At 41.0% G+C, this 288358-nt stretch overlaps 1 protein-coding gene across 2 annotated transcripts; it reads left to right on the top strand.

The window, feature by feature from the left end:
- The first annotated feature begins 49406 nt into the window (after positions 1-49406).
- Positions 49407-236617, top strand: LOC126248445 (vesicle-associated membrane protein 2). 2 transcript variants are annotated; one of them, XM_049949425.1, is made up of 6 exons: positions 49407-49511; positions 186490-186631; positions 202955-203033; positions 206550-206629; positions 213367-213418; positions 234045-236617. In XM_049949425.1, exons 1-6 carry the CDS (start codon positions 49471-49473, stop codon positions 234164-234166), a joined length of 516 nt encoding a protein of 171 aa, XP_049805382.1. In that variant the 5' UTR covers positions 49407-49470; the 3' UTR covers positions 234167-236617. The 2 variants fall into 2 exon arrangements, with proteins under 2 accessions (XP_049805382.1, XP_049805383.1); XM_049949426.1 differs by lacking the exon at positions 49407-49511 and adding an exon at positions 61706-61825 and having other exon boundaries at positions 234045-236612.
- The last annotated feature ends 51741 nt before the right edge of the window (positions 236618-288358 follow it).

Genomic DNA, 288358 nt, shown 5'->3' with positions numbered 1-288358 from the left:
GTGTTGGCCAACGAGTTCAAGTTCTGTGGGTGCTGTTCTTGTCTCTATAAACATGATAATGTATCAGCGTGACTTGAGCAAACGTGCAGTGTGCCTCGCAGACGTATGCGCGAACCGTACCGTCAAATCAGCGTGTTTGAAAGAGGAGAACACGATGAGATGGGCCAGGTCGCACTATCCATACCACCCCTCGAGAAAATAGACACCTCATCCAAATGGCTTTGCGGAAGAGATATTTGTCCTCCTCGGCTCTGGCGCAGCCGAGAAACAGTGTAACACATCGTACACTATCAAGGGTGACAGTCCGTCGCCGTTGATTACGGCGTTGATTACGTGCACGTCGACCATTTCTCCGCCTATCTTTGACGAATGTGCAGAATCACGTTAGACGCCAATGCTGTATGGAACGACGTTACTGGGGACAAGAATGGCATCAGATAGTGTGTTTGGACGAATCCAGCTTGTGTTTGTATGAAAACGATGGCCACATTTTGGTTCGTCGCAGACAGGGGAAGCGGCATCACAGTGACTGCATTCGCGCAAGAGATAAAGCGCGAACTCATGGCCCTACGTTGTGGGTTGCTATTGGGTACAACCATAAATCATAGTGCGTTCATGTCCAGGACACTGTGACCAATGTGATCTATGTGAATGACATCCTACGACCCGTCGACATGCCCTTTCTGCACAACACCCCAGACGCCATTTTTCATCAAGACAATGCATGACCACATGTTGCTGCATGAGCACGTACCTTGTTGGTGTCAAATGATGTCAGACTTTTGCCCTTCCCCGCAAGATTATCCGACTTGTCGCCGAACGAAAATGTATGGGATATTGTGAAACGACCGGTGCAACTTAGTGACCCAGTGCCAACAGTACAGACGAACTTTGGAGCCAAGTGGATGCAGCGAGGATGGCTATACCACAGGACATCATTCGCGCCTTATAAGCGCCGATGCAATCACGCATGGAACAAGTTATCAGGCCCATGGCGGACCCTGTGCCTACTAGGCTAGGACACAACGCTGACTCGAGGTGACTGAAATGCTAATCATTTCTGCAGAACATACTAATGTACATGTCCTGTGAATATGAGCGTCCTGTCTCTAGTCGTTCAAGGTGTTCTGTTTTTTGCTGAACATGAGTGTATAATTTCGGCATTTGTGTTAGCGATTTAGGACATTCGTAGGAAACCTAAATGTGGGTGTCCAGATCGGGATTTGAACCCTGCTTTTCGTGAACCGTGACTGTTTTAAGCGCTGCGCCATCACCAGTTATTAAACTTCGAATTACTGAAGTTGATTTTCGCTTACAATAAACCGTGACAATAATATGGATTGTGGGAGTCGTGTGAATCTTCAACATGCTTTACGAAAAAGTTAACTATGACACGATCATTATTTTTCTCTTATATGGCACATACTGTCAGATTTTCGACATAAAAGAGATCCGCTGTGTGCAAGCCTGCTTTGTTTGAAATAGTTTTCATTACATTGTCTGAGAATCGTGTGACATACAAGCCCTTGTAGTGACTAATGAAGCCAAGACACGGTGATAGCTGACTGTAATTTAGTATACCGCCTTTTGGAACCTTTAGAGAAGCGTGCTTGCTTTTGTGTAAATGGAATGGGCCGGGTAGTTAATGGCGTAATAAGAAACATCTGTTGCGCAGGCGAAAATGTGCCTGTAATTAGCAGCCAGCAAAGGAGTAGCTGTGCTAGAGCTATTGGCTCGACCCAAGTGGAAACGAATGGAGCTAATTTAAATCTTAGCTTACTGCAATTATTTAAAAGGTTTAATTATAAACAGCTACTGCTGATATAGAACTTCTAATCACGAAAATCAACACAGAACTGATGTATCAAAATATGCATAAATTAGTATGCTAAGTGAGCGTGGTAAAAAGGTGATAACACACATTTAATGGAAGGACGCTCCATTGTCTATATGTAGCCATGAACAGCAAAAATAACAAGGCAAAATGAAGCAGCCAGGTGGAAAGCATTTAGTACAATGGGGCGCAAAAGTAACTTTCGTATGATGTGTCACTGCCAAGTAACTTAGCTCAATGAAACTTAGACAATGCATAGAAAGAACTGCTGTAGTATAGTACAGAAGGTAAGTAAAAGAACTATGCAATGAAACGAACGGAAATGGCACTTGGAAGTCGCCGCGAATCATGACGGTCCCTTACATTACAAAACGACGGATACGGTTCTTTGTTGTGTGACCGTCACGGACGAGAATGTATGCTCTGCAGCGTGTTCCTATGATAGTTACAAAGTTGGTCAGGAGTTCTTGTCATAGGGCGTTCCATTCCCCCACCAGCGAGGTTGACAACTGCTGGATGGTCATTGTTGCATGTGGACGTGCCCACGTCTCCCCAACGCATCCAGTAGACGCTCGATAGGATTCAAGTTCGGTGGTACAGGCAGGCAAGTTCATTCGACGAATATCGTCTCGTTCCGATAGCTCCTTCACCTGCGCTGTCCTATGCGGTCGCGCATTCTTATCCGTAGTGGTGAAGTTACGGCAGAATGCACCCCTGAAAAGACGCACATGAGCAAGGAGCATAGTGTCACAACGAAGTTGACCGATGAGTGTACCGTGTTGTAAGATTTGGAAGTCAGGGCGCTAATGCGACATTATTCCTGCCCACACCATAATATCTGGACCACTAAAACGGTCATGTTCGACAAAGCTGGACTTACCCTTATATAACGAGAGGTGAGAATACGTAACACACTAGCGAACATCGTCCAACATAATCGTTTCGGTTGTCCAGGTGTTACGGTGTGGGGAGGGATAATGTTGCATGGGCATACTTGACCTCCAAATCTTTGAACACGGTACACTCACCGGTGAACGACATTGTGACACTATACTCCTTCTCAATGAGCGCCTTTTCAAGGGTATATTCGGTCCTGACTTCATCGTTTTTGGATGACAGCGCTCGACCGCATAGAATAGCGCAGGTGGAAGAGCTCTTGGAACCGGAGGATATTCGGCGAATGGACTGGCCAATCCGTTTCCCCGACTTTAATTCCATCGAGCACGTGTCGGGTGGGGGGCGGGGGTGGGGGGTGGGGGTGGGGGGTGACGTATTGCAAATCGTCCACATGCACCAACGACCATCCAGCAGTTCTCAAGCTCACTGGTGGAGGGATGGAACACCCTAACAGAAGAACTCCTTACCTATCTTGTGTCCAGCATGGGAGCACGTTGCAGGGCGTGCACTGCGGTTCGTGGTTATCACACGCCCTATTAAGAAGTATGTCCTAGCTTTTGTAATATCCAGGTGACCACTATGAATCGCAATAACTTCAGCGTAATTTTTGTCTCTGAATCAAAGTGTTATTTCTTTTCGTGTCGTCACATGTTTCTTTCAGGTACCTTCTTACTATACTGCAGCTGTTTTTTCTGTGTATAAGCCAAGTTTCATTGACTTGTGTCACTTGGCAGTGACACATCACACGAAAGCTACTTTCGACCTCAAGTTTTGCACACCAATGTACTTGTTTAGCCAGGAAGGGAATACTGCGAATATCCTGGATTTCTAAAAGAAATATTCGGTTACTGTAAGAAAAAATAATACCAAAAATCCATAGCGGCACAGATGACAAAACATCAACTGGCTTATTTGAGAATCATGATGATACGAGGACGATCACTTGAGAAAGGCGCAAGGCGCAAAAAAAGCGAAGACAGAGGGGAAATTGAATTGAAGAAGATTCAGCATATGCTGATTTGAGAACATCACAACTGATGCCGATACTGTGCTATCTATTGAACACTTATCCGTCTAGCGGCATAAATAAAATCCTTCAAAGGAATTAACAATACGCTCACCAAAAGCCCAATCAGGTGAAGTGGATATCTAGGACAACGGCGAAACATACTGCTGATACTTAAAATGCATTGGATCCACAGTATCTTGGTGCTTTATTTTTTGTATTGCTTATACAGTCAGATGAACATTACGGACTTTAAAATGAGAAACTTTTAGCTCCATTTTAGCTCCATTTTTCATTTCACAGTATTCACGAATAGCACCCTGTCTTTGCACGGTGCAGGGAAGGAAGGATGTGAGAAAGATTAGGGCTTTACGAATCGTCGACGGTTGGGTTATTACAGACAGAGGACAAGCTAGGACTGAGAAAGAATGGGAAAAGATATCGGCTCTGTCCTTTAAAAGCACTATCTTTGTATTTTCCTTAAGCGATTTACAGAAATCACGGAAGTATAAAACTGGATGACTACACGTGGATTTGAACCAACATCCTCCCGAATAACATGATACAGTGCTGCCCTCCTCCCCAGACATACATTTCGCTTTTTGAGGTTGCAAGTTTGACGTTACCAAAAAGCAACAGAAGTTGTAGCTTGGCTACGCAATAACCATTTCGAATTTCGGCCATAACAATTACCATTCTGTTCAAATACAACGAAGAGAACGTGAGAAGTCAAAGCATGTGTACGGTTCAGGAACTAATCAGGATAAGTGACAAACAGTTCTCTTACTGCTAGTCATTGATACATTTCTGGTGTTTCTAATGTACACTATCTAATCAAAATATATAAAATTGTACTGTAATACCACCTCCTCCGTACTTCACTGTTGGCGCTACAAATGATGTCAGGTAACATTCTCCAGGCATCCGCTCAACTCAGATTCTTTCATCGGACTGCCACAGAGAAGAGCGTGATTCATCATTCCAAATAACTCATTTCCAGCCTTCCACTGTCTAGAGACGTCGCTCTTTACGATTCAGTACCGTCTACACAAATGTGTGGCTCATGGGAAGCTGCGTGATCATTGTAGCCCATTCTTTTGAACTCCCTACGCACAGTCATTGTGCTAGCTGGACTGCTGGTAACACTTAAGAAGTCACGAGTGATTCCTTCCGCTGATTTCAAACGGTTTTTGAAACCACCCTCAGCAAAGTTCGACAGTCCCTGTACGGTAGTACGCGAGGTCTTCCTGCTCTAGGTTTAGGTGTGGTTGTTTCTTCGATTTTACATTTTACAGTCACATCAACAGTCGACTTGGGCAGCGTTAGAAGAATTGAAATGTCCCTGATGGGTTTTTTTTATTCAGGTGATACCCAATGACGAGTCTACGTTCGAAGTCACTGAGCTCTCCTAAGCGACCAATTCCTTTGTTACTGCTTTCTCTACTGACAACACAATACTCCCCACCTCCTTTTATATCGGTGGTCAATTTCGCATTACAAAAGGGTGTCTGGATGCTTTTGATCAGATAGTGAATACTGTGAAACAAGGACACAGAGGGTTGCCTCCTGCGTGGGGCAGATAAGGTTAACAGAAATGCGGCTTGCAGCGAATGGGAAGATTTCGGTCGTGAAGGCAAAGCAACAAATGTGCTGCTTGCCACTGCATGCATATCCATCGCCAATACAGCAATCTGTCATCATCTTGGCCAGAACTGCACGGCTCCTGCCGTATTAGGAGGGAATCAGTAGAAATACCTTCCGTAACCAACCCCGAAGACCAATGATCGTAGCAAGATTCTGCACTCGTGTATGCACTAAATATGTGCAGAGCGCTGGTAAAAAACGTTCCAGCTGTTTGTGATGATACTCTGTTGTTGCGTATTCATTATCTTGGATGGGATGGTTAGTGTGACAATTTAACAGACCTACTATCATGGTCTCGCGAGCAATGTAACAAGGATTGTCGATGCAGTAACTTCGTGGTCCTTCGCGATTATTAATCCACGGATTGATAAGAGAAAGAAATCAATTTCAAGCAGTGCTATGTGAAATTTTAAATTTCTTTGTTCTAAAATGCTCCAAACAACGGTAGTATGTGGCTATGAACCAGAGCAATGTGTGGAGTCCTCACGCTGTCAGTGAAAGATAAGTGTTTTTAAGTAAAAAAAATGCACATTTGCTTCGACGTAGACCCTTTTTACTTCTCTGGACTATGAGTAAACTTTTTCTGGTGAATAGACTCCATTCCTCTTGTAGGTTTCTGGACGTTTTACAAAATATTCATACCCATTTCCGTCCCATTCAGATAATTTCTTCGCGGTGCGTCGTTTTTTTATGTCTTAAACTTAGAGTATGTTTTTGCTTGTAGTCGACTGAAAGATTTGCATGCTGTTCACCAGGTACTTTTCAACGTAATTAATAAGACAGATCCCTTTGGTGCTGTGGAAAAGACTGATCATAAACATTCCTGAAGATGAAACAGATTTTGCCTCTTTTTGTGAAACATTTTCGGCTCCTTCCCACTGCCTTGACTGCTCTTTGGTTTCTGATGCAACACTTGGTCGCATTTACCTTCATCCAGCGTTAATCAAAATACAGTACTTATATTGGACCAAACTTTCGCATTGTCAATTCTTCACGTTAAATCTACAACACTCTTTCTTCTGATATCCCCATGATATCAACTACTTAATATGCCTCCAATTGCAGATTATACAATTCCTTGATGTTGTCGTCTGTGGTTGCACCTTTCAGGGCGTTTCTGACATGTATCACCTTGCGGAGAAGTACGGCCACGTTAATATTCAACTGCTGAAACTGAATAAGCAGACTTCATGTATACTGTCATTAAGTTTGTATGAATTTACATTGGCGAGAAACTACCCAAAACAGATAATTTTACGAGACACAGTTTTTCAGTTTTTCCATTTCAACGAAACTCACACAAAAAGACTAATAAAGAAATTGTTTGCTCGAAACTTTTCCGTAGAACCAGTTGACACTTCATTTATTATTGCTCAGCATTTTCAAGTATAATAAAGAAGAAATTGATATTTACCCCATCATTGTGTTAGACCGAGAACTAGTCATCTTGTCTAGACATAGATGTGAATGTGGAAGCAAATTGCTCTGCTTTGCCCATTGTAGAGTCGCTGATGTTCGTAGAAAACGTGTAAGAAAGAAGACAACAGTTCTGCTTGCTAACAGTGAGAAGCTCGCCGCCGGCTGTGTCGCGAAGCCATCAATTAACGGAAGCGAGTGGCGCGGGCCGAGCATGACTCACTGCCAGCTGCACGCGTAACTTCGTCTGGCCACTAACAGAACAGAAAGAACTCCCTCGTGTTTTTCCTTACACACACACAATATCTACCTACGTCGCTAAACGAGCCCCGGAGTTTACAACACCGTAGCGAGTGGAAAGCTTTTCAGGGCACTTTCTGTTCATATTAACCCTTGTCATTAGATTAAGGATTCTCTCCTTTTCTCACGCTCAGGTGTATGATGATCAAGAAAAGACGGAAGTTAAGGCAAAATGACTAGACTCACAATTACAAACTCACGTCGTCGTTGACAACAAGAGTGGCAGGCAGGACGAGTGTCTCCGATATGAAATACACGAGTTCAACAACTGGATTCATGCCCGTTAGGCATCCGACGGTTATATGCACTTATCAAGCTTCAAAGGTACCACATATCCCCGGGCCCTTACCATATCCACACCTCATTCCCAAAACATCTACCTCCTCCTGCTATAAAGTACCCAACAAGCATTTACATTGCTAGTTTAAAACTCCCTCTGGGTGGAAAACTGCGATGGTCATCACCTTTCCAAAACCCAACAAAAACCCACTCCTCCCTGAAAGTTACAGACCTGTCTCCTTATCGACAGGCCTCAGAAAAATCTCTGAACTGATAATCCTCAGTCCCTTGCGCCATTTACTCACAGAGAACGTCTTGATGACTACACAGTTTGGTTTCCGAGCTGAGCTTTCCACTATCGAACAGTCAATGTGCTTGGTAGAACACATCTATCTGCCCACGGCAAAGAGAGAATCGAGAGTAGAATAATGCCTGGATATACAGGCTGTTTAAGAATTCATGTTACACTCTTCTAGAGGTTGTAGAAGACATTTAGTAGATCAGGTTTTATATAGGAGTCCATGTTCGAAACATGATCCAACGACACTCTAGAGCGTTAAAGTCTATAGGCGCTGGCGCCTGTAAATGCATGTATACAGAGTGATTCCGCGATGATGTTACAAACTTTGTAGGATGATGGAGAAGTATAAACGTATCAATTTAAGGTAAGGGTTCCCGTACTGGAAACGAACGAGTCTAAAGTTATAAGCTGAACCGTTCTGATAGCTCTGACAATGGAATACATGAAATGCTACTGTTGTTGCTCAGATTTAGGGTACGCAACTTTCAGAGGTGGTAGAATGGACGAAAACAAAGAAAAAATTTCCAGTAAACATGAGCTTTAAAATGCATTCCTGAGGAATTATAAGCACTTCCTCACCCTCACTAGGGTCACAACTCATACTGAGCGCATTAACCATTTGTCAGAATGTGTGTGCAAATCCGTGAAGTTTAAAAAAAAGAAGAACATTTTTGTCTACCGTTATACATGTTGCAGTTGATTACTTTCTGTATTCTTTACATTGTTTCCACTTTACTATCATCAGTTTATACTGTTTCGTGGCAAAATAAACGCAACCTTGAAAAATGTTCGTTAGTTGCTTTAATTTTGGACACCAGTGTATAATGAACATAGTTCTGGTAGAGCAATTTCACCTATATTAGTGGTTAGCAAACTAGTCTCGCATTTGGGAGGACGACGGTTGAAACCCCCGTCCGGCCATCTGGATTTAGGTTTTCCGCAATTTCCCTAAATCGCTCTGGGCAAATGCCGGGATGGTTCCTTTGAAAGAACACTGCCGATTTCCTTCTCCTTCCTTGACACCATCCGAGCTTGTGCTCCGTCTCTAATGACCTCGGTGTCGACGGGACGTTAAACCCAATCTTCCTTCAACTATATTCTCACTGCTAAAGGCATCAATAAAATCCTTTCGTTGTTTTCATTTTATAAATATGTAGTTCTTTGTGTTGAGTAACACCGGAAGAAAGGAGAATTTCTAGCAAGGCACGATAAACAGGGAATCCACTGTCACAAAAAGCATAGGCAAGTAGGCAAAAAGAAGCGAATTGCTTGTTCAAGGGACAAATGATATTTAGTACTGTTGCATCTCGAGTAATTTCGCAGTACAGCAACAACTCCTAGACGACTTTTCCTCTACCATCTGTCACCGACTCAACTTCTCCTCGACCCTGTGTTACTACAATACTAGAAACACCCTGTAGACATTAAGAAAATCCACAGATAAATTAAATTATGCAGGCGTACTGCAGTTCTTAACCGAAACAAAGTTGTATCATTAACTCCAAAATAATGCACTTAAACCTCGCAATACCGAGATGTGGGAGGATACTTTTTAAATGGCTCTAAGCACTATGGGACTTAACATCTGAGGTCATCAGTCCCCTAGACTGAAAACTACTTAAACCTAACCAATCTAAGAACATCACACACATCCATGCCCGAGGCAGGATTGGAACCTGCGACCGTAGCAGCAGCGCGGTTCCAGACTGAAGCGCCTAGAACTGCTCGGCCACAACGGGATACTTTTTAAAATTTTGAACAAAAATGTTTATTGTATTTAGGGAACTCTTCTACCAGTTTCCATAGATCTTTTTAATTTTTCAGTTAAACATAATCATTAAATGTAAGTCTCAGTAGTGGATGTCACTTTCCCCATTATTTATTTATTTAGTCGCTGGGCTAGGGACCCCTTCGAGCAGACCGTTCGCCGGGTGCCGGTGTTTCAATTTGACGCCACTTCGGCGACCTACAGTCGATGAGGATGAAAGGATGATGGTGAGGGCAACACAACACCCAGTCCCTGGGCGGTGAAAATTCTCCAACCCAGCCGGGAGTCGAACCCGGGGCCCAGGGGATTAACAGTCCGTCACGCTGACCATTCAGCTACTGGAAGCGGACAATTTCCCCAGTGAATATCGCATTCAATATATTTAGGTTCAGGGCCTTTCTTAGGCAAGAATTTTTTTAAAAATGTATGTTAAGAGTAAAAGTCAACAACAATGAACGAAATTTGCATTTTTAAATTTTGTTCGTGTTAGTCATAAATTTGATATTACATATTAATGAAAGTGCGTTGATATTCCTAAGAATGTATTAAGAGGTATTTTCAGGTTCTGGACACTACTTACATATCAATACGTCATTAAAAACTATGTTGTTAACATAATTCAACAACATTAACGAGTTTGGTTTTTTTTTTAATTTTTTGGGGTGAATATAAAGTACCCTTCCTCCCCTCCCCATTTAGTAAAACGCGTTATGGAAAATGCCTTGGTATTGTTAGAATTAATAGATGACAGTACAACAGAAAGTAAAAATTTGTCTAAGACACTCATCATTACTGACGTTAATCAGTTGACGTTTCCGTGCCACATGGTACTAAAATATATTGACGGAAGTGGAAAGTATTACACGAGAAAGACCAATTACATGATCAAACTTTGAACGATCAGACTTTCATTCAATTCAGACTTGACGTCCATCATCACCGTCCGTATGAGGTGTGACTTCCACAGGGACCAATACACTCTTGTTTTCGTTGTAGCATGGAAGCAAAAAAAAAGCGTCCGAATGTCATTTTGAGGAATTTCTTGCTATGCATGAAATATATGCTGTGTCATTTCATGAAGATTGCTGACTGAAGGCTGATATGAAAGTATACGTCTTCTCCTCGCGCTCCCTTATAGGCTCCGTGTGTGACAAACAACAGAATCGGGAAGGGCAGTGGAGTACGCGAATATTCCTCAAGGCTTTTGTGGTGTGAACTGCGATATGAGGTTGCATTATCCTAATGGAATGTGCCGTTTAGAACCCTGGTCATGTAAGCTATGGTAATAGGGTTTACCATTATTGCCACATACCTGCGTGCATTCGGAATTCTCCACACCATCACTGATTTCTGTGGCCTTTCAGCAGGTCGTCTACGGACACGTTAGCCTGGATATGATCCCGCAGACGGAAACGATGACTCATTGCTAAAGACCACAGAATGCTATTCACTCTCCCAGTTTACTCTGTCTCCACACCATGCCGCCGGCATCGGTGGTCTCGCGGTTCTAGGCGCTCAGTCCGGAGCCGCGCAACTGCTACGGTCGCAGGTTCGAATCCTGCCTCGGGCATGGATGTGTGTGATGTCCTTAGGTTAGTTAGGTTTAATTAGTTCTAAGTTCTAGGGGACTAATGACCTCAGCAGTTGAGTCCCATAGTGCTCAGAGCCATTTGAACCATTTGAACCACAGAATGCTATTCACTCTCCCAGTTTACTCTGTCTCCACACCATGCCGCCGGCATCGGTGGTCTCGCGGTTCTAGGCGCTCAGTCCGGAGCCGCGCAACTGCTACGGTCGCAGGTTCGAATCCTGCCTCGGGCATGGATGTGTGTGATGTCCTTAGGTTAGTTAGGTTTAATTAGTTCTAAGTTCTAGGCGACTGATGACCTCAGAAGTTAAGTCGCATAGTGCTCAGAGCCATTTTCATACTGTTGTTCTAAATTCATCTCGTCACCAATCGGTCTACAGTGCTGTGTCATTTAATGAACATTGCTGGTTGAATGCTAGTATGAAAGAGTACGTTTTCTCATCGCAAACCTTGATAGGCTCTGTGAGTGACAAATAACAGAATTGGGAAAGCCAGTGGAGTACCCGAACATTTCTCAAGGCGTTTGTGGCGTAAACTGCAGTATGGGGCTTGCTTTATCCAACTGGAATACTCCACTTAGTACCCTGGTCACATGAGCTATGATAGTACAGCTACTGTTCGTTCTATCTGTCGGTATAATGCTCCCAAGTCCCTCATGCCAATAATTTGACATATCTCAAAGTCCAGAGTCTCATATTCCTCTGGGCATGCTGTGCTGTAATATCCGCCTGAAAAGTTCCAGTGACTTTCGGTTGATCCAGTAGCCGTCATGTACTCATCCCATGTTTCATATATGGAAATGCCTTTTTCTGTACCGAAAATAAATTCAAATATGGATGAATGTTTAATGGACATACCTGACAGATTTTGAAATATTCGAGTTAGTTTGGTAGCGTGTGGTTCATGGTCTAAAACTTCCTGTTTATTTAAATGTAATTGGGTAATCTGTAGAACGTTGTGAATATCGTTATGAAAACGGTTATGTAGGCTGAAGGAAGATATTGCGAGTCTTTTTTATGAGAACTATTGGTATTGAGATGCCTGAGCATCGCAATTTTGGGACCATTTTCGTATACAGGAAGAATAAATGAGTTAAAGTCGGAATAAATGCAAGATGACGTCTCACGATGAAGGAAAGGACTTTCTATGAACGAAATAGACAAATCAATGGGCGAAATCGAGTTTAAAGAATTCATCGTTCTGTCGTGGAAAAACTGATTAAAAAGCGGCAGCAGCACAAAGGATCGCCACTCTTACTTCCTTGTCACAGAATAAGGAATTAATCGAAACCAGATCAGAAAGTTAAGCAAATAGTTTCGAAGATGGTAGCAACTCGTTCTCGCTGTATCTTTTGTGTCATCTGAAATGAGTATGGAACTGTTATTCTGGCTAGCGACAGAGAAAACAATAGAAATGATGTACCATACTTACGAAACAGAGTTCCGTTAGCAGGACGTGAATTTGTAAAATTGGAAGCAAAATGCAGTGAATGACTGGAAGAGACATTTTCACCAATTTTAAGAAATAGGGTAGTGAGAAGCATTACAGGTCTGACATTATGGATATGAAAGGGAGACAGCTATAGAAATGAGCCACTGAATTCGCAGATCTGTGAGTGAGACGTAAAGAATCATCAACAACTTCTGTCGCGCCTTTTGGAGCTCTGGGAACCCAGGGAAGTACCTTCTGTTGACTCCTTTTAGCTTAGTTCTTAATATTTATCTCATTTTTATTTCGTTCTGATAATGGTTTTCAAAGGTCAGTTCCTGCGTGTTTACTGATCTTCGGCGTTTTCTCTTACCTATTGCACCCCTATTTAGCAGATTTATCTCAACAACGGTATCTGGTTTCCGTAGCGTATGATCCAACCACCTCCTTTTTCTCTTCTTTATGGGCAGTCAGGCAGTTCTTTATTAAATAATCTCCCAGCGATCTTAATACGAAATCTCATTTATTCAAATGGTTGGTTCAAATGGCTCTGAGCACTATGGGACTCAACTGCTGTGGTCATCAGTCCCATAGAACTGAGAACTACTTAAACCTAACTAACCTAAGGACATCACACACACCCATGCCCGAGGCAGGATTAGAACCTGCGACCGTAGCAGCAGCGCGGCTCCGGACTGGAGCGCCTAGAACCGCACCGCCACCGCGGCCGGCTCTCATTTATTCATCTAGCATTAATGATCTGTCGAAAGCATGTTGTAACACATCGGCTGATAGTAAGTGATGAATTCCTCGTCTTTTTTTAATGACCTTCTCATTTACTAGATATGTGTCAAATTCAAGATTTGTTAACCAAATGTATAGCGGAGTGTGTCCTTTTTTTCCCAGTAAGATGGAAATTACAGAACATTGCATCCATCATTGCTCGAATGAAATGAATACCGAAATTTGTTAGAATCTTGTTACTTGAATTCCTAAACGTTTCTCGGGGATATTCGAAGCTGTTTGACCTGCAGACGCTGAAACTTATGTTTTGTTTATATTGATAATTTTATTTCCTTATTTCTTTTCAATTCGTACATTGCACTCTCCTGTGGTGAGGCAAACAATAACACGGGCTTTTTTCCATATGTGAAAAAGTTCACTTTAAATACATCACTTACTTGAAACTTCAGTCATACTTATATTGGATGAATTCATCGTGTACATTACGAATTGTCCGCATTTGTTACTTTGATACAACTTACAGTAACGCTATTTGATCAAGTTTCATTTTATCCGTTCGGTATAGTAACGTAGCAACCGAACAATTATCACGACAAAAATTTATGAATCTAAGAAGAAAATAAACTGATACTAATTTTCCTATTCTGTTTATACGGTGCCTAGGATGTAGGACGCTTTCGTGCACCATAGAACATGGCAGCAGTTTCTGTGCGACGCTATTGCCGTAGGTAGGTTAGACTGTTTCTCGTAAGGTAGGATATGTACGCCATCTGTTTGAGAAGTGACTAACTACGCACGCTTTGCCTGCGAACTACACGGGTTCCCACAAAGCGACAAAAACCCAACTTTGGAAGCGCATGGAATGCAGAATACGTCGCGATGAATGTATACAAACAAACCATCGTCTCTTTAATTCTTTTCACGTACCAAACGGTTGTGGTAACCCAAAACACAAAAGATTAATAGGCAGATTACGGTTCAACCTACCATTGACAACGAGATAGTAAAAACTGGGAAAGGATGGAGAAAAAAAAATTGACCGCGTATTTTCAAAAGCAGTCATCTGAGCAATTGCTTTAAGCTATGTAACAGGGTGAATAAATACTATACTGACTAAAATCCAATTCAGAGTGAAATTCATCCTTCATATGACGAACACATGGAAACAGATTTAAAATTTGGAATCTGTCCATAAAATCACTACCAAAATGTGGTAAGGTGAGACGCCACGAGTGAGAGCTGCCGTACACAATGAAATCAGATTAAAAGTCTGTTTGGTTTATTATTGAAGTATTAACTTTACAGCTGTATGGATCCGATCGATTGCCCATGCAGTCACCACAGCAAAGGACGAATGAGACTATACATCAGTCATCAAAATATTATGTATAAAAGATGGAATCGTCAACTGAACAGGACAACTTTCCTATCCAGAAAGTAGTGGTATCTGGGAGCAATGGTCGTCATCGCAGATGACAACCAGTGGCACAAGGAGGTACCTGCTGCCGACAGTGGTGAACTAGCAGTTAAGAAGATAAGAAGTACATTTTGATGTTAACTGTGCGTGGATGCGTGTGCGTGCGCGTGCACGAGCGCGTAGGTGTGTGTGTGTGTGTGTGTGTGTGAGAGAGAGAGAGAGAGAGAGAGAGAGAGAGGAGAGAGAGAGAGAGATAATATAGATGAGTTCTTGTGTTTGGAAGTGAGAATCAGGCTCCATAAGTCGAAAGGTAAACATGGAACATGGGCTTCAGAATGCATAGATTGAAATGGTTTTATGTGAAATTAAATCAGTTAACAATCCCTCCAAGACGAACCAAACTCAAATATCACTACTTTGGTATGGTGGTAAGCGATTAGATTTAATCTTCTGCTTCACTCTCCATATTTACTTTTGCAGTCTGACCCGTCCTTCATGTTTTCGGATATGACAGCATTATTTGTATTTTTTTTCCTTTAATACGTTTGTTATTAAGCAACTTCATTCCGAAACGGCCTCTGTCAACGACATAGAGTTTTTAAAAATCTAGTTACACTTCTGGCTTTTGTCAGTTTCAATATTTAGTCCATAGACAACATTTCTACGTAGGTATCGAGTGCAACAAAAAGTCTTACACGTGGAACACATTTTTAAAACTGTAATTATTGCAAAACTTACACGACATCATTGTGAATGCCTCTTTATTCACCTTTACAAAGAACTATAAGCTGTCCACCTTTCGTTGCCAAATCTTGCTTTGTATCCTGTGTTTTCTGTTTCCCTATATTATACTTATTTTCTTCTCGGATGAAGCTGAAGCAAAACTATAATAAAATCAGTCACTATAATTTACTTTTTATTACATTTACGTTAGCGAAGTGAAGTAAAAGTATAAGATCTAAAACAAGAAAGGATTACATATTATTAATTTATAATTCATTAGTTAGAAAGTAACCTCCGTATCTTCTTAAGTTGAATTTCATATACCTAAGTACCGTATGATACGCATCGAGGTTAACTGACAGGTGCTGAAGATACAGGCTACAAGGTAGACAGGGAACAGCAACTTTCAGTTAATACGTTCCCTGATGTGGGCCTCGGTATGCCTGAATATCTCGCTGCTAGTCTCGGAACGAGCAACTCGCCTCTAGAGCATTTCGCTTTGTTCCGTAATCACGTCAGCAGCTAAGATAAGCAAGTCAGATGCCTCTGTTTGCTGCGGAATGTGTCAGCGTCACTGGGTGTTGCCTAGTTTTTCGCAGGTGGTACTGATTATCAGAAACCAGCAATGGTTCCTTACGGCTAGTTCTCTTTTTCCTGTTAATACATTTCTTAATAGACGTGGGAGTCTTACAGACAGACCAAGCTAGGTGGCACAGTTAAGATACTGGACTTGAATTTGGTAGGAGTGAGGTTCAGATTATTTTGGTAACCATGATTTAGGTTTATTTGATTTTTATATACTTCTGGAGGTGGAATAGTTTCTTACACAGACAATGGCCACTTCCGTACTAGCAAACTTTTTAAATTCAGCAAGTGCTACGTGTCTAATAACTTCAATGTCGACAACATTGTAGCCGGGTAACTTGAACATTTCTCGGCCTCGCACAGATACCGGTTTCATACGCATGAAGAGACAGGATGATACGACATCTCTTAAGACATCACGGAATAGCCTCCATGGTGCTACGGGGAGCTGTAGAGCGTAAAATCTGCTGAGGAAGACAGAGATAGGGCTGCAGTCAGCAAATAATTGAAGACGTAGGTTGCAAGTGCTACTCTGAGATGAAGAAGCTGGCGCAGAATAGGAGTTCGCGGCGGGCCGCATCAGACCAGTCAGAAGATTGATGACTGAAAAAAAGACGCATGAATTTTTTGTGTTGTTACACGTTGTACAATAACGTGCCAACGTAATCCTCGGAATATAAGGGCCAATCAAAAAGTTTGCGTTTCAGGGCGTTGCTGCAGCGTATCGATACATGCTACTTGGTGCGACTCCGGTACAGGTATATAAGCATCGACATGTAGGCAAGAGATTAGTCTAGCATTTGTGTCTTTCCATCGTGCGTGCGGTAAATGCGGGAATCTGAACTATGGAGACGTTTTTACCAAATGCATTCAAACAGGACCAACGAGCTGTTATCCTTTTTTTCGCTGCTGAAGGACAGACACCAATAGACATCCATCGGAAAATGAAGAATGTGTAGGGGGCAGCACTCCTGTCGCAAGTCACCATTGTGGGATTGTGCGCCAAGGGATGCCGCTGCTTCAAGGTAACGCACGTCTCCATATCACAAATGTCGTAAAGCAGATGTAATGTCAATTAAAGGGGGAGACAGTCGAGCACCCGCCCTGTCCTGATCAGTCCTCCTGCGGTCATCACGCCTTCGGTCACTTAAAAAGGCCTTGAAGGCTCGACGATGTGCAGCAGGCAGTTACGACTTCTTCACGCAGCAGGACACGGTGTTTCACCAAACAAGTATGTACACTCCTGGAAATTGAAATAAGAACACCGTGAATTCATTGTCCCAGGAAGGGGAAACTTTATTGACACATTCCTGGGGTCAGATACATCACATGATCACACTGACAGAACCACAGGCACATAGACACAGGCAACAGAGCATGCACAATGTCGGCACTAGTACAGTGTATATCCACCTTTCGCAGCAATGCAGGCTGCTATTCTCCCATGGAGACGATCGTAGAGATGCTGGATGTAGTCCTGTGGAACGGCTTGCCATGCCATTTCCACCTGGCGCCTCAGTTGGACCAACGTTCGTGCTGGACGTGCAGACCGCGTGAGACGACGCTTCATCCAGTCCCAAACATGCTCAATGGGGGACAGATCCGGAGATCTTGCTGGCCAGGGTAGTTGACTTACACCTTCTAGAGCACGTTGGGTGGCACGGGATACATGCGGACGTGCATTGTCCTGTTGGAACAGCAAGTTCCCTTGCCGGTCTAGGAATGGTAGAACGATGGGTTCGATGACGGTTTGGATGTACCGTGCACTATTCAGTGTCCCCTCGACGATCACCAGTGGTGTACGGCCAGTGTAGGAGATCGCTCCCCACACCATGATGCCGGGTGTTGGCCCTGTGTGCCTCGGTCGTATGCAGTCCTGATTGTGGCGCTCACCTGCACGGCGCCAAACACGCATACGACCATCATTGGCACCAAGGCAGAAGCGACTCTCATCGCTGAAGACGACACGTCTCCATTCGTCCCTCCATTCACGCCTGTCGCAACACCACTGGAGGCGGGCTGCACGATGTTGGGGCGTGAGCGGAAGACGGCCTAACGGTGTGCGGGACCGTAGCCCAGCTTCATGGAGACGGTTGCGAATGGTCCTCGCCGATACCCCAGGAGCAACAGTGTCCCTAATTTGCTGGGAAGTGGCGGTGCGGTCCCCTACGGCACTGCGTAGCATCCTACGGTCTTGGCGTGCATCCGTGCGTCGCTGCGGTCCGGTCCCAGGTCGACGGGCACGTGCACCTTCCGCCGACCACTGGCGACAACATCGATGTACTGTGGAGACCTCACGCCCCACGTGTTGAGCAATTCGGCGGTACGTCCACCCGGCCTCCCGCATGCCCACTATACGCCCTCGCTCAAAGTCCGTCAACTGCACATACGGTTCACGTCCACGCTGTCGCGGCATGCTACCAGTGTTAAAGACTGCGATGGAGCTCCGTATGCCACGGCAAACTGGCTGACACTGACGGCGGCGGTGCACAAATGCTGCGCAGCTAGCGCCATTCGACGGCCAACACCGCGGTTCCTGGTGTGTCCGCTGTGCCGTGCGTGTGATCATTGCTTGTACAGCCCTCTCGCAGTGTCCGGAGCAAGTATGGTGGGTCTGACACACCGGTGACAATGTGTTCTTTTTTCCATTTCCAGGAGTGTATCTTCATCCTGGCGTGTCGGCAGGATGATTGCCTCAATGCTCACGCCGATTTTGCCTGACTGGCATACCGATTCTGGAATGTACTGCCTTCGAATGGAAACTTTTTGATCACCGCTCATAATTATGTTTGTGCAGGTTTATAACGTAGTGTGTTGCATGTCTTGTCTTAAATTGACAAATTGGAATATCGCACCGCAATAAAATTTTTCGCTTTTTTGGTTTAGATAGTTTACAGAAAAACAAAAATTAATTCAAAGTCGATGAAAGTTAAAATGGTCTCTGCTATTTTATCCTCTTGTTTTCAAATGCTCATATTCTTACGAAATTGCACTTAGAATACTGCGACGAGCTGTGCTGCATGGAGTGTCGAGTAGTGGTTAGGTTAGTGTCTCTGGCTGGAGTCCTGTAGGTCGCCAGTTGAAATCCGTTCAGCAGCAAATATTTGTTATTTAGTATTCATAATTTTAGAAGGTTTTCAAAATGTAGTATGTATGTATTGTTTGCATATTTTGGAATATTCGATGTTTGTATAAATAGCAAGACTAAATGGTTCAAATGGCTCTGAGCACTATGGGCTGGCTCTGAGCACTATGGGACTTAACATCTACGGTCATCAGTCCCCTAGAACTTAGAACTACTTAAACCTAACTAACCTAAGGACAGCACACAACACCCAGCCATCACGAGGCAGAGAAAATCCCTGACCCCGCCGGGAATCGAACCCGGGAACCCGGGCGTGGGAAGCGAGAACGCTACCGCACGACCACGAGATGCGGGCAAATAGCAAGACTCTCCGTGCAGGAGGCAGTTCTGTTCTTCGTGTGAGTTGGTGTCCGTAATAAGCTTGCTTTCAGTGCTGTCACTGACAACCTTGCTTTCGGATTTGGACTTGGGTGTGGTTATGACTTGAGCAGATAAACTGGTCATGAACAGAAATTGTGGTATAGGTGTTTTTCATGCAGACCGCAGCATTTGTTTGGTAACAAACGGCAGCCTGTTAACATCCTACAGCACTTTCTCTCTTTGTTTGTTTTGCCACAAATTTCTACTTTTACGGAAAACAACTTCAGTATGCATGTCTCTAGACTGTTGCTTTTATCAGATGTGCATATACACTCCTGGAAATGGAAAAAAGAACACATTGACACCGGTGTGTCAGACCCACCATACTTGCTCCGGACACTGCGAGAGGGCTGTACAAGCAATGATCACACGCACGGCACAGCGGACACACCAGGAACCGCGGTGTTGGCCGTCGAATGGCGCTAGCTGCGCAGCATTTGTGCACCGCCGCCGTCAGTGTCAGCCAGTTTGCCGTGGCATACGGAGCTCCATCGCAGTCCTTAACACTGGTAGCATGCCGCGACAGCGTGGACGTGAACCGTATGTGCAGTTGACGGACTTTGAGCGAGGGCGTATAGTGGGCATGCGGGAGGCCGGGTGGACGTACCGCCGAATTGCTCAACACGTGGGGCGTGAGGTCTCCACAGTACATCGATGTTGTCGCCAGTGGTCGGCGGAAGGTGCACGTGCCCGTCGACCTGGGACCGGACCGCAGCGACGCACGGATGCACGCCAAGACCGTAGGATGCTACGCAGTGCCGTAGGGGACCGCACCGCCACTTCCCAGCAAATTAGGGACACTGTTGCTCCTGGGGTATCGGCGAGGACCATTCGCAACCGTCTCCATGAAGCTGGGCTACGGTCCCGCACACCGTTAGGCCGTCTTCCGCTCACGCCCCAACATCGTGCAGCCCGCCTCCAGTGGTGTCGCGACAGGCGTGAATGGAGGGACGAATGGAGACGTGTCGTCTTCAGCGATGAGAGTCGCTTCTGCCTTGGTGCCAATGATGGTCGTATGCGTGTTTGGCGCCGTGCAGGTGAGCGCCACAATCAGGACTGCATACGACCGAGGCACACAGGGCCAACACCCGGCATCATGGTGTGGGGAGCGATCTCCTACACTGGCCGTACACCACTGGTGATCGTCGAGGGGACACTGAATAGTGCACGGTACATCCAAACCGTCATCGAACCCATCGTTCTACCATTCCTAGACCGGCAAGGGAACTTGCTGTTCCAACAGGACAATGCACGTCCGCATGTATCCCGTGCCACCCAACGTGCTCTAGAAGGTGTAAGTCAACTACCCTGGCCAGCAAGATCTCCGGATCTGTCCCCCATTGAGCATGTTTGGGACTGGATGAAGCGTCGTCTCACGCGGTCTGCACGTCCAGCACGAACGCTGGTCCAACTGAGGCGCCAGGTGGAAATGGCATGGCAAGCCGTTCCACAGGACTACATCCAGCATCTCTACGATCGTCTCCATGGGAGAATAGCAGCCTGCATTGCTGCGAAAGGTGGATATACACTGTACTAGTGCCGACATTGTGCATGCTCTGTTGCCTGTGTCTATGTGCCTGTGGTTCTGTCAGTGTGATCATGTGATGTATCTGACCCCAGGAATGTGTCAATAAAGTTTCCCTTCCTGGGACAATGAATTCACGGTGTTCTTATTTCAATTTCCAGGAGTGTAGTTTAGTTCTGCTTTGGTCTGATCACTTAAATGAAACTGAACAACTGCACATTTCTAATTGTATAGCTGAGCAAAGTCAATGCCTAAACATCTGTTGTCTAATTTTTCTGTGCAAGTCTTTTGTGATATAAATGCAGTAATATGAACATTAATATTTTTTCCATTACATTCGTATCTTGTTCTTTGTGTTACCAAAGTAACTACCCTCAACACTTTATAGGTGAAAATTCAAGTGACACAGTACAACACATTTTTGTTGTTGTTGTGGAAATGGTTCATACCTCTGTTCCTGTGGTAAGTGGTTTCGAAGTATCAATTTCCCCAGATGTGGAAGGAAGATCAGGGTTTAACGCCCCATCGAAATCGAGGTCATTAGCGACGAAGGGTTTTAAGGGTTCCACATCCTTTCAAAGTGTGGGTGTCACTGCCAAATGTAGATGTTGGCATGTGGTGGAGTAATGTTGGACGTGGATGGAAACTGTCAGGATGCGCTGTATTAAAACTCGGCTATGATCTTCAAGTATTTTATTATTCCCTGCTACAGTGCCGCATTCCCCTCTGTCTGCATCACAGGATCCCGCGATGCCAAGGACACCACTTTGCTGTCTGCAGAACAGCTTGGCACAGAAGGGCTACCTCAGCGACTCGTGCAACGTACTGCAGTATGCAGGCCTTGTACAGCTGCAGTGTTTTGATGCCGTCAGGATGTGCCAGAAGGCGACTCAGTGGTCTTCGTCCCCGTTGCCTCAGTGCCGCTCGCTGGGAGCCACAGGTCGGCCCGCTGCGTAGTTCGTGGTTAAAATCGCGGCGACAACAAATGCCGTCGATCCGACAGCCAAACCTGCGGCCCACGCCTCGGGATGCCTCCGGCGTCTGCTGGGAACCAACAAGACTGTCTGCAGTAGCGAGCCGTCGAGTGGCCTGTCGCTGCCTGGCTACGGACCCCGCATTGGCCTCAGAGGGTCGAACCAGCGACTCACCGTGGACTGGAAAGCTGGCACCCCATCTGCTGCTGCGTGTAGCTGGTGGTGTGACATGCCCTGCCGCCAGGAGAGCTCCCACACTTGAATCCCCCTCGTTAGAAAACCGGCACCTATTTATATGCGGCTGTGCGCCTCTGTTTTGCTAACGCGCCCCTCCAAATAATGTACCCCTAACACCTATGTTGGGCCAGTGGGCCCCTTCTGGCTGTAACTTGCGCCGTGCCAACCGCTGCATTTACTCTTTTCTACCTACTTTGCAACTGTTGGTAAGTGTAACTTACTGTCAACAGGCCCACACCTGGCTGTAACTTGTGCACTAAGAAATATTGCACTGAATATAACTTTTTCCTATCTTAAACGGTTGTGCCGACACAAAAGGAATCATCCTGTCATTTGCCTGGAACAGTTTAGGGAAATCATAGGAAACCTAAATCTGGATAGTGGGACGTGTATTGAACCGTCGTACACCCAAATGCGAGTCCAGAGTGTTAACTACTTCGATACTTCGCTCGGTCTCCTGATGTAAGCATTCGAGTTCGAACACATTACTCTATAGAAAAGAAACGACTCGGACAAGGGTCAGTAGAGTATCTCGTATTACTTTACACTGTGTCCAGGTAATATCGGAAATCATATGCTGATATACCGTAATATGTGCACTGCTACAGTCTATTGTATCTGCCTAGTATAGTGTACAAAGATGACTTTACTTCTCTGGGAACAGGAGAAAACTGGGGAAAGAGAGATGTGGGATCAGGATGCCAGTATGAAACCTGCCTGGCTCATATTCATTATCGTAAACCGATTGAAGTGATGGGAGCAGAGGGTTTTCAAATCCACAGCAGGGTCACAGAGAACTGAGTTTTCCTTTTATTATTAAAAAAAAAAGTAAGGCAGTTACCCAAATAGTTCGTTCTAAAGGACAATAACAAGTTTTCTAAATCCATCTCTAATGACTTCTATGTTGACAGGTCGCTAAACTCTAACGCACATAACGGAATTCACTTACATACCACGTAGGACTTAGGCTACCTAAAGCACTGTGGACTTAAATTTTGTGAACCACTCCTCGTAAAATTCATCGTGTAGCGGAGGACACATTGCCTTGGTAACAGCAGTGAGTGAGCTGTTTCGTTGTTATGGCAGTAAATCCATAGTTCTTTACTAATTAATTTTCTTATTTAAGAAGTTTACAATATTTGGAGTATTCCGAGCATATTCGAGATACCTTTGCCAGTAACTCAAAAAGCCCAAGTTTTCTGACGATTCAATCACAGAGAGTTATTGCATTTCCTACTATAAATTTAAACTTTTCATTTTTGTATGTAATTTATGTGAGACTTTAATTTGAAACAGGTGTTTTGAAGACACTTCGATATTTTCGGCGGATACTGGAGTATATAATTAATCAGTGTCTTTTCTACATAACAATATATTGTATAAATGTTGTGGAAAGTAGAAGACTTTACTGTTAAAAAATTGTTCCAAAATCTAGTTTGGTTTCTATCAAACTACTTAAACTACTTAAACAGAAATCAACCATTAAAAACAAGTCGTTGATGAAAAGGGACATTATACATATTTCAATAATTATATACGAGAATCGCCATTACTCACTAAGTTTTATAGTATTCACTCCACGATCTTTTATTGGGCAAAAACCACACTTTGTTAGTTAAGATGGCAGATAGCACAGTATGTGATAAAGGAGGAAAAATTGTACAAACATTTGCAAACTTTTTTCAGTGTTTATATAGTTCAAGATTTGACTCAAGAACAAAAAAGATTTAACAATGACAATATTACCATTCCGAAATTATTGCCGGGTGAGGTGTAAAAAACCGTTCGAGGCATGATGAAATGGTCAAAGCTCGAGAATAGTAACACAGAAGGAAATTCAAATACTGTTTCCATTGTGTCTGCAGAGGAAGATAATTGGCCAAAACTAGAACAATGATCTAATAACTGTACGTGCAAAAAACCGACACACAAAACACATACAAACTATGACTATAAAAGCTAATAACCTCAACCTAGCAACGTATGCCGCGGTGGTCTAGCGGTTCTAGGCGCTCAGTCAGGAACCGCGCGACTGCTACGGTCGCAGGTTCGAATCCTGCCTCGGGCATGGATGTGTGTGATGTCCTTAGGTTAGTTAGGTTTAAGTAGTTCTCAGTTCTAGGGGACTTATGTCCACAGATGTTGAGTCCCATAGTGCTCAGAACCATTTGAACCTAGCAACGTATAAAGTATTCGTTACTGCTGGCATAGAGAAAACATTGAAATTAAAGCGAGTGAAGAAACCAGTGTCTAAGAAGGGAGAACAAAAATCTACAACCGTCTGAAGAAATGCCAGAAAAACTGACTAATTTACGTATGCTGAAAAAACCATCCATCCTAATGGAGGGGAAAAGAACATATCGACGCAAGAACGAAATATGGAGCTAGTATTCCACTCAGATAAAAATGTTTATAATGAAAAATCACTGTATATTCAAGAAAAAAATCATGGCAAAAAAAAAATGGTTCAAAAGGCTCTGAGCACTATGGGACTTAACTTCTGAGGTCATCAGTCCCCTAGAACTTAGAACTACTTAAACCTAAATATCCTAAGTACATCACACACATCCATGCCCGAGGCAGGATTCGAACCTGCGACCGTAGCAGACCCGCGGTTCCGGACTGAAGGGCCTAGAACCGCACGGCCACCGCGGCCAGCTGCAAGAAAGCACATATACATAATAAACAATAGTTTTAATTCTGATCAAAGAAAATGGATAGATCAGTATAAACGAAAGACGAATTGTGAAGAAGATGTTGCGAAATGAAACAACAGCAGACACATTTAAATTAGGACGTAACTCAGAATTATACAACATTTACATAAATTGCTAGCGGGCCTCAGCGATACAGATGGCCATACCGTAGGTGCAACCACAACGGAGGGGTATCTGTTGAGAGGCCAGACAAACGTGTGGTTCCTGAAGAGGGGCAGCAGCCTTTTCAGTAGTTGCAGGGGCAACAGTCTGGATGATTGACTTGCAACACTAACCAAAACGGCCTTGCTGTGCTGGTACTGCGAACGGTTGAAAGCAAGGGGGAACTACAGCCGTAATTTTTCCCGAGGGCATGCAGCTTTACTGTGTGGTTAAATGATGATGGCGTCCTCTTGGGTAAAATATTCCGGAGGTAAAATAGTCCCCCATTCGGATCTCCGGCCGGGGACTACTCAAGAGGACGTCGTTATCAGGAGAAAGAAAACTGGCGTTCTACGGATCGGAGCGTGGAATGTCAGATTCCTTAATCGGGCAGGTAGGTTAGAAAATTTAAAAAGGGAAATGGATAGGTTGAAGTTAGATATTGTGGGAATTAGTGAAGTTCGGTGGCAGGAGGAACAAGACTTTTGGTCAGGTGAATACAGGGTTATAAATACAAAATCAAATACGGGTAATGCAGGAGTAGGTTTAATAATGAATAAGAAAATAGGAGTGCGGGTAAGCTACTACAAACAGCATAGTGAACGCATTATTGTGGCCAAGATAGACACGAAGCCCATGCCTACTACAGTAGTACAAGTTTATATGCCAAGTAGCTCTGCAGATGATGAAGAAATTGATGAAATGTATGATGAGATAAAAGAAATTATTCAGGTAGTAAAGGAAGACGAAAATTTAACAGTCATGGGTGACTGGAATTCGAGAGTAGGAAAAGGGAGTGAAGGAAACATAGTGGGTGAATATGGATTGAGGGAGAGAAATGAAAGAGCAAGCCGTCTGGTAGAATTTTGCACAGAGCATAACTTAATCATAGCTAACACTTGGTTCAAGAATCATAAAATAAGGTTGTATACATGGAAGAATCCTGGAGATACTAGAAGGTATCATATAGATTATATAATGGCAAGACAGAGATTTAGGAACCAGTTTTTAAATTGTAAGACATTTCCAGGGGGCAGATGTGGACTCTGACCACAATCTATTGGTTATGAACTGTAGATTAAAACTGAAGAAACTGCAAAAAGGTGGGAATTTAAGGAGATGGGACCTGAATAAACTGAAAGAACCAGAGGTTGTACAGAGTTTCAGGGAGAGCATAAGGGGAAAATTGACAGGAATGGGGGAAAGAAATACAGTAGAAGAAGAATGGGTAGCTCTGAGGGATGAAGTAGTGAAGGCAGCAGAGGATCAAGTAGGTAAAAAGACGAGGGCTAGTAGAAATCCTTGGGTAACAGAAGAAATATTGAATTTAAGTGATGAAAGGAGAAAATGTAAAAACGCAGTAAATGAAGCAGGCGAAAGGGAATACAAACGTCTCAAAAATGAGATCGACAGGAAGTGCAAAATGGCTAAGCAAGGATGGCTAGAGGACAAATGTAAGGATGTAGAGGCTTATCAAACTAGGGGTAAGATAGATACTGCCTACAGGAAAATTAAAGAGATCTTTGGTGAAAAGAGAGCCACTTGTATGAATATCAAGAGCTCAGATGGAAACCCAGTTCTAAGCAAAGAAGGGAAAGCAGAAAGGTGGAAGGAGTATATAGAGGGTCTATACAAGGGCGATTTACTTGAGGACAATATTATGGAAATGGAAGAGGATGTAGATGAAGATGAAATGGGAGATACGATACTGCGTGAAGAGTTTGACAGAGCACTGAAAGACCTGAGTCGAAACAAGGCCCCGGGAGTAGACAACATTCCATTAGAACTACTGACAGCCTTGGGAGAGCCAGTCCTGACAAAACTCTACCATCTGGTGAGCAAGATGTATGAGACAGGCAAAATACCCTCAGACTTCAAGAAGAATATAATAATTCCAATCCCAAACAAAGCAGGTGTTGACAGATGTGAAAATTACCGAACTATCAGTTAAATAAGTCATGGCTGCAAAATACTAACGCGAATTCTTTACAGACGAATGGAAAAACTGGTAGAAGCCGACCTCGGCGAAGATCAGTTTGGATTCCGCAGAAATGTTGGAACACGTGAGGCAATACTGACCCTACGAGTTATCTTAGAAAATAGATTAAGGAAAGGCAAACCTACAATTCTAGCATTTGTAGACTTAGAGAAAGCTTTTGACAATGTTGACTGGAATACTCTCTTTGAAATTCTAAAGGTGGCAGGGGTAAAATACAGGGAGCAAAAGGCTATTTACAATATGTACAGAAACCAGATGGCAGTTATAAGAGTCGAGGGGCATGGAAGGGAAGCAGCGGTTGGGAAGGGAGTGGGACAGCAGCCTGTCCCCGATGTTATTCAATCTGTATATTGAGCAAGCAGTAAAGGAAACAAAAGAAAAATTCGGAGTAGGTATTAAAGACTATGGAGAAGAAATAAAAACGTTGAGGTTCGCCGATGACATTGTAATTCTGTCAGAGACAGCAAAGGACTTGGAAGAGCAGTTGAACGGAATGGACAGTGTCTTGAAAGGAGGATATAAGAAGAACATCAACAAAAGCAAAACGAGGATAATGGAATGTAGTCGAATTAAGTAGGGTGATGCTGAGCGAATTAGATTAGGAAATGAGACACTTAAAGTAGTAAAGGAGTTTTGCTATGTGGGGGGGGGGGGGGCAAAATAACTGATGATGGTCGAAGTAGAGAGGATATAAAATGTAGACTGGCAACGGCAAGGAAAGCGTTTCTGAAGAAGAGAAATTTGTTGACATCGAGTATAGATTTAAGTGTCAGGAAGTCGTTTCTGAAAGTATTTGTATAGAGTGTAGCCATGTATGGAAGTGAAACATGGATGATAAATAGTTTGGACAAGAAGAGAATAGAAGCTTTCGAAATGTGGTGCTACAGAAGAATGCTGAAGATTAGATGGGGCCGGCTCTGGTGGTCTCGCGGTTCTAGGCGCGCAGTCCGGAACCGTGCGACTGCTACGGTCGCAGGTTCGAATCCTGCCTCGGGCATGGATGTGTGTGATGTCCTTAGGTTAGTTAGGTTTAAGTAGTTCTAAGTTGTAGGGGACTGATGACCACACCAGTTGAGTCCCATAGTGCTCAGAGCCATTTGAACCATTTTTTTGAGTAGATGGGTAGATCACATAACTAATGAGGAGGTATTGAATAGAATTGGGGAAAAGAGGAGTTTGTGGCACAACTTGACTAGAAGAAGGGACCGGTTGGTAGGACATGTTCTGAGGCATCAAGGGATCAAAAATTTAGCATTGGAGGGCAGCGTGGAGGGTAAAAATCGTAGAGGGAGACCAAGAGATGAATACACTAAGCAGATTCAGAAGATGTAGGTTGCAGTAAGTACTGGGAGATGAAGAAGCTTGCGCAGGATAGAGTAGCATGAAGAGCTACATTAAACCAGTCTCAGGACTGAAGACAACAACAACAACAATACATAAATTGTAGATGAACTTAGGACGAAAAGTCTAATGTACCACAGGAAGAATTAGAGAAGTACCAGACGACTGAAAAAAAATTTGTAAAATTTGGAAAATTGAAAAGCCAAGCTCTTTTTGTTTTGGAACCTGAATGCAAATCTAGAAGAAATTATCACCAATAAGTAAACATTTGGGAACAGAACAAATTATAGAAGCAAAGTTTAGAAAGAATTAGGACAGAAAATGGAAGGCAGAGAAGAGAAAACACAAAAACGAACAGATGAAAGGAAATTAGAGAAAGCATGACGCTGATTTAGCAGCCTAGGTGTGGTCCGTAGCTAGCATCAAACAAAAGACCAAAGGAACACGTTGACCGTAGAAATAGATACAGCATCTGTAAGAAGTGAAAACTTTTATAGAACGAAGCAACGAGTGTCACTGCTGTGTCTTACATTCATAGATTTTAAGGATGTTCTTGAATCTGTGTCAACACACCTTGAGAAACAAGGTTTTGATTTACTATTTCTTGGTATACTGAAGAGATAAATGTTTATTCTGCATGTTCCATTAGACGTCATCAGGATAATGCGAAATTCATTATGTAAAGAGCAGTGAAACATGGAGATTACGTATCAGCTTAACTATTCTCAGCGCTCCCAGGGGTTCAATTGGGTTCAGATTGGGGCTCTGGACAGGCCAGTACATTTTAGGAATATTATTGTCCAAAAGCCATTGCCTCACGGATGCTGCAAAGGGTGCAATGTCATGCTAGAGCAAGCTCTCTTACCAGAGAGAGCGAACAAGGAGTACGAGATAATGGAACTTATATAAACTATCTCGGTTTAGCTTATGACATTGTTCTGTTTGCTACAATGCAGATGAAATTAAACTAATGGAAGAACTTACTCGAGCATATTTGGAAACGGACCTTAAAAATGAATTACAATAGAGTAAAATTATGTGAAATCGTTAGATCGAAAAGAAAACTGAACAAATTAACAATGACTTCTTACACTCAGTGGACGAGCATTCGTATTTTGACAGTCAAAGATATAGACTGGACGGATGAAAGCAGAAATAGCCGAGGAGTAAAGATGGTTTGAAGTGCTTTTGTTAAATTAAACAGGGTTTTCAAAAGTGAACTTTAAATGTGTCTGAGGGGCGAAGTTTACAATAAATGATTATGACTTATAGTACTGAAACAGGAGCTTTTAATGTGAAAACCACCCATTAACAGCTCACCAAACAATGGAGATATGCAAATGAGTAAAATCACGAGGAGAGACAAGATAACAAAAAGTGGAAGGTGGAACAGACTGGACGTAATTATGACTGTACTGAACATGGAATGGTGTTAAGTGAGACACGTAGACAGATGAATGGATAAAAGATGGACCAGTGAAGTCCTTTGATAAATTCCAAGAGATAAGAAAGATGGAAGTGGTGAGTTAAGAAAGGTTGGTAGGCGACAATAGAGAAAATACAGAAGTGTCATGGGTGCGTATGGCTGAAGCCAGTAATCCATGGAAAACTCTAGAGGAGCCCAATGGATGTCAAATGGCTGATAACGATAACAGAGTCGATTCCAATTTTTGTGAAACTGCATTCCGAGAAGGAATAGCTCGTATGAGCCGAAAACTCTGAGTTGGTTTCAAATAATCTATCAGCAACTATACTATACACGATATTATCAAAAGTACCATAAAATCTATTAGTGGACATTAATATGGTGCGTGTCTACCCTTCACCTTATGACGGCTTGAAATCTACTGGCGACACTTTCAGTGAGGTGTCTGAGTGTATGTGGGGAAATGGCAGCCCATTTTCCCTAAAGAGCCGAAAACAGAGAAGGTAGTCATGTTGGTCGCCAGTGTCTGGAGCGAAGTCGACGTTCTAACTAATTCCGAAGATGTTTTATTGGGTTCAGATCGGGGCTCTGGAAAAATCTGTCCATTTCATTTCAGGAACGTTGTTGTCCAAAACCCATTGCCTCGAGGCTGCTGCTTCATTTCAGAGTGCATTGTCATGCTAATACAAACAATCGTCGTCTCCAAATTGTTCCTCTACTGTAAGCAGTACACAGTGCTGCAAAACGTGTTCCTAACTTTAGGCATTCAGCGTTTTCTTAAGTGCAAGAATGCGACCATACCCTAATCACGAAAAGCACCCTCATACCGTAACTTCACGTACTCCATATCTCACTGCTGGCACTACGTATAACGGCAACTAACGTTCTCCAGGCATCCGCCAAACGCAAATCCTCCCATCGGTCTGTCAGAGGGTGTAGCGTGATTACCACTACAAATAACCCGTTTTCAGTCATCCATTGTCTAGTGGCGTCGCTTTTTACACCATCTTAAGCGTCGCTTATTATTGACTTCAGAAACGTGTGTCTTATGAGAAGTTGCTTGACCACTGTTTTCCATTTTTTTAACTCGAGTCATTGTGCTAGCTGGACTGTACAACTCCTTGTTACACCACTATCAACCAGTTACCAACCCTAAAAGGAAGGGGAAACGTGGGATCTAGTACTATTGGTCGACGACGTCAAGAGGCGCAGTACTATATTGAGAGTGAGTGCGAAAAATGCAGAACGATCAGTCTAAGAGAAAGAGTTCATTATCGTAGGAGTTTTCTGCTCGTAAATGACATGCTGCTACGACAGCAAGAAAAGTGTGTTAGTTAGACGGCAGAAGATGATCGCCGCATCGATGAGATGTTTCTGGACCTCGCAACATGACTGCTGTCCGCGATAACCGATACTTTGTCCACGTGGGTGAAACCGTGCAATCTTTTCCGTAGTGTTAGCCACACATTGAAACACTCCAGTCGGTGTGAACATGCCTACGATGACGAATCATGCCATCTGCTCCTGGCTGGACTAACAGCACGCTCGCCAATGCCCAGTGCGATGATTTGTGAGGCAATTGAGACACCATGAGATCTTGAGAGCCGTGTCTTGAGTAAACTTTAACCGAAATTCTGCATCAGTGTAGTTTTAGAGGTCGTGATACTGCCCCTCCTCCAGGTATATCCACTGGAAGCAGAAAATTCTTATTTATTTATTTAACTTTTTTAGGACATGTTCCGGCCTCATGAGCTAACGAAAGGCAGAGGCTTATTCGAAGCACAATGAGTACCATGCTTCCCTAGCTGAGCATATTAGCTTGACAGGTTACCAGATGAACGCGTCTGGAATTCCTAATGGTCTCCAGCAGCCACTTTTGATACTTTATGGACTTGTATGCAAACAACGCATCGAGAGTTTTGGCACCAAATTATCCAGGATGTCTTTGATTTCACGCCATTGCTTTTTAACTATATCTTGCGAGTTTTCGCATGATATTAAATTCTTGAAGTCAAGGATCATGCACTGTTCTTAATCCTACTTAGCCTTTTGTCTTCCTTGCCTAATGATTTTTACAACGAGTCACTTAGCTCAAACGTCTCATTGAACTCCACGGTGACTTAATACGCATTATCATACTGGAGGTAGTGTGTCTTTCTCCGACATCTCAACTATCTTACCTAGGCAGTTTTGGGTCTCCCATAACCTTCATTTTAACCTGGACGCCGTACCACTGTAAAACCATGCAATTTTTATAATAATATATTTACATTATTGCCAGATATGGGTGATCTGATAACTGACAGTAAAAATTTCTAGGAGCGTTTGGGGATTGAAACAAGATGATTTGGATTTGTTCTTGGACTTGTAGACGTTTAGCCATAGAACCACGCTGGTCTGTTGGCAAAGCGTCTTGTTGGTCACATGTATCACAAATGTTTGTGCAGCGAAGATATTAACTAAATTCTATTGCCGAAAAGAAGCAGTTAACATGGTTACAAACTTGTCGCTATTGAACTCACATCTTTTAGTTATACTTCTAACATCAGCAGTTCGTGAGGTTTAGAAACGTTTTCCTTGCCTAACGATTTTTACAATGAGGTTATTATTTTAAATATAGTATTTTCTTTGATCATTTTGTTGTGTACACGGATCATACACTACAAAAGTACATTAAATGACACACCTATGACCGAGATGGGACTGAAACTCAAACGTTCAACTTAAACGTTAATAGGCAGCGGACTTCTCTCAGATTACCTAGATACGAGAAAGAATTTTGTTATAATTGCTCATCATGTGACTGAATAATTAAGGGTTTTACAAATTTGAAATATTAGAATAACTTCCAAAAAATTGATAGATGGAGCTGTCACTATAAATTCGCCTCACTTTCTTCCTAGATCCGTCCCCGCGGTTCGTTTGTTTCCGTGATCTTGCAAATATTTATTTTAACTTTGTAGCCTCCTGATGCTACAGTTAAAGAAGGAAAGCAGTGTGTGCCAATTGTCTATGAATCGTGTAAACTTCGATCTATGTGTTATATTTTAAATGTTTATTATGTTTTCTGAGACGAATATTGAGGAACAGCTCAGCACGTGCCAAAACGAATCTCGGAAACAGCCTATAAATCACACTTAGACAGTACACCAACAATCGTTTATCCGACGCGACACTGGCCTTCCTTACTTCTTTGTCTCATAAGGTAGCATACTGCACTCATGAATTTTTCAGTTTTTTTTCTTTATTTGTTTTACCGTAAGGAATATAGTTTAAGTCTTTTTCCCTTTCTACCTTGTGCTCGCCAATAGGCGTTCCGTGGCTAACTGTTCGTCATGTATTGCCCCATTGACATGGGTTCTCACGAGGAACAGCGCGCCGAATAGATAATCTCAAACAAATCCTCACGTGCCTGTAGAGAACCTCTTGTGGCTACTTCACTTAGTTAGGTGGGAAAAAATAAAATAAAGATTAAAGTAAATGGTTATGACCTGTTTCCATAACGAACAGTAAGGCATGTGAATAGACTGTCACAAAAGAAATAGACGACATACTCCACGACCGGAGGTTGCTACAGAGTAACGCCACATTTAAAAAATTCTGTAAACGTTTCTTACAATTATAATTGCAATCATTGATATTTATGGTGTGCGGAGTGTGAACAAAACATCCGCAATGCAAGGCAAACCTACGTTTATAGCATTTGTAGACCTAGAGAAAGCTTTTGGCAACGTTGACTGAAATGCTCTCTTTGAAATTCTGAAGGTAGCAGGGGTAAAATAAATAGAACGAAAGGTTATTCTTAAATAAAGAGCAATAACTGTCACGATCCTCAGGAAACATTTATTTCAGTATAGAGCACAGAGAATTTACGAGTTTTTTTTCCATTACGTATTTCACCGCATGTGGAAGAATATCCGAGATTAGAGACATCACACGCTATTACGATATCTGTTAATAAATTTTCTTCGACAGTCCTCGTACTAGCGATTCATAAACATTGAAACAATGAAACTTAGGGGCGCAGAAGAGTTCAGTCAGAAGTTGTATTAGTACCATATATTCTGTATTTACGAAGTATGTTTTATCTGTATCGACACACAATTCCTTCCTAACATTTACATTTTTTCCACCCATATCACATGTCACAGCTACTACGTATATTCCCGATTGCTCAAGTTCATAATGATTCTCTGAAGCAAACTACTACTCATAACTGTGTCGAAATCATAATAAACTGATTGCTTCCAATGCTTACACTATACACGGATCATGAAGACTTGAACATTGGAAGGTGGATTGACGACTATGTCTTCCGACGAGTCGTGTCATATGCGAGCATCAACATTCAATTCGTTAAATGTTAAAACTGCTAGCTTTCATGGGTTGTAGAAGTGGTCGACTTTTCTTGTTCGCTTTTGAAGTGTTCCCTTCACGGCAAACGCATTTTTCGCATTCGCAAATAAGTATGTTCTCTTGGCGATAGAGGTCTTAACGTCAATACATGGGCAATGTCCTCTGAATTGTTCTTTACCATTCTCCTTTAACGGACATCGTATTTGCGCCAGTTAAAACAGCTTGATAACGCATTTCTTACATTTTTGTGCAATTTGTTTTTTCTTTCGCATCAGACGACCTTTTTACCCAGTTTAACGAAAGAAAACGGTGAAAATCATGTGTTTTACTTCGTAAGGCTGCATCATATTTTTAGTGCAGCCTCTATTCGTGCATTTAGTTTTTTTTTTTAAACTTGAGTCTCGGCCCTCAGTTCCTTAATTTCTAAATCCTTATCCACTGTTTCACTGAGCTAATAAACGGGATCTGTAGCTGTTGCTGGCCGACTTTCTTGTTCTTCGATGACAGTTACTGAAGTCGTCAGATCTCGTTTTTGCAAACTTCTTGCTTCTCAGTGATGTGCACGACTTACAGAATTCCAAGGAATGAATCTACTTTTGTAGTTACTGGAATTATTTACCAACCACTCAACAGTTAAATTAATTTGTCATTATTAATCAGATAAATAATAGACTAAAGCGATGAAATATCAACCACATAATTCACTACAACAGCTCAGTTCGATAAAAATCAGAAGTAAAAACCAATGCCGTTGCCTGGATTCGAACGCACAACCCTCAGCCCGTCACACAAACATTTCATCCACTACACTATACAGGTGCGTAGATTAGCGTTGTTATTGTTAATGTTCCAGGGAATCACGTGAAATCGTCAGGTGTAAGAGTTCAAGAGGAGTTTATTCTGTATTCTCATATTGCATAAGTTAATACATCTTGAGAATATATACAACTGGCCATTAAAATTGCTATAACAAAAAGAAATGCAGATGATAAACGGGTATTCATTGGACAAATGTACTAGAACTGACATGTGATTACATTTTCACGCAATTTGGGTGCATAGATCCTGAGAAATCAGTACCCAGAACAACCACCTCTGGCCGTAATAACGGCCTTGATACGCCTGGGCATTGAGTCAAACAGAGCTTGGATGGCGTGTACAGGTACATCTGCTCATGCAGCTTCAACACGATACCACAGTTCATTAAGAGTAGTGACTGGCGTATTGTGACGAGCCAGTTGCTCGGCAACCATTGACCAGACGTTTTCAGTTGGTGAGAGGTCTGGAGAATGTGCTGGCCAGGGCAGCTGTCGAACATTTTCTGTATCCAGAAAGGCCCGTACAGGACCTGCAACATGCGGTCGTTCGTTATCCTGCTGAAATGTAGGGTTTCGCAGGGATCGAATGAAGGGTAGAGCCACGGGTCGTAACACATATGAAATGCAACGTCCACTGTTCAAAGTGCCATCAATGCGAACAAGAGGTGACCGAGACGTGTAACCAATGGCACCCCATACCATCACGCCGGGTGATACGCCAGTATGGCGATGACGAATACACTCTTCCAATGTGCGTTCACCGCGATGTCGCCAAACACGGATGCGACCATCATGATGCTGTAAACAGAACCTGGATTCATCCGAAAAAATGACGTTTTGCCATTCGTGCACCCAGGTTCGTCGTTGAGTACACCATCACAGGCACTCCTGTCTGTGATGCAGCGTCAAGGGTAACCGCAGCCATGGTCTCCGAGCTGATAGTCCATGCTGCTGCAAACGTCGTCGAACTGTTCGTGCAGATGGTTTTTGTCTTGAAAACGTCCCCATCTGTTGACTCAGGGATCGAGACGTGGCTGCACGATCCGTTACAGTCATAAGGATAAGATGCCTGTCATCTCGACTGCTAGTGATACGAGGCCGTTGGGATCCAGCACGGCGTTCCGTATTTCCCTCCTGAAGCCACCGACTCCATGTTCTGCTAACAGTCATTGTATGTCGACCAACGCGAGCAACAATGTCGCGATACGATAAACCGCAATCGCGACGGGCTACAATCCGACCTTTATCAAAGTCGAAAACGTGATGGTACGCATTTCTCCTCCTTACACGAAGCATCACAACAACGTTTCACCAGGCGACGCCGGTCAACTGCTGTTTGTGCATGAGAAATCGGTTGGAAACTTTCCTCATGTCAGCATGTTGTAGGTGTCGCCACCGGCGCCAACCTTGTGTGAATGCTCTGTAAAGCTAATCATTTGCATATCACAGCATCTTCTTCCTGTCGGTTAAATTTCGTGTCTGTAGCACGTCATCTTCGTGGTGTAGCAATTTTAATGGCCAGTAGTGTAAAATATAATGCCTATTTCCACGAAAAATGAAGCTATAATATCCAGGAGCAAAAGCTAATAAACATGAGCAACGTAATTTATTTATTTCCTACTCAATGTAGCGAGTCATTCACTGTCGTTCAGTAATGCAGTGCCGTGTGCAAAAAAAAAGTATTAAATTCGTGTGAATGAATTTATGTTAAGGTAATTTTTGAGTGTCATTTATGTGTTGGCTTCCCTCATTTTCGGCTGCATGCTTACCTTTTGTAAGTTCTTTCCCTTGTTAGATTGGAATGTTTAAGCTGAGCATTGTTGTGGGTAGTAGATTCTTTATCGAATGTAACCCTAGAAGTTCGTTTCCCAAATCTCGTTCATAATTTTCAGGCCTAAAATGTACGGAACACATACGTGCGGTTCTCACATTTACCTTCTCCACGTGATTCCATCCGTTCACGTTGCAGGTGCTTACTTTTTGGAAAATCATGATAAATAACTTCTGTTTAGTGCAGTACTAATGCGTTGTGCCACTGCGCAATTGCAGCGACCCTTGATCATGACTGACACAAAACGAATTGTTTTCTTTAGATGCACAACACAACTTGTATATTCTGCTGAACGCACAGCCGCGATAGTCCTCAAAGTGGCGTCAAGGTGCGCAGGGCGTCTGGGAATCATTTGCTCACCATGGGCAGGAATCGCCTACCTCCTTTTTCCCTATACCTCGGGTGCGCCGGTTTCGGATGGAATCCGACCGGCCGCGGCGGCCGGCCGACTGGATATAGTTTTAAGGCGGTTTCCACATCGCACTAGTTTAACAGCGGGCTGATACCCAAGCTCCGCCTCGGTTACACGATTTGCAAACACTTAGAAAAGTTTCGCTCAGTTTCATATACATACCACTACACACAGACGGTTGACATATTCAGTCCAGGAGGTAACAGGGTGGCGACAGGAATGGCACCCGCCAGCACTTAAAATAACCATGCCAAACCCGTTAATAACGATGCAGGTCCTGCGCCGATGCGGAACAATGGTACGAGATAAAGAAGAAGACATCATGTTTTAGCTTACAAATGATCGCGTATGATATTTTTATTACGAGCTACAGAATTAATTCTACGTAAAGACGAATGTATGTTACTACATTTCCGTTCTGAAAAGGAAAAAAAAAGTATTTTTCCATATTGTGTGATGGGTGGTTGTGGCACTATTTTTTTCTGCAGTATTATTTGCATTTAGTAATATCGTTCTGAGAGATATTCGCCGAACTTTTGACAGCATCTGCCTCACTTGCCCGATGTGGTCTATCGCTGTGCCCGTTGAAGCTCCACCCGTATGTGACATGTAATCAATAGCTCCCGTTCCGTTCCTAAAGCGTTTGAATACATTTTCTGCTCACGGTTTCTGGACCATACTCTTGCACTTATATCACATCCGTATCGGTGGCTGTTTTCCTCCACGTGTATCAAAATCTGACGTTTACAGATTACTCCACTACACTCTAACACGAGTGTTCACACTCAGTAGGTTCAAGTTGATGTGTTGGATGCATTTGCAGCGTTTTTCGACATATTATCTCCCATATTACATGAACATATATGCATCGTTAATCTTGTCACTTAGAAATCGATCTATTCCACGAATGGATCACTGCCATTTTAACTATCGTACCTTGATTGAGAGCCATCGTTAAAGGATTCCCAATATAGATCATATAACTTTTTGTTTATAATTTATTCGATAAGGTTCTTTAAGATACAATATCATTGTCAGCTGGATGCCCTGAACATTGTTTTACACTGACAGTATATTGCCTATGTGAACCTGTGAAATGTGCTGGAGTTTACTTGTTAACCAAAGCGTCATCCCGCTAACTATTTGCTAGTGAACAAGCAATATCAGTATAATTAGCAAATAATACTGACTGCATTGAATTATATGTATATACAAGAAATACACAACCCTTTGCAGAAATGTCGCAAAAAAGACATTACCTCTGCTTCAATAATGTAGCCGGCCGCTGTGGCCGAGCGATTCTAGACGCTTCTGTCCGGAACCGCGCTGCTGCTACGGTCGCAGGTTTGAATCCTTCCTCGGACATAGACGTGTGTGATGTCCTTAGGTTAGTTAGGTTTAAGTAGTTCTAAGTCTCGAGGACTGATGACATCAGTGTCAAGTCCCATAGTGCTCAGAGTCATTTGAACCATTTCAATAATGTAAACAAAACACTCCATCTGAAGTGCAGGGAATAAAAACTTCGAAAAGCTATGTTGTAGCAGTGACTTGTTATTTAATTCAACGAACTTTTCATACGTATATTTTATCAGCAAAAATACTTTCAAGCTGAATCTTATTTTCAAAAAAACGTAGAATGTATTGTGTTTTCCAGAGAAAGAAATCAAAATTCAAAGGTTAGCACAGTGGAATCGTAACCCGACCGCAAGCCGGTACAGAGAGCGCCACGAAGAATCTGATTAGTCGTTGTTATCGCATCTTTTCACGTTCTATACAAAAAAAGTTGCAGTTTTGGAGCTTTCAGTTTCATTATAACTTATGATAACGTGTACTATGCTGAGGGCCCAAGGGAACGTAAAATATTTATTTTAATTGCCGCAAGAACTCTTTACAAGAGTGAAGTAAACTTCATCCTGGCGAAAGTTGACTAGCGGCTGCTTTTTCAGTTTGCGCAGGATTGCAGGAGACTGATCAAGAGCTACAGCACGTGAATACAAGCGCAGGCTGTCTGAAGATGACGCAGTTGTTGAAACCGGTTATAGTTGCTAAAGTTTTTTTGCGATTGTGGCTGACGATAAATTTCTCTTATACAATCACTGACGCTCCGCCACGATATAGCTATACACCGGAACACTACGTAACCGATTTCATCTGAAAACTCGGAAAGCTCTTTATAAAGATGACAATCGATATCTTATCCCACCCCTATTCATATTAGCCAGTGTTCCGTCTCTGACGACCTCTGTATGGATGGGACACTAAATTTTAAACATCCTACTCTTTTCGTAGATGTAAGTTACAGGACAAATAAAGTTTTTTAAATAAAGGATGTCGGAAACTCGTGCCCGTGTCTATATACAATGTGTTTCAGGAGAAATAGTAAATACTTGAGTAGGTTGTGTTATAGACTAATCCCAGAACAACACTCTATATAACAAAAAAATGGTTCAAATGGCTCTGAGCACTATGGGACTTAACTTCTGAGGTCATGAGTCCCCTAGAACTTAGAACTACTTAAACCTAACTAACCTAAGGACATCACACACATCCATGCACGAGGCAGGATTCGAACCTGCGACCGTAGCGGTCACGCGGTTCCAGACTGTAGCACCTAGAACCGCTCGGCCACCCTGGCCGGCCTCTATATAACATGTGCCCTGTTCTTATTGGTAACAGAGACACAGCTGTTAGAATGTACCCCAAACAAATACAAACAGAAGTGATCAAAATTAAAGTTGGTTTTCATAAATTCTACTTCCGACTTCAATGCACCTCGGAATTCGCTTGACAACAGCACCTATAGCTCTGAGGTCGTCTAGGTGTTCTTTTATGAGGGCACCACTAACTATTATCCGAAGCACCATTACGTCCCTTCTGTTTACTTTCTCTTTGTAGATTTCGCTTTGTAACCAACTCCTCAGGCAAAAATCTAAAGGAGTAGAGTCCGGGGACCTTGGTGGCCAAGAAAAATGTCTATTTCTGTCAGCCCACCTTCCAGGGAATGTTAAGCTTTGATGATGTGTCTCCTGACGACTGGACTGTGCAGGGGCCCCGCCATGCTGGAAGAACACACCCATCCTTGCAGCCAAAAGATGCTCTTCCAATAATGCTGGAAGTTCGTTTTCGAAAAAGTGTAGATAACAGACCTTGAAAATCGATGCGGTGACTCAACAGGCCCAATAAACTGATTGTCTATCATACCACATACATATATATAGAGAAGCGTCCATGAAAAAGTGACTCCACAAAAGCATGTGAGTTATTGTCGGACTACCGATGTGAGTTACGAGTGTTATTAATACCATCACGAGTGAAATTGGCTTCATTAATAAATAGTATTAATAAGATTACTCGGTGATTTACAATTAACGGACTATAAAATTCTAAGTATCTACCTTTTCTCGAAGGCACGCTATCTGCTGTGGATGATAAATATAGAGGCCATACATACACAATATCAGCCATATTCTTGTATGTGAAACTGCGATATGTGCAGTAATTCTGCGTGTGTTAGTTGAAGGACTACGTTCTACCAACTGAATAATCTCTTGTACTCCAGCCACACGCTGTTCATTTGCACGTTCGGATGTAATACCCTGCTATGACAAAAGTCATGGGATAGCGATACGCACATATACAAATCGCGGTAGTATCACGTACACAACGTATAAAAGGCGATGCATTAGCGGAGCTGTCATTTGTACTCGGATGATTCAAATGAAAAGGTTTCGGACGTGATTATGGTCCCACGACGGGAATTAACAGACTTTGTACGCGAAATGGTAACTGGGCTAGAAGCATGCGGAATGGTAGTTGGAGCTAGAAGTATAGGACATTCCATTCCGGAAATCGTTATTACATTCAACATTCCGAGATCCACAGTGTCAAGTGTGTGCCCAGAGTGCCAGATTTCACGCGTTACCTCTCACAACGAACAAAGCAGTGCCCGACGGCCTTCACTTAACGACCGAGAGGAGTGGCGTTACCTTAAAGATGTCAGTGCTAATATACACTACTGGCCATTAAAATTGCTACACCACGAAGATGATGTGCTACAGTCACGAAATTTAATCGACAGGAAGAAGATGCTGTGATATGCAAATGATTAGATTTTCAGAGCATTCACACAAGGTTGGCGCCGTGGCGACACCTTACAACGTGATGACATGAGGGAAGTTTCGAATCGATTTCTCATACACAAACAGCAGTTGACTGGCGTTGCATGGTGAAACGTTGTTGCAATGCCTCGTGTAAGGAGGAGAAATGCGTACCATCACGTTTCCGACTTTGATAAAGGTCGGATTGTAGCCCGTAGCGATTGCGGTTTATCGTATCGCGACATTGCTGCTCGCGTTGGTCGAGATCCAATGACTGTTAGCAGAATATGGAATCTGTGGGTTCAGGAGGGTAATACGGAACGCCGTGCTGGATCCCAACGGCCTCGTATTACTAGCAGTCGAGATGACAGGCATGTTATCCGTATGACTGTAACGGATCGTGCAGCCACGTCTCGATCCCTGAGTCAACAGATGGGGACGTTTTCAAGACAAAAACCATCTGCACGAACAGTTCGACGACGTTTGCAGCAGCATGGACTATCAGCTCGGAGACCATGGCTGCGGTTACCCTTGACGCTGCGTCACAGACAGGAGTGCCTGTGATGGTGTACTCAACGACGAACCTGGGTGCACGAATGGCAAAACGTCATTTTTTCGGATGAATCCAGGTTCTGTTTACAGCATCATGATGGTCGCATCCGTGTTTGGCGACATGGCGGTGGACGCACATTGGAAGCGTGTATTCGCCATCGCCATACTGGTGTATCACCCGTCGGTATGTTATGGGGTGCCATTGGTTACACGTCTCGGTCACCTCTTGTTCGCATTGACGGCCCTTTGAACAGTGGACGTTACATTTCAGATGTGTTACGACCCGTGGCTCTACCCTTCATTCGATCCCTGTGAAACCCTACATTTCAGCAGGATAATGAACGACCGCATGTTGCAGGTCCTGTACGGGCCTTTCTGGATACAGAAAATGTTTGACATCTGCCCTGGCCAGCACATTCTCCAGACCTCTCACCAACTGAAAACGTCTGGTCAATGGTTGCCGAGCAACTGGCTCGTCACAATACGCCAGTCACTACTCTTAATGAACTGTGGTATCGTGTTGAAGCTGCATGGGCAGCTGTACCTGTACACGCCATCCAAGCTCTGTTTGACTCAATGCCCAGGCGTATCAAGGCCGTTATTACGGCCAGAGGTGGTTGTTCTGGGTACTGATTTCTCAGGATCTATGCACCCAAATTGCGTGAAAATGTAATCACATGTCAGTTATAGTATAATATATTTATCCAATGAATACCCGTTTATCACCTGCATTTCTTCTTGGTGTAGCAATTTTAATGGCCAGTAGCGTACAAGAAACACTGGGTGAAATAGCAGAAATCAATGTGGGACGTACGATGGACGTATCCGTTAGGACAGTACGGTGAAATTTGGTATTAATGGACTGGGGGAGTAGACGAACGACGCGAGTGTCTTTGCTAGCAGGACGACACTGTCTGCAATTCCTCTCCTGAGCTCATGTCCATGTTGGTTGCACCCTTGATGACTGGAGAACCGTGGCCTTGTCAGATGAGTCCCGGTTTCAGCTGGTAAGAGCTGATGCTAGGGTTCGAGTGTGGTGCAGACTCCACGAAGCCATGGATCCAAGTTGTCAACAAGGCACCGTGCAAATTGGTGGTGGCTGCATAGTGGTATGGGCTGTGTTTACATGGAATGGGCTGGGTCCTCTAGCCCAACTGAATCGATCATTGACTCAAACTGGTTATGTTCGGCTACATGGAGACCATTTGCAGGAACTCATGAACTCCATGTTCCCAAAAAACCATGTCATGTCACCGGGCCAGAATTTTTCTTGACTTTTTTGAGGAACATTCTGGACAATTGGAACGAATGATTTGTCAACCCAGATCGCCCGACGCGAATCCCATCTAACATTTATGGGCTATGATCGAGAGGTCAGTTCGTGCACAGAGTTCTGCACCGGAAACACTTTCGCAATTATGGACGGCTATAAAGGCAGCACGGCTTAAAATTTTTGCAGATAACTTCCAACGACTTGCTGAGTCCATGCCACGTCGACCTGGTGCACTATGCCGGGCGAATGGAGGTCTGACACGATATTAAAAGGTATCCGAGGACTTTTGTAGCTTCAGTCTGCGATTGTTGGGCCCTGCAATAGTCTCACGAATTTTAGTGAAATAACGAGTAAACACACTCTGCGATTTGAAAATAGTCTACTTCTCAAGCAACAGCAGCTGTGCATATTATAGAACTCGCAGAGAAAATCCTTACCTTTGTACACAGCATTTGTAAATACGCGCGGCATGCATATTTACAGTTCAGTTACATAAATCACTAGCGAACCTGAAGTTTCGACGTGCTTCTTATTTTGGCATTTCATGTAGTTACCATAAAAATAACTACCGCAAACACAGTGGGAGCGATTTGCTTTTATATGGTATCTGATGGCCGCCTTACATAGTTATTTTCACACATTTGAAGCTTTTTTAGGATATGGAACTTGTAAAGTACGACTGCGCTTTACAGAAATTGTTAAAAAGCTGATACCCGTGTGAAGACTTGTATTTGGTTACCTGTGTTTGGGTCTTTCGCATTATCTTAAACTGCTTCAGATACTGAGATAACTCCTTTAACGCCATAGCTGATCCTTTCGGTAATTCTCGACTATCCAAGCTACGAGAACAAAACACACCTTTAGGCCGAGCGCAGTAATGACTTTGATACCAATGAGTACTGTCTTTTTCCTTTTTTTTCCAAACTTAAGAACTGGAATATCGTATAGACACGAAGTTATTTGTTTTGTGTGGTTTCTATCCAAAGAGAAGTCATCGAACGTTAGAGTGTATTTGTAAGGAGACTACTTGTTCATTTTAACAGTTAGGCAACGAGAGGTTGAATTCAGATATGAGCGTACCGCTCTTAAAATTATTGATGTGAACGACGTCCCAAAACTGCACCGACAGATAAACATCTAGAGAAAGTTCATAATTCTGTACTGGAAAAAAAGGTAAAGGAAATCACGTGATCAGGCCGTGAAGACCACGTCGTAGTTGACCGACCGCCGTACCGTCCTTAGAATCTGTCGTCGAAAGCGGTGTGGAGGGGAATGGAGTCAGCACACCGCACTCCAGTCGTTGTCGACGTTTCAACATTGGAGACGCTACCTCTCACTCAGGTAGCTCCTCAGTTGGTATAACTAGGCTGAGTGCACCCCGGTCCAGTGCTCCCACCAAGAAAAAAATCCCTGGAATCACCGGGAATCGAACCCAGGTCCCCCACATGCGGGTCTTTCATTTTAACCACTTCTGTCCATCTCCCCCTCCTGTTCCTCTTTCTGGCTATCACCTCCTCCACCCTGTCTTTGTTCATTCCATCTTCCCTTCTCTCTCTATGTCCATCCCCCCTCCCCCTCTGACCTTGAGCCATATCTATTGCTATTGCAAGCGAGACATTCATTGGGAATTAATGTCACTTAAAATGAGTGGATAAATCGAACCTCCCCAGCTGATACACCATAAGGATAGTGGCTTCAGTGATAGTATTTCGCATACTTTTAATCTGCGGATCGGTAGCTTTACAAAGCATTACCACACCCAGTCCCTCAGAGGTGAAAATCTCCGACCCAGCTGGAATCGAACCCGGGCCCAGAGGACAGCAATCTGTCACGCTGACCACTCAGCTATCGGGGCGGACGCTTCAAAGAAGAGACTATAAGCTTTTTAGATGTGGTGCTACAGAAGAACGTTCATGATTAGATAGGTAGATCGAATAATAATGAGAAGATGCTGAATCGAATAGGGGAGTAAAGAAGTTTATCCCGTACTTGACTTAAAAAAAAAGGTCGGCTTATAGGACACTTTCTTGCGCATCAATGAATCGTCATGAATGTTGATGGAGAAAAGTCTGAGAGCTTAAAAATTATAGAGAGACACCAAGGCTCGAATACAGTAAGCATGTTCAAATAGATGCAGGTTGCAATAGTTATGGAAAGGTGAAGTGGATTGCTGAGGATATGCTTGTGTAGAAGTCTTCGGACTGAAGACCACAGCAGTAGAAACGTATAAAATGCCAAGAGTAATATCTTCTGCCGCAGGAAACCGATAGTTCAAGTGACAAATACAAGAACGAAACTCTAACTGGTATTTATTCACGTTTAACTTGTCCTTGCCTGCAATATAGGCTCCATCATAACGTTATATGTGTAATATTGGAACTGTTGTGGAAGTTTCGACGTGCTTCTTATTTTGGCATTTCATGTAGTTACCATAAAAATAACTACCGCAAACACAGTGGGAGCGATTTGCTTTTATATGGTATCTGATGGCCGCCTTACATAGTTATTTTCACACATTTGAAGCTTTTTTAGGATATGGAACTTGTAAAGTACGACTGCGCTTTACAGAAATTGTTAAAAAGCTGATACCCGTGTGAAGACTTGTATTTGGTTACCTGTGTTTGGGTCTTTCGCATTATCTTAAACTGCTTCAGATACTGAGATAACTCCTTTAACGCCATAGCTGATCCTTTCGGTTATTCTCGACTATCCAAGCTACGAGAACAAAACACACCTTTAGGCCGAGCGCAGTAATGACTTTGATACCAATGAGTACTGTCTTTTTCCTTTTTTTTCCAAACTTAAGAACTGGAATATCGTATAGACACGAAGTTATTTGTTTTGTGTGGTTTCTATCCAAAGAGAAGTCATCGAACGTTAGGGTGTATTTGTAAGGAGACTACTTGTTCATTTTAACAGTTAGGCAACGAGAGGTTGAATTCAGATATGAGCGTACCGCTCTTAAAATTACTGATGTGAACGACGTCCCAAAACTGTACCGACAGATAAATATCTAGAGAAAGTTCGTAATTCTGTACTGGAAAAAAAGGTAAAGGAAATCACGTGATCAGGCCGTGAAGACCACGCCGTAGTTGACCGACCGCCGTACCGTCCTTAGAATCTGTCGTAGAAAGCGGTGTGGAGGGGAATGGAGTCAGCACACCGCACTCCAGTCGTTGTCGACGTTTCAACATGGGAGACGCTACCTCTCACTCAGGTAGCTCCTCAGTTGGTATAACTAGGCTGAGTGCACCCCGGTCCAGTGCTCCCACCAAGAAAAAAAATCCCTGGAATCACCGGGAATCGAACCCAGGTCCCCCACATGCGGGTCTTTCATTTTAACCACTTCTGTTTAATTTTTTGTGTTAAAGTTTTTTATAGACTGAATTCTTCTTGGAAGTGAGGAGGTGTCTATCTTTAGCAGTTATTATGATTGTTATATCTTTTTCAATAGCACTTGATATGTGTTATTTCTGTTTCAGATGGTCTGCAAATGTGTAACCTTATATTTTCCTGATTATTTGTATGAAACCACTCGGCTATTGAGGAGGATAATTTTTTGCTGGACGACAGGCGATTATAGGTGTGGAAAACAGATGAAAAAAGAAAGGTTAGCCGGCCGAAGTGGCCGTGCGGTTAAAGGCGCTGCAGTCTGGAACCGCAAGACCGCTACGGTCGCAGGTTCGAATCCTGCCTCGGGCATGGATGTTTGTGATGTCCTTAGGTTAGTTAGGTTTAACTAGTTCTAAGTTCTAGGGGACTAATAACCTCCGCAGTTGAGTCCCATAGTACTCAGAGCCATTTGAACCATTTGAAAAGAAAGGTTAAAGTTTAATCTTCAATCGACGGCATTGTCGTTACAGACGGATGACTGTTTCGAGCAGAACAAAGACCGAGATGGAGATCGGTCTTGTCATGTCCATTCAAAGGAACCAGCACAGAATTCACCTTAATCGATTTAGGGAAACTTTAGTTGGTATGAAGATTTGAAACTCCTTCCTCCCGAATGAGAATCTAGTGTCTGAACTACCGAACTACCTCATTCGGCCGAAATTGGAAACGCCATAGGCGTATCGTAACTTCGAATACGGTGCAATTCCACATGAAGAACCAACGATGATAAAACTGTATGTAAAACGGTTGCGGCATTTGTTGAATTTTGACAAAAAGGAAATGCGAAAACTAGTTTGTCAGCAAGGGTTGGTTGCTCGTCAAAAGACTGGCTCTGAGCACTATGCGACTTAACTTCTGAGGTCATCAGTCGCCTAGAACTTAGAACTAATTAAACCTAACTAACCTAAGGACATCACACACATCCATGCCCGAGGCAGGATTCGAACCTGCGACCGTAGCGGTCGCTCGGCTCCAGACTGTAGCGCGCAGAACCGCACGGCCACTCCGGCCGGCTGCTCGTCAAAAGAATCCAACTTATTCAAGGCATCGGTTAGTTCTCCTGTACGAAGCGGGAGGTCTACCACTTCACATTTCAAACGAAACAGCAATCAAAGCACTGTGTGGATGACGGAAATCCTATACAATAAGGACGAAGACAATTTCATTGCCTTATCTGTAAGAAAGAGCCAGTGCACCCTGGGACTATTCTTACTGATGACCAAGCAAATTGTAAGGCAATAACTAGCGAGCATTAAGCAAAACTTCTGAACCAACCAGATGAAAAATATCTGAGAACTGGCCTAGCTTGTAAAAGAAAAAAAAAAAAGAAAAAAAAAGCTACACTATATTTCAGCATGAGAATGCACCACGCTGCTAAGATATTTTAGCAAATGGAAAACTTAGGGATTTGAGTGGGAATTGTTGCAGAATTTTCATTAATTATTAGTCTAAGGACCCTCTGACTTCCACCTATGCCAACATCTAAGGAAATGTACCGGTAGACAACGTTTCGAGGTCAGTGTCGAAGCTATGACAGCAGTTATTGGGTAGTTTTAGCCCTTCCAGAAACATGCTTGCAGGGTTTAATCTTCTCACTGTTACCACGTTACAATCACCTAAAAAAAAAGACTACTTTGAAAACAAGGGCATTTTTAACAAAAATACAAGTTTTTCACCGTCAGACTGAGAATGTTTCAAATTGTCGTCGTAATACTGCACATATATGTCTACCGGCTGCTAATCCTTAAGAATCAAACCTATTCCTGATGTTAGCACCGCCACATCGCTGAAAATATACACCTACATTAAATGATTTCCATGAAAAATATTTTTTTTAAAAAAGGAAGTATGCGCTGATACGTGTAGAAACGAAATAATTCGCTGATCTCACACGTGCCGCAGACGCTAATCATTAACGAGGAGAGGTGCACTTCAGCATCAGAAAAACGCGTTAGTAGCTTTAAAAACAGAGTAATACCATAACTATCCTTCTTACAAATTAGTGTGGCAACAATTTATTGCAGACTAATTTCACAGAATGAATTGTACCCCGAATTGATTAACACTTCATCGGCTGTATAATGTTTGTGTATTCTTTTACACGACGTCTGCAATGAGTTTAGTGACTAAGAAAGGTAACTTCCGAGCCAAAGCAGAAAGCACGGAAGAAACCTGCTCGAATAGGTAATCTCATTTATCAGCACTGCAGGTCTTCCTAGAGGCTCTGCTACTCGGGCACTACAGAAAAGTAGGAAGGCGCTTATCTAGTATATCAGCGTAATTTGATAAAAGGGACGCAAAAATGGCCGAGCTTCAATTCCTGAGTCCTATTTCCAGTCTAAACATAGTAATGAAATTAAAGGTTGTTTCAAAACAGGAGAACAGACTTTCTGCGGGCAAAGGAAAACGTTGAGTGAGTACATTTAAGCAGCACTTCGATCCTTACGTATATACATACCTTGACATTTGCCGTACATAGAAATTGATGTCAGTTGGGGTAGCGCTTGCTACTTAGATGTTAGAACGCTCGCTGTGAACGGCCAAGAATCATCCGTCTGAAATCTCTGGCAGGACAAGTAGGTGGATAATTACGATGCAGTACTTTGATGATCACTATCTTTTCCACCCTAACATAAAAAGTACGTAACTGTTCGTACAGATCCAGAAATGTTGCAGCAGAATTCTGCAACGTAAGAAGTAAAGCTTACTGCAACGACGTGCACTAAATGACTGTCAACTGACGATACATCGTACGCCAGACGGTCGCTACTACTCTGAGACCGCATATCGAAAGAATGCGGTTTGGCGACCACGTAAACGTTGTATTGATATTGTATGACGGCTAATTAGCTTCTTCCTGTTTCTATGTGACGGCTGAGATACGGCTACCAGCCATTTCAGTATTGTCTCTATATTGCCCCGCTGTACCGGCTGTCTCATAAGATGGTGGCGGTCTCGACTTTAGTTATCGTCTCGGATGAAGTGTAAGTACTAAATCACTTGTGTAACTTAGATAACAAAGAAAAGCTGAAGTTCCTTGACGCGGTATAGATATCAGTCCTGAAACGGCGAGAAAAGTGTCGAAAATGTTGCTTCCAGAAGAAGAAGAAATTTGTTTCATTCAGACGTCGACTTTTCTTCACGTATTTGAACTTCAAGGAGTAGCTTATCGGCAGTTTAAAAACCTTCTGTCATTAGAGAACATAGGGTTCACTACGTAGCCTCGCGGGGTAGCCGTGCGGTCTAGGGCGCCTTGTCACGGTTAGCGCGGCTGCCCCATTCGGAGGTGTGAATCCTCCCTCGGGCCTGGGTGTGTGTGCTGTCCTTAGCTAAGTTAGTTTAAGTTAGATTAGGTAGGGTGTAAGCTTAGGGACCGATGACCTCAGTAGTTGGGCCCCATAGAACTTACCACGAATTCACTAAGTAAATAATATTTATTCCTGCTGTTTGGTTATCATCAACTTATTTCTCTGCGAATACAATTCAGTCAGTCACTATCCCCATCAAATGTACTATACGGCTGGTTCCGTGACGAACTTTGACTATTCACTCATAAGCCATTTTCCGAAACAAATATCGAAATTTTAACGCTTGTGTACGAAAATTACGGTTGCCCACTTCCAAAACAATTTTGAAGATAATCATTTATTTGATTTGTGAAATCTGACAAACACTTCATTTTTACTGCATCTAACATTTGGCGCTACTGTCACCTCAGTATCGTAGCCACAGCATGGAACTATGTATATATTATTAATGGACTCGCCACTATCGGTACCTAGGTACTGTAGCTGCACTAAGAACCTCCCTGTCCTATTTTTAATTGCTATGAGACCATGTTCCCTGCGACTTAAGACGTTTACTATATGTTTTTCAAGGATCTCGACTCATGACACAGTAGAATATTTAGTCATAAAAATGCTTATTATGAACCTTTTAATTCTTTTTACCATAGTATCAGTTATCAGACATAAATGACCGATAAATCGGCACTAAAGTGTTTTTCTCTCTCATTAATTTGTCCCGTGAGAACAGTTCACTAGTTGTGTCAATTTTCTTTCCTTTTTTGTAATTATATCTGTGATTTATGAGAGGACAGAACTAGAACGGCAGTCAGTGTAATGAGTACGACACAGAAGCACAACTGCGCTCTGTGGAAAGTGCCGTGCGAGATAGCCCATTGGTATCTCACTTCTTCACGAGGATGATGATTTACCGTTTCAGGGAACAGAAGCTTCATTTGATTGTTTCTAATAACTTTTGAAATTTTTATACGAATTACACGCATTAAAAATCGAACCTCTAATTACCAGACTCCACTTAAAATTGTTTCCAGCGCGGGTCAAAAATTAAGAAGGAATAGGACTAACGAAGAAAATAAAATACAAGTACATACAAATAACGCTGAAATAAGCAAAGAAAAAATCGTTAAGACTCTGGATTCGGTTTGTGAAGGACTCGAGTTAAAATAACCGTATGGCTGTCCAGGTTTATTTTGTTCGTGGCTTCACTGTATCGCACAAAGCAAACGCCTTGAGGAAAGGAGGTATGATGCTCGATGCCTAATAATCCCGCTGACGTTAAACCATAGCATCCTTTTCAGCATAACTAGTGAGCAGTGATGTATTAAGGTTGTGCCACTGAGATAAGACAATCTTTACGTCGTTTCCGGGCCGGACGTTGTATTACGGACTGATAATTATTAACCGTCAACTGCAGCAGCGAGCCAAAGTAGAGACCGCTTCATTTGTGCATCTCTGATGTCAGATCATTTCTTTTGAGAAACAGAAACCAGTACGTTGTATTGGGTACAGAATATTCAACAGAAACGAAAATATTATTGTGTGTACATCAAGGGAGCAGCATAGGACCCCTGATATTCTCAATATGCACAAAACTTTCTTCAAACAGGGTCAGCAGTACTCTCCGATTTCTCGCTGACGATGTTATTGTTTACATCATAGTATCATCATTTTTGTAAGTAAATGCTGATCGAATTTATATTTCCAATCGATGTACTGAATGGCCGCTCTTTTTAATTGCCATATATGTGGTATAATGCCCAAAATCAAGAGGAAATGTCGAATGTAACCAATTACAACATTAGTTGTAAATCTGCGCAACCCATTATATCGCGTGAATAACTTGAGATGATGCTACAAAGTGATATTAAATTGAGTGGACAAGTGAGAACAGTACTAAAAAAGCTAAAGGAAGACATATTTGTTAAGAGGGTAATAGAAGACTGCAGTGTGTTTGTTAAGGATGCCACGTACAACACGAAAATAGGAAATTTATGGCCGGCCGGAGTGGCCGAGCGGTTCTAGACGCTACAGTCTGGAACCGCGCGACCGCTACGGTCGCAGGTTCGAATCCTACCTCGGGCATGGATGTGTGTGATGTCCTTAGGTTAGTTATGTTTAATTAGGGTATTTATGAAGTTGAATTGACGGCAGATGTTGGAGGAACCGGAGATCGATATAGCTGTTGAGACAGTATATAATAGACGCTCAGAGAACTTAGATGGGAATTGTTGGAAGAAAAGGGATGGTATTAATAAATCACTCTAATAGGTAAACTGAAAGTGGATTGAGCAACAATTCCGCTGTCTGCATTGTCTTTCGTGAAACATTCGAAACACGAAGAGGAAGAAATTATGTTATGCGGACATGGCTCGGGAAACGCTTTATTTGCTGCAGCTGTCTCATGCTGGCATTATGACTGTCGTCAGTTGCACGAAAAAGTGCCTCCTTCACATCAGGTGCCCTCGTCCTCCTAGCCCCCCCCCCCCCCCCCTCCAGTCGCAAGTGCTAATCTTAAACTTCTCTTTCTACCAAGATTGATTATCAGTTGCTTCAAGCGTCCTCCTCTCGGGGCACTGTCATTCTGAAAATCTCTCCCGATACAAACGTTGAGCTCCACGGTCATTATCATCTGCTAATCCATACAGCAAATGAGAATCTGCCAATTCAGCATTTGAATGTACTTCCACCGAACTGTGTGGGAACCAAGTCACAGATGAACGCTGAAGAGTTGGCGTTATGTGCTTGCACAGTCCATGATGAACACTAAACAGTTGATGCTACGCGCTTGACGGTAGTAGGGAAATAGAATGAGTCATATGCCTACATTTCCTTCGTTAAATTGTAATAAAAACACTGGTGGTGAAACTAAGAATTACAACTTACTACGTATTCTGACCGAACGTAACCAAGAGGGCAGTTTGAACATTTCGTACAAGAACACGTATCATGTAATGATGTTTCTGTGTGTTTACCATGATTAATGAGCTTATGAAGATAAGTAGAAAATGAGCCCTAACATGGAAACAAAGCATTTCCGGATCCACGTCCATAAAACAAATTTTATTCCTCTACGAGTGAGGAATGTTTCTTGAAAATTTGGCCATATTTTTTTTATTACACCACGTATGTAAATTAACATACTGGTCTAGTACTCTGGAGGAACTGCTTCCACATCTCAGTCTGCTCGTCCAGATTTAGGTTTCTCAGTAATCACTTCTGACGTATACCTGCACTCTTCGCACAGTAGAAAGCCATCCACGTGCTGCTGAGATAGTCGGCCGGCCGGAGTCGCTGTGCGGTTCTAGGCGCTACAGTCTGGAATCGAGCGACCGCTACGGTCGCAGGTTCGAATCCTGCCTCGGGCATGAATGTGTGTGATGTCCTTAGGTTAGTTGGGTTTAATTAGTTCTAAGTTCTAGGCGACTGATGACCTCAGAAGTTAAGTCGCATAGTGCTCAGAGCAATTTGCTGAGATAGTCGTCCCTCTCCAACGACCCTGGTAGCAACGAAATGTTTAACCTTTCATCTTTTTCACTTAGAGAGTATTTCCTTGTTGTTGTTGTTGTGGTCTTCAGGCCAGAGACCGGTTTGATACAGCTCTCCATGCTACTCTATCCAGTAGTTCCTTACTATTAGCATGTTAATAGTTCCTTAGCAAGCGATAACAACTGTGTTTATATAAAACATAGTTACTTCGTATCAGGGAGTTCTGATAAAATATCGCATCAAATGTGCGTATACATCGCTAATGAAAAAGGCTGCAACCGTACAGAAAACTCTCTGCATCGACAGTTTCAATTATTTTATGAGTTAGTAGTAATTTTACTAGAAAAAAGAACATTTTTATGTTATTAATCAGTTTCTATTCATTCTCCATCTGTTTTCGGCTTTTTAGGCAATCCTCAGGTAACCACTGATTGCCAGAAAATGTGTCATGCAGCCTGCTAGTACGTTTCAGTCCTTTATCTTTCCTTTGTTTAATGTACTATGAAGAGTTGCAGCAAATGAGCTCTAACATTGAAGTAAACTGTTTCCACACCATTGTCCAAATAACATATTTTTTTCTTCTATGTGTTGTGAAAGTCCGACTGTAAATTTTCGTTACACCCTGTATACAAAATATAAACGAAGTTATCGCAAGATGTTATTGATAACTAAATCACTGAGTAATTCTCTAATGTCACATAATTGGGATATCACGTTACATGTCATAAATTGCAAGATTCCTACATCAGATTCACCAGATTTAGACGTTTCATGGGAACAGTACAAATTGGATCCCAATATCTGCCCAAGTGAAACAAATAGAGTCGACGGATATATACTGCAATCCATAGCGTGTTATTCGCTGCTTGACCACATAGTGAATAAAGTCTCATGGGAACAGCTGGGAGTCCAGAGCATTACTCATATAAAAACGAAATACAGCAACAGCTGGTTACAACACTCGTAGCACGTGCCTAAATCTATGCCATCCAACAAGCATGGCAGTATAAAGTAGGTCGATGAAGATAAGGGACGCCCGTGGAAAAGATGGCAGATCCCATAACGAGCCGGAACAGGACTAAAGGCCTAAGCTCTGATGCTGCTTCTGCTGATAAAATTGTTTAAATTTTACAAAATGGTTCAAAAATGGTTCAAATGGCTCTGAGCACTATGGGACTTAACATCTGAGGTCATCAATCCCCTAGAATTTAGAACTACTTAAGCCTAACCAACCTAAGGACATCACACACATCCATGCCCGAGGCAGGATTCGAACCTGCGACCGTAGCGGTCGCGAGGTTCCAGACTGAATCGCCTAGGACTTCTCGGCCACAGCGGCCGGCCGAAATTTTATAAATACAGTTGATTTATAGGTTGTAATTGTCTACTTAGATTTAATTTAAGAGAGGAGGAAATGGAAAATCTGTTTGTTCATTTAAAACAAAGTTAGCACAATGCGTCATGTCGTTGCTGATTTCTAATAAATTAAGTAGTGCTATCTTTATACTTTTCTTAGCCATATGAGAAGAGTCAAACTGCAAGTTTCGTAGGCGGTTTTTCATCAGAACAAGCATAAGAAAAGCAGAATCAATTCGTTCAGCATCCAGCTTCTCTTATCTTCAGAGAGCCGTATCACCAGAGCTTTGCCTGACAGACGCACGGATAATTTTTTACAGAGCATGCAAGGGTCCTAAATAACACTATGTGCTAAACGTTTGACTGTATTTTTACAGTTGAAGAATATCCTAGGTATGGAATTGCTATTCTAAAACGTATGTTTTATATGACTTTTTTTTGTATAAGTCTCTGAAATTTTTGTCACTAGAGTACACTAGAGTCACTAGAGTGTAGAGTACACCATTTTTTTATCACTAAAGATTAACTAATGTGGGCCAGTATAGAGACAGGATATAGTTTTACATCTTTAATTTCTATGTAGAGTGGTATCAGTCTATACAGAGTTGTAGCCATTGCTGAAAGCGATGTGTTTGATTGTTCACAATTCTGCTGAAACGCTGATTTGTGCAATGACACACATATGAGGCAATGAAACATGGAGCTGAGAACTGCATGGTAATTTCCAGAAGATCCAACTTATCACTCACATGTCGCTCACAGAACACTGTAAGTAACACGGAAAAAGCTCGTAATTCCGTCAAAGTAACATTCAACAACGTTACTATAAAACAGCACAGTTGCCTAATGGGTGGACCTCAGCGCTTTGTTTCGGTTTCGAACGAACCGAGGTGATCTTCTTAAACTAGAAGACATAAGCGACGAAATGATTCAGATTCCGCTACCGCTGACACAATAATAATAAGGAAAAAAATTATATAAATGACTAAATGAGTGGATGAGAAACAGTAACGAGAAAGATCTGTTTATTGATACCTCTGTTTCGATATTATAAGTTTCCTATCTTTCCAGTCTAAAATTATAAAATGATGGAAAGATAGAGAACTTGTAATGATTAATTGCACACATCCATAAACAGATCTTTCTGTTTACTGCTTTTCATATGTTCATTTAGCCATTTTATGAACTCTTTTCCTTACTACTTTTGTGTCATTGATAGTGGGATAGTGAAATCTGAAGCATTTCGTCGCTTTCGGCTTCTAGTTTAACAAGACAGTCAATTTTATCGTTAAATTGTATATTATAGATGTTATTACCCACAAGAAGATTACTATTTTTGCTCTCCTACGCCATTCTCCACTTCTTGGACTATACTGACAGATAATAGTGTGGGAAGATATCTATACACATCGTATTTACGTACGTCGATGTGGGGACATATGTTCGACGTTTAGATGTTGTTAAATAATTTTTCTATATGTGATTAAATCTTCACAGTATTTCCTAACCAAATATTTAATTAGAACATTTAAATCACGTGTTCCCCAGTCTTACAAATTAGATTTTTTTTTATTTCCTGTTATTGCGAAGACATGAGGAAATACTACGACTGAACTGCAATCGAATTATCGTGGTAATAATATAGTTTATAGCCTTTTCGAGCATTATTGCAACAATTATTCGCATTCAGTTCAGTTGTAGCATTTCTTCAGCTTACCGTAATACTGGAAATAAAAAAGATTCTTATTTTTACAACTGGAAAACATATGGTTTACCTGTCCTAATTATAATATTGTCGAGGGATCACAGCGAAAATTCAAAGATGTCTAGAAACATAATTTATTAACCTCTAAAAGTTGAATATTCGTCCCCACACCGATAAAAATACGACGTTTTTAAGTATCTTTCCACATTATTATCTGAATATAACACATGCACCACAGTGAAATTTAAACATGTATAGAAACATTATTTATTAACCTCTAAATGTTGAATATTCCTCCCCACGCCGAAAAACTACGACGTATGTAAATATCTTTCCACAGTTTTGTCTGAATATAACACATGCACCTAACAGAAAGCCAGGTCGTAAAATAATTTTGTTCATCTTTCGGCGCCACAGTTGTGTTGACCTCAGGCATGAAATATTTGATTTATTTTGTGCAGATGGTGTTTGACAGCTTTCATAGATCAGGAAGTGACTGCATCATGCAATACACTGCTGTACTCATTTTTTATTTCGACTGTCGATTTTGGTCCCATTCTGACCAAGTACTCGTATCGATATCGGTGTGCGGACGTATATTCAACTTTTAGAGAGTAATAAGGAATTTTTCTATACGTGTTTGAATCTTGACAGTGGTTTCTGTCCCAGTATTATAATTAGGATGTTTAAACCAAGTGTTTACCTTTCGTAAAAATTAGAATCTTTTATTTCCTGTTATTACGGTGAGCCGAAGAAATGCTACGATTGAACTGCAACCCAATAATCGTTGGAATAATAGTCACTAGGGATATAAAATATATTATTACAATGATAATTCAGATGTAGGTCAATCGTAGCATTTCTTCAGCCCATTGTAATAAAAGGAAATAAACGATTCTAATTTCTTCGATTGTGGAACACACGGTTTAAATGTCCTAATTAAATATTGAGCTAGGGACTATTCTGAAGATTGAAACATATGTGGAAAAATTTGTCTGTTAACCTCTAAAAGTCGAACATACTTCCCCACATCGATACAAATACTATATGTATAGATAGCTTCCCACATTATTATCTGACAATATACGCCAAGAAACGGAGGAATGGCATTGAAGAGCAAAAATATTAATATTTTTGTTGGCAATTCTTGAAATGTTTCCATTAATATAACATTTGATATAATAAACACTCTGCCTTGCAATGCAAACCTAAACGGAACATTCCAAGAATGATTAGTTACTGTAATTCAGGAGTGCACGGTTGAATACCTCTTTTATGCCAGGAGGATGGTCAGAATGTGACCGAACTCAACAGTCACAACAAAAATAAATATCTGATTCACTTCGGCTCTTAAAAATAAAAAAGTCGTTTTCGGCGGCAGAAGTGAAATCAATCAAACATTCCTAGCATAAAAATCTGTACTCTTTTATTTTGTAGAAGGTTTTATTGAAACTATTAGTAGTTCACTGGTCTTAGAGGACTATCGTAAGTCTTACTATTGTCATGTAAAAAATGTATTTAAGTAGCTGTTAATATGAAGTTTGTACATGTTGAAGGCTTGTCTGTATATGAGATATGCAAGGTTCTTTTATGGTCTTGATTGGATCGTCGATTTAAGTGATTTTGTTGTTGCTACAAAAATAATGTCGTGTTCACTAATTGCTTCTCTATAAACTGTAATAGTGTAAGCTGGCGAATACTCGAGCGGCTATCGATCAAATAAACCGATAAGTGGGTAAGCAGTGGTAGCGAATAATGCTGATATCTGTTTGCGTTCAGGAACACATTTTGTATATCAGTACAGTGGACAGAACGAATTTAAAAACATCAACGATGTGTAATGTAACCCTTGGTAGTTCGCACATGATATGCAAAATGTCATCAGTTCAGCTGTAAAGGTGGAGTCTCAGCGCAACTTTTGAAATATAATCGGTTCCATATAATCTTATGACCTTACCATACACAACGGGACGAAGTCAAATAAAGAAGTTTTTCTGATATTTCTAAACAACCTGAGCTCATTCTTTATCCCAAACACAGAAAATGCAACAGACTCGGAGGTAACTTAAGGTGTGCCCGGCTCCATTTTTTCTTTTCTTCTTCTTCATTCTACGTATTAGTGATAGGATAAACTGTAAAAGTTCTATCCTCAGATACTTTGTAAGTAACAGTACAAGTTTCCAGCATGATCTGCGCTACGTCTAGAGCAGGCTTAGTGAATGGCAGCTGGGTTTGTGCACACTTCACTAAACGTAAAACCGTATTAGTTTTTGACTGCAATATTGATCCACAGAGCAAACTGTTGCATTCTACCTCAGTGTGAGAATGTGTAGGGATAACAGAGCGAATGAACAACGCAAGCGGTAGACTTCCATCCTTTAGTACGATATGGGAAAACTGCAACTCTTTCACGATACATGCAGTTTGCAGGACACTTACCGCTAACAATACCAACGCAGTTTTCATAATGCGCATTACCAAGGGAAGGGAAAGGACTGGGGGGAGGGAGGAGGGCAGTACTTTGTGTCCAACCTAAAAAAAAAAAATGAAAAAAGAACAAAATTTGTTATTTATTGTTGAGTTACAATGACAAGATATTTTAAAAGGATATACTCATGTGTATGTAGTATCCAGGATCTCAAAATATCTTTTAGCCCACTCCTAGCAACACCAATGCACTTTCAAAGCGTGTGCTGCTAACGTTGGGTGGTGGGGGGGGGGGGCGGATGGGGGGGGGTTACCTTATGCCCACCATAACATAAATGAATAAATAAAATTAGTAAATTCCGTTAATTGTTGTTGACTTCTACTACAACATAGATTTTAAAGAGATACTAACGTGTAAGTAAGGTCCTGCATTTAAAAGAATATAAAATTCATTGGGGAAGTGATGTCTACTCCTAAGACTTAACTTATAGGATTAAGTCTGGCTGAAAAATTTAAAGCGTTTATGAAATCTGGTAGATGATTTCATTGAAAACGATAAATATTTTTTCAAAATTTTAAAATGTAAGTTAACTAACTAGATTACAATATTTTCAAAATGTGGGCACTAAGTAGCCCCCGCTTCGGTACTGCGAGGATTATTCAGTTGTCAAGAAATATTTTAAGTGTTATCAGGATAGATTACCATAAAATGGAGTATCCTTAGAAAAGGGCAGGACTATGGTCTCAGTAGGTTAACCGGAAGTATCACTTGTTCCCAGTGAAAAATCCAAGAAAATCATGTGACACCGTGCACCCTGCCTCCACGGAAATAGATAAGAAGAAAGACTTCACTAGTTATAGAATCTACAGTTGAATGTTGCAAACTGTTTTCCTATACTGGACTGGTGAACAGAGTGGAAAGGATACTTGAAATTACGGCGCAATAAAAATACGTAGAACAAACAAATACAGAAATAAGTTGTAGCAAATTAATACGAGCTTCAAAAAAAGTACGGCACCACAGCATTGTACTGTACGAACATTTAAACTGACTGTCTTAAACTGCGCTCTAAAGTGAATTACATCACTTTACGATCGACTATCATTTGTTATATTCCCCTATATGGTACAAAGGCTTTTGCAACTATCTTGAGCTCAGTTTAAATTGCGGCATACCGTATCCATTATTGGAGGATAATATCTTTGATTAGCAGCACAGAGACTGAGAAGTCTCGTTGCGTTTCGTACATACTCTCATGCATGTAAAGGACATATTTTTAATTTAAACGTTATATTTTTCTCTCTGAAAGTACAGAAACTCACGAATGTTTTGCTATTTTCCCTATCTTAGTATTCAGCACGTCATTAGTGTAACGAAAGTGAGATGTCCAAATGATGCTCTCTTTTTTATTTCTTTTTTATTTTTTTATTTAAAGAGAATATAAACTTAGTCTCTCCAGTTGCGTTTTTGCAGAGTTCACACTCGATTACCGAATTTGAAGAATTTTGTGTGAAACACTGACATCACCTTTCTAAGCACTCAAGATACTGTTTCTTGTAGAACACTACAGATTTTGTGATACTAAATGTTTTCATCGTGAAAATATTCCACTTGAGATATTTTTTATGGGTCCTGAAGCATCTGAAAATTTGGGACATGTAGTAAACCAATAGCTAATGAACTGTAAGCAGTCAGACATAGTTATCAAATTGAAATTGTTTGTTGTAAAGTTCGACAGCAATTCTTTTGCCATTCTGCAGCGGATACTGCGACTAACGTCTTACTCTTGTTATGGCGCTGTACGCAAACAAAACAATACACGTGTCTACAGACCACGTGTGCTAAAGCGTACACGCACACGAGAGACTTTCATAACATGCTGAAAATATGTCACTAGTCTCGTGCTGTTGAAATCTTTATACTCTTAGACGCAAGTTTTAATTACTTACTAAATTCGTCTCGCAAGAACAATTCGTATTGTAAGATTGGTCACTCAGTATGGTACTAACCCTGCGATAATCGTAATAGCATTCAACTATTAGGAGCATTTTACATTGTATACGAGAAACTACTATTACTTTTCACTGCATCCGAAAGGCAGGTTTGTAATAAGAGTTATGATGAATGACTGACACATCGTGTGGATCATGCTCATAGTTACATGAAAACAGATACCATTTCTAATTATAACTTATGTTACATGCAGAAATAATCTTGAAACATTTTCCTGCGAGAAAATATACCAGTATCAACGTATAGAAAATTAGAAAGTAAAGAGTATGCATCCATGTGTATGCAGTTAATTTTTACACTAAAAATGGCTGGTTTATGGCAGACAAATTGGCAAGCAATAAATTGTACACTGTTTGAATAGTGAATTGAAACTGCATCTATGCGTTATATGCTATGTCTAGCGGGCTTCAATAGAATTTAAGTTGTCAGCACATACCTCAGTGTTCGCGAATTTGTAGCGGTTGACTGGTATACTATGAAACGAAAATTTCATAATGATTTCACGTTCTTGTGAGTCAGTGATCCTGAGTTTTCAAACCCTGTCTCCACTGTACGCAAATGCAGCGCGTGTTATTGACATATTCTCCTTGCGCGGCATCAAGACCCGACTATGACGTCAGCGATGACGTCACCTTCAAATGTCCGCAGAGCGTGTTTCGATGCGCGGCGCTAATCGACCTCCGCATCGAGGTCTAGTCAGCGGTAGCGACGCCCGTGCCGTGAATTTCTTCGTAGGTTTTCTAAATCGCTTTACCATAGTGTTAGACAGTTATTAAAATAAATTATTTTTACATATTCGGTGAATTTTTTTTATTGTTTTGTCGTCAAATTGCACTGTGTTATTTGTGTTACATAGAAGCCTTTGCAGTCGATAGTTGCTCTCGACACAGCACAGAGGTTGCGTCGATACTCTCGCACCCCCGTCTGGCACATTATCAATACCAGCGCTGGATATACTGTGTGAAAGAGATTTTCCGTTTTACGCTCAGTGCTACGCGAAACCATGTAAGTTTACACACTCTACGATAGCTTGCAACTCTCTTTCATATATACGCTTTCATGTTGTCATATTTATCTTATTTTTAAGTCACTAAAGAGTAATAATGTAAGTATAAATGTTTTTTCGTAGTGATATGTTGTGGCAATACTTGGCTTTTAAGCATGTTGTTATAACTAGAGGTGATATGGTTCGCATATTAAGTAACCTGCAAAGGCCCTCAGTACTTCCAGGACAATAAAATACAGCAGAAAGCTTCTTTTAATCTTTTTTTAATCGCTCAAATATGTTTTAAGTTCTATTATTACAAACTATTTTGACAAACTTTAGAGTGCACGAATCTGATGCCGTATTCTTTCCTAATAGCGACTGGAGCAAGTAAACGAATATTCTTGAGTTTATTCTTTGTAGTTAAACTGACATATTTTGGAAAACATGTGCTTATAATGGAGTAAAATGAATAGCGATCTTACTTACACCGTTACGTGACAGTATGTTTCGTAATTAAACTTAACGCTCTTGTTTAAAAGTCCCGCTGATGAACTGCAGAATTTTAGATCGCTAACAAAATTAAAATCTGGAGTGAATTTTATTCTCATTTTGTTGTATAGAAACATCACTTATTGAATGTTTTGACAACTAACTGCTTATTATTAATTGTAGCTCTATTTGACTTTGTGCGTGACGATTCGGTTGAGGGTAGTGGAATTTCCTGACGATGAATAATAGAACAGTCGTCCGACTAACATATTCCGCTCAATAATCCTGCAGCATTGTTCAATGCGCCGATTTCGCTTATCACCAAAAGAAAATGTTTACAGCTTGTGACATTAAATTATAGTATCAGAACAGGCAAAAGTAGACCCCTGGTATTCGCAGTTGCAGTTTATCAAGTGTGGCTTATCGATTGTCGGACATTACACTCCCCGTCACGATGCAGAACCCCGTTATTTTGCAGTCTATCCACGTGAAAGAAAGAGCTTAATATCTTGCTTTGTTGCTGATTAGCTTCTTTCTACAATGTGACGGATCTGTGAGTAAACTGTTCATTCTGCGCCACGCGGCGTACGTTAGGCGAAACGAAGCTCCAGAGGTTAATGAACTGCTGGAGGACGCGAGAATTTTGTGAATGAGCAAAAACCGAATCCAAAAATAGCCTGTCCCGGATTCAGCTTCAAGGCATTTTGCACGGCAGCACTGCATCACTCGTTGTAGTCGGAATGTTCTGTTCGTCTCTGTTTCTACCGGTGGTCTTTGGCGAATTCAGAATTATACCAGTTCCCCATGTATGTAGACGAATCTTGATAAATGCTTGTGACAAAACGAAGAGCCATTATAAGGGGAACGACGTCATCAGAGTTTATTCTTGTTCATGATTAATGTGTACGGTCCTTTGAAATACCGAGGCATCCATCGAGGTTTTTGTGCGAAAAGAAAAAGTTTACTTCTATGTTCGAAGGTATACTACGACCCATACTATGGAAACTCACAGCTGGTTGCTTCTTTCGGCGTGCATAATGGACTACGCAACCTGCACACCTGTACATTACGTAGCAGTGACTCACCGGCTGACGTGTGTGTCACACATTTGCGTTGGTACTATCCGCACTGGCTGAAACAGTAGTGTTTGCTCTCTCCTAAATTATCGCCCCAAAGAACGTAGTTTTACACAATTGTGTAGTTAATAGTTTCCTACAAAAATCTCACACCTGATTTAAATCTAGGTTTGCGAGCAGTTATAGAGATAAGGTTGAAAAAGAAGTTACAGAAATATTGACTCTTAATTGCTTGGAGTCAAATGACCAGTGTACTGCTGGGTCAACAGAGGCAGTTGGACTTGATTTTACCTAAAAGGAGAGAGAAGCACTTAAAATCATATTGTATTTCCCCTCATCACTGAAAAAAGGAGAATACTTGAGCTTAGTCTAGTAACCGTCTAAATGAGTGCGTAGAGCGAAAAAAAAAAAAAACAACCATCCGAATGCTGATAAGCACCACAGCGACCGCTGAGAGGAACCTAGTTATTTCGTGTTTTTATAAATTTAAGACAAACATAATAGTTCAGACTCTCAGATTAGCCTGCTATGTAAATAGCGACGGAGCGAGATATATTGCTCCGGTAATTTTGAGAGCATGCGGTCACGAGGAATAAATAAATTGTCGGTGTTGTCATGTCAGCGTTGAACTGATAGGGTGGCGAACGTACTTTTGGAGAATATCATTGATTTGGTTATTATGCTGGGGAAGAACCGTTTTTGGAGGGTAAACCCTGCTCGTTCCAAACCGATAATAATGCGTATTGTTACAATTTCGTGAATTTTAGAGGTCTTTCAGCATCATTACAAGTATGCCTTTTCGCGTTTGACTCAAATAACGCTCAACCCTATGTTACATACAAAATTCAAATACCGTTGTAACTTTACTGTGAAGAAACTTATATAACGACAAAAAATGCTGGCCCAGGGAGCTATAAAAATATTATGCTAGGAGCACAACACGATACGACCGATATCCGGAGATTCTTCATGGCATTTTTCGAAGAACAGATTGCCTAGTGAGTACGGTGGGTGAGGGAGACATTCAAAATGCAGATCGTCAATAAATTCAATTGTACGGGGGCGGTATTGGAAATTGTGTTTTGAGAACACCTGCGTTTCTTTCATTTAACTACTGGCCCAAAACCATTTTTAGTAGACTTGAGTGTAATGAAATGGTGACAGCGTTCACTACCAATGCTTAGAACTTAAAGATAACGTATTTTTAATTAGACAAGCAAACCAACTTAACCATCTTCTCTCTTTTTCTTGGGCGGGGTTCACAGACAAGGTCACAGTGAAGTCATAAAAAAAACACAGATTTTTCCGAAAAACGAGTTATAACTGAAGACAGTTGTGCCCGAAAATATTTTATCTTTAGTGGAGAAGACGAATGTCATTCCTTGTTTGTTCGCTTGTTGTCACGGATGTAGCAGCTAAGAGAGCATTGGCACAAATTGACCGTGGTCGTACTATTGACTCAGAACACGTTCAGAGCCGAGGAAGGATTTGCAGCAGCTAACCACTATTTAGGACATAACTTTACCGGCTCGGATTTTTACTCTTAACTACGGAAGGTGAATATTAGTTTACTATATATTACTGTGACGTAACCTCACGTGTAACAGACTATGTTTGAATTGCATTGTGTTAATATTTTAGTAGGCATGCATATGAAAAGAAAGAAGAATATGCAAATATTGAGAACAAATATTGGACCTGCTATGAGTTTTATGTAATAAACAAAATATAAAATGTATAACTGCCCTAGAATGATGTGAATACACTGAAACCAGTAAAGGGTAGACAACCTGATAACCTAAATAGTAACTGGTCGCTGTAAATCCTTTAGCCGGCCGCGGTGGTCTCGCGGTTCTAGGCGCTCAGTCGGGAACCGCGCGACTGCTACGGTCGCAGGTTCGAATCCTGCCTCGGGCATGGATGTGTGTGATGTCCTTAGGTTAGTTAGGTTTAAGTAGTTCTAAGTTCTAGAGGACTGACGACCACAGATGTTAAGTCCCATAGTGCTCAGAGCGATTTGAACCATTTTTTGTTTTGTAAATCCTTTATCAGTAACATACGACAAAGACACTGTCTTCTTCAATCAATTATGGAAAAGAAACTGTCAGAACTATGATCGAACAAGGAAGAAATTGGATGTAACATAAATGAATGGCAGGTAAGTCGGAAAACAAGCTCCGAAAATGATGTTTTACAGTAGTGTTATTATTACTTGGGAGAAACCCTGTTATACAACATATGCTTCATTCGTGTTAGGGCATAATGGTAAGTTGTAATAGTCAAGTCTAGAGAAAAATACGAAAGTTGAGCTAATGATAAAATGTTCATCATGTATAAGTATTTTCCTCAGCTGTATTCAATGCGCGCTGGCCTGCTGCGACTCTGAGCATAGACAACTGACAAGGGGAGACCACGACGTTGGGATCACAGATTTACTTCAAACTTTCTACACTTTTAGAAGGCCATTAGAACAACATAATGTGCAAGTAGTGATGTGCAATACCCTGACAGTTTCCAAAACATCGCAAGATAAGTTTTACGCGTCTATAATGAGATTTATATATCTGGGCGTAGGTGCCGCACGTTACAGTTCGTGGAGGTTAGCTGAGTAGTGTTCAAGTTTCGTAAGACGAACGTGTGTGAGGTGACGGTTCGACTCCCGTCCAAACTTGATTATTAATACTTTTTTCATTCCAACGTCGTTGCCTCCCCTTGTGATTGACGTTGGGCAGTTGTTGACACATGACTCACAGAAGAACTAACGGAGTTCAAATTTCTCTCTGGCTATCCACCTGTAGGTTTCCATTGTTTCCTTAAATCGATTAAGACTTACTCTGGATTGTTTTTTTGAAAATTTCATTCAAAAAAATGTTGAAATGTGTGTGAAATCTTATGGGACTTAGCTGCTAAGGTCATCAGTCCCTAAGCTTACACACTACTTAACCTAAATTATCCGAAGGACAAACAAATTTTTTCTTCCGTTTCATGCAGTCTGTTTTGACAGTATTACATACTGTTTGCTTCATATATTGCAATATTCTCTGGACTTTCAAGTCAAAGTGGCTAGGTCGTCGTAATGTATCCATAAATTCATATCACCATACCGAATCTTCCTTCCTGTGTGAATGTTAGTAAGTTACACACCTTGCCCACCAGCAAAATAAAACATTTTTGTGACAAATTTAAGACTTTGATCGTACTCATCTTCACTTATTGATAAGGAGCCTTCAGTGCATTTTACTGGAGACATCTGGCGATATAGTAATATAATTCGAAATCATTATTTGCATCTGTTCAATAAAGTTAGAACTAAAATTTGAATAATAGCTGAGTGTCACATAATTTTCATTTGTAATCTCCAATCAAAACCGACATTCTGTATTGCGTCAGTATCTTGCACAGGTTATGCCAGAAGTAATTTACAGTACAACACATTTTTGTTGCGTATTAATAATAAAAACTATTACAGTTTCCTGGTGCTTTGAGAAAATTGGTTGGAGCAGTTTGTAGCGGAATGTGATTTGAGCAACAGCCATCGTGGGTGGAGACATAGAGATACTCCTTATCGAATGTATGTTTTCGCAATCTACATAGCTTGCACTGTGATTCTGATTAACTAACAGACGGGAAGATCATGGAGATGGCTGAATACTGTGAGAGTGACAAAAACACAAAAGCAGACTAGTGACGCGATTATTGCCACCTAACTCGAGGCTATGTCCTTACTTCAGATTTACTTACTCGTTTGTCTCATGCTCTGACCGCACCGCTTAGGAAACGTAGGCGTCGGATGTGTCAATTGTTGTTTGTTTCGTGTAGATGACTATGATAAGTGCAGTTTTAGTGTAGTGTTGATTTAATGTTGTTGTTGTTAGTGGTGATTATTATTATGAAATGAATTTCATGTCGCAGCCTTTGCTCCGCTTGCTGGCTAAATACTGGATATGAAACTTTTGTCTCCACTAGGATTTAAGCCGGCTATTTCTGAGTCGAGTGCCACGAGACTAGCGCGTGACCCCAGCAACAGAAGCGGGTTTGGCTTAGTAGTAGAACCGTAACTTCAGAGTGCTCACTATGCGCGCCAGATTTACAGATTGAATATGTATGGATGCATTTGACAAAAACGTTCCCAAGATTTATGTTGCCTGTCATTGATTCTGCGACAGAAGAAGTAAATACTAGTGAACGAGAAGGGTTTAATCCCATACCAGTATACTGTGGTTACTTAATTTGGGTGGTTGTCTGATTGTGAATGGGAAAAAAAAGTTATTATCTCTTGGTGTTTAGGAGTTTCCTTGAGCAACAACGTACTAAAACAAATGAAATAACTGAATACTTTGGTTTGTGCATATTTCTTATCACCCTACCTTGTCAGGTATGTATCTGTTGTGGGGCAAGATAGATACTCATCTTACAAGTTTCAACATAACGACATACAGTTAAAAAGCTGGTAGGCAAAGCGGTACTCACGGGATTCTAACCGTATTATACCGCGTCTTCCTAGTCTAGAAACAAGATAATTATCGTTCAGTGACACTCACAGATTGTGACTCAGTGATTCACGCAGGCGATGCAACCATAAATCTAAGAAGCGCATTTCAAGAATGTTGTTGACTCAGAGCCGTGAGGCGTGGTCGACCACGTTAGAAACCTCCGGCCATCGACCAGCTGGGTGACCGCAGTGTGACTCTATATATGTTCTTCATACACCTGTCGGTAAATGTTAGATTCAATCTGAAGTTTAGCCCACCCCGATAACTCACGTTCAGAATGAGCACTTACGTTAGACCAAACGATGACTTTACAGCTCCACTCACTTATGTGTCAGGTTGCGGTATACAGTATGTGAGATGAAGCTACGTTTTATTCTGTGTTTAGGACGTCAAATCAAGTTGTAGTTTGTTTTGGAGTGTAGTAGTATGGGGGAAAGCAGGAAACAAATATACAATGGATGTGAAATCGACTCGGAGATACACCGTTTCGAGTTCTGGAGGTGAATTAAAATTTCATTGTCAGTATTTGGCCGTCAGTGGGAGGACGGGTGGTGGCATAAAGTTCCTGACAACCTGTCTTGGCACCAATGTCTGGAATTAAATTCCAAACCTCTCCACAGGGTCTCATGAAGTGAGAGCATGTGACTCTATCCCAACCGAGCGAGGTGGCGCAGTGGTTAGAAACTGGACTCGCATTCGGGAGGACGACGGTTCAATCCCGCGTCCGGGTATCCTGATTTAGGTTTTCCGTGATTTCCCTAAATCACTCCAGGCAAATGCCGGGATGGTTCCTCTGAAAGGGCACGGCCGACTTCCTTCCCCATCCTTCCCTACTCCGATGAGACCGATGACCTCGCTGTCTGGTCTCCTTCCCCAAAACAACCAACCAACTCTATCCCAGCCAACAATGCCATAGGACATTTAATTTAGTTTTAATTCATGGCTGTGCTTGAACTGAAATAAAATTTCACGCTATTTATTCCATTATAATACCGTATGCTTGGCAAGACAGTAATGTACTAATCCCTTCTGCTGATGAGTACTGCTGCTTCAACATATGGTAATATGAACAGTACAGTGCAGTATATCTCTACCTTTAATTATGCGAGGATGCTTGACGATGGAACAAGACTGCGCCTTCGTTGCCCAGGCAAGCTGCGGTTGTGCTGTGCCCGCAGTGGAAGGGAAGAAAGAAGATCAGGGTGTAGCATCCCGTCTACAAAGACGTCATTTGAAATGGACTGCAAGTTCGGAATTGTCAATAACGCGGAGGAAACATACCGTGGCATCTTATAGGAATATCGCACGGCCTCGGGAAATCAGAAGAAATCTAAATCTGGAAGGAGGAAGATTAGAGTTTAATGTCCCGGCAAAGATGATATCGTCAGAGACGAAGCACAGCTCGGACTGATGAAGGATGTGGAAGGAAAACAGTTATGCCCGTTTCGAAGACCCGATTCTGTCATTTGTCTTAAATGATGTAGGCAACGGCCTTGCCGCAGTGGGTACACCGGTTCCCGTGAGATCTCCGAAGTTAGGCGCTGTCGGGCGTGGTCGGCACTTGGATGGGTGACCATCCAGACCGCCATGCGCTGTTGCCATTTTTCGGGGTGCACTCAGCCTCGTGATGCCAATTGAGGAGCTACTCGACCGAATAGTAGCGGCTTCGGTCAAGAATACCATCATAACGACCGGGAGAGTGGTGTGCTGACCCCATGCCCCTCCTATCCGCATCCTCATCTAAGGATGATACGGTGGTCGGATGGCCCCGATGGGCCACTTGTGGCCTGTAGACGGAGTGGTCTTAAATGATGTATAGAAACCACACAAATCCGAGATCTGTGTAGCCGATGGGATTTGGACAGGCGTCTTCTCGAAGACAAGCCCAGTGCCTATACACACTAAAAGAGTGCTCATGTCTTGTCTGTCCAAGTGTCGATCATCCACATGGTGGAACAGAACTGCACCGACAAACGCGAAGATGGTGGTATGAACTAATATAAGAAAAAAAAACTCAAGTAAACATCAGCTCTAAGATGCAAATCTTAAGAGCTATGAGCACTTGCTCAGCTCCGCGACTGTGAAAGGCATCTCTTCTACTGAATACGTGCTCATAGCTCTACAGGTGTGCGTTTCGGAGCATGTGTTTACTGGACATTTTTTCCATGTTTTCGTACATGCTACCTCTTCCCAAAATACGGAAATCAAAGGGCTTGCAGTAGGAGAGATGTGTTTCACAGTAGCGAAGATGAACAAGTTCTTGTAGCTCTTGAGGTACATGTTTTAGAGCTCATGTTTCTCAGATTTTCTTTTATTACTTTGGTCCATACAACCAACTCAGAAAGTCTGTCGGTGGAATTACGGTTCAATCTGTATAGTTGTTCCACGACGTTCTGCTACCGTACAACATTGCCTATCCATAGATGCCCACAACTGTGAAAAATAAAGTTTCAGAGAACCCGTGTCTACCACACGTTTCTCTCTTGACCACAAGCACCATGTGATGAGCCTACAGGATGCGAAATGCATTGTGGTACCAGAAGAAAGAAAGCATTTGAGTTCGTGTTGGAATTCTATTTTTGCTTTAATGTGTTCGTTCGTCTCTTTCATCTGTGTTATTTTTGATGGAAACAGAACGTCGACGAAACCATTTCCGTTCTGATGCACATTTGTGTTCTGTGAACAGTTTACCTTTTAACTTGAAGTTTCAGCTTGTGGATACATGTCACACTGTCTACGTTCATACCTACACATGTACTCCGCAAACCACTATATAGAGCATGGTGGAGCGCACTTCGTACCAGTATTATCAGTTTTTTGTCCTATTCGATGCGTGTATTGTGAGAGGGAAAAATGGCTGTCCGTATGTCTCTGTACGCGTGCTAATCTCTCTTATCTTATCCTCATGATTCCTATGCGAGGAATACGATTGTGGCAGTATAACTGTTGCACAGTCTTCTTCGAATACAGGTTATCTAAATTTACCCAACAAGACTCGCAGAACGTTTCTGTTTCTCTTTTTTATGGGCTGTACCTAATTATTTCCCTCCCAGCAGAGAGTGTCTGATTTCGTCCGCTGTTTGTTGTTATGCCTACTTGGGACGATCTCCAAGCGCTGGAACAGTTCTCTAGAATTGGTCACACTGGTGTCATACATGCAACTTCCTTTAAAAATCTCTGTTGGTCCATCATGGACATGAGACATCGGCTGAGTAAGTAACTGTCACTGTCAATGAAATCCTCCAACAGCCGTTTAACTTAAGAGGTTATAAATAGAATAGAATAACATCTTAAGTTACACGGGTTGTTGGAGGATTTCATTGACATTGACAATCCTTTAAAAATGGACTGCACTTTTCCAGAACCCTTCCAACAAATCCAAAACTTTCGTTCGCCTCCCTTAATACCTGTTTTTCGCGATTGTCCCATTTTACATCGCTTCTTAGTACGAGGGCTTGCTGAAAAGTAATGTTTGCGATTTTTTTATGTGAAAACTCAAATGAATTCCTAAGGGACTAAACTGCCGAGGTCATCGGTCTCTAGATTTACTCACTACTTAAACTAACTTATGCTAAGAACAACACACACACCCATGCCCAAGGGAAGACTCGAACCCCCGGCGGGAGGGGCCGCGCAGTCCGTGAAATGGCGCCTCAAACCACGGGACCACCCAGCGCGGCTGTGAAAACTCTTAATGATTTTTAAATCGTGTAACATGGCGCTGTGTAACGTAACTGTGGGTTCGTGAGAAACGGCGTGCTGTAATCGAATTTCGAATTCGACGCATGGCGCACGATGTCCTTCAACATGACAATGCCAGAAAACACACGAGCGCTTCCGACATCTGCAGCAATCCGACGCCTTGGCTTAACTGTCATCGATCATCCTCCATACAGTCTCGACTTGGCCCCATCCGGTTTTCATCTGTTTCCAAAACTTTAAGAACACGGTCGAGGACTTCAATTTGATAATTATGAAGCGGTGCAAGCAGAGGTGAAATTGCTGCTCCGTCAACAAGGTCAAACATGGTATAGTGACAGTATTAATAAACTGGTCTCTGTTGGGAAAATATGTTCTTATGAAATAATATACATATTACAAGAATCACTTGTTACCAGTTTTATTAGCACGACCCATTTCGGTAGCATGCTGCCATCATGAGGTGCATCTACAATTACTTAAGTACTTTTAGTAAAAGTAACCGTAAATGCAGCTGATGATGGCAGCGTGCTGCCGAAACACGTCACGCTAGTAAAATAGTAGTAACAGGTGACTGTCGCTATATATATCATTTCATAAAAATCTTACAATACTGTCGAAGTACTCAAATAACATCCATATAACATGGATAAATTTAAGAAATGTGTTCGGCGCCAGGTTAACTACACTCCTGGAAATTGAAATAAGAACACCGTGAATTCATTGTCCCAGGAAGGGGAAACTTTATTGACACATTCCTGGGGTCAGATACATCACATGATCACACTGACAGAACCACAGGCACATAGACACAGGCAACAGAGCATGCACAATGTCGGCACTAGTACAGTGTATATCCACCTTTCGCAGCAATGCAGGCTGCTATTCTCCCATGGAGACGATCGTAGAGATGCTGGATGTAGTCCTGTGGAACGGCTTGCCATGCCATTTCCACCTGGCGCCTCAGTTGGACCAGCGTTCGTGCAGGACGTGCAGACCGCGTGAGACGACGCTTCATCCAGTCCCAAACATGCTCAATGGGGGACAGATCCGGAGATCTTGCTGGCCAGGGTAGTTGACTTACACCTTCTAGAGCACGTTGGGTGGCACGGGATACATGCGGACGTGCATTGTCCTGTTGGAACAGCAAGTTCCCTTGCCGGTCTAGGAATGGTAGAACGATGGGTTCGGTGACGGTTTGGATGTACCGTGCACTATTCAGTGTCCCCTCGACGATCACCAGTGGTGTACAGCCAGTGTAGGAGATCGCTCCCCACACCATGATGCCGGGTGTTGGCCCTGTGTGCCTCGGTCGTATGCAGTCCTGATTGTGGCGCTCACCTGCACGGTGCCAAACAAGCATACGACCATCATTAGCACCAAGGCAGAAGCGACTCTCATCGCTGAAGACGACACGTCTCCATTCGTCCCTCCATTCACGCCTGTCGCGACACCACTGGAGGCGGGCTGCACGATGTTGGGTCGTGAGCGGAAGACGGCCTAACGGTGTGCGGGACCGTAGCCCAGCTTCATGGAGACGGTTGCGAATGGTCCTCGCCGATACCCCAGGAGCAACAGTGTCCCTAATTTGCTGGGAAGTGGCGGTGCGGTCCCCTACGGCACTGCGTAGGATCCTACGGTCTTGGCGTGCATCCGTGCGTCGCTGCGGTCCGGTCCCAGGTCGACGGGCACATGCACCTTCCACCGACCACTGGCGACAACATCGATGTTCTGTGGAGACCTCACGCCCCACGTGTTGAGCAATTCGGCGGTACGTCCACCCGGCCTCCTGCATGCCTACTATACGCCCTCGCTCAAAGTCCGTCAACTGCACATACGGTTCACGTCCACGCTGTCGCGGCATGCTACCAGTGTTAAATACTGCGATGGAGCTCCGTATGCCACGGCAAACTGGCTGACACTGACGGCGGCGGTGCACAAATGCTGCGCAGCTAGCGCCATTCGACGGCCAACACCGCGGTTCCTGGTGTGTCCGCTGTGCCGTGCGTGTGATCATTGCTTGTACAGCCCTCTCGCAGTGTCCGGAGCAAGTATGGTGGGTCTGACACACCGCTGTCAATGTGTTCTTTTTTCCATTTCCAGGAGTGTATGTTGAGAAATAAATATGAAGACATGAAGAACAAAAATATAGAATGTTAATAAAGTTTGTTTTATTTAAAAAGCTTTAAGCGTTTTAGCAAAAACAAAAAAAAAAAAAAAACGGAGGCATTACTTTTCAGCAGGCCCACGTATAACTTACCTCTAAATGCAATATGTTCTAGATGCTCACTAGTGACCATATGATACTATCGGGTTCTTTCTCTGTGTTACAGGCATTATCTTGCAATTATTCACATTTAAAGACAATTATCGTTCATTAATCCAAGTGCAAAATTTTGTCGAAGTCTTTCTCCATCTCCTTACGATTCTCCAATGGCGACAGTTTCCTGTAGACAACAGCCGACTTATCCTGTCTGGTAAATCATTTGAGTGTAATGGGAACATTAGAGATGAAACTTCCTGGCAGATTAAATCTGTGCTGGAACGGGAATCGAATTTGGGATCGTTGCCTTTCGAGGACTAATGCTCTATCGACTCACCTATTCAAGCACGACTAACAACCCGTTCTCACAGCTTTACTTCTGTTAGTACCTCATCTCCATTCCAGCTGTGAGGGCGGGTCGTGGGTCGTTCTTAAAGAGCTCAGTCGATATAGAGTCCCAATAGTTAATTAGTAAGTTAAACTGCGGTCGAATTGTAATAAATGTGATACAAAACATTTAGAGCTGACTCCACTGACGTCGGCTTCAAGAGGAGATTGATCTTGGAGGTGAAAGGAACATCTACCTGAATCATCGGTACCAGCGCATCACAAAGAATCTGTAGCAGAGGGAGTGACAACAGGATACTGACTCACATTGGGAGAAAAGGGATTTTACGCGTCGGAAAGTAAACAGATTTTGTGAAATATTACAAGTTCCTAACCTTGGGCAAATTATTTAGTCTCACCTGAGTGCTTCGGAAGTTCGATTTTTGAATTTCTGCGTATGAATCTAATTTATTAGACATACCTCTTGCGTTTTGGTCAGGGTCTACAGTAGAGTCCAGCAGCACGTATCGCTAGTCCGTTTTTCTTAGTAGTGTAGTTTTTCACAGTCTTTAGTATGGATAGGGACTGTGACTGTTGTGTGCAAATGTGAGCTGAGTTGGTGACACTTTACTCTCAGCTCCAGGGTGCGATGGCTTAGATTACACAGCTTGATGCTGCAGTGGATGGCGTCACTGTTGTGGGCCGGCCGTGGGGATCCAACGGGCGTCCAGCACGTCTGAGTCCTCCAACTGATCCTCATCGGTGGCCAGCCCAGTTACTGCTCGCATTGAGGTTTACTCTTCACCTGTGGTCGAGTGGGAGGTTGCCTTGGGGTGTGGCAGCTGGCAAAAGACTTCCCAGGGGGGCGCACGTAAGGCCTCTCGGTTAGTCTGAGAAACAGATTCCAGGTGCTGTCTGTAGCTGACACTGCCGCTCAGCCACGTGCAGCCACCTGTCCTGTTTCAGAGGAAACCTCTCAGCCTGCAAGATTCGAGCAATCACAAAGGGTGGGATTATTGGTAGTTGGGAGCTCCAATGTTAGGCGCGTTAAGGGGCCCCTTAGAGACATGACTACCAAGAAGGGGAAGGAAGCCAATGTGCACTCAGTGTGAATACTGGGTGGAGTCATTCCAGATGTGGAACTGGTCCTTGCGGATGCCATGAAGAGCACAAGGTGCAGCCAACTGCAGGTGGTGGCTCACCTCAGTACCAATGTTGTATGTCACCTTCGATCGGAAGAGATTATCTCTGACTTCGAGCGGCTAACAGAAGTGGTAGAGGGTGCCAATCTTGCTTGCGAGATGAAAGCAGAGCTCACGATTTGCAGCGCAGTCGACAGGACCGATTGCGGACCTCTGGTACAGAGCCGAATGGAGGGTCTGAATCTGAGGCTCAGACGGTTCTGCAACCGTGTAGGCTGCAGATTCCTCGACTTGAGTGGTTGGGATTCGGATTTCGCTGAATAGACCAGGAGTCCACTGCACGCAGGAGGCGGCTACACGGATAACAGGGGCTCTGTGACGTGAACTGGGGGATTTTTTTAGATCAGAGGGTCTCTCGAAAACACAAAAAGGGCTTCAGTCTCAAATGGTGCAGGACGAACACAGGTAGAACGTAGATACAGGAACCATCGGTATAACGGTTGTAAGTTGTCGTAGATGTGTTGGGAAAGTACTAGAACTCCAATCGCTAATAGAAAGCACTGATGCTCAAATTGTCATAGGCGCCGAAAGCTGGCTAAAGCAGGAGATAAGTTCAGCCGAAATTTTGCGAAGAACTCAACGGTGTTCCGAAAGGATAGGCTAAATACATTTGGCGGTGGAGTGTTTGTTTCTGTTAGAAGTAGTTTATTTTGTCACGAAACTGAAGTAGATAGTTACTTCGAGTTAGTATGCGCAGAAGTCATTCTTGGCAACCGGAATAAACCAATAACTGGATCCTTTTACCGACCCCACAACTCAGATGATACAATTGCTGAAAGCTTCAAGGAAACTTGAGTTTAATTTGAAACATGTACCCGATTCATACAATTGTAGTTGGAGCTTCAAAGAAAACTTGAGTTTAATTTGAAACATGTACCCAACTCATACAATTATAGTTGGTGGTGACTTTAATTTACGGCCGGCCGGAGTGGTCGAGCGGTTCTAGGCGCTACAGTCTGGAACCCAGCGACCGCTACGGTCGCAGGTTCGAATCCTGTCTCGGGCATGGATGTGTGTGATGTCCTTAGGTGTAATTAGTTATAAGTTCTAGGCGACTGATGACCTCAGAAGTTAAGTCCCATTTTTTAATTTACGCTCTATAAGTTGGCGAAAATATATGTTTAGGTCCGGAGGAACGCATAAGACATAATCGGAAATTGTGCTAAATGCATTCTCTGAAAATTATTTCGAGCCGTTAGTTCATGAGCCCACGCGAGAAGTAAACGGTTGTGAAAACACGCTTGAACTCTTAGCGACAAATAATCCTGAGCTAATAACAAGCATCAAAACGGATACAGAGATTAGTGAACACAGAGTTGTCGTAGCGAGACTGAATATTGTAATCCCTAAATCCTCCAAAAATAAACGAAAAATATAACTATTCAAAAAAGCAGATAAAAATTCACTTGATACCTTCCTGAGAGACTGTTTCACTCCTACCAAATTAACAACGTAAGTGTAGACCAGAGGTGGCTACCATTCAAGGAAATGGTATCGGCAGCAATTGAGAGATTTATACCAAATAAATTAACAAACGATGGAGCTGATCCTCCTTGGTACCCAAAACGAGTCAGAACACTGATGCAGAAACAGCGAAAAAAGGATGCTAAATTTAAACAAACGCAAAATCCCTAAGATTGGCAATATTTTACAGAAGCTCGAAATTCAGCGCGGACATCAATGCAAGATACTTATAATAGTTTCCACAACGAAACTTTGTCTCGAAACCTGGCAGAAAATCCAAAGAGACTGTCGCAGTATGAGAAGTATGCTAGCGGCAAGACACAATGCTTTCTCTGAGCGATAGCAATGGAAATACTATCGACGACAGTGCTGCCGAAGCAGAGTTACTAAACACAGCTTTCCGAAATTCCTTCACCAAAGAAGACGAAGTAAATATTCCAGAATTCGAATCAAGAACAGCTGTAGACATGAGCAGTGCACAAACAGATATCCTCAGAGTAGTGAAGCACCTTAAATCACTTAACGAAAGCACGTCTTGCGGTCCAGACTGTATACCAGGTCGCCGGCCGCGGTGGTCTCGCGGTTCTAGGCGCGCAGTCCGGAACCATGCGACTGCTACGGTCGCAGGTTCGAATCCTGCCTCGGGCATGGATGTGTGTGATGTCCTTAGGTTAGCCGGCCGCGGTGGTCTAGCGGTTCTAGGCGCGCAGTCCGGAACCGCGCGACTGCTACGGTCGCAGGTTCGAATCCTGCCTCGGGCATGGATGTGTGTGATGTCCTTAGGTTAGTTAGGTTTAAGTAGTTCTAAGTTCTAGGGGACTGATGACCACAGATGTTAAGTCCCATAGTGCTCAGAGCCATTTGAACCATTTTTTGTCCTTAGGTTAGTTAGGTTTAAGCAGCTCTAAGTTCTAGGGGACTGATGACCACAGCAGTTGAGTCCCATAGTGCTCAGAACCATTTGAACCATTTGTATACTAGGTCGGTTAATTTCAGAGTGTGATACAATAGCTTCCATAGTTAACAATCATACACAGCCGTTCGCTCAACGAAAGATCCGTACCCAAAGACTGGAAAGTTGCACAAGTCACAACCAATATTCAAGAAAGGTAGTAGAAGTAATCCACTAAATTACAGGCCCATATCATTAACGTCGATATGCAGCAGGATTTTGGAACATATATTGTATTCTAACATTATGCATTACCTCGAAGAGCACGGTCTATTGACACACAGTCAACACCTATTTAGAAAACATCGTTCTTGTGAGGTACAACTAATTCTTTACTCACACGAAGTGTTGAGTGCTATTGACAAGAGATTTCAAATTGATTCCGTATTTCCAGATTTCGAGGAGGCTTTTAACACTGTACTACACAAGCGGTTTGTAGTGAAATTGCGTGCTTATGGAATATCGTCTCAGTTATGTGACTGGATTCGTGACTTCTTGTCAGAGAGGTCACAGTAGTAATTGATGGAAAGTCATCGAGCAAAACAGAAGTGATTTCTGGCGTTCCCCAAAGTATTATAATAGGCCCTTTGCTGTTCCTTATCTATATAAACGATTTTGGAGACAATCTGAGTACCTGTCTTAGGCTGTTTGAAGATGATGTTGTCGTTTATCGACTAGTAAAGTCATCAGAAGGTCAAAACAAATTGCAAAACGATTTAGAGAAGATATCTGTATGGTGCGAAAATTGACAATTGACCCTAAATAACGAAAAGTGTGAGGTCATCCACATGAGTACTAAAAGGAATCCGTTAAACTTCGATTACACGATAAATCAGTCAAATCTAAAGGCCGTAAATTCAACGAAATACGTAGGCATTACAATTACGAACAGCTTAAATTGGAGGGAACACGAAGAAAATGTTGTGGGGAAGGCTAAACAAAGACTGCGTTTTATTGGCAGGACACTTACAAAATGTAACAGATCTACTAAGGAAACTGCCTACACTACGCTTGTCCGTCCTGTTTTAGAATACTGCTGCGCGGTGTGGTATCCTTACCAGACAGGACTAACGGAGTACGTCGGGAAAGTTCAAAGAAGAGCAGCACGTTTTTTATTATCGAGAAGTAGGGGAAAGAGTGTCATTGAGATGATACAGAATTTGGGGTGGACATAAAGCAAATGCGTTTCTCGTTGCGACGGAATCTTCTCACGAAATTTCAATCGCCAACATTCTCCTCAGAATGCGAAAATATTTTTTTCACGCCGACCTACATAGGGAGAAACGATCATCATAATCAAATAAGGGAAATCAGACCTCGTACGGAAAGATATAGGTGTTAGTTTTTTCCGCCCGCTGTACAGGATTAGAATATTACAGTATTAGTGTGAAGGTGATTCGATGAACCCTCTGCCAGGCACTTAAATGTGGTTCGCAGAGTATCCATGTAGCTGTAGATGTACGCAAAGGAATCGTGTACTCAGTTTCCACCACTTAACAGCGAAACGTGTCACCAGAAAATTCAAGCAGATAATGTTGGTAGCTTGCTTTTAGAACGCAATGAAAAACCAGAGGTTTACGAAAGAGTAAAAAATATGAGAATAATTCCAGTAATGGGTGTTTTTCTTTGTCTCTTTTTTTAATGACCACAGGTTGCAGACGGGGTAGAGCTTTTTCCGATTACGGTGGTTTTTGTACCGGAAATCAGAGTGGAAAAAAAGAATGAGGAAAACAAAACAAAACCGAACGCTAGTTTGTTTGCGATCGAAAGCTTTTAGCGAATCATTACGCGGGTGCGGCGACTCTCATCAACTGGCCCGAGACATAGCGTGCAGTGTTCGGAAATAGGCAATTAACCGCACGATGCGTCATGTAATTGTGTTACGTGGTTATACTCCAGCAGGACCTTGTCCGCTTGGAAAGAGTGGAAAAAAGTGGCACGCAGCGTTATATGAGCAGATTTGAGGTTGACTGTACATTTCAGAGACTGACGTCTCATGAACATTTTAGTAGCGCAGAGCGTTGTATTAATCTTGTATGGAAAATAACAATTTAGTAACAGTTTCTGTATATTTTAATCGGAACGTGTGTTGAAAAGAGTGATTTTTACTGTACCATACGTTAATGTTTAATTCCAGGATAGAGCTTGGACAGAATGACTGCCTTTACGCCTCAGTACAGCTTTTATGAAGGATGGCGTAGACGATATGTGGCTTGAATTCAAAGAAATAGTATCGACGGCAGCTGAGAGATTTATATTAAATAAATTGGAAAGAGACTGAACTGATCCCCTATAGTACATAGAACAGGTTAAAACACTGTCGCAGGACTAACAAAAAGTATGGTAAATTTAAAAGAACTCAGAATCTCCAAGATTGGCGATCTCTTATAGAAATTCGAAATTTAGCGCCGTCTTCAATGACAGATGCATTTAAGTGTTTCCACAACGAAACTCTTGTCTCGCAATCTGTCAGAAAATCCAATGAAAAACCGGTCGTTTATAAAGTACCCCAGTAGCAAGACACAATCACTACTTTCGCTACGCAGTAGTAGTAAATAATAATGTTACTGATGACAGTGCCATTACATCGGTGTTGCTAAATACGGTTTTCCGAAATTCCTTCACCAAACAAGATGAAGTAAATATTTCAGGATTCGAACCAAGAGAAGCTGCTAACATGAGAAACTTAGTTGTCGATATCCTCGGTGTCGTCCAGCAACTTACATTACTTAATAAAGGCAAGTCTTCCGGTCCAAATTTTATATCAATAAGATACCCTTCAGAGTATGCTGATATAACTGCTTCGTACTTAGCACACTCTTTGCAGTCATTCGCTCGATCAAAGATCCGTCGGAAAGACTGGAAAGTTGCACAAGTCATACCAGTAGTCAAGAAATGAAATAGGAGTAATCCGCTGAATCACAGACCCATATCACTAACGTCGATTTGCAGTAGGATTTTGGAAAATATACTGTGTTCGATCAGTATGGATTACCTCGAAGAAAACTATATATTGACACACAGTCAACACGGATTCGGAAAATACACAACTAGCTCTTTATTTACACGAAATAATGACTGTTACCGACAGTGTAAATTGCAGAATACTCATGAAGATGTAGATTTAGAAATAGTCATAAATTTTAAATTATGTCCTCGAAAAAGTCAGGCTGCGACGGCGAAATTTGGTGATTTGCTCTACATGTTCACACTCCAGTGCAACACATTTTCCCAGCGATAGATGACTCCGGTAGACCTTGGTTGTAGAAGTCTGCATTCTGACTGTTTGGAAAAAAAAATCTACCTCGAATATCAACTCGTCGTCATTCTGGAAAGACCTCCCACAAAATTATTTCTTCATTCGAAGAAAGATGAAGCCACTGCGTGCCGTGTTAGAGGAATATTGGGGGTGAGGTGATGTTTGATAGCCCAAAGATACAGCATATTTGACTGTGGCTTTGCAGACGCGGTAGTCACGGTAGTCTGCCTTAATCTCGTTAGGAAACCTCGGTAGTATGATCCTGTGACGATTTTCCCTTCACAAGCATAATATGTTAACATCACACCTTGGCATCTTCGGTACGGCGCCCTTGAAATACCAAACACTTTGGCTACCTTGCTTACGGAAGCACCCACCACACGAACATCAACGGTTTGGCCACGTTCGAATTCACTTAGCTCCGGCGTAATGCTCCCGCAACGACGCAGAACACTCGAAACTTAACAACGTATTGACGACATTGCACAGGAGCTGCTCTTGGTCAAATACAACAGCACAATCTACAGGGTTGGCTAGCATTTGCATTGATGTTGAAGCATGCATTTCTCACGGTGTTTCCATAATTTTGTACAACCCCTGTATATTGTTAAAAGACATTTTACTGGTACATGTTTTTTTGTGGTTCACATTTAATTGAGGTGGTAGTTGAGCTAACGCCATTCGGTCACTCTCATTGTTTACTTGGCTTGTGAGTGTATTCTGTTCGCTGTCAAGGAAGCTGCTGTCGTGGCTGTCTGTATTCCAAATCTGACATCAGTAAGCCGAGCGAGGTTGTGTAGTGGTTCAGATGATGAACTCGCATTTGGCTGGAGCGGAGTTCAAATGTCAATTCGGTCATCCAGGTTTACGTTCTCCGTGGTTTACCTAAACAGATAAATGTGAGTGCCAGAATGGTACCTCTGTCAACTTGTGCCCCGATGAAACATACAGTAGGCTACCATTGCTATCATTCTGAATGAACAACGGCTTCTTTGGGTGCAAGATGTTAAAAACTAATGGAAAAAAGGAACACGATCCATCCGTACTAAGATCTCTCTTGCTGGAAAAAAAAGTTCAGTGGAATGTTTGTAGAACTGTGATGTATCCATCCCGCCGGCCACATGTCGATCTACTTCTCCCTACAGTTACCCAACGGGGCAGTTTCACGTCACAAATTTCGATGAAGTCGCGTATTGTCATCCTTAAAAACTAAGTCAAGGCCCAATTCACCCCTGAAAAGACGCAGGTGGGGAAGGAGTACAGTGGCAATATAACGTCGACCGCTGTGTGTACCATGTTCAAATATTTGGTGGTCAGTACGCACATAAAACATTGTGCGCCCCTACATCGATAGTGTTCCTGGGTGCATTCGTGTTGCCACATCTCGCCACATGATGGTTTTGGTGGTCCAGATGTTATGGTGTGAGTAGGCTTAATGTTGCATGGGCATACTGACCTCAAATCTTGGCACTGTACTCCTTCCCCATGTTCCATCTTTTCGTGGGTGGATGACTGCGCGACTGCATTGAACAGCGGAGGTGGAGGAACTCTTACAACGAGAGGATATTGTGCGAATGGATTGGCCTGCCCGTCCCCCCGACTTAAATCCCGTCGAGCACGTTTGGGATGCGTTGGACAGACGTATTGCAGTGTGTACACATGCACCAAAGACCATCCAGCAGTTATCAACAGCGCTGGTGGAGGGTTGGACGCCCTGCCACAACTACTCCATACCAACTTTGTGGCCTGCGTGGGAGGACGTTGCAGAGTGTGCATTGCCGCCCTGGTGATCACACACCCAATTAAGAAGCATTTCCCGCCTATTGTAATGTGTAGGGGACTGATCATTGCTCAGGGAGACTTCAGTGTAGTTAATGGTCTTTGAATAAATGTGTGATATCTGTTGGTCTCACTGCGTATTTCTTTCAGGTACCTTCTGTACGATGATGTACAAGTTATTTCTATGTATGGTCCGAGTTTCACCGAGCTATGGCACTTGGCACTGACACATCATCCTAAAGTTACTTTCGTCCTCAAGTTTTGCATATCAGAATAGTTCGATATTCAGTTTTCTTTAATGATGATGGAGAAGGAAGGCGAACGCGGTCACAGGGCGTGACATTTTTGCTTGTCTGCTGTGTGACTCACATCTGAAACGTGCTGCGGCGCAAGCTGGATTCACGGTAGACGCGGTGTCAAGGCGTGGGAGACGGCGGGCGGCGGGCGAGGCCGTCGACGGCGAGAAGCCAGTGGGAGGCGTTGCCATCGATTTCTGCCGTCGCTGTTCGTGCTCTGCTCTCCTACAAAATTTCGCACACGTGTTACGTAGGGCGCCGTTTCTTTAAAGCGCCTCTGGTATTCTCGATGTACAGCTAAACCCTAATTTGGAGTGGCATTTAGCAAATCATATTTTAGTAAACTGAGGAGGGTACTTGACGCAAGTGTTATTTATCTTATTTTTAATCTCGATTTAGCTTAGATTATAGGGAAAATAGCGTCCGTATCTGCCCTAAAAATGGTTCCTGAAGCGAAATAGAAGCCGTAAATATTAGCACTCTCTTTTTGTCTTATTTCGTCAAGATGACTGCACTCTGACATTTTATTAGAATATCACGCTCATACCGAGATCTGCAGTATTTATATTTGATTCACTTCGTACAGCATTACGAAGTAAGCGAGTCAGTAATGCATTTGCAGTGCGGAGTGAAGGGAAAAGTTTTAGGCCTGGTAGAGTGACGGCAAATATTAAATTTAAATTTTGTATTTGTCATGTTGGTACATATTGCGCAATAACGTGATTCAAAACCATGTTGTGCGTTTTCATTCAAAACGAGGAACTGGAATACTTCGCTGGTAAAATCTGAAGAGAAGCCTATTCCCTCAACGATTGTGAAATGAGTGCTTGATTTCAAATGTGGCAGTGCTATTCTTGACGATGCTCCATGTGAAAGACGTCCTTAAACTACAACTATAAATGGAAAAATCGAGAAAGTAGCATTATGGTATAGGATGATCGACACAATATGTGTGTGAAGTTAATGACGCCATATGTATATCATAAGAAGGATTACAGCGAATTTTGCGTGGAGAATTAACTATGTGAAAGCTTTGTGCAAAATGGATGCGGATTTGTTGAATTATGGCCATAAGAAAACATGAAAACAAATTTCTCTGCAATGTCTCGACAGTTTTAAAAAGAACCCAACTAATTTTGCATACCGATTTGTTACTGTGGATGTGACTTGGGCTCACCACTCCACGCCTGATACAAAGGAGTTGTGAAATCAATAGCCCTACGCCAAAGAAAGGCGAAGTCAAATTTTTCTGCCATGAAGGTTCTGGCCAGTGTTAACTGCTGTGCAAAAGAGTTGCGTTCCATTGATTACCTATCGAAGGGTAGGACAAGTCTCTTGGACCAACTAAACAATACGAGTGAGAATTCTGCGGTTGGAAAAGAAAGAAATCAGTACAGTGCAAATGTCCTCTAGTATTTTTTGACACTGTGAAAGCTTAGAGAACCGAATTTCAAACTGTTGGACCAGCAACCCTGTTCACCAGATATGACACATCCTGGATTCGAACTATTCCCGTATCTGAAGAAATTCGTGACTATAACGCTTTTTCAGTCCAGTGAAGAGGTTATGGCACTGAGGATGGGTGTTTTTGGGAAATACCGGAAACATATACTGGGAATGTTATTAACTCACGAGAAAAATTATATGCAAAGAGCGCAGACCTAAAAGGAGGCGAAATAGAAAACGAAGTGTAGCCTTGACCCAAAAGCACAGAATCTCACTAACGTTCAGACTACTTGTCCTGCTGCTTTTTAATTACCCTTGTTCTACCACATACGAATATTGTTTTCTAGTGCACACGAAAAAAATTTTCTATGTTGTTCATGTTTATGATGTCACGAAGTTCCGACACTTCGTCATTTAGAGGAACGGTTCTGTGTAAATGAAAAACAAGTGAACTTTTTAAAATAAAATCGCGTTGTGGGTTCATCTTTCAGCTGAAAGACAGACTGAACAGCGGCGTGCGTTGAGGGCGAATGTGAGGCGCTGACTGACGAATGCGTCCGAGTAGTTTGTTTAACGGAGTCGTTAGTTTCGCAGCTCATTTTGGCAACTTTAGTGAAACATGGCACTCTTTATGACAGAAAAGAGTTTCTGTATGCACGAAAAGCAACAATAAGACTCTGGCTGATTTAACACAGTCACAAATTCATATCTTCACGATTGAAAACCGTGAGGCGAAACATCTAACTAAATTTCAGCTGAATGAAAATGCAATCGATGGGGAAGACTTTGCTTGGAGCGTGTGGTAAACTATGTTTAATATTGTAACGCTAAAGTATTGAAGTAGAGCGATATCTTTTCCTTTCGGATACCGGAATCGCTCCCTTCAAGGAAGCTGATTTGCTTACTTATTTTCGTTCTAATTTCTTGTAGATGCCTTCCAGTTTGATCCATCAAGTTACATAAGCTACTAACCCAGTTTTCTGAGGCGTTAGAGGACAACCGTGTGTTGTAGATCATGACCGATCAACCGAGCTAAGAATCTCGCTCGTCTCCTTTCAGTGTAACAAACGCGAGAAAGCTCACTAAACTCACTGGACGCGAGAATCTCTTTTTTGGGTATCCCACATTTTTCTACAATCTCACAGTACATTTTTTAATAAAAATTAAAAAAAACAATTTACTTTCGATAAAGTCTTAGATAACAGGTAGCGGCATTGGTCTTTCACATGTCTAGGCTCCAGGATCATTCATGAAAGCGTACACAAAATTAGCAAGTTATATGGGGCCATGTAGTAAGGTCCTTAGGCAGTCAATTGATGAGTTGATCACACTCTACAGCCGCAAACCTCACGAGGTATATGCAAGCTGTGACTAAGCCTCGTAAGTCTCAAGCAAGTACAAGACTTCAGTCACACCTATAATAACAGGCCTTCTGTAGACAAGGTGTATTTCTCCTGGAGTAGTAATAGAGTTATTGGTATATCGAACGATTAAAATTTTCCTGATAACTTTATTCCGAATAGAAATACCACTTCTGGCCGCAACCAAATTATTTTTCCCAAGCGTAGAATCGTACTTCACATGTTCTTTAGCTTCCTGTGGAATTGCTGTGCAGCTAACCACAATTTTAATACAGTAAAAAATCATTCTTCGTTCGTCGTTATTTTCTGAAGCGGCAAGTGTTCGTGCCAATAAGTCAGCAGCAAAAAATTATACATGGTAATTCCAGTGGTATATACACACATCAAAAAAATTTTGCATCACCTCGATTCCGAGAGTTCCGGAACCTGAACAGAAAATTGGAATAGAGATCAACATAAACATCATGTCTGCCCTTTTCATTGCTCATGAAAACCACACATTGCATGTTGTACCACCATACAGCGAGACCTTCAGAGGTTGCGTGTCATACCTTTTTGTTACACCCTCTATAAATCACGACGTACAAAGTTATAGTAAACTGGGAAAGACCACTGATGAAACATGGCCTAGATGATAACATTTTGTGACTTGCTAAGGGCGTCGGTCATTGAACAAAATGATCTGACAACGCAACAATTTTCTGTTGTCATGCTCCCCAAATACAACGTAATTTCACTCTATCCCAGTATCTGTTCCTAGCAGTGTGTAGTTCTTGAAGCGTTAATTTTGTTTCCAACCCGATTCAGTGTCATAACCAATATATTATATTGACTCCAGGCAGACGCTGATTCACATGCTGTACAAAACCAGCTGGACAGACCCGTGACGAGCCTTGCAGCTGTTCTTCGAATGTTGTCCGTCTCTTCTGTCAAACCAAATTGGAGTGAGATGCAGACTGGCAAACAATATTGAAGAACCGGTCGAAAGAGGTTTCTGTAGAATGTCTTTGTGGGTTAATTTGATTTTCTCAAGGTGCCTCATTCACAATTATAATTGCGTGACGTTTCTCTAAAATAATTTCTGTCAGAATTCCTAGGTTATTGATTCCGGTGACAGATAGCTGAAACATATGATTAATTAGACTAACAAGGAGAAGGAAATCAGTTGAGGCCTGCTCAAGAGGACACCGGCAATTACCTGGAAAAGATTTTAGTGAAACTATGACAAACCTGAGTCAGGATTCCCAGAAAAAGATATGAACCTTAGTTACCCAGAATTGAAGTCTCTTGTCTTTACCTTTGTTATTACAGCGTTGTGGTGTTCCTCGTGAAGAGAACTTGATATTCATGCTACTCTGTATGGCAATATCACGGTATTGAACCACAAGCACATACACTCCTGGAAATTGAAATAAGAACACCGTGAATTCATTGTCCCAGGAAGGGGAAACTTTATTGACACATTCCTGGGGTCAGATACATCACATGATCACACTGACAGAACCACAGGCACATAGACACAGGCAACAGACCATGCACAATGTCGGCACTAGTACAGTGTATATCCACCTTTCGCAGCAATGTAGGCTGGTATTCTCCCATGGAGACGATCGTAGAGATGCTGGATGTAGTCCTGTGGAACGGCTTGCCATGCCATTTCCACCTGGCGCCTCAGTTGGACCAGCGTTCGTGCTGGACGTGCAGACCGCGTGAGACGACGCTTCATCCAGTCCCAAACATGCTCAATGGGGGACAGATCCGGAGATCTTGCTGGCCAGGATAGTTGACTTACACCTTCTAGAGCACGTTGGGTGGCACGGGATACATGCGGACGTGCATTGTCCTGTTGGAACAGCAAGTTCCCTTGCCGGTCTAGGAATGGTAGAACGATGGGTTCGATGACGGTTTGGATGTACCGTGCACTATTCAGTGTCCCCTCGACGATCACCAGTGGTGTACGGCCAGTGTAGGGGATCGCTCCCCACACCATGATGCCGGGTGTTGGCCCTGTGTGCCTCGGTCGTATGCAGTCCTGATTGTGGCGCTCACCTGCACGGCGCCAAACACGCATACGACCATCATTGGAACCAAGGCAGAAGCGACTCTCATCGCTGAAGACGACACGTCTCCATTCGTCCCTCCATTCACGCCTGTCGCGACACCACTGGAGGCGGGCTGCACGATGTTGGGGCGTGAGCGGAAGACGGCCTAACGGTGTGCGGGACCGTAGCCCAGCTTCATGGAGACGGTTGCGAATGGTCCTCGCCGATACCCCAGGAGCAACAGTGTCCCTAATTTGCTGGGAAGTGGCGGTGCGGTCCCCTACGGCACTGCGTAGGATCCTACGGTCTTGGCGTGCATCCGTGCGTCGCTGCGGTCCGGTCCCAGGTCGACGGGCACGTGCACCTTCCGCCGACCACTGGCGACAACATCGATGTACTGTGGAGACCTCACGCCCCACGTGTTGAGCAATTCGGCGGTACGTCCACCCGGCCTCCCGCATGCCCACTATACGCCCTCGCTCAAAGTCCGTCAACTGCACATACGGTTCACGTCCACGCTGTCGCGGCATGCTACCAGTGTTAAAGACTGCGATGGAGCTCCGTATGCCACGGCAAACTGGCTGACACTGACGGAGGCGGTGCACAAATGCCGCGCAGCTAGCGCCATTCGACGGCCAACACCGCGGTTCCTGGTGTGTCCGCTGTGCCGTGCGTGTGTTCATTGCTTGTACAGCCCTCTCGCAGTGTCCGGAGCAAGTATGGTGGGTCTGACTCACCGGTGTCAATGTGTTCTTTTTTCCATTTCCAGGAGTGTAGAAACTCTTTAATTGCTGCCTGCCAGCTTACTGATAATAACATGAAAGTATAAACGTTCTTAACGCACGTTTCACAGACGAGAGACTTCACCATAGGAAATGTAGGCTAGTAGTTCTTTATACGTGTGCTAGGAAACCTAACGTGACTCGTCTGGACATTTATACGATTTTCCGGAGTGGCATCTTGACGGCAGGACACAAATGCCTTTAACCTTTTATTGCTTTATATAGGTAACTTGCTGCAGCTACTAAATATTTGAAGAAAAGCATTTTTATGGCCATCAGCTGAACACATCAACTTTATTTTTTACCGTTTTCGGTTATTGTACTATCATCACTGGAAGAAAAGCTGTACACCACGTGGATAAAAAATAGATACTACTTACAAATGTCACAACAGCATACCAAACACAACGATAGACCACAGTGGTATTAAGTGTTCCACAGTGGTATACGCGTAATTTGGCTAATCTCATAATTTGAGTTTAACCTACTCCTGTAATTTATGACATTAGCCAAATTATATGTATTTTACATACCACTACGGAATATCGTTGTATTTGGTGTGCTGTTGAGTCATTTATGAGCACTATGTATTTTTTATCCATTTGATGAACTGCTTTTCTTCCAGTGATGATGGTTACAATAACTCAAATCACTCAAGAATAAAGTTAAATGTGTACAGCTGATAGCTACAAAAATGCTTTCTTTAACCTTTTAAATGACACTGGTAGATATACACACATCAAAAATAGTTTTGCATCTCCCCGGTTCCCAGAACTCCTGTAGATAGACGTTGACTGTGGATATCGTATCACAGACACAATCCCTTTGACTGTTCAGAAATGTTGCTAAACGCACCCAAAGATGTAAACAACCATGCATGAGCAGCACCTATTAGACGGAGAGGTCCGACAGCCGATCAGTTCCAGTCATTCCACGAGGAAGGAGGTACACGGCTCGTGTTGCTAGTTCAACCATGCCTAGACGTTAAATACCGCGGTTCGATCGCGTCCGCATTGTTTCTTTGTGCCAGGAAGGGCTCTCAACAAGGGAAGTGTCCAGGCGTCTCGGAGTGAGCCAAAGCGATGTTGTTCGAACATGGAGGAGATACAGAGAGACAGGAACTGTCGATGACACGCCTCACAAAATGTTATCATCTAGGCCATGTTTCATCAGTGGTCTTTCCCAGTTCACTGGAACTTTGTACGTTGTGATTTATAGAGGGTGTAACAAAAAGGTATGGCCAAACTTTCAGGAAACATTCCTCACAAATAGAGGAACAACAGGTGTTAAATGGACATGTGTCCGGAAACGCTTTATTTCCCCGATCGAACCGGTTTTTCTACTTCTGCTCATAATCGCATGAATCATGGGAAACACAACTGGTTTTAATCGTACTTAACAGACTGCAAAAAGTGTGCTAAATACTTCAAACAACGTTTGAAGGAGAAAAAATTTAATGACAGGAGATAAATCACGAAGGGAGTGCACAAGATTGTATTTTGGGTCCACTTCTGCTTCTTACTATGGGTTGTTGTGAATCCTTTTGAAATTGTGCATTCACGTCATTGACAAAGATTTTGTGTCAATGTTTGGGCCGGAATTCTTGGTGACTATTTGTTAAGGCCTAACGTCTTCTACCCAGGCTCAACTGAGTAACTGATTATGTTTTCTTAGATAATACTGTACCTACTCTGCTAGAACATGGCCTTTACGAGTGCGTCAATACATGAACTTCATGCACGATGGAGCTCTTCCTCATATCAGTGTTAATGTTTGTAGGCTTATAAATAAGATTCCGTGACAGACTTATTGGTAGAGATGGACCATTTTCTTGGGCCCCACGCTCTCCGGACCTAACCTACAAGACTTTAATTTGTGGGGGTATTTGAAAGCTCTTGCGCACGGAACCCCTGCACAAGATACAGAGAATCTTCGTGCTCGTATTGTGGAACGGTGTGAAACAATAAGCAGTTCTCCAGGGATACAGCAGCACATCAGGGATTCAATGCGACGGCGGACTGAAGCTGCATCATTGCTAACGAAGGGGATTTTTTATTTATTTATTTATTTACATGTCAAGTTCCGTAGGACCAAATTGAGGAGCAAATTTTCAAGGTCATGGAACGTATCAGTACATGAACTTACAACATAAAAGTAATAACAGATAAAAATAAATGTTCATGAACCTGAAAGAAAATCAGTCCATAAGTTTAACCAAACGCTATCAGCAATACAATGAGAATCAGCTTAATTTTTCAAGGAACTCCTCGACAGAATAGAAGGTGTGACCCATGAGGAAACTCTCCAGTTTCGATTTGAAAGCACGTGGATTACTGCTAAGATTTTTGAATTCGAGTGGCAGCTTATTGAAAATGGATGCAGCAGTATACTGCACACCTTTTTGCACAAGAGTTAAGGAAGTCCGATCCAAATGGAGGTTTGATTTCTGCCGAGTATTAACCGAGTGGAGTGAAAGCTGCTTATTGTTGGAAATAAACTAATATTGGTAACAAGAAACGACAATAAACATGTCGTTTAGGAAAGTGTTTCATGCTGTGCTGATACTTACTTTTCCTGTGTGTTTCCCATTACTAATGTGTTGAAGAGTTGTAGAAACTGGCTCTAACATGGAAATAAAGCTTTTCCAGACCCTGAATATATAACATGTTTCCTTCCTCTACATGTGCTGAATGTTTTCTGAAAGTTTAAACATGCATTTTTGTTAGACCATGTATTTGGTTAGGTGGGCTTAATACTTCCGCAGATATTTTTTAGCGTTAGTATCATGTATGATGACTACTACAGTTGTTATAGTTATTATTCGGTCCGAAACAATTCTGTATTCTGGCCTTTCTTGCTGTATTGCTGTAAATTTGAACGTTATCCGTACGTCGCTTGGTGTAGATGGAGGTTTGTCATCGATAGATTTCAGCGGTGCGCTTTGGTACGTCGAACGGATTTCTGTTCTGAACTATGTATGACGGCGCAGTCAAACAGCAAGCCGAGTCAACAGACGTGTGTACACATCACCGTTCTCTTTGCGTGCTGGTCTGCCGTAAACGTAGCCCATGGCTTTCCATCGTGCAGCAAAAGAATGTCACGCAACGTTTTCATGCCGCGTACACTGCTTCTAGTCGTTTAGATGAGGTCATTCGATATAGGTAATCACGTATCGAAACCAACCGAAATTCTTTTTTTTTAGGTTACCTTTTCTTTTAATGAGTCGAACTGGCTCACGGTATCTCGTTGCTTGTGGAAAAACACTGTGATATCACTTAGTGTGGAAGAAGTATCCATTTGGGGTTCGCAAGGTACACCGATTTGCACAAAGAATGTGACATATCTCTGTACTCTGACCTGTGTTTACCAACCATGTTGAAACCCAAGACTGAATTTACATTACGTAGTTCAAACTAGTAGCCTCGTTGTTGTTGTTGTGTCTTCAGTCCAAAGATAGGTTTGGTGCAGCTCTCCATGCTACTCTATCCTGTGCAAGCCTCTTCATCTTCGAGTAACTACTGCAACCTACATCCCTCTGAATCTGCTCACTGTACTCATCTCTTCACCTCCCTCTACGGTTTTTACCCCCACGCTTCCCTGCAGTACAAAATTCGTGATCCCTTGATGCCTCAGAATGTATGCTACCAAGAGATGCCTTCTTTTAGTCAGATTGTACCTCAAATTTCTCGTCTCCCCAACTCTATTCAGCAACTCCTTATTTTCAGCATTCTTCTGCAGCATCACATTTCAGAAGCTTCTATTCTCTTCATGTCTAAACAGTTCATCGTCCACGTTTAACTTCCATACATGGCTACACTCCATACAAAAAATTTCAGAAAGGGCTTCCTGACACTGAAATCTATACTCGATGTTAAAAAATTTCTCTTCTTCAGTAACGCTTTTTTTTGCCATAGCCAGTTTATATTTCATATCCTCCCTGCTGCGACCATCATCAGTTATCCTGATTCCCAAATAGCAAAACTCCTTTACTACTTTAAGTGTCTCATTTTCTAATCTAATATCCACAGAATCACCTGATTTAATTAGACGACATTCCATTATCCTTGTTTTACTTTTGTCGATGTTCATCTTGTATCCTCCTTTCAAGATACTGTCCATTCCGTTCAATTGCTCCTCCTAGTCCTTTGGTGTCTCTGACAGAATTACAGCGCCATCGGCAAACCTCAAATTTGGTATTTCTTCTCCCTGGACTTTAATTTCTACTCCAATTTTTTCTTTTGTTTCCTTTACTGCTTACTCAATATACAATTGAATACCATCGGGAATATGCTACAATCCTGTCGCACTCCCCTCTCAACCAGTGCTTCCCTTTCCTGCCCCTCGACTCTTATAACTGCCATCTGGTTTCTGTACAGATTGGAAGTAGCCTTTCTCTCCCTGTATTTTACCCCCGCCACCTTCAGAATTTGAAAGAGAGTATTCCAGCCAACATTGTAAAAGCTTTCTCTTAGTCTACAAATGTTATAAACGTAGGTTTACCTTTACTTGACCTATCTTCTATGATAAGTCGTAGGGTCAAAATTGTCTCGCGTGTTCCTACATTTATCCGGAATCGAAACTGATCTTCCCTAAGGTCGGCTTCTACTAGTTTTTTCATTCTCCTGTAATGGATTCATGTTATTATTTTGTAGCCGCGCTTTATTAAACTGATAGTTCGTTAATTTTCACGCCTGTCGGCACTTGGTTTCTTTGGAATTGGGATCATTATATTCTTCTTGAAGTCTGAGTGTATTTCGCCTGTTTCATACATCTTGCTCAGCAGGTTGAAGAGTTTTCTCATGGCTGGTTCTCCCAAGGCTATCAGTAGCTCTAACGGAATGTTGTCTACTCCTGGGGTCTTGTTTCGACTGAAGTCTTTGAGTGCTTTATCAAATTTTCACTCAGTATCATATCTCCCTTCTCATGTTCCTCTACGTCCTCTTCCATTTCCATGACACTGCCCGCAAGTACATCTCCCTTGTATAGCCCTCCTATATAGTCCTATCTTTCTGCTTTCCCTTCTTTGCTCCTCACTGATGGCTCCGTAATATATCATGTAACTTCGGACCTTTTTTAAAGTCTATTTGTTTCTATAGAAAAGACTCTTAACAAGTTTTGTTACTTATTTAAATATAGGACTTACCGGGAAACATGCGTGAGGAAATTTTTACAAGAGGCATTGCGCAAGAATAATATACTTGTTTATCGTACTCGGACATGTACCGTTTACGAAAGAAAGCTATGCAACGTGGCGGAACACAAGCGTGGATCCTCGTGTTAAACCTTGTCGACTGTAGGCAGGCATTATAAAGGTACCGCAGTACCTGTCGTAGCTAGTTTACGCTAATTCCCGTTTTTGCGCAGCTACTAAACCGAATCGAGTCATAGCACAGGTTAAAACAATACAATTAGGAATCGTTCCTAACGAATACGATAAAGCCAATGTGTATCTGAAAGCGACGAGACTTGAATTAAGTGAACAATCAAAGCTACGAAAGTCAATTGAAATGTGTATTAATAATAATAAAGAAAACTATTACTTGGTTTGCGGGCTATGTGCCTATACTGTTTTGCTAATTTTGGTTCTTATGAGATGTAAGCTGGATAAACCAATATTTTCTCCTCAGAATACTCAAATTTACAACACGCCAAGAACTTAACGCATAAACTTATACAAAGTAAAAGACACGATTCACAAGGACAAGAGGACTCAATGATCTCACCACTACATGAAATGAGAATTAATTGGTTATGGTGCTGACAGATGCATCGAGAAACGGTTCTCAGCACTCACAGGTGTACACTATCTGATCAAAAGTAACAGGACACCTCTATGTGGTACATAACTGACCACTAAATGTCACGGGAGGCTGTCGGGCTCGTACACAAGGTGGCGGGGAATATTATGTTGTCGGTAAAGAAGCAGTAACAGCAGAATGGGGAATTCAGTGATATTGAAAGTGCACTAAAATTAGAAGTCACCTAGTAACAAATCCACCACATACATTTCTATATATAGTGGCAACACTGAAATAAGAAGGAATGGAACACCTTTGGGATGAATTAGAACGTCGACTTCGCTCCAGACCCCATCGTCCAACATCTATACCTTTTCTGGTTTCGGCTCTTGAGAAATAACGGGCCGCCATGCCTGTAAAGACAAAATGTTCAAATGTGTGTGAAATCTTATGGGACTTAACTGCTAAGGTCATCAGTCCCTAAGCTTACACACTATTTAACATAAAATATCCTAAGAACAAACACACACTTCCACGCCCGAGTGAGGACTCGAACCTCCGCCGGGACCAGCCACACAGTTCATGACTGCAGCGCCTAAGACCGCTTTTCTTTTTCGGTCTAAAGCGATGCAGTCATGGACTGTGTGGCTGATCCCGGCGGAGGTTCGAGTCCTCCCTCGGGCATGGGTGTGTGTGTTCGTCCTTAGGATAATTTAGGTTAAGTAGTATGTAAGCTTAGGGACTGATGACCTTAGCAGTTAAGTCCCATAAGATTTCACGTGTGTGCGAGGTGGCGCAGTGGCTAGACACTGGACTCGCATTCGGGAGGACGACGGTTCAATCCCGCGTCCGGCCATCCTGATTTAGGTTTTCCGTGATTTCCCTAAATCGCTCCAGGCAAATGCCGGGATGGTTCCTTTCAAAGGGCGCGGCCGACTTCCTTCCCCGCCCTTCCCTAATCCGATGAGACCGATGACCTCGCTGTCTGGTCTCCTTCCCCAAAACAACCCAACCCAGAGTTCTCTGCCCAGACCGCTGCAGAAAATTCGCCGGCACGATAGCTCAGCGTGTTCGGTCAGAGGGCTAGCTGCCCTCTGTAATAAAAAAAAAAACTGAGTTAATGGATCAACAACGAAATGAAACGGGTGTCTTTCGACGTCCGCCCAGAGCAGGTACAACGAACGAAAACGAACAAAATGAGATTAAAAAAAAAAAAAAAAAAAGACCGCTCGGATAATCCCGCGCGGCCTTCTACAGACATTCAGTGTCCCCAGCAGAGCTGAAACCATCATAAAGGCGAGGGGTGGACACACCCCATATTAATGTCCGCTAATAGGTGTCCGAATATTTTTTATCATAGTGTATACGGGCGCCTCCATAGCTACAACTGACGTAGAGTTCACATTTCTGTCTCTCATCTAAGTAATCTAATAAAATACAGTAAAACATCTTGACAGATTAAAACTATGTCCATTATTTTTCAATCGAAACTAGACTCATGACTTTCGTGGGCAATACATTGCCGACAGAGCTATACAGCCGCTTTCACGACCCAACTCACACAATTCCATCTTCCAGTACCTCTTTCCCGTCTGCTGTACAACAGTCGGTAAAATATTTCCCCCCAAAGCCAAGGGCGCGGGTTCGAGTCATGATGCAGTATATAGTTTTAATCCACAACTTTCCCGCTACTGGATACTGAAGGACTCATTCTGGCAAAATACCATGGTTTTCCAAAAGACACAAGCAAATGTACAGTCGACATTTCGGTAATAAAGGAAGAAATTTCTTCCGACCTAAAATGTTTCAAGGACAATGTGATCTTCATCGGTTTGCGCAGTAGTCTGGAGAATTCACTGCATCAAAAAGGTACTAAAGCATATAGGACATGATAGAACCACTTGTAAAAAAGAGTGCGTGCTGAAAAGTAATGTATCCGATTTTTTTATGTTAAGAACCTTAAAGCTTTTTAAATGAAAAACTGTACTAACATTCTGCGTCTTTATTCTTCATGTCTACATATTTACAACACTTGGCCGCTAGAGGGCTTCGTATTGTAGCGTGTAACATGGCGGTGCGTAACGTAACGATGCCCCTTCGTGAGAAACAGCGCGCTGGAATCGAGTTTCGACTTCGAAAAGTTTATCCCACACATGACACACCCTCTCCTTCAGCATGACAGTGCCAAACCACACACCAGCGTTGTGGCATCTGCAGCAATCCGGCGCCTTGGAATTACTGTCATCGATCATCCTCCGAATAATACCGACATGGCCCCACACGATATTCATCTGTTCCCCAAGTTAAACACCTTCGAGGACTGCAGTTTGGTAGTGATGCAGTTGTTGCAGCAGAGATGAGGTTCTGGCTCTGTCAACATATTCTTTCTATAGTGACGAGGGGTATCAACTGACTGGTCTGTCGTTGGGGGAAACGCGTTCGTCGCCATTCTATAGTGACGAGGGGTATCAACTGACTGGTCTGTCGTTGGGGGAAACGCGTTCGTCGCCAGGGTGACAATGTTGAGAAGTAAATGTGTTGACTTGAAGAATAAAGATGTAGTATGTTGGTAACGTTTGTTTTATGTAAAAAGCCTTGAATTTTCACATAAAAAATTTGGAGAAATTACTTTTTATCACGCCCTCGTACAAGACGAAAAAACATGTCCGTTCATGTAGTGTGGATCAAAGTACATATTACCCCGGAATAAAACAAAGTAAGAGACAAGTTGACCAACTAAACTGCTGTGGCAGAAAACTTTCAGACAATATATTCAGCGCCACTAGGACAGTCACTGGCAAAATCCCAAGGAGATAAAGACTCATTATGATGCAACTTAGTCACATATATCGAAGTACCTATAACGCAGTCCCTTCTGAATTTGGCCAACGCCTATGTGCATATATATATATATATATATATATATATATATATATATATATATATATATATATATATCGTTTATGCTGTTGCTTCCAGAAGAGTATTAGTTTATATTCTTTTTGCTCAAGCAAGAAAATCTTGTAGATTCATTTGTTAAGCTAGAGTGCAAAGCAATTTCAAGTTTTCATGTCAGCCAAGACGATAAATAGAACTTAAAAAAGGATCATCTTCCGAGACCTCCCGATGCAGTTATTATAAGTTATTCTTGGAACACTGCACTCTTCGAAAATTGCAGTTTTCTATCCTGCAAACTACTTTCTTTCGGCTAGTTGTTTATTTTCGTATATTCAAGAATGTAGCAAATATATAACTTATTTACTGCAGATGTCTTGAAATCTTGTCTTAAGAAGAATCAAAATTTACACACATTTACTTACGCGTGGAATTGGTATTAGATATTTAAAATATCAAAAGGTAATGGTGTTTCGAGTACAAGGCAACAATCATTTGCGAGCATTCTAAACCACACGTTTTTCCGTCTTGTTGTCGCAAGCATGGAGCGAAGCCAGAATTGAAGGGGAAACACGTGGCTGATCTTCCTCGCAGTCTCTGCACGGAGTTCCAGGAAGTCGTTATTTCGTTGCTGTCTAGCCGTATTGATCTCCTGGCGAGGGAGTCCAGACTGTTTGCGAATGAGGTCGACGTTGATATACGAGGCGACTGCGTGATCTCCCGAGGGATGAGCCACAGTAAATGTTTATCCTTACTTCCTACTGTATTTCATCTTTCTCTTGTAGTTACGAAGAAGCTTCTCCTTACTGTCGCTGCTGTGAGACGAGTTTAGGACATTTCCTACAACTGTTGTCTACGGGGAAATATCATTGCTGTATTTGTACGAAACTGCTGCAGACTTAGTATTTCCCTCCGTGCACTGAAATGCAGGTCTCTTTACGTGTGGAGAAGTGAAAGTTAATGCCCATGAACAGGAGAAGGAACCTGGCAGTATCTTGTTAAAGCATTAATAATAAACCTTTGGAGTCCGTCCCATCGTTTAATTACGTAGGGTAATTCTACGAAGCAATTTAAAATGCAATGTGAATTCGGGAGTAGGGAAGGGGAACGGAAGCCCCTCATCTCTCGGGAGAATTTTGTAAAAGTGCATTGCGTCTGGAAGGAGACCGCATTAAAGATGCTAGTGCGACCCATTTTGAAGTACAGAGCTAGTAATTGGTTCCATATCATGTGGGCCTAAAGCGGATTTCATAAAACTCAGAGGGACACTGTTAAAATTGTGACAGACCAGTACAGCTCACACGCCAGTGTACTAGGGATCAGAAACGGAACGATTACGAGTCTAATGTTAAGGGTTGAATGTGCTATAAATCAAGGTGCTACTGTTACGTCAGTGCTGTATCGGTTTCCTTCCTTCCTCATGTAGAGACGCGAGTATGACGAGAGTGAGAAAGGTGGCGCTGCGGTCGCATGCTGCTCCTCGACGCGTTCTCTCTTAGCGTGCGCTCGAAGCGTGCTGGTGTGAGGCTTGTCGTGACTTAGTACGGAAGTTTAGTGCGCGATCATGCTATTGCAAAGTAGCACTGGCATGGCGAAATGGCCGACTGTCGGCGTCAGATGACGTCTGACGAAGCTGTATTTTGTGAGACTGTGGGTTTTGCTATTTGGGAAGCAAAATAACTGATGGTGGTCGAAGTAGGGAGGATATAAAATGTAGACTGGCAATGGCAAGAAAAGCGTTTCTGAAGAAGAGGAATTTGTTAACATCGAGTACAGATTTAAGTCTAAGGAAGACCTTTCTGAAAGTGTTTGTATGGAGTGTAGCCATGTATGGAAGTGAAACATGGGCGATAAACAGTTTACATACTAAGAGAATAGGAGCTTTTGAAATGTGGTGCTACAGGAGAATGCTGAAGATTAGACGGTTAGATCAGGTAACTAATGAGGAGGTACTGAATAGAATTGTGGAGAAGAGAAACCTTGTGGTACCACCTGACTAAAAGAAGGGATCGGTTGGCAGGACACATTCTGAGGTACCTTGGGATCACCAATTTAGTACTAGAGCAAAGCGTGGGAGGTAAAAATCGTAGAGGAAGACGAAGAGATGAATACAGTAAGCAGATTCAGCCGGATGTAGGTTGCAGTAGTCACTCGGAGATGAAGAGGCTTGAACAGGATAGAGTAGTATGGGGAGCTGCATCAAACGAGTCCTTTGATTGAAGACCACAATTACAACAACGTGGGGAATGAAAGACGAAAATTAAGTGATGCAGTAGATACAACTGCAAATGTTCTCCAGTAGGGGAAGAGTAATCTCTGGAAAAAGTTCGATTCAGACCAAAAACATGTAAAGTCCATTCAATGGAAATAAAATGGTTCTATTCTTCTATATTCCACCTCCATCATAATAAAATACACGTGCTCCATCAGAAAAAAAGACTGACCAAAAGTGAGTTGCGTAGTTAATAATTCATTTTTGCAACTTTTTCCAAGACTGCTGTGAATTTATTTGAATAGTTTATCACCATTTATGGAATACATTTCCTAAAGATGAGTTATTAAAAAAATTTTACAGCATTCTTTAAAAAAACTTTATAGATACACATACATACAAACAAATTATATATATATATATATATATATATATATATATATATATATATATATATATATACATATTACATGTACATACATATTTACGTACGGGATGGTTATAATTCAACTTCCGCTGCTTGCGCCAGTGTCAACGGGAAACTATTTACCACGTGGGCACCCAACTTTATAGGAATCATGACCAGACTTTGCGTTGCACGATTTGCGTTGTTAGAAGAGTTAGTGTCTTGACTTGCCGTTAGGTGTCGGTACAAGTACGGCGACGAAGCATCAGTCTGCATTACAGTTGCAGTCAGTCAAGATGCGTGTGGACAAGGTGAGCAGAGCTTTAAGTGTAAAGCTGTTTTAGCAAAACGACAGCAGTAGTGCTGCTGCTCTTCGCGAATATCGTCGCTTTAAAGGAATAGGAAGAAGTCGTCTTGGGGTTAAAGAACATATTCGTAAGATAGAATTAAGTGGCGATTTGGGGATTGCACATGGGAGAGGCCGACGGCCAATTGCGCCACAAATTGTTGATGAAGTTACTGTTGTGATGGCTGAGAGTGTTATACGCAATGTGCGATCTTGAAGTAGTGCCCGAGCTGTGTCATGACATCTGAACATTCGATGGTCCACCGTTTGAAAAGTGCTGCGAGCAGTTGTGAAATGCGGTTCCAGGCTGCCCTAGATGCAGATGGTAGTCACATAGAGCAGCGTCTGTAACCTGCAACGTAAACATGATACGTAATATACAAATTTTACGCTCTAATGTTGTAATTAAAATGTGTTTCTTGCAATGTTTATTCTTTATTTCTCGTCCCCATGTCCTTAAAATTGTGTCCACAAAGTTTCGTTGTCCTACGATCACTCGTTCGTGAGAGCCTTCAAAAGCAGCGAAAATTTAATTATAACTACCCTGTAAATATACATGTACACTCGTGTATATACAGAGTGGTCAGAAACAGTTTGAAAAGGTTGTGTGTTGCAGGGTTGGTTATGCTGAGAAATAATTGTTAAGAAAAAAATTCGATGCGTTTCGCCATTTTCGAGTTAATTAGCATTGAAGTTAGCCAATAAGGCCGTCGCGCGCTCAATCAAGCAGCCAGCAAGAGACATTGTCGCCAAACCTGTGGTTAGTTTGGTTCCTAAAACCGAACGAGAGCGGTATAAAAAGATTGGACGTGGGACGGTAGTAAGGATCGAACCCGAGCCGAAGACTGAGCGGTCCCGTGCGCTATCATCTACGCTGTAACATCTGAGGTACATTTCGTGTAAGACCTACGAAGAGAAGACGAGAGAAATTAGGGCTTGTATGAAGGCACATAGACACTGGTTTTTCCCTCGTTGTATTTACGAGTGGAACATGAAAGGAACTGCCTATGGTGCTACGTGGTACCATTCGCTATGCGCCGTACTAGCATTAGTCCAACGTACCTTCGCGCTTGTATTATCTAGTGTCTTACGGGAAATGCAGGATTTTTTCGTGATGGAAATAAAGACAGTCAGGGACGATGGATAAAGGCAACATATACATTTACATATAAAGTCCGCAAGCCATTGTACGTCGGCAGCAGCAGAATCGATCTGCAGTCGGCCTCAAATGCTGGTTTTTCTAGATTTCCGCAATAGTACCCCACGAAAAGAGCTTTGCCTTCTCTCTTCGGTTTCACATTTGAGTATTATTGATCACGTGGATGAGGAGTCTCCAACCAGGACCGAAATAGGCACTTGAAAAATGGTTATCGCGCACAGTAATCTGTGGAAAAGTAAAACGTAAATATCAATTACATCCTGAATACAGTCTATAAGACAATAAAAAAGGACGCACCACGAAGGCGTTACATAAACTGGTCATAGATTGGTATCATACAGGTATCGACGGAAAATGCAAAATTGTAAACTTTGGCCGCCGATGGATAAATGTGTAACGCTGCAGAGCGGTTTCACCATGCACCTTGGAAGGATGGTAAACAGGGAACATGTCAATAGCAAGGCATAAAGTCTTTGCGAATGTCATCCCGTGTACTCAGTCGAACAGTAACTATGCCTCGCAGAAAGACGTGTGACCAATATACGCAGATGTCAGCATTTATGAGAGGACGTTTAGTTTGGATCAGATAAGCCGGTTGGAGTAATCGGCGAATCGCTTGACATTTGAATAGGAGAGATGCTACTATTCGACGATGTTGCAGGAACACAGCATCAAGAAGGAAGCGGTCGGCCTAGAAAGTCGACAGATCGCGAGGACCGAGCAATCGTCAGAGAGTCACTCAGAGCACCGCAGTCATCACTATCATAGATCTGATGTGAAACTGGTGCTTCAGTGACCACAAGGACCATTAATATGTGGTTCAAAGAAAGGGGGCTAATCTCACGGCGCCCATTGTGTCGACTGCCAATGACTTCTGTACACCAACAAGCCCGTTCGCGTGATATCGGGCACTATCGGGCTGGAATCTCATTGACTAGAGTAGAAGGGTATTTATTGATGAGTTCTGCTTCGAACAGAGCACCGATGACTAGTGAAGATGTGACTGGAGACGCTCCGGAAGGCGGTGGAATAGCAACCCGACTGTCGCCCGTCATACGACCCCACAACCAGGAGTGATGGTCTGGGGTGCCATTTCTTTCCGTAGTAGGACCCTTTTGGTTGTCATCCCCGGCACCCTTACAACACAGCAGTACGTAGACGATATTATACCATAAGTTTTGTTGCCCTTCATGGCGAGCCATCCTGGGCTTTCATTTCAGCAAGACAATGCCCGCCCGCACACGGCGAGAGTTTCTACTGCTTGTCTTCGTGCTTGCCAAACCCTATCTTGGCCAGCAAGGTCGTGGGTTTCTCCCCAATTGAGAATGGTTGGAGCATTATGGACAGGACCCTCATACCATCTCGGGATTTTGATGATCTGACACGCCAATTGAATAGAATTTGGAACGATATCCCTCAGTAGGACATCCAACAAAACTCTGTCACTCAATGCTAAACCGAATAACTACTTGCATGCTCAATTTGTGAAACTTTTTCTCTTGATTAAATCAGCCAATTTCTCTGAAATTGTAGTCATTTATTTTTCTGTAAATGCACATCACATCTTTCGATGTTCGTCCCATTCGGGTAATTTCTTCGTGATATATCAAACAACCTGTCCACGCACGACGACAACATTCCTAACAACTTCCCCACGTGGGATCATGTCTCTCACATTGCAATCTCTCTCGAGGTTCTCTCGTATGGTGTGACTGACATGCACTCCCTCGAGAAGATACATGGCGAAAAGTACCTTAGTTATATCTAAGTGGTTCCAGACTGAATTTTCACTCTGCAGCAAAATGTGCACTGTTATGAAACATCCTGCAGGTTAAAAACTTTTTGCCTGCTCAAGACTCGAACTTTGACCCTTGGCTTTAATTTAGAGTGCTATGTCATTATCGCATACACTTTGCAATTGAGTGAACATTTCCTAGGTTGTGTTGTGACATTTCCCTCTAGATTCTTCCTCACTAGAATGCTAGTCCTGTAAGGTGTGCATGAGAGCTTCTGCGGAGTATTAAAAGCAGGAGATGGTTACTGGTGCATGCAAACTGAGAGGCCGGTCCAGGATCTTGATTTCATAGGTCAGTTGTAGAACACTGCCCATGAAAGGGAAGGATCTACATTCAAGTCCCGTTCTAATTTCCCGTTTTAATTTTTCACTAATTATCGTAACAACATACCCTTCGCTGCAGAGTGAAATATTCATTCTGGCTTTAAGAAACTCATAACACTGACAAATGCGTCACTTTTCATATTTGCAGTTAACATCTTTCAATCGACTTAACAAGACAATACATAAGAAGTAGAAAAGTGAGGCACAGCACTTTAGTGATATGATGTATGTGTTTGGGCTCACATTTCGGTCTTTAGCGCATTTTAGTTAAAGAAACAGAGTTTAATGTCCCGCCATTATCAAGGTTATTGAGATCGATCACTAGGTCTGCTGAATAAGGATGAGGGAAGAAATAAATGTGGAAATGAAAATTTACAGTTCTAACTTGATACACACCAACGTAACATACAGCCTCATAGGGATGAAGTTATATAACATCGAAAGGCGTTGTCGACGCTGACGAGCCGAGGCCCAAGATTTTTCATCTGTAGATGGAGCTAAGACCATAACAAATAAAAATTTTAATGACTGATTACGAAGTGTTTTTGTTGTTTTCGCTAAACTTGGATGCCCTGAAGAACGTAGATAGTACTTTGGCATAGAAAACAAGAACGGAAGCTTATAGCTTAGGCGGACCAGGAATGAGAAACTTATCTTTTGCTGCCCAACTGTGCTCACACACCTGGTGTCCTTTTGATTTAGCACTGCACCGACGCATTCTACAGGAAATGGGTTCTTATACAATATAAACAGACGTTGACGACTGGACTGAGAACTTATAAGTGAAATGTAACACGTTATCCTAGGCTGTGGCGTATCCATAGACGTATGTTATACCATGGTATGGGAAGAGCAATGGTCAAACCCACAAAATCGTGTGTTTTTACGTTGTCTACCGCGTAATATGATTTCTTAAAAACAACTGACACCGAATGGTAGTACTTATCAAGACAAACAGGCAGAAAACAAACATCTCTCTTTCCATATGGCCTAACGTATGTTTCAATTATACTAGTGCTTGGGTCAAAGCGGGAAAGTAAAATAATTTTACGACCAAGACGTTCACGGCTTATCGTACCACTCATCTGATTTTTGCCAATACTAAATTTTAAACTGTCACCAGTGTGTAATTTTATTGTATGAAATTTGAAATTTTGCTATTATCCTTTGCAGTGGAATCTCATAGCTGCAGTGTGAGCAGCATTTTTATCTCTGATAACAGAGAAAAAATGTTTGCCTAAAGGGCATATTATAATTATTGGAGTCTTGTAGAAAAATGGGCAATAATAAAAATTGCCGTCCATGATAGGCAATATAATGAAAGGTGATTTACTTTCTTCAAAGCAGTTAGAAGAGGTTGTCACCAGGCATAAACCATCCATTGAAAAACTATAGCTCGAATGGTTGCAAATCCAGTCATTGACATTTATCACTGGATTCCTCTTTCTTTGCAATACACGAACATTGTAAGAACTGACATAACTGGATTCAACACGGTGGAGGCTACAACTGAAAGTGGCGTCTCAGGGAATTAGCATGTACGAGTATAACCTTCTGCTCAACGAGTGTAGAGTCCATTTTCCCCAGATACGCACCTACTTTAGTTATACTGTACACAACAATTATTCTAATTCTACTTTTCCGTAACAAATATACTAAGGCTGAATAATTGTAATTCCTTAAATACAACAGGAAGTTGATAGCAATTCATTAAATATGTGATGAACCTTTTATTCGTACGTGCAAATTCTATTCGGAATAAATTAAAAATTGGTGGTCTAAGCATCGGTGTACTGGAAGAACTAGAGGCGTGCATAATATTCCTCTTCTTTCTTCTCAATAACAAAATGGTACATATCAACAGGTCGGCTTAAATCAGCATGTTGCAATAACTGCCTAATAATCATGCATTTGTATGCATCGTGTTTAAAGTTAAAATAAAATACACAAATACTAACTTCACACCATATTTCAGTGTTGCCATAAAATCTAACAATTAATGTATGCTATAAGGAAGGTGACATATTTTTACAAGGGCCTCTTATATTATTTCAAATACCTCACTGCCAACACGTCATATATTTCACTGCCAACACGATGCGTTTGGGGCATTATTTCTTTAATATTATCACTTCTTGTGTCTTCATAATGCACGTATCAACGCTGGAATGATCTACCGGTTAATGATGAGGCTATATTTGTCGTTTTCTTTTTTATGATAAAAATAAGCAGTGATTTTATTAACTTCATGAAGGAACATCAGTATAATCGTTTGCTATGAAAAATTAAGCAGGCTGTATTATCGCGACCGGCACAATCCTCTACCACTTTGCTTCCCTAATCCGCCCCGCCAAACCCGTCCATACTCACTTATCATCGGTTTCATGTACTGCTGCTCATAAAGACTGGAACACAAGGAAGGATAGCAAATAACGGAATTTTTACGTACTGTGCGTATACGATATACATTGACAGAAAAAAATCGCAACAACAAAAAGTAAATAATGTAAAGTAATGAAATTTCGGGAATACATTTTTCTCGGTAACATATTTAAGTGCTTAACGTTTCAAAATCACAGGTTAATTTAAGTAAGAGATAAGCCATTGCAAATGTGAAATACTGGTACATTAATAACCGGTGTAGCTGTCAGAATGTTGAATGAAAGCGTGCAAACGTGTATGCATTGTGTAGTACACGTGCCGGATGCCAGTTTGTAGGTTGGAATTCCATGTCTGTTGCACATGGTCGGTCAATACAAGAACGCTTAATACTGTCTGTGGATGACGTTAGAGTTGTCGTCCTATGGTGTCCCATATGTGCTCGATTAGAGACAGATCTGGTGATAGAGCAGGCCAAGGCAACATGTCGACACTCTGTAGAGAATGTTGTTTTGCAGTATGTGGGCGAGCGTTATCCTGTTGGAAAGCACCCCTGGGATGCTGTTCATGAATAGCAGCACAACAGGTCGAATCACTAGATTTACGTACACATTTGAAGCCAGGGTGCGTGGGATAACAACGAGAATGCTCCTGCTCTTATACGAATTCGGAGCCCAGACAATAACTGTATGTGTAGGTCCAGTGGGTCTAGCATGCAGACAGGTTGGTTGCGGCACCCAACTGGCCTCCTTCTAACCAACACTCAGCCATCACTGGCACCGAAGCAGAACCAGCTTTCATCAGAAAATGCAATAGACCTCCACCATGCCTTTCAGTGAGCTCTCACTTGACACTACTGAAGTCGCAAATGGCGATGGTTTGGGGTCAGTAAACTGCATACTACAGGGCGTGTGACTCGGAGCTGTCCTTGAAGTAGTGGTGCCAACTGTGCTCAGACTGCTGCTGCAGATTCAGTGAGATGCACCAGAGCCATATACCGAACACGACGGTTTTTCCTGTCAGTAGTGCCACGTAGCCGTCCGGAGCCCCGCCTTCTTGCGACCGTACATTCTTGTGACCATCGCTGCCAGGAGTCATGCCCAATCTCAGAGGTAACTAACGCTCAAGATCGTTACAGAGTGTATTTAAAGCATACCTGATCTGAATCTTCATAGTGGTGCTACTACTGCCACTCTTACGAATCTGGAGTGATTTTGAACAGACATCATCTTTCATATGTAGAAACACGCCTACCAACCTTCGTTTATGTCGCGCAGCTCTTTCTTGGTGTTTAGATTTTTTCCGTCAGTGTAGTAGGAAGAACACATGATTAAATCTGAAGGTGATTTGGGGGCACACGGGACGCAGAATTAACTACACTGAGTTGACACTACAGACAGCAAGAAAGACTTATTTCACCTGATTAGGCATCCAGTCGGACTTAGTTCGTATGACAGATACAGGTACCTCATTCCTTGCCGCTTCAGCTGTATAGCAAAGTTCATCAACTGTAGTGGCTGGCGAGTAGCCACCGGCCTTAATAAGTCAGTAATGTAACGCCTGCTTTTCGTTAATTACTAGCTACGCGAACCAGAGGTGATCGTGTTGTGTGTCCAGTGGCAGCCTATATCGTCACGTCAGGCTGTGGGCCACTATGATGATAGTTGCAGTCAGGCAACGTCTGTTCTTCTCGGATTCTGCACACATGTATATGTTCATTGTGATGATGTACGCAGAACTGGGACTCGTCTGATAAGATGATGTGATGCAACTGCTGTGTACAGTGCTTTCGTTGTCTTCCACACTGTCGGCCTACCTCTCTCTGTTGCAGCATCAAGAGAAACCTCAACAATGGTCTTCGTGCTTGTAGGTACTTGTCATGCTGCAAACAAGCCAACTTTATGACGCAAGGTACTTAAACTGGTTACACGGTCCTGCATGGCCTAGAGATATTATTCGGTCCTCTCGGGCACTAATCGCATGGAGCCTTTGAGATCTTGCATAGCGCCGAGTACGACCCCCTTAAACTCGTAGACTCCATATTGACATGACAGTCGTGCCATCTCGATCAACGCGAGCAGCAATATGACTTAAAGATACTCCGCAGGCTCGATATGACACTGCCACTGTCGAAATCCGCCACATGCTGATAGACGCATCTCCTTCTTACACGAGGAGTAGTTCATACAGACAAGAGGTGTGTCTTACCAATTTTTGACGTTTTCAAACACTGCGACTGTACTGTACATAGAGGATATTTTTGGGAGAAACAGGCACCAATTGGGATTTATTGTTTTGAAATATTTATTGTCAAGTCAGCCAGCTTTAAGGCTGTCGCAGGCCCATCGTCAGACGTTGGCATTTGCAAGACATTAATTACTGAACAGTGCACAGGTCTTTGCCAGTGTTGTAGCCATGTCGTGAAAGCTTGAGGATAGCGAAAAAATTTTGATCCCTAGTGAAACGACAGCCTGGTAACGTTCTCTGCGTACCAGCGTGCCTAAAAGCATCCAATTGATCGCGGTCTGTTCGCCGTATCGTGCCAGCTTGGCAATAAGTAATTTTACGATCTTAGGTTATTTCAGTTTTTCTTATCGTAATGTACCACGTAGTGCTTAAGAAAAATGCTCTTGCAAGAAACGTAAATAAAGTTATGAAGATGAGTAGGTGAATGGGCGTTTAACAAATATGGCTTGTGTCTACAGGCGGAACCACTAGCAACGGTGACGTCATAAATTATTTAATATGGAAAACATCGGACAGTGCTGGAACTACAGCAAACTTTTCCAAGTTAAATATCATTTAGAATATGCCATAGCAGACAAATTAAGTCTTAAATGTTTAAATGTCTGGACTTAGTTAATATAAGCTAAGTTTTTTACGTATACTTTCTATAATACGGGTTTCGAAACAGTAAGCACACGTGTATCATGATATACCACAACCCGCTAAAGGAATCGACCTCGCAAGATTCCGTCGAATTCTCGTGTATGTTCTTTAGGAGGAAGTACTGTTTGCACGAACTGACATTCATTATCCTGCACAGCTCTCGTAAGTATTTCTTACATACACTATGTGATAAAAAGTGTCCGGACACCTAGCTGAAAATGACTCACGAGTTCGTGGCGCTCACCTTCGGTAATGCTGGAATTTAATATAGTGTTGGTCCACCCTTATCCTTGACGACAGCTTCCACTCTCGCAGAAATACATTCAATCAAATGTGGAAGGTTTCTTGGGGAATGGCAACCCATTCTTCACCGAGTGCTGCACAGAGGAGAGGTATCGATGTCGGCCGGTGAGGCTTGGCTCGAAGTCGGCGTTCCAAAACATCTCAAAGGTGTTCTATAGGATTCAGGTCAGGACTCTGTGCGGGCCAGTCCATTACAGGGATGTTATTTTCGTGTAACCATTCGGCCACAGGCCGAGCGTTTTGAACAGGTGCTCGATCGTGTTTAAAGATACAATCGCCATCCCCGAATTGTTCAACAGTGGGAAGCAAGAAGGTGCTTATAACATCATTGTAAGCCTGTGCTGTGATAGTGCCAAGCAAAACAACAAGGGCTGCAAGCCCCCTCCATGAAAAACACGCCACACCATAACATCACCGCCTCCGAATTTTACTGTTGGCACTACACACGCTAGCAGATGACGTTCACCGGGCATTCGCCATACCCACACCCTGCCATTGGATCGCCATATTGTGTACCGTAATTCGTCATTCCACACAACGTTTTTTCACTGTCCAATCGTCCAAAGTTTACGCTCCTTACACCCCCGTGATGTGTGGCTTATGAGCAGCCTCTCGATCATAAAATCCAAGTTTTCTCACCTCCCGCTCAACTGTCATAGTACTTGTAGTGGATCCTGATGCAGTTTGGAATTCCTGTGTGATGGCCTGGATAGATGTCTGCCTATTACACATTACGACCTTCTTAAACTGTCGACGATCTTGTCAGTGAACAGACGACGTCGGCCTGTACGCTTTTGTACTGTACGTGTCCCTTCATGTTTCCACTTCATTATGACAACGGAAACAGTGGACCTAGGGATGTTTAGGAGTGTGGAAATCTCGCGTACAGAAGCATCACACAAGTGACATCCAATCACCTCACCACGTTCGACGTCCGTGCGTTCCGTGGAGTGCCCCATTCTGCTCTCTCCCGGTGTCTAATGACTACTGAGGTCGCTGATATGAAGTATGTGGCAGCAGGTGGCAGTACAATGCACCTAATGTGAGAAACGTATTTTTTTGGGGGTGTCCGAATACTTTTGATCACGTAATGTATATTATGGTGACTAATTTTATCAAAGGTATTTCTCATTTGCGGTACCCATTTTCAATTCTTTTTTATTGCAGCACTAAAAATTACAATTTATGGTATTACAATAAAGAACTTTTTAACTATTAGCAAAACTGCAAAAGCTGTTAAATTTTAATTAATTTAAGAAATTCTTCTATTTTATTCTGGTTCTGCTGGTTGTCTTCTTTTACTGGATTATGACAATAAACGAAGGCGTACGTTTAATTTTTTTATCTATTGATTAGATGAGATATCCTTCTTGAATTAGTGTAGAATTCTTTTAGATAATCTAATTATTCTTTTACGAACATAAAAATCTATCCGCAACAGTAGAATACCTTGCAGAATTTTAATCGCTGGTTTGTCTTCTGTATAGCTTTTGGTTTCAGTTACCTTCTCATCCAAAACTCTTGTTTTTTAAACAGCCAGAAGTTACTTTTCTTTTTTGCCTAAGACTATTTCTAATTCTTTTTATTTATCGATCTTAGGTAAAGAATTTACATTCAAAGTGCCAGCGGAATGTTTTGATTAAATTTCAGTTTGGAAGGAGTCCAAGCATGTTCTGAATCATGCATAGTGCAAATGTTGCGTTTTCCCAGAATTCTAGATCACAATGCATTTGGTAACGGAATGATGTGTATCTCTTCCGAGTTACCACCTGCGGTAATGCCTTCTTCCAGCGATCTTTCCATTATGGAATTGAAATTGCGTATTATAAAGGGCAGGAACTGAATTCCACAATAAAATCAGATATTTAGTCTCAAATGATGTTTCTTCCTGGTTTACTCCAGTAGGTTCTTTCTCCCGTCGTTGGAAACTGGTATTTCTCTTATGTTGACTGGGTGTCATCTGTATCCGTAGGCTGTGCCCTTGCTGCATGCTGCCAGCCGGTGCTCGATGGTTCCTGTTTTTTTCGCAATGGCTTACTCCTCCCACTCCTCCTTCTTCATAACTTGAAAGATGACGCCTCGGGCTTGAGACCAGCGATGGCGGGGTCTATTACTTTATTATTATTATGACAGTATTTAAAAAAATAATTTTTTGTGCCCGTGGTGGACCACTTCAATCTGGACCCGAGGAAGTTATTAATTCGTTTAAGTTGCTTCTCTACACCGAGGATATCGACAACTAAGTCTCTCGTGTTTACAGCTGTTCTTGATCCGAATTCCGAAACATTTACTTCGTCATGTTTGCTGAAGGAATACCGGAAAACCAAATTTAGTAACTTCGGTTTAGAGGCACTGTTATTGGTAAAATTGTCATTGCTGTTGTACAGCGAAGGTAATGAATGTGCCTTGACGCTGGATTACTTTACATACGACCAGAATCTCTCTGGATTTTCTGCCAGATTTCCAGACAGAATTTCGTTCAGGATATTCTTAAAGGCATCTTTCGTTCTGGAAATTATTAAAGGCATATCGCATTGAAGTCTGCGCTGAATTTAGAGCTTCTGTTAAACAATATAAATCTGACATAAAGTTATGCAGGAGGCAGGCGACCATTGTTATAGCATACAGTAGTTCTGCACTCAGGCTGACTGGGTCGCAATGGTGAAACTCAAACATCTGGCAAGGAATGACTTTATTGCTCTTATGACGCGTTTCGGGATTTATACATCATCTGATATCTACACAAAATCAGATACAAAAATATTTTATAAAACATATTTATGGACAGCTATAGAATTCCACTTTGATTGAAATAGCCTGACACTAACTAAAATACACCTACTCAGAAGCGTTTGCTGCACGTAACGTTTCAAGTTGTATTTGAAACAAACATTCGCACACTACTGACACACTTCTGTACTGTGCGGACAAAGCAGACATTTTTGCCACCAGATGGTATTACAAAATGTATATTGGGACCAGCTACTGTACACTTATTATACCGTGTGTCTGTTGGCTGTGAACCAACTTATTATAAAAGAAATAGTTTCTCTATACAACTTGTAATGACTTTACATTGATAAAATGTTGCACAGAATATTTGTAAAATTCGAGAGTATTACGTGGCGCCGCACATCCTCAAAAGCAACAGTCACAACAACTGTGCGATATGACAAGCGATATAAAATTAAAATATACTAATGCAATATAGACATATGACACAAATTTAAATACAGGCAGTGAAACGGGAGAAGGAGAATATATTATTTTCGTTAAAACTAGGATGGTCCGTCTGTCGGGTGAAATCCGGTACCATAAAATACCCAGTATGCGCAATTGCGCTTACATCAAATAGAAGTACAGTTTTCTGCCAATGAGCACAACCAGTTATTTATGAAACATAGGGAGTATTTCAGTATAAACGAAGATCAGTCGTGGGGGATTACATGTCGTGTCTATATAAAACTAAAAAATATTATTTGTTTGCATGTACCGTCAAACGTTAAAATCGTAGAGTCTTGTGATGCTTTACAAAAGTTATGAATCTACAGTCTAAAATATAGAATGTAATCGTACATCTCAAATCATACACTGAGGTGGCAGAAGTCATGGGATGCCTACTAATATCGTATCGGACCATCTTTTGGCCGGAGTAGTGCAGCAACTCGACGTGGCATGGATTCAACAAGTCGTTGGAAGTCACCTGCAGAAATATTAAGCCATGCTGCCTCTATAGCCGTCAATAATTGCGAAATTGTTGCCGGTGCAGGATTTTGTGCATGAACTGACCTCTCGATTATGTCCTCAATGGGATTCATGTCGGGTGATCTTGGAGTCCAAACTATTCGCTCGAATTGTTCAGAATGTTATTCAAACCAATTGCGAACAATTGTGGCCCAGTGACATGGTGCATTGTCATCCATAAAAATTCAACCGTTGTTTGGGGACATGAAGTCCATGAACGGCTGAAAATATTCTCCAGATAAACGAACATAACAATTTTCAGTCAATGATAGGTTCAGTTGGCCCTGAGGACCCATTCCATTCCACGTAAACACAGCCCACACCATTATGGAGCCACCACCAGCTTGCACAGCGTCTTGTGTTGACAACTTGGACTACGTGGCGTCTGCGCCACACGCGAATCCTATAATCATCTCTTACCAACTGAAATCGGGACTCATCTGACCAGGCCACGGTTGTCCAGTATTTCTAGGGTCCAACCGATATGGTCACGAGCTCAGGAAGGCGTTGCAAGCGACGTCGTGCTGTTAGCAAAGAAGATCGGTCGTCTGTTGCCATAGCCAACAAACGCCATACTTCGCCGGGCTGTCCTAACGGATATGTTCGTCGCACGTCCCACATTGACTTCTGTGGTTATTTCACGCAGTGTTGCTTGTCTGTTAGCACTGACAACTCTACGCATGCGCCGCTCCTCTCGGGCGTTAAGTGAAGGCCGTCGGCCACTCCATTGTCCGTGCAGATCGGTAATCCCTGAAATGTGGTATTCTCGCCACACTCTTGACACTGTGCATCGCAAAATATTGAATATCCTAATGATTTCTGAAATTTCTATGCGTCTAGCTGTAATTACCATCCCGCGTTTATAGTATGTTGATTCCCGTCGTGTGACCATAGTCACGTCGGAAATCATTCCACATGAATCACCTGAGTGCGAATGACGGCTGCCATTTTATACTTTGCCCAAGTGATAATAGCGCCATCTGTGTATGTAGATATCACTATCCCATGACTTTTGTCACCTCAGTTTGTAAGATACAAACGGTAGAAATTTTGTATATCTGTGTTTCGTATTTTATGGTTTGGGCCTCCTACACTGAGAGGCTCTATTTTCATAAAATGGTAATGTTACATGTTGGATTTGTTTGTCTTTGCACTAGTGCTCACAAGGGGAAAGCCTCAGACACGGCCCATATTTGGCAGGTCGCTTACATACAAGCTGAAATGAGAGACTCGAAGATATTTTGGCTCAACCACCGTTCCCCCTCCCATCCTTTTTCAGAAGACCGGCCGTAAAATTCAAGACGTGCAGTCGACTCAGAATTGACTTTGTCGATAAAAGCAGCTTTTCTGACACCCGATTATGTACCCATAAGGTAAACGCTGCACAACGAAAGCGCCGTTGGCGTAGTCAAAAATGATTCAAATGACTGTGAGCACTATGGGACTTAACATCTGAGGTCATCAGTCCTCTACAACTTAGAACTACTCAAACCTAACAAACCTAAGGACATCATACACACATTCGAACCTGCGACCGTAGCGGTCGCGCGGTTCCAGACTGAAGCGCCTAGAACCGCTCGGCCACAACGGCCGGCGCTAGGGTATTTACCAAGGGATGTTTGCCCGCATCTCGTGGTCGTGCGGTAGCGTTCTCGCTTCCCACGCCCGGGTTTCCGGGTTCGATTCCCGGCGGGGTCAGGGATTTTCTCTGCCTCGTGATGGCCGGGTGTTGTGTGCTGTCCTTAGGTTAGTTAGGTTTAAGTAGTTCTAAGTTCTAGGGGACTGATGCCCATAGATGTTAAGTCCCATAGATGTTAAGTCCCATAGTGCTCAGAGCCATTTTTTTGCAATTTTTTTTATTTTTTACTTTTTCCGGTTCGAAATTGGTAGGACTGGGATGATTAATAAGGTAAGTAAATCAATAATAAATAGTAATAAGGTAGGCGAATGAATTCTCAGGCGAATTGGATTAGAAAAGAATAAAAAATTTAATCCTAGTAGCTTTACAATGACCCTTTCACTCACTCTCTTACATATCCTCCATTTCTTTCGAACAACTAGGTGGATCGTTGTCGTCATATAAATATTCGAAGCAAATGTACTCGCGGCACCAAGAAAATCTGATGAACGTAGTATTCACGCAAATACATCGTTGCTTTCGTGGATTCGGCTGGAGACAGACTTGGTTTACATTTAAAGATATTTATTTATCTGGAATTAGTTTTGTTGCATACCATGCATACGATAACATTTCCTGAAAAATTGGTGTTAAATTTGACCATGAATTATCCTGTGAACCGTTACTGCAACTATGCGGTTGTGAATTCCTGCTGGATTTCCAGAAGCAGATTGCAATTTTGAAGGCTCGAAATAAAGATTTTAACTTGGCGATGAAAATAAACATCTCTTGGCTGGCACATTACGTCCAATCCCGCGGTATTACTTCTACCGCGCAAGTCGGCTGACACTCGTCATTTATAAACAGCTGATGGTACATGACAGTATTGCCCATCTAGGGAATTCAGTACAAACAAAACTTGTTATCAGAAACGGATGGTTTTTAAATGTTCCCAAGACGTGCTTTGTAAATTTAATTTATCAATTTACAGTAGCTGGAGTGACGTAAACATTTTTTAACGACTCGATTAACCGACTGACCCCTTCTTTATCACGAGGACCAAATTAATCAGTTACTTCTTGTAAGCACAGGAAAACGTCGGGCAACAATTATCTAGACGGTGTGATGGAACACCGCGCCGTGTGCGGATGCGTTATTTTATGTGCACTACTAAGTGCGACGAAGGTTGGTTTTTCTCCCTTATGCGGAAGCGTTCGCCAAATTTTCGTCTTCACAGCACTCTACTCGGAACTGGTTTCATGCATCAAGGATAAAATTTGTAATTTTTTACTAATCCAAGTAGTTTGGGGAATTTATTTTCTTGCCTTGTTTTTAGTTCTTATTGATTTACTTACCTTATTAATCCTCCTAACCTAGCAATTTCGAAACAGAAAACAATACAAATTAAAAAAATGAATGCAATTAGGAATGAAACAGGTTCTCCGCTCCCCAGCCAGGTGCCTCGGTCGCTAAGCCAATGACGCTTTCGTAGTACAGTGTTTACCTTATGGGTACATAAGCGGCGGCCAAAGAAGTTTCTTTCCTAGATTTCTAGGAAAGTATGCGTTTGCGAACCCACTATACAGGGTGATTCAACTGCCTCTACTTACGAATTTTATGCAGTCCGCAACGCCTCAAAAAACCACAATCGAAATTTTTATATTCTCTAGCTCGTTACGAGCGAACTATTAGTCCTACAGACAAAAATGAACAGGAAGTTTTTGTAAGAAATTGAATGTAGTTAAATATTAAACAGGACTATGTTTCCGCTGGAGGCCACAGTTTTCGAGTTACTCAAGAAAAACGCGTTTGTAGGTCACTTTTGTATAGTTTTCTCTAATAATTCGAAAACTACGGCTTCTAGTGAAAACGTATCCCAGTACAAAATTTAACTACATTAAATTTACGAAAAAAACACCCTGTTCATTATTTCTGTAGGACTAATAGTTGGCGCGCAGCAAACGAGAGACTGTCAGAATCGTGGGTATGGCATTTGAAGGCGTTGTATGTTGCATGAAACCCATACAGGGGCAGCTGAATCACCGTGTATTATGGTTAATAATTACAATGCTTAGTTTTGAATTAGGTGTGAATCTCATTAGTTTTGAATCGACAGCACGTCATAAACTTTTTATTTGTGATTTTCTCTAATTTCTTTAATTTTAGGTTGCACACAAGCGACTTGCGAATATGAACTGAGCCGAATCGATTGTGCAACTTCAGCTTGCCATATTTTATTTCTTATTGATTGCCAGTTTCAAGTATCGTTAAAACTGTGGAATCTCTCAAGTTACTTTCTAATAGTGAATGTTTCCTTACGACGTGCAGTATGTGTGTCGTTTGTGTGTTAGAATTTATCCTATGAGTGCTTCTTGCAGAATTTTTTAATCTTTTGGGAGACAGTCTTCAGGCGGAGGAACATGTTTTCAGGATTTAGCCATAAAAAGCCTATTTCTCCTACCCGTGACAACATTTATTAGACCATGCATGGCCCGTGATCCACGCCTTATACTTTCATGAATCAACTGCGGCAATCTTCCCATCCCATTCGTGACATATCTAGTGAAAACCCATCTGTCGATAACCCCACATTAACCCACCTCACAGCTCCATCAAGGCGTGGCCGATCATTGCTCTGGAACAGCTATAGGAAGTGTACACAGGTGCCAAGAGTGAAGGAAGCTATCTCGTCCAGGTCATCGCCTATGCTATATGCCCCATCCCTGGCCAAGCTGTTTCCCGCGTCAGCCACTGTCACTACATGACCATCTTTTGAAAAATCCATGCATTAAGATCCTAAATCTTCTATCACATGACGAAGACATGCATTTAGTTAAAAAATGCTGGTGGCCTGGTACGTTGCTCCTAAGGTTTTCAGTAAATAAGGCCCAACATGTCGTCCACGCCTACTACTTAGGTGCAGCACTTTCATCTTTCTAACATTTTTCTTATCTCGGTTGAAATGTGCTAAACATTTCCTGTGTCTAGTTCTACTTGACATTCTTGTCTACTTAACTCTGGCAGTAGTTAATACTTGTTTTTAGCGTTTATCATAGAACTATCACATCGCATCCTCTTTCTCTCTGTCTTCCTACCAGCTGCCAGTTTCCAACCTCCCTTTTCCGCTCTGTCTCCTTCGATCCTGATCAAGAATTCTTTCCCTATTTCCTACATCTGTGCCCGAAGTGCACAGATTTTCCATGCTGCTGTTCAATCAAAATGTTTCTGTTTCACATTCTGCGATTCCAGGGGAGATTCTCTTCTATTTTCCCAGTGTTCTCCCCACTGTGCCCCCCCCCCCCCCCCCCCCCCCCCCCCGAATGAAAATATTTTAAGTAAGACTGGCAACATATCCCATTACTCATACCCTATAACAGCTCCTACATTTCTCATTCATTGTCAGTTTCGAAAGAAAAATTGAGTTTTTCAAGAAGGAGAGAATAGCTGTATGTAAACAAAATGACAGTTAAGTGTTTTGTGTTGTTGCCGCTGTCGTTGTACTGACTGAGAAATATAACGACAGAAGAATGAATTAGTAGTTTCTTCGTTTTTAGAGGATTAGCACTGTTAAGATTGTTAGGTTAGGTTTTTAAACGAAACGTATATAGTTCGAAAAATCCAACAAGTAAATAACATTAAATGTGTTCAGAAATTCTATTTAGAAATTGCAGTTTTATGGCGAGCGTATACACTATTGAAACTAGCAGCTGCCTTGTTTTAAAGAAATTTATACTATTAAGAAAAATTAAATAGAATTTTCGATTTTACCAAAAGAAAATAAATTTATGTTAAACATAATTTACTCTTATATAACTCCTTTTTGAGGACGAGATTTACTTGCGTATTTCACTCAATGAGCACACCAACACAGAATGCCATAATCCGATGGCTGGCAGATAATTTTGAAATATTGTGACCATAATAATTTAATAATGTCACCCTAATAACAATTCTGAACTGTCAAAGGAGGAGGCCGTATGTAAATATGCAGGGCGAAAAGAAAGTACTCGTGTCATCAATTGTTCAGCAGTCAGTGAATAATACCCTACAGTTTATGATGTTTGTGATGATTACGAAGACAAGTTGAAAAGTTTCCAGATTGACAGTGAAAGACTGTGTTACTTACATGAAAACTGCGCTTATATTTTCGGCGTAGCCTCATTTTAAGGCAGTGTACTTTGTTCAACTTTTTCATAGTGATTAAATTCTGACCCACAATTCCGATTCTGGAAGTCCTTCAGTTACGACTGCCGTATTGTCTACATTGCATTTAAAACGTTTTCCAACCATACAGTCCTCTGCATATGGTGGAAATGAGCCGGTGTCAAATCTAGAGAGTAATTTAAATGTTTCAGTAATTCGTATTTAAAATCTTTCTGTTTTCCTTTGGCTATGTCAACTCTGTGGATAGTCATAATATCCAGATGAAAATTTTTTTTCTCCGAACACTGGTCATAACCTGCTTGGCAAATGGAATCCACCTTGCCCCTAATATAGGGTCGCAGGCTTCCATCCACACCCTTCAGTTTCCGTTGTTGTTTCATTTGTGATGTGAAGTAGTGGACCCATCACATTCATAATAATAGCTTTGATTATTGTTAAAACAGTCTGCAACTTCCCGTGATACACGTTTTTTTATATCCTTCCTGGCAGAACTCAATGTAGCACCCATCGTGCACAAATATTCTCTTAGTTAAATCTTCGTGTAAAATGAATAGTGCTCTTTCCTCTGGTATGCCTGCGACGTCAGTTGATCTGTTGCCCTTCGTATAATAGCACACTGGTCACTCTTACCCTTTAAGGACGCCCCTCGTGTACTTTCTATTCGAAACAAGTATGGGCGCGTGACTTGTTCATTTCTCACCTGTTGAAAATAAAGGAGCAGACTTCTTACATGCCACCACCAGTGACGAATGACATGCAGTCCATTACGAATGCAGCTGCTGATCTAGCGATGATTTTGATCAGAAACTGTGCATTATACAGGATCTGATTGAGGTTCCAGATGGTTTCAGCTTTGCCAGTAGCGTGGAATGACACGCCGCTATTGCGCCGGAAGACAATCACTTGCTAAGTGGCGCGAACTGCGTTAGTAATTAGAACTTTGCTAATGAGAAAGCTGTCACTCGTCAGCTCCAGGTCCTGCAGAGTTCGTATCTAGAGAGGGTATCAGAGTGGTAAATGCATGTTAGGTATAGAACTACGCCACTTGCTCGAAAATTACATGGGGGACTAATTCAAAGGAATTGGATTTGCTGTACGACTTGCCACTTTAACTGTTTTTCGCTAGTCTACCCGACTAAACTCCGTCTGTCTTCAGCACGTCTAGTGCTACAGCTGTGTTATTTAGTTTATAATTAGAACGACAGTAATCCACTTTGCTAATAAATCGAATTACAACGTGACGAGAAAACTATGGACGCCCAATCCGAAAGATTGTTGTTCGAGTCTCGAACGAATTTAGATTCTTGAGGGTTTCCAATTCGCACAAATTAAAATTATTCAATGATTCCTTGAAAACGGGTACAGTCTAACCCTTACTCCATCCTTCCGACGTCTGATCCATTATTAATCCCAAGTAACGTCATTGTCGACATGATACCGGCTCTGCGACAATCTTACATAATGCAAAAATGCAAACAGAAGTTATCTACGCACCTCGTACTATACATTGCGTAATACACTCCTAGTACCAAGAAGAAAGAAACAAAGATTAGAATTTCACGATTCGTCGACGACGAGGTCATTAGAGACAAAGCACAAGCTCGTTTTGGGAGAGGATGGAGGAGGAGATCGACCGTGCTGTTTGAGAGGAACAATCCTGAAATTCACCTTAAGTGACTTAGGGAAGTCGCGCAAAACCTAAATCAGGATGGCAGGTCAGGGATTTCTACATCTACATCTACATACATACTGCGCAAGCCAACGTATGCTGGTTGGTGTAGGATAATCTGTACTACTACTAGTAATTTCCTTTCCTGCTTCACTCGCAAATAGGGCGATAGAAAATGACTGTGTATATGCCTCAGTGTGAGCCCTAATCTTATCTTCGTGATCCTTACGAAAAATGTACGTTGGCGGGAGTAGAATCTTTCTGCAGTCAGCCTCAAATGCCGGTTCTCTAAATTTTCTCAGTAGTGCTCCCCGAAAAGAATGTCGCCTTCCCTACAGTGATCTCAATTTGAGTTCACGAAGCATCTCCGTAATGCTGCTCTCCTTCATAGATGAACCACACTTCCTAAAACAATCCCAATAAACCGAAGTCGTCCATGCGACTTCCTTACTACAACCCTTACATGCTCATTCCCGAATATGGATCTAGTGTCTTATCACTGCGCCACTACACTCGATTTGTACCAACACGTACGCTAAATCTGAATTCAATTGTTACACATACCTCACAGCAGTTCCAGATCGTACAAATGAAATTTTTAGTGCAGTGTTACGTTATGGCAATTTTTACTCTCGGAACCTCTATTAACTGCCTCGCGATTAAGCCTATAGTGGACGGGCTGAGTCAGGAGGAAAGATATATGCTTTGAGGGGTGGTAGTTCTAATGGTTCAAATGGCTCTGAGCACTATGGGACTTAACTTAGAACTACTTAAACCTAACTAACCTAAGGACATCACACACATCCATGCCCGAGGCAGGATTCGAAGCTGCGACCGTAGCGGTCGTTGCGGTTCCAGACTGTAGCGCCTAGAACCGCTCGGCCACCCCGGCCGGCATGAGGGGTGGTAGTGTTAGTGATTCTCAACAAACAATGTCACATGAACATACTTGCTATTCTTAACAGTTTCCAAGGAAGCTAATGACAACAATGGGGAACAGGACATATGCAGGTGATAGTAAGTCAAACATTGTGATCTATGTTTTCTTTAAAGGTGTACATTTCCTCACAAAAGATGTTCTATAAGTCCACCGTCAAATGTAATGCACTTTACGGCTCTTTTAGACAGCTGTTGTGTTGCTGATCTGAGCTGATTCGTACTGTCCTTTACTTGAGCACACGAGTGTAAAATGCGAGCGAGAAGTTGCTCCTTTGTATCCACTCTGCTCTTGTAGACTTGGCTCTTAAGCCAACCCCACCTATCACTTTAGATGTATCAGCATGTGAGTGCTGGTGAAAAAGGACATGTAACTGACGCCCGTGGTTTTCAAACAGCTGTATGTCGGATACGGCTAAGAAATTTTTTGTTCAGAATCACCAATACTCCTCAAAGCATGTACCTTTCCTCCTTACTCACTGTGTATACTGTACAATACAAGCGAAGCGAGTCAGAGGTAGAAACTGTATAGGCATCCACACTGGTCGTCCGAAAAGTTCCGAGGCCGATTTATTCCTGGCGTATAAGGGACGTCAGCGCAGTACTTGCGGTGGAGCTTGAACGAACAACTACAAACAAATGTGTATTCGACGAGTCAGTTGTGAGCAGGCAGTGGTAAGTAATGGACGTATGACCGTAGTGTATCAACGTTGTTGTGTCAAAAATCGCAATGGAGCAACGTCTCGAAATTAAGTGTTCAAGACGTGCAAAATCTGTCCCTCACACCTTGACTCACAAACATAAACATTGACGCCTGGACGCCTGCCGCAACTTGACTGAAATGTAAAACGCAGGGAATTATTTTCTCGAAAAAACCTAACGTGTGATGGGACTTGGTACAAACCTACCACAAAACGACAAAGTGCAGAAATTCGCATGAAGGCTCGACGCTTTGAGGACGTTAACGACGCTCAAGCCAGTGTTAGGTACGAATTGGACAACATCCCAAAGAAGGAGTATTCCAACAGTTTCACACGGTTGTATGAACGTCCTGCGCATTGTACTCAAGAGGGGGGGAGGGGAAGTGGGGGCTATGTAGAACACCTGAAGCAGTAAAACTACCATCTTAACCTTTCTCTATTTTTGATTAATTTAGTCTCAAAATTCTTTGGACTTATGTGGTAGAGCAGATGATGTTGCTGATCAGTAGAAAGCTACATTCGGCGGTCTACATACTGCTAAATTTGGTTGGAAAGTGGTATACAGTTTTCTGAAAACTGAATAATATTGCTTTTGTTTGGGTTTTAAATGGACAATTGTTTTTCAGTATACTGAAGAAACGTATTATTTGCGTAGTGATGAGTAATTCATTTACTCTGACAGAACTATGCAAAATTTTGCAAGCTTATACGTTGCCATATTGTCTCCGTGGATGTCATTATTTTATTCTCCTGCTTTGCTATGTCAGCAACGAAAGGATTTACTTGTTCAGTTTACATCTACTGGAGGAGATAAAAACGGTAGCTAGAAAATAAGAGTGACTATATGCTGATGTAACACAATGACTGTCATATACATATTCACAGAGCTGTCTCTTTGAGGCGTAATTGGAGATGAGGGCGTATAATATGTAGAGCTTCATTATTTAGTCCGTTTTGAATACATCTTAGCTACCGAGAACATCTCTGAAAAACGGTGGCATAGCACAAACGCGCTTCAAATACCTCGATGTGACTGTTCGGATGATGTAACTATAACCAAGTGGGGTGGCGAATTTCGATTAATTTGAAGAATTATAGGTAGATGTAGTTAGTTTATGTAGAAACTGGCAGAAAACACCATCTCGTGATCACTTCTTCATTACTGCCTGGGATCGATTCAACTTTTATTTTGTCAGTGTACAAAAAGTATTCAAAGGGGAGCTGGGCAGTTCGTTGTGTATTTATTGGGTCTCACTAACTGGAGATCACAGAAGTGTTTAACTAGCTTAGGTGGGATATACTCCAGAAGTAGTGTCGTGCATCGTGTGAAGAATAGCTTTTAAATTTTCAAGGATCTCTTTTCACATAGCATCCTTGGATCATATTACCCCTCCCCCATCAACTTATTTATCGCTTAGGATCCGTAAAGGTAAAATCGGAGAGATTATGGCATGTCTAGTAAAATATATCCACTCGTTCTTTCCATCCAACCGCCGTGAAGGAATGGTAAAAGGAGAGCTGGAACGATAAGTTATAGTGGCATGAAGTACCTTCGAGAATACATCTTGTTGCGCATACCAGTGAGTGAATACGCATTTGGATCTATACGTAGTTGAAGGAAAACAAGCAATCGCCAACAATAAATACTGTCGCGCTGAAAATAAGCTGTCCTCAGCCCGACAGTTGATGTAAACATCTCTTTACTTTACTAAGCGTGATCCTACTAGAGATGGTATATTCTGGCCTCCCTTTCACCGGAAAACTAACTGAACTAGCCAGTTGCAGGGGGAGGCCACACCATGGTGCAACTTGATCCACAAAGAACTGCCAGACGTGAATGCCGTTATAGCCACCAGGAAAAATCATTTGGTTAAACGAATATCGACTGAAAGACCTTTGGTTGTGTAATCTTGAAGAAATACGATAAATCTGCTAATTACTGCTAATAAAACGCAAGGGACGTGAATGCGGGAAGCTATTGTAACAAATACGCCACACAACTGCAGCACGAAGTCAGGCGTGCAATCCTCGTGAATATTAAAGTGAGTTTGATGATCATAAATATTTATTACTGATTGAGAGAGCACGAGAGTGCGTGACGTTTGGGCAGAAATTTCAAGAATCCATGCAAAACGGGAATCTAAATGGAAAAACAGAGTTTAGATTCATAGTCCACTGTCCCCCAACTATAGTGCATTATTGGTGCGAAAACCAGAACGCACGTACCGCTGCTACACGACATCGCCCTTACTCTGGTCGAGATCAGCGACAAATCATGAAATGGTGACGAGAAAGAGCAAAAGATTTGAGTCGTATTCTAGGTATCGTACTCCGTTCGCTAGCGAAGTTGTATACCCACTATGGTATAATTGCTTGTGCTAGTATGAAATAAAATGAGGCACTCCGAAGTTTCGAAGATGGGGGTTCAGTTGCTTGTTTTTGTGGCAACCATGTAAACAATCAAGTGCCTACATTTTCGTAAAAAAGGGATAAAATTGGATTACAAGCTCTAATAAAGTGCTTATTAATACCCCAGCGAATATAATGGCCAAAATACTACGAGGGCGTGTTGAAACGTAATGCCTTCTAATTTTTGTATTCTGTTCCCAATACCGGTAAAGGTATTACATATCCGGCACATTAATCGGTCGATGTTCCCGATTCGCTGAAGCTAGATTCAACCCTTTGCCACTAGAGGGCTCCGAATTGTAGCATGTAAAGTGGCGGTATGTAACATAACTATGTCGGCGCGTGAGAGACAGGGTGCTGTAATCGAGTTTCGAATTCGGAGAGTTCGTCCACACATGGAGCACGCTCTCCTTAAACATGACAATGCCAGACCACACGTAAGCGTTGCAACATCTGCAACAATACGACACCTTGGGTTCACTGTCACCGATCACCCTCCATATGATCCTGACTTGGCCCCACCCGATTTTCATCTATTTCTAAAACTTAAGGAACACCTTCAGGGAGTTCAGTTTGATTATGAGGAAGCGGTGCAAGCAGAGATGAGATTGTGGCTCCATCAAAGAAGTCAGACATTCCATAGTGACGGTATCAACAAACTGGACTCTCGTTGGGAGAAATGTGTTCGTCACCAGGGTGATTATGTTGAGAAATAAATATGTAGGCATAAAGAATAAAGATGTAGATTGTTAATGAAGTTTGTTTTATTTAAAAAGCTTTAAGAGTTTTTACAGAAAAAATTCAGAGGCGTTACTTTTCAACATGCCTTCGTATGACCATCGGTAGCTAAAAATTTTGAGGTAACTCGCTGTGAAGTTACAGACATCGGCGTTTAATTGCTTGTTTGTGGCGACCATGTAAACAGCGAGGTGCTTATATTTTCGTGAAAAAAGTTGTGCTCGTGCCCACTACATTTTGCACGTAGTTTTGGGTACAACTAAGCTTTCTCCCTCTATCCCACTACTAGTTCGCGTGGTATTTGGCTAAAAGACCCTGACTCAGCAACGGGTCAGAGCACGAACAGCACACTATACCTTTAGGGAGTAGATAATGAAAAGTGATTAAAAATTTGTTTAGCGTGGTTGTATACCTAGTAAAGATGATATGCGTTCAGGCCACCCTAAACCTGTATGACAGACCAAGCTGAGACAAAAACTTATAATGCCGTACTCGGTGACCGCCGACCGAAGTTACGCGAATTCGATGACATCGTGAAAATCTCGACAGGCCGTGCCTACTGCATTTTATACATAGTTTTGGGTATAAACAGGTTTTCTCCTCGATAAGTAACTCATGTGTTATTTGTCGACATAGTTCTCCTAAGTTTCATGATAGGTGCTGAAACAACAATTCATCATTACACGGTAGCGAGGTGGAACTAGTCCAACCAGTAGGTGACAAAAGGTGAAAGATCATCAAAGAAAGAAAGGTGGTATCATCTGGAGTAAAAGCCATGGCTATTGCTTTGTAAAATTCTTGGCATCTCGTGGGCACTCATACAGAAATTTCGGAACAGCAGAACCGGCACATGGGGTTGGTGCGCCTAAATGTTGAACAAACTTCGGGGTAATATTCAAGTTAAAATTCTACGTCTTACGAAGATGAAAGCTCTCTTCCATTACGATAATACTCCTTCAGTTTCGTCTTAGATCGTTGCTGTTAATCTGCTTGACCTCTTCAAAGTGCTTCAAAGATTGACGCGTTGTACCATATATAGACTGGGACACTCAGATGTTTAGGACGGGTGGTAGGGACAGAGCATCGAGTGACATTATACTGAGTGCACTATCCGAAAATTACCTCGAGCAATTAAACAGAGAACCGACTCGTGGAGATAACATCTTGGACCTACTGATAACAAACAGACACGAACTTTTCGACTCTGTAAGTGCAGAACAGGGAATCAGTGATCATAAGGCCGTTGTAGCATCCCTGAATATGGAAGTTAATAGGAATATAAAAAAAGGGAGGAAGGTTTATCTGTTTAGCAAGAGTAATAGAAGGCAGATTTCAGACCACCTAACAGAGCAAAACGAAAATTTCTGTTCCGACACTGACAATGTTGAGTGTTTATGGAAAAAGTTCAAGGCAATCGTAAAATGCGTTTTAGACAGGTACGTGCCGAGTAAAACTGTGAGGGACGGGAAAAACCCACCGTGGTACAACAACAAAGTTAGGAAACTACTGCGAAAGCAAAGAGAGCTTCACTCCAAGTTTAAACGCAGCCAAAACCTCTCAGACAAACAAAAGCTAAGCGATGTCAAAGTTAGCGTAAGGAGGGCTATGCGAGAAGCGTTCAGTGAATTCGAAAGTAAAATTCTATGTACAGACTTGACAGAAAATCCTAGGAAGTTCTGGTCTTACGTTAAATCAGTAAGTGGCTCGAAACAGCATATCCAGACACTCCGGGATGATGATGGCATTGAAACAGAGGATGACACGCGTAAAGCTGAAATACTAAACACCTTTTTCCAAAGCTGTTTCACAGAGGAAGACCGCACTGCAGTCCCTTCTCTAAATCCTCGCACAAACGAAAAAATGGCTGACATCGAAATAAGTGTCCAAGGAATAGAAAAGCAACTGGAATCACTCAACAGAGGAAAGTCCACTGGACCTGACGGGATACCAATTCGATTCTACACAGAGTACGCGAAAGAACTTGCCCCCCTTCTAACAGCCGTGTACCGCAAGTCTCTAGAGGAACGGAGGGTTCCAAATGATTGGAAAAGAGCACAGGTAGTCCCAGTCTTGAAGAAGGGTCGTCGAGCAGATGCGCAAAACTATAGACCTATATCTCTGACGTCGATCTGTTGTAGAATTTTAGAACATGTTTTTTGCTCGAGTATCATGTCGTTTTTGGAAACCCAGAATCTACTATGTAGGAATCAACATGGATTCCGGAAACAGCGATCGTGTGAGACCCAGCTCGCGTTATTTGTTCATGAGACCCAGAAAATATTAGATACAGGCTCCCAGGTAGATGCTATTTTTCTTGACTTCCGGAAGGCGTTCGATACAGTTCCGCACTGTCGCCTGATAAACAAAGTAAGAGCCTACGGAATATCAGACCAGCTGTGTGGCTGGATTGAAGAGTTTTTAGCAAACAGAACACAGCATGTTGTTATCAATGGAGAGACGTCTACAGACGTTAAGGTAACCTCTGGCGTGCCACAGGGGAGTGTTATGGGACCATTGATTTTCACAATATATATAAATGACCTAGTAGATAGTGTCACAAGTTCCATGCGGCTTTTCGCGGATGATGCTGTAGTATACAGAGAAGTTGCAGCATTAGAAAATTGTAGCGAAATGCAGGAAGATCTGCAGCGGATAGGCACTTGGTGTAGGGAGTGGCAACTGTCCCTTAACATAGACAAATGTAATGTATTGCGAATACATAGAAAGAAGGATCCTTTATTGTATGATTATATGATAGCGGAACAAACACTGGTAGCAGTTACTTCTGTAAAATATCTGGGAGTATGCGTGCGGAACGATTTGAAGTGGAATGATCATATAAAATTAATTGTTGGTAAGGCGGGTACCAGGTTGAGATTCATTGGGAGAGTGCTTAGAAAATGTAGTCCAGCAACAAAGGAGGTGGCTTACAAAACACTCGTTCGACCTATACTTGAGTATTGCTCATCAGTGTGGGATCCGTACCAGATCGGGTTGACGGAGGAGATAGAGAAGATCCAAAGAAGAGCGGCGCGTTTCGTCACAGGGTTATTTGGTAACCGTGATAGCGTTACGGAGATGTTTAATAAACTCAAGTGGCAGACTCTGCAAGAGAGGCGCTCTGCATCGCGGTGTAGCTTGCTCGCCAGGTTTCGAGAGGGTGCGTTTCTGGATGAGGTATCGAGTATATTGCTTCCCCCTACTTATACCTCCCGAGGAGATCACGAATGTAAAATTAGAGAGATTAGAGCGCGCACGGATGCTTTCAGACAGTCGTTCTTCCCGCGAACCATACGCGACTGGAACAGGAAAGGGAGGTAATGACAGTGGCACGTAAAGTGCCCTCCGCCACACACCGTTGGGTGGCTTGCGGAGTATGAATGTAGATGTAGATGTAGATGTAGATGTAGATGTAGATGTCATGATTTGGCTCCCAACAATTACTTTTTGTTCTTAAACATGCAGAGTGAGTGTGTGAACAATGGTACACCGATCTGCATCAAATGATGAGGTACAAAGCGATATAGACCCTTATTTTGCTGAAGTGAAAGATTATCATTTTAATGAGGCTCTTAGAAAGCTGGAAATATGTTGTGGTAAATATATTTATTTGCAGATTTACTATCTTGACAAATAAAAAAAATCCGTTAAAACATGTTTTCCTTTGTCAGGTAGAGATCTTTTTGAGCACTCCTTGTAGTCTCTTTGCAAATATATACCGTGATAATGGTGTTTCTTTTCACACTGATGACTCATGGCTCAAACCAGGAACATCAAGCATCTTAAATAAATCACATTCTACGTCTACATGACTACGTTACACTTCACACGTGAGTGCTTGGCAGAGGGACACCCTGGCCACACAAGAATAAAATGTTTTCACATTCAGTCAAGAAAGTCGGTGATTGAAATTATGTAAAGATCTTGCGGCAGCGAAAAACGCCTTTGTTTAAATTATTGCCACCCCAACTCGCGTATCATATCCGTGACATTCTCTCCCCTACTTCACCATAACACGAAACGAGATGCCCATTTTCGAAGTTTTTTCATATATAAGTAGATACCGCAGCTTTTCCAGTTGGTTCACAGGAGATGAAACCACTACGCGTCTTCGCAAGCGAATTAGTCAGTTGTCTGTACAGAAGTTACCTTGGCATAACTTTAGACATTGACGGGAAAATGCAACATTAACAAGTAATTAATGTAAAGTAATGAAATTTGGGTATTAGATTTGTCTAGGTAACACATTTAAGCGATTAACAATGCGAGATCACAGGTTAATGTAGGCGCGAGATAAGCCATTGCAAATATGAAATGCTGGTACATAAATAGCCGATGTAACCCCCAGAATGTTGAATGCAAGCCTGTAAACGTGCAGCATTGTGTTGTACAGTTACCGGATGTCAGTATGAGGGATGGAGTTCCATGCCTGTTGCACCTGGTCAGCCAATACAGCGATGGTTAATGCTGTTTCTGGATGACGCTGGATTTGTCACCCAATGATGCCCCATATGTACTCGACTGGAGACAGATCTGGTGACTGAGTAAGTCAAGGAAAAATAATGATATTCTGTAGAGTATGATGGGTTACGACAGCGTTAGGTGTGCGCGTGTTATCCTGTTGTAAAACATTCGCTACAGTGCTGTTCATGAACGACAGCACAACAGGCCGAATCACTAGACTGTCGCACAAATTTGTAGTCAGGATCGTGGGATGACCACGAGAGGGCTCCCGCTGTTATACGAGATCGCGCCCCCAGACTATAATTATAGCTGTAGGTCTACTGTGTCTAGTACGTAGACAGGTTGGTTGCAGGCCGTCAGCTGGCCTCCTTCTGAACAACATACGGCCGTCACTGGAACCGAGGCACGAAATTTTGAGTGGACATCACTTTCAGATGTAGAAACACGCCTACCAACTTAGCTCCTTCTTGGTGCTGCGATTTTTTTTTCCGTCAGTAGATTTTTGTGTCATACAAGTGAACGCAGCAGTTGACGAGTCGACAGCTGGTGCTATAGTGGTTTTGGAGACAGCTAAATACGTATGCACTATCTTAGTTTTCGGAATGTTCGCTTCGAAATATTTTTTATTATGAAAAAATGCTATAAGTTTTTCTAACCAAAAAATCAGTACTTAGCGTAATGAATTATTTATTTTTATTTCTGGTAACTGGGTTCGGTTTATATGACGATCGTCAGACCAAAGGCTAAGATGACATGATGAGCGGGAACGTGGAGCTGCTGTAGTTCCAGCTGATAGCTGTCACCATCTGGTAGTTGTCACCAACTGGTGATCAGTTTCTGCTCACAGCAGTGCCGTGTACTGGTTCCTTAGGTCATCTCAGTCTCTGGAATTAAGGAATGCCATATAGACCGAAACCAAAATTGCGATATGTGGTATTTTTTTGTTAAAAATTGTAATTTACGAGCACTATGTTTCTTAAATGACGTCAAAAGTAATTATGGGTGTTTTGTCTTTAGCTCCCCGATGATGAATATTTGCCTCTCTTGCAACAGAAAGAATCCGTCGTATCCAACGTAGCCTGAGCAGTAACAATGTTTCTGCAAGTAGGAAGCGCAGCTCTGATAATGGGAAACAAATTTCGGCATATTTCACGTGTACTCGTACCAATAGGGTCATCACTGTCCCTGGGTTTTTGGAGCGTATACCGATAATATTATTAAAGTGTTAAAATGACCAACTACAAGCAAGTGTGCAGCTGTAGCAGAGGACGGAACTTACGTTTTTGCACTAATATTGCACAGTGACAGACCTCAACAATAACCGACTGTGACACGGCATGCCGCTACTAAGATCAATTTACATTCGATATTTGAGGGACTGGAAGTCAGAGACAATTTTAAATGTGTTTTACTTTTTTAATCGATGTCTACTTTTTCGATTCCAGTCCACGAAGGTAAAAAAAAGTCGAATAGGGGAACAAAATCATATAGTCACCAAGTTTTTTGCAGAGATATGAGGGAGTTCCATGAACAACATACTACAAATCTTGACCGGTGGAATATGAGCGCGGGAGGAAGAGGGGGGGGGGGTGTTTAAAGGTCAGTTTTTTATGTATTTCTTGAATGAATCGAAAACTGTGGCTTCTAGCGCAAGTGTTTACCAGTACAAAATTAAAATACATTAAATTTCATACATAAAAGTCCCCATTATAATCGTTCACGTGTTGCAGGCATGGAATAGTCTCAGGTTCTTAAAGGTTTTATGGAATAAAAGTAATGTTTGTTGTTAAATGAAGTAGGCTGAGAACAAATCTTAACTGTTTGTACCACATCTAAGTGCTGTTGAGCCGTATTAAGAGGTAATTTGTGTTTTAGGGTTGTGACGAGGTGGAGGGGAGGGAGATGGAGAGTAGAAGCGTGAGGGAAGGTGGGTCGCCGGGCTGTCGTTATGCACTTCTTCCTTCATAGGCCTGGAAACTGAATAGCGAGCAGGCAGTTCATCACTCTCTCTATCCTAGTATGTCACAAGAAGCAACTACAGGGTGTTTATCAAAGTTGTCCAGACTCTTCTGCAGCTCGCCTTATGAATCAATGGCGACGTGGTGTGCAGACGAACCTGGCGGTGTCTTTTCCAAAAAGCGCGTTTACACTACACGGAATACAGATATGAGTTACTAATAACACTAACGCGAGAAACGCGTAAGGACAGATACTAAGTAAATCTCTGTCCTCTGTTCTACACTGCTAAAACGAAAACCGATTCTTAGTCATCTTGTACGGCGGTTGGAGCGTTCTTCCAGGAAAGGCGACTTTCCACACGAACTCAGTGAAGTTTTTTTGTGTACTCACATAAGAGAACTAGGGAAGATATGCTGGGGAAATATATTCAGTCTGTAAACTGAAAATCTATCAGCACTCATTTTGGGGCAAATTGTCTTTCCCGGAAAAACGTTGCAGCTGCTGTACATTATGACTAAGAATCAATGTCCTCTCTAGTAGTGTAGAACAGTGCAGAGATTTGTCTAGATTCTGCCCATATACGATTCTCGCGTTAATACAGGGTGATTGTAATTAAATTTTCGCTATTTGAGAGGGACAAATGAAAAACTAGCGATCGTAGGACAATGAAAGTTTATGTAAACATTTGTATTGACACGTGGAAGAGGAATAACGAATGAACTATTGATGGAAAAACATTTTAATTTCAACATGAGTGGACGACCATCTGCATCCGCGACAGCCTGGAACCGAATTTCGCATTTATTCCTAGAATTTTTCGAACGGTGGACCATGGAATTTCAGATATCGTGACACAGCTCGTGCACTGCTTAAAGATAACACATTGCGTCCAACATTCTCAGCCATTCAACAATTTGTGGCGCAATTGGCTGTCGGCCTCTCCCAGGAGCAAGGTCCTAATTGCCAATTAATTCGAACTTCCGAATCATGTTCTTAAAACCCCGTTGCGGAAAGAAGACCTCTCTCCGGATTCCTTTAGTGTGCTGATACTCGCGAGGAGCAGCTGCACTATTGCGGTTGTTTTGATAAAACAGCTTTACGAGTAAAGCCCTGCTCACCTTGTCCAGACCCATGTAGACTTTGCAACTGTAATGCGCACAGAAACAATCTCAAAAATAAGAACCAGGAACAACATGCTACACAAACTCTCTGGAAAAATTTGGGAGCTAAGGCGTCAGTTCTGAAAACGTCCCTCTAACTTGCGTGTTCTGTTGGCGAATATTACTGCCCAGTATGGATGAATAGTGGTTATACAGACTTTGTTGATACACAGCTGAATGTGGCCATGAGAAGTACATCTAGGACAATGAAATACGCGCCCACAGAACGGTTACATGTTCTGTCTAATATCGAACCACCGAAGATAGGACGTCAAACTGCGTTGAAAAGGGAATGGGGGGAAAGTTCCAGAAATCCTAAGCTCCCACTGCACCAGGACTGTGATGCCACTCAAAGGCAACGACTTAAGTCTAAGGAACCCTCCTGAAGACTTGGCAAATCGCTCACTTCTGAATGGTTCCAGCCGCAAACAGCATGGCGGCGTGAGTGATTTGCAGCCAATACTGACTGCGAAGGTCTCATTGTCGGTCCTACATGAGCCCATCCTGGATTCCACCTACCTAAGAGGTTGTGGACCACCCAAAATCGCATAGACACCAAGGAAGATGCCTGGACTTGAAGCACAAGTGGGGAATCACTGTAAGTGCCAAGTCTGACTGCAGACACCAGCGACAAACAATACACCACGTAGTTGCAGAACGTCGTTTACGGAAATATACTGGAACTCTGTCCAGCATACAAGAGGTCTCTGACGACGCAGTCTCCTGGATGGAAACTTTAGGTATCCACCTATAACCAGTTGCTTGCACATATTTAAACAACTCTCCTTTATATTACAATTTTAAACTTAGAATGTCTAATGTCTATTCGGTTTATAAACATTACCTTTTTTCGTTTTATGTGTAATTCTTTCAGGTGTTTCTTAAATTTATTCTACTTACATGGATAATATCGTGTTATTGACTTAATCTACGACTTTCCTAATCAGGAATGAGTGTTATTTCTTTTATCTGTATTTTATGTGTGTTTTATTACCATTAATACCATTGCTGTTCAATCTAAATAATGTATCCTTGATGACATACGAAATAATAATAATAACTGATGCTTGTTTTTCAATCCTTCATCACAGTACAGTATCGGCGCCACACGGCACACTAGCACTACTAACAACGCAAATACCGGAGCGCATAGTCTGAACAAAAGTTTGATCCTCAGATGGTAAACCGTTTTCCATCTACACTGCCTCAACTAGCGAAAATTTAATTATAACCTCTCTCCATTAGTAATGATCGCCTCTGTAGTTGAGTGGCCAGTATAGATGTGATGGACGCAGGTTCGATTCACACTACTGCCAAGAATTCTTCATTGGTAGGAGGACTGGGACGTAGTGCAGTCAGCCTCGTGATGCCAGTTGATGAACGACCTGACTGAGTAGTAGTGCCTCCACGACGCAGTGGTGTCTAGAGAGAGGGAATCAGCTGCTTGCTCCTCAGTTTGCACACTAAAAAGGAGGGAAGTGGATGACCACAATCCGGTAAACTCCCGTCCCACATGTTTCTACCCTCTAGCCCCGCCTCACCGTCCTGCTACGCCCCCGGTCACAATTTATCCTTAATATGGCGCTACTGCACTTAAATGTGGTATACACATTTAATATTTCTTTTTAACCCACTACATTTAACAACAAACATTAATTTTATACTATTAATACCCCACTTCTAATAATCTGTGGTTTTTTCCATCCTCTGCAATGCGGAAACTATTAGTCCTAAACAAAAGCGAAAAGGACCTTTCTTATAGGAAATTTAATGTAGTTAAATTTTGTACCGATAAACATGTTCGCTAGAAGGCACGGTTTTAGAGTTATTCAAGAAAAACAGAAAAAAGCGCCCTTGAACTCCCCCCTCCCCACACTCATACCCCGCCATTCAGGACTTTTAGTACGTTGTTCTTGGAACTCCCTGTAAAGAAAAAAAAATGCATCTAAACGAATTTTTCCCATAATTTTCCTTCTTTGACTGGGTTGCACTTCTTCAATCTTTCTAGCACGTTACAGATTATGTCAGCTGCAAATATCATCGAAAATCCCCTTTTCGTCAATGGGATTTGCAGCTGGTAAACAGGCTTCACTCTGATGTGTGGTAACCATTACGTAAAAACGTTAGTCGATGTCGAATTATGGAGAAATCCCAGTACTGTCACCCTGCACCGTAGAACTATTGTTCGTATTCCAGCCTTGCTCTCTTGAAATACTTTTATACTGATTTTAGCGAACTAGGGGAGAGGCGGCACATAACTTAGTTGTCGACCATCGTGATGTAAGCTATTCTGAATAACTTCAGGCGAACTTTGCCTTTCTTTCTTCAACTTTTCACAGTTCATTTCTTTCTCCATCGCCGTCAAACTGCACTAGTACGACGTCTCCAATGTTTTTTTTTATGTCGACGGGAAGCTATCTACAGATTCTATTTTTTGACAATTTTCTTACTGTGTTTGAGATGATAATAGCTTTCATCGCCAGTCTTCACGAGCTGTGAACACGTGTTGCATCGAAAAGTGTCCGTTATACTTCTGCTAACAATAAATCTATGTTTATACTGATTTAAATTCTTACCACTGTCTGATAACATTTCTCAGTTTCTCACTACAATTTTTTATTCGCGTAATCTCCTGATAAAACAGAAAATAATATCTAAGATACTTACATACAACTAATCCAATAATACATATTTTCTCACTTATGCTTCTCAACTCTATCCTACAATGATACTGATAACGAACGAGAATCTTTCTTCATCTTGATTTTGTCTTTATTCCGTATATACACGGGTCAGCATGCTAATTATCAGAATTTGCGTTGTTATTGATAGATGGTGGCTGGCTGCCTTTCCTGTCGCCACCCCATTACCCTCCGCGACGGAATTTGTGTATCCCAACCGCCTGCATCTTCTGCTATCCATTTGAAAATGTACGAATGTTTTCTAAATATTTGCGAATCGTGTAACTAGGGCGGGGCTTGGGTACCAGTCTGGTATTCGCGTATTTGGCTCTAGGAAACCTCCTAAAAGCCACATCCAACACGCGCGGCTATCTAGACCGTTGATAACGATCGAGAATGTTGTTCAAATAATGATACGACAAGCTCCAGCTTCACAGAACCTGAATTAGTGTCAAAACATAGACAATTTACACAGATACCGGGATAACATTCTGATACATGGCCATAAGACGCGATACAATAGTTCATTTGCCAGAACATTCGTGAGATCTATGAAACGTCTAAATGTTTGAGTCGAGTAAGCATCGATTTGAGACGCAAAAACACGCTACAGGACTTAAAAATGAAGTATAGTTTATGAAAATTACGATTTCAAGATGGATATAGTTGCTCGAAATTAACTTTATGCTACATATTAGGTACATGACAATGCAAAACTAATAAATATTGTATTACTATATACGATGTATAGGATAATCCCATATGTTTGTTCCACATCCGATGGCGTTACAGTGATTCTATTCCTTCTTATGACTGGACGATGGTGGTATCTTCACCATGTCTGGCAGGCTGTGAAAATATTTCTATGATACGGATAAGACTCAGCCACTCGTGCATTCGACGCGGCCGCATCCTTGGAATATAACGATGACTCTGAAGAAGAATCACACTTGACAGAAAAAAAGACGTACTTCCGAGCGAGGTCGCATTGTGGGCATACATGAAACTGGTTGGTCCGTTTTGACACCTCATGCAGGGCTCGTGTCGTTTACATTTACGGCTGGACGATGCTCTGCATTCAGCAGTCGTGTCCTATCGAAGGGGAGTTTCTGGAAGATCCAGATATCTCATTGTCCCAAAAGAACGAAAGATCATCCAACAGGCAATGGGGTCGTAGCGTTTATTTTCAGATATTCAGTGAACAGTGGATTTGCACTGAACCGTCCCCTGTACAATTGTATCAATGCCAGACGTCACCTTGGAGCGTAATTGGAATATCTCCTCTCTTTACGACTACTTCTCTTTCTACTTTTCGGAACTACATAATAGAACGCCTTTTAAAGCACTATGTTTAACACGAAACTTCTTTTTTCTTTTTTGTACAAATCTGGGGTATATAGGTCCAGCATCCATGTACGACTCACGGCCAGTCGTTGTTCATGCATCATCATGCATCATAACCTGCACTTGTAAAGATTTTGTAATTCCCGTACAAGGGGAAGACATTTTAATTGAAACTCGCCTTCTGGTATCAGCGGATAAATACGATATTGCAGTGCCCTTGTTGTTAAAAAGTACGTCGCTGTGTTCCTTTGGACATGCATGGACGACGATATATAGAGGTTTTGCATCTGTCCGTGAGTCGTGCACGGAAACCCGAAGTGATTTAGGTGACCGTTCGCGTAAAGCGGGAAATCCGGGCTCGAGTCCCGGACCGGCACGAATTTCACTGTCGTCATTCCATTATACAGCCGTAGCAACTGCAGTGCATTTCATGTATTTAATGACGGGTGTAGTCGCCGCAATGCCTGTTCCTTCAGACGCGCCTGTATGTCCGAAGGAACATTGCATCGCACTTCTTAACAACGCAGGCACTGCTATGTAGTACTATGTTTAACATTGTAATAGAATACGGATGGATAAATAAATAAAGTTTCACACAGTTATTTAGACAGCGGGTACATTTTAACTATTAGCAAGAAGAGAGAGGCCTGATAAGGAAGACGCAAAAAGTAACATGGAAGCGATATTTAGAAGTTAACATCTCGTCAACGTAGAAGACATCAGAGATTGCACGCTAGCTCATCAGTTTGAATTTCGTCAGTTAAGTGTTATGAACAAAACGTTATAGTCATATTGATTAGATGAAGAAAAATGTTTGCATTAACTGTTGGATTATACCTTTATCAACATCCTACGCATTTCGGTTTTTGTATCAAAGGATCGTCAGTTGTATCGTACTATAATTTTCTTTGTGTAAAGGATCAGTTTTATAATTGCGTGTTAAATGACTGAAAGCAATAGGTGCAGGTGTGCATCGTCAGTTTGATGCGTATCTGTGCGATCCACAAGTTGTAGTCGCCTTTTTACTGTTACATGTCTGTCACTGGCTTCAAATGGTTCAAATGGCTCTGAGCACTATGGGACTTAACATCTGTGGTCATCAGTCCCTTAGAACTTAGAACTACTTAAACCTAACTAACCTAAGGACATCACACACATCCATGCCCGAGGCAGGATTCGAACCTGCGACCGTAGCAGTCGCGCGGTTCCGGACTGAGCGCCTAGAACCGCGAGACCGCCTTGGCCGGCCACTGGCTTCACATTGCCAGTGACTGACCTAGGTTCGTAGGATTACTAGTATCTGTCTGTTTATTGCATGCATGTTTGTGTCCAGCATTGGATTTTTATACTTGGAAACTTTCTTCAAAACTGATCTGCAGCTACACAAATACACCGCAAGCCATCATACAGAACGTGGCGGAGGGTACCTGTATTTTCCGTTCGCAAATGGGGCGAGGGAAATGCTAATGTCTATAATTATGCTTCCGAACGAACCCTGATTTCTCTTATCTTGTCTTCACGGTCCTTACGTGAAATGTATGTTGAAAGCAGTTGGATTGTTCTGCACGCTGTCGGAGACCGAGCGAGGCGGCGCAATGGTTAGCACACTGGATTCGTATTCGGGAGGACGACGGTTCAAACATGCGTCCGACCATCCAGATTTAGGTTTTCCGTGGATTCCCTAAATCGCTTCAGACAAATGCCGGGACGATTCCTTGAAAGGGCACGGCCGACTTCCTTCCCTAATCCGATGGGACCGATGACCTCGCTATTTGGTCCTCTCCCTCAAAACCAATCAACCAACCAACTCTGTGGGAACTACCGTTTCTGTAAACTTCCTCAATAGTCTTCGTTGATCCATTATGGACCATGGGACAACGGCTGGCAAGTATTTCTTGATGCAATAATTTACCAACAGCCATATGTATTGTAGAAATTTATTTTATGAACTTCTTATGTGCTACCAGTTTCGGCATTACATTGATGCCACCTTCAGGCCCAACACGTCATGGTCGTAAAATCGCTATACACGGAAGGAGCCATATAACTGGATCCGCGAATCAAATCGTTATGCAACAGCTGTTGGCGGCCAGGCAAACATTGATGTTTGCTAACCGCCCCAGTCTGTGTCGCCTGGCCACCAAGAGCTGTTGCATAACGATTTGATTTACGGATCCAGTTATATGGCTCCTTCCGTGTATAGCGATTTTACGACTATGTCGTGTAGGGCCTGTAGATGGCATCAATGTAATGCCGTAACTGGTAGCACATAAGAAGTTCATAAAATAAATTTCTACAATACATACGGCTGTTGGCAAATTATTGAATCAAGAAATTCCACAATAGTGTTCTGCGAAAAGAACGTCTTCTTCCGTCCATGGATTTCCATTCGAATTCGCGGAGTATTTTCGTAATACTTGCGTGTTGATCGATACTACCGACAAGAAATTTAGCAGCACATTTCTTAATTGTTTCGATGCCATCCTTTGGTGGCTATCCCAAAAACTTGAGTTGTACTGAAGAATGGGTCGAAGAAATGTTTAGTAAGTGATCTCCTTTATAGATGAGCAACACCCCCCTAAAAGTCTCCCAACAAACCGCTCTCCAGCACTCTCCTTTCCTACAACCCACCTTACGTGCTCGTTACATTTCATGCCGCTTTGCAGCGTTACGCCGAGGTATTAAAGCGACGTGACTGTGTCAAGCAGCACACCACTAATACTGTACTCGGACATTGCAGGATTTTTTTTTTCTGCTCGTCCGCATTAACTTCAGCATTTAGAGCAAGCTGCCACTCATCACACCAAATAGAAATTCTATGTAAGACATCCAGTATCTTCCTACAGCCACTCGACGTTGACACTACAATGTCATCAGCAAACAGTTCCAGACTGCTGCTCACCAGATCCGTCAGATCAGTTACATATATAGTGAACGAGAGTGGTCGTATCACATTTCCACGTGGCACTACGGACGATACCCTTTCATCCGATAAACACTCGTCGTCTAGGACAACGTACTGCGTTTTATTACATAAAGTATTCGAGCCATTCACATATCTGAGAATTAATTCAGTATGCTCGGATATGTTAACAGTCTGCATTGTGGCACCGTGTCAAGCGCTTCACGGAAATCTAGGAATATGATCTCTACCTGTTGTCTCTCATCCATAGTTTGCAAGATATCGTATGAGAAAAGGGTAAGCTGAACTTCACACTGGCGATGCTGTCTGAATCTGTGTTGATTTATGGATACAAGCTTTCCTCTCTCAAAGAACTTTACTAAATTTGAACTTAGATTATGCTCATGAATTCTGCAATAAGCCTACGTTAAGATGATTGGCCTGTAATTTTATTGGGTATGTTCTTTTATATTTATCATTCAGGGTGGTCGGAAATTCCCGTTACAGACTTCTAGGACTTGTAGAAGGGAGTGAGTACATCGTATTTTGTACAGGACTCCATGTCCGGAAATGTCATCCAACGAGACTACAGAGCGTCAAAGTTATAGGCGCGGGCGTCTGTAAATGTAGTATACACGGGGTGATTCCGTGATGATGTTACAGACTTTCTAGGATATTGGAGAACGATAAATGTATTAATCTAAAGTAAGGAGCCCTGTACCGGAAACGAACGAGTCGAATGTTATAAACTAAAACCGTTCTGATGCCTCTGACAGTTGAATGCATGTAGCGGTTCTTGTGGTGCGAAGAGTGTAGAGTTGGTAACTTTCAGTGGTGTTAGTGTGAACAAAAACGAGAAAAAATGTCCAAAAAACGTGGGCTCTAAAGTGCGTACCTTAACAACTATGAACACTTGCACAGTAGAGGAGATGTGTTTCACATTAGCGAAGATGAACAAATGGTCATAGCTTCTCAGGTATGCAATTTAGAGCCCACGTTTATTGGACATTTTTTCTCGTTTTTGTCCACACTACCACCACTGAAAGTTACCAGCCCTACATTCTTTGCTGCACAAGAACCGGTACATGTATTCAACTGTCAGAGGTATCAGAACGGTTTTCGTTTATAACTTTCGACTCGTTCGTTTCCGGTACAGGGATCCTTGCTTCAAATTAATACATTAATCGTTTCCATCATCCTAGAAAGTCTGTAACATCATCACGGAATCACCCCGTGTATACGTACATTTACAATTGCCCGCGCCTATAACTTTACTGACGCTCTGTAGTCTCGTTGGATGACGTTTCCGGACATGGGTTCCTATTCAAAATACGGTGCACTCACTCCCCTCTACAAGTCCTAGAAGTCTGTAATGGGAATTTCCGACCACCCTGTGGAGGAGCGGTATTTTTTCCCGATAATAGATAATATGTGTACCAAGTTTGGCTGAAATCGATCCAAGAGTCTAGAAGAAGCTTTTTAGCTGCGGCTTTGCTCGCATGTGCACTTATCTTATATATTTCACATATATATAACATACCAGGGTTGTCCGGAAAGTAAGTTCCGATCAGTCGCGAAATGGAAACCACAGGGAAAATCCGGTAAAGCTTTGCACAGATGTGTTGGACAGTGTCTCTAGTATGTCCATCGATCGTGTCACGTCGCTCTTTTCAGTTTTGAGTCAACAGTGTAGCGTCTCCCGCCAAGTATGAGGGCCTGGTCAGAGATTTCGTATGTGTCATGCAGCCCACATAACACAACTATCGAACAGTTCCTTCATGCCAATTCTCGGCTGCACGCTGCAGAGGAAATGAAGACGCTCCTGCAGCGTTTCCGATGAGAAGTGTTTGATCACCCACAATGTAGTGCGTAATTGGTTCCCCCTGAGTCTCATCTCTGCTCACAAGAACCGCTGGCTATGACGACAAAATTTTTCCGCAGACATCGAGCTGCAGACCAGTGCAAATAACTGGCCGAAAGCAGAGGCGGCTGCTTTCTATGACGAGGATATTGCAAAGTTGATAAAAAACTACGACAACACTCGAAGTTGGAGCGACGACTATGTAGAGAAGTAGGTGGAAGGTGTACTTAATTGTTGCAAATAAAACGTTTCTGGTTTTCACTGTGGTTTCCATTTCGCGACCGATCGGAACTCACTTTCTGGACAACCCTCGTATTTCACTCACATTTGTACACATATTCCTAGTGAATTTTTCCCTACATTTCGTTTTCACACAGGTACAGCCTGTGGTATATGTAGACATTGTTTGAGAAATGTATTTCGTCTAGGGTAACTAGTAAAGAAGTAATAATTTAAAACGTTTGCATGACACGACTGTTTTTAGCGCATTTCACGTCTTATCTCTTGAACTATGTTTTGTACAGTCATATATTGTTGCAGGTACATTCAGCGATATATGCGAATACTGTCTGCAAATTATGTTGCGAATAGAGTTGGTGGTAAAAATGCAATAAATGAAAAAGTCTTGCCTGTTACGTAAGTTTTACAGCATGGACAACGAAACTGTAGTAACCGATGAACTTTTTTCTTTTCGTCATTTTGTCTATGTGTGTTGGGGGAGAGGGGGGGGGGCGGCGTGGGCGGGTCAGCGAGGAAATAGTCTTGTAAAAATATACATTTATGTATATAGCCTGTCGCAAGTCACTAAGTGGTCTCATTCTCAGATAGTGGATGAACATAGTCCGGCTATTTGCGTGTTGTGAACTACGACGCTTTTCATCAAATGGCTCTGAGCACTATGGGACTTAACTTCTGAGGTTATCAGTTCCTTAGAACTTAGAACTACTTAAACCTAACTAGCCTAAGGACATCACACACATCCATGCCCGAGGCAGGATTCGAACCTGCGACCGTAGCGGTCGCGCGGTTCCAGACGGAAGCGCCTAGAAGCGCTCGGCCACCCCGGCCGGCACGCTTTTCATCCCCACCTCTTTGAGAGGAAGGTGGTTTCTACATCCACAGTTGTTCTTTCCAGACAGTAAGTGATAAATTTACAAAATCTCGTTGAAACCGATCAGTTTGTTTAGGAAAAGGTGTGGAACATACATACACACATACATACACTTTTATAATATGTATGGATGAATTTAAAGCGAATAATCTCTGTTGATAATATGCTTTCACGACTTCGTAATAATACACGATTTGCCAGAACGTAAGAGAACATGCAACTAAAACGAAGTACTTAAAATATAGTGCAATAAAAGTGAAGTACCACGAATGTATTCTTCAAATGTTTGAAAATGCACACAATTTTGTGCCAACGATCTATAATTTCCACTGGTTCAAAAATACTACACAATCTTACGCACAAAATTCTAAATATTGGTATTAGTTTCAATACAAAATTGCAAACTATTAATTTTTTCCTGAACAAGTCGGCAGTTGCGAGGTCCGTAGCGTGTGCTATATGTGATATGTGAGTAAACTGCTTCTGTGCCCTCGTAAATCCCATGCCACTTTGTTTAAGGTGAGTGATTGCAGCACGTGGGGGCTTTACGTTACTCTGAATTCTCAATCAGAGATCGTGTAGAATTCACTATCATTTGTGTATTGTTATAGGCCTAACCTAAGTTCATTTCAATCTCAATTATTCTCGGCGTTGCAATTATCAGGAACGTTAGTGTAAAACAGTAAGTGACAAGGAGCCGTGTTTTAGAGCGCGCGCAATCTCGACGAGACATGGTCGATAGCGCGGTTGTTAAGTACGAATGCAGCGTGTGGACAGGGGAGCCGTGGCTTGGGGTATAGGCGTCGGCGGGGTGGCTGCGGTGGCAGCGGCGCCGAGACGTCGATACCGGTCGCGCAAACAAGGCCAGCGCTGCCGCCCACGCGCGCCGCTCCGCTGGTGCACTGCAACGCGTAATGCGCGGAAAGCGGCGAAGCTGCACGATCAAATCACTAATCTGCTTACCCCACGCCGTCGCCAAAATTAACCGCAAATTTAAAGCGCTACTCATCCGCCTGACAGTAGAAAAAGTTGTGTGTTGGCTCTGAGCACTATGGGACTCAACGACTTAACTGCTGAGGGCATCCGTCCCCTAGAACTTATAACTACATAAACCTAACTAACCTAAGGACATCACACACTTCCGTGCCCGAGGCAGGATTCGAACCTGCGACCGTAGCGGCTGCGCGGCTCCGGACTGTAGCGCCTAGAGCCGCTCGGCCACTTCGGCCGGCCAAAGTTATGTGTTCTTTTGACAAAAATTCACTTACTGTTTCGAGGCAATCCCCTTTTAAGGTCAACGCATTATGTGCAGCATTTTTCCATTGAGTGGATGGCGTATTTGAAGTGGAAGGCCTCCAAATTTTGCTATAATATTTCCATTTCTTTTGATATGAGAATAGCTGGAAATCAGACTCGAAATATCTAGTGAATGGGGTGTAATTTTCAACTACTACTACTCTACATTCACTTTTACCATTCCTGAAACACACTGCTGTGGAGGCGCGAGGCGTGTTGTTGTGATGAAAAATATTTGTTTTTAATTTCTCAAGCCTCGGCTTATTTCGCTTATTTTTTTATATAGTTGCTGCAGAAGTCTTGCGTATTTTTCGCTAGTTATTTCTTTGCCGTTTTTTAATATTAAATATCAAGATTCCGTTCTCCATACTGGAAAACGCTGGTCATAATCTTTCATGCTTATAGAAGGAACTTCACCTTTTTCTAGGCTCTCATCGGACGTTTAATTGCTATTTCATTTCGGGGGTGAAGTGCTGGATTCACATCGCATGCACAGTAAAAATCTGACGCAAAAAAAAGGACCTGTTGTTCAATCTCTGTAGAAATTTCTGAAAAACTTGTTTGCGTATTCGTTTTTTGAAGGCATGTAACAAATGTGGCACCCATCTTGCATAAAACTTTATTACAAGCAATTCTACTCGTTACGTTGTCTGGCTCCTCACATGTTAAAGTCTGCCACTCAGTAACTCAAGTTGGTTCACAGTTAATTTAATTCTACTGCAACAGGACTGTTCGTAGTCGCACACGGGAAGAATTTTTGTACGTGTTTGTCACTCAACAGACCTTGAGCTGGCGTTGATAGGCGCAACATATACCCGTAGAACTGGGGCTTTCTGGTCTTCACAAGACCACATGAATACGGAGAAAAATAGGCACTCACTCCAGTCAGTGTACCTGTGACCTCTGTGCACTGTTCACAGCTCCTGGAAAGCTCTCGTATGTGCATAGTGGAATGGATATGGTCCACTTTCGGGTTAATACACCACTGGCCATTAAAATTGCTACACCACGTAGATGACGTGCTATAGACGCGAAATTTAACCGGCAGGAAAAAGATGCTGTGATATGCAAATGATTAGCTTTTCAGAGCATTTACACAAAGTTGGCGCCGGTGGCGACACCTTCAACGTGGTGACATGAGGAAAGTTTCCAACCGATTTCTCGTACGCAAACAGCAGTTGACCGGCGTTGCCTGGTGAAACGTTGTTGTGATGCCTCGTGTAAGGAGGAGAAATGCGTACCATCACGTTTCCGATTTTGATAGAGGTCGGATTGTAGCCTATCGCGATTGCGGTTTATCGTATCGCGACATTGCTGCTCGCGTTGATCGAGATCCAATGACTGTTAGCAGAAAATGGGATCGGTAGGTTCAGGAGGGTAATACGGAACGCCGTGCTGGATCCCAACGGCCTCGTATCACTAGCAGTCGAGATGACAGGCATCTTACCCGCATGGCTGTAACGGATCGTGCAGCCACGTCTCGATCCCTGAGTCAACAGATGGGGACGTTTGCAAGACAACAACCATCTGCACAATCAGTTCGACGACGTTGGCAGCAGCATGGACTATCAGCTCGGAGACCATGGCTGCGGTTACCCTTGACGCTGCATCATAGACAGGAGCGCCTGCGATGGTGTACTCAACGACGAACATGGCTGCACAAATGGAAAAACTTCATTTTTTCGGATGAATCCAGGTTCTGTTTACAGCATCATGATGGTCGCATCAGTGTTTGGCGACATCGCAGTGAACGCACATTGGAAGCGTGTATTGTAGTCGTCATCGCCCTACTGATGTATCACCCGGCGTGATGGTATGGGGTGCCATTGGTTACACGTCTCGGTCACCTCTTGTTCGCATTGACAGCACTTTGAACAGTGGACGTTACATTTCATATGTGTTACGACCCGTGGCTCTACCCTTCATTCGATCCCTGCGAAACCCTACATTTCAGCAGGATAATGCACGACCGCATGTTGCAGGTCCTGTACGGGCCTTTCTGGATACAGAAAATGTTCGACTGCTACCCTGGCCAGCACATTCTCCAGATCTCTCACCAATTGAAAACGTCTGGTCAATAGTGGCCGAGCAACTGGCTCGTCACAATACGCCAGTCACTACTCTTGATGAGCTGTGGTATCGTGTTGAAGCTGTATGGGCAGCTGTGCATGTACACGCCATCCAAGCTCTGTTTGACTCAATGCCCAGGCGTATCAAGGCCGTTAGTACGGCCAGAGGTGGTTGTTCTGGGTACTGATTTCTCAGGATCTATGCAACCAAATTGCGTGAAAATGTAATCACATGTCAGTTCTAGTACATTTGTCCAATGAATACCCGTTTATTATCTGCATTTCTTCTTGGTGTAGCAATTTTAATGGCCAGTAGTGTATGTTTGCGAGCGTTTGACAAGTTATTTTTATTACGTACCAATTGTGCTGTGTGACATAATAAACATAAAGAAAGTATTGGTGAACTTAATGCAGTTGCCGTTGCTGATGATGACATGATCTATAGTGAAGGAGAAGAGGAAGTTCAGACTGAACGTACGAAATCCACAGTGAGACCAAGACAGTGGTGATGGCGCAAGGAAGATAGACATCTCGCTCGTGTGAAACTAAACCACCAGCTAGTGTGAAGACAGCTGTCCTCACCTCGGAAAAATAATCTCCAGAGATAATTCTATTAGACAGGAAATTACCAGGAAGTTACTGACAGGTTTACTTGGACAGAAGAAAGTGGAAGAAGCTGATTAACGGTACTTGGTAAACTGAAACTGTACAGTGATGACGATTAATTGTTTTGCCTATTGCAGATTTGCAGCAAGCTTTTGACACGACTAACGGTGAGATCGTTACACTATGATTTGGTCCGTGCGAAATTAGCAGTTGTCGTTCTGGATGAGTGATGATACTGTGAATACTTAAGATCATCTCGAATGAGCGTGTCTTATTGCAAAGTAAAATGAGTATTTCAAACACTTTCAGTAATGAACGAATTATGCATGAAAAAATCACTCACAAACTAAGGAGTCAGGATTCTATTGTACTATAAACAAATTTTTCAGTTGGCAAGAGTACACCCACGACTGTTTATGCAATACACACATTCTCCATCAGTGATTTTGACCGGCATTCAATATGAAAGAGGAATGAAGGTACGGTTTAAGGTTACACCGACAATCAGTTCACTAGAAACTAATTACCTGCTACCAATGGACAAGAATAAGGGCAACAGTCAGTTCGGACCATGAAGAGTAAACCAATCTGACATTCGCCTGATGTTATTTGAATCTACAGACAACTTAAATTCCGGATGCCTGAGCTGGAGCTTAACCCGCACTGCCCCGGGGCAAAATTCCAGTGTCTTAAGCTCTCTTGGTTTACTTTCAGTTTGTTACCTTACATAAACTTAAAGCGTTCACTGCTATTAAAAATGTATAAACTGACAATAGCGATAGTTTGATATTCGATCTAAGACGGAACTAACCGAACACAGTTCACTGTAATCCCCGTCGCTATGCTTGGAATAAATGTCAAATTCTCCTCAGATATTTCGGGACTCCATTCATTGATTATGACACCATACTGAGCGTAGAAATGTAAATTAGTCCTCTGTGGTTACAAAGTCGAAATCGTAGTGTAGCACACTGGATTCGCATTCGGGAGGACGACGGTTTAAATCTTCGCCCCACCATCCACATTTAGGCTCGTTCCAGGCAAATGCTGGAATCGTTCCATGCAAGGGTACGGCCAATTTCCTTCCCCACTCTTAATAAATCAAACCGAGCTTGTGCTCTTTCTCTAATGACCTCGTTGCCGATGGAACGTAACACCGTAATCTCCCTCCGTGTCTTCATACTGTGGACTATGAGATTCAGTAACACTAAAGAGATATTTCAGGATTCCATTAATTGATTATAACTCTAGGCTGAGCACAGAAAAGTAAAGGACTTATTCCATATGTTACTGAAAATTAAAGTTACACTAAATTGGCACAAAATGTGTTACGTTCTACTGTCTCAACTTCCTGTAAAGTGTTAAACAAACAGCCCCTTATTGCCATCTTCGTAGTAGATCCGCGGATTCGTCTGGTAGGAGATCTAGTGCAATTACAGTTGCCTTGTTCTTGTGACTTGCGGACTTACTTTATTCTAAAGAACGAAACTGTCGTCACGTCCTTAGAAGTTATGCGCCGTATTTTTCTGCATTAGTTATTGCACTTGAACGAACGATAAATTTTCATTGGGCGAACTGTCGTGTCGGTGTATATTTTTTGCCAGTACAGGGTGGTGATGGTTATCACATAATATTCAGTTTTATCACACGTCACTATTCTGTGCAAAAGCGAAACATGTCTGTCTTTGACGGAGTGAGGGGACGTAGTGGTGAAGACACTGGACCTGTCTGGCTATCCAGATTTAAATTTTCCACGATTTCCGTAAATCTCTTTAGCTTTATGGTGGGATGATGCCTTCAACAAGGCCACTATCATATCCCTTCGCATCCTTGTCCAACTGCACTAGTATTTCGCCTCATACAGCCTCGCAGTTGACAAGAGGTTAAACTCTAATCTTTGGCTCTTCCTTTCTGTCATTGAAGAAGTAGGTTGGTAAACTTTCTGAACAGAAGTCATGATTTAGTCAACGACTTCACGGCGATCTTTTGTGTTCAGTTATTTGACTTTCCAGATTATTACAAGTGTTGAAATTACAAAATAAACACTGTCGTATATTTATGTTTCAATACAGCTAGTAGATGTGGTTTGTCTTTGTTGATGGCTGCTGATGCATGTCGTATAGCTGGACTGAAAATTCTAGGGTCATAACTATATGGTTCGTATATTCACAATGTCAGCTCCAAACGCTTACTGTGTGCCATTGTGGCCATTGATAATGGAAAGATACACGTGTATGACTTAGATCCATGTCGCATCTCCTTAGCCACACGGACTTCTGGTTCCCTGTTTGCGTATGGCTCTCTGTTGACACACTTATCGATAAACTGAACCAATGGAGCTCCATTTCGGAACTTCCAAGATACTTTACAATGGAAATAAGTCATTTCATATGAAACTACTTGACGCACAGCCTCACACTGCGATGGAGACAATGCGATCGTTAGGCAATGAATTCCGTTCAGAAGTATCTACTCCTATTTTCGTCGTTTCCCTAATTACTGGAGGATAATGTTGGCATTGCTATGCACTCAGGACAGAGACCAATTCCTACCTCTTCTAAACATAACATGGTGACTGAAATAACATAAGAAATCATTAAAGGATTCATGTATGTTAAACATAGTAGCGGACTAGGTCATTCTTCGTTCATTCCATAAATTATAGCATCTTTTAGTAAAAGAAGCTACCAAATGATATTAATGGGGTATCTAGTTCACTACGTCAACTCTTCGATTTTTTAAGCTGGTAAATTATTGTGAACTCTGTCCTGAAACGGCAGCCGTTCTTAAGGGAAAATGTGTCAATAACCTTGCTCTAGGCAGTGCCTTCATTCCAGCGACACAGAAAAGCTAGCAATACCAGATGACATATTATATATGTGGAGGATTCTTAAGAGATGAATAGTCAGTAGCGAGCTAGTTAAAGGGAATGGTTGTTTTGATGTGAATTGTGCTACAACAAATTAGTACAAGTTTTATCCTTTGGTTGTTTTGATGTGAATTGTGCTACAACAAATTAGTACAAGTTTTATCCTTATCTATTATTCACATATTTACGGTTTACCATGTTGAACTACGTACATATGTAGGATGTCCTGTCTAAGGATGACATTGACGTTATTTTGTTCTTTACTAGTATCAGGAGCTCTTATAAACGGCGAAATTTTCTTACACTGATACTTGAAATTAAAATACGGATGTATTAGAATATGAAAATACGACAACAATGTCATGACATGGCGCAGTGTCTAATTTTTCTGCATGGAAACGAACAGTGTAGTACCAATGTTTTTCAACACCAAACGTTCGAAATGAAACTTCTGCCTTGAACGAACGAACTATGGAATTAACTTCAAATGTATTAACATCTGGTTCCCAACTCTCAGCGGTAATCACTACCTTATTTACAAAGCTGATATGCTCATTTGGCAGTTTTACCTTTTTCCTTTAATAATGTAATGGAGTGAATGAAGCTACTTCGGTCCCAGCGTACAGGAAGAACCATGGAATTAAGTTTCACGCGAACATTGGCCAATTAAACTCCCATCAGGGCTCAGTTCGAAGCAGAACTCATCACTGAAGACAGTTCTACTCCAGTCAGTGAGACTTCACCTGAAAGACGTGTCTGTAAACGCCCCGTACAGCGGTGGGATACCAGCTTGACTGTCGCTTGCCATACGAACCGACAACCAGAAGTAATAGTCTGGGCTGTCACTTTATTTCATAGCTGGACCCCTTTAGTTGTCATCCGCGGCACCCTTATAGCATAGTGGTACGTCGACGATATTCTACACCTCGTTTTGTTGGCCTTCTTGGTAAGCCATCCTGGACCTGCATTTCAGCAAGATAATGGCCACCCGCACACGGCGAGAGTTTCTACTGCTTGCCTTCGTGCTTGCCAAACCCTACCTTGGGCATTAAGGTTGCCGGATCTCAACTGAGAGTGTTTGAAGTATTGTGGGCAGTGTCCTCTAATGAGCTTGGGATCGTAACAATCTAACTCGCCAATTGGACAGAATTTGGTACGATATACCCCAGGAGGACATCCAACAACTCTATCAATCAATGCCAAGCCCAATAACTACTTGCATAAGGGCCAGAAGTGGGCCAACGGATTATTGATTTGTCCAGTTTGTGAAGCTCTTTCACTTGAATAAATCATCCAATTTTTCTGAAATTGTTCAAATGGTTCAAATGGCTCTGAGCACTATGGGACTTAACTTCTGAGGTCATCAGTCCCCTAGAACTTAGAAGTACTTAAACCTAACTAACCTAAGGACATCACACACATCCATGTCCGAGGCAGGATTCGAACCTTCGACCGTAGCGGTCGCGCGGTTCCGGACTGTAGCGCCTAGAACCGCTCGGCCACTCCGGCTGGCCTCTGAAATTGTAATCATTTGTTTGTGTGTACATGTACATCACATCTACTGATTTCCATCCCATTCGAATCATTCCTTTATGGTTCGTCTTCTTTTTTCGTCTTAGAATGTATATGCATAAGTAACTTCGGCAGAGAGAATAAAAAGCAGGAGAACACAAGGTATGCTCTGACACTATTTCGTGGTTGAATGAGCTACTGGTGAATAGACAAGCCTGAGTAAATGTTTCCACGCCCAAATAGTGCATAATATCTTCCTGAGTCACAAAACGATCGCGGAGAAAACAGCAGTGACGTACAGATTCAAGAGGAGTAAACTTTTATACGTGTTCAGATGAATTTTTTTAAGGACCAGCTGTACGGGAGAGCATGTGTAAGGGTGATGTTGTAGGCTACTTGACGTGTACTACGAGCAAGTGGAACAGATATACGCTTTGGATGAATTATTGCGGAATGATCTGTTGACTCCTAATCAACGCGCCTATTACAGACATAGAACATGCTGAAACTTCCTGGCAGATTAAAACTGTGTGCCGGACGGAGATTCGAACTCGGGAACTTTGCCAATCCCAGGCAAGTGCTCTATCAACTGAGCTACCTAAGCACGACTCACGCACCGTCCTCACAGCTTAATTCCGCCAGTACCTCGTCTCCTACCTTCCAAACTTCACAGAAGCTCTCTTGCGAAACTTGCAGAACTAGTACTCCTGGAAGAAAGGATATAGCGGAGACATGGCTTTCGCCACAGCCTGGGGGATGTTTCTAGAATGAAATTTTGGTAGAGCATTTGCCCGCGAAAGGCAAATGGTCCCGAGATAGAATCTTGGTCCGGCACACAGTCTTAATCTGCCAGGAAGTTTCATATCAGCGCACACTCCGATGTAGAGTGAAAATTTCATTCTATAGAACATGCTGTTTGCAGAATATGACTTTGCAAATAGTAGCCGAGTGGAGACGTTTCATACCACAACTTCTGCTTTATGCACAAATCCGAGACGAAATGTTAAATGCGCCTACACGTTAGGAAATACTGAAAATTTCTGTTGCACTGTCGGTCTTTACCAGTCATGTAAAGCTAGTAAACATGCGCCAGCACATAATCTTTCAAACTGGTCAGTTCATATGATTTTGATTTAGACTAAAACTAACATGCATCCGAAATAAAGTTGATCGGGAGCATTTGGGTAGAGTATTTTTGTAACATTTCCCAGGCGCTGAGTTAGTGTATTCTACGATATTTTTGCCTCAGAGGCTCTTGTTTCATATTTTTCAGACAAAGGTAAATGGTTTGAAGTTACTGCGGCATTCGTGGAAATGTTGTGTGTGTTCTGCGATCATACGATCAGAGCAATGCGTCTTTGTAGTGGGATGAAGATGCATAAGGTCAGGATGAATAAACGCTTTGAGAACATTGTTTCTAGAATTAAATTTCACTTTGTTAATTTTGCCTAGTCGGACCCTACAACAGCTTCTGAATTATCCTTAGTGATGTCTCTATAGTAAGTATTTCAGATACGCCTATCAGACTTGTGCAGAGCTGAATAGAAAGTTGCAGGAGCTGAAGTGTTGTGTGTAACGGAAATCAAAGGCACTGGAATGCATGGGAAATTACTGACGGCAGCTATAACAACCTTTGTGAGTATGATACAATTGTCACTGCTGACAGTAAATAGATCAATAATGGATTACAGAATTTATGGAGCAAGCTTGTTATCTTTGTGTTTCGGAAAGAGATTTCGTCGATGTCGAATTCTGTCCATCGGAAATTACTAGTTAATTGATCACCCATCCACGTCTTGCTCTCAGTTACCGAACTGAAAAGGCAGCGGAGAAAACGCACTTTGCAATTCTGGAGAGACTCTAAGAGAGGCCGTTTTATCTGCTTGCCTGCAGCCTGTTCGATCTGTGATCGCACGGAGGTTTATTAGTGAATGCGTAGTGGAAACGACTGTACTATAAAAAGAAGTTGCCGTTTTTGTCCAACTAATGAAAGTAACTAGAGACTTACGTCCCCCTGAAAAAAGGTAGAAGTTATTTTTTACCCTGTGAAGTAACTGGTTACTCACAAGTCGTTAAGCGATTATAAAAAATCAATTGCTGTTGTATTATGCAACATTTTCTGGATGGAGGAACAGGGCTTGTAAAGTGTGAGGTATGAGCTTGTTAAATTCCCCATTGCTGCAACGTGGTGAGAAAGGCAAGCTGCAAGCTTTTGGGCATTGGGTGGTCGAGGAGCCCATTTTCTGGTGGTTTCCCCGAATTTCCTCAAATACGGTAGAGCCGCTTAAGAAGGCCGCCACAGGTAACAGTGCTTCCGGGTCGGAGTACTGTGAAGCGCTTGTCCAGAGATGTGCGAACTATGACTGATGCTTGGGAGGTAGCCATAAATGCCGACGGCCTTGCTCGAACCATATATAAATTATGAGCCAACGTCATTTTACCGTACATGGCGTGGGAAACGAGCTGCGTGAGAGCCCGTCCAGTGCCAAGTCCTAGTCAGTTTATGGAAATACAACAAGCGCTTGTGAAGAAAATTCTGCGGTCTTCACCTGCATTTTAGAACGTGAGGAGAAATTATTGGTTGTCACTGTGGGAAGACTAGTGAATCATTCGATCCAGCCGGCGGCGCTTAGGATCGGGGTGGAAAATAGACATGAGGATACACTTGGTGTTAACCGTTCCGGACCGCAGAGGCGACATTTTCCCGTGCAAATGTCGAGAGGTGCCCGGCCCAGTCTGGCGCTTCTTTCGCTGCTTTTTTCAGTATATGTTGCGTTTGGCATTTGCGCTGCTTTTCTTCTGTGCAGCTCATAACTTGAGTGAGTTTGCTTTTTATTGTAAATTTTTCGTACTGGGATCGTGAGTCAATCTTTTGCAGTATTATTGCGTTTGCAAGCTGCTTAGACTTTGAAAAGTCATTTTCTTGTTGAACAACATTCTTCCACACAGCATTCAGGTGTCTTCAGCATTCATACGGTGCTTCCAAACCAGACAGGAATTTTGTTTCGCTACTGATTACTGTAATCCATTTTGTAATTCCACGCCCATTAATATTTATCCTCGACAGAGTGAACAGTCACTGTAATTTATCTTGATCTGAGAACCAATTTTTAAGGTGAAATAAATTGATGGTTAATTTTAATGAATATTCTCATTATTTGTCCTACAATTTTCTCTTAATAAAAAGCATTAGTCGGTTCTATATGACTGAATTCTGCTCGTGCTGTGTCGGCGTTCCGGTGTAAAGCAATTTCCATTACAAGGAACTTGTTTGATTAGGCAGGAAAGTTAATTGTTTCATCTCTTTTTTATGAATTTTTTGAGCTTATATTTGGTAAACTTCGCCTGCATCTGCACTGAACAGGGTGACTCGTTATCATTGCAGTGTCGTTCCGTGGTGTTATAAAACTTCAAGCCGTATAAAACAGTCGTAGAATAGCTTGCAGACTTAATCGTGTTTAAAGTTCGCAAGTGTGGCTGGCAGCTTGCACTCACTACTGCCGAACCTAAGTCGACTCATACAAACCACAACGAACAATACGCATCAAGCCCCACATTACAATACTAAATTAGCAGTCTTCCAAACGAGCACTCAGCTAGCTATACTTGTTTTTACCGATTCATTGGTGTAAATGGGCAAGCTCGTTGTACTGTACATTGGCGTGCAGTCACACGTACGTATACATGTTCATTTCTATAAAATTAAATTTTATAGAGACCCACTTACATGCAGTAAAGGCACGTTTAAAACCGACATTCATGCTATATGTTTGATTGGAATCCGTGACAGCTACATTTCAAAGCAGCGTATACCTCAAGAACACAGACGTCGACTGCGTAGAAAGTTGAGGACGAATCGGGCAATTATATTCCTGTTCGAATCACAACGAAACGCTTACCTTAAAACTTGAAGCATTAAGATAAATACTCATTACAAAATGAAAAAAAGTTTATCCCGCAGTTAATGGTTCAAATGGCTCTGAACTCTATGGGACTTAACTTCTGAGGTCATCAGTCCCCTAGAACTTAGAACTACTTAAACCTAACTAACCTAAGGACATCACACACATCCATGCCCGAGGCAGGATTCGAATCTGCGACCGTAGCGATCGCGCGGTTCGGACTGTAGCGCCTAGAACCGCTCGGCCACTCCGGCCGGCCCCCCACAGTTACACGGTGCTCTCTCAAGTAAACAGCGTTCCCGAATAATATTCGTGTCTCTGCAAAAAATCTGATACCTTTAGCGCCACGTTGTCCTGCAGTAAGACTTTCTCTGCGTTACAGCAACATGTGAAGAAGACGATGATATGTTTTAAGGTTGCTTATGTCAAATCCTACAGTTAACTCGATCACTTTTCTGGGGAACAAGGATGGTTCGGTTGGAAAGTAGCATCTAATATGTTTTTATCGGAAGCATCTCGGGCCAACAAACAGGGTAGACACTATAGGTTGTGATGTAAGGACTGTTTCCACCTTCCAGGGAACATTTGATGGTGTTGTGTGTTTTTGGAATACAGGTTCAAGAGCTTTCGAAACGAATAATATGGCTTTCTTCCATGCAAGTTCTCAACACTATCAATTGTTGTTGGAATCATCCATTATTTGTAGCAGTCTAGTTGACAATGGGACATCGAACACGCCATTATATCATGTTTGCCATTCGTCCAGCACAGAACTTCAAAGTTATACAGAATTATAAGTGAAAACATATTTCGAACACGTCTGTAACTGTAATACTAAACCGACATTCCGAGCTGTGGCCTATACCACACTAGTATAGAGTTACGTTCGTGCGTCCATTCAGGATCAAGTGCACTACGTGTTTCGAAGCGTCGTGTAAGATGAACCGCTAGCATAACGATGAAGAGCGGTCTGGATTGCTACCGCCGATCTAGATCACTACATAGTATGGATGTTTCCTACATCAACGACCACTCGAAATAATTTGTAGGTGTATTTTCAGTCTCTTGCTTCGTCATGTTTCGAGTTCTTTGCGACAGGACAGCACACTGCAACGTGATACGGATATTCAAGTCTTCATCGCAGGACATCAGCTAACGCTGTTTCCTTCAGCTACTTGTACCAAATGAGCGGCCAGCTATATGCGGACGGCATAAGGCCACCCAGAAGCTGACCCGTTGTTGTGCCCATCCAGTCAGAACCAATGAATTTCGTTTGATGCAGCCTGTCACCATAGTTGGCAAACAAATTAGTCGTGAAGCATAGGTGGTTTAGTTTCGCTTCATAATATTTTCATAAAATAACTTTTTTCAGTGATATGGTCCAATCGGTTGGAAATTTAAGTCATTTACCTATATGAACATAAATAATTCGGCGAATCAGTTTCATGCACTTCCTATTCGCAGTTGTATAATCCAAGGATGTATGTTTCTTCTAGCGGGCCTACTAACAAAGCACGGTGCACAACACGTCTGTTTCTTAGAGTCCATATTGACATCCAGTGAAGAGCAACCTAAATTTATCCCTCGACATGAGAGAAGAGACAAATATGAGGAAGATTCTGATTTCAGATCATGATGTATAGTTTACAAACTATATCACGTTTTCCTGGATGCACGTTTTTAATAACGTCTCTGGTGAGGTGACAAAAAAATTCTGACTTGTGGTCGTCCTCCTGGCATTCTTTCCATACGTGAACCAGTGCCTGTAAACTAAGAGACACGACGCACTGAAAATTTCGAGCAAGCACCAGATATTTTAAAAAAAATTAAATTCGTGCTTCGGCGCTGCAGTCCCTTTATACTGAGCAACGGATTTTATTTCTTATTTAAAGGCTTGCTTACAAAATATAGTTGGCAGTGAAATTTAAGCATGATTGTTGTTTTGGAAATGGTAGCGTCATTACTTTTTGTGAAGTATGTGAGCGTTGTGCAACGTTCATTATGATGTAAAGTGAACGAAGTAGGCGTGGCAGCTCTCTGTTTATACGAACACTCTCGTACCTGATAATGGAAAAAAAGCTTCATGTTTGACACTGTTCAGACCACTGAGTACTATTCCATACTCTGCTGAGGTATCTCTGGTCAAAACATGGATTTATAGATCGTTAATGCCACATTACGATACTGGATTTTTTTATCTGCTTCAGATACTTCTCCTCAGAACGCCAAATATATCATATTACAATCCTCTGACCAAGGTAAAATCCTTTGTGATGCCAGACGTCAAATTAAGAGCTCCGTATAGCAATTAAATACGCTGACTACTGAATCACGGAGGTGGACTGCTTCTGTGTTACAAATCTGTTAAAACTAATATTTGTCAGTTCCATCACTATACGATCTCCTCTGAACCATGGATGCCAGTGGTTGCAGAAAATACGTGCGCTATCAGACGTTAAGTTTACCTGTAATGCTACAGCAGGTACCAATCTTCCTGGAACGCCAGTTTCGTTAACGAGGCAAATAACTAATAGCGAAGAATCTACGATTGATTAGCACGATCTTCGAATAACACCTATTTTCTTGGCTACGTGATACTATTTTATTTCAGATGGCGTATGTTTAAAAAATCAATTTCATCATCTGAACGGACAGAGCGCTAAAAAAAATTCTACTGAGGCTTTCACGTGAAGCGCGGTATATCGGAGTCAGTTGATTAGCGAATTTGAAAATAATTACTTCTGGCTCTGGTCACAGTATACTTAATTTAAACTAACTAGTAAGGAATATTTCACATCGTACACATCTCTTTGTTTCATGGTGCCAAAAATCTGTATTTACACTTTTTAGTATAACGTCGCATATTTTCGTTGAACCACGATACATTTTTATCACATTCAGTCCCTGTTGATAAAACTTGAACCGAAAACAAAATACAAAAAAATTGTATTATATTTCTCCAGCACCTACAAATCGTTCGTCACTTCGTCTTCGTTCTTAAGCGACGGAGTATGTTCTGACCGTCTTTATGCAGTTTTGTCAAATATGTCTGTAGGTTTGTATATTTTATCGTGTAATCGTGTTAAATAAGTATTCGAACAATGAAAAAAAGTCTGGTTATATTTCTTTACAAAGAAACATCTGAAAAGAACTCCTTTCGGGTTAGAGGAATTGACTGCATTGAAATTGCGAATGAAATTACGTTTCTTTCGAAGCTCATAATTTTTTGAAAGGTCTTTTCACTAGTGTCTTTTTCAGGTTAAAAACAATATTAAGAAATTTTTCCGCTTTAAAAAAAAATAACGGGAGTTCTTGGTCACTCATAGTAGACTACGCCTAAGGTATTCGATGCTAATAACCACGTCTTCGAACATAGAGATATCTTCAGAGATTAGCGAGTGGGTTTTTACGTTTCTCCCTTAATTTATGGCCACAATGTGTTTCAAGTCCAAGCGCGAAAACGTACACGAACGTGCAACGTTATGTGTTAAGTCAATGTCGTTTATCCGCAGGAACCCAATAATATGCGGAAACAGTTAAAAGCTGGACCTGTGAGGTTAGTTATCGAAAGTAAAGAACACAAGGGGCTTGCAAATGGACAAGAAATAATTTCCGGTAATCTGAGAATGAATAATACCGCTGCTGCCTTTTAACTGCCTGGCATGCACAAACGTTATATTGTTCGGCGGACAGATGTACGCCCTACACTACATCTCAGCGGCAGTACGTTCCTGGTGTCCAGTGCTGTTAATTTAGGCTTCATAGCAACAAAGCGTTGATGGAGTGAAGAGGATGGATGGAAGAGGAGTGGTGAGAAGGACGCTGAGGCAGAAGCGCAGAGGGAGGAAACAGCCTGACGACAGAAATACAATTGTAACCAATATGCAGTGTAACTCGGAGAATTAATGGCGACACGCGAAATAGCATTTGCCAGTCACTAATCAGACAATTACAGCGCTCGATACAAACTCATTAATTGGCGTTATTGACACGTGGAGTGCCAAATTCATCAGCGGCAGCGCACTCCCGCCTGTTACGTAAACCTGTACGACTGAATGCCACTCCATCAATGATGTCGGGGGGACGCTGGTGGAAAAAGGTCCCTCATTAATTGTAGATGGGCCGGTTCGTATTAATGTAGCCATTGAAGTGTTTCATATTAAAGCAGACATGCTTTCAACTCCCAGAATTCCACGCAGACAATATTTCCAGGCAAATGAATACAACTAGAACAGGGAGCACTTTGTTTAGAAAATAACAGCAGCCCGGAAGTGTTAAAAGTTCGCTTACATTACTAGTGATTGTCTACTTTTGATGAAAGGTCAAAGAAAAATACCGTAGCTAAGATACAATTTTCTAATGAAGTGTATTCATCATCGTCGTTCATTTCGCATCCACTGCTGGATAAAGAGCTGCAGACTTCCCCCGTTCGTTATGCGCATCAGTGACATGCATCAAATCACGCCTAAATTTTCCTTCTGATGTCACCTACCCGCGTTCAAAACTACTAGACTCAACCAACAGCTTCCTCCGTTAATCTATGATCCGTTTCTCCGGTTACGTGTATCTACCATCTCCATCAGTTTCATTACACTCATAATTACGTCCTCCCGACTCTGGTCTACTTACCTGTTTCCGTCCCTGTCCGTTGGTCACTGCGCAAAGATCAGTTTGTGAATGGTTTCGGAACAAAGGTCTGTCTCACTGCGAAAAGACAAAACTAATAATAAACATCGATTGTCAATTTTTCCGTTTCAAACTCATTCGAAGCATAGCTTCGAAAATGCTATTTAATTTATTGAAGGCCCTTGGTTTGGTTAAAATTCTCGACTTCACTTTATTAAATTCCTTGTTCTATTTTCTTTTCTGTTGTGTTTTTTATATCTGCAACGTAACTGGTCTTTTGGTTAAACAAATGTCTGATTTTGTTTGTGCGTTTATGATCTTCATTTTCTAGGTAGCTGAATTTATTTTTAATTAAATTTGGAGCACAAACTATTCTTAAAGGAATTATCAGTTGCTACATTCCTTATGTCTTGCGTGGTAAGTTTGTTTCGCTCTAGCTGTGTATCTATTTTTATTGTATATTTACCAGTATATTAACTTCTAAAATGTTTTCTGTGTGTCACATCCTGTACAATTTCATTATTGTCTGAGAAAATAACACTGTCATTTAAGATCCAAGCCGATTTCCGGTTTGTATTAATTTCGAAAAATATAATAAGAACGAAGTCTTTTCTTCTCGGCAAATTCTACTAATGTATGTATTCTGCCATTTCCGATACCATATCCATTTTTTCAGCTGAACAATCTGTCTTTTGGTTTTGTCTTTTCCATAATTTCTACCATTATCATGTTGTAGTGGCGTTTGCGGTATTTTATTAGATTCTGTTACTCTTCGTAGGGCACTTGTACCGCCTAGTCAGAACATGAGCACGTTAGTGAATATACTTAAGTGATTTCAGTGGAATCTTTTTCTCATTTCTATTGGCGTTTATCTCTTATTTCTCGGGGACCGCTTGTCAATTTCTCGGGTCTGACACTGTTAATGGTAGAGGGTGGCCTAATGCCCCTTACCGCCCGGGACGGAATTTGGTCTGTCCTATCTGTCTGAGTCTAGCGTAATCCGTGTGGATGACTGAGAACATTTTCTAAATTTTTGTTAATCGTGTAACTGAGGCGGAACGTAACAACCCGCTATTCACCTAATCGGATATGGGAAACCGCCTAAAACAACACATCTAAACTCGCTGGCACTCCAGCCGTCGTCTTCAGTCCGCCGAGCGGATTAGATTTGGGGCCGCACGCCTACCCGAATTTCGGAAGCGACTTGCTAACGCACGCTGCTTTCCATGATTTCTCTGGAATATTTTACATTTGAGCTTACAACTGACCGAGCGAGGTGGCACGGCTCTGAGCACTATGGGACTTAACATCTGAGGTCATCAGTCCCCTAGAACTTAGAACTACTTAAACCTAACTAACCTAAGGACATCACACACATCCATGCCCGAGGCAGGATTCGAACCTGCGACCGTAGCGGTCGCGCGGTTCCAGACTGAAGCGCCTAGAACCGCTCGGCCACACTGGTCGGCCGAGATGGCACGGTGTAAAGTAATAGCCGTATTGAGGAGGGCGACTGTTCAAATTCCCTTTTGGACGTTCAGTTGTACGTCCTTTGTGTTTTAGATAAATTACTTAAAGGTAAAATTGCGATGCTTCCTTAGAAGAAGACATGGCTGATTCCATCCGCATCCTTCCCCAATCCCAATTTGTACTACGTCTGTAATGACACTCAGATGTTTAGGACGGGTGGTAGGGACAGAGCATCGAGTGACATTATACTGAGTGCACTATCCGAAAATTACCTCGAGCAATTAAACAGAGAACCGACTCGTGGAGATAACATCTTGGACCTACTGATAACAAACAGACCCGAACTTTTCGACTCTGTAAGTGCAGAACAGGGAATCAGTGATCATAAGGCCGTTGCAGCATCCCTGAATATGGAAGTTAATAGGAATATAAAAAGAGGGAGGAAGGTTTATCTGTTTAGCAAGAGTGATAGAAGGCAGATTTCAGACTACCTAACAGATCAAAACGAAAATTTCTGTTCCGACACTGACAATGTTGAGTGTTTATGGAAAAAGTTCAAGGCAATCGTAAAATGCGTTTTAGACAGGCACGTGCCGAGTAAAACTGTGAGGGACGGGAAAAACCCACCGTGGTACAACAACAAAGTTAGGAAACTACTGCGAAAGCAAAGAGAGCTTCACTCCAAGTTTAAACGCAGCCAAAACCTCTCAGACAAACAGAAGCTAAGCGATGTCAAAGTTAGCGTAAGGAGGGCTATGCGAGAAGCGTTCAGTGAATTCGAAAGTAAAATTCTATGTACCGACTCGACAGAAAATCCTAGGAAGTTCTGGTCTTACGTTAAATCAGTAAGTGGCTCGAAACAGCATATCCAGACACTCCGGGACGATGATGGCATTGAAACAGAGGATGACACGCGTAAAGCTGAAATACTAAACACCTTTTTCCAAAGCTGTTTCACAGAGGAAGACCGCACTGCAGTCCCTTCTCTAAATCCTCGCACAAACGGAAAAATGGCTGACATCGAAATAAGTGTCCAAGGAATAGAAAAGCAACTGGAATCACTCAACAGAGGAAAGTCCACTGGACCTGACGGGATACCAATTCGATTCTACACAGAGTACGCGAAAGAACTTGCCCCCCTTCTAACAGCCGTGTACCGCAAGTCTCTAGAGGAACGGAGGGTTCCAAATGACTGGAAAAGAGCACAGGTAGTCCCAGTCTTCAAGAAGGGTCGTCGAGCAGATGCGCAAAACTATAGACCTATATCTCTGACGTCGATCTGTTGTAGAATTTTAGAACATGTTTTTTGCTCGAGTATCATGTCGTTTTTGGAAACCCAGAATCTGCTATGTAGGAATCAACATCGATTCCGGAAACAGCGATCGTGTGAGACCCAACTCGCGTTATTTGTTCATGAGACCCAGAAAATATTAGATACAGGCTCCCAGGTAGATGCTATTTTTCTTGACTTCCGGAAGGCGTTCGATACAGTTCCGCACTGTCGCCTGATAAACAAAGTAAGAGCCTACGGAATATCAGACCAGCTGTGTGGCTGGATTGAAGAGTTTTTAGCAAACAGAACACAGCATGTTGTTATCAATGGAGAGACGTCTACAGACGTTAAAGTAACCTCTGGCGTGCCACAGGGGAGTGTTATGGGACCATTGCTTTTCACAATATATATAAATGACCTAGTAGATAGTGTCGGAAGTTCCATGCGGCTTTTCGCGGATGATGCTGTAGTGTACAGAGAAGTTGCAGCATTAGAAAATTGTAGCGAAATGCGGGAAGATCTGCAGCGGATAGGCACTTGGTGCAGGGAGTGGCAACTGTCCCTTAACATAGACAAATGTAATGTATTGCGAATACATAGAAAGAAGGATCCTTTATTGTATGATTATATGATAGCGGAACAAACACTGGTAGCAGTTACTTCTGTAAAATATCTGGGAGTATGCGTGCGGAACGATTTGAAGTGGAATGATCATATAAAATTAATTGTTGGTAAGGCGGGTACCAGGTTGAGATTCATTGGGAGAGTGCTTAGAAAATGTAGTCCATCAACAAAGGAGGTGGCTTACTAAACACTCGTTCGACCTATACTTGAGTATTGCTCATCAGTGTGGGATCCGTACCAGATCGGGTTGACGGAGGAGATAGAGAAGATCCAAAGAAGAGCGGCGCGTTTCATCACAGGGTTATTTGGTAACCGTGATAGCGTTACGGAGATGTTTAATAAACTCAAGTGGCAGACTCTGCAAGAGAGGCGCTCTGCATCGCGGTGTAGCTTGCTCGCCAGGTTTCGAGAGGGTGCGTTTCTGGATGAGGTATCGAATATATTGCTTCCCCCTACTTATACCTCCCGAGGGGATCACGAATGTAAAATTAGAGAGATTAGAGCGCGCACGGAGGCTTTCAGACAGTGGTTCTTCCCGCGAACCATACGCGACTGGAACAGGAAAGGGAGGTAATGACAGTGGCACGTAAAGTGCCCTCCGCCACACACCGTTGGGTGGCTTGCGGAGTATAAATGTAGATGTAGATGTAGAACGTCTTCGATCGAACGTTAAAACATAATCTTCCTCCTTCTAAATGTTACAACTACGTTTCTTCTTTACTCTGTTAGTAACAAAGCATACATATTGATTTTAACTACATTTGGGATTTATTTTTTTCTCTGCATTTCTGATAACCCTACAATATACCGTTCATTGTTTTATAACTCCTTTTCAGACTTCATTAATATGTCCTTAGATCATAACCTTCAAAAATTTATTTTTCCTAAATGAAAAACAGTAAAAGCGAGTAAACTACATTTGGGTTTGGTTTCGTATGTTCGTGATCTCATTTATCAACTTGTAAAGGTTTTTTAGGTTTACTTAAATGAGTAATGGAAGTTGCTACCTGCAGCTAAATTTGTGAAGTGGTGCAAAATTAACGTCACTGGAAAACATACGTTATGTTTTCCAAAACAATGTGGGCACCAAGAGAAAACCAGCAGATACTAATAACTGTAGTAATGCTGCCAAATCGATCTCATAATGTGAAAAATTATCGCTAAATTCAGCGCTTACATGTTTCGTTTATAAACTTTGCAACCACTACACGACCACCACAATGCTGTAAACATGCAATAAATATGTACCATCTGATGATGAATCGCTAGGTGATTCGAAACCGGTAATGGAAATAAAAATTATAGAATAAAACAAAGGGCAACTGTTTGCAGAAATTTGTGAAAACTTATATAATAATTTTTAAAACTAGAATTATTAACAACTATTTCACTTTTTTACAATCTAAAAACCTAAGCAAGAGTCCAAAAAACATAAAAGCTCTTATTACACGTCATTGAAATAAAAAGATAAAAACATCTATGTAAAGACTTTCCGGCTCCAAAGGGTAAATGTAAGTCTTAGAAAAACCCACCCTCCTCCCTAAGAAGAGGAAATTAAAAGTGAAAACAAACAACAAAATAAAATAAAATAAAAGTAAGACATGAAAGTGAGCACATCTCAGATCGTATACGAGGCTAAAGTCTATACAACTACATGAAAATTTTGCCTCGAATGGTCGTTGGCTCCGATAGTAAAGATGTAACATTTTTAAAAAGTGCTCAAAGGCAATTGTTAATTACAACAGCCTTAAGCCTTTTAAATGCCAAGGCTAAAACTACATAATACTCGACGGTGCAAACGTATTGCTTCTCATCGTCGCCTCCAGGCAGCTTACTGTTTTCTTTAGCTCTGTAACTAACATGGGCCAGTATTATGACTGTATAACTTCATCAATATAGTTTAGCAAGCTTTCTGTGATAGATACCTGGCCCAAACCCCAACATTTACCTTCGCGTCATAGGTAGAAGGAGAAAACTGTCTTATTCTCTTAACAAAGACTGTTAGAAAATTGCATTATCTTGGAAAACCAGTCTAGTTAAAACGGGTTCAGGACCTGACTGTTGCGTTCTGTAGTAATAGATTCAGATTTTCATGAGAAGTGAATCATCAGTCTAAAAGTAACTTTATTCTGGCAATATTATGTAACAAACATTCAAAATAAATTATTAATTTTTGTTTGTTTGGGATATCTTTGTAAAGTGTGTCGATTTATGTGCACTTGTGTTTATAGGACACCTATATTAATATGAAGATCTGATTTGCTGGTTAATTAATGTCTCATAGTACATAATCAATACTATACGTAAAAGCTGGTTCAATAGTTTTCTGTGAAATATTTAATGCAGACAATTAGTTATCAGTTAACATTTTGGGTTCAATTATTCTATTTCCTTAGCCATTAAAAAGTATGGCCGAATGGGATTTATGTGCGAAACTTTGCGTTGCTACGAAACGTAATTATAGATTTGTGAGAGCTAACAGAAACGATTAACAATAAGCATTGTTTCGTACAGTGATTACGGTTTCTTTTTGAGATGGATAATTAACTTTTATTCAGATTGACTAAATTAAGCATTGGTAACACGATTACCGTTAAACCTTTTCTAAAATAATAACTCCCACAACTTGTACAGTGCGTTGTGTAAGAGGAGATATTACTGTGTTGTGTGATTACGTTTAGATTGCACAGTAACTCCTTGATCATACTATTTCGGCTCAACACGCTACTTAGCAAATAGTAGACTAAAATTTACACCTGGAATTTATCACGTGAAGAATGCTAAGAAATGATTTTGTAGGATCTTACAGTGTTCTAGCAATATGGTATTTATATAGGATGGTCAGAAATAGCCTGAAAAGCTTGTAAGGATGTTTCAGGGTAGCTTGTGCTGAAAATATCAGTTAAGGAAAACATTCGATGCGTTGCACCGAAGTTAGCCAGTTAGTACGTTGCGTGTCCAAATTCAGCATGCCAGCCAGATACAATTAGTGTCAGTTGTTCTCATAGCGGAGACGGTAGCGCACGAGAGTGCTCAGCCTTTGGCTCGTATTTGATCCTCACTACCGCCTCGTGTCCAATTTCTGTATCGCTCCCTTGTTCAGTTTTAGGAAACCAGACGTAGAACATGTTTGGTGTCACCATCCCTGGCGGGCCGCCTGAATTTGGGCGCGCAATGGCCTGATTGGCTAATTTTAATGGTAATTAACTCGGAAACGACGCAACATATCGAATTTTTTTTGAACAATTATCTCTCAGTACAACCTGCCCCGTAACATCCTAACAAGTTATTCAAACTGTTTCTGAACACCCTGTATTCAGCTCTTCGTAATTTTCTGCCAAAGTTTTTAATATTTTTTTAAATTATCATATTGCAGATCAAGACCACGTATCTATGGTGAACCTTAGCTAACAAAAAAGAGCCGAACTAGAATACTTTTCTGTTTCTCTGGAAGTTGCAGGCATACTGAAAGACATGCGATAACGTTAAAAATCAGCAATTAATTACAACACCACATAGAAATTGAAACGAGAGTGATTCAGTTAACTTCAGTCCATGATAAATGTTAAATTATGTAACTGGCTTTTGTTGGTAATGTGTTTCAGCGGTCACAAGTAGCTCCACAATACTATGTACACCTTATGCAAAGTGCCCCAGGAGGAGTGGTCAATATTCACGAATATGGCAGGAACGATCGTTCGAAGGGAAAAAATATAGTAAACATGGGCTCTAAAACGTATACCTTAAGCACTTCTTCATCTCTGATAATGTGAAACAAATCTCTTCTATTGTAAAATCTTTTCTTTACATATTTTAGGAGGAGGTAGTACGGACCAAAATAAGACAAAATTGCGTAGTAAACATGTTTCTAAAATTCAATACTTTAAGAGCTATGAGCACTTGCTCAGTGTAAGTGATATGTTTTGCAGTAGCGAAGATGAAAAAGTACTCATAGCTCTTAAGGTATGCACATTAGAACCCACCTTACTAGATACTTTTGCTGCGAATGATCGTCATATCCCTGAATATTCACCAATCATCCTGGAACACTGTGTATATTTCTCTTTTGTTAAACTGGCGTCACACTGTAAGTGTACACGATATCTGTGGCCACTCAAAACACAATACCACAAGTTACAAAAAAGTTATGTGCTTAAAATAATTGACATTTACGATAGACTAACATTATCGGATTCGAAAGTAAGATCTTACCTTCTGAGTTATTAAAACAAAAGTCCTGAATGCTTTGATCTTACATAAAATCAACCAGTGGACAAATTTTATGTTGAAATGAACGTCTAACACGATGGTATTGAAACGGAATATTGTATAATGAAGACTAAAATGTTTAATTATGTGTACCAATATTATTCACAAAACAACTTTAGATTGTCGAATGAGTTAGCAAATGACACATATAGGAATAAATTAAAGCCGAACTGAACCACAGCTGAAGACGCTCTCCCGGTAGACTCTGTTCGAATATGCGGAAGTCCTAGCCCCTTCAGCTTTCAACTGTGCTGCTCTACATTGTATAGTTTTGGAACAACGAGGCGTCCTATATACAGGGAAGAAAGTACTTTGTTTCGCTGTTTACGAAGGTTCGCAGGATAGGGACGCGAAACTACTTACTAATGTCACTGACTCTTCTCGTTATAGAACTCTTCTTTAAGCTTTTTCTTGGCCTTTATCCCATATCTTCACGGGGGTTGCACGTTAATCTGAATTTGGCAATGTTAATGCCAGGTTTAGTAACCCATCTGTTTGTGTCCAGTGTTACCCATGTGAAAACGTGCGAACGTTTTCGAAATTTATGCGGATCGCGTAACTGAGGCGGGACGTTGATACTAGCCCAATATTTACCTAGTCGGATGCGGTAAACCGCCTAAAAATCACATTTAAGGTGACCAACACACCGGACTTCGTCGTTAATGCCCCGGACCGATTCGAACAAGGACAGACGCACATCACCCAAGCCAGAAAATTCCGTGCTAACGGGCGAGGCTATCCACGTTGGTACTGTTTGTTATAGAATAATGGAAGACATTTTATGCTCACATATAACGGCCTTTTTGGAGACCGAAAACCTCCTCTCTGTAGAACAATACTCTCTGACTCTTTCCCAGCAAGATATCGTGAAGGCTGATCTCAAAGTCCAGCTTGTTGCCACGTTGCTTTATTTCCGGAAAATCTTCGATACATTCCCTCACTTTCACATTGTAAGCAGAGTTCGTGTATATGAAAAATCGGTACACTGCCTACCCTCCACCACACATTGGCTTACAGGGAACAGGTACTGCGTAGATGTGGGATTAAATTCAATTGATGATGGAGATTTGACACTCAGGGAAACGTCTTGTAATCCTAAAATGATGTTGTCTGGTCAGAAATACTTGCGTATTTCAATCCATATTCACGACAGACACGATTAGGCTAACATAAAACTTTCACAATCGAATACCAATTATTTCTAAGTGTGAGGCAGGCTCTGAAAAAAATAAATGGCTCTGAGCACTATGGGACTTAACTTCTGAGGTCATCAGTCCCCTAGAACTTAGAACTACTTAAACCTAACTAACCTAAGGACAACACACACATCCATACCCGAGGCAGGATTCGAACCTGCGACCGTAGCGGTCGCGCGGATCCAGACTGTAGCGCCTAGAACCGTTCGGTCACTCCGGGCGGCTGAAAAAAAAAATCTGAAATATTTTACAGGGCTATGAATCTGGTGTAGAAATTGATGTTACATCGAAAGTGTGTTTGAATTACATTTTGCCTCTAGATTTGTTCAAATTTACAGCGGAACAGAAAGGGTGTAAATAAATCCAAAAGCAAGCGTGAGACGACGTATGAGGCAGGCGCTGCTGGTGAACACGTCACTGGAGCAACGCTGAGAGGCAGTGGTATTCGCTAGGGAGCGCACTGACATTTTCCTCGCTCGCTGCAGACGCGCACTGAAATTGGATTTTTCCGTCGTATTCTCGGGCTGATATTGGCCAGGAGAATGCTCGCTCTGTGACACCGAAACGCCACCGCCATGTGATACGAATTTCATCGACGGGTGTCGTAAATGGGGAGTTAAATCTCAGCGTCTTTCCGATACTCGTTCCCTTTAAAATAAATTGAACATGCTTTCAAAGGTTCAAGGTGAGTCCAAGGTGAAAATTCGTCGTCGTATCAATGTAACACTGTGAGTTTTGCACCAAAAAGACTTCTCCGATATCGTTTCGTATAACGTTGTTGTAATGAGCAAATACAATCCCGAAATGGTGGTTCTGAAATGTTCGTAAGTTTGTGGCTACCACAGTCTTCATTAGACTAAAATAAAGTTTTTCGGTCACTATTTGTTTTATACGCTGGAATATAGGGAAATCAGAGGGCGCCAAATCTACTGAATAGACAACAATTGTTACTTAAAATCCCTTCACTATTCCGTTGCCAAAGTGCCATAGTATGAAGATACATTTTCTTCAAGACAAATAATTCCTTTTTCCTTCGAAATCCGGGACTTTCCTTGCGTATTTTTTCATTCAGTTTGTTCAGAATACCTGAGTAGCTTTTCATAAACCGTAGACCGTCATAATTTCCACACAACGAAGGCGGCATGGAACAAACGTCAAATTGGCATGAAGTGTACTATATGTTTGCAAATACACTCCTGGAAATTGAAATAAGAACACCGTGAATTCATTGTCCCAGGAAGGGGAAACTTTATTGACACATTCCTGGGGTCAGATACATCACATGATCACACTGACAGAACCACAGGCACATAGACACAGGCAACAGAGCATGCACAATGTCGGCACTAGTACAGTGTATATCCACCTTTCGCAGCAATGCAGGCTGCTATTCTCCCATGAAGACGATCGTAGAGATGCAGGATGTAGTCCTGTGGAACGGCTTGCCATGCCATTTCCACCTGGCGCCTCAGTTGGACCAGCGTTCGTGCTGGACGTGCAGACCGCGTGAGACGACGCTTCATCCAGTCCCAAACATGCTCAATGGGGGACAGATCCGGAGATCTTGCTGGCCAGGGTAGTTGACTTACACCTTCTAGAGCACGTTGGGTGGCACGGGATACATGCGGACGTGCATTGTCCTGTTGGAACAGCAAGTTCCCTTGCCGGTCTAGGAATGGTAGAACGATGGGTTCGATGACGGTTTGGATGTACCGTGCACTATTCAGTGTCCCCTCGACGATCACCAGTGGTGTACGGCCAGTGTAGGAGATCGCTCCCCACACCATGATGCCGGGTGTTGGCCCTGTGTGCCTCGGTCGTATGCAGTCCTGATTGTGGCGCTCACCTGCACGGCGCCAAACACGCATACGACCATCATTGGCACCAAGGCAGAAGCGACTCTCATCGCTGAAGACGACACGTCTCCATCCGTCCCTCCATTCACGCCTGTCGCGACACCACTGGAGGCGGGCTGCACGATGTTGGGGCGTGAGCGGAAGACGGCCTAACGGTGTGCGGGACCGTAGCCCAGCTTCATGGAGACGGTTGCGAATGGTCCTCGCCGATAGCCCAGGAGCAACAGTGTCCCTAATTTGCTGGGAAGTGGCAGTGCGGTCCCCTACGGCACTGCGTAGGTTCCTACGGTCTTGGCGTGCATCCGTGCGTCGCTGCGGTCCGGTCCCAGGTCGACGGGCACGTGCACCTTCCGCCGACCACTGGCGACAACATCGATGTACTGTGGAGACCTCACGCCCCACGTGTTGAGCAATTCGGCGGTACGTCCACCCGGCCTCCCGCATGCCCACTATACGCCCTCGCTCAAAGTCCGTCAACTGCACATACGGTTCACGTCCACGCTGTCGCGGCATGCTATCAGTGTTAAAGACTGCGATGGAGCTCCGTATGCCACGGCAAACTGGCTGACACTGTCGGCGGCGGTGCACAAATGCTGCGCAGCTAGCGCCATTCGACGGCCAACACCGCGGTTCCTGGTGTGTCCGCTGTGCCGTGCGTGTGATCATTGCTCGTACAGCCCTCTCGCAGTGTCCGGAGCAAGTATGGTGGGTCTGACACACCGGTGTCAATGTGTTCTTTTTTCCATTTCCAGGAGTGTACAAATGATCAGCATTTCAGAGCATCGATAGAAAATAGGAGTAACACCATCTAGTACGAGGACTATTATTTTTCAACACGCGATCCCTCTCGTTTTGGAAACCACAGTGAAAATAAAAAATGTTATATTTGCAATATTTACCTTCATCTTCCCGTTACTTCTCTACATAATCGCCGCTGCGACTGAGTCATTTGTCGTAGCGTTGTACCAACTTTCCAATACCCTCGTCATAGGAGGCAGCCACCTATGATTTCCACCAATTCCCTACGCTGGTCTGCAGCTCGTTCTCTGTGATGAAATGCTGTCCTCATAGCGAGCGGTTCATGTGAACGAAGAGATCAAAATCAGAGGGAGCCGGATCCGGGCTGTGTAGTGGGTGATCGAACACTCCCCATGTAATACACTGCAGGAGCGTCTTCGTTGCTCCCGCTGCATGTAGCCGAGAATTGTCATCAGGAAGGAAGCATATAACAGTTACGTTGTGTGAGCTGCACGAAATCAGGCGAAACCCCTCACTTGGACTTCACACTCGGCGGGGGGACGCTATTTTCTAGGCATCTTTACGTGCTCACTGTGCGATCAAAATGGAAAACTGCGACGAGATGTCATAGACGGGCGCACGAACGACACTGCATAACACATCTGCTCTAAACTTCACTGGATTTTCACCATGGTTTTAATTTCGCGACCGGTCGCAGGTTGAAAATAAGTTAGCCCTCATGTAAGGAAAGATCGTGCACGCGTTTCTCATTCCGAAATCGCATTTGAGTGTTGTTCGTTTGCGAGAAATTGATGTACCCCTGTAAAAAGGGGAAACGTCTGTGAGCGGAAGGATCGTGACCTGTCAAGACTGTGGTTTATCGTTTCAGACCATTGCTGCTGGTATTGTTCACGACCCCACAGCTGTCATGCAAATATGGAATCGACGGATTCAGGAGAACCGTAATCAATGCTACTCAAGATCCGAACCGCCGCTGACGACTAGGGAGTGAGAGGACAGACACGCTGTTCACTCGGTCGGGCAGTATTGCATACCTTGAGTCGTGAAATGGGATTGTTTGAAGCAAGACAAGTATCCCTACGGACAGTGCGCCGAAGTCCCGTACTCCACGACTGTCAACTCGGCCTCGATTCTTGAGGCTATGTCTAACACGGTAGCAGAAATAGGCTCGCCAACAGTGGGCCACATAACAGCACTGTACACAAGAGTGCAGCACGTCGTCTTTTCAGATACCGGTTATGCGAGTTTTCCAGGTATGACAGAGAAACAGTTTGTTCTCACGTGTCTATCAGGGCTGACGGTTCCTTTTTTTATCTGGTTAGAGTTCACGAAGAGAATGCGGGGAACACCACCGTTGCAGCGCTTGAAAAATGTTACGACCTACACATGTAATTGATGAACGTTTGCGTGGATTCCAGTTCTAGGATTCCTGCTGTGCACTAGCTTGGAAGAAAAAAATGATTCAAATGGCTCTGAGCACTATGGGACTTAACTTCTAAGGTCATCAGTCCCCTAGAACTTAGAACTACTTAAACCTAACTAACCTAAGGACATCACAAACGTCCATGCCCGAGGCAGGATTCGAACCTGCGACCGTAGCGGTCGCGCGGTTCCAGACTGTAGCGCCTAGAACCGCTCGGCCACTCTGGCCGGCAGCTTGGAAGAAGCATAGGTTTAAATTACTCGCTTTATTTCAGATACAAATTTGGTTATAACTTCAACATACTTTCACACATTTGATTTTCGAATTGGTTCAGTTCTTGGAGTGGAACCTTTCAAGGTCTTAAAGCCAAGATACTTGCGAACGCTGAGAGTTTTGAGCTGATGATCCATTGCGCCTGAGGTTAGCTCCACAGTTTATTTATTTATTTATTTATTTAAATGTCAAGTTCCGTAGGACCAAATTGAGGAGCAAATCTCCAAGGTCATGGAACGTGTCAGTACATGAACGTACAACATAAAAAGTAATAACAGATAAAAATAAATGTTCATGAACCTGAAAGAAAATCAGTCCATAAGTATAAGCAAACGCTATCAGCAATACAATGAGAATCGTCTTAATTTTTCAAGGAACTCCTCGACAGAATAGAAGTAGTGACCCATGAGGAAACTCTTCAGTTTCGATTTGAAAGCGCGTGGATTACTGCTAAGATTTTTTAATTCGAGTGGCAGCTTATTGAAAATGGATGCAGCAGTATACTGCACACCTTTTTGCACAAGAGTTAAGGAAGTCCGATCCAAATGGAGGTTTGATTTCTGCCGAGTATTAACCGAGTGAAAGCTGCTTATTCTTGGAAATAAACTAATATTGATAACAAGAAACGACAATAAGGAATATACATATTGAGAGGCCAATGTCAAAATACCCAGACTCGTGAAAAGAGGTCGACAAGAGGTTCGTGAACTCACACCACTTATTGCCCGAACCGCCCGTTTCTGAGCCAAAAATATCCTTCTATAATGGGAAGAGTTACCCCAAAACATAACACCATACGACATAAGTGAATGAAAATAAGCAAAGTAGACTAATTTACGTGTCGAAATATCACTCACTTTCGATACCGTTCGAACAGTGAAAATGGCAGTATTAAGTCTTTGAACAAGATCCTGAACGTGGGCTTTCCACGACAGCTTACTATCTATCTGAACACCTAGGAATTTGAACTGTTCAATTTCACTAATCATATGCCCGTTCTGTGAGATTAAAACGTCAGGTTTTGTTGAATTGTGTGTTAGGAACTGTAAAAACTGAGTCTTACTGTGATTTAACGTTAGTTTATTTTCTACAAGCCATGAACTGAGGTCATGTACTGCTCTACTTGAAGCCGAGTCAATGTTGCACACAACATCCTTTACTACCAAGCTAGTGTCATCAGCAAACAGAAATATTTTAGAGTTACCCATAATACTAGAGGGCATATCATTTATATAAATAAGGAACAGAAGCGGCCCCAACACCGATCCCTGGGGCACCCCCCACTTGACAGTACCCCACTCAGATCCCACATCACAGCCGTTATCAACATTGTGAATAATGACCTTTTGCTGCCTGTTGCTAAAGTAAGAGGTGAACCAATTGGGAGCTACTCCCCTTATTCCGTAATGGTCCAACTTCTGGAGCAGTATTGTGTGATCAACACAGTCAGATGCCTTAGTTAAATCAAAAAATACGCCAAGCGTTCGAAACTTTTTGTTTAGCCCATCCAGTACCTCACAGAGAAAAGAGAATATAGCATTTTCAGTTGTCAAAACTTCTAAAGCCGAACTGTACATTTGATAGCAAATCGTGTGATATAAAATGATCAATTAACCTTACATACACAGCCTTTTCGATAACTTTTGCAAACACTGATGGCATAGAAATAGGTCTAAAATTGTCTACATTATCCCTTTCTCCCTTTTTATAAAGCGGCTTTACTACTGAGTACTTTAATCGCTCAGGAAACTGACCATTCCTAAAGGAAAAATTACAAATATGGCTAAATACAGGGCTAACATGTGCAGCACAGTACTTTAATATTCTACTAGACACTCCATCATAACCATGAGAGTCCTTAGTCTTCAGTGATTTGATTATTGTCTCAATCTCCCTCTTGCCTGTATCACAGAGGGAGTATTTCAGACGTCAATCTCGGAAAGGCATTTGCTAAGAAATTTATATGGTTTCCTGTAGATACTACATTTTTACTTAATTCACCAGAAATGTTCACAAAATGATTGTTAAATACTGTACATATATCTGATTTATCAGTAACAGATATATTATAACTGCAAACTGACTTTATATCGTCAACCTTGTGCTGCTGACCAGACACCTCCTTCACAACTGACCATATGGTTTTAATTTTATCCTGTGAATTAGCTATTCTATTTGCATACCACATACTTTTTGCCTTGCTAATAACATTTTTGAGCACCTTACAATACTGTTTGTAATGGGCTACTGTAGCTTGATTGTGACTACTTCTAACATTTTGATATAATTCCCGCTTTGTTCTACATGATATCCTTATCCCACTAGTCAGCCAACCGGGCTGTCCATTACTGCTAGTACCCCGTTTAGAATGTTCTAATGGAAAGCAACTCTCAAAGAGCAAGAGAAATGTGTTATGGAAAGCATTGTATTTATCATCTATATTATCGGCGCTATAAACATCTTTCCACTCTTGTTCCTTGACAAGTATTGAAAAACTCTCTATTGCTGTTGGATTAACTTTCCTACGTAGTTTGTAATTAAATACGACATTGGTTAGAGTACAAAAACCTTTTAGTGTTAAAATTTGTGCATCATGGTCTGAAAGGCCATTCACCCTTTTACTAACAGAATGCCCATCTAGTAATGAAGAATGAATAAAAATATTGTCTATGACTGTGCTACTGTCCCCCTGCACCCTAGTTGGAAAAAACACAGTTTGCATCAGATCATATGAATTTAGGAGATCTACCAACATCCTTTTTCTTGCACAATCATGTACAAAATTAATATTGAAGTCACCACATAGAACTACTTTCTGGTACATCCTACAAAGTGAATCGAGAACCCTCTATAGCTTAAGCAAAAATGCTCTGAAGTCGGAGTTAGGGGACCTATAAACAACAGCAATTAGAAGTTTAGTTACACTAAATTCAACTAATGCTGCACAACTTTCAAGTATCTGTTCAGTGCAGTGTCGTGATACGCCTATGGACTCAAATGAAATACTGTTTTTTACGTACAGAGCCACTCCCCCACCCCGCAAGGAACTCCTTGAGAAACAGCCAGCTAATCTGTAGCCTGGTAAAGGAAGCCTCTGAATTATCAAATTATTTAAGTGGTACTCTGATATACCAATAATTTCAGAGTTAACATCTATTAGCAGTTCACTAACTTTATCTCTAATACCTCTTATATTTTGATGAAATATGCTAATTCCATCTCTACTTGGAAACATTACATCCTCTGGAGGTGAGCGCTTAGTTAGAGGCACTTCCTTTAAGCAGGTATACCTATCAGCTGACTTCAGTCTAAAAAAAGGTGCAGCTCTAACACCAACTACTATAGGAATTTTTCCATGAGTGATACTACTACCACCACCACCACCCACTACACTCCTGAGCCAACCCTGCACTAGGCTTCACAATGCTAGTGACCAGGTACTCACTCCCCAACACCTCCTGCAACTGCTGGCCCACACCTCTACTGTGGGAACTACCTAGTAGCAGAACCTTCTTCCTGCTAGACTTTGCAACTAACCTAGGCCTCCTAATTGCTGAGGACTGCTGCAAGTTACCTACATCTACGGCTACACGAGGCTCCTCTCCACTCAACTCTGACAGTTGGTCGTATCTATTGCATGTATGCAAAGTAAAACTGTCTGAGTACCTCCGCTTCCTAGCTACCTTCTTGCCAACTGTCAATTACCATTCCCCACCACCCTTCACCCTCCTCAACCTATCTAGTTCCTCCTTTGCGCATTGTAACTGCACCTGAAGGGCACAGATCTTACGCTCCTGCTCCTCTATTAACTTGTTTCTACTACAGATTCTACATTCTCAGGAGAGGATCTCCCTAAAATGACCACTGGCTTCCCCACTGCATTCCCCCCAATGAAAATACTTTGAACAAATCCCACACCGTAATCCACTACTCACAAACCTACGACAGAGCTACACTTTTCACTCATGGTAAATTTTACAGTTACTGAAAAAAAAAAACTATACGTCTATGTTACCAAAGTTCAGTTACACCAGTAGAACTATTTAAGAACTAACAATAATGGTCTCGAAATTCTCTGCCTACTAAGAAAGCAGCTACTTGTATTAATACTACTACAACACAGCCGATACCAATACCAGCAAAACTTCACAAAATTATTAGCTACAACCAAAAAATTAAAACTACCACTGTAACACTAAGCGAAGTTAAAAAACTATATGAAAATTTTACTGAAATATTTCACTAGAAAGAATAATAAACGTCAGTTGAAAACTAAAGCACGAAAATTACTAACGACTTCAACACACTGAAAACTCTCTAAAACACAGCGAGCGAAAACATCGGAACTGAGGAAGAGTGTAAGAAAGTTGGCTGAATGGAAGAGTGTTGTGGACTAGGTTTGACGGTGCGTAGCATGGGAACGCAGCTGTCGGACAGAGGGAGTCAATATGGCAGGTTATTGAGCGGCTGTCCTGCTGTGGACGCAGCGCTCAGGATCCGCCTCGTCCCTTCCTTTCATTAAGCCCGCGATCGAAGAACAAAGCCGCCATTCTGGATGGAGAACGCTGAATTGAATTTCTAGAGCTCTGTCGCCTGTTAGAATTCGAGTCTTCACCCTTAAATTCCGTCATTTAGCAGCCTTGCCGGTGCCGCTCTAAGCTGCGTTTTTATGTACATCCTGTCCTGACAAAAGCTTTCCTTTGTTCTTTATAAGTGATTGGTTCACGGATTTTACTCTGGTGCTTCCATTTTCGAAGGAAGCGTTAACTATTCGCCAATTCTATATATGAAACTGGAATTGCATCAGAGATGTGTGGACTACACAGTGTTGAGTGTGACTTCCAAATTTTACAGAATATGTTAGCATAAGTGAGCTTAAACATAGGACTCAGAGCTGACTAAAACGGTGCTCCTTGATGTGGTGACGCAGATCCAGGGTCTGTGTGCCGCAGCCATTCACTAACAAGACGAAAACAGCAAATTATTGCCTGTGGAGTGACATGACAAAATGTATAGCTAGTCTGGCACATTTTTCACCTCTGAGTACTGAACGCACTGTTGAGGCAGATATGGCGCAGCTGTTGAAAAAAAATGTGTGTGAAATCTTATGGGACTTAACTGCTAAGGTCATCAGTCCCTAAGCTTACACAATACTTAACCTAAATTATCCTAAGGACAAACACACACACCCATGCCCGAGGGAGGACTCAAACCTCCGCCGGGACCAGCCGCACAGTCCATGACTGCAGCGCCTCAGACCGCTCGGCTAATCACGCGCGGCAGCTGTTGAAAAGTTGGACACTATCCGACAAAGTCAACATTAGTTCCAGCCATAGCTGGAAAGAATCAGTCTCGTTCCACTTCAAAGCAATGCATATTATTACCATAAAAGACGAGCAAGGAAGTGATGGCTTGAAATGTGTCTGCGGCCAGGCAAGACAGCTTCCGATACCCAAAATTTTAAGAAGGAGAAAAGGGTGATAGTGACAAAGGGAATGTGGCGGAACGTGCTTGCACAACATTAAGACTGAATAAGTGGATGATTTGTATATTGCGGAAGATGGAACGCGATGATGAGGGGATGAGATTCGAGTATCTACCCTACATAGAAATCAGCAACATGGTCACAGTAAGTGTGCGTAAATGTGTTATTAGGCAGCGATTTCTTTGATAATGTGAAAGATATGAAAATGTACAAACTCTGTCAAACCTTCACGACATTGTCGTACAAAAGTAGGCCTCAAGATTAGTAAACAGAATTTCAGAAAAAATATTGTATCTGTGTAACAAATAATTCAATTTTATGAAGTTAAATAAACGCAATGGAGTGAAACGAATGCGTCAATAGAGATGAAATAAATAAAGGTGCAGTTACATGAAATGATATCATTCGAAAACTTTAAATTACTCTAAACCTGACGTATAATTAATATGTCCACTGAAATCAAAATTGGTTTGTAAATGCTTAAGGCGACTTGTCATGATAAGCAGTAGATCCGAAGTCGAGTCTTGGATTGACAAAAGTTTTAATCTGCCAGGGAATATTCATTACTTTCATTGATTTTATCCGTGTTGATCCAGTCACTTAGTTTCAATTCATTTATTTCAGTTCATATATCCCTTGTAGCAGGGTAAGCACGGTCGTCCACCGAATACGTTCCCCCGTTGCTAAACTTCCGGTAGTAGTATTCGAAAATTATAGATGGAAACATTAGCGGCAGTGGAAGTTTGGGTCAGGCGTGGAGGCGCGTTCAGTCAGCCCTATCAATCAGTTCTGTCGCAGTTTAGGAAGAGTAATGACGATTTGCTTCCGTCTCGCTCATGTCTAGCGCTGACAACTGTTCACAAGATCCGTGAGTACCGCATAAGAAGTAAACAGTCATTTCGTTCACAATGGACTCCCAAATCTTGTGTTCGTAAGCCGATGGTTGGTCATGGAAACACTCCAACAGCAACTTGTGCCCAGATTGTGACGCGACCTTGTAACAAGGCTAACTTCTCCCACTCAAATCCATAATCTAGGAAGGTAACAGGTAGTACCACAGTGTTCGGTTGAAAACGTGTCCGTGTATATAATCTACACCTTGAGGTAAACGCGGCTGCAATAGTACAAGTTTTAGTACCCTATGGGACCGTTCTCCAAATAAGTAACTTAAAGTGGTCTATTTAAAGACATTTTAACGTTGAGAATGGAGGCCTGATAAAGCATGTAATACATATATAATGGTACAGGGTCTTGAGCCCCTCATAATCTGTGGTGGATAACTACCATCAGGGGGAGATGCGGCTCCGCCGATTAAAAAAAATTGCTCCAGCGGTAAAATTATCGGGAAAGAGAATGACACATCACTTGCAGTAGACAGTAAACCTAAAGAAAAAAAAAAAACATATAGCGAAATACAAAAAAATACGAGTAATCGATAACGGCCAGAATGCACTTACGCGAAATACGTAGCGAACAGCAACATCCAAAACACGTAAGAGCCCAGTCATACCTAAGCGTGGTGAAGAAATGAATGCAAAATATCTAAATGTGTGCGCTCCCCATTATCCGCCATAGTTGCAGAGATATAGCATCACAACTCGCACATAGAAAATGTGAACAACACTAATAAACATATAAATATATATATCAAGCAGAGAGGAGACCATGGAAAGGCCTACTCGTACGCCGAGAAAGTAGTGGTAACTTCAGCTATAGGAAAAGCAATTTCCACTAGCAGGCACGCGCGCTTAGTCATTCAAAGTCACAACGATAAAAACGAGACCAGAAATGGAAAGAGAAGCTCATAGAAATAAAAATATAACACAAAATCAGATAAAACGCCCAACACGAGTACAGAGTAGGGCAGAACTAAAATCAATAGAAATAAAAAAAGGCATAAACCAAAGAAATCATTAAAACCAGGGGAAAAATGGAAGAACCAGTAGAGAAAAATTTACTACTGACAACACTAATAGCAAGCAATGACTAAGAAATAGCTCCTGTGAGAAAGACAACGCAAAAGACCAGAAAGCAGCATCCACATACACAAGACAAGAACACAGTTTGTTCAGATAAAACGGACGTGTAATGACTTAATGCAAGTATATCAGTTAGCTACAATAAATGGAAACATAAAAAATTCAGATATGTTGAATAAGAAAGACCGCAGCGACTGTCAAAAATCATTTTTAAAAGATACGACCGGTTTCGCAAACTATATTTGCATAATGAGGTGTTTACAGTCCATAGAAGCGATTTGTTTAAAAGCCGGAAAAAGCACATTCCCCAACATTCTCATCAAGGATTTTAAAATTTATAACTCGCAAATGTGCGTACGTCCATCAACAGAAAACCGGGGCTAAGTCCATCCCGAAACCCTCAACGTTGACAGCCTGGGGAAGAAGCGTTGCTTATTTGCCAGTATTAAACTAACCGTAAAAAGCTGTAGCGTGGCGCATACATGGCTTTCCGCGTAGGCCACGCTACAGCTTACGGTTAATTTAACCCTAGAACTCTAAAGAAGGGAAAACGTATTTTATCATTACCAACCTACATAGAGAGAAAAGGTCATCGTAATAAAGAAAGAGAAATCAGAGCTCGTACAGAAAGATTTAAGTGTTCATTTTCCACACGGACTGTTAGAGAGTGAAACGTTAGAGAAAAAATGTCTACCTGGCTTTCCTTAGTCTTCTGGTGTAGCAACCTTCCTATAGACAACAGAATCGTCTGCAAAAAATAGGGCCAACTTCATGCCATTATTTTCCTTCTAAGAAAACTAAATATCTAAATGTCCATAAGAATTTAGGGTGTAGGTCTAATTTTATAAACGAGTTGCCATTTTATTCACCTGCGTTGCAGTTAAGAGTAGTTTAGCCATCTAAGACTCTGCTCCGACAATATGCTTCGGCAGTGGTTAACTATTTAGTGACCGTAAACTTAGTCCAATTAAGGAGACAATCTTACATAATTTGCTCAGCACTGTAAACTGTGTGTGCAAAAGACCAATGAAGAGTTGCTAACAAGTAAAAAATCATGACAGCTGCATGATATAAATCAGTCTTCATTTGCACGTTGATGCCGGCCGGAGTGGCCGAGGGGTTCTAGGCGCTACAGCCTGGAACCGCGCGACCGCTACGGTCGCAGGTTCGAATCCTGCCTCGGGCATGGATGTGTGTGATGTCCTTAGGTTAGTTAGGTTTAAGTAGTTCTAAGTTCTAGGGTACTGATGACCTCAGTTGTTAAGTCCCATGGTGCTCAGAGCCATTTTTTGCACGTTGATCTGTCTTGTACTCTAAGGTGACTAGTCATTGGATATCCAGATGCACATATACTGATGGCGGTAGTGTTGCGAACACTAGGTATAAAAGGGGAGTGCATTGGTGGAGCTGTCATTTGATCTCAGGTGATTCATGTTAAAAGGTTTCCTACGTGATTACGGCCGCACGATGGGAATCAACCGACTTTCAACGCGGAATGGTAGATGGAGTTAGACGCATGGCGTATTCCATTTCCGAAATCTTAGGGAATTAAGTATTCCGAGATCCGCAGTGTTAAGAGTGTGTCGAGAATACTAAATTTCAGGCATTGCCTCTCACCACGGACAATACAGTGGCCGACGGCCTTCACTTAACGACCGAGAGCAGTGGCATTTGTATGGAGTTGGCAGTGCTAACAGACAAGCAACACTGCGTGAAATAATCGCAGAAATCAATGTGAGACGAGACGAACGTATCTGTTAGGTCAGTGCGGCGAAATTTGGCCTTAATGGGGTATGACACCAGACGACCGACGCAAGTGCCTTTGCTAACAACGCCTCTCCTGGGCTCTGGGCCATATCGGTTGCGCCCTAGACGTATGGAAAACCATGGCCTGGTCCGATGAATCCCGATTTCAGTTGGTAAGAGCTGAAGGCAGGGTTCGAATGTGGCACAGACCACATGAAGCCATGGACCCAAGTTGTTGACAAGGCGCTGTGCAATCTAGTAGTGGCTCCATAATGATGTAAGATGTGTTTAAATGGAACAGATTGGGTCCTGTGGTCGTAATTAACTGGTCATTGACTGGAAATAGTTACGTTCGTCTGCTTGGAGACCATCTGCAGCCATTCATGGACTTCATCTTCCCAAACAGCTGTGTCATGTCACTGGGCCACAATTGTTCATGATTGATCTGAAGAACATTCTGGGCAATTCGAGCTAATGATTTGCGAACCCAGATCGCTGGGCATGTCCCCCTTCAAACATTTATGGGACGTAATTGGCCCAAATGGCTCTGAGCACTATGGGACTTAACTTTTGAGGTCATCAGTCCCCTAGAACTTAGAACTACTTAAACTGTAGCGCCTAGAACCGCTTGCCACCCCGGCCGGCGGGGCGTAATTGAGAGGTCAGTTCGTTTACAACATCCTGCACTTGCAACACTTTCGCAGTTATGGACGGATATACAGGCAGCATGACTCGATGTATCTGAAGGGGACTTCCAACGACTTGTTGAGTCCATGTTACGTCGAGTTGCTGCATGACATCAGGCAAAAGGAGGTCCGACATGTTATTACGAGATGTCCCATGACTTTTGTTACCTTCGTGTAGATTATGGTCGAACTGTATTTGCTAAAATGTCATAAATCTGCTATACTCAGTCCGTGAATGAGCAATATCTTACTTATGCTGATGGCATAGAGAACATCATGCGGATGAGATCGGCGGCAGTCGGTCTGTCGTATCCCGTTGGTGGTACGGATACAGAAGCAGCGACGGGCACCGCGACCATCACGGGACTTGGCGCACCCTTCTACAACGGGGAAGTTCGACAGACATGCTGCCCCATACACATTCTTCACGCTCCGATGGATATCTACCAGTGTTTGTCCTTCGGCAGCCAAGAAAAGAATAACAGCACGTTGGTCCTGTTTGGATACTATTCGCAATGACGTGGCCATCGTCCACGTTTCCGCATTTACCGCAAACATGTCTGAAAGACACGAATGCCACACTAATCCCTAGCCTACATGTCGTTGCTTATATGCGTCACGCTGTGCCGCATGAACGCTGCGGCAACGCCCACAGACAGTAACTTTTTGATCGCCCCTGATAAGAGTTGTTATCTTTCCGTGGTGTAATCCAGCTGGAAGGCGTCGAGCCTTCTCTATTGCCACAATGTTCTTCTATCTCGTCAACATGCATTCTGTTGCACAACAATCAACTGTCTGTGTGATCTGTCGGTATGATGCTCTTATCTTCGTTTTGCCAATGATTCCATTTTTCTCACAGTCTGAAATATGGCGATAAGCTGCATGTGCACAGCCTCTGCGCATATTGTGATGCAATCTTCATCTGAAAAGTTTCAGTAACATTAGACACATCCAGCAGTCATCGTGTACTCTCAACATTCTCCATCTGCAGATATTGCTTTTTTTCTTTACTGAAAATACTGGAAATAAACGGACATAACGATTAAATTTTAATCAAAATATCCCACAGCCATGCAAATACTGGAGTATCAGTTTGATGGCATTCGATAAAGGTGTTCATTGTGTAGAGCTTATTTCTGTCAATGCACGTTTTGATCGAATCTGTTGCTGAAACAAGCGCTCTAAGTTTGCATTCGGACCGTTATTAACATTTAAACGTTATTGAAACGAGAAATTTTGATCTCTTAAAAGTACTGCATATTTTGCAGCGGGTGGAAACGCCATGCGAAATTATCTTTTCGTAGTACAGCATAGATATTGAACACCCGGAAAGTATGTTGTTTAATCATAGTGTAGTATGGACATTGGCATGGTGATTTTCCTGGTGGATAGGAACTTTAAACTCGGTTGTCACATTAGCACTGTTTCAGAAGAGTGTACTGTAGCAGGAGTTTCCTGTCCTTCTGTAAGAATTGTCGAACTAGATTTCCATTTCATTAAATTTCCACTAAGTTCCGTTTGGTTCCGATGAAATTTGAACGAACTTCTACAATTACACAGGATGATTTGGTTCCATGGATACAAATTCTGGAATTCGATCCTTAAATGGATAAAGAATAAATGAGTAGCAGTGCACATATTTCCAGAAACGCAAGGTTCCCATGGCTGAGTCTATTTCCTTTAAAGGGCCAGTACGTTTAATGGCCTAAACACTTATTTTCCTACTATATGTGGGGTACGCTGAATCCCTGTGGGATGGTGGCCATGAATCACCAGTACCGGTTCAGCCCGTGTGTGTAGGCAGTGATTGCTGGCTGCGGCCTCGTGGGAGTGGTCGTTCTGCCACGACGCTTTACAGGCGAGACGTACGGTAACTGCACTGCACTGCAGGACACTGCCTTTGGCGTTATGAAGCGTCGATGGCTTAATATGGTGGTTCTCAACCGTCAACCACCATATTGCGAAGTCATCTCGAACAGGTCTGATACTCGGTGGATCGGACATGGCAGTCCAGTCACATGATCTTCTCGGTGGCAGGACTTTAACCATTTAGATTTTCAGCCATGAAAGATCTTCCTACACGTACAGATACTAGAATAGCTCATACTGTCTGTGATATGATTTGTATACAGGTTAGCACATTTGAGCGAGTGCGACGTTTACATAAATACCTGTAGTCCCATACGGGGCAGTTCGAACACCGCCATTAGGCCACATAATAACCATGTCACCTACTCGTAACCAGCTTACAGTGTGCTGCGTGAATAAATAAAACGGCTTCCAATGTAGAGATGATAAACGGGGTTGGTCACAAACAGTCCGAAAAACTTGTAAGGATGTTACAGGGTAGATTGTGCTGAGAGATAGTTGTTAAGAAAAAAATTCGGAATGCTGCGCCGTTTCCGAGTTAATTAGCATTGAAGTTAGCCAATCAGGCCGTTGCGCGCGCTAATTGAAGCGGCCAGCGAGATACAATTAGTGTCCGTTGTTCTCATCATGGATGGCCAACGGGCGGCCCACTGACTGGGTCCGGCCAGCGATCGATTTCAGTCCGGCACGTGGAAGAAATTAGTGGGAGAGAGAGAGACAGAGAGAAAGAGAGAGATAGGCGCTCACATTGTACTTCCCTGTGACGAATTTTCGGATATTTGCCCTTCACTCGTTCGCATTGTTCTACTTTGGCTTCTGTGTAATACAGCCGATATGTGCGGACTACAAGCGATTTAGACATTAAAACTTTTTAAAATGAAAGAAGAAATTATGACTTAATTTATATAGTGTTACAGGAACAACCCATGCGTATGCGATCAGTCACCAAAAGTATTTTTGGACAAATATTTAAAAAATGCTTGTGGATATTAACACACTAAATTTTAGACCCCCTAATGACCTGTCTGGGACCAAAAATCTCATTGCCTTATTTTATTTTTCTATTGTTTCTCGCATTAAGATTAGTAAATAATCCTTATCCATTGTGGATATATTAGGCCACTGCACTTGTTGAAACTGAAGGCAATTTGTAATGAATTAGCTGCAACCAACTGCCTTTATAGGCATTTATTTTTTCATGATGACATTTCAAGATGCCCGGCAACCTAGCTTCATATGTTTACATTATTTAGATATCGTGAACATCGCTTTTTTACTAACGGCGTTGGAGAACTGTGCAACGGAAATTTCTAAGACAGCTATTGTAAAACATCGTATGTAAAGAAACGCATAAATAAATATAAACCTCTGAAAATGGGATGAACTTAAAATGATGATATCTCAAATACGCGTGTTTTGAGGCATAATTTTGCTAGCGCGGGCCGTCAGGATATGGGTACCATTCATATCCGTGTGTTACCCAGTAAACATTGTCACGGGCGCAATAATTTCGACTTTAGAAGCGTTGCTGTCACGTCAGGTGACGAAGCGGCCCGCGAGCTTAAGGACGTATGTGTAACCAGGCCCGCGGGTCACCAAGGGTTGCTCATGCCTGGCGTAGATGATAGCGCACGAGACTGCTGACCTTAGGCTCAGGTTCGATCCATACTAACGTTGCATGTCCAGTTTTTTAATCGCTGTCATGTTTCGTTTTAGGAAACCAAACAAAGGACGCGTTTGGCGACACCGTCTCTGGTGGACCGCTCGAATCCTGGAGCGCAACGGCCTGACTGACTGACTTCAATGCTAATTAACAGCGCAACGTATCAAATTTTTTCTTAACAATTATTTCGCAGCTCAACGTACATTGCAACACACCCTTACAAGCTTTTCAGGGTGGGAGGCATTACACGCCCGCGTACTTCCTTGCAGGAATAAGCAGCATTCAGGGAAACATAGCTCGCTCTGTTCGTCCACGAGATCCAGAAGCAAGCAAATAGCGTCTCCCTCGTTCCTCGGAAGGCCGCTGACAGGTACGGGGTGCTCCGTGTTGCAGGTCTGCCGAGGGAGCGCCCGCAGCGCCAGGAGGTGCCGGCCTGACGCCAGGGGAGGATGGCGCCATCGTGGGCGGGCCCAGGACTCCGCAGCAGATAGCCGCGCAGAAGAGGCTCCAGCAGACACAGGCGCAGGTCGACGAGGTGAGCACCTGCTCTGTCAACATACTACAACGTTCTCCTTCACTGATCTTACTCTTGGATCACTAAACATTAAAAGGTATGTGTTCAAATCTTTCGGTCCAACGGTTTTTAATGCGTGGATCATGCTATTCTCCTGAGCAGAATAGGCTTTTCATTTTTACTGAAAGAGTCAGGATGTGGACTGAGACACGCCTAACAGAACGAAAATAGAAGATGTCATTTAAGGGTGCATATGGAATACTAACTCCATCGCCGGCCGGTGTGGCCAAGCGGTTCTAGGCGCTTCAGTCTGGAACCGCGCGACCGCTACGGTCGCAGGTTCGAATCCTGCCTCGGGCATGAATGTGTGTGATGTCCTTAGGTTAGTTAGGTTTAAGTAGTTCTAAGTTCTAGGGGACTGATGACCTCAGATGTTAAGTCCCATAGTGCCCAGAGCCATTTGAACTAACTTCATCATAGTGACATACAGTAAGCACGGGAGTACAGTGAAGCTCTGTGCACAGTCCCATGTTGTTTCCTATTTTAATAAATAGTCTCCCATTCTGTGCAATAACTGTGCGAATAATTTCCTTCGTTGCACACAATGCGCCCCAATTTGTTGAAAATACAGCAGACAGCAATATAGTGATATGTACAAACAACTTTTTCATGAATGTCCAAAAATGGTTTAGTTGCAATGAACTTGCTTCAAGCTTAAAAAAAAAGAATTTTTTTTTGCATATACGGGGTGTCTCTCCTAAGGGCCATCAAGCGCATTATCGCTAATGTTTTGGCAGGTATTTGCAATTTCGTTTTTGCAACGTGTAACTGGAGTCAGCCCAAAAAAATAATACTCATCACGTCTTTCAGGCGACGCCCAGCGTTGACGGAAAGCGTCGGTTTGTTTCCCACTACAAACAAAATGACTTCTGAACCGGAATTTTTTATTTGGTAGAGCGGTTCCTAATACGTCTAGTGCGATGTTCGCTTTATCGATATATGTTAACAGGGGCAGTAAAACAGGAGGAATAACCAGTACTCTAGCAGCGGCGACACCGCCCTGGCCCGCGCTGACTGCTCCTCCATGCAGAAGCGCTGCCCAGTCGCTCTGTGGTACTGTTTATTCTACGTGTTGTACTGTTTCTGTTAATACATATAGGCAGAAACGACTAACACACTTGACCAATTTGGGACCGCTCTGACGAATGGACGCGTAAAATTCCGATTGAAAAATAATTTTGTTTCTGCTGGGAAACAAACCGACGCTTTCCGTATGAAAGACGTGATGAGTATTATTTGTTCGGTCTGTTCAAAAATGGTTCAAATGGCTCTGAGCACTATGGGACTTAACTTCTGAGGTCATCAGTCCCCTAGAACGTAGAACTACTTAAACCTAACTAACCTAAGGACATCACACACAGCCATGCCCGAGGCAGGATTCGAACCTGTGACCGTAGCGGTCGCGCGGTTCCAGACTGTAGCGTCTAGAACCGCTCGGCCACCCCGGTCGGCGTTCGGTCTGTCTCCAGCTACAAGTTGCAAAAATGAAATTGCACGTATCTGCCTAAACACCAGAGAAAATGCACCTGGAAAACCCATAAGAGAGACACCTGGCATAGTTCCACGGACTCAGTACGTATAAGAAGACCTAAGTCTAAAATTTGAATATTAAAGAATACTGCAAATTCTTGGTCTTGCACGCCGAAAGAACTCTAAACTCTCCGAGCCATATTCTTGATCTGTCTAGAAGTCAGCATGATTTGCCTTGCAAGTAACGGCATCAGCTACCTTTTTAAAGATGCCGATGGAACAGCATACTCATAATATTTCCATTCATTCCAGACACATATTTTCATTTATTGAGCTAATCGGGCCGCGGAAAAAGAAATCTTCACTCTTCAGAGGAGAGCAAATTGAATTACGAGTGGACTCCAAACGTGGTACTTACAATACCACGAGATCGAAACGTATCTTGCACAGCAGTTCAAAAATATAGTGTGTAGAGCGTATAGGAGTTTATTACAAGAGCAAAAATGTGCTGAATACACTTCAATTAGATATCAAAAGTCTTGCTAATTTAAAACCACTGTTTGAGAACCAATTGAAAAAATATTTTTCACGTAAAATCTTTTCATTTGCTTCCTGAATCTTTTTAATGTGGTTAAGTCAGTCCATATTTTCCATTGTATTACAAGTTTTTTAGTACACATGTTGTTGTAGTTTCAATCGCACACTAACTGGCATGTATCAAATCATTAACACGTTCTAATGTTCAGTACTAGGACATATGTTAATTAATCTAATGAATTAAGCCGTAGGTCATGATAGTGGAATCACTGTAATTACGACAATTTAAGCACACAGCCATTATGAATATTCAAATGGCCCTAAGCACTAAGCACTATGGGACTTAACATCTGAGGTCATCAGTCCCCTAGACTTAGAACTACCTAAACCTACTAACCTAAGGACATCACACACATCCGTTCCCGAGGCAGGTTATGAATATTATAGATTTCTGTTATAAGTCGTTATCCTAGCAACATTGCAGTTCTATCCTGTAAGACCAGACTGGTTCCGTACGTTAACGTTTCACTGGCTGACTGGATCAACTCAAATCGTATTAATAAGCAAATCGTATTAATACAAAGAAGTGAAAGATAATCTTCAATGACGTCAAAGTTAATTACTACATTAATGATTGGAATATTTTATTCAAAGTGGACGGAGATACAAGGGTAGACTACAAGGAAATAATAATTATTCCACAGCTACACCAACATCAGAAAATCAGCACTTAATAGGGCTGCAGACAAAAATATCCTTATCTGCTGTACAAGGATGTGGGGTATCACCATTTTGGTTCCGAATGTTTTACAATGAGTTTCTTAATATTTGTAGCAATCGGGAGGGGTTGATTCCTAATATAGGAACAAGACGAAAAATCCTTGTGAACGTACGTTGCACACTGCATCGTTGCTGAGCCAGAGCGGTAGAGGGCATACTGTGGCCTCGTCAAAGGAGACGCTCAAACTGTTCGCCATCAGGAGCAATGCATGCATGGCAACTTCTCATCCAGGGGCAGCGATGGTGCTTAGATGCAGTTGAACAGCTGCACAGGTGCTATGCATATGCTGTTCCAAATCGTTGTCGCTAGCCAAAGTACATTACACATTTCGTATGTTATCAGAAACAGTCGGCCATTGGATTACAGTCAGGAAACGGAACTGGCCACTGTACTGAACTCCGAAATCCGATCCACCGCCACCGCAATAAAAAAATTAATAGGTATACAAACTGCACTGCGCTGTGGCGCATCGTTCAAGAGCCACTGGTCGCTGAATTTTGAAGTTGAACGGACAGAGTGATTGGCGAGAAGCGTACCATTGATATTATTAGGATCTGCCCATCTGTGAGTGCTTTTGTAAGTTTATGATGTAATTTCGTTCAAATGAGGACCCATCATTGAAGAAAATGTTTCTGTAAGGTCATTTTGTCATACTTTGTGCAATTGACGTATGTACATAAAATAAGTGTGCTTGTTATTGTTGTAGGAATCGCACCCCTACGTTAGTTTCAAATTCTTGACACATCCGAGGCTATACACTATGCTATGTAGAAATTCTCGGAAATCAGCAAGTAAGGAATAACTCAACAAAGAGTGCTACATATCTTTAGTTTCGCAGATGATTCACGTATCAAATAAGTGTGTGGAACAAATATAGAATTCTCTGTAGGCTTTCCCAGTGTAGTAAGTCTTGGAAGTCTATTCGGGTTCGTATTGTGACGAGCCAGTTTCTCGGCCACCATTGACTGTAGTGAGGGCAAGATGGGGTACACAGGTGGGGCCAAGGTGGGTTGCCCCAATACTGTACAAGGCAAAGGTTATTAAATGATTCAGTGAACATAAGTTTACAAATTTATAAAAGATTTATTTTAATATCTAATGAAAATGCATTAAGTAAACTTTATATGATGTTAAAGTTCAGTAACTATTAACTTTAAAATATTAACTTTAAATATTAACTTTAATTACTAAGGATAACTCCAATAACTACAAATCATCTTTTTAACATTGTATTGCGAAGAAATTATATAAATAGGCTGCTAACTTAAAAAATTAATTGTAACATTAATTTCAATACCTAAAACACTGCATGATAAAAAAGTTAAATTAGTTACTCAAAATATCAACTTCAATAGTCCCAACTAAAATAATTCTTGTTAATGGAGGATAAAGATGTTCAATCATTTTTACTTTAATCACTAGTAGGTTTATTTTACTGTTCTTCAGTTATCATCATCTTTCTGAAAGCAAAATCCACAGACATGATGTACCTCGGCATCCTTGTCCTTTTCTCCTGCACATGAACAGTGAGCCCACTTTTTACAAGAGACGCATGTCACCCATCCTTCTGTTGAATGCAAGTAGAAGTAGCCGCAATACAGGCATGCAGTGTCATCTTCTTCTGATGTGCATTCTTCTAAATTTTTCCTTTTTTTTATCTTCTTTGCCAAGTTTGTCATTGGTTTTTTATTTTTCCCACATTTTCCTTTACAAACAAAGAGGGATTCTTTAACATTCTCCTCAGGTGCACTCTTTCCTTCTTGTTCCTTCTTTTTGCCAGGCTTAACTTTACTTGCAATCTCCAGAAGCGCTCTGTTGTAAGGGGACCCAGTAACAACAACAGTTTTTCCTTTTTTGTGGCCTGTTTTTTGGATGTTTTTCTTTCCGACATGAGGGATCACGACAATTTGTTCAGGTGAAACAGCAAATGACCTTAATTGATTGGCATTGTTCTCAGAAGCCTGCTTGTTTGTAGTGTGGTACTTGAGGTTATTATCATTCCAAAATGAGCACCCCAGGCTTAGGCCTACAGCAAGTGCATCTTGCTCTTTAGGACCAGCTTGGTTGACAGGACCATCGCTTGTCTCTGGCATAACCTGCTTATGTGAGCCAACTTGTAGCTAAAGGAGTGTCTGCAGTGAGAGAAACTTCAAACATTGAATCTGGGAAGATGTTTGGTTCGAAAGGACAAATTCCTGTCTTTTTGAAACCATTTATGGCAGTCAACATGGTTGCAGCTCTGAGAAAAGTTTTGCCCAAAATCTCGGCAATGTGGAACATGGTAACAACTTTACCAGGATTTGATCTTAGCCAGTTGGTTAGCTCTTGATCATAGTATGTGCTGAGGGGCTTCATGAATGAAACATCTAGGGGCTGAAGCCTGTGGGTACAATGGTGTGGAAAACAGTGGATGACCACACTATTATCCCTTGCTCTATCAATTATAATCAGGCTCTGCATGTGGGTTGAATGCCCATCCAACACTAACAGCATGAGCTTCTCTTTGGTTGCTTTAAAAAATTCAATGAATTTGTTGAACCATTTCTCAAAAATTTCTTTCTGCATCCAACCAGAGACCTGACATTCCGCCCACATTCCAGGTGTACAATTGTTAAGTAGTTCCGGCTTCATTCGCTGGTGAGGATGCACTAACATGGCCAGCATAAAACCTCTAGCTGCATTCATGCAAAATTCAACAGAGACAGTTTTCCTTCTTTCGGCAGATGATAATGAGCCTACTTGTTTTTTCCCTTTTGATGCCAATATCTTGGAAGTTTTCTTTGAAACAGTAGAAATCCCACTTTCATTACATTTATAAATTTGATCTGCTGTAAATTTGTGCTGGCCATATAGTTCCCCTAATAAACCAAAGAATTTGGACACATTAACTTTGTTAAAAGCCATCTCTCTAGCTGCAGAGGTTTGCTCAGGTTTCCTAAGTGATAAACCTGGGTTTCTTTGCAAAAATCCCCTAAGCCAATCCTTTCAGCTGATTCTTTGGTCTGGATAAAATTATGCTGCCTGTTATTTCTCACAGCTAACTGGTATGGCAGCCGCTTTACATCATTACCAGTCAAACCAAACAAACGCCTTTCCACATTCTTTATATAAATAACTAATTCTTGTTATTCTTCAGAGCTAAATACACTTTTGTAAGGCCTCAGTTGATCCTTTACAGCAAAAGATTCACCTTTGTCAACTTCATTAGATTCTGATTTGAATTTTTTTACCTTATGTTCAAGAGTTGTTTGAGGCACCTGAAATGCCATTGCTGTTTGATAATAACCCATTCGGCCATTGACTATTTCAGTGACAACATTTTTCATAGCTTCGGCACCCCAAAAATGCCTCTCTGTTTTCCTTTTATATGTCTGAACCATTTTCTGGAAATAAAAAATATAATTAGATTTCTTGCATTATGTGTTATGTCATGTGGGGCACTCCATCTTGCCCTCCCACTACGTACCCTGTCTTGCCACCAGGGACCATTTTTAGGTTAGGTTAACATTATAGCACAAAGGATCTATTCAATTAGTTATTGCATGCATTAATTTATCACTAAAAAGCGGCTTTTTCAATGATAATACTTGGGAGTACGAGAAACAATTACTTCTTACCTTTTCACGTCTGAAAACGACAAAAAATTACATCAGCACAGACGAAAACACATTTTGATGTATACTCTCTGAATGGTTTGCTCAAAATGGCTGCCAGCACTGTCAGCCACTCGCATAGCGACAGCCTACTAATTCAACTATTCACCGTTAGGTTGCGACATCTGCCTTGGCAGCACTTACAAGAACCCCATCTTGCCCTCCACCCCATCTTGCCCCGCTCTCGCCTATGATAGTAAAAACATTCAAATCAACTTCCTTCTCACAATGCATATTTTCTGTGACAAATGATAATATTTTTACTCGCTAAGTTATTTCCGACTTATTGCAGTTTAGCTATGGAGTGAGCAAAAGTAAGCGGAGTTACGTAATTGTCAGGTATTCTTGAGAAACTAACATGTTACTTGCGAATGGCCAAACAGATGGAAATGATAAGGAGACAGCACAGATTTACCAGTAATTCGTGCTTGCAGATAGTGCCACCTGACATTTAAGAACAGAGAGAAGTAACTGAGTTGTTGAAGCGGATTCTTATTTGAGAGAAGCTAGATTTCAGTCTGAGTCACCCATATTGCTTCTGGTTTTCCATTCTTCTACTAAATCATCTGAAACGAATGCTAAGAAGTTTCCATTGATGTGAGATTATAGCAGATTCTTTCTGTTCTTCGCCAAGTGAACAAATGTTCCAACACCGATAACCTAGATGTCGACGAGACATTTAACTATAACATTTCTCGCTTCCTTCCTCACCCTTACTATTCATTTACTGAGAGTCTGTGCAAAATAGCATTGTTCGATGGCAGAGACTGTCACTTCAAAAACAAATTCTAAGAGACTATTAAACTCCATATCGTTAGAAACACCAGACAAGTGAACCACCTGTTATGCTTTTTTATTTATATCACCACTACCGGTATTTCTATCACCTGCAGCATGCATAGGTGTTCTAACAAGTGGTATTTGTTCTAATGAAAAGGTTTTATTGGTGGGTTCTGTAAGGAGCTGTCTCTATTTTCATTCACTAGCCCATGCATGATTACCATGTCAGTCTGTTAGAGATGATATGTAAACCACCATGTAACTGCACTTCACCAAGGTCACGTTAAAGCTGACTAGGAAAAAAAAAGAGTTGGTGAGTCAATAACAGCATTGCCATTCATTGTTGAAGATATACATTTCCGGAGTTAAGTTGATATGAACTGTTTTCTTCCATATCTTGTCTGAGGTGCACACAGGGTTTTTTAGATTAGGCAAACATCCATCCAGTCCATATAACAATAGTTCTAGGAGACCCAGAAGTATCATTGTAAGACCCAGAGAAATACTGCACCTGAGGTAATAGTATTAAAATCCTAAGGAAACAGGTGAAAACAAAGCAAAGGGATATAGATAGAAGGATTCTGAACAAAACATGTTTGGCTGTCAAGAGAGCAGTGCATAAAGCCTCTACTTACTACCATAGCAAGATACTTCCAAAATATTTGCAAGGTGCCAGTGTTCGAAACTCTCCTGAAAAATGGTGAAGCTCACATAATACTAGATACAGAAAGCTGGTTAAAACATGAAGTTCACAGAACGTGCGATTTTTGGTGAAAAGTGAAGCACATATCGATAGGGTAGGCTAAGGGAAAATGGAGGTGGTGTATTTGTCACAGTAGACAAATACAATCAAGACTCTTTTGGCAAGACTCACTATAGGGGTGGGCATAAAATTATAACTGAACCCTACTACCGGCTACTTGGCCCACCTCCTGATGTAACCAAAAACTTTGAAGAAACCCTCAGTTTGCTTGTACTTAAATATATCAGTCATAATGTAATCATTGGTGTAGACCTTAATCATCCAACAATCAATTGAGAAAATTAAAGTTTAGTTAGTGGTGGGAGTGACAAGACATGCTGTGAAACATTACTAAATGCCTTATTCTGAAAAATACTTGGAACACATAGTTTGGGACCCCGTTCATGACGGAATTATATTAGATCTAATGGCAACATGTAGACCTGACCTCTTTGAGGACGGCCACATTGAAACTGGTATCAGTGGCCATGAGGCAGTTGTAGCAGCAATGATTAACAAAGTACAACGTGTAACTAAATCAAGTAGAAAGATTTATATGTTCAGTAAGCTAGATAAAGTAGCAGTGGTGTCATATCACAGTGAAGAACTTGAAGCTTTTACTTCAGGACAGGAGAATGTAGGGAACTATGGCTCAAGTGTAAGAGCATGCACAAGATAGATATGCACCGAGTAGAAGAGTTCATAGTGGAAGAGACCCTCTGTGGTATACAGTCACTGTAAAGAAACTTCTAAAGAAACAGGTGTAAAATAAAACAAAGGCCTATAGATCGAGAGCTGCTGAATGAAACACATTTGGCTGTCAAAAGAGCAAGGCATAAAGCCTTCAGTGACTATGATGGCAGAATAGTGTTGAAGGATCCCTCGAAAACCCAAAGAAATTCTTACTGTATGTAATGACTATTAGTGGCACTAAGGTTTGGTTGAGTTATTCATGGATGAAACAGGAACTGAAGCTGAGAATAGCAAAACGAAATCTGAAATATTCAGCTCTCTTTTCAAATATTCCCCTACAAAGTAAAGCCAAGAGTAATGTCCCACTTTAATTCTCATACCACTGAGATTGCCTACAGAATTTGGGGTCAAGTTAGCCCCTTTTTGAACTAAAATCTAAGTGACTAAAGTCACACCTGCCTACAAAAATGGTAGCAGAAGTGATCCACAAAACTACCATCCAATTTCCTTGACATCCATTTGTTGTAGAATCTTAAAACATATTTTGCATTCAGATGTAACAAGGTATCTTGAACAAAATAACCTGCTGCATTCCAACCAGCATGGATTCCAAAAACATTGATCATGTGAAATGCAGCTCGCACTTTTCCCACATAATGTTCTGAAAGCCATGATTCAAGCTAGCCATGTAATAGCAATATTTCTCAATTTCCAAAAAGCATTTTACTGAATAGCGCACCTACACTTATTTCAAAAGTATTATCATATGGGCTATCAGACAAAATGTGTGACTGAATTGAAGATTTCTTGCTACGAAGGACATAGCATGTTATCTTGAGTGGAGAGTCATCAACAGATTTAGAAGGAATTTCAGGAGTGCCCCAGGAAAGTGTGTTGGGACCCTAGCTGTTCATGCTGGATATTAATGACAGCACAGACAATATTAATAGTAAGTTCAGACTTTTCACAGGTGATGCAGTCATCTATAGTGAAGTGTCTGAAGGAAGCTGTAGAAATATTAAGTCAGATATTGATAAGAAAGCTTGCTTTAAGTGTTTATAATACCCACCTCCATAGCCGAGGTCATTAATGCACACATGTGCAGTGGCACTCTACTCAGAGGCAAGCCAGTTTGAATCCTGGTAGAGGATGACATTTTTGCTGCCAGTATTTAGCTGGCAATGAGAGGAGAGTTGGTGGCCTAAAGCTTCTGATCACTAGTCTTTCTGCCAGTGCCCTGGATAAACTTACGAACCTTTCCCCAGGGTCTCATGAAGTGAGGACATATGGCACTGTTGATGACAATCTGGCAGTTTGGTGGGGACATTAGCTCAGTGGCCCCCTTGGTGCTTTTCTAGAGAAGCAGGCTTGGTGCTGGTGTCGAGTTTCACGCTCTCCCTTCTCCCATCATCCCCAACATAAACAAAACACTACACACACACACACACACACACACACACACACACACACACACACACACACACACACACACACACACACACACACATGCCATTACAGTCATCTTCACTTAACAGATACACTTGTATACAGCTCCAATACTTCGTGAACGAAAGTTGCCTGCAAGTGTGGAGGATGGGAAAATCTTTCCAATTAGGTGGCTGAACTTGCACATTGGGGTCTCCCACCAATACGTGTCATACGACTTTACTTTCTTAATGTTTAGGAATGTAAAATTGTGCACTTCACAAAATGAAAAAAACATAGTATCCTATGATTACAATATCAATGAGTCAAAGCTGTAACCAGTCACCTCATACAAATAACAGATGTAATACTTGATAGGGATATCAAGTGAAATGATCACAAAGACTCAGTCATGTGTAAAGCAGGTGGCAGACTTCAGGCTGTTGTTAGAATACTAGGAAAATGCAATGAGTCTACAAAGGAGACAGCTTACAAATCACTCATATCACCCATCCTAAAGTATTACTTAAGTATGTGGCACCCACACCAAATAGGACTAGCAGTGGATATTTAATGTATACAGAGAAGGGCAACAGAAATGTTCACAGGCTTGTTTGACCCGCCAGAAAGAGTCACAGATGTGCTGAAAGAACTGAAATGGCAGACTCTTGAAGACAGACATAAACTTCCCTTAAAAAGCCTGTTTGCAAAATTTCAAGAACCAACTTTAAATGATGACTCTAGGAATATAATATAACCCCTTACTTATTGCTCTTATAGGAACTGTGGCGATAAGATTAGATTAATTACAGGAGACACGGAGGTATTCAGTCATCCGTCCCATGCTCAGGAAGTGAATGGAACTGGAAAAAGTGGTACAATGGGATGTACCCTCCGCCATGATTAGATTAGATGATTAGATTAGATTAGATTAGTTTTTTGTTCCATAGATCCGTGCTGAGGAGATCCTTATGGATGTGGAACATGTCAATTTTTTTTTTTTTTACTGAAATAACAATACTAATAGTATGAATATATACAATACATCATTTGTTTCTATTATCAAATTCATCAATGGAGTAGAAGGAGTTGGCCACTTGTAAGTCTTTCAGGCTCCTTTTAAACTGATCTTTATTTGTAACTAAACTTTTGATGTTTGCTGGCAAATTATTGAAGAAGAGTGTTCCTGAGTAGTGGACCCCTTTTTGAATTAAAGTTAGTACTTTTAAGTCCTTGTGCAGATCATTTTTGTTCCTGGTATTGTATCTATGAACTGAGCTGTTTGTTGGAAAAAGAGATATATTATTTAGGACAAATTTCATTAAGGAGTAAATATACTGAGAAGCAGTATTTAGTATACCCAGTTCTTTGAAGAGGTTTCTACAGGACGTCCATGAATTTACTCCACAAATAATACCTATTACATGCTTTTGGTCTCTGAAGACTTTTGTTTGACTTGAAGAGTTACCCCAAAATATTATACCATATGACATTATGGAATGAAAGTAGGCAAAGTATGCAAGCTTCTTCATTTTTATGTCGCCTATGTCTGCTAACACTCGAATTGCAAATACAGATTTGTTAAGGCATTTCTGCAGTTCTGTGGCGTGCTCCTCCCAACTGAATTTATTATCAAATTGTAATCCCAGGAATTTAAGACTATCAACCTCTTCTATCTGCTCTTCTTCATACTTTATGCATATGCTGAGTGGAAACCTCTTATCGGTCCTGAATTGCATATAGTGAGTCTTTTCGAAGTTTAATGTCAGTGAGTTGGCTTTAAACCATTTCTTAATATCCACAAAAATATCATTAGCAGATCTTTCTAGAACTACACCCGACATATTATTTATTGCAATACTTGTGTCATCTGCAAACAAAACGAACTCTGCTTCTGGCAGTGTAACTGATGAGAGATCATTAATGTACACAAGAAAAAGCAATGGCCCTAAGATGGATCCTTGTGGGACACCACATGTAATTTCTTCCCATTCTGATGATGACTGATGACTTAATTCACTAGTCCCTTGTACTGACACCCTTTGTTTCCTGTTAGCGAGGTATGACTTGAACCATTTAGCAGCACTGCCCGTGACACCATAGAATTCTAATTTATTTAAAAGGATGTTGTGGTTCACACAATCAAATGCCTTTGACAAATCACAGAAAATACTTGCTGCTTGTAATTTGTTATTTAATGAATTAAGTACAGTTTCACTGTAGGTGTCATGCACTTCACAGTGCTTTGTAGAGTAGGCATAGTAGACATAGGTATTGCTTTCCCCATAGGGAAACTGAGAGTTACGCAGTATGAATTGTTGGGAAATCCAGACTATTCATCCGATTGGAAATTGTCTGAATTCCTGCTACCCCTACGTTTAAAGAAATCTGTGCCTGAAGATGTACTGAGTCCAATGAACATGTTTGGCTGCTGTAGTGAGTATTTTGTAGACCTTTGAGAACTACTTTTCAGGAATGTATTTTGATATTAAAGGGGACTAAACCCAAAAAAGGGCATTTATGACCTGAAACAGCAGTCATTCACACCCAGGACAAGGCATTTTTACATTTCCCTCATAATGAGAGCTTTTCAAAATGGCACTTGCAACTCAACAACTTTCTTATATCATCTCCCATCTGAGATTGCTACTTCTTTCTTGAATCTCTCATTGCTTACTGAACAAGCTTGGAATGGATATTACTATATAAGAATGCTAGGGAGGATGTAGCAAGTTAGGTAAAGTGATTCTGCTATTTAGTGAAGAAAATTATAGGAAACTAGTCAGGTCAAAGAGTATGTAAGCAAAAATGCAAATGATTGCTTTCAGCAGTAAAAAAAATCTACTGGATTCATATACCACACTAGGAGCATCAGAGAAGAAAAAAATTTCCCTGTAGTTGTGAAATGAGCCATAGGAGAAGACACAGGAAAACTGAAATATATATTTACACAAGAATGTTACAAATGAAAATGTCTCAATTACACACACTGCTTCACTTAGTTAACATACAAAAGAAGCTTAGTGGAGCTGTAATTTTGAAAGCTACAAGTTTCAAATCAATGATTGATCTATATGAGCTTCGCATTGAAATCCAAATGGACCCAGGTTCAAAGCATTTTTTTATCTATTTCACGCTCATGACATCAACATATAGTCATTAGTGTCAGGCATCCCAATACAAAGTCCCTCTGGATGCTGTTTTATGTTGTTCTAATTTTCCACAACTTAGCAAATGACATCGGTTAATAATAATACCTCCTTTATTATAAATTAAAAATTTGGGCGATTGATGCACACCAAGTGAACAAGGCACAACCGGTGTTCAGTTACGGTAGTTATAATGTTGCAACAGTTTTATTCCTTGTACATTATAGAATAACTATTCATTTTTGTAAAAGGCCTTTCCACTTCTGATTTGCATTCTGCACTGTATGTTCTTTCCCATCTAGCAAAACAGAGCAGCAGTTAGCACACTGCACTTGCATTCAGGTGGATGATTTTTCAAGTCCCTATCTGGCCATTCAGATTTAGGTGTTCTGTGATTTACGAAATCGCTCCAGGCAAATGCTGAGATGATTCATATGGGAAGGGTACAGCTGATTTCTTTCCCCATTCTTTTGTAATCTGACCTTGTGCGCCATCTCCAGTGACTGCATTGTCAATAGGATGTTAAACTCTAATCTTCCTTCCTTTGATCCTGCTGTATCCCTCAGTGGATACCAATGTAGGAAGACAGGTTACCAGGAGTAGTGGAGCAGCAAACTATCGCTGTTAGAGATTTGTGCAAGACCTAATAATTAATCCTCACAAATAATCCATAAATGTATATTTACTCAACTTTATCAAGCCAGATGTACAGTCCATTAACGTAGTCCATTGTACACAGCAATAGACATCAACACTCAACATGCAGTAGGAATGCCATGATGCTGTGTAGTCTGCTCTCTAACTCATGATGAACTGGCCCTGGCTGCAGTGGTGCTGTCCTATATCCAGTCGGCAGAGATCACTCTTATTGACAGCTGGTGAAGGGAGACCCAGTGGGTGCACATCATTGACTATAGCATTGTCCCACACAACCACTATCGGTGTCTGCTGAAATCTCTCGATGTGGTACTAGTTGTCACCAGATGCAAATTCCAGGGGCATCAATGACAATAACACCTCAGATCTATCTGAAGAACTTTATTTGTTAGTTTCTTATTTATTAGTGTGATAATGCAGGATATTTTGCTCCTTGTACTGAAGTTCTTTTCTTGGAAAGATGGTCTGACACCTCATTACCATGGATTCAACAGATTATTCACTGAAGAGTTACTTCTTTTCCATCTATTAACAATGAACCCCATAGTTAAAACTTTTGCCATAACTAAAATTCTCAGATATTTGTACAAAGATGTCACAGAGCTGATGTGGAATAATTGACAACGTTGGTACATGAACTTGAACAAGCAGGCATTATCCCCCTACAACTGCAGTTACACCTCTTTCTATTAAGGTCATCTGTTCAAACACAGAGCCCATCATCTAATGAGTTAAAGGTTGTTATGCACTGTATGGAGATGGTTCTTAACATATCCAGTCTTACATCATGTTTTCTTGTGAAATTTTACATTAAATAGAATTTAATGATGATTTCAATGTATTTAAGCCAAGAAAATGCCAGCATCATATTTTCTTTTTCTGACTGTGGTCAATAATCAGGTCTTATATCACCTGTTCTGTAAACAAATTCTTGTTGTGTTTTCAAGTGTCATGGATGCAGTAAATATAATGACAGAAATTAAAAGTGCTACACCATGAAGCACCGGTACAATATTTATCAAACATGGTGGGGATGCAGTTCATTAAAGGATCTGGAAAAGAGAGCCAGTGAGAACATGCAAATGGCAGAATGATATTTTAGAGAAAATGATCAATTAATTAATGGGAAAAACTTCTAAAAAATTTCAAACAGATTGAACTCTCAGCTTGGAGGATTTTATTCTGAGCATTGAGTATGCAGACCTAGAAGAAGTGGACTATAATACGTTTCAGTGAACAGATGGGGACAAGTTTCTGGCATGGAAAAACCTCGAACATCATCGCAAATATACATTTCAATGAAGAAAATGTCCTATGCAGAGGACACAGAAACCTTGCTAAAATATACTATGAACTTATCTTCTCACACATATTGCACTATATATCAATATGGAAAGGAGCAGATTATACACATATTCAGAGAATTTTAATACTTCAAAAGAAAGCCATCAGATGCATAGTGAAACTTCAAAATATTAACTGTACACTGTTTATATTATTGTGATAAAATGCTCCTTTTCATGGTAAATTGTATACCACCTCTAAACAGAGATTTTCATGACCACAACACGAGATGTACCTGCAGTAAAAGATTGATAAAGACAGGTAGGGGCCCTAAAAATGCAGGGAACTTATTTTATAACAGAGTACTACTTAGCATAAAGAGCATAGAGGAATGGACCACCTTCAAAAGAAAACAGAAGGAGCATCTCATCTCTAGATACTAGTATAAGATGAAGCAATACTTTCAGGTGAATTCATTGAACAAAAGTAAACTGAATATCGGGAATGGTGTAAATACTTATTCTTTTTGTGGAAACCAGCTTCCTGAAGAAGGAAGAAAGGAAGACCAATTGTAGACTGTTGTACTGACAGTACAGAAAAATGAAACATATAAACAATGTAGAAAACTGTGTTTCTGATGCTGTGACTTAGTGCAAAAGTACGTATTTAACACCATTATGATGTGTTCCAAAAATAAAGGATTCAGGCCAACATTATCTTTAAGTTCAGGTCATGTAAACTCCTTAAAGTGTTTTAAACTCTGCTCTTGTGCTTTCCAAGCACCTTTATTCATACAAAGTTCCCTCACCTATTTTAAATGATTTGATGTGAACTTGGCTCTATGAACTCATAACATTGATTTGAGTGGCAATCAAAATGTTAAATGTTAACGCAAGGACATTCACAATAAATACATAAATACTCATCTGAAGATTGTGCAATAGCTAGTAAATAGCACTTAATGTGGAGTCAATAATTTATTTGAATGATCACCAAATATCAAAAATTAATATTATCTCCTTAATTAAGTTATAGCATTGTTGGAAAAATGTAATATGAATTACTGTTTTATTGGAAATGTATGGTAATAATTATGATTTTTTGTACCTCCAGGTTGTTGATATCATGAAAACTAATGTCGAGAAAGTACTTGAGCGAGATCAGAAACTATCAGAACTTGACGATCGAGCAGGTATGTCATGAAATAAACTTTTGTTGTTGTAGAAAATTAAGTTCTACTAAAGTTGCAAAACTCAAAACCTGATCTTATATTTGGACCTTATTTTAATAATTATGTCACAAACTCAAGTGTTCAATTAAGGGTGTAAAATATTGTTTCCTATTTTCTTCATATTTTTGTCATGCAGCACACATTAGCACTTGCACTTACAAATGTACAGCATGTTTTTTCAACTTTGCTCTTACATGTGTTCTAAACAGAGAAAGTCTCTACACTTTTTCTACAGACTTTAGAAAAAGATGGATGAGGTACTGGTAAATGACAGAAGATTTTCAAAAAATTATTTGCAATTTCTTTGACTTGATATTGCTCAGTTCTAAATGTAGTGATGTTTTCCACAGACACTGTGAGGCTTTCTTTAATGGGAGGGAGAGGGAGTTTTTCTTCTAATATGGATCAGCAAAATGATCATCACACAATAATGAATAAAAAATTTGAAAGTTATCATTACCTTTACGTGTCTGTTCTTCCAACAATGAAATATATGTAATCTGCAATACCATAACGACACTATAATGACCATTCACTTATTATTATTTATGAGCACTGGCAGTACCTTACTGTGCTTTACAGTTTTGATTAATATAATCAAGAAATGTTGTGTTGCTTATGAGAACAACAAAGGACACAAAACACCTTAATTATGTGGCGGGAAGAACAATGGTGATATCAGGATGATATTTTAGGCAGATTTTTTTATCATACAAAGAATATTTTTATTTATGTGAAAACTGCAAGTAAAGTTTATGTATTAAGTGGCAATATTGCTTTGAAACAATAAATAAGTTTTGTGAGAGTGTCATACATCAGGTTGAAAGAACTGCAGAGACAACCTGTCTTGAATGCACAGCGGGAGCAAATTTCTAGGACCGCTGAGTTGACATTTTGTTCTCATTACCATATATCATAGCTTTTTAAGTACTTATAAAAAGTTGAGCAAAAGCAACACATAAATCTATAAAATTATTGCTGATGTTCTATGTTTGTTGAAATTTGGTCTCTGACTGTGCTAATTTCTATAATTGCTTCATATCTGTTCATTATTACTTACTATTGACAAACATCATTATTATACATGTCTTAAGTTTCTTTTTTATTTACATTCTGGGGATATAAACTGACTAGTATTTTGTAAACTACCCAATGACTATTGCTTTGTTAATCCTTCTGAATATTTATTCCGCAGTGCAAGCAAGTGCTTTACATAAGTTACGAAACATACCCCATTCAGTACCAGAAAGAGAAAAGATAAACAAAAAAAGAAAAAAAGTACTGTATGTTCCAAGAGAAGATAGAAATGAACTTGTCACTTGCGTGCATTAATGTGACATATAAAAGAAATAATTTCAGGAAAATGTTATACATCAAATGTTAGATACATGGAGGATGGTCACAATGAAAGCCATGTATAAGATGTGGGAAATACTGAACAGTCAATAAAAATAGATGAAAACTATTAAATAATCTTAATAATATTAAATATTGGCATTTAGTTGAGTTGAATTTTTGTAACATGTGTGTATAAAATGAAAAATATAAGAAAATTATGCACTGAAATCAAAGAACATCGTACGTTAGTGTTGTGATTAACTTATGGGACTGTGTTCCAATCCCAATTTGGTGATCATCGTTGAAGTTTTGTGGAGCCCTCTGAAATAATTTTGAGTCAATTCTTGGGTATCACTTTGAGTGAATCACATCCAGTATTTCCTCATTCTTCACCAACTGTAAGTGACTCATATTTAATTATTTTTTTGTAAGTGGGAGTTTGAACCATATCCCTGTCCACCTGAAATTAGTCGTGCAAAATATAACGAAAGAGACAGAAGTAAATGAAATTTGACATAAATCAAAACAATGAAAGAAAAAATTTGGTGAATATCTTGCAGACAGATAACAGCTAAAAGATATGTTTGAATGAGGGCCACTCTGGAAGCTGTGGGAAAGCACTGCAAATTCTGACTATCTTCAGTATTACTTTTACATTTTCTCAAACTCCTTTCTTGTATATTTCATACATGCTTTCCTCCTCAAAAATCATTTAGCAAGAATACCATGATTTGCTTCCTTGGGACGGTTTTTGAGAAATAGTTACATTATTAACGGACCTTTTTCATGAGTTATCAGCTCTTAAGTTAGAGTATTTAATAGTATTAAAAATATCCAGTCAGTATTTTTTATTGTTTCAATTATATCTGAGGCATTTTAAAGCATAACTCAGTTCTGAAGGTCTACAGTTTGTGCTTTTTCAGCATACGTTTTCTTTAGTTTACCCCTCATTAAATGAGGTCAAATGGACAGTTCCAGTTACTGCCCTGTCTTAACAGTATTACTGTGACTGTATGTCTTTTTGCGGTAAATAAAGTGTAATCCCAAGACTACATGGGATGTCTTGATATCACATTGATATATGAGGTAAGTGTCGTATCACTAAATAGAATGAGATGAACTGTTTTGTTTAATGCTAAGCGAAACACTGAAGCAAGTGTAAGCTGCAAAAACATGAACTGTACTCCCTGATAATAGAGTTCTGCTCTGAAATGTATAATATATTACTGATTCAGTAAACAATAGTGACAGTATATGGTTTAATATCATCAGAACCGTAACCTAAAACTAATACTTCATTGGTAAACACTTTCCACATCCACAGATTCAGAATGATGATGGAACCAGTTGCATTGTTTCACATTCCATGTGAGAGAAAAAGACAAGAAACAAGATCTAAAATGTAAGGTAGATACAGAGTTGTTTGGCTTTGAGACACTTGAGGAATTGCTTGTGGTTTTGCCATGCTGTCTGCAGATGAGTTGCCATGGTGGACTAGGATTTCATGCAGACTTGCCTTTTGTAGCTTCTCTTCTACTACTTTGAAAATTTTAGTAAGATTTACAGCAGAAGACCAATTTTTCAGTGACCGCTGTTGTGTGCCTGAGGTGACTTTCATTTTTAAATTGCTTTTGTGTTTAAACTCACTGAACATGTGGAAGACAATGGTCATAAAAGCAGAAGGATCATCAAGTGTCAACTGCACTGAACATGTGACCTCCATTGACACTCACTCTAATATATCTAATATATACTTATTATTTTACAGAGATAATCCCTTTCAGTTCAGTGGGTAATCACAGTAGTTATAAATTTACACCTTATTCAGTACTTTTGATACAGTTGTGTTTCCTTAATATAACTGCGATCAGAAATAAGAGGGTCATTGCATTACTGTTTGAAGGATTTGACAGAAGCAAACATAACTGAAAAATATTTCTATTTGTAATGAGAAAATATTACTATTTCCCCATCTATGAAAACAGGACTTAAGAAATGAAAAAAAAAGAAAAGAATTATTAAAACTCATATTTCTGTGAATGTATTACTGATGTTGATGATTGTTGCATCAGTTTAGATATAATGATACTTCCATTTTTGTGAAGAAGTACACATCATTTTTTTGTCTCTTTACTGTAGATGCCCTCCAGCAAGGAGCCTCACAATTTGAACAACAAGCAGGAAAGCTGAAGAGGAAGTTTTGGTTGCAAAATCTCAAAGTGAGTAAATTTTATTTTGATAGTTATTTAGAGTTTACCTTTCCTACTGCAAATACTGATGCTAGGTGCATATAATTGGCATTTACTTTTGTATGAAGGGAAGTTACAGAATTGTAGCTTGTTGATGGCAACTGTTATCTAAGGCACTCCATTTCAAATTCAGTCTTGCATGAAATTACAAAACCTACCATGTCCTTAAAAAACCAAACCCTTTCTGGGTATGATAGGGTACTGATTAAAATATGAAAGTTGTGTGCTATGCAGAAAGTCATGAATTCTGCTACAATAGAAGCTCATATACTACCAGACAGACTTGAATATGCTATAATGATGGCTGTTTATAAAATAGAGACAAAGATGGTTCATCTCTCACTGACCAGTTTTTTCTTTGACTGTTTTTGTAGAATTGTTTAAGATCAGATTTATCTCAACATTGTACAAACCAGCTTACTCACTCCTTTGTTCTTGGACTTTCATTCATGATACTCTACAGAACAGTCACAAAGAGTTTGAAAAGTTTGTGAGAGTGTTGCTGATAAATAATTGTTAAGAAGAAAATTCTGCTTGTGGCTCTGTTTCTGAGTGAATTAACATTGAAGTTAGCCAATCAGGCTGTCACACATGCAAATTCAAGTGGTCCGCCAGATATAATTGGTGTCAGTTGTTCTCCTAGTGTAAGTGATAGCACATGAGACTACTCAGCCTTTGGCTTGAGTCTGATCCTTACTATTGTCCCATGACCAATCTTTGTATCTCTCTCTTGTTCAGTCTTAGGAAACTAAACAAAGGACATATTCAGGGCAGCATCTCTGGCAGACCAGTTTAATTTGCATGATCAACTGCTCGATTGGCTATCTTCAATGCTAATTAACTCATTAAATGAGCAGTATATTGAATTTTTTCTGTAACATTCATTTCTCAGCACACCCTATCCTGCAACACTCTTAGAAGCTTTTGAGATGGTTTCTGACAACCCTGTATGTAGAGGAAGTTATGTTCAGACTTGTACATGAAATTCTATATGAATTATGTGCAAAAGATGTTCTGTGAGAAATTTCTCTTTGTCTGAAAAGTGGTCTTCCCACTGGATCCACAACACATTACTACGGAGCCTGTTATATTATGGTACCAATAACAGCTCATTCCTTCAGTTATACTTTCATCTCAATAAGAGGAAGCAGAATCAGTCTAACAGATGCAAATATAGTCCTGGGTTCAGACTAAGTAACAGCAAACGTAGGGAGTCTTGCAACTACATTGCTTGCTCCTCCACCAAGTGCACTCATTTAGAGGTTATACAACTGCATTGTGAGTTACTTATTTGGAAAGAAGTAGTAGTACAAAAAAATTTATTTATCTTTGAGATGTGTCACTAGCTGAGAAACACAAATCCTCGAGGTTGATATTACCATCTTTTTGAGGTTGCATATTTTTATACATTCATTTACAAATACTAATATTTAAGTCATTTTTTGAAAAAAAGTGCTTATTTTTTGTATGTTGTTTATTAGAAAACAGAGATTTTATGCAGCTGACTTAACACAGAACTTTTCGTCAAAATCAAGAAGACTGACTGTGACAGAACCTGCACTGCCTTTTTAAGACAGACATAGGACAATTTCTACAAAAGATTAAAACATAGGGTGATTACATATGGTATCAATATCAATATAAAAGACAGGAATTATAGGCAAGAGTTTTCCATGATTTGCAATGAAGTCATTCAGGTTAATTAATGGCTTTGAAATAAGTTTCTACTTCTGTGGGTGGAATTTTGGAGGGACAAAATGTTCCTTGTTGTTCTAAAAGCTCAACAAGAATTTTCTGGAAAACAAGCTTTCACATTTGGTGCTTTTCTTAATTAACATGTTTTCTTACTAATATTATTCATTTTTGGATTCAGAAAAATAATGGCTGCAAAATAGAAATGTTGTAGAATGAGATTTTCACTCTGCAGCGGAGTGTGCGCTGATATGAAACTTCCTGGCAGATTAAAACTGCGTGCCCGACCGAGACTCGAACTCGAGGCCTTTGCCTTTCGCGGGCAAGTGCTCTACCAACTGAGCTACCGAAGCACGACTCACGCCCGGTACTCACAGCATTACTTCTGCCAGTACCTCATCTCCTACATTCCAAACTTTGCAGAAGCTCTCCTGCGCAGGAGAGTTCGAGTCTCGGTCGGGCACGCAGTTTTAATCTGCCAGGAAGTTTCAGAAATGTTGTAATTTTGGAAAGATTACCATTACTAGTACATTCTAAAATTTGAATATTCTGGAATATTTATGGCAACAATAACTTTTAATAAAGATATTTGCTAAGTTACACAATTTTGAAAGAAGACAAAAGGTTCTTTTCAAAGAAGGAACTGAGGGATTTGTACGAGGTATGTTATTCCTGAAACAAATAATTAGCAGTAACTTACTTGCATGTCTAAAAGAACTGACCTTGTTTGATGATCCACTCCTGTCCAGTTCTTTCACATTAGCTGTATTAGGTATAGATGCATTACCTGTAAGTGTCATATGAAAATCTGTGCCAGACTGGGATTCAAACACAGATTTCCCGCTTTTCGCGAATGATCATACCTACATGCTCTCTGAACTGACCCAGACCTCCACATGTCACATTGTCTACATCCTTATGCCATAGCTCACTATACTCATCACATATCGCTCACCAATATTATTAACTGGGTTCGCACGCCGGGGAGAATGAGACCCATCCAGCAATATGAAGATAACAAATTGGGTCTTGATTCCTCGTAGTCTGTCTCCTTCACGCTCAAACCCAGTTAGTAATGTTGGTGAGCATTAGGTGATGAATATAGTGGTGTATGGAATAAGGATGTAGAAAATGTGATATGTGGAGGTTTGGGTTGGTCCAGGGAGTGTGCACGGATAGCCAAACTGCTTAAAGTGACCACCTGTAGTAAGGGAAAAATCTGGGTTTGAGTCTCAGTATGGCACAAATTTTCGTGTCACTCATAGGTAGTACCTCTATACCTAATACAGCTAATGTTGAAGAATTCCCAGTCAGTGAATAAATTTCAAATTAATTAGTAAGAAGGTCAAAATTTTGTGAATATGTGATTAAGTAGAATCTAAATTTTTGAATATTTCTGTAAATAGAATGTTTGTACACAAACTAGTTATACCATTGCCGTGGGTCAAATCTGTTACATCCTGGACAATAAGGAATAAAAAATTTAAGGCTTATAACCATATTACATAACGCGCTCTATCCATTTCACATAAGAGATATTTGTTGCTTTTAATACTAGAATGAAGTTGAACAAACTACAGGACTTATATAATATACACAAATTTGTATATGGTTATTTTTAAACCTTTTTATAACATTTTCAGGGCACATTTATTTTATAACAACTAACACGATCAAAATTATTACATTGCAGTCTCAGTGGCTGATATTAGACCACTTCATTCTTTGGTGTACAATAATGATTGTGGTTGTCAATATCATACAACTTAATGTATACAACTTATCACGGATGGTCACCTTAAACACTTCGGCTATACCAGCATGCTCCCTGGACTGATCCAAACCCCCACATGTCACATTATCTACATTCTTATGCCATAATTCACTATACTTGTCACATAATGCTCACCAACATTATTAACTGGGTTCCCGTGCCAGGGAGAATGAGACCCATCCAGCTGTATGACAAAAACAAGCTTGGTCTTGAATTTACATGTAAGGTCCAGACAAAAATAAAAAAAAGAACAGATGAACAGGTATACAAATGAGTAAAATTGCTCTGAAAACCATACCTCATATAGTTCGACACAGAGAATAATAATCTAGGACTATATGAAATGGGCAGAAAACTAACTGTAACTTCTACATAACATTACTTCATAATCATGTAGCTAATCAGTCAGTCTAGGATGAGAATATTAATCAACCACTAGAGAAACTAAGTTAAGAAAATATAAGCTAAATAGCTGTTTCCAATTTAATTTGCAGATATGTGAAACTGTTGTTGCCCCCTGTTTAGTTTCACAATTTCATAGAACATAATAACATAGAAAAATTTTGCAAGAAAAGCAATTTTTTGTAGGTATAACTGTGGGAGTGATCTGTGTTATGGGCAATTAGGTATTATACAGGGGCTTCTTTAACTATGAACATTTATGCTCATGAATCTGTATATATGTTACTTTTATCTAAAACAATACAAATATTTTTCATATGAATGAAATTCACAGTGAAGATGAAGAAATAGTCTAAGCAGTGAGATAAACAAAGGCTGAGTTCATAGGATTAGCTTGTGCAGTGACAGAATCCAGTTCACTTATAGCCCGCATAGCTAAGCAATGCCTGGTATGAAACAGCATGCTCAGTAGATGAAAATGCTACAAGCAAATTAGATAGTCATTTGGCAACAGTCATGATAGAATAACTGAATTTAAGATAAATAACTTAATCATTCAATTGTTATTGAGCAGTATTAATCCAGAAAAAAAAGAAAAAAATGCTTGAGCTGTCAGCAGCTGTTACCATTATTTTTATCAGGAGTGAAGTTTGTGACTGCTGGCATAGTGCTCTCTTAATATCATTGAAACCACAAGATGTAGGAGTTTGCAGAGCTGGCCCAAATTTATGCATTCATGGAAGGTTAGATAGGCATCAAAGGCAACTCTTGTGGGCTACAAAGCAAGGTGATCATGGAGAATCAGAGGCTGGAGGGTCACCCTCAATACTTTCAGTTAGTACATCACCAATTTAGTTTTGCATTTGAGAAGACACGGAGTGATGGTAAACTGCTTTTCTTAGATGTGATGCAACAGCAGAAGGTTGGTAGCTGTGATCCCACAGTGCTGAGGAAATCACCATGCACCAAGCATTAATAGAACAAAAATAGCATTAACATGTTGTCTACAAAAGAAATGTCTTGAATGCATCTGTACATAGTGTTAAAATTATTTATGATAAAATAATGTGTCCTGTCAAAACATATTCACTCGATACATGCATTCCAGGAAAATACTACAGCAAGAGAAAAGTTGCAGATTTTATAAGGTACAAACAGAAAAAATTATTTGTGACTCAGTGAAAGAGGCCAGGCCAACAGTATTTCTTGATTCTGTGGTGCAACAATGGAGCAGAAGATGTATCTCAGAAGAAACCAGGAAAGTCAGAAAGTCAGGTCTCAAAGAGCTAAGTGTGCATGATATTTCCTGTGAATATGACATTATTTATGTGGGATGAAGTAGGCCTACTTACATGGTCTTTGAGTGCCCATTCCATATATAATAAAAGCCACTGGACATTAAAATTGTAGCACCAAGAAGGATGGGAAATAATGAAATTTTGCTTACTGTGCATATTCAGTAAAGTAGAAAGAATATGTAATTAAATTTCTACAATATTAGGGGCATGAAAGGTGCAAAATGCAGTGCATAATGCTTCCACCTCTCGCAGCAACAGTGGCTTGAACCCAGTTAGGCATTAAACTGAACTAAAACTGAATGACAGATACAGGTATATCATTCCATGCTGCTTCAACTCTATAGTATGATTCAACAATTTTGGTGACTGATGAGTGGTGGTGTGCTAGATTCTAAGCAGCCCCTGATGAGGTTTTTTCAGTGGGTAAATAGTCTGGAGAGGGTGCTAGCCAGGACAATAATCCAATACCTTCTATATAGAGCTAGATTAGAACAGCAATGGCAACATGCTGTCATGTCATATTCCAAGGCACTACATACCATCACACCAGGAGCTGGGCCCGTATGACATGTTAACTCAGCAAGATTGAGTGCAGTGCACAGCAGAGAAGGTTATGTGCAGTGAAATGCAAAATCATGGCCTGCAGATAATTGAAAACTTGTATTGTGTGCTTCTATTGCTTACATGAGAGCTGTTGGCTACATATAAAGCATAGGTCACATAAAAACTGCAGAAAGTGCTATGTGCTTGATGACAACATTTTGTTGGAAAATACAAGTAATATTTTTCTTAGCTACATGATAAATATCAATGAAGTAACAATTGAGGAAGGATGACTGCAAATATGAACTACTTTTTTAGATTGTATTATGTATACTGGTAATTCCATAGGTTCATACGAGGAGCCCCATCATGAGGTACAACATACCAGAAAAACAAAACATGTCTACAAAATATGCTAAGTTTACATTGATATGCTATTCACTTTTGTAAAGTATGTTCCTTTTATAGTGTAGCAAAATCAGGTGAGTATATCTCCTGAGATTGTTGTTGTATGTAGCTTATTACAGTAATTGTGAATGCTGCTGAACCATCAATTAGTGGAAACTCTATATATGTTAACACAGAAACACTCATATTACTTTTTATGCTGGGAAATGTAATACCATACCGCTACTCATCCTGAAGTTCAGACCTCTGGGTAAAGTAGCCACTAATAATTTTAATAAACTAATAATGCTTTCTAAAAAATGGAACTGCTTTAGCTGATGGTTGTTAATGTAGTAACCTCTATAGTTTTGTGTTTTAAGCAGTATTATGTCTACCTCATGTGAATTCTGTATTGTTCCATCTGAAAGTTTCTTTCTTCTCCAGCCTAGTACTTAATCACTCTGCATCTCAGAGAAGCTTGAAAATCTGTAACAATTTCTCTTGTAGCATGTTTAACATTTAACTTTTCAGAAGCCCTTAAGTTTATTGAATTTACCCATAACAAATGTTGCTTTGTTGTTGTTATCTAACATTTTCTCTAATATTTTCAGATGATGATTATAATGGGAGTTATTGGATTGGTTATATTAGCTATAATTGTTGGTAAGTACATCACTTATCCATCCTTGTTTTGTACTTCCTTGTTTGCCCTGTTTCATCACTGCCTGTACACCTAACACAGGAAAGATAATATAATTGTCCTAAACTCAAATCAGATGGGAATTAATAGCAGTCGTACAATGTACCCTCTGCCATGCATCATATGGTAGCTTGCACAGTATGTATGTAGATGTGAAAAGTTAAATTAATTTTGTAGTTTTCAGTGGAGGGTAGCTCATGCTTATGATTGTTCATTCACATGTAGCATTTGCATACAGTGTGCAAGTGAAAAGACTGTTCAGAGATTTCAACTATATATTTATGTATGTAGACCCAACTTAAAAAATGGGCAAAATTTTTCATTCACCTTTTCTTCAATACAGTCACTTCTAATTGAATAATATGTGCACCAGTAATGTAGAGCCTTTTGTATAAAAGTTTCAAAACTAAAGGTCTCTCTCTCTCTCTCTCTCTCTCTCTCTCTCTCTCTCTCTCTCTCTCTCTCTTGTTCCTTCAGTTTCATGATAAAATCATTATTTCTTATAAACTCCTTCAATATCTTAATTACAAGTTATTTAGGGAGATGCATCTCACTGCTACAGAATAAAAAAGACACATTCTGTCTGAAAGTGTGATGAAGTTAATTTATTTGGGGCACTGACTGACCCAGACTTTGAAACATCATAATTGTGAATAACTGGTATGGTGGTATGGGAATGTGTTGAAGAACACTAGTTCCAAGTTTAAATGTACCATAACACATTAGTATCTTCAAAATCTTACAGATGAGATATAGCGGAAATGAAGTCTCTTTCTCATTTATATTTTAGATATTCTAAACTTTGAAGAGATTATAGAAAGAAATTTCTCAGTGTGAACTGTGAACCAAAAAGCATCTTCTTTGTGAATTAAAACAATGAATTTGACTATAACTGAAACTTGTATATCCTTTTACAAAAGTAATGAACTGAATGAAATATCCAAGTGTACATCATGAACTGATTTAAACCCTTAATATTTCATAAATCTGTACTCAGATATTTGGAAAATTCTTCTACCAACACTGGAAACCCACAATCACTTTGAGGAGAGAAAGTATACCATATATACATTGAGATGGGGTAGCAATCTATGTCCTGGACTTGTATTAGGCATAACTCAGTTTCAAATCCAGCTGTGTTTATGTGTGATTAGTTTCTCCATATTGTCATCAAATTTTGGATCCACAGTAGAAAGGTTTCTTCAAAGAAGTCTACAGTCAAGCTACTATCTTTCCACTATCCAGTAGGAGCAGGGCTAGTGCTTATTTGCAGTGACAATATTATTTATACATAAGGATTTACACCTTTTAAACATTATTGAAAAATCATAATTTTGTGTAATAACTATATGTTGCTTTATTGAAACTACCAGTTTTAGTCAAGCAACAGATCATTCTCAGGCATCTAAATGCAATGAAAAAGACAATAATTTCTATTTTATTCATTTATTCATCCTTATACTGTTCAGCAATGTCTCAGATACATTACAGAAATAATATGCAGGGTGTCCCAAGAGGAATGGTAAATATTCACAGATTTGACAGGAATGATCATTCAGAGCAGAGAAGTCTATTAAACAAGTGCTCTAAAATGCATATCTTAATGACTATGAGCACTTCTTCATCTTCGATTATGTCAACAGATTTCTTCTATTGCAAGCTTTTTGCTTTCTATATTTTGGGAGGAAGTATTATAGACCAAGACAAGAAAAAATTGTCTAGTAAACATGGGCTCTAAAATGCATAATTTAAGACCTATGAGCACTTGTTCTGTAGAAGAAATATGTTTCACAGTAGCAAAGATGAACAAGTGGTCATAGTTATTGAGGTATGAACTTTAGAGCCCACGTACCATAAAATTTCGGACATGCAGCCCCATAGATTCAACTTCTTCTTCTAATATTTCTGATGAATACTGTCCAGCTAGCTTCAGAGTGAGCCGAGATGACTGACGCTCCAGAACTTGCTGGAGCAAGCAGAATACCATCCAGCCATCTTCAGAGTGAGCTGATGTAACTGATGCTCCAGCATTTGCTGGAGCAAGAGGTAGAACAAGTGCTGGAGTGTCAATCACCTCGGCTCACTCTGAAGATGGCTGGATGGTATTCAGCCAAAATATTAAAATAAGAAGTCAAATTTATGTGGCTGCATGCCCAAAATTTTATGGAACAGTCTTTGCACCATGAATATATGAAGATGCACTTTTGTGCCCATGTTTACTGGACATTTTCTCTTGTTTTGCTCCATTCTATCACTTCTCGAAATATGGAAACCAAAAAGCTTGCAATAGAAGAGATTTGTTTTACACTATTAAAGATGAAGAAGTGCTAATAGGTCTTAAGGTATGCATTTTAGAGCACTTGTTTACCAGATTTTTGGCTTCAAATTATCATTCCTGTGTGCCCATGAATGCTCACTGTTCCTCTAGGGACAACCTGTACACACATATAAAACATATGGAAAGTAGGATATGATTAGATGACAGCAACAACTTGTACACACATACAAAACATATGGAAAGTAGAATATGATTAGATGAGGATAGGGCAGGAAGCTGCCCATGGCCTTATAAATGGACCCATCCTATTGTTCACCCTAGCAACTTGGGAAAATCATGGAAAAACCAAGTCAGGATGGCCAGATGAAGTACAAAGCCTGCCCCTTCCAAATGCGAGTCCAGTGCATTAACACTAGGTTAGCCACCTCGATCTCATTATATGACTGGAATAGAAACCATATAAAAAATGCTACACCATGAAGGAGTCATCCATATTGGATGGAAAATGGTAGCTGTGAGATAAATGTACATAAGAACAAATAATTACAATTTCAGAAAACGCGGATGGTTTATTCATGAGAAAGAGTGTCAAAAATTCACTTTGGTTGTCATCCATGACACACTTCAGCATATCAGTACAGCAGTGATGTTCTACACTCTGTTTGATGCCCTGCATGACAAGCCATCCTGGGCTCACATCTCAGCAAGATAATGCCCTCTGCACATGATGAGAGATTCTCCTGCTTATCTTCATGCATGCCAAACCACAACTTGCCCACTAAGTTCAATGGATCTCTGCCTAGCTGAGAATGTTTGGGGCATTATGGGCAGGGCCTTCCAACCATCTTGAGATTTGGAATTTTGATGATCTAACACACCAGCTGGACAGAATTTGGCATAACATCCCTCAGGAGGACATCCCACATCCCTGTTAGTCAATCCCAAGCTGAATAACTGTTTGCATAAGGGCCAGAATTGGACCAACAAAGTATTTACTTTCTCAATTTTCTAAGCTCTTTCTCTTGAATAAATCATATACCTTTTCTGAAATTGTAATAATTTGTTTGTGTGTACACATATTATCCTCCAATTTCCTATTCATTTTGATAGTTCCTTCATAGTGTGTCTTTTATTTATTTATTTTTGTCTTAGAGTTGATACAATTCTGAGAATATGAAAACATATGAACACAATATATAACTCTCATGAAATATATATATATGTCAGTAGTACTTTTCATTATGGTCTATTTGTCATTTTTAAGCTGTAGACAATCTGTGAGTGTATTTTTTTCCCCATATTTTTTGCTGCAGATCTGAAGATGGTCGTTATAGACTGAAACCGGTAATCTGTGAACAAAAAGTTTGTGACAATAGATGTTAATTAAATGAAATTTAGAATTATAAAACATGAACACCAACCAACACTATATCTATCACAACTAATCTTGCAACAGATCCCTTCTCTGAAGAGGTATATTGTGCTGGATCTGAGGCACAGAAAACAGCAAACCAACAGTGGAAGTGTTCTTCTGCAAAGACAAACAACAGCATAAATGGTGCAACCATTAACAGATTAAAAAGTACTCAGAAGTAAATGAGGGCACAGTATTGTGTAAATTGACATATTAATTTACACTTAAAAAACACTTTGCAATAAGAAATGATCTTAACTCTGCTCTAAAAGGCATTTCCCCTGTCCAGGCTCTTTATGTATCTTGGCAATGTATTATAAAGAATAACACTCGAGTGGGTTACGTGTCTTTGAGTGCAAGTTGTTTTTCCTTGCTTAACATGGAGAGACCCATAGTCGTGAGTGTTATAGCTTTGGTGATCACTGTTAATTTGCAGATTTCCAAGATTAGTTCTTTTCATCAATACACATTTGTATATGCATAGGTGGGTACAACAAACACACACACACCTTTTTATATGGGGGCTTGCAATAAGCCATTGTAGACGTAAGTGACAAGATTTGAAGAGCCCTTTTCTGTAATAATAATAATAATATTATTGATAATAATAATAGCGTTATTCAACATCGAATGGTACACTGCACATGTACAAAGAAACAGTAATGATTACACTTATTTGTGCAATACACAAGACACATTCTTCTGAATATGTCGTTTATTTACAACAAAACTACAATAAGATGTTTACTGATTTCTATTTACATAATTTCACAAGGCATTTGTTGTTCTTCATATAAGTATGGTACTCTTCTAATGTGTAGAAAGGGTGTTTTACTAAAAATTTCTTAAGCTGATGTTTCAGTTTAATTATAGGAAGGGCCATGACTGCACTAGGCAGTGCATTAGCTTATTTTATACCTGCGTACTGAGGCCCCTTTTCATAAAGTGCTGTTCTGTGACTGCCAATGTAAAATCTTTCATTATTTCTAGTATTGTACTGGTGGAAATCCAAATAAGTGTTTGGGTGCAGTCTTTTCTCAAGCAATATCACTTTTAGAATGCATGTGTTTATATCAGTTAACACTCCTGTTTTTGGAAACAAGTTACAACAAGATTCCCTATATTTTGCTCCACAGATAATTCTCACACACCTTTTTTGAAGAGTGAGTAGCTTATCTGGATTAGCTTTGGTTGTTCCCCCCAAATTTCAATACTGTAGTTCAAGATAGAGGAGAAAAGAGCATGGTATGCAGTCTTTATGATTACAGTGTCTTTACAGAACTTGCTAATAGTACTGATTGCAACTATATTTTTTGACAACTTAGTTGATAGGGAGTCAATATGTGTGTCCCATTTCAGGTTGCTTTGGATTGTTGGGGCCAAGAAATTTTACACTAGACTCTTTCTTTACCAATTCGTTGCCAATGTGTAATTTAATTTCATTATTCAAAATTATTTTTTAATGTAAAAATATCATTTAATCGTCAAGGAATTTTACCCCCAAAATCTATTTCATGAGCTACAATAGACTGGAAGGAACCAAGTAAGCCATTCTAGCATCTTCTGAGGAGCATACTTAAAAATGATTATCAGGGCAAAAGATATAGAGCCTGGGCTTTGGGAGAGTTTTGTTGTGTGGTATTTCCAGTTTGTCTTGATCAATGTACATTTCTAAAAGTGTCATATACTGTACCCTTTGTAACTCAGTTCTGCCCAATACCACCTGGAGATCTTGGTTTTGATTCATTTTTCCAATCTGAATGTAATAGGTTTTCTTCACATTAAGGGACATTCTGTTAGCATTGAACCACGGATGTGAGGACTTGAGGATTTGATCAGTTGTTGTAGACAGAGATTCTTTAACATCATTCAGTAGTACACTAGTATCATCTGCAAGCAACATGGCATTAGCTGCAGTTTCCAAGATCTACATATCATTTAATAAGGTATAGTAAGGGACCTAACATTCTATCCTATGGTACAGCTATTTCAACTTTCTTTACATCAGGTACGAATCTGATTTGTGATTAAAATGACCTGAATTAAGTTCCACAACCTGTGTTGTATTTTGTAAATATGACTGAAACCACATTACATTTGTCCCCATTGCTCCCAGATTATCTAAGAGAATTTCATGACTATAAGTATCAAAAGCTTTAGAAAGAGTTAAATTAATTCATACAACAATATTGTTGTTATCTAGGTTTTTAATTATTTTATCTATAATAAAAATAATAATAATGCTCTTTCTGTACTTCTACCTGTTTGAAACCAGTGTTGATTGCAATCCAATACCTCATGGTAATTTAAGTACTTGGTAATTTGTTGTTTCATTAGTCTCTCAGATACTTTAGATAATGCTGGGAGGAGTGATATGAGTTCATACTTTTCAACTTTATGCCTATATTCACTCTTGAGTGAGGCACAATGATAAAAAATCTGAAAACAATAGTTATATATCCATTAAAAGTTCATCACAAACACTATAGATTGTGTGTTATACTATAGGTTATCTTCTATTAATATAGGATGGTTTTCTTTTGTTTCTGATCATTGTACCTGATTATTATCTTTTTCATTGCTTGTAGGTGTTTGAGCTTAATATAACATAATGTAATATTAATTTCATAGTGAAACAGAGAGAAACATGAATATTAGGTAGTAAAAGACAGGTCTGTTATATTTACACAGATACATACTAATAACCAGGATCCACAACACACATTCCTACACAGACATAAACAGAGTAGACCTATAGAAATTGTTATGCAAGTGTGCCAACTACAGAAACACTAAAAAGAAAAATTTGTATAAAATTAAAGTTTCTTTTAATGCATTATAACTAGGAGCCTAATACACAGTGCCAGACACATAGTTTTCCATTCAAGCTATACAATCTTTCCCTCTGTATTCTGAGGACTGCCATTGTACTTCTTTTCTGTTCTCTTCAAACTGTTGGTTTCCTCAGATGCGTGAAATAGAAACAAAACACAAATAATGGGTACCAGAATCGAGTAATTGCTTACATTAATATACGTAATTTATAATGTTATTTGGAAGTTTTAATGCCTAACTTCTATACCCTCTTTATTACTGCATAGGCACATTGATCCAAATTAACATTTTTATTTATTTATGGATAGTAATGTTCTTTCAATATTTTATGCTGTCTGGGAGTCTCTTGAGTAGAGAGTGACACATGTTTACAAGAATATTGTCAGTTAAATGAAGTATTGTTCTTTGTTTCTGAGAATCTTTCCCACATCTTGCTATAATTGTGTATGTCCCTGTTCAACAAATAACACAATTTATGTTTAATTGCATGATAATTTTGGGTATGTATTTAGTTCAATGAATTTTGACTTTCTGCAAAATCTTTATTAACCAAGGTCACATATAGTAAAATAGATAACTAATTTTTGACGGTTTCTGGTCATCTTTAGATCCAAGAGGTATTGAAATAGAAGGTTATAAGACAAAAATTGCATTAACATTAATGGTATTTACAAAAGATTTTAACAAAAATATTGAACACTACAAACTAGAATAAAAAGAGTGTTTCTAAGATAGGTGGACACTTAGTTGCCTTTTAACAATGCATTGGAATGTCAGCTGTGAAGTATATACATCAACTGTAACAAAGTGATGTAAAATTCTCATCATATCACCATAATGTAAGCATACATATGCCATAAATGACAAGAAAATAGCATGAAAGTTACATGAAAACCATTATGTTACAGGCATACCTTTGAACTTGCACTTGTAAAATGAGTATATAGTAAGTACAGACAAGCACTGTTGCAGTGCATGCAGTGTGACACAGAAGATAATCATGCTGTCCGGTAACAGTGACATTCAACGTTTCCGTAAGCTGGTCAGAAACAGACTGACTTGCATCAAGTGCCCAGGCTCATAGGTGAAGAAAGTAACAGAAGGTGGCAACACAGTATAACACAATTTTGAGTTGTATAATAGGTAATGTACAGCTAAGTTATAAAATGAAGTCAAAAAATGTTAAAAGCATGATTGGTGGAAGGAACTTTTAGAGAAAAATAGACAAGTTGAATAAACACAAATATGATGCTGTACAGATACAAGTTCTTGCAGATGGGGTAATGTCATAAGGCTTTTTACTAAAACAGAACGACCAATAACAGCAATTTATACAGATCTGTATAAAAAGTAAAGCACATGTGTACAGAAAAAGTAAATCACATTAGCACAAACTCACTTAAAACTATACAAAATATGAATATGGCCAATATATGTGATTTATTTAAAGGGGCTATGTCACTGTATACCATAATGATGTCACTGATATAAAATGACAAACAGAAATAGATAGGGCAGCTGGAATGAGTCACCTAACAGCTGAAATCTAAAATTAAGAAAGACCAACATAACACGTCCCTACAGTAGAGAAAATTTACATACTGTGAGGCTTTGACTTACAAAGTTATTGTAGCAGACAAATCCTTTGCACATACACATCTAAAAGCAAACCTTAGTGTGCATTAGCAAATATGTAAAGATGATCTGGGTGTATGTATCATCTGCAATTTTTTATTATACCATAGTGTAACTTACATATCGAATCCTTTACGACGTTATAAAGAAAAGCAATCAGATAAAAATGACATGTATAAAATATAAAAAAGCATAGGTAAAGCAAAAGGTCAAGATCAAGCAAATGAAGTAAATATGGGTGAATGACACAAAGGAACAGTGACCCATGTCTACATGATATGTTCCAGATGTCTAAGTTACTATATGCATCCAACAACTGTGTGCTATCCACAAAAAAGTGAGCAATACAATAATGGTCAACTGAAATAGTGGATATAAAATATAATCTTACAAAATTAATCAGTGATGACAAATACACACATCAAAAAAGTTTTGCATCACCCTGGTTCCCAGACCTCCTGAAGATAGATGTTGACCATGGATATTGTATTACAGACACAGTCCCTTTGACTGTTTAGAGATGTCACTAAACCCACCCAAAGATGTAAAAAAACCATGCATGAGCAGAGCCTATTAGACTGAGGGAGACCGATGGCCAATCAGTTCCAGTCATTCCACCGGGAAGAAGAAGCACGGCTTGTGTTATCTGTAGTTCAACTGTGCCTAGACAGTTGATACCATGGTTAAATAATGTGCACAATGTTACCATGTGCCAGGAAGGGCTCTTAAAAAGGGAAGTGTCCAGGCATCTCAGAGTGAACCGAAGCGTGTTGTTCGGACATGGAGGAGATAGATAGAGACAGGAACTGTGGATGACATGCCTCGCTCAGGCTGCCCAAGGACCACTACTGCAGTGAATGACTGCTACCCACAGATTATGGCTTGGAGGAACACTGACAGCAATGCCACCATGTTGAATAATGCTTTTCATGCAGCCACACGACGTAGTGTTATGACTCGAACTGTGCGCAATAGCCTGCATAATGCGCAACTTCACTCGCGACATGGCGAGGTTCATCTTTGCAACCATGACACCACACAGTATGGTACAGATGGGCCCAACAATGTGCCGAATGGACTGCTCAGAACTGGCATCACATTCTCTTCACCATTGAGTGTCGCATATGCCTTCAACCAGACAATCGTCGGAGATGTGTTCAGAGGCAACCTGGTCAGGCTGAAAGCCTTGGACACACTGTCCAGTTAGTGCACCGTGGAGGTTCCCTGTTGTTTTGGGGTGGCATTATTGGGACCAACATTCACCACTGGTGGTCATGGAAGGTGCCATAACAGCTGTACAATACGTGAATGCCATCCTCTGACCGATAGTGCAACCATTTTGGCAGCATATTGGCAAGGCATTCATTTTCATGGATGACAATTTGAGCCCCCGTCATGCACATCTTTTATATGACTTCCTTCAGGATAACGACATCGCTCAACTAGAGTGGCCAGTATGTCCTCCAGACATGAACCCTATAGAACATGCCTGGGATAGATTGAAAAGGGCTGTTTATTGATGATGTGACCCACCAACCACTCTGGGTGTCCAAGCCGAATCACCATTGAGGAGTGGGACAATCTGGACCAACAGTGCCTTGATGAACTTGTGGATAGTATGCCATGGCGAATACAGTCGTGCATCAATGCAAGAGAATGTGCTACTGGGTATTAGAGGAACTGGTATTTATAGCAATCTTGATCATCACCTCTGAAGGTCTCACTGTATGGTGGTACAACATACAATGCGTGGTTTTCATGAGCAATAAAAAGGGCGGAACTGATGTTTATGTTGATCTCTCTTCCAATTTTCTGTACAGGTTCCGGAACTGTCGGAACCGAGGTGATGCAAAACTTTTTTTGATGTGTGTAATAGAGGTTACTGGTACATGCATCCATTTCCCCATGTATAAGTGATGTTACTGTTGTCTGAGTTAATGTATATATTCAACCATAGTGTAGATAAAAAAAATCTAGTCATCAAGTGGTGGCAGGAGAACACAAATATAAAAGGTATTACAGTTCGCATGCTTTTGGAATCAGTGGCTCCTTCTTGTGGTAGAAGGTAGTGTTGAAGGGGAAGGAAGAGGGGTTAAGGAAAATGACTGGTGAGGTTTAGGAAAAGGGGTAGGGATCAGAAAAGTTACCCGCACCCTGGGTCAGGCGAGACTTTCCATATGGTAAGTCTTCCCTGACATGTGGTTCTGAGTGATTTTTCCAATCTCTACCCCTTTTCCTAAGCCTCATCAGTCCTTTTCCATACCCCCTTCCTTCCCCTTCAACCCTTCTGCTCCAAAAGCTTGCAAACTGTAATACCTTTTATACATGATTATTTTCATTGCTATTCAGTCAGTGTGCACTGTGCATACCACAAACATAGGCAAAAAATGTGCACAATACGTAATAGTCAATATAAACCATAATGGAGTGCCCAAGTTTCATGAATAGTTTTAGAAGTATACATACTATACATAGAACAACATATATATTGCAGATGCCAATGATTTATACTTAAAAATATAATAACATTCAAAATAAACAGTTAGAAATGCAATACTGCCTTACAAACTCAATCACTGATGGAAAATAACAGCTGATAACAATCATTAACTATGTAATATGTAGTGGAGTACCTAAGTTATATAAAAAGTTTTAGAAATGCACAACACATAGACCTAGGTCTTAAATATATTATAGGGCAATATTGTATATTAACTCTTTATATTCACTGTTATCTTATTGATCACTATGTTTGCAGTGTGCATAGCACATAGTGATTGGATGTATACAGTAACTTAGACATCAGTAACATATCACTTAAACATGGGCCACTATTCTGTTGTACCATTCACCCATATTTACTTCATTTTATTGATCTTAATATTTCGCCTTACCTGTGCTTTTTTTATATTTTATACATGTCATTTTTAACTGATTGCTTTTCTTTACTACACTGTAAATGACTCTATATGTAAGTTATTCTACAGTATAATGAAAAATTGCAGATGATATATACATCCAGATTGTCTTCACATATTTGCTAATGCACACTGAGGTTCACTATTAAATGTGTATGTTCATAGGATTTGTTTGCTACAATAATTCTGTAAGTCAGAGGCTCACAGTATGTAAATTTCCACTACTGTATGGGCATATTATGTTGGTCTTTCATAATTTTAAATTCCAGTTATTAGCTGAACTGTTCCAATTGCCACTGTCTATTTCTGTTTATCATTTTATATTAGTGACATCATTATGGTATACATTAATGTAGCCCATTCAAAACAATCACATATATTGGCCATCCTCATATTTTGTATAATTTTAAGCCAATCCATGTTAATGTGATTTCCTTTTTCTGTACACATGTGCAGTACTTTTTATATAGATCTGTATAAATTACTGTACTGTTGATCATTCTGTTTTAATAAAGAGTTTTATGAAATTACACCCTCTGCAAGATCTTCTGCCTGTACAGCTTCATATTTGTGTTTATTCAACTTGTTTATATTACTCTGTTTCCTTCCAACAGTCATATTTTAACTGTTTTTTGACAAAATTGAATTACACTGTGTTGGCCACCTCTCTCACTTTCTTCACCCATGAGACTGGGTACTGACACTATTCAGTTTGTTTCTGACCAGCTCATGGAAACCTAGACTGTCACTGTCACCAGACAGCATGGCTATTTTCTATGCCACATTAAATGCATGACAACAGTGCTTGTCTATATTTACTGTATACTCAAGTTACAGGGACAAGTTCAAAGGTATGCCTGTAATGTAATGGTTTTCATTTTACTTTTATGCTATTTTCTTGTCATTTGTGGCGTATGTATGCTTACATTGTTATGATCTGATGACAATTTTACTTCATTTTGTGACAGTTGATGTACATACTTCACAGCTGACATTCTGTTGCACTGTTAAAAGTTAACTGGCTAAGTGTTCACTTATCTTAGGCATGCTCTTTATATTATGGTATGAACTATTTAATAATTTTGTCAAAATCTTTTGTAAATGCCATTAATATTGAATGCAATTCCTGTCTTGTAACACTCTGCTTCAATATCCTTCAGATCTGAAATGACCAAAAATAGTCAAGAACTAGTTATCTATTTTCCTATATGCGATCTTGGCTAATAATGATTTTACAAAAAATAATCATACATTGAAATAACATATCACTGTCTCTTGACTGACAATGTGTGTTTAGCTTTTAGTTCTCTGAATCAACTATTGTAGGACTGTCTTGACGAAAAATCCACTGTGCAACACAGTGCATTGTTCCCTGAACTAGAGCTGGTATAGTACTTAAAAATGTATTATCGTTGGTATCCTATTCTCTCCCTTTCTCTGATTATTAATCATCCTTGCCTCCCTTCATCCTCACAACATGTGAGTAAGTTTCAAGTTAGGTTGTAAGTGGTCAACCGTCCCCCTCCCATTTCCAATCTCCCCACCCAATACCTCTTTCCTTTCTGAAGAGGGAACAGAAAATTACGAAAGCTAGGATTATTGACTTCTACTGTAAATGTTTATGATGGCAGTGCTAGAATTTTAACCTATTGAAGGCAACTCTTAGCCAGCTATGTTGTTTTCTTTTAATTTTATACATTTTCTCCAAGGAGAAACTAACTTGCAGATCGCATGAAACTGTTGGTGAATTCACTTAAAGGCTAACATCCTCTTTACTGACACAATTAACTTTGAAAATGCAAGACAGGGAAACAATTTTAGATTTTAGATTAGATTTTAAAAGATATTTAAACCATATGCTATTCACTGTGGGAAAGAGGTTGTTGGAGTAACAATTTGAGGATAGACAAGTAAGAGCTGCTCCCATAATGTGTAAGGGCCACTGTTCAAGGATACACTACATGACAGGCTTTTGATTAATATCTGAGTGATCCATACAAAATGATTTTGGATGCTTTAAGACAAACAGTAATTTAAGCACTTTCCTTGTGTAATAAAAGTATCAGTTTTAACCAGATGCACTAAACCAGCAGCATGAAATTTCATTCAAGGTGCTGTCATAGATGAAGCACAGTCATGCATTGTCAGTTGCTCAAGATTGTTAGTACTGCATAGAAGAAGCACAAAGTAAAAAGATGGTTTGATTTTTGTTGGGGCACCAGAAATCTGCCATAGTTCTGCTTAGTTATTTGCATGATCCATGGATCATAATTGTGATTCTTTGCCATGATATATAATGAGTCAGCTTTACAATTACAGTAAATTACAGTACAATTTCTGAGTAAAAAATATGAGAATGTGCTGTCAATTAACATGAACACCTTAAGCAATTTTTTTTTTTTTACTTTTCTTTTTTACATATATTGATTTACACTTAGCTATGATAAATTTCTCATTCACACACACACACACACACACACATCTGTTCACACATATTTGTGTGTGTGTAACTGCATATTTAGGAATTTTTCTTTGGAGAAGCTTTTTATGGATGAATATATCACTCCTTTATATTTAGGAATTACTGTATTTTGAAATTGAGACTGACTGTTGACAACAAAGTTCATTAGGGACCAAATATACTATGAATCTGTTGTCAGTACGCTAAACTCTGTAAAGAGCTGTCTACATGTTCTAGGGTGGACCACTTATTATCCTTATTACACTTCTTTGTAACACTTTCTTCCTCAGTAAAGAGTTACCCTGAATATCATGCCATAAGAATCAGAGAATGAAAATATGAAAACAAACACCCTGCTGCAATCATCAGAAGGGTCAAGACTGGAGGACATTCCCTGGGTGATCTTGTCATTCTGTAAGGCACAACGGATCAAAACAAAGATGTGTCTATCCTTGGGGACAAGGTCCACTCCTACAAGCAGTTTGTTCTTCCTCAGCACAATGCCATCCACCAACAGAACACTGCAACATGTCACACAGCTTGCAGTACACATGCATGGTTCTAAGAGCCAGTGCACATGCATGGTTCTAAGAGCACCACAAAGAGTTTACCATATTCCCCTGACCACCAAGCTCCCCAGATTTAAACCCAATTGAGAATCTGTGGGACCACCTCGATCAGACTCTTTGTGCCGTGGATCCTCAACCGAGAAACCTAGCACAGTTGGCCATGGCACTGCAGTCAGCATGGCTCCACATCACTTTCTGCCAGAACCTGAGTGACTCATTTCCTGCCTCGCAGCAGTCTGCACTGCAAAAGGTGGTTATTCAGGCTTTTGACAGGTGGTTGTATTAATGTGACTGGTCAGTGTATATTAAGTGGCATAAAACACTACCAACAGTTCATTAATTTAGGCATTCATTTGGGTAATGTATCAATATCAAAACCAAAACCATAAGGCAGTCTGCAGTATATGGGGAGAAAAATAAATACATAGCAGCAAAGTGAGTCTTAAAGGGACACAGTGATAAGCAATTAGGTAATTCGGGATAAAAAGTAGCAGTTGTCAGTTATGTTCAGTCAGTGAGCAGACATGTTCTGCATTAACACACCTATTATAGTAAAAAAAAAAAAAAAAAGAGTTTATTGAAAATGGGGGAGCATGTGGATTGTGCTTCTGAATACTGTCACAAATAAGACAAATACTATTAAAGTAGCAGGTGATGATAACTGAATGCCTGATTTTGAGTAAAGGACTTGTTTCAAGTAGGCAAGGTGATAATTACACAACAGCTGAAAATTTGGAAAACTTTCTGCATAGTGGAGAGCAATGAACCTGGAGGATAGTGTGCCTAGGAACACATGTATTCTGGTTGGAGTTACAGCTTAGTGACTGATTTCAGAATCATATGAAGGAATACAGACTAGAAACTGTCATAAGCAGTTTCCAACTTTTTTAATTTTTTTTTTTTTTAATGAGATATAAGGTTGTGTTGGTTGTGTTTTGTCCAGCATTTGTAAATATATGGAGCTCTGCATATTTAAGTTCTGTATAATATATTAAAGCTAATTGGTGGATATTGTTAATTCTTCAGTTAGAGAGTTTTATGGTGAGTAAAATTCTGTATATTTTTAAAACTAGTTACATAATATGTGGACAGTTAAGCTAAACTTCATTGGTCATGCACCATCTTATACCTTGAAATGTAAGGAGGTTTTCTACAATGGGACACATGACATTTGCAAATGAACCAAGATTCTTTAATGTCTTAACTATTATCCCTGTCTTGAAAGTGGAAATTTGTGTTAGTAGCCAATAGCATCTATTTCAAGAATTGTTGTTAACTTTTAACTGCTTCTTGATAATACATCTTCTTAATTTGGTTTCATTTACTGGTTATTGGTATGTAGTAGAATGATTAAAACGAATGTAAGACAGGGAGTAATCTTTTGAGCCTACTGTTCAATCTATACATCAAAGAAGCAATTATGGTAATAAAAAAATCGTTTAGGAGAGGAATTAAAGTTCAAGGTGAAAAGATATCAATGATATGATGCCCTGATGACATTGCTATCCTCAATGAAAGTGAAGAATAATTACATGACCTACTGAATGGAATAAACACTCTAATGAATACAGAATATGGATTGAGAGTAAATTGAAGAAAGACAAAAGTAATGAGAAGTGGCGCAAATAAGAACAGTGAGAAACTTAACATCAGAATTGATGGTAATGAAGAAGATGAAGTTAAAGGATTCTACTACCCAGACAGCAAAATAACCAATGACAGACAGAACAAGGAGAACATCAAAAGCAGATTAGCACTGGCAAAAAGGGTGTTTTTGGCCAAGACAAGTCGACTACTGTCAAACATAAGCCTTAATTCGAGGAAGAAATTTCTGAGAATGTATGTTTGGAGCACAGCATTGTATAGTAGTGAAACATGGACTGTGAGAAAACTGGAACAGAGAAGAATCAAAGCACTGGAGATGTGTTGCTGTAGATGAATGTTGAAATTTAAGTGGACTGATAAGGTAAGGAATGAGGAGGTTCTGCACAGAATTGGAGAGCAAAGGAATGTGTGGTAAACACTGACACGAAGAAGGGACAGGATGATAGGACATCTGTTAAGACATCAGGGAATAACTTCCATGGTACTAGAGGGAGCTGTAGAGAATAAAAATGGTTGAGGGAGACAGAGACTGGAATACAACCAGCAAATAATTGAGGACATAGCTTGCAGGTGCTATCCTGAGATCAAGAGGTTCCCACAGGAGGGGGATTTGTAGTAGGTCACATCAAACCAGCCAGTGGACTGATGACTCAAAAAAAGAAAAAGAAAAGGAGGGGGGGGGGGGGTAGAATGATAACATAACACATAATCTATTAAATACAGTATTGAAAAAAATTTCTTTGATTGCAACATTTTAAAATTTGAATAGAATATTTGTTCCCATTTACATGATCATTTTGTACCCTGGAACAGTTTTTAACATAAGAAAAAACCTTACATTTCCATAGTAATTTTTGTAATTTTAAAAAGAATGGAGTACACATAAAGTGAATGCTATCATTTCAAAATGGAATAAGAAAATGCATTGAAGTTCTCTTATAGGGCTACCTGCAGATAAAAGTCTAAAAAGTGTTCTAACTTACAACATTAATCTTAAAATGAATAAAAAAAATTCATATTTGGGAAGCTAGAGATGAAGGCTTTGCACAGTAGCTCGAAGATCAGTTTGTACTCTGAAGTAAAGGGCAAAATAATGATCAAGAGTATGTGGCCAAAAAATGCTGTGACCTGACAGTTTTTATTTCCAAAGATGATCTGTGTTCTAGTAACATAGTAGGGGACACGAAATTAAAGGTCCTGTAGTAATAATCATTGTAAATGTTCAGTGTCTTAGAGCAAAAGGTAATTTATTATCATTCTTTGTTGAGAAAATGGAGCCAGGTATGTTATGTGTTTGTTAAACCGAGATTTGCAGCCAGAAGGTGAATACTACAAAGTTATTAAGTCTCTGGGCATGCTCTAGGAATAAAAATAAAAGAAAAACTGAACAATTATTCATGTTTCTATGATTGTTTATGCTGACAGTAGCTTTAACATGTGTGAAAATGACTTAAAGAGGCATTGTGTTGATTCAGATATGGAGATAGCTGCTGCTATTAGGTTTTGACATAATTGTTATCTCAGTGTACTGTTCTCCAGATTATGACTTTGAAATGTCATCTTCAGTTACCTAATGTGACTAGAGCAAAAATGTATGATTTCAGTGAACAAAAAGGTTAAACAAATATCAATGTGAGTGATTTATAAATATGAGTAGTACATATGGACTATTTATGACAAATTACCAGCCAACCAGAGGTGATGTTTTAGTTTATGCACAAGGTATTCCAGGAAAAGTGTAGAGGAAGCAGTAATTGCAGAATGTATTGCATTAATTGTGGATTTGCATGCAAACCGATCTGATATTATTTGGCTTTTATAGTGCATGTTTAGCAGGAGAATCATTTAATTGGGAAGAATTTTATCATCTGAAAAGTGCATTTTTAACTGACAGCAACAAAAAATTGCTAAAAAAAACCAAACATGGCACACGACTAAACTAGCTAACATAAAATGCACTTTACTCATACTAAATAACCAGATCACAGCAGCAACAGAGCTAACTATATACAACATTTTTGTTTGCCATTATTTATATGCAAAAGGTGCTTACGGCAAAGATACCAAAGTGGTCAAAAAGAATTACAATACTTGTGTTTGAAAATGTTCATAATCCATGCAAGGGAGCTTGGGATTCAGTTGATGAACACAGATTCTCTACATTTTCCTAATATATACAGGGTGAACACTAATAAAACTTTTGACTTGCAGGAATGGTTTCCCGACAGGAAACAGAGGAAGGAAGGTCCAATGAACATGTGTCCAGAAATGCATCATTGCCACAGTAGATGGTGCTGACAAATGAAAGTTCCTCTGACCACATGTTGTGCATTCCTTTTGCTTTGCAGGCTGTGTGATTGACAAAGCATACTTTAAGCAGCAGAATGGTCTGGTGTTAATGTCAGGAACTGGCCAAGATGGTGTTTGTGTACAGCCAAGCAGCTGTAAATGGGTAAGAGGCAGCATGGCTATACCAAAAAAAGTACCCTCACAGACACCAGCCACATCACAAAAAATTTCAAGCCCTTTTTGGGCGTTTGTATGATCATGGGTTACACCATGTTAGCAGGCCACTTGCCTGGAGCTTGCACTAGGGTCCATCTCAACATCCTGTAGAACCTGTTCCTCCACATCTGGTGTACACTCAGTCCACCACCTCCCTGCACATTAATCTGTCTGAAAGGATCCATGATCACACAAATGCCGCAAAAGTGCTAGAAATGTTGTGTGGTGTGGCTGGTGTCTGTGACCGTACTTTTTTTTGGTATAGCTGTGCTGCCTCTTGACCATTTCCATCTGTTTGGCCATACCCGAACACCATCTCATCTCAATCCTGAGATGAATACCAGATCATTCTGCTGCTTACAGTACACTATGTCAGCCACACAGCCTGCAACACACAAGGAACACACAGCATGTGGTCAGAGGAACTTTCAATCATCAGCGCCATCTACCGTGACAGTGATGCATTTCCAGACACACTTCCATAGGATGTTCTTTCCTCTATTTCCATTGAAGAATACATCCCTGCAGTTTATAAGTTTTATTAATGTTCACCCTGTATTATGAGTACTTTGTGAGAATATGTGAAAAAATTTCCAGATTTGGATATAGACTCTACATGCCATTGTGATGCAAAGCAACTATTGTACTGTCAGTGACAGGAGGAAATGCATTCTAATGAGTTCATAGCGTTGTGAAAGCTTACAAGTGTTCAGAGATTCCAGATGACAATGGTACATCATGTGCTATCCTGAATAAAATTATTATTGAAGTTACAGGACCACTAACCATAGCATCAAACAGTATTTTTCATGTTGTACTTGCCCAGTTTTTTGAATGTAGCTTGAAGAGCGCCAGTCTACAAAAGGAGTGATCGAATTGAAGTGTTAAGCAAGGGACCAATATCACTAATTCATGTACCAGAAAAAGTGGGGGACTTTGTAATGACATGATGTATGACATTGATCTAGGTAATGAAAGTTCATCATTTCAGCAGTGCCTTGTTTATGGAAGAATGATCATGAAGGTGTATAAAGAGAAGGAGTACAAAACATGAACAGTTTTTGAACCTAATAAAGTGTTTAACTACATAAAACACAAGAGTTTTCTGAGCAAGGTGGAGCATTGTGGAGCTATTGGTGTTGTCCTGATGAATTTTCAGTCCTACTTAGAAAACAAGCAACAGATAGTGCTCAAAGGAGCAAACTCATGCAAGCATTTCTTATTCATATTAGTGGTAAATTATTTGGGCTGCAGAGGTCTGACCTTACTGTTTTCACATGATACAACCTTATTATGTAATGCAAAAGACCTGAATAAGGCAATCCATAAGCAGATGTATTACTCAATATGACCAAAGAGTGACTGGGCAATATAGGTATTGTGTAACATCTTGGTTTCAGGTCTGACAGCAAACTCAGTTGGCAAACACACATAGCACATGGATGTGAATAAATAAGTTGTGCACCATTAAAAAAAACTAATGCACATAACAACACATTATCTCTTAGAAATGTACAATGCACTCTTTCACAGCCACATGAGTTATGAGTTGCAGACTACAAGATTGTTCTACTGCTCCAGAAGAAGGTGTTAGAATGATAACATCCATCTAGGAGTAATGACAGCTTACAGTAAATATGCCTTTAGCTACCTCAGTTCTATAAAGTAAAACCAGGAAACCTATCATGCAAGATATGTTATTTGTTGTTATAATTCTAAAGAGAAGGATTATTTGAACACCCTACCTGTCAGTTCCCTAAAACATGATGGTTTTCTTGTGGTGTCACTAAATCTATTTGTGTTGCCTCCTGAAGAACAGTCATGGTCAGTGGGAAAGCTTGGAACATAAACTATGATTGCAGATACTGTTTTCAATTGACAAATATTTTGATACGCATTACAGAGTGTACACAAAGAGTGGATAGAACATGTAGCTAAAGCAGGTGGTGGTGTTAAATTATTAGTAATGAAATTTTCTACAATTAAGTAGCTACCAGTTTGAGCTAAGTAGAGCCTTTTTTAAATAATCTACATACTAATGTTACTTGTTTTCTTAATGTATTTGTATTTTATTGTGTGTATATTCTTAATTGTTTGTATTCTTATAATGTAAGGTTAAGAGAGACTATCATATGTGGTAATAAGTAGTAATAATAACAATACTATGAGTTTTACTTTGTAGGTTTAAAATTCAGATAATAAAACAAATTTTAAAGAAAACATTAGACTGAAAGGAGCATGTTTACACATATATGTATAACAAGAAAAGCATTGGCACTATCCATACAGCTTTTTAATTGGTTTTAATTATTTGTTTATAGTCCAGTAATTGTGAGACAATAAGATGTAACTATTTTCTTTTATTTCAGTTAAATTGATGCCTGATTCAGCTCCTGTAGCACCTCCACCACCACCACCAGCTCCTGGAATGACTCAGAATATGGGACAGATACCTCCTCAGGCTCCACAAGAACCTCCAAAAACTCGCTAAGGGAAAATAATTATCCACAAGCATATTTCATCTTACATATTCAAAGAAAGCCATTTCTCTTTCATTTTAACTTATTACTCTTCTTTTGAAAGGTCTGACTTGTATTTGATACTACAATATGTGCTGTTATGTTTATGAATTACCCTATACTGCATATACTATCAAGAACACCGGGGTGCAAGCACCTAGATTTACCTTTGTGAAAGTTCACGGGTATTGTTGTCTTGTTAACGAATATATGATAACCATAATATATTATTACATGTAAAAAGTTATGTATAGTTTGTTATGACAACTTTTGTCATTAAATTTATGGTGCATACTTAAGGGTAGTTGGACTATACTGTACTGTAATATTCATACCATGTGTTGAATGAAAGTATCACTAGTGCATTAGCATACCATTTAAAGAAATGAACTTCAGTGTTAATGTTTTCTGATATTTGCCTTACTGTGAACAACACAATCAAGTACTGATGTTGTGAATGTGAATTACTTATTGTAAATATGATATGATGTTTACACATAATTTCAGCATTATATTTTTAGTTGTTACTGCATTTGCAGATATTCAGATGCAGCAGAACTTAGAGCTTTTCTATTTTGGTCTTAGTCTGCTCTTTGTGATAAAGACATAGAATGCTGTGACTACAAATAATGTTATGATCATCTTTTCTGAGCTATGTGTGAAGTGAGCAAATGAAATCCACAGTTAGTTCATACTGATACATCATTACAAAGATTTTTTCCACATGCCTTGAAGCAGGTGTGCCAGATCATTAGAACTGTACTACTTTTTTCAAATATTTCTGAATTTTTTGTATGGTTTGAGAGAAAAATTCAATGAAAAATATTATGATAATCATATATATGTACAAGACAATACAGACTGGCAAATATATATAACTAGCAATTCTATTCATTTTTGGTTATAGTGAGAATAATTTAGTGTTATAGCACACTTTAATAATGTTTTTTGTTGTCTTTATGCCTATGCAAATATTTGGAATATATAACCACTCTAACTGTTTGCCACTGGAGATTGTATGTATGACTTCATTTACAATCTGAGTAGATTATTGATAATAGATGATGAAAATAATACTATCCATGCTAAAATGTAAATGATAGGTATTGAAATGAATGGAATGTAAAATGTACTAACATATATTCTTTAAAAACAAAGAAGTAGACTTCAAAGGTCTATGTTTGGGATACAATTTACCAGTTACACTATTTGTTTGATTTCTTTTTTTCTGATTTGTTTGTGGGGTAGTAGAGATTAGGATTGGCCTATGTAAATAGAATTTGAAGAGGCAGTGCTTGAGATTTGATGGTGACATATTCTCAAAAATTTAAACCTTAGGTAATTGAAGTTGACATTTAGCCTTTAATACGTAAAATAAACTTCACCAAGAATAATAAGTATTCAACATACAAATACTTCAACCAACCAAACATAACTTTGGATGTGTACTAATGGTGAAGATCATCCTCTTTAATAACCTCTTCCTAGTCCACAAACAAGGAAGAATGTCAGCAGTCCAAGGTTAATGTGTTTCTCATACACCACTTCTTTTAAAGATGACTGACTGAGTAGAATTCAGTGTGAAGTTTACATGAATTATTTAAAAAAAAAAGCAGTTATTGAAGTGAGCACAATAGCACTCTTTCATATAACCTGTACATATATATTGCACTACTGTTGACCATAATATGTTACAACTTCAAACCAAAATTAACAGACAAGAAATCTTACTATGTACAAATGCTAAGATTTTAATGGAAAAATTGTAGTACTGTTTTCCATGACACGTGCATTACAGAAAATCTTTTGCTATCAGTAAAGTAAGTGAGACAAAGTATCTGTGGAGTATATAAATAATTTTAAAAACTGTTGAAACTAATTTAATAAAGTATGCCTGATGACTAGATTGAAATTTAAATGTATGTGAAGCTTTAATTCAGATATCTGGCATTTATGAGTAGTAGACATTGTAAAGCATATTCCTTGAAGTTGTTATTTTTTAGCACTATAATAAATTTAAAAGAAGTTGTGTGTTTGCAGTTATCCAAGTTCCTATTTGCTATTTTCTTAAGCTCCTTAGTGGACACTATTGCAGAAATTCTGAAATGGTGGCAGTCAGTTGAAGATGAGCAGCAGAGGTCCTTAAACAGAAACTCTACAAGTGCTGCAACATTTTTAAATCAGCATAATGTATCATATGTTTGAGTAAATATTTTAGTCAATCATTAGTCCTAGCAGAAGACATTATCATAGGTAGGGGCAGTTTGATAGATATACCACACACATGTGTCACATAAAAATCAAATTTCTAAACGCTTGTGCATGAGATGGTACTATATTTCTCACTACTGATAAACTAATTTCTCATTTTATACATGAAGCAAACTGTCATGAGTTTTGAATCTGATAAGTCTTATAGCCGACTAATGCATTATTGAACATAAATTTAAGTAACTGAAGTTTATGGAATGAACTCACACATATCCCATATAGCATAAAGCTTTTGCCTTGTGGTGATGAAATGTATGAATATAACAAAGAGTTATGACAAAATTTACTTGTACAGATAGAGAGGATTAAGTATTTCTTCCTGATTTAATGCTGACTGTTAGTGCATATAAAGAGAACAGAGCTACTTAATAGACAATTTCAGTGACTGAGGGAGAATTTAAATGTAATGTAGAAAATATTGCAGTATACTGCATTAATGGGAAAAAAATTAGGAGGAAATATATAATGTTACAAAACAAGCTTCGAGAATTGTGTTAAGTATTTTTAACAGTGAAGAATTTTACTACTTTAGTCCTTAAAAGGTCAAAAAGTACACTTTTCTTCCTAAACAAAGACTTGCATTGATATCTCACACTACAATATAGGCCTACTTCACTTTGAAAATCATAGACATAGGTGACACATACAAGGAAATTTGAAAAATGAATCACAGTGAACAGAGATGGTTGACGACACTTTAGCATTCATGAAATGCAGTCAGCTATGATTTTATGATTATATTTTGGATCACATGTATGGCTGCAACTTTACTGAAAGTAACTTTAATTTACAACAAAATGAAGAAGAAAGATAATGACATAAGAAGTTACTAGAGGTACACAGGGTATCAAGAATTCCAAAGGAATGTAGTTACTACTGCCAGATCTATTGGGTTTATGTGTAATTTGTTTAATGATTGACCACCCCTACTCAAAAACATGAAAGAAAACTTCTGAGCCTATGTCAGATACTACATGGTGCACACAAGTTGAATGCAAATAAATCTGGTAAAAGGTCATGCTTAACAGATCTGTAATGTTTGTGGTAGGACTACCAGACACATTTAAAAATAGAGGCAGCTTCTCAGCATGATAATAAGACAGAAAGGAACACAGAATGTGAAAAGACAATGAAAGATTACGAAGAGATATATGTGGGTGGAGATGTAAATTTAACACTTGATTCATTACATCAAGCTTTTGTTCAAGACTTCACCTGCACACAATGAAACTATTTTTTCTGTTGGTCATTGACATGTATTAGGCATACTGTAGCACTAAATCAATATATACAGCAGTGAAAGAAATCTCAGAAGAATGTTAGTACATTTTAAAAGTAAAAATAATAATCACTTTGAATATTTCATTGAAAAAGTTATTTACCCACCTGTGAGTTTATAATGCAGAGCCATTTGGATGAGAAATAGGTCATTCAAAGATGTGTTCCAAATACTTAAAGAAATTGTAGGTGAAGAGCCATGAAATGTTAGAGATTAATAAACATCATATGAATACAGCCTTCCTTATACAATAATCTATTAGTGTTTCCAATTAGAACATGCTCCATTTTATCAAATTAACTGATTCTGGTGTCATTAATTAATTATGTTGTATGTAATTAATACAAATTTTTGTAACTTGATGATACACACTCATATTGATACTGCCATGACAGGGATAGGAAACTAGAGACAACCATTGGAGCAAGTCAGACTTGAATGCAAGCGTTCTCTTGAATGGATAGCCTCTGAATGCCATTACATAATATTTATTTAACAAACCATTTCCTTTGCACAAGCACTCTTTGGTACAATTTTAATAAGAGATTCACATAGTCAGCAGGCCGTAGCCACTTTAGCAAATATTATTAAAACTTGAGTTACTCTGTGGAAGCCTGCCTTAGATGACATGATAATTCCAATGTTAATCTTACCCTTGACATCAGCACTGCCCTCCCTTAAAAAAATACCTTGTGCAGTCAAATACACAATAGATACACCAGAGAAAAATCAGATTTACATTTAAGGAATAGGCTTTAGCCCTTTAACAAATATTATTTAATGTTGGATTACTCTGCGGAACTGCTATGGTTCCAAATTCAACCTTGACTTTGATGTCAGGCGCTGCCCTTTGTTATGACAATTATCTCAGAAATGTGAAAATACACAAGAAATACAAGAGAGTACACTGAATTAATGGGCCTTACCCTTTTTATTGTAAAACAATCTAACAATGAAAACTTTGTATACAGTCAATACTAACCTAGACATCAGGCACTGCCCTTTCTCAAGAAATTAGTCAGAGCAGTTAGAACATGCAAGATATGCAAAGCTACCATCAGTTAAATTCAGCAAATGATACACAGGTGAATAGATATGAAAAGAAATTTTATGGGCGTAGCCCTGCAGGAAATTTGATTATTTCTAGACAAGTATTCAGTAAACAGTACAGCACTGAGTGATTTAAGCAATACAAGCATACAGAGGTAGATGCTCATGGTAAACAGAGGATGTTACAGAATTTGCTTTGCCAACCAGTTGCAGAGTACACACATCCATACATGTGAAAATGGTCTGTCCTGAAGCTGGGGAATGACTTAAAGAAGCTTTAAGATAAATTTCCATGGGATCCAATTGGCTACTGGTGACTCACTGGGTACATGAGACCACAGGACTTGACAACCAGTTCATCCCTTCACACTCTTCACCATTCCTTCACTTAATACTAACCAAGTTTGCACAGGTTTCTACAACAGAGGAAACATACAGTTAAACACCATACAATTTTAACATTGAGCACCACAACATGGCCACATTCATCCACACAAACTACTACTTATAATCATTCTGCCATATGCATAAGGTACTTGTGCCTTTTTAAAACAAAACAAGCTGGAAGAAGCAATCTTGCAGTACCACATGGAAGGACCATTGTTCGTCTTAGTTCCACAAAATGTTCTTAAAGCTGTACACAGGGTAATTAAAACACTTCTGAAGCAGAGTGTGTATTGCACAGCAAAATAGTCCAGCAGCCTGTAACTACAGAGCCTGAGCCTAAACAAACAGAACAAATAAGCTCAACAAAACCAGAATCAAAGTCCCGTGCATAAGTCAATTGGTGCTGCTCGTCACTTCACTTCCTGAGTGGGCAGCAACATAGTGACCTGCCGATGCACAAGTGACCGTGACCCCCACTAGCCATTGTCAGATACCAAAAACTTTATGTACAGTGCCACATGACCTCTGTGATGCCAGAGGCTTGTTGCAGAACTCTGACTAAACACTCTCTGTGTACTCCGACCAATTCCTTACTAGTTCACCCATGGTGCCTTGAGAACCTACCATATGAGTCCATGCCCATACCTACTGCGAGGAGGCTAAAAACTTTGCATGAGCAATGTGCTGCTGTTAAGTATCAATACAGCTGTGTCACATATGTGTATGAAATAACAGAATATGTGACAAAGGAAACTCAATGAAAAGATCTATTTGTGTGATTTAGAAACTATTCAAAGAAAGTAACAAGTGCTGCAAGGTGGCCTTTTGCCACTTAATTCTTAAGACCTGAGGAACATTTCTGATGAAAATAGTTTATTATATTATTTTCTGTGTTCCATTAGTAGATTCAGTTCTGGTAGAGTTGAGGGGAGAAGAGCCTTGAGGTGGTGTAGAAGTAGGATGCGTGCAGCAAACTCTGCCCATCATTAGGAAGAATAAGAAAAGGCGTATATGTTGAGGAAAAGGGAGAGCCACTGTTAGGAAGCAGTCATGACTGAGGTGGAGGACCTCTATTATATGATAAGTAAGCATTTTCGTGCAGATTGCTGGGCTTGATCAGGTGATTGAGGGTTTAGGAACTTTGTGTAAGGGTTTCACAAAAGGTGATCAGACAAGACATACACCATAGGTGATGACCTGAATAAGGTACTGTAGCTTCCCACACTAGTGGCAACAATGTGAACACGTGCAGTGAGGCATTTGATTGTGATCCTCCACTCAATTCAAATGAGTGTGTCCACACATTGCAAAATTGCAGGAGTGACAGCTGTGTGTGACCACCCGGCATGCAGTTGATCAAACAGGTTTGTGTGACCTTTCAATAATGACAGAGGCCTCATACAACAACCCACCATACTTTGATTCACTGCCAGGTCTCTGTCGACATTCGGCAAGTGACTATGAACATCTATGATGCTCTGGTTTTCTGCCAAAATAAATGCAATGACTGCTCCGTGCTTGGACTGCACCTCTGTTAAAGATAGCATTTTCAAGGCCACATATAGCACTGCCACCTAGTGTAACTTCATGAAATTATAGAGGCTGAAGTGCAAATATTCCATGATATCCCATAGAAAATTCCACCTTTTTTCAACTGAAACTGGCTGAAAATAATGTGTTGCAGTATTTATTGAATGCCCCTCATATGTGGAAGCACAAATATTCATAAAAGTGTTGAGAGTAAAATTATTAATAAGTTCCTAAATATTTTGAGCACTTTTGGTATGGCACAAATGGAAAACACTGCTACAACTGTTTCAAAAAGTTCAGCTTCAATTTTAGACCAAGTACTTACAGATATTGACAGGAATAATTGTAAAGTAGTTATAATAGATCTTGGAACTTTGGAACATTGCTGTCAGATAATAAAACTAAAGCCAAGCTTGGTAAAACTCACGAAACTGCATACCTACAAAAGGCCTTGGACTTGCACTATAGGGTTGATGACTGTAGGGCCTCTCTGAATGGGTCAGGTGTGCACTACACCTCATTGGCTACTACCCAGAGAACTAATTGTGTGTGGGGTGCACCAAAGGTTTTGTTAGATTATGCAACTCTCCATGCAGCCAACATAATGATAGCTGTAGGAAACCCAGATGTATTAGTGTAAGACACAAAGGAATGGCCCCCTCAGGCAAGAATATTAAAATGCTAGCAGACTGTCGAAGCATTCACAAAAAATGCAGGTTTTAAGTGCTCCTAAAAAGCAGTGAACCTCACATAGTACAAAATATGGAAAGCAGGTTAAAACCTGAAGTTGGTAACAGTGAGATTTCTCAGAAAAATTTAAGTGTATATTGAAAGAACAGCCTAATGCAAAATGGAGATGGTGTATTTGTCACATCAGAAATGCAATTCAAATTCACCAAGGTAGAAACTGAAGCTGCAAGTGATATTATATGAGCAAGAGTCAATATTGGTGGTGGGCATAAAATTGTAAATTGAGCCTTCTATTGACCACTAGACTCACCTCTGACTGTAATCCAAAACTTTAGACAAAACCTGATTTCACTTGCATCTAAGTTTCCCAATCCTGCTGTAATCATTGGTGAATACTTTAATCATCCTACAATCAACTGGGAAAATTACAGTTTTGTTAGTGGTGGGCATGACAAGACATCCTGTGAAACATTACTAAATGCCTTCTCAGAAAACAATGAAGAACAAACTTTCAGAACCCCAGACATAATGAAAATATGTTAGACAAAATGGCAACAAGTAGACCTGACCTCTTTGAGGTTGTCCACATCTAAACTAGTATTAGTGACCATGAGGGTTGTGGCAACAATGATTACCAAAGTACAAAGGGCAACTAAAACAAACAGAAACATAATATCTATGATCATTAAACAAGATAAAGAAGCAGTAGGAACACAAAAGTTTTAGCACAGGAGAGTAGCATGTAGAAAGACTATGGACCAAGTTTCAAAGAATAGTTAACCATGCATGGGGCAGATATGTACCCACTAGAACAGTTCATTATGGGAGTGACCCTCCATGCTATACAGTCACTGTAAAGGAATCTTTAAAGATGGAAAATCCAGGATGTAATAATGACAATAACATGAAAAGAATAGACTGCTACTCACCAGATAGTGGAGATGTTGAGTCGCAGGCAGGTGCAGCAAAAAGAGTAACAAACAAGTTAGCTTTTGGCCAAATTGCTGAGGCGCCAGGAACTTTGGTCAGGTGTGTGTGCTGTGCTTGAGTGAATGTTTGTGTCTTGTCTACTTTAGAAGAAGGCCTTTTGGCTGAAAGATGACTTTTTTGGCAGTCTTTTTGTTGTGTCTGCCTGCAACTCAACATCTCCACTATTTGGTAAGTAGCAACCTAGCCTTTTCATAATATTGTTGAAACTTCAAAACAAACAGACTAGTGCATGTCAAGTGTAAAACAAACCATAAGGCTACAGACAGAGGGAACTGAAATGCATAAATGTGACAAAGAGCAATTCTTGAAGCCTTCAGTGACTATCATTGCAGAATATTGTCAAATGAACTTCCACAAAACACCAAGAAATTCTGGTCATTCATAAAAGCTGTTAGTTTCACCAAAGTTAGTGACCAGTCACTTGTGAATGAGACTTAATTAAGGTTAACAACGCAAGAGCAAAAATGCTTAACTTCATTTTCTGATGTTCCTTTAAAAAGGAAACCCCAGAAGAATAGCCACAATTTTATGCTCGTATCACTGAAGAGATGAGTGAAATAAGTGTTAGTGTCAGCAGCATTGAAAAACAGTTGAAATCATGAAAACTGAACAAAGCTCTGGGACCCAATGGAATCCCTGTCAGTTTCTATGATGAAGTTATGGTTGAGTTAGCCTCCACTTTAACTACAATCTATAATAGATCCCTTGAACAAAAAAGAGTCTAGAAGAAGAGTAGCACAAGTGATCCACAAAACTATGCAAACATCCATGACATAAATTGGTCATTGAATTTTCGAATATATTCTGTGCTCACACATAATGAGGTATCTCAAACAGAACGACTTCCTCCTTGCCAACCACCATGGATTCTGAAAACATTGCTCATGTGGAACCCAGCTCACACTTTTCTCAGATGACTTACTGAAAGGTTTAGTCCAAAGCAGTCAGGTAGATGAAGCATTTCTTGATTTCTGGAAAGCATTTGACTCAGTACTACATATGTGCTTATTATCAAAAGTACAATCATATGGGGCACCAAGCGAAATTAGTGACTGGATTGAGTATTATTGGTAGGGAGTATGCAACAAGTTATCTAGGATGGAGAGTCATCAACAGATGTAAAAGTAATTTCAGGTATACTCCAGAGAACTGTGCTGGAACTCTTGCTGTTCATTTCATATATTAATGATATTGCAGACAATAGTAACCTGAGACTTTTTCAGATGATACAGTTGTCTATAATGAAGTACTGTCTGCAATAAACTGCATAAATATTCAGTCAGAGCTTGATAACATTTCAAAGGGATGCAAAGGTGGTAACTTCATTTAAATGTTAAGAAATGTGAAATTGTGCACTTCACTGAATGAAAAAGTGTAGTATTCTGTGACTATAATATCAGTGAGACACAGTTTGAATCAGTTAATTCATATAAATACCTGTGTCTAACTCTTTGTGGGGATATGAAATGGAATGAGCTCATAGCCTCAGTCATGAATAAGGTGGGTTTTTGGTTTATTAGTAAATTACTGAAGAAATGCAACCAGTCTACAAAGAAGATTGCATACACATCACTCTTGTGAGCCATCCTGGAATATTGCTCAAGTGTTTTGGACCCATACAAAATGGAACTAACAGGTGATATTAAATGCATTCAGAGAAGGGCAGCTTGAATTGTCACAGGCTTGTTTGACACATGGGAGAATGTCACAGAGCTGCCGAATAAACTGAACTGTCAGACTTTTTGAAGATAGATGTGAATTATTCTGACAAAGCCTATTTATAAAATTTCAAGAACTATCTTTAAACAATGACTCTAGGAATATACTACAATGCCCTACATATCACTACCACTGGGATTGCTCCTAGAGGCATTTAATCAATCATTCTTCCCATTTTCCATACATGAACAGAATGGGAAAAATCCAAATAAGTGGTACAGTGAGATGTATCCTCTGTCATGGACTTCACAGTTGGTTGCATTGTAAAGGTATAAATACAGATTTAGATGGATTTTCTCAAAACATAAGATACATAATTTTTCTAGGGCATTGGCAAATCTGATCTAGTATGATGTGTATATGAAAAACAATGTAGATGCTAGTTTTTTAAATTTTGCACATTATTTAAATTAACTGTTGAGGGTAAATATGCAAAAGTAGACATTTCTCTTCCAGCAGCTAAGGAAACTAGATGGATAACTGTGGATATTAGAAAGTCCTCACAGACACTTAAACTTACCCAGTTCTTTGCAAAAGCACTACACTAATCCACAGATCCTAGAGTACTGTCACGTGTATGAAATAAAATATGCAGGAGGACACAGCTTGCAGGGGAAAAAAAAAAAAAAATCATTCAATGAGAAAATAAGGCATGTCCAGAACATAAAAGCAAAGTAGTGTGGGATGTTGTAAAACAAGAAACTGGAAAAGGTAGACACAAGTATAATAATTTGTAAATCAAAGATTGCAACAGAACAGCCGAAAGTTCTCAGGAATTTGCTAATTTTGAAAATGATTAGTTCTCTTGTATTGTTGGGAAATCACTCCAAAATTTTCCTAAAACACTTGTAGTGCGCACAATAACTTACAGAGCAAGCACAATGATGTTCCCCACGGTATAGCTTGAAGTCAAGAAAATCAATTCAGAAATAAACAAAGAAGAACACAGAAGGCATAGATGAGTATACTGTCTCTTTTCTGAAGGCATGCATAGATAGTATACTAGCCCCATTGACAAAAGTAATGAATGAGTCCTTCAGTTCAGATATTTTCCCAAAGTACTTAAAGCATGCATGAGTTGTGTGCTTACTAAAGAAATTTAATGCTAGAAGGACTGAAAATTACAGGCAACTCTTATTACTATCTTTATTCTAAAAAATAATTGAATAAGTCATGAAATAGAGAATAACAAGTTAAATGAATAAACACAACCTTTTTAATGAAATGTGGTTTAGTTTCCAAAGTGGGAGAGGTACAATATCAGCCATTACAGAGTTCACAAAAGTGATGCTTAAAGCTCTTTTCTTAGACATGTCCAAGGCTTTTGACTCTCTTGACCGTAAAACACTATTAAGCAAGCTAGAAGTGCTAGGTATAAGTGAAATAGCGAATGACTTGTTGAAGTCGTACTTTGAAAGCTGAGTGCAAATTATGTAGATTGTTGGCATGCCTGCTGATGAAAAATTTTCAGTAAAACAATTGTGATACAAGAATTGTATAAACACAGGTATTCCTCAGGGTAGTGGATTGGAGCCAATTCTCTTTTTAATCTACAGGGTGTAATAAGTATAAGTGCAGATATTTCTATTAGTGACTGAGGATGATGTATAAACAACAAATTGCATACAAATTATATGCCTTTAGGTTGGGTAATGCCTGCAGGTGTGTGTGACAAGAACACGCCATTGATGATTATTTTCCCATAAGCAGCATGTCAGGTGTTGAAGTGTGGATACATGTGGACACAAAATGGTTAGTCTATATTGAAAGGTGTAGTCCACTTTGTGGTGCAGCTACAACCATGCACAAAAAACAGGTTGGAAAGTTTGTGGGAAGACTGTTTGATGCAGAGAAAGAACAACAAACATAATGATGTATGTACATCTTAAAGTACCATACATAAAAGAGATCTTCACTTATATCCTTTACAAACTATATATCAACAACTTTCCAGACATTGTGAGACATGATAAAACTGATAAAAGACTGATGATAAGACTGATAAAACACCAAAGCTCTTATTAGAGGAATCAAACAAAAATATCAAGGATGTTTACAGTTGGGCACTATGTAATAAATTAATTGAACATAAAAGAACCAGACAGTAAGCATTAAACATAAAGAGGAGAAACAACTCTGTCACATTAATCATAGATGAGAAACCTATATACTGTATAAACACAAAGTCTTAAGGGATGAAGCTTGAGTGTCATCTAACATAGAATGAACGCACAAAGATATTGGCAAATAGAATACCATAAACATATTATGCTTCAGTGTCTTAGCATCAGTCTGTAACAACCAGTGCCTTGTGGTGACATAATATGCTTCATAGACTCAGTTCTTAGCTATGGAATTTTTTCTGGGGATCAAAGGCACAAATCATGGACACATTTTTTAAACTGCAGAAAAGGACCAAAACAATAATAACTGTGATAGTATTTTTTAACATTTAACATTATGGTAGTAGTCAGGCTCACTGTAACAAGCTGTTTCAAATAGTCTGCATCCTTACTGCTCTGAGCAAGTACATCTACCAATACATATCAGGGACATATTACTAAATACTTTGCTAATAGCTTTACACATAATCATGGAACAAGAGCCAATTTGGAATTACATTTATCCAGGGAAACAAACAATGAAATACAAGACCAATTTAAATCAAAGAATAAAATGGTATATAATAAATAACCAAAGTAAATGAAAAAGATTACTAAATATTTATAAAGGCAACTATAACATTCTCTATAGGTAGTGCATACAATAGCAACTTACGGAATGAGGAAGTGCAGCCTGTTAAGACTCTGGCCTCTTATTTGGCAGGATGGTACTTGCTCTGTCTGGTCATCCTGATTTCAGTTTTCCATAGTTCCTACATCACTAAGATAAATGTTGGTATGGTCCATTAATGGAGGCCACAGCCAACCATCTGTCCTACCCTCACAGACTACCTGTCCTAGCCTCAAAAATCATGGTTTGTATGCTGTATGTTGTATGCTGTGTATACACTGAAGTGCCAAATGTTGGACCTCCTTTGGGCTGGTGTAGTGTAACAACTCAATATGGTAGGGATTCAAGTAATTGGAAGTCCACTGCAGAAATGTTGTGCCATGCTACCTCTATAGCTGTCCATAATTGCGGAAGTGTTACTGGTGTAGGATGTTGCGGATGAAGTGACGTCTTTATTATGTCCCATAAATGCTCAGTGGGATTTATTTGGGTGATCTGGTGGCCAAATCATGTGCTTGAATTGTCCAGAATGTTCTTCAAATCAGTTGCCAACAATTGTGGCCCAGTGACATGAGATCGTTGTTTGGGAACATGAAGTTAATGAATGGCTGCAAATGTTCTTGAAGTAGTTCAGCCAAGCATAACCACTTCCAATCAATGATTGGTTCAGTTTGATCAGATGACAACGTCCTTTCCATATAAACACAGATCACACCATTATAGAGCCACCACCAGCTTGCACAGTGCCTTGTTGACAATTTGGATACATGTTTTTGTGGGATCTGTGCCACCCTCCTATCAGCTCTTACCAAATGAAATCAGGACTCAGCTGAGCAGACCACTGTTTTCAGTCCTCTAGGGTCCAACTGTTATGGTCATGAGCCTAGGAGAGGTGCTGCAGGCAATGTCATGCTGTTTGTGAAAGCAGTTGCATTGGTCGTCTGCTACCATAGCCTATTAATACCAAATTTTGGCACAGTGATGTAATAGATATACAGGGTGAGTCACCTAACATTACCACTGGATATATTTCGTAAACCACATCAAATACTGACGAATTGATACCACAGACCGAACGTGAGGAGAGGGGCTAGTGTAATCGGTTAATACAAACCATACAAAAATGCACGGAAGTATATTTTTTAACACAAACCTACGTTTTTTTAAATGGAACTCCGTTAGTTTTGTTTGCACATCTGAACATATAAACAAATACGTAATCAGTGCCGTTTGTTGCATTATAAAATGTTAATTACATCCGGAGATATTGTAACCTAAAGTTGACGCTTGAGTACCACTCCTCCGCTGTTCGATCGTGTGTATCGGAGAGCACCGAATTATGTAGGGATTCAAAGGGAACGGTGATGGACCTTAGGTACAGAAGAGACTGGAACAGCACATTACGTCCACATGCTAACACCTTTTTATTGGTCTTTTTCACTGACGCACATGTACATTACCATGAGGGGTGAGGTACACGTACACACGTGGTTTCCGTTTTCAATTACGAGTGGAATAGAGTGTGTCCCGACATGTCAGGCCAATAGATGTTCAATGTGGTGGCCATCATTTGCTGCACACAATTGCAATCTCTGGCGTAATGAATGTCGTACACGCCGCAGTACATCTGGTGTAATGTTGCCGCAGGCTGCCACAATACGTTGTTTCATATCCTCTGGGGTTGTAGGCACATCACGGTACACATTCTCCTTTAACGTACCCCACAGAAAGAAGTCCAGCGTTGTAAGATCAGGAGAACAGGTTGGCCAATTTATGCATCCTCCACGTCCTACGAAACGCCCGTCGAACATCCTGTCAAGGGTCAGCCTAGTGTTAATTGCGGAATGTGCAGGTGCACCATCATGCTGATACCACATACGTCGACACGTTTCCAGTGGGACATTTTCGAGCAACATTGGCAGATCATTCTGTAGAAACGCGATGTATGTTGCAGCTGTTTGGGCCCCTGCAATGAAGTGAGGACCAATGAGGTGGTCGCCGATGATTCCACGCCATACATTTACAGTCAACGGTCGCTGTCGCTCTACCTGTCTGAGCCAGCGAGGATTGTCCACGGACCAGTAATGCATGTTCCGTAGATTCACTGCCCCGTGGTTTGTGAAACCCGCTTCATCGGTAAACAGGTAGAACTGCAAAGCATTCTCTGTTAATGCCCATTGACAGAATTGCACTCGATGATTAAAGTCATCACCATGTAATTGGTGATGTAGCAACACATGAAATGGGTGAAAGCGGTGACGATGCAGTACGCGCATGACACTACCTAGACTCAGTCCACCGGCTCTCCCAGTGTCCTGTGTACTCATGTGTGGGTTCATGGCAACAGCAGCTAACACACCAACTGCACCCGCTTCTCCTGTGATGGGCCTGTTACGGACCCGTTTGCATGCTACGACCATACCTGTTGCATACAGTTGGTGGTAGATGTTTTGCAATGTGCTCTCTGTCCGGGTACCGTTCTGCATACACCCTGAAGGCTTCAGCTGCATTTTGTCGTCACTCGCCATAGATGAGTATTTTTCAGAGTTCGAATACACCATGGTCACAGTTCCTACAACACTACACTATCACAGACGTCTGGTAACACGGTGTACTAGAGTTGGTCTGTGTGCGGAGACGAATGCAGAATAACAATAGCAGCAAGCGCTACATGCGGACACTGTGACAGCTAGACCAAACCACAACAGTGCACTACAGCCACACTCGTAAACACGGTCGTCATCGTAAACATGTCCCTGCAGATGCTGCTCGCCGACCGTGGCCCGTGTTTGTTACAACACGCAACTGAACGTCGGAGGTTTCAAGTGTCAACTTTAGGTTACAATATCTCCGGATGTAATTAACATTTTACAATGCAACAAATGGCACTGATTACGTATTTGTTTATATGTTCAGATGTGCTAACAAAACTAATGTGGTTCCATTTAAAAAAACGTAGGTTTGTGTTAAAAAACATACTTCCATTCATTAATGTATGGTTTGTATTAAACAATTACACTAGCCCCTCTCCTCACGTTTGGTCTGTGGAATCGGTTCATCAGTATTTGATGTGGTTTACGAAATATATCCAGCGGTAACGTTAGGTGACTCACCCTGTGTATGTATCACACTGATTTCTGCAGTTATTCCACACAATGTTGCTTGTCTGTTAGCATTGACAACTCTATGCAAATCCTGCTCTTCTTAGTCATTAAGTGATGGCTGTTGGCCACTGTGTTGTCCATGGTGAGAGGCAATTCCTGAAATTTGGTCTTCTCAGCATACTCTTGACATTGTGGGTCTTGGAATGTTGAATTGCCTAATGATTTCCAAAATGGGATGTCCTATGCATTTAGCTCCAACTATCAAAGTCTGTTAATTCCTATCATGTGGCCATAATCATATCAGAAACTTTTTTACATGAATCACCCTAGTACAAATGACGGCTCTGGCAATGCACTGCCCTTTTACACCTTGTGTATAAGATACCACCACTATCTGTATATGTGCATATCAATATCACATGACTTTTGTCACCTCAGCTTATTTTGACCTATTTGTTTGCATTGTATTACCTAGATAAATTCTGTATCATTGTGAGATTATCCTTGGATGAATATAGATAAAATAAATAGATTCCACATACTGACTTATAACAGCACAGGTGATAACCATTGTGCATATTGTTAAGTGTTAGGACTTTTGCTAGATGGGGCTACACTAGGTATGGCTTACACCTCAACTTGTCAGAGACAGGGAAATTTGGAAAGCTATCTAAAGGGAGTATACTGTGTAGATCTCATGTTATGCATGGTCAAATCCCTGTTATAACAGGTAGCAGGGGCAGAGATTCTTAGGCTAAAAACATAACAGTTATACCACTTTTAGGCTAAAAATATAGAATAACAGCTATAGCACATACATCATCACCATCAAAGCAACTGACATGAAGAAACTGCCTGCAGAAACAGCAGTAATCAAACAACCAGCACACCACAGAAGAAGAATACTGGGTAAGTTCTAGTGTTAAACAATTCCAGGAAATCACTAAGGTACACAATGGACAAAGGATAGAATGTAGAAATTCTTTAAGGCTGTGTAAGAAATATCCAAGGTTTCAGTGGCAAAATGGGTAAATTCAGGATGCTTCAAAATAATGATCTTTAGGGAGTCATGATGTTTCGCACTACTGGGCACTGGTTAAAGGAAACACAAACATGCACATCTCCAATTGCCAATTTTGAAATGATCAGCTGATTCTGTAAGCAAACCTATACATATGGTGTAGTATGTGTGTTTTTTTTTTTTAAATAATGTAGAATGCATTTAAGGAAATTAACTGAAAAAGACTTTGGGTACTGTGTGCATGAACTGCCAGAAAATCCAGAACTCCTTTTATATTTACTTCATATTCAGTTAAAATGTACAATTCTGTTAGGTGACATCAATGTAAAATTCAGAACTATTAATACTAAAGGGGATCAAATGATGAACTTATTAATGTCTTACAACCTGTCACCAAAAGTATAAGAGAACAACTGACAAGGTCAGGAATAGAAAAAAACTAAACCAATATTTAGTGGAAAGGAGTGTGATGGTGGACACTTGTTTTTCAGATAACAGGGAATGTAAACCTTTGCTTAGCAGTAACTGAAAAATAAATTACAACTATGTCACAAGAAAAATCACTACATTACATGCTACAAAAAATAATTTGGGAGACGGTGTCCCAAGATAATGTCAATAAAACATTTGACTCATTTTTTGTAATTACAAATATTGCTTTGATGTTGCATTCCCAGAGAAGAAAATAAATCTTAAGATAAAATCAACTATATGGAGAATGCAGGATATAAGTAGATAATCAGCAACTCCTAGAAAGTCTAATACTGCAGGGAAAAGAAAATACAAAATGCAGCTTTGAAATCATATATGAGAAGATGCAGGAAGGTTTTGAGGACTTTATTGTAACAGCAAAAAAGTTAGCTAATGACTTAACTATCAAATGAGGAAATAACAAAATGGAGTCATTCTAGAAACTTATTAATGATAATGTGTGCAGAAATAAATTAAGGAACAATTAATTGGGCATAAGAAGTGAAAGAACAACTGTTGTAGATTCCACACACGTTACCAAAATTTTCATGATCGTTATATAGATTTAATGCAGATTGCCTTAAAAACTAATGTAATCCAAAATGATAATGTGAAAGTATTCCAAAATTAAAGTATCATGTTTCTTTACCCAGTGACTACTTATAACAGATGTGAGAAAGCACAATCAATAAAAAACAGAAATAAAGCTCCCTGTGGTCCTGATGTAATACTAGATAACATCATTAAACAAAGTTCAAGCAAAACTAACTCTCCCTTAACTCTTATAATCAATCCATAATTTATTGCAGGAGTATTTCAACAACTTAAAACAATCAACAATAAAACCTTCACAAAATGAATAATACACAGACAAAAAATATATACCACTCTCACAGTTACCTTTGTTTTCATAGAATTACTGAAAGAGTCATGTTAGACTGATTACTGATATCTAAATTTATGAATGAAAATGAAATACTAGTTGCTGCTCAAAATGTTTTCACATGTAGTAGATCTACTGAGGCAACTCTTTTTGTCTTCTTAAAGCAAGTCCCAAATGATACAGACCAAGATGAGTTAACTCTGAACTTTTTCTTGGCTCATCAAATGCCTTTGATCTGATCAGAAATGTTCTGCTTCCTAGGAAATTATGTAAATTTGTTACCATGTAGTTGGCTGTAGCTAGTTGAAATTTTATGCTTTCGACAGGCAGCAGGTGGTATAAATATGTCATGAAAATAAAAGTTACTTTTCAGGAATGAAGAAAATCGTGGAGAGGCTCAAGGCTCTTTGTTAGCCTCTCTTTTAGCCTTATGTTTTATTAATGATTTACCATACAATTTGTCAACAGCAGGGCAAGTGGTGTTTTACTATGTCATTCATATGAAGAATGTCACTGCTTCTGCTTCTGTTTTATACTTGTTTCGGACAATCAGACAATAAGAAATCATGGTGAACAGCAAAAATAACTGCATGAATGAAATTTTGTATGTGAAATGGTATGATTAGCATGATGCCAGTGTTTCATGTGCCTATATGTAGTGTGTAAAAAACTATTTGTACAAAAGTTTAGAGTATTTAGAAGAGATAAAATGAAACACTTTTTATGTGAAAAGATGTCACACATGCACCATCTTCCCACTAGGGTCCATAAAAGTTTTGACAACAGTTATTCACAGAGACTGTGCACAAACTGCCATGTAATGACTGTTTTGGAGATGTTGAAATGTCACACATTTACATTAATGCTCAACTGGCATCTGCATGCTAATGATTGTCTAACATGGTCAATGTCATTAAGAGTTTCATGAATAACAGCTGCAGCCTCAGATAAAAGGGTAAAAAAAAAAACCACTTCATTTCCTCTCACAAAAACAAATTCATAGGAGGTCAGGGACATCTCTAAGACAATATTCATCATATATCAGTTTGAACAAAATGTCTAAACGTCACTAGCATCACAACTTTCATTTATTTATTTATTTATTTTTAATCATACAAGGATCATCTCATATGATATAGGACTGCCTATGAGGATTTATTTATTCATTTTTGTTCATACAAGGATCATGCCAAAATGATATGGGATGAGAAAAGGACAAATGGTCACCCATTGCCCAGATGAAGGAACCATCTTAGTATTTGCCTGAAGTGCTTTAGGATAACTATGGAAATCCCAAATCAGGATGGCTAGACTCTTGACAACTGCACAGCCTCATTCAGTTCATTCCTATTATAGAACATTCTTTAATTTACACACAATTTGCTTCAGATTACTTATAATGTGAAACATAGTTTTGCTCTGCATCACACAGGCTGAGGGCTCCCGCTGATGATTTCTGGGCCATGAAGACGCTGTTATACCCCTCACACTAACACCAGTCTGTTCAGAAAACTGACACCAGGGCCACAAACGTTGAAACAAGCATCATGTATGTGAGAAGTTGAACTCAGGAGAATGACAAGACATTACTATCATGCATTTTATATCTTGATACATGATTTTCTTGTAAAAGCAGAAGAATGTGACCATGTATGGAAATGTGACATGGTGTTTTCTAATTACCCTTCATTATTAACCAGTATTTTGAGTTCTCCAAGTAACCTTTAACTGTTTAGTATGCATTTTTATGGATAATGTTACAGTTGCCTTTTAGAACAGATATATTTTAGTAACCTATTTCATTGCCTTGGGCAATTTATTGTATAATTCTCATTCCCTGATAGAAAAAATTGAATTTTTTTTTTTTTTTGCTTAGTAAAAATAAGTCCAACAGACTGAGAGGTGTACTCACTTGGTACAGTAATAATGTACATTTTTTTAAATAAGTCTTTACAATGAGCCTGACTACTACTTTACTACTTCTAGTTATTATTCTTATGATGCAGCTTACAAACTGTGTCCACGTTTGGTGACTTTAGTCGCCAGAAAAAGACTCCCATAGCTAAGAACTTAGTGTACATAGGAACAGTGTTCCACAAGACATTGGCTGTTGCAAACTGATAATAAACCCATGAGTACAGCATGCTGATGATACTCTTTTTGGTAGTATCTTTCTATGTTCATCCCATGGTTCTTGCCAGTTTACATTCATTCACCCCTAAAAATTTTGTTTTGTTACACTGTCTGCAGATGTATCATCTATGCTTAATGTGGCAGAGTTGCTTTTCCCCTGATGTGCTTACTGGTTGTTTTCTTTAAGTTCAACATTAATTTATTACATACTGCCCAGTCACAAACATCCTTGAGAGGTTTATTGACTCCCCTCTAATAAAAGATTTGGTTTTTTATCAATTTTTATGACCTTGATGTCATTAGCAAAGAGAATGTTCCTTTTTTTCACCATGTCTTATATTACCTGGAAAGTCACTGATAAGAATTAAGAACAAAATTGGACCCAAAACAGTATGCTGTGGAACAATTATGTTTATATTATGTTTCTTGTCTCACTAGCATTCTATAGGCAAAAGTGGTAACAGCCTTGGACATTTATAGAAAAATGCCTTTGATACAATCTGGACTAAGACTTCTGTGCTACATAATTCTCTTAATGTAATCTGTATGAATTATCTCATCCTCCTATACTTTGGTAGCTTTTAGGCATTTATCTTGATGCAAAAATTTGCCTTCAAGAGTTAATAACGTACTCAACAACTGGTAAAGAGTATGAGAGCTTAGCTTTCGTTGCAATCATCAGTGTGTAATCTGCTGCAGTGCTGCCTGCCATGTGCCGCCATTGTGTATCAAGCTTCCACTCACCTGCTGGAACCCCTGCTGCTAGCTCCCAAGGCATCAGGATGTCTGCTCCCCCAGCTGCTGTGTGACCAACTGCTGTTACACTTTCATGATTGACCTTCAGTCTTATCTGTTCCCACAAAAGTGCTTCAGGCACCACAACATTAATCTAGTGTATCAAAAGCAGAACACTTTCCCAACTCATCTGTTTTACTTGAGTGTTGCTTGTTCCTGTCTTACAATTGCATAATGTCTAACAAGACCTATGTATGAGTACATTATTAGTAATTACGCTGTGTAGTTCCATGCCATTTTCTGGCACCATGATGCCAATTTTAAATATTTCTAATATCCTCATATAGTCTAATTCTTAAATGAAATTGAACAGTTGTGTTACTGATTAACACAACAGCAATACTTCAGAATACACAGAACTTACAAAATCAAACCCTAGCTAAGATAATACTGTTGGAAATTATGCTCTGTTACAGCAAGCAAAAGTTTACAAGGGTGCGTCACTGTGTATGGACACTGACCTATCAGCCAATACTGTGGTTTTGAAGGCCAGCCGCATTTCTTAACCTGTCAAACTTACCTGAACTTACCTCCAGTGCAGTTATGAGTATGCTGTGTTCCAACACCTGAATTCTGCCTAATTAAGTTTTTGACACAATCACACTTGAGGAATTTTAATGCACCTACCAATAGAAAGAAACTAATTATGTTTCTATAGTGTGTAGACCCAGTTTTGTCAAACCAGTGGTTACACATTTGTAATTACATTGAAACAAAATCAAAGATGGCACTTATCAGAATTCACAGAGCTTGCTGGAAAATGAGTGTGTCAAAGTCAGTGGCACAAAAGCCAGACATTAATCTTCACTCACATAAGAATTTATGTTTCATAAATGCCACAACACAACTAATTTATGCTAGGAAAATGAAATGAATGCTCTTTACCACATGGGACTTAATTCATGAGGATAGTTAGGAAAGTCAGAATTAATTCATTAGACATTCTCCAAGGTGACAAAATTCCACTAAATCACAAGTTGTCAGCAGGAGATGATCAGCATTGGCAATATCACAATACTTGAGTAGTTAACAGCATGCCTGTATGCTGCTCTCAAGATACCTTCATACTCTTAAGTAATGCACCATGTGCAACATAAGATTCACTCATTAACTTCTTGTGTCTAAGCCTCAGCAGATTGTCAGCAGCACAAGTACACATAAAACAGGTTCATAAAGCTCTCTTCCTGAGCGGTTTCCCTTGTACAAGATCATGAGCATTAGAAAAGCGTATTGTCCAATCCCTATGGGGTGACATTCAATGAATATCAGTTTGGTCTAAGCTCTTAGGAGTGTAACACTTTCATGTTGCTTCACTGTTCCCAAATCTTAGTGGCAATGAAATCAGACATTAGAATTTACCAAATATAATATTATAATTATATCAGTACCTATGATTTGCAATTTTCATCAATTAACACGATTTTCAGCTATTTGCTTCTCTTAATAATAATGCTTAATTGTTTAATTCATTTAATTGTCAACTCTAGAATGCACATTATTACAGCACACTTCCATGACTCACAAAGCATCCACTGTTTTTAAACTTTTCATACGTTTGAAGAACAGTAACGTACACAAATTGTTTGGTCATTATGGCTCTTATGTGATATCTTTTTACCCCTCCTGCTCTCACTAACATTAGGATTTACAAACTTTTTCACTGTGGATCTTGGCTGTTGTCACTACTTAATTGTTTCTATTTTGCTATTAAGGATTAACATTATTACTCACCATACAATCAAAATACCTATTTACCATTATAAAATTTTGACTTATCATCTAACTCATGTCTAAAGCTAATTCTAATACATAACCTTCTGATAGTGTTGTTTCACTCTGTTGTTTATATGTTTTGTATAGCTGCTGTGTTTTTCACTCTTTATTTCCTCCTTTCACCTTAACTCACTTTCTCACATGCATCATCACTTTATACAGTGGACATAATTGAGAAGGGAGTATATTTCTCCACCTTGAGGTCTACTAGACATGTTATGACAATGGTGATTATCAATGGTGATTGTTGCAGTGATGTGATGCTGTCGACTTCTTCCGCTATGATGCTGTTGTCAGTGCTAATCCCTAATTGTTGGCCCTCTATTTCTAACTGTGAGCATTCCAGTGTCAAAATCGGATTTGCTGTTGAGTCAGACTTCCACTTATGGTCTTTAACTTTCTCCAAATTTGGTAACAATCTTGATTCAGATACCTTTCTAAACTTACTTTTTAACTCAAGACTTAACCCTTGCAATACCAAGCCATTTTCAGTAACGAGTATTACCGGGAGGTTGGGGGGGGGGGGGGGCGTGGGGGTACTTTCTGCCTGCCATAAAAAATTTTAAAACAAATAAAATTCATTGATTGTCCTTGAATTACTTTAATAACATACTTTTGAAAGATCTATCGATGCATGAAGTACACTTTATTATAATTACAATTATTAAAAAAACTTGAGGTAATATACAAATAGCTTAGGTAGATAACATAATTTTGAGGGAGGAATTATTCATCACTTTCTTTGAAATCTACTTCACACTTGGAACATACAGCAGTTTTTGCTGTATTTACTGTTATAACCTTTAAGCACTAATAAATTGCGTGGATATACAAACGTAGAACAATAGCGGGTTACATGCTACCAACTCCGAATCTGTCATTAGACTGCCGTGCTGTGACATGCGGCCGGCGCCGTTCATAGCCAGGTGGCGCTCCCGCACTCAGCCGAGTTGCGGAGCACCTCTATCGCCATGTTCACATACTGACATAGCGGCACTGTTAAATATCGTGGCACTGTCACATCACTTTTCCCCCCTTGAAAAAAAAAAAACTCTCACTTCCTTGGAGACACGGACAGGGCGGAGACATCCATGGCCTCATGGGAGGCCCCGAGAAGATCCCATGGAGAAACACGAGAGAATGGTGGAAAATGTCCAGAACGGAAGCTTGTGCGTGGAACGTGCCTCCCGGACAAGATGATGGGTGAAAACTCTGGAGCAGCATCCATAGGTGTCGTGGACCTGGAGGTGTGCTCCAGCGAGATGGATCCCAGAGAAGGCGGCGTAGTGCCTGGGGCCGGTTCCGGTGTACTCAGAAGCGGTAGCGACGTCGGCTGCAGCAACACGCACGGGAGATCGGCAGCAGCGACAGGACTGGCTTCTCGGGCTGGTGGAGGCGAAAGAAGGGGCGATGGCACCGGCGTGGCCACCACTCGTGGGCGCATCTGGTCGTAATGGGGAACAACCATGCCGTCGTCCGTACGTATTTCACAAAGCCGGCGGCCGCGAAGAGCCTTGACCACCCCTGGAATCCATTTAGGGCGAGATCCATACCCTCGTGCCTACACGTTGGCGCCCACCAAGTATTTTCCCACACTAGGGGACACAGTACAAGGCCTGACAGGATGAAGCAGGTGCAGTAGAGTGCGCGGTTGGCGGCCATGCAAGAGTTCAGTGGGGCTGCAATCACACAGAGGCGTGAAGCGATAAGAACTCAGAAATTGCAACAGAGCGTCAGCTGTGGAAAAATCACTAAGGAATTTTTTCATCTGGCTTTTGAAAGTGCGGACAAGGCGCTCGACCTCCCCATTCAATTGCGGATGGAAGGGCGGTGCTGTAACATGATGAATCCCGTGTCCAGTACAAAAATCACGGAAGGTCTGCGAAGAGAACTGAGGGCCATTGTTCGTGACGCTCGTGGATGGAAGACCTTCTAGCGCAAAGATTTTGGACAAAGCCAGCGTCGTCGCCGCAGTGGTGGGCGACGGACATTGAACAACAAATGGAAACTTTGAGAAGGCATCAATCAACAGTAGGCAATAAGTGCCAAGGAAGGGGCCGGCAAAGTCAGCATACACCCGTTCCCATGGCTGCGCCAGATCAGGCCACGGAGAGGGCATTGTACGGGGTGCAGCCAGTTGTTGAGCACACTGACCACACGCAGCGACCATGTGGGCGATGTCCGAATCAATACCGGGCCAATAAACGTGCCTGCGGGCCAGGGACTTAGTCCAAGAAATCCCCCAATGGCCTTCATGCAACAGCTTGAGAACATCTTTGCGAAGAGAGGCTGGCACCACGACCCGTGGAGAGGCGCCATCCGTGGCCAGAAGCACAACACCCTCACGAACAGACAGACGAAGGCGTAAGGCATGGTACTTGCGAAGGGGATCCGATGCCCGGCCCTCGGTCCTGGCCGGCCAACCCCGTTGAACAAAACCGATCACCTGACGCAGGACCGGGTCCCGCGCAGTAGCCGATGCGACCTGCAAACCTATAAGTGGAAAACCCTCGACCGCACGACGTTCTTCCTCATCAATGTGGAAACAGAGTAGTTCATCTCGATCGAAAAACCGGGTCGGGGCCCATTGGCAAACGCGACAACACGTCAGCGTTGGCGTGCTGGGCCGTGGGGCGATAGTGAATCTCACAGTGAAAACGAGAGAAGTATAAGGCCCAACGTTGCAGGGGGTGAGCTGCCTTATCCGGAAGTGACGCCGATGGGCTGAACAGAGAGACCAGCGGCTTGTGGTCGGTGATGAGATGAAATTTAGAACTATACAAAAAAACGCTGAACTTTTTTAGAGCATAAATGATAGCGAGCGCCTCCTTTTCGATTTGAGAGTAACGCCATTGGGCATCGTTGAGAGTCTTGGAAGCATAGGCGATGGCTCGTTCCGACCTATCCTCATACCGATGGGCGAGAACAGCCCCTATGCCATACTGTGACGCGTCAGTCGCCAGAACCAAGTGCTGACCCAGACGAAATGTGGCAAGACAAGGCGCTGACTGCAAATGAGCCTTCAGGCGGACAAAAGCCTGCTCACACTCGTCGGACCAACAGAAAGGGACGTTTTTGCGTAACAGCTGATGCAGAGGATGAGCTACCGCCGCCGCGGATGGAATGAATTTGTGATAATAAGCAATCTTGCCTAGAAACGCCTGAAGTTCTTTGACCATAGACGGCCGGGGTAGAGCGGTAATGGCCGCAAAGTGCTGACGTAGAGGACGTATACCCTCACGGGACAAGTGGAAACCAAGATACACAATGGAGGGTTGGAAGAACTGTGACTTGTCCAGATTGCACTTCAACCCAGCCGAATGCAGAACCCGAAACAGTGAACGCAAATGGCGAAGGTGCTCCTCAGTGGAGGCTCCCATGACAACAATTCATCCAGGTAGTTAATGCAGCCGGGAACGGAAGCCGTGAGCTGCTCCAAAAACCGCTGAAAAATGGCCGGTGCACTAGCGACGCCAAATGGTAACCGCTGGTACTCATACAACCCACAAGGAGTGTTGATGACGAGAAATTCCTTGGAAGACGCATCCAACGGCAACTGATGGTACGCCTCCAATAAGTCAAGTTTGGAAAGAACTGGCCCCCAGCGAGCTTGGTAAGTAACTCCTCAGGACGGGGAAGACGATAAGTGTCAATGAGGCTCTGAGCGTTGACAGTGGCTTTAAAATCGCCACACAATCGCAGACTCCCGTTTGGTTTAGAAACCACCACGATTGGCGATGCCCATTCGCTGGAGGTAACAGGAAGGAGAATCCCTGAAGCTGTTAACCTGTCTATCTCAGCCTTTACAGGTGCACGCAACGCCATCGGAATAGGGCATGCCCGGAAAAACTTGGGGCGAGCTGTAGGTTTAAGAGTAATGTGGGCTTCAAAATCCTGGGCACGACCCTGACCAGCAGAGAACACGGACTAGAATTCCGAACACAATCCATCCAGCTGTTGATACAGAATATCCTCAGATATGAGGTGCACATCATCATCATCAATGGAGAACCCGAACAACTGGAAAGAATTATAACCGAACCGGTTTTCAGTGCCCGCATGATCCACCACATAAAACGTGAGGGGCCTAACAACAGACTTGTAGGCAGTGGAAGCATCAAACTGGCCAACGATAGGAATTTTCTGCTTATTATAAGTCCTCAGATTTCGCGTAACGGAAGACAAGGGACGGGAGCCCAACTCCAAATACGTGCGAGAATTAATGAGAGTTACTGCAGAGCCAGTGTCCACTTGCATGCGAATGTCTTTATCCAGAACACGAACAGTGACAACTTATTTGTTTGAGAAAGCACACAGTTAACATCCATGTCAGATTCCTCGTCCTCGTCGACAGGAACTTTAGGGGACTGACACACAGAAGCAATGTGGCCTTTTTTCTACATGAATTAACGTGGCCCAACGTTTTGGACACGCGGCCCTGTCATGCTGTACAAAACAACGTGGACAAGAAGGAAGTGCGGAACGAACCTGCTTCTGTGGTTGCTGTTTTTGCTGCGAGCGTGGCGGCCCAACGCGACGTTGTTGACGCGAGTGAACCGCCGCCACATCGTCGTTCCCCTGTGAAACAGGAAAATTGTCCGTGTCGAAAGTTGTCTGTATAGCGCCTACATCACACCACGCGTCTATCTGCGCACCAGCAGCGTGAGACACTTCAAAAGATTGAGCGATGCTTAGCACTTCCGACAACGACGGGTTTGGCAGTTGTAAGGCACGTTGCCGAACTTCTTTATCAGGAGCAAGCCGTAGAATAGCATCCCTAACCATCGAATCAACATAAGACTCATGATGAGTGTCCGTGACAAACTGACATTTCCGACTCAGACCGTGTAGTTCCGCCGCCCAAGCCCGGTAAGATTGATGGGGCTGTTTACGACACTAGAACGCCACGCGGGCGGCAACGACGTGGGTGTTTTTTCGGTAATAGGTAGTAGAAGAAGAATGGGTAGCTTTGAGGGATGAAGTAGTGAAGGCAGCAGAGGATAAAGTAGGTAAAAAGACGAGGGCTAGTAGAAATCCTTGGGTAACAGAAGAAATATTGAGTTTAATTGATGAAAGGAGAAAATATAAAAATGCAGTAAATGAAGCAGGCAAAAAGGAATACAAACGTCTCAAAAATGAGATTGACAGGAAGTGCAAAATGGCTAAGCAGGGATGGCTAGAGGACAAATGTAAGGATGTAGAGGCTTATCTCACTAGGGGTAAGATAGATACTGCCTACAGGAAAATTAAAGAGACCTTTGGAGATAAGAGAACCACTTGTATGAACATCAAGAGCTCAGATGGAAACCCAGTTCTAAGCAAAGAAGGGAAAGCAGAAAGGTGGAAGGAGTATATAGAGGGTCTATACAAGGGCGATGTACTTGAGGACAATATTATGGAAATGGAAGAGGATGTAGATGAAGATCAAATGGGAGATACTATACTGCGTGAAGAATTTGACAGAGCACTGAAAGACCTGAGTCGAAACAAGGCCCCCGGAGTAGACAACATTCCATTGGAACTACTGACGGCCTTGGGAGAGCCAGTCCTGACAAAACTCTACCATCTGGTGAGCAAGATGTATGAAACAGGCGAAATACCCTCAGACTTCAAGAAGAATATAATAATTCCAATCCCAAAGAAAGCAGGTGTTGACAGATGTGAGAATTACCGAACAATCAGTTTAATAAGCCACAGCTGCAAAATACTAACACGAATTCTTTACAGACGAATGGAAAAACTGGTAGAAGCCGACCTCGGGGAAGATCAGTTTGGATTCCGTAGAAATACTGGAACACGTGAGGCAATACTGACCTTACGACTTATCTTAGAAGAAAGATTAAGGAAAGGCAAACCTACGTTTCTAGCATTTGTAGACTTAGAGAAAGCTTTTGACAATGTTGACTGGAATACTCTCTTTCAAATTCTAAAGGTGGCAGGGGTAAAATACAGGGAGCGAAAGGCTATTTACAATTTGTACAGAAACCAGATGGCAGTTATAAGAGTCGAGGGACACGAAAGGGAAGCAGTGGTTGGGAAGGGAGTAAGACAGGGTTGTAGCCTCTCCCTGATGTTATTCAATCTGTATATTGAGCAAGCAGTGAAGGAAACAAAAGAAAAATTCGGAGTAGGTATTAAAATCCATGGAGAAGAAATAAAAACTTTGAGGTTCGCCGATGACATTGTAATTCTGTCAGAGACAGCAAAGGACTTGGAAGAGCAGTTGAACGGAATGGATGGTGTCTTGAAGGGAGGATATAAGATGAACATCAACAAAAGCAAAACGAGGATAATGGAATGTAGTCGAAGTAAGTCGGGTGATGTTGAGGGTATTAGATTAGGAAATGAGACACTTAAAGTAGTAAAGGAGTTTTGCTATTTGGGGAGCAAAATAACCGATGATTGTCGAAGTAGAGAGGATATAAAATGTAGACTGGCAATGGCAAGGAAAGCGTTTCTGAAGAAGAGAAATTTGTTAACATCGAGTATAGATTTAAGTGTCAGGAAGTCTTTTCTGAAAGTATTTGTATGGAGTGTAGCCATGTATGGAAGTGAAACATGGACGATAAATAGTTTGGACAAGAAGAGAATAGAAGCTTTCGAAATGTGGTGCTACAGAAGAATGCTGAAGATTAGATGGGTAGATCACATAACTGATGAGGAGGTACTGAATCGGATTGGGGAGAAGAGGAGTTTGTGGCACAGTTTGACCAGAAGAAGGGATCGGTTGGTAGGACATATTCTGAGGCATCAAGGGATCACCAATTTAGTATTGGAGGGCAGCGTGGAGGGTAAAAATCGTAGGGGGAGACCAAGAGATGCATACACTAAGCAGATTCAGAAGGATGTAGGTTGCAGTAGGTACTGGGAGATGAAGAAGCTTGCACAGGATAGAGTAGCATGGAGAGCTGCATCAAACCAGTCTCAGGACTGAAGACCACAACAACAACATAGACAATAAGTCACACATTTCTTGGAAGGACAGAGAGGCAGGTTCCCGCAGAGGGGCTAACTGAGATACCAGCTGATAGATCCGTGGGGAAATCCAAGATAGAAATAACGACTACACATAGGAGCGTCGACAACGCCGAAAGCCAAGAAGTGTTGCCGCAAACGCTTCTCATAATCCTCCCAGTCTTCAGCGGCCTCATCGTAAGGAGGGAACGGAGGCGGAGAAGAGGAAGACAGACGATGAGTAAGCGACGTCGACAACGCCTGAATAGCAGCCGTCAGCTGTGTTTGTTGTTCAATGAGTGCTTGCATAAGCTGTTCCATGTCTGCCCCGACACGAACACACAATTCCACAACGCAGGAAAAAAAATATCCGACCCCGTCGCCAAAAAGTGTTATAACCTTTAAGCACTAATAAATTGCGTGGATATACAAACGTAGAACAATAGCGGGTTACATGCTACCAACTCCGAATCTGTCATTAGACTGCCGTGCCGTGACATGCGGCCGGTGCCGTTCATAGCCAGGTGGCGCTCCCGCGCTCAGCCGAGTTGCGGAGCGCCTCTATCGCCGTGTTCGCGTACTGACGTAGCGGCACTGTTAAATATCGTGGCACTGTCACAACATTTATCATGTGTGTATCTTTTACAGTTGTTGCAGATTGTTGTTGTTTTGTTCACTTTGTTGTACTTTTCTGCTTTTGAAGGGCTTTCACTAACACACAAATGACATCTACCTTTTCCTCCATGAGCTGAAGTTCTGCTTGATTTTCCATCCAAGAATACTCCCCATACTTGAAACTACAGGCTTTGGCAGTAGTGCAATATTTGTAGCCCTTTCTTCAATGTGTGGTTTTGTGAGCCATATTTGCAGTTCTTGAATAAAAAGTTGTCGGTTATTAGGTTTTTTCTTATTCCAGTCTGGGAAGTTCAACAAAAATAGTGTATAACTCTTTACCACTGCTATGTCCACAAGAGTATAGAAAACAGACAGCAGCCACTTTCTTGTAGCCCTCTTAGTTGAATATTTGTGATTGGAATATTTCCAGTACTAGTATCACTGAAAGCAAATTTACTAGAATATAATTCTCATCTTGAGATACCTTTCAGTTCTTGAGGTGTATGTTTCCTATTAGCTTGTAATGTTCCCACAAGAGTTAGCTTGTGTTTCCTCCATAGACCTTTGGCCAAATCAATTGATGTGTAATATCTGTCTCTGGTGACATTTCACCTTGAGTTATGTATAGGAACCACCAGGCATTTGGCCACAGCTGCAGCAGAATTTGATTTTTGTGTACCATCATTTCTTTTCCCAGCATAAAGCTCTATGCTGATAACATATCTGGTTTTAGCATCTGTGAGCATGCGTACAAGAATACCATATTTTCCAGGTTTTTCCTTCATGAAGACCTTAAAGGGACCCCTGGCATGGAACAATGACAACATTTCATCAATAACAGTGTGTATCCCAGCAGAATAATATTTTGGCAGTAATTCATTCATTTAATCAGAAACTTCTCGTATTGCAGCAAACTTATCATGTTTCATGGAATTGCTTCATGACTCTCTGTCATCAAATCTTACTATTTTAGTAAGCTGCTGAAGTCTGATTTGGCTCATGGTAGCAGTATAAACAAACCTTCCTGAAGCGTAGGACCATAAATCTGTAACAGCCGCGCTGGGTAGCCGCACTGTCTGAGGCATCTTGTCATGGTCTGTGCAGCAACTCCCATCGGAGATTCGAGTCTTCCCTTGGGCATGGGTGTGAGTGTTGCCCATATAGTAAGTTTAAATTAGATTAAGTAGTGTGTAAGCTTAGTGACCAATGACATAAGCAGTTTGGTCCCATAAGATCTTACCAATATGTAACAGATGATTTACTGTCGTTTTCCTCCCCCATAATAACAAGTAGCCCCATATATGCCATGAATTCGCCTGTCTGTCTTGGGTATTTTTTGCCTCAATACCTCTTCATTGATATGGTTTATTATAATGTTGACAATTTCTGAAGACAAAAACTTTTCAAATTATTCTCTGATTGTTCCTACTTTACCTCAATCTCTTATGCCTTCTCTTTCTGTCACTACATTTTGTGACACTTGACTTCTAATGTGAGGAGCTTTGGAGCTATAAAATTTTCCAGTTCTTGTAATATACTTGTCAATAACCTCACAAGCTGTGTTGTCATCAATTTCAGGTGCTCAGAGTTCATCTCCAACATCTGTAGGTACTCTATCACTGTCCACATCCTAGCACCCGACACATTCCTCTTCAGGTTCACCCACTACATCATCAGTTTCATCAAATTCAATTTGATTATCTGTAGATTCTTCCAAAATCTGTGACATTTCTCTGTCAGTAAGTGACTGTTGATACATTTTCAATCATAGTTGTATCTAAAACTGGACTAAGTGCCACTGTACAGGAAACAATAAAGAATCAAAGGGAAATGAATCATTGTTGAGACCATTGTTGCTGTCAACCCAGAGGAATATAATGTCCATGTGTTCTAAGTCACATACTGCTTTTATTTGTGGAGTAAGACAAGTGTTGTGGAAGTTGCATCTACTACCAAGGGGGGGGGGGGGGGGACTTTACAATCGCCTCCCTTAAACTTAAATTTTGTGATTAAGCTAAAACAAAAAATGTAAAACAATCATAAAATCTGAGAGAATAAAATACATGAGTATATTTTCAAAAGATGGGCATAAAGCAGTCCCCCCCCCCCCCCCCCCTCCACCACGTCCCTTGGTATTGTGAAGGTTAATGCCATCCACTGTCCACATCTTGAAACACTGGAATATTTCTGGTGACACCATCCATATTATTCTCACTAAGAAATTCTCATACTGTGTTACCATGGACAGTTTTACTTAATGTTTATTACTGTTGTACCTCTAATTACTGTATACTACACTTTCTGAAGAATATGACTTTTCTTTCCCATATCTCTATTTGCATGAATTTACATATGGTATTCTATCTCAGCTTAAACTATTCTTTAGGTAGTGCTCATGACAGCTCAGTTTCTGTGAACACAAACCAAACACTTAAATGTATATATATGTATTTATATGTAAATTTTACCCAAGGCATTCCAGTCCACATCATATAGTTCTTTGTTCACTTACTACATCTACTGTCAGCTGGCCTATTATAAAGCACAGCTATTATTACCTACTTCTGCGTCACACTATGTGCAAGTTTTTTTTTATCATATGGCTTAAGCAACTTCTTATCACTGAAACTGAAACGATTCCAGTGCTTGGATCTTGTCAACACTTTACCTTATACTTCAGCATTTGCACATTTTTCACCCCCTTATCACACTGCCAAATCTATCTTAAAAGTTTCCAGAATGAGATTTTCACTCTGCAGCGGAGTGTGCGCTGATATGAAACTTCCTGGCAGGAGAGCTTCTGTAAAGTTTGGAAGGTAGGAGACGAGATACTGGCAGAAGTAAAGCTGTGAGTACCGGGCGTGAGTTGTGCTTCGGTAGCTCAGATGGTACAGCACTTGCCCGCGAAAGGCAAAGGTCTCGAGTTCGAGTCTCGGTCGGGCACACAGTTTTTATCTTAAAAGTGTATTTCCAAACTTATCCATATGTTCACTACCTCTGTTTATGCAACTCATATAACAGTACAGCATTAGCTAGATCTGTCATTCAGCACTTTAGCATTCTGAGCTAACCTTCTGTCCCTTACGTACTTCCTGGTAATTTACTTGACTTATTTCAGTATTAATCTTTAGACCACCAGCTTGACTCACATCACCTTTTCCCTTAAGTTACCACAAAATCATGACAGATTACAAAGTGAGAAACTACATGCACTTTTTAGACTAAAAGACAGATACCAGAGAGACTAGACCAAGGAAAAGAAGAACTGCTCTAGGCAGCTGAGGCTCACATACTCACAGAGCTGTGAAGTCTCTCAAAGTGTGAGAGGCCCACTATGCTTCTCCGTTATCACTTCTGTAATTTGCTTCAATCCTTTTATGACTATATTGTGTTCTTTACTGTCTTGACTAATTCTTTGTATTGGGGTTAATCTTGCCTGCACTCGGCTCTGAAAATTTTCACATTGTAGAATGACCACTCTGCCATATCAGTTTGATATGGTAAAGCTGAAAAATACTCTTTTGCAATGGTTGCAATCTCATCATTAATTACAGTCCTCTGATCAAAATCTGGGCTAAACAGGGAAACTTTTGGTTTTGCTCTTCTTACCAGCAACCACTGGAATTCTGTAAACAGCCTTTTGTAAAGTGACAGTTCACAAGTGTGCTGGACTTCAGCCCATTCAGCCTGCAGGTCTAAAAGCTCAATTTCTTTATTATCTAACCTTATGGTTGTTCAAACTTGTAATTTTTCTCGAACACAAATCTGAAGATAATGTCACTTTTTTCTCTTGGCACTCTCTTGCTTTCTATTTTTCTCTGCTTGTGTAAATTTGCTTTTTTGTTCTTCTGAACTATTCTCATTCCAGTCATTTTGAATAACTGATTTTGAGGCCTATAGTTCCCCCATCTGCTGATTCAATGAATATTTATTGTTTACTGTTTCCCCCACCATTGGTATGTGCTCTTCAAATAGTCTCATGCTTCTGAACACATCCCCACTAACAGACCTTTGTATTACTTCAAAGTCTTTTGCATGCTGTTTGTGTTGTCCGAGCCCCCTACAGTTCTGTACGATCTCTTCTTGTGGCAACACATGCCAAGGCTACCTCTCTCATTTCTTTTCTGAACTTGCTCGCCTGTCCTGGTAACTGCAGTGGTATGCTGGCTGCTGTGACTACTACCCCAACCAGCCCCTGTGTCTCACTGCCAAGGCCACTGCAGCAAGTGCTGGCTGTCCTGTGTTCATGTGTATTACATACCTACTCCTCATCAAATTGTCACTGTCTAGTGGAACTTCAAGCCTCTCTGCCTTTGGACTATCCCATACTGAGACACCATCTGGTTTAATTGTCCATGAGGAATAGGCTGATTACCATACTCCATCCCTTCCTGATCTTCTGACACTTTAAGATGTTCTATTGCCTTTCACATATATTATACCAGTGTCCCCGACCATGTGTAAGCTGAACTGGCCTCACCACTTATTGCCATGTCTGTATGTTTTGCTGGCTGCTGCCACTACATGTAAGCATTCCACCCACTGCAGAAGCCTCACATACCACTTGTAACTGTTGATAGGTGCAGCTACCAATTCCCAATGGATATAGAATGGCAACATTAATTCTATGCCCCTGGTGAATGATTTGATGGCTCTACCAGAGTCAGGGTATGTTATTTGCTTCCAGCAAACTTTGTAAAATTCCTTCATGGTCCCATGATCTGCTTGACATTTGCTACTACTCCAGAAATCCAGTAGCAACATTCTTTGAAATTCTGCAGAACAAGATTCTTTTAAAAACTTACCTTTGAATTCTGATAGATCTGTACTAGTAGTGTACACCTTGTAAGACCATTTAACTGTGTCCCCTTGTAAATATCCGACCACAAAAGAAAACTTGTTCTTGCTCTGACCAGGACACCGGTAATCACACATACAGAACTTCCTGTATGAACAATTTCAGGTGCACATTTCCATATCAATCAAAGTGATTAAGTTTCCTACAGTAAATGAAGGCTGCTTCTGATGAAGTACCAATTGATGATGGGCAACGTGTTCTCTTTAAAATGAGTCATACTTTGCTCACTTGACGGCCATTCATCTTGGTCATATGCCCCTTAAAATTATTACTCTTATGTTATCAGTTATGGTAGTTACATCATTATTAATTTTAGCTTTGCACCCCGGTTGCTGTAACTCTATCACTGCTGTGAAGGTGCAATAATCAGCCTCAATCTCTTCTATCATTTTTGGGATTTTGGCTACTGCTTCTTTGTTGCATTTATTCCAATTATCACATATTGCAACAATAACAGAATCTACCTTGGCAATAAACTTTATTAATCATTTATCCACCTGCTTTTGTGCATACTGTTCACCAAGGTCCTGCTTTACTTCCATGTTAAGTTTCATCCTTTCTGCAGACACATCAAAATTTACTACTGGCACGCTGTCATTTATTTGAGTTATTGCACTTTGCACATTAGAATGACTCTAGCTATTTCTGTGGATAGTTCCATTTTGAGATCCATTAACACTGAAATTAGTGACTAAAGCAAGACATTTTGCCAATTGGTCACTACTTCAGGAGACAATTGCTTCTCCATTTCATCTGTTATTACTTGAGTGTCATCAGTGACAGCCAGCACAGAACTGATCAAACAACACACTTGTGGAATACGTATCTGGAATAAGAAGTTCTGTGATACTTAATTCTGTCTTAATAGTAACCATATCAATTATGTCATCATTCTGTAGATTTTTATCTTCTGGGTCTTTATTTTGATCTGAAAAATTGGTTTCAAGAGTTACTAATGTGCCCAACAGCTAGTAAAGAATATGAGAGCATGATTTTATTGCAACAGTCACCATGGAGTTTTCTGCTGTGCTGCCTGCAATGCCTCTGTGGGTGTGTCAAACCGTCTGCTCAGCTGCGAGGACCCTTGCTACTAGCTGCATCAAGAATCAGGATGTCTGCTCCCTGGCAGCCATGAGACTGACCACTGATACACTTTTATGACTGACCTTCGATCTTACCTGTGCCTGTTATTCAGATACTTCAGAGAGAGGAAAATGTAATTGTGATGGGGGTCTGAAATTTGGGAGAAGAGGAGGGGAAGGAAAATTAGTAGGCCAATATGGACTGTGTGAAAGGAATGAAAGAGGAAGCCATCTGGTAAAATTGTGCACAGAGTGTAATTTAATCATTGCTAACACCTGGTTTAAGAATCATGAAAGAAGACTATATTCGCGGAAGAAACCTGAATACAATGGAAGATTTCAAATAGATTATATAATGGTTACAGAGAGAGTCTGGAACCCAATTTTAAACTGTATGACATTCCCAGGGGTAGATGTGGACTGTGACTACACTTTTTGGTTGTGAACTGCAGATTCAAACTGAAGAAATTGGAAAAGGTAGTAAATTAAGGAGATGGGACGTAGATAATTTATTGAGAGTTTCAGAGGAAACATTATGCAACAATTGACTGAAACATGGGAAAGGAATACAATAGGAGATGACTGGGTAACTTTGGTACATGAAACAGTGAAGGCACCAGAGGATAAAATAGGTAAAAAGAAAATACCTACTAGAAATGCTTGGATATCACAGGAGATACTGAATTTAATTGACAAAAGGAGAAAAATAAATATACACTAAATGAGCACTGATGTAAAATGTATGATAGGCTATAACATCTCTAGTATTTTCACTCTTGAGACCTTGAAATTACTTAATGTTTGTAGTGTGAAGTAAGGCGACAGTAAACCAACCTTTGCCTTGGGTTCTGTTATCATTATTCTCTATACTAAAATTTAAAGCAGCACCAACAGATACAGATAAACCAGATAGAACATTTTGTGCACCACATGGTTTGGCAGAAATATTAATGTTATCCACAGATTTGTAGATGGTAGATGCAGGACACCTTCTCATTCTGTAGTGAGGCATCTACTTGGCTCCATTCAATGCAGTTGCCTGTGCAGCAACACAACCAAGACTGATGTAGCAGTAGATTTTGCACAGTATTAGAGACATTGTAGTCTATTCTGTTTAGCAAAAGTGGCAAAAAGCAGATTTCAGAGTACCTGATGGCTCAATACAAAAGTTTTGTCTCAAGTACAGATAGTGTTGAGGATCAGTGGACAAAGTACAAAACCATCATAAAATATGTGTTAGATGAGTGTGTGCCAAGCAAGATCATAAGAGATGGAAAAGAGCCACCATGGTACAACAACCGAGTTAGAAAACTGCTGCGGAAGCAAAGGGAACAACACAGCAAACATAAACATAAACATAACCAAAGCCTTGCAGACAAACAAAAATTACGCAAAGCGAAATGTAATGTAAGGAGGGCTATGCGAGAGGTGTTCAATGAATTCGAAAGTAAAGTTCTATCTACTGACTTGACAGAAAATACTAAGAAATTTTGGTCTTATGTCAAAGCGGTAGGTGGATCAAAACAAAATGTCCAGACATTCTGTGACCAAAATGGTACTGAAACAGAGGATGACAGACTAAAGGCCGAAATACTAAATGTCTTTTTCCAAAGCTGTTTCACAGAGGAAGACTGCACTGTAGTTCCTTCTCTAGATTATCACACAGATGACAAAATGGTAGATATTGAAATAGATGGCAGAGGGATAGAGAAACAACTAAAATCGCTCAAAAGAGGAAAGGCCGCAGGACCTGATGGGATACCAGTTCGATTTTACACAGAGTATGCAAAGGAACTTGCCCCCCTTCTTGCAGCAGTGTACCGTAGGCCTCTAGAAGAGCGTAGCATTCCAAAGGATTGGAAAAGGGCACAAGTCATCCCAGTTTTCAAGAAGGGACGTCGAATAGATGTGCAGAACTGTAGACCTATATCTCTAACGTCTATCAGTTGTAGAACTTTGGAACACGCATTATGTTTGAGTATAATGACTTTTGTGGAGACTAGAAATCTACTCTGTAGCAATCAGCATGGGTTTCGAAAAAGATGACAGTGTGAAACCAAGCTCGCACTATTCGTCCACAAGACTCAGAGGGCCATAGACACGGGTTCACAGGTAGATGCCGTGTTTTTTGACTTCCGCAAGGGGTTCAATACAGTTCCCCACAGTTGTTTAATGAACAAAGTAAGAGCAAATGGACTATCACACCAATTGTGTGATTGGATTGAAGAGTTCCTAGATAACAGAGCGCAGCATGTCATTCTCAGTGGAGAGAAGTCTTCCGAATTAAGAGTGATTTCAGGTGTGCTGCAGGGAAGTGTCGTAGGACCGTTGCTATTCACAATATACGTATATAAATGACCTTGTGGATGACATCAGAAGTTCACTGAGGCTTTTTGTGGAAGATGCTGTGGTATATCGAGAGGTTGTAACAATGGAAAATTGTACTGAAATGCAGGAGGATCTGCAGTGAATTGACGCATGGTGCAGGGAATGGCAATTGAATCTCAATGTAGACAAGTGTAATGTGCTGCGAATACATAGAAAGAAAGATTCCTTATCATTTAGCTACAATATGGCAGGTCAGCAACTGGAAGCAGTTAATTCCAGAAATTATCTGGGAGTACGCATTAGGAGTGATTTAAAATGGAATGGTCATATGAAGTTGATCGTCGGTAAAGCAGATGCCAGACTGAGATTCATTAGAAGAATCCTAAGGAAATGCAATCTGAAAACAAAGGAAGTAGATTACAGTACGCTTGTTCGCCCACTGCTTGAATACTGCTCAGCAGTGTGGGATGCCTACCAGATAGGGTTGATAGAAGAGACAGAGAATATCCAACGGAGAGCAGCGTGCTTTGTTACAGGATCATTTAGTAATCACAAAAGCGTTACAGAGATGATAGATAAACTCCAGTGGAAGACTCTGCAGGAGATACGCTCAGTTGCTCGGTACGGGCTTTTGTTGAAGTTTCAAGAACATACCTTCACTGAGGAGTCAAGCAGTGTATTGCTCCCTCCTACGTATATTTTGCGAAGAGACCATGAGGATAAAATCAGAGAGATTAGAGCCCTCATAGAGGCATACCGACAATCTTTCTTTCCACGATCAATACGAGACTGGAATAGAAGGGAGAACCGATAGAGGTACTCAAGGTACCCTCCACCACACACCGTCAGGTGGCTTGGGGAGTATGGATGTAGAGACAGATGTAGATATTGTACGTTTCATGTCAGTGAGGTGTTTAACAAGGTCATCAGCAAATCAAACATTCAGTATGTCTATTGTTTTGAGAATATGTAGCAAAATGAAAATTAACGATGATGAAACTGTATTTGTTTAGTATAAAGGAGCTGGTTGTTTTGAATGGTGATCTTGCATTGTATTATCATAAATAAACCTTATTGTGTATAAAGGAAACACTCTTCTTTCTTGGCTCCATGAGGAGCTATTACATAACCTTTCTTTACTAGCTCTGCTTATCACAAGGCTGCCTCTTATTCCTTCAGCCCCATGGGGATGCGTGCTGCTAAAGCGACTACAAACATTACGTCAATTTAAGGTCTTGAGAGTGTTCTAAAAAATGAGACTGTCAGTAAGTGCAAAATGACTAAGTATGAATGGCTAAAAATAAATTTAAGTATATAGAAGCATATATATAGGGTGGTCCATTGATAGTGACCGGGCCAAATATCTCACAAAATAAGCATAAAACAAAAAAACTACAAAGAACAAAAGTCATCTAGCTTGAAGGGGGAAACCAGGTGGTGCTACGGTTGGCCCACTAGATGGTGCTGCCATAGGTCAAAGGGATATCAACTGCGTTTTTTAAATAGGAACCCCCATTTTTTATTACATATTCATGTAGTACGTGAAGAGATATGAATGTTTTAGTTGAACCACTTTTTTTGCTTTGTGATAGATGGCGCTGTAATAGTCACAAACGTATAAGTACATGGTGTCATGTAACATTCCACCAGTGCAGACGGTATTTGCTTCATGATACATTAGCCGTGTAAAAATGGACCATTTACCAATTGTGGAAAAGGTCAATATCGTGTTTATGTGTGCCTATTGTGATAAAAATGCCCAATGGGAGTGTGCTATGTATGCTGCTCGGTATCCTGGACAACATCATCGAAGTGTCCGCACCGTTCACTGGATAGTTACATTATTTAAGGAAACAGGAAGTATCCAGCCACATGTGAAACATCAACCACGATCTGCAATGAATGATGATGCCCAAGTAGGTGTTTTAGCTGCTGTCGAGGCTAATCCGCACATCAGTAGCAGAAAAATTGCGCGAGAATCGGGAATCTCAAAAACGTAAGTGTTGAGAATGCTATATCAGCATCGATTGCACCCGTACCATATTTCTATGCACCAGGAATTGCATGGTGACGACTTTGAACATCATGTACAGTTCTGCCATTGGGCACAAGAGAAATTACGGGACAATGACAGATTTTTTGCACGCGTTCTATTTAGCGACGAAGCGTCATTCATCAACAGCGGTAACATAAACCAGCATAATATGCACTATTGGGCAACGAAAAATCCATGATGGCTGTGACAAGTGGAACACCAGTGACCTTGGCAGGTTAATGTATGGTGCGGCATTATGGGAGGAAGGATAATTGGCCACCATTTTATCGATGGCAATCTAAATGGTGCAATATATGCTGATTTCCTACATAATGTTCTACCGATGTTACTAAAAGATGTTTCACTGCATGACAGAATGGCGATATACTTCCAACATGATGTATGTCTGGCACATAGCTCGCGTGCAGTTGAAGTGGTATTGAATAGCATATTTCATGACAGGTGGATTGGTCGTCAAATCATGTTCACCCGATCTGACGTCTCTGGATTTCTTTATGTGGAGAAAGTTGAAGGATATTTGCTATCATGATCCACCGACAATGACTGTCAACATGTGTCAGCACATTGTCAATGCATGCGCGAACATTATGGAAGTCGAACTAATTGCTGTTGTGAGGAATGTCGTTACACTTATTGCCAAATACACTGAGGTTGATTGACATCATTTTGAGTGTTTATTGCATTAATGTGGTATTTACAGGTAATCACGCTATAACAGCATGCATTCTCAGAAATGATAAGCTCACAAAGGTATATGTATCACATTGGAACAACCGAAATAAAATGTTCAAACGTACCTACGTTCTGTATTTTAAAACCTATCTGTTACCAACTGTTCATCTACAATTGTGAGCCATATGTTTGTGACTATTACATCGCCATATATCACAAAGCAAAAAAATTGGTCCAACTAAAATATTCATATTTCTTTACGTACTACATGAATATGTAATAAAAAATGGGGGTTCCTATTTTTAAAAAAACCCAGTTGATATCCATTTGACCTATGGCAGCGGCATCCAGTGAGCCAACCATAGCACCATCTGGTTTCCTCCTTCAAGCTAGACAAGTTTTGTTCCATGTAGTTTTTTCATTTGATGCTTATTTTGTGAGATATTTGGCCTGGTCATGATCAATGGACCACCCTGTATAACTAGGGGAAAGATATAGACTGCCTACAGGAAAATAAAAGGCGTGTTTGGAGAAAATAAAAGCAGGTGGATGAATATCAAGAGCTCAGATCTACAACCAGTAATAAGCAAAGAAAAGAAAGCTGACACATGGAAGGAGCATATAGTGGGGCTATACAAAGGAAATGAACCAGAAGGCAATATGACGGAAAGGGAAGAGTGTGTAGATGAAGATGAGAGGGAAGAAATGACACTGTGAGAAGAATTTGATAGAGCTATGAAAGACCTAACTCAACACAATGCCCCTGGAGTAGACAACATTCCCTCAAAACTATTGATATCCTTGGAAGAGCCTGAATGGAATTGATAGTGTCCTGAAAGCAGGATATAAGATGAGCAGTAACAAAGGCAAAACAAGGGTACTGGGATGTGGTTGAATTAAATTAGAAATGCTGAGGGAATTAGATTAAGAAACAAGAGATGAAAAGTAGTGGATGATTTTTGCTATCTGGGCAGCAAAATAACTGAAAATTGTCAAAGTAGAGAAATATAACATGTAGACTGGCAATGACAAGAAAAGCATTCCAGAAGAACAGATTTTTTAACATTGAATATAGATTAAAGCGTTTGGAAATGTTTTCTGAAAGTATTTTTTTGCAGTGTAGCTGTGTCCAGAAGTGAGACATGGATGATAAACAGTTCAGAAAAGAAGAGATTAGAAGGTTTTGAAGAGTGGTGCTACAGAAGAATGTTCAAAATTAAATGGTGTAATAAATCAGGATCTTACAGAATTTTTGCTCGGTTAATGAAATATGCAGTACAATCTAAATTCACCCAGATTTAGATTCATTTTCATTTGTAAATCATATTATCTGTAACTGTGGATGTTCACAGAGTTTCCAGTTATTGGGCACAATTTTGCCATAAATATATATATTTTTGTTTATGTACTGTAATGATATATTCACATACTACGAAGATTAGTTTACAAGTAATTTTCTGAAAATGCTCTAAAAACAAAACCTAATTGAACTGGAAATGGAAACAAACAGTTTCAACCACAGAAACGTGTAATTCAATGGTAACCAGCTTTCATCAGTTTTTGATTATCCTCAGATCCTCATACCATGGTAATAAGTGGTGGGAGTGAATAGAATGCATGTTGTAACTGCATGAATGTCAGCTCCCAATTCATTCACTACCACTGCCTGTCATCATGGTATGAGGGTCTGAGGATGGTCAAAAACTGGCCAAAACTGGTTACCACCAAAATAAATCTTTTTGTTATGAGAAAAAGTACCACCACAGCTGTATCTTCAGTATGTCTTTATTCTATCACACAACAAGTTTTGGCAGCACATTATTGCCATCCTCACTTCACCACTGCCAAAAGAGTGTTTGATGTCCTTGGCCCATTTAATTAATCTACAATCAACACTGTATTGTCTCCAATGCCTTGGAGACGACACACTGTTGAGTATAGATTCCTGATGAAAGCTAGCCCATGTGTGATGGTAAAAAGGATCCCATAGTTAATGCACCAAGGAAATCAAATATTCTTTTAGCAGTGGTGGTGGCTGAAGATGGCAGTAATGTGCCACCAAAACTGGTAATGTGATAAAATAAAGATGTTCTCAAGATACAGCTGTGGTGGTACTTTCTCTGATACACTATGTGATCAAAAGTATCCAGACACCTGGCTGAAAATGACTTACTGCCATCAGATCACCACATTGTGTACCGTGATTTGTCACTCCACACACCGTTTTTACACTGTTCAATTGCTCAATGTTTATGCTCCTTACATCAAGCGAGGCATTATTTGGCATTTACCCGCGTGATGTGTGGCTTATTAGCAGCTGCTCGACCATGAAATCCAAGTTTTCTCACCTCACGTCTAACTGTCATAGTACTTGCAGTGGATCTTGATGCAGTTTCGAATTCCTGTGTGATGGTCTGGATAGATGTCTGCCTCTTACACATTACAACGCTCTTCAACTGTCAGCGGTCTCTGTCAGTCAACAAACGAGGTCGGCCTGTACGCTTTTGTGCTTTACGTGTCCCTTCATGTTTCCACTTTTCTATCGCATTAGACGCAGTGGACCTGGGGATGTTTAGGAGTGTGGAAATGTCACTTACACGCATATGACATAAGTGACACCCAATCCCCTGACCATGTTCAAAGACCGTGAGTTCCACGAAGAGCCCCCTTCTACTCTCTCACGATGCCTAATGACTACTGAGGTCACTCATATGGAGTGCATCTACATCTACAACCATGTGAGTACTCTGATATTCACAATAAAGTGCCTGGCAGAGGATTTTATGAACCACCTTGAAGCTATCTCTCTAATGTTCCACTCCTGAATGGCGCTCGGGAAAAACGAGCACTTAAATTTTTCTGTGCAAGCCCTGATTTCTCTTATTTTATTATGATGATCATTTCTCCCTATGTAGTTGGGCGCCAACACAATGCTGATGCCCTGTTGAAGTCAAGTAAAACTATTATTGTACTTTATAATGCTAACTTAGTTATAATGGGAAACATATTACTGTAAAAATGAGGTGCATTTTTTTGCAATGTCATGAAGAAAAAGTACAGTTTTCTAGTTTCTACATTATGGGATGGGCATTACAGGTGGGATCATAGACTTGTTTGGCTGAAAAACTAATAGTTACCTCAATGGAGGGAGACATAAGAAGTATAAACATACATGACGCTCATAATAATGAAATGCACCAAAGAAACACAGATGTTTGATTGGAGACTGAAAGGAATTTGACTCATAGACAGACCATGAGTAAATGAATGTCAAGAAAGAACCAAATGAGCATTGCATGAGACGATGGAAGGAAAACTAAATGTATAAAGTTTATCAGACTCACCATTATTTTGGGTAAAGCACCTTATGATTGTATTAGAAAAAGTGAAAATAAAGAAGCACATGAAGTAAAGCTGTAGGGGGTGGGAATGGAAAGGGGGTGGTGGGGGGAGGGGGGTGGTGTTAGATGTGAGACAATATTTTTTGATGTTTCAGCTGAAGTAAAAGCAAGCAGGAAACCAGATTTAAATTGTTGTGTTGGCAGAAGAGCCAACACCGTGTTACTAGAGGAGGCTGAAATGCATGCGTTTTAGCTCACGCAGGCTGGCGTGAGGAGGTCTGCAACATGACAAGGAATTAGAATTCAGAAAGCAGACATAATTAGTTTGATACTTAACTTTAATGCACTAATGATGAACGTCGCTCTTGACGGTACATCATTCACAATATTATCTGTTCACAATAGTAACTGAATATGGCGCCCTGCTAGGTCGTAGCAATGACGTAGCTGAAGGCTATGCTAAACCGTCATCTCGGCAAATGAGAGCATATGTAGACAGTGAACCATCACTAGCAAAGTCCGCTGTACAACTGGGGTGAGTGCTAGGGAGTCTCTCTAGACTAGACCTGCCGTGTGGTGGTGCTTGGTCTGCAATCACTGATAGTGGCGACACGCGGGTCCGACGTATACTAACGGACCGCGGCCAATTTAAAGGCTACCACCTAGCAAGTGTGGTGTCTGGCGGTGACACCACAAAAATGAATTACTAAGAAGTGTGTTGGAACAAATGGGAGAATTAGACGCAAAGTTAGGAAACACATAGTCTACAATGAAATCCAACACTGATCAGTTAGGTTCAAAACTGGAAAAAAATATAATCAGTTCTGAAGACTAGCAATGAACAAATAAACAACCAACTTGCTGAAGCAAATAATTCTTTACATAGCATAATACACTAAATTAACAGCAAACTCAGTCCAACTGTTAAAGAGCAAGATTCAGTTGTAGAAACTGGTAGTATTCTTGTTCTACAAGAAACTTGAGTTAATGCAGTCCCTCCAAACATTGTGTTACCTCAAATGTTTTTTATTCCAGTCTTTGATCACAAGAGAAAGTCGTTCAACGATTACTGGTTTCAGTCAGTAATAACCATCTTCAGATCTGTTCTGCACCGTGTCCTAATGTGATAAAACATGGTGTAGAACAGATTTGAAGATGGACATTACTGACTGAAACTGGTCATCTTCAAAGGACTTTATATTGTGATCAAAGACTGGAAAAAAGACATTTGACAGTACCAGGATCACTGTTTCTCATTCTCGACTAGGTTGCAGCTTGTGAAATTGTCTTACCTGTTGTACAAAGCAGAAAAGCTGTGCTTACACTTGTTGAACTGTTAGGACAACAATTTTCAACATCAGATGTGAAATCATAACAGAACTTTTTACTGAAAAAGTGTGCATCTTTGTACTTTAATTTTATCCAAGAAATTCAATAACAAAATTATACATGTGGGAAGTTTTTGAGCATATGTTAGCTTCAATGATGGGCCAACAAAGTTGCAAGCAGCAGTCTGGTGAGATCTCTTTCAAATTAGTGTTGGTAGTTACATGTTTTGGCAGAGATTGACAAAAACCTCAGCTCACAGAAAATTCAAATATTTTTTACTGGCAATGTGTTGTGTTTCCTTTGAACAGAGTAGTGGTAAAATGGGGGCATGTCACTGAAACAGAAACAGTGCGTAAATTAGATGGAGACCAAGAGACTAATGTTGAGGAATTGCAGCAGTAAATTCCTCTGTAGATCACAAGTACACTCTCTGATACTGGCTTAGCTAACCAAGGGCTGTTATGCTCTTGGCGCATTTCTTTAAAAAAATTCATGTCTTCTGCTTCTCACCTCATATCTTTTGGCAATTTTCTCTCAGTATCACTCAATATTCCTCTTTTTATCACTATAATAATCATGTATTAGTCACATTGTGGCCAAATAGCATCACAGTAACCATGAAATATGCTTAATTGAAAATATGTCTGAGGAATTGAAAGAAGATATAAGATTTATCACTTTTTATGCTGGAAAAACCTTCGAAGATAAATTAATATGATTTATGTTTTTGAAATTATTACTATACATGAGTTTTATGATGCTTATGTGAAATTATGTTGGAAGTAAGAAAATTCTCAAGCTTCTTTTTGATCATAATTTGCTTTTAATCTGGATTATGCAAACTATGATATGTTGTATTGTATTACTGCTATGTGTTAAAGGCAACTGTAAATGAAATGTGAATATTTTGGGAAACTTACATGCATTTAAAAAACAAATTTGGAGTTTTACATAAGGGGAAGTCAAACTGAAAAAAAAAATTTAGTGTTCATTGTGATTATAGTTAACTGGTACTAGCAAACAAAAACATTTAGTGTCTTGGTGCATGAAAAAAATGTTCAAGAAAATTGATAGTGTAAGATTTTTGCAAGTTATGTCAATTCTGTAGCTGTTGTGATTTTGTGGCACCAATGAGGTCGAGACCGGTATCGATCTGAGTATTGTCTTTCAACTAAGGTAAACATTATCTTTGTGCAGTTCCGGCATCCAGTTCTTTGTAAGCCTTGCTTGTGTAAAGAGGTGAATAAATGAACTTCCGATAATAAGGTGTTGTTTGGTGTAACTGACCCGAGCATCCACCTCACTGGTGACCCTGAGTTGTAACGTCTTCTGTTTTCGCCGTTTTGCTGTGTCCGCGGCCTCCGCGTCAGTTATTTTTGCATGTATTACATCAACACTACATTAGAACAATGGCTTCAGCCCAACACCTAACGCCAGATTTTGTGATCGACATGAATCATGTTGCGGGCGATGTACTCCTGCCAGGACTGCAACACGATGCCTCTCACTCGACGATTACACCTATTTCGCCGGACGTTTTCGAGCCTGCAACAATAAGTGAGGTGAGGTTAGGAGTGTGCATGACTCCAGCTATCAGACACCTTTGTTCCCACCACATGTGCCCTCCCTCATCGACGGTGCAGTTACCTCTTATGGATCTCCGTGCAGTGTGGGACCAATGCCGATTTCTGCAAATGCTTCGTTGGACAACCTACCACTGCCAGGACAACGATTCACCATGCTGAAATCCGTGCAGTACTACGCGGATTCCTGCCACGTGGACGGAACTGCTTTGTTCGCAGGTCAACCTTCTCAGCATCCGACCACACCCGCGCCTGCCTCAGTTAAGCATCAGCACTTCCCGCTTCGATACCTCGGTCTGCAACAGGAACATTAGCTTGTTATCTGTGCCTGACCTCCATCTCCATCCTACTGCTACGCCTCAGTGTTTTGTGCCACATCATTCACCTTATCCGCACACCATTTTGAGTGGAGTGACTATGAACAGTGAACATTCACACATTCCGTCCGATGTACAACATCATTTTCCACACTCTGCTTCTGGACAGCCCGCACTTCCGCAGCCTCCCTGCAACACAGGTGGCCCCAGCTCTGATCGTACGTCGAGCTTTCCGCGGACTAGCACGCGTGTTCAAACTTTGAACTTTATCTCACCTGTTGCCCCTGCGCCGGCTCCAGTCGAGCTTCCACTACCGTTCTTGGCACATCTTTGTGCCTCATCCGCGTTGGTCTACTGTGACACGTCAATCCGAACACTCCCACAATGTGTTGAACTTCCGCAACTGCAATCGACTCATTACAGTGTCTCACCCATGTCGGCCTTCCGCGTCACGACGGATTATGCTCAACCACAATGCGTCACCTTCACGCTGCCACCCGACCAGCCGTCGTCGCCACATACCCTGGAGACACACTCTCCTGGAATACTGCAGCAACAGCAGCTCGTTTCAGGCAGTGCCTCGATGAATTCATCTCAACCTGTTCTTCCAAACATTCTACAACGGTTACCGATGCTGCCGCCGTTCAATCCCGACAGGGCAACAACCTGGTTCAAAATTGTGGATGAAGTGTTCGACCATTTCAAACTCGACGAATAAACCAGATTTCTGTGCCACATCACCCACCTGCACGACCAGGAGGACTTGATTGCTGACCTGGTCGACGCCCCTGACTCAGCTACCAGGTACACTCCGGCCAAAAAGACAGTTCTACGTCGGCTTGCACGCTCAACTGAGACAGCAATACGGCAAGTGCTCCACATCGAGAAACTAGGCAACAACAAACCTTCCCAACTCTGGAGATGGCTATGGGCCCTGGTCAGCGACGATCTGCTATCTGACACAGCTCTCCTCGCCATCTGGTCAGATAAACTACCTCCTCACATCTGCTTTGCTCTGGCTCAGAGGTCTCCTGAACCTGTCGAGCAACGAATGACAATTGCTGACAAACTACATGATGCATCACTGCTCTAATTCGCCAGCCACTGCCTACCTGGCAAGTCTCAGGTTCAGGCTCTTCGTCCCGCAGCCGGACGTGGCTGGGGCCATACTGCACCAACTGTTCCGCTTGCTCCAGGCAGCAGTAAACAAGCAGCTGGGACGTCACCGGCTCCGCCCACGGTCACGCCCCCTCTGGCAACTGAATCTGCTGCAGCCACCGAACCTTGGCCACTGCCTCTGGCAGCGAACTTCCTGCAGGAAATGGAACCACACTACCCATACTGTCACTTCCACACACGGTTTGGTGAGGCAGACCACCCTGCTGCTTCCCAAACGCCAATCGCAGGTAGGTCCAGGTGCCGCCTCTTGCGCACAACATGACAGGCACCTCCCAGAGCTCCATTCTGTCTGGGAACAATTGGATAGTTACGGACGACTTTATATTAAAGACATTTCATCGGGACACTTTTCCTAGTGGATACAGGCACCGATGTTTCGCTGCTGCCTACGTCCTTAGTGTCATTTAACATCTGCCCTCATCATACTTCACTGCAAGCCGTGAATTAACTACAAACTCGAGTGGACTTTTTTAGTGCGCAATATTGAGGAACATTTACTACGCATTGACTTCTTGCAACACCACGAACTTTCACCGGAACTAGTGCGAAACATCGTGTTTCATCACCTGTCCAAAACTCACTTCCCCCGTGCTCCGTCGACCAAACCCCCCCGTGACACGTTGGTCCGGGCTCATCTCATCCGTACATGCTCGTCTCTGTCGACGACGTTACAAGAAACAACGCACAAGTGCCTTGTCGAGCTTGAAAACGTCGCTCGCCTACGCAAGGAAAACTTCGAGCTCTCCCTCTGGCTCCACGAAAATCAGCTCCAGCTCTTCGACGCAGCAAAGGGATTACAGAAATTGCAGCAAGGTCAGTAAGTGCGTCGAATCTGCTTGTAGTCCCAGCAATCGAGCCTCCGTGTGCTTTCTTCCTGCTACCCCTCGCAACTGTGCTATCAACTCTGCCATAACGTGTACTGACAGTTCCGCAGGACCACACCCCCCCTAACATGGAAGCATTTGACACTCGGTCAGACACAAGTGCGCATGCGCGACGAACGTCACGTGTTCCCGATCTGACAGTTCCTACCCCTCTCCATGCGGACAGCACCTCAAACTATGCAACTTCGGCTCCTGCGCGCCGCCGTGCGACCGCCACTGATAACACAAACAGTGTACTCGCGCCTAGCGCTTCGTCCGCGACCGTGCTACCACAGGACGCGCCCTCAGACAATGGACTCACTAACGCTTCACGAGCTCTACAGAGCTCACCCGACCACGGTGCCACTGCTTCGGGCCAGCAACCATCTTGTCACGTTGACTCTTGGGAAACTTGGCCGCCTCGGCTCCCGTCGGATCCGCCGAGTGGCTCCAAACACCACAACCACGCCTCACCTGCCCTGCCTGCCACACATTGTAAACAAACCGCCTCCCGTGCCGCCGGCAACGTTTCCGTCGTCACCAACGGCACGGTTCACAAGCTGCGCCTCACGCCAGGCCCCCCGATCTCCAGTAAACGATGTCGACTTTGTCCCGAGTGCCTCTCCGACCTTGAAAAGCAAATTTCTGAACTTCTAAGCTCCAGCGTCATTGAAATCTCTGCCAGTAGCTGGTCTACGCCCATTCATATGACACCCAAGAAAGACAGGTCCTGGCGCATGTGCGGAGACTACCGTTGACTAAAAGCACGAACAATTATGGACACCTACCCCATACCCAACATTGCCGACTTTACTAGTTCCCTCGCAGGTGCGACCACGTTCTCGGTCATTGATTGCAAACGGGCCTATCACCAGATCCCCATGGCACCTGAAGACATCGAGAAGACAGAAATCACCACCCCAATCGGGTTATTTCAGTTTCGATTCATGCCCTTCGGTCTGAAAGACGCAACACAAACCTGGCAATGCTTCATCATGGAAGTTCTATTCGACCTAAAATTCTGCTTTGCATACCTTGATGACATTCTTGTGTTCAGCTCCTCCATCTAGGACAACATTCGACATGTGTTATGTACACTCTCGCGGCAGCAGGCATCGAGACCAACCAGGACAAATTGCAGCTACATCAACCCGCTGTCACTTTTCTTGGTTTTCGGGTCTTTGCAGATGGCATTTCACCGCCCGCTGAGAAGGTACAAACAATACTAAACCTACCCAGACCTGCGTCATTCTAAGAGCTCCGGTGCTTTCTGGGGATGGTTAATTATTATCGCCGACATCTATCTCAGGCTGCAGAGATTCAGGCTCCACTGACGGACGCATTGGCAGGCACCCACACTTCTGGATCTTGGACTGTTCCATGGACCCCTGCTATGACTGACTCGTTCACCACCCTCAAAAGTCTTCTTGCCAAGGCCTGCACCATTGCGCATCCTCATCCCAATGCGCAGCTTTTCATCACCACAGACGCAAGCGATACTGCCATCGGCGCTGTCGTTAGCCAGACAATCGACGGCCAGACTTCGCCTCTGCAGTTCTTCTCGCGCAAGCTCACCAACGCACAACGGAAATATTCCGCATTTGACAGGGAGTTGCTCGCGGTCTGTGAAGCGATCAAGCATTTTAAGACTGACGTTGAGGAACGCCCTTTCTATGTTTTAACGGACCACAAACCCCTGGCTGTGGCCATTACAAACCCGCCAGTGGAACCGCCTCCTCGCCGCTTCAGATACATGGACTTCATATCTCAGTTCACCACCGATGTCAGACACATAAAGGGTGCTGACAATATAGTTGCTGATTTCCTTTCACGAGTCGACGCTATTCATTCGCTGTTAGACCTCTCTGAACTGCCTAACTTCCAACCCGCTGACGAGGACACACAAGACCTGATTTCAGACTCTACCTCTTCACTACACTTCATCCGCACCACCTTCCCTGGTATTTCTGGTGAGATCTGGTGTGACGACAGTACGGACACACTACGCACCCTCATCCCAACCACATTCCGTCGAGCTGTCTTCAACGCACTGCATAATTTAGCCCACCCCGGTGTTCGGGCATCTGCCCGCCTCATTGCAGAGTGCTTTGTGTGGAGAAATGTCATCAAGGACTGCCAGCAATGGGCATGCTCCTGCATCGCATGCCAACGCTACAAAGTACACAAGCACACTCCCCCCCCCCCCCCAGAGCTTTTTCGAGACCTCCTGGGCGTTTCCAGCATACTCATATTGACATTATCGGCCCTCTCTCCCCTCTAACAGCTTTCGTTATGTCCTCTCGTCTATTGACCGAACAACTCGCTGGGTGGAGGCTGTCCCCCACCCCAATATTATGGCAGAAACTGTTGCTTGAGCTTTCGTCGAGTCATGGGTATCGCATTTCGGATGTCCAGCTATCACGACTGACCAGTGCAGACAATTTGAGTCCGCCCTGTTCAACGAGATTTGTAACATCTGCGGCATCCAGCACATCCATACCACAGCATATCACCCACAAAGTAATGGGCTAGTTGAGTGCTGGCACCGCACTCTCAAGGCGGCTCTTCGATGCCACGACTCGCTATGGACGGAGGCCCTTCCCATTGTGCTACTCGGCATTCATGCAATCTATAAGGAAGACCTCAGGGGCACAATAGCCAAGTTCGTATATGGCCAGAACATTGTCGAACTTGTGAGCCCTTCCGCTTCTCTCCCTCGATCTGACTTACCTTCCTTTGTGGACCGCGTCAGACACCACTTCATCAACCTCCATATCCTTCTGCCTGCCAGCCACTCCCGCCCTAAGGCTCACATCCCAAAATCTCTGGACAATTGTGAATACGTCATGCTCCGAGATGACACTGTCCGTGCTCCCCTCCAACGTCCATATACCGGCCCGTACCGAGTTCCCCGGAGCTCAGCCAACACCTATGACATCCAGATAAAAGATTCAGCTGTCACAGTCTCTATCAACAGACTTATGCCTGTTCATGACGAGCCTTCTTCTACCCCCCTTCAGGCCACGACCACGCCACTCACTGTCGTGGCTCACGAGGTTCCGACCACTCCCTCCAGGTCGGACTTACACACTCAATCGAGTGACCTCCAGCTCCATTCGTCGAGCTCTCCTCTGACCTCGCTCCCTATTCCAGTCTCACGCACTCCATTGAGTGACCCCATGCTCCCCACGTCGAGCTTACCTACGATCATGCCCTCACCGTCGGGCCCTTCACCGGTCCCTTCGACCTCTCCCCCTTCGCCTGCCTTGCCCTGTCAAGGTTTCTCACGCCCACCCATCTAGAATGTTCCCTCGCTCAAGGTGTTTGTGCCTGTTCCCCCGGACATAATCCACGACATCTCTAAAATACTACGCGATGACACACTGTTCGTCGTGTGTTTCCCTTCATCTGGTGCTCAAAACAGAACCTCTGCCATTCCCTGCCACCTGGTGAAATGTGTTCCCCTCTTGCCCGACGCTGACCTGGAGAGGCTTTGTGTGTTCGCCACGGCCACCGGAGACATCGTAGTCGTTGCTCAGTTCCTCCCGCAAACCGCTGGCCTACGTGACGCCACACGACCAGCACGCCCAGTATGACGCCCGGCGTGCTTCAACGACTTCCAGGCTCAGTGACCGGACCTTCCTTCACGACATCTACCCACACAGCTCCCTGATGATGCTGTTGAGCTGACCGTGGTTCAGCTCCTGCAGACCACCCCTGCCGACACCATAGTCAACCCCCCCCCCACCCACCCCGGCCTCTGAACAGTACACCGTACTGCATACTGCAGTCTTTGAACTAAGCTAAACATTATATTTGTGCAGTTCCGCCATCCAGTTCTTTGTAAGCCTTCCTTGTGTAAAGAGGTGAATAAATGAACTCCTGATAATAAGGTGTTGTTTGTTGTAACTGAGCTGAGCATCCACCTCAATTTCATTTTCAGAGAAAGGCTTAGTGGAGAATGGTGGCATTTCGACCAATGCAAACCAAAGGCTACAATAAGATACATGAAAGATCAGTTATGATGCAAAATACATTTTTTGGTTCAAAACAGATATTGTATTATTATGGATTATGTATTATATAGATTATATTCATAGCAGTTTTTCTATAGGAGGTGTATGAGTATTTATGGAATTCATGAAGTTTAAGAGGTTT

The sequence above is a fragment of the Schistocerca nitens genome, chromosome 3 (assembly GCF_023898315.1).
Source record: "Schistocerca nitens isolate TAMUIC-IGC-003100 chromosome 3, iqSchNite1.1, whole genome shotgun sequence".
In the NCBI taxonomy this organism is placed as follows: domain Eukaryota; kingdom Metazoa; phylum Arthropoda; class Insecta; order Orthoptera; family Acrididae; genus Schistocerca; species Schistocerca nitens.
This window is presented reverse-complemented; position numbering and strand designations above follow the sequence as displayed.

Coding starts and splice junctions, on each gene's coding strand:
- LOC126248445 (XM_049949425.1), top strand. CDS start 49,471: ATGGTGGCGGTCTCGACTTTAGTTATCGTCTCGGATGAAGT. Junction 206,630..213,366: donor TTTGGTTGCAAAATCTCAAA/GTGAGTAAATTT, acceptor TAATATTTTCAG/ATGATGATTATAATGGGAGT. Junction 213,419..234,044: donor TATATTAGCTATAATTGTTG/GTAAGTACATCA, acceptor CTTTTATTTCAG/TTAAATTGATGCCTGATTCA.